At 38.4% G+C, this 244,398-nt stretch overlaps 4 protein-coding genes across 4 annotated transcripts; 2 read left to right on the top strand and 2 right to left on the bottom strand.

The window, feature by feature from the left end:
• Nucleotides 1–48,223: 48,223 nt before the first annotated feature.
• LOC134660907 (dipeptidase 1-like) lies at nt 48,224–225,913 on the top strand. The gene is made up of 12 exons (XM_063516781.1): nt 48,224–48,352; nt 129,012–129,056; nt 138,968–139,109; nt 139,553–139,709; nt 186,479–186,611; nt 188,999–189,155; nt 191,259–191,313; nt 196,002–196,178; nt 197,407–197,491; nt 217,449–217,524; nt 225,004–225,142; nt 225,708–225,913. The coding sequence occupies exons 1-12, from the start codon at nt 48,331–48,333 to the stop codon at nt 225,813–225,815; spliced, it is 1,296 nt and encodes a 431-aa protein (XP_063372851.1). The 5' UTR covers nt 48,224–48,330; the 3' UTR covers nt 225,816–225,913.
• LOC134661836 (uncharacterized) lies at nt 143,655–151,761 on the top strand. Its single transcript, XM_063518042.1, has one exon. It carries the CDS (start codon nt 144,078–144,080, stop codon nt 151,605–151,607), a length of 7,530 nt encoding a protein of 2,509 aa, XP_063374112.1. The 5' UTR covers nt 143,655–144,077; the 3' UTR covers nt 151,608–151,761.
• LOC134660956 (uncharacterized) lies at nt 159,173–169,758 on the bottom strand. The gene is made up of 9 exons (XM_063516844.1): nt 169,738–169,758; nt 168,216–168,357; nt 167,602–167,785; nt 164,795–164,914; nt 164,149–164,264; nt 163,741–163,899; nt 162,499–162,667; nt 162,029–162,129; nt 159,173–159,283 (listed from the first exon to the last, which is right to left on the bottom strand). Exons 1-9 carry the CDS (start codon nt 169,756–169,758, stop codon nt 159,201–159,203), a joined length of 1,095 nt encoding a protein of 364 aa, XP_063372914.1. The 3' UTR covers nt 159,173–159,200.
• LOC134661571 (actin-like) lies at nt 172,490–184,873 on the bottom strand. Its single transcript, XM_063517699.1, has 8 exons — nt 184,867–184,873; nt 182,959–183,038; nt 182,261–182,376; nt 181,806–181,961; nt 177,495–177,630; nt 176,657–176,918; nt 174,187–174,268; nt 172,490–172,657 (listed from the first exon to the last, which is right to left on the bottom strand). Exons 1-8 carry the CDS (start codon nt 184,871–184,873, stop codon nt 172,507–172,509), a joined length of 990 nt encoding a protein of 329 aa, XP_063373769.1. The 3' UTR covers nt 172,490–172,506.
• Nucleotides 225,914–244,398: the final 18,485 nt, after the last annotated feature.

Here is a 244,398-nt window from a genome sequence, read left to right as displayed (position 1 = left end):
TATTGTCATCGGACTCTTATTATTACTGGGTACAAACGACTTTAAAGTAAGGATACAGATTTACATTACTGTTCATTTCATTACTAGGTAATATTACCTCGTATAAAAAAAACATAATGGTGGAAATGATCTATATAAGAACTATACAAGATACTCGCTCAAATAAGTTACAAACACTTCCAAAGTCTTACATTTCTCATTGCACAACGTAAAGCTTTAAACCACTTAATCACTACACCCTAAAATGTGTCTATATTTCTTAGAGACTGAAGTAACAGGTGTCAAAAAATTATAAAACGCGGGTCACGATATACAAAGTCAATGTGTCTTAAAAGGCCAGCAAAAAAAAAACAAAAAAAAAGCTGGTAACAATTGAAATATCAAGTCAGTCTCTAGAAATGATAAGCATATTTCACCAATAATTTAAGTACAACGACTGCAAATACTGCCATCTTATTAGTGTCCTCATAAACCACAAGTTCTTTACACTCCTACCCGCATTAAAATAAGGTTCAGAATTTGGTTGTAAAAATACCTCCCGCGGGCCAATTTTGTAGTCTTCCCGAATTAATGTTAACCACTAAGATTCGCGGCGAGAGCTGTGTGTGAGAATATAATTATAAACTAAACTTATTGACCTACTTTTTTGTTTCACTATAGCAATGTTTTAAGTGGCCTTTAGGTGGCCACTGACTAGTGACAATTTTGGTTACTGACCTGTCCACTACATATTGCTGCCTCTACCAATTATCACCTTTTTATTATTTTTTTATCCTGATACTTCCAACATTTTTATGAATTTGTGCTTTAAATAGAATAATTATTTTAATCTTACACATGTTGAGTTCTCGCCTGTGTGTGCGAATCGTGGAGTGCTTTAAGTGTGTGGGTAGCTTATTGTTCAGTCATAGGCTACGGTGACGGCTTAACACGGCTGTATGCTTGTTTGCCACTGAAAAATGACTGCACTGAACTGCCCACTTTATATTAAAAGGCTGGGTATACCTAAGAATTTTCATAATTCCGGTTTTAACCAGCTCAAATAGGTACAGTTTTATTCAAAACTGGTTTAGGCTAGTTTAGTGAAGGCTAAAGGTCCTTCAATATGTGTCGTGTTGCAGAACAAATAATGTTAAAATAGGAAATGAGGTTTTTTAAATTGGTTATCCAGATTTTGTATACTTTTATTACGCCATTTTATTCTTATGAAAAGAACAAGATACATTTCGTTACTTATTAATATCGTTAAAAACATTATTTCTTATAACACTTATTATTTTTTACAGAATCCGTTTTTATACTATTATAGTATGGTTGTATCGGTATTTAAATAGTTTATTGAAACCCTAAGCACAACTTTTGATAGCATTTACAGTTTTTTGTAAACGGTTTAGTGAATTGAAGTCCTTTCGCCTCGCACGCATTGGGTGTGTCTTTACGAGTAGCATTGACACATGTGACTAAATATCCCTCTGCGTGCCAGTTGAATGGACGAGTAACGACGATGACTGTATTAAGTCGAGTATAGCTACATTTCTGGTGTAACATATATTATAATATTATGAAATAATTAGCCTACTTGTAACCATTTTACCTACTGTGAGTGAAACACATTTTTTAAAATTAAAGTCATGTGAACTATGAGATCTTAGAATAATTAAGGTTAATAGTGTATTTTATGCATATATTATTATTAACTGAGACAGGTTCGGTCTGCCAAGACCAAAAATAACACCAAACGTTTAACACTTTTATAGTCTATTAAACAAATATGTGTTAAAATATATGTTTTTGTTTACGTTCACAGCTTTTAACATTATTTTAGTGGAAGTGTAAAAAAATCTATAAACTTAAGCTACAGAAAAAAAATGTGATTCATAAGTCAAATATATAGTAATATACGTATAGTTGTATAACATATGTTAAATAGGAAATGTATGGATGTGTGCGTATTATTGTGCTTAACGGCGGGTGTTTAGATATATTATGTATTACTTATATACATACACATTATTATATATATGCACTACGGCTGGTAACTGCATATTCGGTAGCGTAGTTAAATATATATGATATATATAATGTAAGTAACCGTTTAACTGGTATAAATATATATAAATAGGTATGATTAAAATATACAAATAAATAAAGAAATTCATCTTTCGTGTTTAGAATCAACCTGAATTTATATTTTTGGCTCCAACCGTTTTAAGAATGCACGAACATTTATTACTTATATTTATGCCTTTTCTAGTTCTTAAGCCTTTTACAACTTTTTTTATAACTATATTCACATCACAATTATTTTTAATGAGGCATGCTCGCGCAATATTTTCATTAACATATCAATATTTTGTATTTAATGTTAGTTGTAACTTATACATTTCTTGTAACTACTACCTTTTTATATGTGTGTCACAAATATATTTACATTGCTATTTTTAAGTTTCCTGTATCTGGCCGGGTCCCAGCAATATCTGTATTCGTTTTTTTAATGGCTTACATCACTAACCATCAGTCAAATATATTCACAATAATCTTCACGAACTAAAATAATAGACTACATAGTATGGATCTATTTTCCTGCCATTTTTATTGCCGTAGTAAGTCAACAGACAAAATGTATTTTACATAAAACCGATGTTATATTCCACAGTATAGCACAGTTCAGCATAAAATAGATAAAGAAAGGACGCTTAGCACGGGGTTTACGTAGTACATTGACTCGCCTGTTCCCATCTCTATCGCACGCAAATAATTATATGGCTTACCCGCTCACACAGTGGCATAGCTGGCCCCGAACGGATTATCCTTTGTCAATTGTTAAGTAAATCGGCACGTGCCACTCCCTGCATAAAAAAATGGTTCAAACACTTTAACTGGTTATTGAATTACAAATCCTATGGAAATTGCAATAAGATTCAAAATGAACAAATGGAAAAATAATATGCCATTTCTTGTGTGGCAGGGACCACCCAAGGGGAGTTACTGAGTTCCGGCTTACCCTTTTTTCGCAGGTGGCGGCACGTGCTGTTTTACTTAACACAATAGACAAAGGATTAGCCGTTCAGGGGCAGCTTTCAATCTACGGACTATATGCGCGTGCTATAGTGATAAACACATGGGATCAATGTACGAACCTCTTTGTGCTTTAGCAAGTGTTTACTTTAGCATGTTTTTTTTCATATTTCACACTTCTTTCGTTCTTCCCCTCTCGATGACCAGCTAAAAAGATGGTTGTCTGTTAAGCCATTTATATACGTCTAGGGTCCTTCTAAGCTAACTATGCACGGCCTTGAACAGAACGAAGTGAGGTTGTGATTATAAACCATTTAACTAAGTATTATTACTACGTAATAACCGGCACAGAGAACCAGCATTTTGCACTACAAGCTATAGAAGCGGAGCGTGCATCTCGCGACCTGAACGCGTAAGCGCCATGAATCTCGCGACCTGAACGCGTAAGCGCCATGAATTTCACGGCGCTTACGACATTTTGGTAGCGTGGTACAGATTGAGATTGCGACTATTTCATTGTTTGGTATGGGTTCTCTATAGTTACCTAATAATAACTCAATGGCTCGGGCGTAAGTTCTAGTGTTGAAATATGACTCCACAATTGTCACTTACTGAACACTTGTCAGGGAAAAAGGCAATTGTCAGTCACAAATATCTGTCACATTTAGATAACAGAACTTAGTGTAGCGATTGCGATAATTTCATTGTTCGGTATGGCTTCCCTATGTACTCGTAATAGTAACTCAATGTTATAATGTTGACATTGCCACACTTTTTCATTGCAAATGCAGAGTTAGCTTGGTCAGACTATGGCCTATGACCGTATCATACGTCTTCTTCTTTGTATAACATTTTTTAAATGTACTCGCATTTATACAGAGTGTTCTGACAGTTAATCTAAATATTTTATTTTTTCTAGAGTTTATTTTAGGTTATGTAAAACCGTGTTCGCACCTGGCTGTTCTAAATCCGCACTTAAACACTGCACTTTAAGGTTCACTTTCCTATCACTAAGCACTGTTACTTTTACTACTACTATACTTCACTTCACTGTATCACTGTCACTTTATTTTTGGTTACTGACTTGACCATGGAAACTGTTTGACTCCATTGTTTTTAGAAAACATACCGTTAGCTAGTTTGCATTTTAAAAAGAGACATCTAGCGATCAATTCAGTAATTAATTTACAGTATGTACACTTATGCGGCAATTTTAAATCTCAACATCCTCCGCCGCCAAGGAAGTATTCCTTGATCACTAGTTAGGAAGTCGACACAGCTTGGTAATCGGCCGTTGTGAGATCCCGAAAGCTGTGCGAATGTCATACATACGAGTCAATCCATCAGTGCCAGGGTATTTCTTAAGTACTCTGCCTACTCTCCAGTTCGCTGGTGGAAATCTTCCATCTTTGATCAATACCAGTTCTCCAACTTCTAAATCCTTTTTAGGTGTATTCCATTTTGGACGCAATTGCAAACGAGAAAGGTATTCGCTTTGCCATTTAATCCAAAAATCTCGTAACATGCGTTGGGTCAACTGCCATCTCGACAAGCTGGATATGTTACTCTGCTCATTACTGCGATCTGGTAAGCAAATCAAGGGTTCGCCGACCAGAAAATGTCCGGGTGTCAAATAATCTAAATCATCGCCTAATGGAGCCAATGGACGCGAGTTAAGGCACGCTTCAACTTGCGAAAGGACCGTATAAAATTCTTCGAAAGTCAGGGTTGCGTCTTGCATTATTCTTTTCAGATGATACTTCGTCGATTTTACACCGGCCTCCCATAGTCCTCCAAAGTTTGGTGCTCCAGGGGGAATATATCTCCAACGAGTGCCTCTGTCGTCTAAACTTTTGAGCAAGTCTTCTGGAATTTCGTTGCGACTCTGTTGCCACATCTTTAATAGTTCTTTTTCAGCTGCAACGAATGTAGTACCATGATCACTCCATAGTTCCTTGCAATGACCACGTCTAGACACAAATCTTTTGAAGGCAGCGATAAACGCTTCTGTGGTCATATCGCTGACTAGTTCCAAATGTATTGCTTTGGTGGACATACAAACGAATAAAGCAATATATGCCTTGTATGTCTTAGCTCCTCGACCTTTACTCATTCTGCATGTGATGGGACCGGCAAAGTCAACACCGCTTATAAGAAAAGGGCGTGAAGGTTTCACTCGAACTTCCGGTAAGTTTCCCATCAACTGAGTATTAGTTTTCGCATTGTATCTTGCACACGTTATACACTTCTTGTAAAACTGCCTTATTGAAGAACCTCCTTTAATAATCCAGTATTTGCTTCTCAAATATGGTGTCATGAGATGAGGCCCTCCATGAAGAGTGTTTTTGTGAGCATCATCCAACAAAACAGGTAACAATACGTTGTTTTTTGTTATTATAATAGGATGCTTTTGATCCATACTCAACTCTGAGTGTTTCAGTCTTCCTCCTAATCTCAAAAGACCTTTATCATCCAGATAAGGTGTGAATTGCAGTAGACGACTGCTTTTCTTAATTGCTTTTTCACTTTTCAGGTGATCAATTTCTTCAGGAAATTCTATCTCTTGGGACATCTTTAAACACAAGGTAAGTGCTTCATCTTTTTCTTCACAGGTTATATGTTTACTAACATTCTTTTCTTTTTTCAGGATCTTCAGCCATCTTCTACAATATGAAATCACGTCCAGAAGTTTTTGCAGTGACGAGTATTTCTTCAGTAAGGTAAGCTTTTCAGAGTCTGTGTCTATGGTTGTGATCTTACACTTTATTAACAAGCGTTTCTCTAACTCTGTTTCAGGTATGGAGTCGACGGGTATGGTGAAATCAGGTTCACGTAAGAACTCCGGACCATTGAACCATAACTGATTTTGTTTCAGCTTGCTGGGTGACAGACCTCTGGAAGCTGGATCTGCTGGGTTATCCTTTGTATTGACATATAACCAGTGTGTGTCTAAGTTGCTCCTTATGTCAATCACTCGATTTTTGACATAGGGTGTCCATCGGTTTGGATCTCCTTTTATCCAGGCTAAAACCACTTTGGAGTCTACCCACGCGTAGGTTTGTTGCAACTCGATATTTAGAACTTTCATCACGTGTTTCATGAGTTTTCTAAGTAGCGATGATCCACATAGTTCAAGGCGTGGCAAAGACAGCGGTTTAACAACTGGTGCTACTTTTGTTTTTGCTGTAATTAAAGACACTTGACATTGTGATCCATCTTTGGGTACAACTCGGAGGTACACGACTGCTGCATATCCTGTCTGGCATGCGTCGGAAAATCCATGTAACTCGATCGCTGAATTTTTACTAGAACCAGTCCAACGATCAATCTGTATCGCTGATAACGCAGGTAAGTCTTCTTGGTACTGGATCCATTCGTCTTTTAGATCTGTGGGTAGTTCTTCATCCCAATCTAGCTTTTCCAGCCATAGCTTTTGCATGAACATTTTTGCCTTCATGATTGCTGGTGCTAACCAACCCAACGGATCGAAAAGTGAAGCGATCTGTCCGAGTACATTTCTCTTTGTGACAGGTTTCTCAGTATTGATTTCTTTTTGTGTAACTTTGAGTTTGTCTTCATCAATATTCCAAATTATTCCGAGTGTCTTTATTTGGCTCTTTCTACTCATGTCTACTGTGTTTGAACTCTCTCTCTTTTCAGGTTGTATGGCCGACATAAATTCTCTGCTGTTAGAAGCCCACTTTTGTAACTCAAATCCACATTTGCTCATTACTTTGTTCAGCTCTTCGTGTGCTTCTAATGCTGACTTCACATCATCAAATCCTGTAAGTACATCATCCATGTAAAAGTCTCTGTCTATAATTTCAGATGCTATAGGAAATGCGTCTTTCTCTTCTTTGGCCAGCTGTTTTAGTGTTCTTATTGCCAAAAATGGTGCTGATGCTGTGCCAAATGTGACAGTTAGCATTCTGAAATCTTGAATCTCGTCTTTTGGATCGAATCTATACAAAATTCTCTGATAGTCAGTGTCTGCTTCTCGAACTTTGATCTGTCGATACATCTTTACGATGTCTGCCACAAAACAAATCTTGTTTTGTCTCCATCTCATGATGACGTCTCTTAGCTCTTCTAGCAGAGTCGGTCCAACCAGTAGTTCATCATTGAGAGATACTCCATTAGATCCTTTACAGGATGCGTCAAAAACTACTCTCACTTTCGTGGTCTCTCGATCCTCGCGAACCACAGCATGGTGTGGAAGGTAGACTGTTTTCTCATCTTTCTCAGGCTTGCCTACCGGTTCCATGTGTTTTAAGGTAAGGTACTCTTTAATCACGTTATCGTACTCAGTTTTCAATTTGCTGTTGTGTGTTAACTTCCTCTCCAGACATTCTAGTCTTTTGACAGCAATTGAACGGGAATTTTCAGGAACAATCGGTGTATCTCGTACGAATGGTAGTCCAACAATGAATCTCCCATCCTCATCTCTCGCTAGTGTTTTCTCATAAATCTCTTCAGCTCTTTTCTCTAGAGGCGTCAGAGTGTTTTTACTCTCAGTATCTAGCGTCTCCGATTCCCAAAATCTTTGCAGCATGTTGTCTAGGCTCACACTCAAATGCATGCTAACAATTTTTCCATTTTTCCCGTGCTCTTCGGCGGGTGCTCCACCTGATATTATCCATCCGAATAACGTCTGTTGCGCTATCGGTGATCCTGGTTTGCCCTTGATGACTCCACTCATTAAAATGTCTGTATAGACATGCACACCAAGTAACAAATCTATCTCTCCAGGATTGTAGTATGTGGGATCAGCTAACTCCAAGCCATGTAGTTGAGTCCATTGTTCTTTATTGATCTTCGTAACAGGCATTATGTCAGTAACTTCCTTCGTCACGTAGGCGGTGCAGTTTAGCTTGTAGCTCTTGTTTATTCTCGACACAATTTGTATCTCCGCCGCGTGCTTGATCGGAGTCGACATCTTCGCTACCCCTGTCACTTGACCCTCCACCCTTGTTCGTTTGAGTTGTAGTTTGTTGACTGTCTCCTCTGATATAAATGACTCTTCCGAACATGGATCTATGAGTGCTCGAACTACTTGTGCTCCTCTGTTTGTCATAATATTCACTAGTGCTGTAGCTAAAAGAGTAACCCGTCTCTGAGAGGCACAGTGAGATACTATGTTGATTGTTGGTGTAGCTTGCTCTTTGTTTTCTTGCTCTGGTTTCTCTTCGAGTGATACAGTGTTAGTTTTAGTAACGTGCAATAGTGTGTGATGCTTTCTCTTACAACGCAGGCATGAAGTATTACGCTTGCAAAATCTCACGCTATGTCCAGGCCGTAGACAGTTGAAGCAAAGACTCCTTGTTTGAACCTCCTTGGATCGTTGCTCGGGATCCAATTTAGCAAACTCCTTGCAGTTGTAGATGAAATGATCCTCGTTACAGAAACCGCATTGTTGATTGGAGTCTGTGGTACTGCTAGGCGTAGCAGTTGCATGGAATGTCTTGGCTCTAACTTGAGGCTTCTCTTTTGGGTGCGCAGTTTGAACCATCTCCAAAACTCTAAATCTTCCCTCCAAAAATTTGCTGAATTGTTCCAATGTCGGCAAGTCTTCCACAGATAATGTCTTCAGATCCTCTTCCCAATGCTTGTGTGACTCAGTATCTAACTTGCTCACCAATAGATGTATTATGATTGGATCCCAGTTTTCGATATTAATGTCATTGTTCTTCAAGCTGTTTAGACATTCTGTAGAAATATCCAGCAATTCTTTGACACCTTTGGCAGATTCAACGCTCAGTTTCTTTTGACCCAAAAATCTGTTCAAGATTGAGTTAACCATAATCCTCTTGTTATTGTATCTGTTGTGTAAGGTATTCCATGCTACTTCGTAATTTTTCTCAGTAATTTGAATGTGCTTTAGCAGTTGTTCAGCTTCGCCACTAAGACTACTCTTCAAATAGTGCAATTTCTGCACTGGGCTCAATGAACTCTGATTATGAATGAGAGATGTGTAAAGATCCTTGAAAGTCCCCCAATCATTGTAATTTCCATTGAACTGTGGTATATTAATCTTAGGTAGCTTCACTTCCTGGCTCTGTGGTCTGATGGATTGCTTCTCCGTTCCTGATGTATGACTCGTTTGCTCGTCTTCTAATTTCGCAAGTATCTCTGCTTTGGTGTCTATATACAACTCTTCTCCATTGTCGTATATCTCTTGTGTAAAATATTCGTGCCTATTTCGTTGTTCTGCTGTCGCTATCTTCACTATCTCTCGGTGTGTGTTTTGAAAAACTTCCCAAAGTTTGTCTAAATTCTGTAGTCTGACTTGCAAGTATGACTTGTTAAGTCTCGCCTTGGGACACTTCTTGAAATTTGCAGCTGCTTTCTGAAGGAGATGTAAGTTATCCGCTTGAACTACGAATAAGGCTTCCATTTTCACCGAGTTCAAATTCCAAGAATTTTCAAAGTTCCAAACTTTTAAGACACAAGTTAGTGAAAAATATTCTAAGTCTTTGTTAATCACAGAATTTTTCTATGTCTCGGATACTCGAAAACTAGACTATGTTTCAGAACACTACGAAATATTCTAAGTCCCAAATATCACCGAAAATTTTACAAGTCCAAAGCACACTCCGCGAAATTCTACAAGTTTAAATAAACGGAACGATCTTACTCAATTATAGTCCTTAGTGCAATCCGATAGAGTCCACTTTGCACTGCACTATCACTCGCGTCACAGCCTGATCCGACTCGAATAGGACCAAATGTTCGCACCTGGCTGTTCTAAATCCGCACTTAAACACTGCACTTTAAGGTTCACTTTCCTATCACTAAGCACTGTTACTTTTACTACTACTATACTTCACTTCACTGTATCACTGTCACTTTATTTTTGGTTACTGACTTGACCATGGAAACTGTTTGACTCCATTGTTTTTAGAAAACATACCGTTAGCTAGTTTGCATTTTAAAAAGAGACATCTAGCGATCAATTCAGTAATTAATTTACAGTATGTACACTTATGCGGCAATTTTAAATCTCAACAAACCGACTGGCAAAATTTTGCAATTTTTTCCAACAGGGATAAAAATGTAATTAGATTTTTTTGTTTTTTTTATCGCGCAATAATTGTCAGAACTGCCTTTGTGATCTTGTAACAAAACGGATCTAATATAAGTTTGTCAGTATTGTCTGTCAGTACATTCCAGTGCTTTCTTAAATCGGTTGTATTTTAATAGCCATTAGTCTTAACGCATCTTAGCTTATTTGTTAAGCGATAGTTCGCCCGAGCGGTGCAATAATATGTATGCATTATGAGAACTATCTGTGTTTTCATGAACAAAAGTAGCTAGTTGATTTTCTAATCGATTCCTGTACACTCACCATGAGTTTTACGCGGCCTTAAACGCTAGCGAAACAAATAGTAGTACGAGCGAGTGTACGAGGGATATGCATTGTGAGTTAGTTTTCGCAGTCGCTAGCGAATATGTAGATCAGTGTCAAACTCGTGGTACGAGTTGGACTGGAGTCGTGAGTGAAAACTTAAAAAAATGTGTATGTATTAATGCATCGCAAAGGAGAGAAAACTACCGTTTTGGTTGAAAACGTTTTATGGCTGTTGAGAATTTGTTGACATTATTTTAGAGACAACGTGTCGGTTTCGAGCGATCAAGTTTTATACTTATACTAACAATATTAAGAACAAAACACCTATAGTCTATTCTATGTGAATCTTAAAAAAAAAAAAACAAAAGTCGAATCGGTCATTCCGTCAATGAGGTACGGTCAAGGAATTTAATGTCAGTACCATTTCGTATTTGCGACAGTGACAATAGTTTGAAGTCCCTAGCGACTTTCGTATTGATTGTCACTGTGACAATTATATGAAATTGTACGGATATTAAATTCTTACCCGGTACAATTTTGTACGATCGAGTTCACAAACATCTTCACAAGACAACGTTCCAAAAATATGTTTACATGACCTTATTGTCATTGTCTTAGAGGCGTGTTAACATGTTTTTGGAGCGTTGGCTTTTAAATGTTTGTGTATTCGACTATTACCTATTACTACTACGTATAGAACCGGCACAGAGAACCAGTATTTTGCGCCATGAGTTGTTTTGGCATCAAAGCATAGAAGCGGAGCGTGCATCTCGCGACCTAAACGCGTAAGCGCCATGAATTTTACGGCGCTTACGACGTTTTGGTCGCGTGGTTGCGATTGCAACTAATTCATTGTTCGGTATGGCTTCTCTATTACTATAGATTATAATATGAATACAGTCAGCAGCAGAAGTTGCTAAGCGGGCGAGGTGTTTAAAATTACCTTGACGCGCTCTTATTCTCTTAAAAATAAAAGTCGCGTCAAGACCATTTTGAACACCTCGCCCGCTTGGCAACTATTGCTGCTGACTGTACTTATTAACGTTATATAACGAACAACAGATTCACGTGGTTTTTATTACATGCGTTTAAGATTCATAAGGAATAAACTATAAAATAATAAATTAGACAAAAGGCAATTGAAGAGTTTGTCTAAATTTTCCAAATTTAATCATTCGACAATTTCTTTTGCAACTAATTACAGATTCTTCCAACAATAGCTTAACTGTAAACAAGTTATTATTGTAAAATACATTTTCGAAGGTTTCATTTGACACTTTGTCTCATTTCTTTCGCGTCAGCGTACGATATCTTGGTTAAGTTATTTCTAGAGATAGACCATCTTTAAAGTGCGCAGTTTCCCACTTACGCCTTCAAGGAATGTTAGATCACCCTAAGTTCTAGAATCATTTTTGCAGTTTTGAATTTTGAACCTTCTTATATTCTATTATAGTTCAAAATTCGATGTTATATTGTCCTTTTAAAAGGACACTGGGACTTAGGAGGATACGCAACGCACAAAACACGGCACACGTATCGCCTATTGTTATTGGATGAGCGTAATGAGGTATTTTGGAGGTGCACGCATTTTAAAACTGGTCAATCTCTACCTCGAACCGGTGCCAATGGCACAGAGTATAGTTTACCGGCTGTGTCAAATATATGTATACTATTTTATTCTTTAACCCGCTGTTAAGAGAAAAACGTATAAATATATTTGATACATGTTTAATAAGGGTAACATTCGATTTCTGACCGCAGCTGCACTATTGGTAGGTACTGAACGCGTCGCTGTTGCTGTCAATTTCCATAGTAAAATGAACAGTCGTGCAGCTGCGGTTGGAAATGGACCGTCACCTTAACTTAGAAGTCGTATTCTTTCGCATTCGCCATTTTTCTTCAGTATTCTGTGTTGCCACGCTTTTAAATTAAATGTGGACGGATTTTTATTAAGTTATGCGCGTATTTAGGCGTATTTAATACCACACTTTTCGGAATCGGTGGTTGGTTATTGTCAAAAAAAGCGTGCAAATAACCTTTTTATTGCTCGACGTTTAAACATTGCATGTGGGTGTCAGAGACGTCTGTATATCTAGGGCAATGTTCGAAATTATTCATAATCGGCTTAAATGTTTTGGCGACATTGTCTTTTGAATAATAGAGAAATAAGTATACCCCGTATAGTAAAAGCTGACAGTTGAACTCAGTGTCAAACCTAACTGTGACAATTTTATTAGGATTTGGTAAACCTTTTGACTTTCATTCTAAGCAAGTTATGTCGAACTATTTGTTCAAATAATTTTGCACCTTTCGACTGTTAGAGTCGTTGTATTAATATTTAGAAAAAATTAGCAAATACTGTCAAGTGTATCGCTAACTGGCTTTAGCTTTATTTGTTGCACAATATGACTGTACTGTCTTAACCTCTAGCCGCCCAAAGGCCCAAAAAAGGATCTCCCATTCCATTCTCCTTCGAATTTTTATTTTGTCAACTTAAAATTTAATTTGTTTTGGCAAGGTTAAGGATATCTTTAGGGCAACCTTTGCCCACATTGGCCGTGGAAAATTTAACACTAATATTTCGACAGATGCTTACACAATGGCCGATTTTCAGCCAAATTCTGGCCAGTGTGGCCGCCGATTCCCAGAGGTGCGTCCACCATACGGGTGTCCGTTAGCTGGCGCGGGTGAGCGGGTTAACGAAAAATAGTAGCGTTGCTAACTGGCGCAGTCGTATGGGACAGATTTTACCTACAATGGCACCCGCTTGCGTGCGCTCCGTGCACCCGCGCCATCTAGCGGACGCCCTACGGCATTCGACAGCCGGGACTGTGTATATAATTATAGTTATTGTATCAGATATGTACCTACAGAGTAATAAAGTGATGTATTTTTGTTCTGGCCCTCAGCGTTGGGCTGTAGCATATTATTGCATTTTATATTAATAAAGTTTTCTTATATGTGGACACTTGTTGTTTAATTGTGTAAGGACCTACAGTTTATTACCGTAACTTTGAAACAAGAATTAGATATTACATTGGCTACCTTAAAAGAGTCATCTAGTACAATAATACTGCACTAAAACTTGTTAAGGTAACTCCATTTATGAACGAGTTCATAGTTTGAAGTCCTAATAATATGAACGAAATATAGATGGCGATGCAAGCTCAACTCAAATTATGGTCCATATGATTCTCTTTGCTATGACAGGTCCAAAGAGTATAATAATATAATTATGGACGGTTCTGTTAATTTTTATATGGAGTAGCAGTGTCACGTAAAATGTTGCTCACAAATATCTGAACACGTCTCTTTTGTCAAGGCGTCAGATATTATTGAGCACCTCGGCAGCTCCGATATATCTGATGGCGACTGACCGACTGTACCATTGTGGACGCAAATTTGCCCATTCGTAAGCCTTATAGCAAATAATTAAGGTCTAATTTTGGTCAGTTGTGTTATGGCCACAAAAATGCCGGGTAAAAAACCTGGCATTGGAATTCATTTCACAAATAGTAAGTTCAATAGAATAAATTTAGAATAGGGAAAGGGATTTCTATTGATAGTGGAAGTTAAAAAGAATAATAAGTACCTACCTATTTTTCGGAAGCTGTAGGTAAATGTGTTTATTGGAGATAAAATGATACATGCCTGCGTGATGGCGGCATAATGGACGAGAAAAAATTTGAGACATTATTTTTCGGAAAACTATTTTGTTTAAGAAACAGCCACTATAGTTTTAAACTAATAAAACTGTTCAGGTAACTAATGGCTATATTAACTAGTAAACATTCTAAATGGTGTGCTATAATATAAAGCATTACACCTTTGCTGTCCATTACTGGGTACTACTGTGCTTAACATGTTCATGATTGTAGTAGTAGTGTGTTTCAATCTTTAACCGTAAGTACTAAAGATTGAAATACAATATACAGGTTATGGCGCCAATCATGGACATGTTAAGCACAGTAGCAAAGACATATTCTAATTCCGTATAAGATGATAAAGTCTAAGGAAAAAACGTGCCTTGGAAATCAAGAAAAAGTCATTCATGGCGTTGACGACACCGTTTCATATTTAACAATTTTAACACATAGGTCACATCAGTGAAAGAACATGGGACGAAATTATATAAAAATAATTTATCCAAATATATACATGTCTTTGATAGAGTCTGTGCGGAAAGAGAAGAGTCGTGGAATGTACGGGGCCCCATACATTCCACGACTCTTCTCTTTCCGCACAGACTCTAGTTTATACATTTTCATTATAAGTTTTAATCGTGTGTCGATAGATGGCAGTAAATTTACTGTGACTACAAAATTTACTATGACAGGACCCCTATATACCGTCCTATCTATTATCTTTGGCCGTACCTACTCATGCAGCCATGGCATGGCGCATTATGGAATCAACAAGAGCAGCAGCCAATTCAACGGAGCCACGCCGCGCCGTTCTGTCGCTAGAATTGTGTTTAACACATTAATTGCCACCCAGCCAAACAAGACATCCGCGCCAGCCCACAAAAATTTCGTCATATAAAACTGTAGTACCACGATCCTGACCACCGGGTCTTCCCGCCTGGGAACGAAATCATAAAATACCCGATAGTCGGGTTTTCGGCACTGAATGTGTTAAGTAGTTTTAAGTTTATTTATTTGTAACTTTCCCCGCAAGTGATATTTCGCCATCACAGCCGTGGACTGGCTTCCATTACTCCGAGTCCCGGTGGAGGGCAGCGCACAATAAATTGTGACCAAGGGTTTTGTCGAACGAGTGAATTTTTCGGTGTCCCGCGGGACAGGGCGGATCTCACACCGTACTATGCTTAAGCTAATTTTATATATGTCAAGCTAGGATTGTGGTCGACTATTCTTTGTACAAACGTAGTTTCTAATTTCCTCCCTGGTTATTATAGAAACTATTTTTACCCAATTTTATGAATATTAACAATTTTCATAGCCACGCCCCTGCGTTTGATATTTTTTCTATAATTGAAATCGGAAAATAGTGGCTGTTTTAAAGAAATCATCGACAATTCATGGCTGTAATGTATGAATTCGAGCTAAACAAGGGGGATGCGCCACTATAAATGAAAATCAGCGTCACGCAGTGACGTAGTGTGTCCTAGGATTCAATTCGAGACATCAAGCGGAGTGAGGAACTTTTAGCACAGTTTTATGTTCTGTTCGTCTAAACTAAATTAATCAATGTATTATGCTATTTTTATTCTAATAAATATTTCTTATTCTTACATATTTTCATAGGAATAAATTTACGAATAAATAGGAACTACGACCTATCTGGGCCTAGTCGGTAGTTACCCGTCCTATGAAGATGGTCCTGGGTTCGAATCCTGGTAAGGGCATTTATTTGTATGAAGAGTCGCGGATAAGAGTAGCGGTACGGTGTAATATGAGTCCATAATTCCTTGAGCCGTAAGCATCGTTTTACGAGACTATAGGGACCTGGGGACAAGGAGTTATGTGTGGACTGAGTTCTGTGTTATGTTGGCTAACCGTTTAAGTGAGACAAAGATGGTTGCCATACGAGTGATACCTACCATTTGTTCAAATAGAGGCCGGTGTTTTAACATTAATCCGTAGGTACTCTGCGATGTTTAGGATGACTCACGTTAGATTTAAAATTAAAACTACCTACAAAACTAAAACTAATACCCTAAAAATAAATAAAACATAGGTAATAAGGGTGAACTGGCCCAATATGACCTATAATTAGGCTAGATCACTCAGGTCCGACCCCTGCGGTTCCCACAAGGTTGGCTCCCTTCTCCCTATGGTCCGCTATGCCGATCCGTGAGGAACACGCCAGCCCATGGTATAATAATATACTCCGCCAGCCCTAAGGTCCCCGCCGGTGACCTTGATGAATTTTTTCGTTTAAAGTTGTCCCCGACACTTTTTTTTCAAATTTTGGATTTTTTATGTTATTTCTACTCTGAATCACGAGCTATTTTGATTCTAATAGGAGAAAAAAAGTGTCCCAAATATTCCATACATTTTTCGATCTTTCCATTCCGTGACCACCATGAAAAATGAAAAATGGTAACGGAATGGAAATAAAAACCTAGCGACACTTTTTTTCTCCTATTAGGATTTAGAAAGAGCTCGTGATTCTGAGTAGAAGTAACACAGAAATTCGCAATTTAAATAAAATCGCCCTTGTGAGTGCTTGGGCACAGTCAAACAAACGGTCATCAACATCAAAAGATACAATGGATGGACTACTACATACATGTAGGTATAAAGATAGTTTTTAGGGTTCCGTACCCAAAGGGTAAAAACGGGACCCTATTACTAAGACTCCGCTGTCCGTCCGTCCGTCCGTCCGTCTGTCTGTCACCAGGCTGTATCTCACGAACCGTGATAGCTAGACAGTTGAAATTTTCACAGATGATGTATTTCTGTTGTCGCTATACAACAAATACTAAAAACAGAATAAAATAAAGATTTAAGTGGGGCTCCCATACAACAAACGTGATTTTTGACCGAAGTTAAGCAACGTCGGGCGGGGTCAGTACCTACTTGGATGGGTGACCGTTTTTTTGCTTGTTTTGCTCTATTTTTTGTTGATGGTGCGGAACGCTCCGTGCGCGAGTCCGACTCGCACTTGGCCGGTTTTTTTATACGGGGTCAAGCTAAATAAACCCTTGCATAAAGTCAGTGACCTGAGTGGGCGTAGTCACGTGGGCAGTGGAAAGTCGGAAAATTATTTTTCCCCTTCATCGTTGACCTAGAGATCTCGGTTCTAACCGATGAATCACAAAAGGCGGATGCGGTAGTTTCATACTAATATTGGGAACGTCGAAGTCGGTGGAGTTGGAAGTGGCGCTGATCGTCACAAACACAGGTAATCTTATGGAATGTCCGACATTAGTACTAGCGGCAGCCGCTTGAACTAATTTTACTCCATAAGATTTAACGTAGAAAGTCCGAGAAAATGAAAGCAGCACCAGTCGTGCACATAGCGAATAGTACATTAAGTACGATACAAGTGCAAAAATAGGAAATTCGCAACGAGTGACCACAAATTAAAACACGATCGAACGGAGTGTTAAGGCCTAAGGGGCCCACAGATTATGAGTCCGCCGGACGACATCAGCCTGGCAGTTAGAACAAAAAGTTGACAGTTCCGTACAACTGACAGGCTGATATCGTCTGGCGGAATGTTAATCAGTGCCCGGCCCCTTTATAAATCGACACAAGTTGCGAATTACCTGTTCACACATGTTTATTACAACGTTTTACAGTACGTACGGCCCTTTAAATTTCCGACATAGGTACCTACGTAATCTGCTAATTATCACACTAGTGCGGTAAAGTAGCATTATATTTACTGAAATAGTTACTGTTTTACAAAGCAAAGTTAATATTGATAACGGAGTAATCAAAAGATTCTAACATTGAACCTGTCGCAAGTTTCTCGCGGCGCGTCATATCTTTTGTTCCCTTCTAATTTCCTAGCTTTGATAAAAGACACACTACAAATACACTTTCTTCGTATCTCTCACTACTTTTAAGTTATTTCGCATTTGCTGAACTGTGACGCGGTGGGCAAAGTTATGTTAAAGGGCAAAGTTTTATACTTCTGCGGTAGCGTTAGTTTAGCGATACCTTATCCGTTTTTTACCGACTCATGTATATCGGGGCTGTATTGATCACGATATCTGCCGGCTTTAATGAGTTTGGTATGTCTGCTGCAGAACCGAGTACGTGACATGGTTAAGGATGACTCACGCTAGACCGGGCCGGGCCCGGGCTGAGGCGTCCGTCTATGTCATTTTCTATGACGACTGATCGGTGATACGGTGGTGCTTTCCATAGAAAACGAAGCGCCGGCAGCTCCAGCCCGGCCCCGATCCGGTCTAACGTAAGTCATCGTTTAACAAGGCCATAGAGAAAAAAATACATAGAGTGCTCACTCCATACATCAGTTTTAGTACCAAAAAGACTATTAGCATCTAGCATCGAGTAGCGGAACTATCAGTACTGCTACTTGACAATAGATGTAGCCACCGACCGGAAAGTCTTATGCTGTTGAGATAAGACTTTCCGGTCGGTGCTACATCTATTGTCAAGTAGCAGTACTGATAGTTCCGCTACTCGATGCTAGATGTAGACACTGAAATTAATAGTCTGACTGATGTATGGAGTGAGCACTCTATGTATTTTTTCTCTATGACAAGGCATAACTTTTATACTTACATCATATTGGAAAAGAGCTGATACTCTTCAAACTGCTCGATCGATTTCTATCGAACATAGTTTAAAACCACCGCAAGGAAACTCGTCGCTTTTCTTGTTGGAGAGCTACGATGCCACAGACAGACAGATAGACATTGGCGTCAAGTATCGACCGTCTCTTTACGGCTTGACCACCAGTTTGGCACTGACATAAACGCTATCGAGAACGTAACTTACTTTCTATGCATCTCGCTTGTACTAGCTCGTATATTAGTGCAAGCGAGATGTATAGAATAGTTATTTGTACAACAAGAGATCAAAGTTTGATATTTCTTCGAGTGCTTATTTTGAGCCCCGTGCAAGCGAAAGATTAGAATCTTGAGCGTAGTAAGGGACTCAAAAGCGCACGAGATGTAAATAACTTTGATCTCGTGTAGTTCACAAAACTTTTCACCTCAGCAGTGAGAACATATTAGAGAACCCGAAAAATGTACCTATTCCTTCTTCATCACTTACCTCTCACATTCACTCATGTTTTCTTAAGATATACCAACATTACCAACAATTAAGTTTTCACCTCAGCAGCTCGAACAAGGGTACTTTGCTACTTAAAAACAGTGAGCAAAATCGCATTTTGCTCACTGAGTGAGCAAGATCGCATTTTGCCCATTTTATCTCACTCAGTGAGTAAAATGCGATTTTGCTCACTGTTTTTAAGTAGCAAAGTACCCTTGTTCGAGCTGCTGAGGTGAAAAGTAAATTACGTAGACGTTAGCGTATACGTCAGTTTTGACACTATCAGTGACTCATGGTACGGGTACTTATCCCTACTGTAAATCACTTTAAAATGTCATTTACTTATTCCATTTTAAAATAAATAAATAAATAAATATTAGAGGACATTTTACACAAATTGACTAAGCCCCACGGTAAGCTCTAGGCTTGTGTTGTGGGTACTCAGCCAACGATATATATAATATACAAATACTTAAATACATAGAAAACAACCATGACTCAGGAACAAATATCTGTGCTCATCGCACAAATAAATGCCCTTACTGGGATTCGAACCCAGGACCGCGGCTTCACAGGTAGGGTCACTACCCACTAGGCCAGACCGGTCGTCAAATAAAAATCCGTCCGTCCGTTTTAATCCGTCTTCTGTTACTTATCTTATTTACAAGTTTTATATTATAACTTTTCACCGCTATCGGAAAACTTAAGCCCTAATAGTCTCTCGAGTAACAAAACAAGCACAAGTAATTACATTGCTGGTGCACTTTAATTAATCCCCCTACCGCAAGATGGCGGTATTAAAATTAGATTTTCATTTGGAGTTGGGTTATAGCTTAACGCCAAAAACAAATGTTAAGCCAGACGAGCGTTGTGAGTTGTGAGCTGCGAAATTTAAGCAGTAAAAATTCTAATGTCGGCAGACAGCTCATTTTTTTTTCATTTCTCATGCTCTGAAAGTGGGACATTGTTGTTCTAAAAGGTGCACAGAAAGTGATACAATACAATACAAATATTCTTTTCACACCTCCTATTCAGAAAAGAGCTTTTTCACCTCAGCAGCTGGAACAAGGGTACTTTGCTACTTAAAAACAGTGAGCCAAATCGCATTTTGCTCACTGGGTGAGGCATAATGAGCAAAATGCGATTTTGCTCACTGTTTTTAAGTAGCAAAGTACCTTTGTTCGAGCTGCTGAGGTGAAAACTTAATTGTTGGTATATCTTAAGAAAACATGAGTGAATAGAGGTAAGTGATGAAGAAGGAATACATTTTTCGGGTTCTCTAATATGTTCTCACTGCTGAGGTGAAAAGTTTTGTGAACTAGACGAGATCAAAGTTATTTACATCTCGTGCGCTTTTGAGTCCCTTACTACGCTCAAGATTCTAAATTATTAGTATAGAATCTTTCGCTTGCACGGGACTCAAAATAAGCACTCGAATAAATATCAAACTTTGATCTCTTGTTGTACAAATAACTATTTCTTCCCTGCTAGGAGGGATCAAAGTGGCACTTTTCCTCCCTGCTAGGAGGGATCAACGTGGCACTTTTCCTCCCTGCTAGGAGGGATCAAAGTGGCACTTTTCTGTTCAAGCACACTATTTTTAATTTTTTTTGCACATTATTTTTTTAGCTTAAATGATCTGTTTAAGCATCAGATTGTGTCAACAACATTTTTTTATTTTCCTCATAGTTGATGTGAAAAGCAGTATGTGTCACACGGTATCAAAATTATTTCGTCTTGGGCGTTAACACTTGAACCCCCATTACGCTCAGGATTCAATGTACGCCCTTGACGGAAATATATCATTTTGATCCCTTGTAACACAAACTACTATTATTGTTCAACAATATGACAAAGAACATGATATATTAGTACTTAGTGATAGTTGCACTGCAGCATTTTACTTTCGTAGTACCCTATTACTAAGACTCCTCTGTCCGTCTGTCTGTCTGCCACCAGGCTGTATCTCATGAACCGCTACAGTTGAAATTTACAAAGATGATGTATTTCTGTTGCCGCTATAACTACAAAAATCCGGAACCCTCGGTGGGTGAGTCCGACTCGCGCTTGTCCGGTTTTTTATGAGACATTGGACTTTTATATACTGCCAAAGAAAAACGAAAGGAGAAAGCGGAAAAACCTTTGAAAAACTTCATTTCCGCAAAGTTTTCATTGTACAAGGCAAAGTTAGATGCACAAACTTGTCGCGTCTGCCGTCTTAGGAGCCAATTCGAACGTGCACTTTGACATGAAAATGAAATGTCACGTTATCTATGAAAAGGGACCTTATTGTCGATGGCGCTTACGCCATTATTAACGATGCTCCGATATGAATAAAATGCCGCGCAATGCTGTGCGGCGTAAGCGCCATCGACAATAAGGTCCCTTTTCATAGATGACGCCCCAAATGGTGTCATTTAAAGTAATGACGCTAAGTATGAAGAATTTTGTACACTGTTCCTATCTCCGCTATAGTTCGTTTTTTTTTAGCATTAGAAATAAGGTAAACAATCTTGATGTGTCTTTTAATTGAAAAACACATTTTAAAAACAAATTACGGCAAATATGTAACAATTATGAATCTAATACGATCATTTATATTCTTCTGCTTTCATAAGTAATAGTTTTTTCACCTCAGCAGCTCGAACAAGGGTACTTTGCTACTTAAAAACAGTGAGCAAAATCGTATTTTGCTCACTGAGTGAGACAAAATGAACAAAATGCAATTTTGCTCACTCAGTGAGTTTTTAAGTAGCAAAGTACCCTTGTTCGAGCTGCTGAGGTGAAAATTTAATTGTTGGTATATCTTAAGAAAACATGAGTGAATAGAGGTAAGTGATGAAGAAGGAATACATTTTTCGGGTTCTCTAATATGTTCTCACTGCTGAGGTGAAAAATGTTGTGTACTACACGAGATCAAAGTTATTTACATCTCGTGCGCTTTTGAGTCCCTTACTACGCTCAAGATTCTAAATTAGATTTACTCGCTACGCTTGTGAATCTATTATAGAATCTTTCGCTTGCACGGGACTCAAAATAAGCACTCGAAGAAATATCAAACTTTGATCTCTTGTTGTACAAATAACTATTGATTTTTAAAAAGCGTTTTTCAATTAAAAGTCATGTCAAGATCGCTTACCTTCTTGCAAGTTCTTTCTAATGCTAACAAAATGAACTACTTGATGCCGGCGGTCAATGCACTGCGAGCGGGACAGTAATATAATTGTGCGTTAGAGATAGAAAGACACGGGTCAATGAACGAAATCCTTCGTGCTTGTCGTCCTCACTTTAGTTATTATTCGCGTGTAGGGTTTGCAATCCGGATCCGGATGTATGAAATTTTTCCGGATCCGCGGATCTTCCCATACATTTCGGATCCGTCGTGCAAACTCTATTCGCGTGTAAGTACTTTTCGCTCGCGAGGGAGTTGCACGGGCGAATGAGAACCAAATGACATCATTTAGATATCATTTTGATGTCAAAATGTAGGTTTGAATTGGCCTCCTGGTCTCTAGTCGAATTTGTTTACAGGAGACGCATTTGCTTCATTTCATGAACGGGAAAGTAGGTAAGTACAGTCAGAAGCAGAAGTTGGTAAACGGGCGAGGTATTCAAAATGATCTGGACGCGACTTTATTGTTAAGAGAATAAGAGCGCGTCAAAGTAATTTTGAACACTTCGCCCGCTTAGCAACTTCTGTGCTGACTGTACTTAACCAAACCTCATTGTATTAAAAAGGCAAAATTAAACCGAAAACTTTTCGTTCCGGTAAGGGTTGAAATATAGACTTTATTATTTAGGTATTGTATATTCATGAGCCCGAAACTCTACGTATAAATCTGGCAGAAAGTAATTGTTAAGAGCCATAATACCACAGATGACATGCCCACTAGATGAAGCAAACATAGCAATGTGCAAGTTTTTTTTTTAGATTTGATAAAAACACTATATTTTACGTAATTTATTGTACGATTAAAATAATGATGCACATTCTCACATTCTCAAAATTTCGGAAATTTCTGGAAACTTTCGTGAGAAAATTCTCATGCAAGCTTAGAAAGTTCGCGTTCAGATTAGGGATAATTACGCGACACTTCACGCCAAAGCAAGTGATGCTCTCTACAGCTCACGTACGTTTTCTTGTAGTATAGGTTCTGCTATCTTGTGGCCTACATTGGAAGCTTAAATTAGACATTTATACTTCGCGCCAATAAACAGGGGGCTCCTGTGCTGCCCCTACATTGCCCTACAGTTCAAGCACGCTCCATATAGAGAGCCTGTGCAATAAGTACGTGTCTGCGAACGGGGTCGTATCTCGTCGCATAACAATTGACTGTCCTAATGTAATATACGCATAAAACTCTTTTCGCATAATTATTCTCCAGCTGAAACAGAAAGTATTTTCGAAAATATTTTGCATAGGTTGTGTAGGATCAAATATTTTATGTTGGTAATTCATAACAATCAATCAGATTTATATTATGTTTTCCCATTTATTTTTAATAACTTTATTTTCTTTTCCTTTTGTAAGAATTTGATGTTTTCTGAAAGACCTACGTATTTGTATGATTCCATGTACCTATATTTTTTTTAAATCAAATTTCTATTATATTACACCTTATAATTGCATGAATTCTATAGTAATTTAAATTGTATTTTTTTTCCTTATTTTCTCGTAATGCATATTAATTATAAGATGTATATTTTTTTTTTAAATATGTGTCCCGCCGAGTTTGTTGCCGGTCCCATATTGGGATACTCTCCTCCAATTGAGGGGGGATTTAAATCTTCTCGGGGCAGAGGTGTAGGGTTGGAGCCGGTCTACCTAGCTTTATTTGACGTTCATAAGCGCATTGTAATTATGCCTACTTGAATAAACTATCTTTTATCTTTATCTCATCTTATTTAGAACAGGGTAGGTTGGGTTGGGTTTCTTTTATAATTTTTCAGAAATATTAATAGTATCAGCACAATAACAATTACACGAAATGAGTTTTGTGCGTAACATTACATTAGGACAATCAATTTTATTATTATGCGACCCAATATGGACCCTCTACGAACGCATGCGGAATCTAAGGAACGAAATCTAGGTATTATAAGGAACTCTTGGAAGATATGAAGGCGTTTGGGATATTATTTGAGTTTATAATTTCTTTACTTTGAGCGACTTGCGCTTATTAAATTCGCCGGTTTAAGAAATGTTGCTATTTAACGTAATTCTACGATGTTTTGATAACTCACTTTTAAATCCAGTTATTAATTTTTATTAATTTGATGATAATTAAAACGTATGAAATAATATTTACAAAACCTAGATACTTTATTTTTAAGTCGAGTAACGGAATGGAAATGAACATCTTGGAACACCTTTTTCCGCTAATTAGGATCGAAGGAACTCGTCATTCTGAGTTAGAAAAACGTAAAAATATCTAATTAAAACAATTTTTAATTGTAAACAAATCGGTCCAGGTGGTTAAGTGACCTATGCCCCGAATACAAGCAACATAGTTTAAATATAGAGTAAAAATGTTGTTCATTATTTATTTAGTGGGCACTCAACGTCAGAAAAACCATATTTTATAAAAGTTTCAGCCAGCTGAGTCCAACTAGCCGTATTAAGAAACATTAATCCAATCTCAATCTCAATACTAATACGCTTATTGCGATGTGAATATATATATCGGCATAGAGAAATATAGTAAGACAAGAGTGCTCACTCCATACATCAGTTCAGACTATTAATTTCAGTGTCTACATCTAGCATCGAGTAGCGGAACTATCAGTACTGCTACTTGACAACAGATGTAGCACTGACCGGAAAGTCTTATCTCAACAGCATAAGACTTTCCGGTCGGTGCTACATCTATTGTCAAGTAGCAGTACTGATAGTTCTGCTACTCGATGCTAGATGCTAATAGTTTTTTGGTACTAAAACTGATGTATGGATTGATTGGAGTGAGCACTCTATGTATTTTTTTCTCTATGATATCGAAGAAAATCTGAATTGTGCCATCTATCGCCTTCAAGAGGCGTTTTATCACGCAACCTTTGACAAATAGAGCAAACTAGGGTGTTACGTGCACCTGAGTGGCGTTCGACGCAGTTCCGCCAAGGCGTCATAGAGTGCGCTGTCAAAACCAATGAAATCCAAATTGAAGTGGCGGTTCCTGGGTCTAACCCACTGGTTTGCTTTGGATAAGAAGTGTAACGTGTGCTATGATTTGTAATCAGTCTTGTCCAGTGAAGACTGTGAATTGAATATCGTATTTCATTGAAAGCCCACGCCATCCACGATTGAAGGCTTCACTTGGTTCAATTTTGGAATCTTTAGCTTGCTTGGTTATCATATCAATATTAACACGAGAGGTTAAGAAACAGCCTTGCCCCATTATAAAATAAATAACAATTGCCTATGGATATTCCGACTGTCAAGGTAAATTTTGTAGTCACAGTATATTTACTGCTGTCCTTCGGCCAAAGGTATGGCGCCATCTTTTCGAGCGATAGCGCCATACTTTATGCCCATACTCAAGTAGATGGCGCCGCTTTTAGATATTTAACAAATTTAACACATACAATACGATACGAAACGATCATTTATTGATTGTTTAAGCAACAGATTGCGTCAGCGCATCGCGCTGATCCACGCAGATCAATCTAGGGCATAAACCAGCAGAAACATATTGTCTTAGTTGCACTTTACACGGATGTAATACAAATAAGATTTACATATGTGTGCTATAGGTAAAGTTGTGTATATAAAGAAATGCAAATTGTAAATAAACCAGATACCAATTGTCCGTTGGTGTTTCACTACCTCTATACCCAAAAACCTCTGCTTGCTCAGGGCGACACTCTGAGAGTAGAGGCTCCCATCCACCACCTTTTTACAGGAACCCTTGCTGTGGCATAAGACTCCTTCAGCCTTAATCGGTCGCTTGAGCCTGGGCGATCGGCAGCAAGTATCCATCCAAACCACCTTGATCCCCCCCCGTAGGGAATCCGTCTGTTACCGATAGGTCTCACGGTACAGACATCCTTGTCATAGAATAAGTTAGGGCAAGTAGGGACTTAGGCCAATAGGATCCCTTGCTATCGCCTCCCACCTTATTTTATGCAGTCTGTGCAGGCACATGCAACGCCTGAGTACCAGTTAATTCCATAACGGTTCAGTCCATTGAGTAATCCAGGTACTCGGCCTTAGCGTGTGGCTGTACATTTGGTCCTTCGAACCGGATGTCCCTTAAGGATAACATTGCTATGAGTACATGGTAACTTAAGGGGTATCTGTTGAGTCGGTGATATTGACAACCAACCAGTCAGTAGTATCGACTATTAAATTCACCCTCCACCACTAGGTACGTTATACACCGCGACCTTGTTAACATTGTCCTCCCACGGTTAGGTATAAATTAATTTGGTAGGGTTTGACTGACAAACTTACAACATGGACGCTGTTAAACTCAACAACTTATTTTTGCGCAAAGTTTGAATTGCTAAGTATTCCCGAGCGCCTTAAGGTGGTTCGAGACCGGAAAAAATGTTACAATTGCATAAATCATGACTTGGCAGAGAAATGTAACAGTACAGTGTTGTGTCATTTTTGCAACACACCCCATCACCCAATGATCATCTCAACCAACCAACCAACCCAACCTCCCAACCAAGCTAAGCTACCAACCAATCCACCAACCAATCCACCAACCAATCCACCAACCAACCAACCCAACCACCACTAACCAACCAAACAACCAACCAACCAACCTACCAACCAACCAACCTACCAACCAACCAACCCAACCACCGCCAACCAACCAAGCAACCAACCAAGCAACCAACGAAGCTAAGAATAGTGCAAAATCAACTAATAGATACGAAGGTCACAGAAAACTCAACATACATAAAAGGATATGGTTATTTCGCATTACAAGATATATACACTTTGATTCACGTGACACCAGTACCAAAGCAAAATAAAAAAGGAAAAGTATACAGTTTAGAAGTATATCACAACATAATTTGCGATGGAGAAAGGGAAAAAATTATGATCCAGAATACAGCTGTCATCCACATTGCAGAAAACTATATTATCAAAACAAGAAGAAACATTCTAGCAGCAAGAAGAGCTAACACAATATCGGTGTTAGCAACGTTCTCAAGACAAGCCAACTTTTCATTAAATACAAACGAAACAACCAATCAAATAGAAGATATAACCAGAGATGAGGAAGTATTTGACAGCTCCAGAGACATATTTAAACATCTCACTAGTAACGAGAATTTACTCCAAAAACAATTAGACAATACAATTTGGAAACAGATACAAAGTAACTTAGTAGCAATTAGTCTCGGTTCGTCATTAGCAGTATTTATTCTAATGATACTAACAGTTTGTTCTGGTCCAAAGGTCCTGTTACACATTCGTTCCTGCACAACCAGCCAGCGGTCTGCTCCGCTGTCCGCCGCCCCCGTCAGGTCGGCTCCACCGAAACCCAAGCGCCACAGAACAAACCCAACGGCCAACAGCAGCCAGTTCGAAGAAATAGAGTTACGTCCGATACAGCCGCTATAGAACAGCTTCCCATCATCCCCGCTACCTTCGGGAGTCGCCAGGATGTTTAAGCAACAGATTGCGTCAGCGCATCGCGCTGATCCACGCAGATCAATCTAGGGCATAAACCAGCAGAAACATATTGTCTTAGTTGCACTTTACACGGATGTAATACAAATAAGATTTACATATGTGTGCTATAGGTAAAGTTGTGTATATAAAGAAATGCAAATTGTAAATAAACCAGATACCAATTGTCCGTTGGTGTTTCACTACCTCTATACCCAAAACCTCTGCTTGCTCAGGGCGACACTCTGAGAGTAGAGGCTCCCATCCACCACCTTTTTACAGGAACCCTTGCTGTGGCATAAGACTCCTTCAGCCTTAATCGGTCGCTTGAGCCTGGGCGATCGGCAGCAAGTATCCATCCAAACCACCTTGATCCCCCCCCGTAGGGAATCCGTCTGTTACCGATAGGTCTCCCGGTACAGACATCCTTGTCATAGAATAAGTTAGGGCTAGGGAAGTAGGGACTTAGGCCAATAGGATCCCTTGCTATCGCCTCCCACCTTATTTTATGCAGTCTGTGCAGGCACATGCAACGCCTGAGTACCAGTTAATTCCATAACGGTTCAGTCCATTGAGTAATCCAGGTACTCGGCCTTAGCGTGTGGCTGTACATTGATAAAAAATATTTGTTCATGTCATTATATCTTAATGCATACTATCATATCAAGAAAGAATAAGGATCAACGGCGTTCTAAAAGTTTTAATCATGTGTCAAAAGATGGCAGTGTATCGCATACTGTGGCTTCAAAATTTACTTTGACAATCCGCCTCTATACTAAATTCTCTTTGCCATGCCAAAAAAAGATGCGCTTCGTTCAGCCAACAAATCCAATACATTTTCAGTGTTATTTTGACACTTAAAATGCAAAGTTGAGATTAAAGCTTTAGTGTTTAACTTGTGAAGCTTTTAATGGTCTAGTTTAACTATTCCTCTTTTAATATTGCTTTACTTACCCGGTTTAGGGAGTACGAGGAAATATTACGTTGTGAGGCTTTTATGTGTAAATACGCTTAACACATTCAGTGCCGAAAACGCGACTATCGGGTATTTTATGATTTCGTTCCCAGGCAGGACGACCCGATAGTCGGGATCGTGCTACTACAGCTTTATATGAAAAAACCGGCTAAGTACGAGTCGGACTCGCGCACGGAGAGTTCCGCACCATCAACAAGAAATAGAGCAAAACAAGCCAAAAAACGGTCACCCATCCAAGTACTGAGCCCGCCCGACGTTGCTTAACTTCGGTCAAAAATCACGTTAGTTGTATGGGAGCCCCACTTAAATCTTTATTTTATTCTGTTTTTAGTTGTTATAGCGGCAACAGAAATACATCATCTGTGAAAATTTCAACTGTCTAGCTATCACGGTTCGTGAGATACAGCCTGGTGACAGACGGACGAACGGACGGACGGACAGCGGAGTCTTAGTAATAGGATCCCGTTTTTACCCTTTGGGTACGGAACCCTAAAAACTTCCCTAAATTTCGTTAGATTTCCATTCCCTTCCCGTCATTCCGTCTATGAAAAATGATAGGTAACGGAATGGGAATAAAAACCTTTGGACACTTTTTTCCCTTTAGAATCGAAAGAGACACATTAGAACTAACATAAATATTCATAAATCTGAAATAAAAGTGTACCTAGTGTAGCTACTTTAGGTATACCTACAACTTTAATAAAATGACCAATTCGATAGTTTCCGGGTGTAAGAATACCACCGTTTAATCTGTCCCCACTAGTTACATTTGCCATCCGTATCCTAAGTTCAGTGGCGGCACCAAAAAAGCCTATTCCCAGATTGACCTCCACTCGGATACCAATCTGCCGCTCTGACTGGATGCCCGCTGGTACTAGTGATGGGACACTTCTCGGACGATTCTTTTAACACACTTTTAGTTAGCTTTGTTAACACACTTTTAGTTAGCTTTTAACACACTTTTAGTTAGCTAGCCGCGTATTTTTGTACATAGATAACCCCGACTGGAGGTTTGCCATATCAAATCTGTGTAATATTTAAATAACTATAGTACTTACCTCTCGCATCGAATGACAGTTCAGTTTTATACGAGTACCAGCTGTCACGTGAAATGTTCGTATTCACACTCTAAAAAAAATTTGGTTGGCCCTATCAATATCTTGATAGTCGTAAACAAGCATCTTGATTCCATACGAGCCTAACAAGAACTTAGACATATCAAATAAGGTAATTCTGATTGCTATTACTATATCTATGTAACTGAACCAATTAAGATCTTGTTCAATATTTACACGAAAAATAATTATGCTAACTAATTGATCCTAGCAAGATCAACTAAGGGCTTGATAATTATTATCATGATAAGTTACTGTACCAACTAATACAAACAAGTCAGTTTAACTAAGATGTAGGTCAATATTAACATGAAGAATTACTGTATTAACTATTTGACCCAAATAAGTTCAACTAAGAACATGATTACCTCGACTAATGCACCTTATTAGCCTGAACTAAGATATTGTTAAATTTGAATCTCAATAGTTTAATCATTTCAACTAAGATGTAAATCAATGTTAACATGAAGAATTACTGTATCAACTATTTGACCCTAATAAGTTCAACTAAGAACATGATTGCATCGACTTATGCATCTTATTAGCCAGAACTAAGAAATTGTTAAATTTGAATCTGAATTGTTTAATCAGTTCAACTATGAAGCTTGTCTAGTACAATATACCATTCTTCATCAATTGTACTAGTACAATAAAACACAACAACAAACAACAAGCTTCATAGTTGAACTGATTAAACAATTGAGATTCAAATTTAACAAAGTAAAGTTTTATGAAAAGGGGGTAAATGAATAAAACAAAAAATATATATAATAAGATGTTATTTATTCATCTAAACATTTAGAAAACTAAACGTTTTAAATTTAAAAATCGAACTTTCTTTTACATACCTTACATATATATTATAATTAACATTTAAAACGGGCTACAAATATAATAACCGTTTGGCGTACAACCGTCGATTTCCCCCTTATGGGTACCCGTTGGCGGCAGGCTCGGGGACGTCTGTCGCCTACACGAGGGTCCCTGGGATGGCAAATGCGCAAAAAATGGCGCACTCTTAGAGAAGTAAAGGGAAACAGTTCCTCCGAAGTCGAGGCCGCAGTTCGGACAGCCGCTGGCGGGGTTTCGGAAGCATGGTCCCGATCGTTTCCCGTGCCTCGCCTTAAAGCCTTGAGGCGGCCAACAGGGGTTTTACTGGGTAGACCTGGGGTCTCATTAGTCCACAACAGGGATTCCCACATAACCATCCCGGCCCGTCCCCGCGCCTTTTATTCCCGTCGCCGCGATTAGCACTTGCTCCATGTTGCACATACACTATTATACATTAGGTACACAAAGCAAAGGTAACACGTTCACTGTTCCAGGCTTGCCGTGAAATAAAGGCACAAGTAAAATTTATTTCGTTGACGCGTACTTGAATGACTAAGTAGTTGAATGTTGAACGTCGAGGCTGAGACTGACTCCCCACTCGCACGGTCACAGGCGCCGCAGGGGCGCGGGCGGGGAGGACCGCGGGTGCACCGGCGCCCCCCTACTTATCTCTTGATTGAACGGATTAACTGATTATTTAATTTAATTATGAAGAAAATCGATTTAACAAATAATTCTTAATAGAATGGAATATTAGTTTCGTAATTAATACAATAACTTGATCATAATAGGATTGAATGTTTTATCTTCGTTGTTCTAAATATTATATGTTTAGTTGATTAAAATACCAAGTCTTATGTAAATCAACAAAGAGAAAATAATCACATAAACTATTAAAATGTTCATAACTATTAACATATTTATCTGTTTTAATTAATTTGTTAAGGATTGAATCAACCTACGTTACATAATTATGCCAACAAGTTAATGATAGATGCAAAGTATACAATTGTTAGGATTAATAACATACCTACTTTATTAGTTCAATCACAGATACACTTATTGTTTTAAGTAATCAGGTTTCTTTGATTTATATAAGATCGTTATTGTTATAATTAACTTAACGTCAACTAAGAGAAAACTGCTCTTAGTTGGTCTTCATTTTTTAGAGTGCATTTTTTAGAAGTTTAGCACATTAATTTATTTAGAAATGTAACACTTAACTAATAGAAATATGGTAAAAATATCTCGATTATTTTTCAAATTTAACCGATCCAAAAGATACTTGAAAGAACTGTCATAGGGACCATCACCCGTAGCGGGATGTATGTAAATCCTGACCAGAAATATAAGACATAATGTAATGTTTGCCCGCATTTTCGTTAGTCATAAATGTCATAATTCATTTGGTTCAGAAATGCGTCACTTTTCAGGATTGCCATAAAACAAACCTAACCTAACCTATCTATAGGATAACCTTACGAAAATCCTGAAAAGTTAACGGTTTCAATTTAATGACTAATGATAAAATGACAAACAATACATTATGACTTAAAAATTTATGGGAAACAAAGGGACCCCATTACGGGTCAGGCTTTATAAAAATTACTTGTCAACGTGTTTTGTGCCTGTGTTTTGCCCACACCCTAGCGTTAGACATCGGCCGGCCAATATCGGCCGATACGGGGTCCGACCGGACACTCATTCAGCTGAAAGCTAGACCGGACTGGACTTGCTATATCAAATATTTTCTATTATGTATTTAGAAACTGCCGAGGAAAATATAAGAGCGCCATCTACTAAAACATATCTAAGAGCCAAGTCTAAGTCCAAGACGATTTGTAATGCGCAAAAACGCAAATAATTTTAATTCGTCGTTCCTAAATCTGTAATCTGTAGAATTTTAACAATAGTAAATACTTTGTAGATGCTAAAAGATGTACAAAATACCTATATTATCACAATGATCCCACAGGAAAAATAAAACATTGCATAAAGGTACCGGATAGCATATAACGACATTTTGTTGGATTATACCTCGTAGGTGAGTATAATTACTTTTACTAGAATCATAATACATCCGTTACACAAATTAAAAACCTCGTCTATTGTAAGTAATTTTCAATTCACCATACTTTCGGTCGGTAAAATGGCTGAAGGTTTTTTTAAATGTTTGTCTTTTAGCTCTTCGCGCTAAATCAACATTCCACTTTTTATATTAAATTTATAAAGGTGCTATAAAAACACTATGAAACTAGACTATAATCATTTGCAAGGGCATATTCTAAGCAAAACCGAAAAAAGTAAAAGTTAGCTCGATATATCGTTACCCTGCATACTATAGCACTATAATTTTAGTATCAGATAGCCGAGAGATACGATAAGCAAAATTTTAAACAGAAGTATACTTTCAAAGTGATTGAGGTAAAAAGTTAAAAGCCGCGTAATCGCCAAATCTTCCGTCTCAAATTTCACGCGAGGCGTCATAAGTATTGCTCTCTTCTTGTGTGTAGGTATGAAATCAATAATCATAAAACAGGTACCTTGCATAATTTACTTAGATAGATCTCGTTATTTTTTTTATTTCAAATTAATTATCAAATTTCACGTCTTTCGCAACGGAATCAATTTTGTGATTCCTCGGTATAAAAATCAATGCTTTAGATTGATGGAAAATACCAAGTAGTGAAGATGGGTGAAATAAAATTACTAGTTTCGATTTTGGTAAGTAACCCAAACGTAATTTTACATACTTCAATCAAAATGTATAGGGTACTTCCCGTTGACCTAGAACTATGAAGTTTGGCAAGTTATATCGTCTTACACTACAAGTACCTATTTAGAGGGAAATATCTGAAACCATAAATTTGTAAAAAAAATATTATATGTTGATTTTGTACGGAACTCTAACCTAACAATAACCTAAAAATACCCATGAATCGGCTTTCTATTGAATTCCAGATGATATTATTAATCAACGAGTATCAGGTTTTGGAGTGTAACGGTGTTGAAGAAGAAACATTTTTGAAACTCAACTTTGCTAAAGGCGATCCAGAAAAGCAACTAGGTCTTAGCAATGGCCTAAGCTTGAATCGAGCAATCTTAAATCAATTTTTATTACCCAAGTTAGTTCCAGGTTACACAAATAAACTGAAAACAAGCTTCGAACGTAAAAATCATGAATTTAAACTAGAAAGAGAAATGTTCGAATCTAGTTCTAAGGAGGGGAAAGATGATTTGAAGGGTAAACCTAAAGTGATAAAAGACATACCAGACTTCGGCCATTTAGTACACAATGAGAAAGACCAACCAAAACACCAAATAATAGGCCTAAGATTGTTACAGGCATTCTTGAATGTAATACCAAAGTTAATGTCAGGTCAGAAAGATACACTTATACTTTAAAAGCAAAAGTCATGAATGCAAGCTAAGCAGAGAAACGTTTCAATCCAATTCTAAGGAGAAGAAAAATGATATAGGTAAACTTAAAATTATAAAAGACTCTGGTTCTTTAATACACAATGAGAAAGACCAAACAAAAGACATAATAGGTTTAAGCAAAAAAAATATATTGAAACAGACATTCTTGGCTCTAATATCAAAGTTAGGGTCAAATCAGAAAGATACATTAATAAGTGCCTATAAAAGCAAAAATCGTGAATACAAAATAAATAGAGAAATGTTCAAATCCAGTTCTAAGGAGGAAAAAGATGATTTGAAGGGTCATCTTAAAGTTTTAAAAGACAAAACAGACTTTGCTCATTTAGTACACAATGGAAAAGACCAAATAGGTATTAAAAACCAATTTACACAGGCAATATTAGGTCTAATACAAATGCTAGGGTCAGGTCAGAAAGATACAATAAAAAGGTACCAAGGAAATAAAAATCAGGGGTTAAAGCGAGAACGAGACATTTTCAAATCCAGTTCTAAAGAGGAAAAAGATGATTCGAAGGGTAAACTTAATATGATAAAAGACATAACAGACTTTGCTCAAGACCAAATAGGTATCAAAAACAAACAGGCAATGTTAGGTCTAATACGAATGCTAGGGTCAGGTCAGAAATTTTCAACAAAAAGGGACCAAGAAAACAAAGATCATGGATTAAAGCTAGAAAGAGAAATATTCAAATCCAGTTCTAAAGAGGAAAAAGATGATTCGAAGGGTAAACTTAAAGTGATAAAAGACATAACAGACTTTGCCCATTTACTATACAACGGAAAAGACCAAATAGATATTAAAAACAAATGGACACAGGCAATACTAGACCTAATACAAATGCCAGGGTCAGGTCAGAAAGTTACTATAAAAACGGACCAAGTAAATAAAATTCAGGGGTTACAGCGAGAACGAGAAATTTTCAAATCCAGTTCTAAAGAGGAAAAAGATGATTCGAAGGGTAAACTTAAAGTGATAAAAGACATATTAGACTTTGCTCAATTAGTACACAATGAAAAAGACCAAATAGGTATCAAAAACAAACAGGCAATATTAGGTCTAATACGAATGCTAGGGTCAGATCAGAAATTTCCAACAAAAAGGGACCAAGAAAAGAAAAATCATGGATTAAATCTAGAAAGAGAAATGTTAAAATCCAGTTCTAAAGAGGAAAAAGATGATTCGAAGGGTAAACTTAATGTTATAAAAGACATAACAGACTTTGCCCATTTACTATACAATGGAAAAGATCAAATAGATATAAAAAACAAATTGAAACAGGCAATATTAGGTCTAATACGAATGCCAGGGTCAGGTCAGAAAGTTACAATAAAAAGGGACCAAGAAACCAAAAATGATGGATTAAAGCTAGAAAGAGAAATGTCCAAATCCAGTTCTACAGAGGAAAAAGATGATTCAAAGGGTAAACTTAAAGTGATAAAAGGCATAACAGACTTTGGTCATTTAGTACACGATGAAAAAGACCAAATAGGTGTCAACAACAATTTGATACAGGCAATATTAGGTCTAAGCCCAGGGTCAGGTCAGAAAGTTCCCACGAAAAGGGACGAAGAAAACAAAAATCATGGATTAAAGCTAGAAAGAGAAATGTTCCAATCCAGTTCTGCGGAGGAAAAAGACAACAGAATTAATAAACTGAAAAAAACATCATATATTTCTTCTAAAAACAAAGACTATAAAGATTTAGTAACTAATCATCAATATGTTCGAAATAAAGAAGACACAACTGGACAATCTGCTGAATGGATACCTGTGATAGTTATATCACCCAAGTCAAATTATGATTTTGCTCTAGTAGGCTGGAAAGAAGTATTCGGGCGAAAAAGCCAAAGCGAACATCAGAAAACGTGCTATAATAAAAAAACAATAAGTGTCGAGAAAGTGAAAAAACTTCATGCAGCATCCAGCACGAATAGCATTCAAAGCGTTGGCCATAATGCAAGTAAGGATCTCAATAACATACAGTCAGCAGCAGAAGTTGCTAAGCGGGCGAGGTGTTCAAAATCACCTTGACAAGCTCTTATTCTCTTAACAATAAAGTCACGACAAGATCATTTTGAACACATTGGCCGCTTAGCAACTTCTGCTGCTTGTACAAGATTATTGATATAGAGCATGTATTTTTAATACAACCTCAATTTCAAGGGCCATATTTAACAGTTAAACGTTGTACAATACACGTGCGAATCGTAGGAAACGTTCGGTCGTGTTTTGATTTATCGCCATTAGTTGCGAATTTCCTACTTTTCGCACTTGTATCGTAATTTACTATTTCAGAGATTCGTAAATGCGAAGGAGGTGGCTATAAGAGAATTGCATGCAACATATGTCAATGTGACGCCGGCAGATGGCGGTGTACCTCACTTGCTTGTGATATTGATATGAAGAAATTGAGTGACTGTGGCAACTTAAAAAACAGTTTAAAGGGACTGACGAAAAAATTTTATAATAAATTACGCGGTAAGAGTTTAATTAAGCTAGCGAACGCCCAGAGACACGCTCTTAGCTGTCAAATCATAAATTATTATCCTTAAACAATTATGTGGTACTATATATTATGTTCTTTATTATATATTTCTTAATTCTGTATATCTACGTTACAGAGAAAGCTACTGACTGCATACCCGGCGAAAAAATCAACGCGGACGGCATCAACGATTGTCCGTGCATATGCGTGTTGCCCAGTTTGATAGAATGCGAAGTATGCCCGGCTGTCATAAGTATACATTTGCCCAAAAAGACGGCCACCACAAAACGGCCTGAGAAAAAACCATTCGATATTCTTGATTTTTATTAACTTGATGAAGTAATAAGTTTTTTGTCATATGTCATGTTAACATTAACCTCCGCCGAAAAACGACAAGTAAAACGATATTTCGCACGTTTTACGATTCAGTATGATATTGATATTCCTAAATACCCATTTATAAATAGTTGGTACATTTAAAATTTTACAATCGGAAATAAAAATAAACTTTTTATGAACTGCATCTAAAAAATTACGATTTATTCATGAGGACTTTCAATAATTTTAATGATGGAAATCTAATCATTTGGAGGGCCTATTTTTAAAGCATACTTCTTTACTTTTAGATCATTAGGTAGATACTCTTGAACGCATCTCTAAACCATACATATATGCCCAAAACTTGTTTTAGGTCTGAACTCCTTGAGATTAGAGGCTCATTCTCCTATTGTTTTTGATATTCCGATTTGTGTGACCCGGGCCTTGTAAACCGGGTCAAAGGGCCTATTTTTAATCCATTCTGCCGGGGATCATCCATCATACTAATTTGTAGCTCGGCGTATCCGGGCTCTGTTTGCCAGGGGAGAGGTGACTAAGTAGGCGTATAGGTATAGATAGATCTGATAAAGATCGGGTACAATGGAAACTGATTAATGGGGCGATTTTTATTGTTGTCCATTTTTTTCGTAACATTTTGATGAAATTTAGTTGTTAAAGGTTCTATTATGTACAGTACCTATAAGCCCAATTTCAACGGTAGTTATGTCCTAAAAAAATTTTCCTTTAGATGGATAACGACACGGGAAAAGTTTAAAAAATAATCACTGCCCTTAATGTATGCGAACAAAGTCGTGTCTATACATTTTTGCCACGTTGTCCGAGTCGAAAGGGCCTAGCAGGCTAAGGTAAGTGTACCTAGGTCCAGCCACTACTCCACCTTAAAAGTATAACCAAATCCAGGGCCAGTCTTATTAGCTTATCCTGCTAGAGTCTGTGCGGAAAGAGAATAGTCTTAGAATTGGACCCCATTCATTTCACGACCCTTTAATTCCTTGACTGTACAAAATGGCCCATATCTCTGTTCAAAAATACTTGCCGTAGTTTGTTCAATACTACGCTGTTATACTTGGTCAACCAGATCTTGTCAGTAGAAAAAGGCGGCAAATTTGAAAAATGTAGGCGCGAAGGGATATCTTCCTATAGAAAATTTGTTTTCGCGCCTTTTTCTACTGACAAGATTTACTTGACCATCTATAGTTTACCTTAATATAAAAATGTTTTATTGCCACAACTACAAAAAAATATTGTAAATCAAATTTGAATGTTTTTTTAGGTCTGTATGTTATTAATTTTTTTTTTATAAATATTTTACTGTGTACCTATCACTGTTTTTAAATTAATTATATGTACTTTTATATTTGTTGTTTTCAAACTCTATAAGTAAATCGCCTTATTAGCTTCATAAAATTGGCCCCAAATTACCAATAATTTGCTTGTATTAAACTTGGCGTTTTTTTATAGCGAAACTATGACAACATACCTTCATACCTTACACCCCTGAAAAGATTACACTTTCCCCTAATAAACAAACTTAATCCATTCCTTACACTAGGCCTGACTGAAACGCGTCCTTACATTATTAACTTCGATATTTGTCGAGAAAACCTCAACTACAAAACGTCTTATTATGTACAAACACTACAACATTATACGTCTTTATAACATGGGCGGAATTTAAATTGTTACCTGCCTACAGTTTAAGAAGGGCATAAGTGAATGTAAGTTTAAGTGATATAAGCCTTTTTAATAATGTGAAAGGGAAGCCGTCGTTAGTTAACGTGGTCGGCAGGGCATCGTTAAGACGTAATTATTGAGACGCAAACAACTTCGTCTTGTTTACTTTGGCTCTCGTACTATCTCCTGCTTGGACTACCTTTTATGAGACTTCCAAAATCTTTAAAGATACACATACTTACTTTTAACTGACAGTGTCAACACTGACATATACGCTAACGTCTACGTAGATAATTTACTTTCTATACCTACATCTCACTCGCACTAATAATAATTTGTCAGTACGAGCGAAATGCATAGAAAGTAAGTTACGTTCACGCTAGCGTTTATGTCAGTGACTAACTGGTGGTAGTCACACTAGTCGCCTTTTAAATTTATAAAGTTATCACGGAAATGGTACAAAAACACACTTTTTAGGACGGCCTAAAATAAAACGTTCAAAATGCCATGCTAAATAATAATATATAGTTTGTAGCTTTCTAGTAGACCCCGAAGGCTTATCCTATTGTATATTGTTCAGTAAAACCGCACGTGCTACTTACCTGCAAAAAAGGGTCCTAATTATTCTATTTGGCACCTGAGCGCGGGCTAGTCCAACGCTCAAAAAACCAGTGTAGGTGCGCTCTCCGATAACGCGCCTTTGTTACGCATCTCGATGACACATTTTAGACTGGTTCTGTAGCGTTCGACTCGCCGGCACTCAGTAACCGAAGTACCGATTTTTTATGCAGGTGGTTGTGGCACGTGGCACGAGCGGTTTTTCTTAACAATAGACAATAGGATTAGCCTTCGTGGTCTATTAGAAAGCTACAAACTATACCACCGTATTTTAACATTGAAATCGAGGAAATCTCAAAAATAATATAAATGGAAGATCGTTCGCGTTCCACGGAAAAGTTACCCGGTAATTCCCTTTTGATATTTGTACAAATTGTACAAGGTCTATAAAATTAATTAGAAAACTTCGGTTCGAATATTAAATGGACGGTTCCAGGCGCTTTAATAGAATAATTATCTTTTATCTTTTATTATATTCTTTGTGATAGGTACTTGAGGAGATATCTAATAGGTACACTCGAAGTCATTGTACATTTTGTAATTTCAATGATATCCAAAGATGGAGGTAGGTACAGTTACGCTCCGTGATTGTTACGCCATTTAGGGTTCTAGCTAAATTGGACATTCCATAGCGTAAGTATGTAACATCCAATTTTGCTAGGACCCTAAATCCCGTGTGGTGACTGTACTTACCTTTAGGGTTCCGAAGCCAAATGGCAAAAAATGGAACCCTTATGGATTCGTCATAAATTTTGGGGGTTCCCCATACTTAGAACTGAAACTCAAAATTGTTTTTTCATCAAACCCATACGTGTGGGGTATCTATGGATAGGTCTTCAAAAATGATATTGAGGTTTCTAATATCATTCTTTTCTAAACTGAATAGTTTACGCGATAGACACTTCCAAAGTGGTAAAATGTTTGTCCCCCTCCCTGTAACTTCTAAAATAAGAGAATGATAAAACTAAAAAAAATATATGATGTAGGTATATTACCATGCAAACTTCCACCGAAAATTGGTTTGAACGAGATCTAGTAAGTAGTTTTTTTTTAATACGTCATAAATCCCCTAAATACGGAACCCTTCAATCCCTTCATGGGCGAGTCCGACTTGCACTTGGCCGCTTTTAAATATTGCCTAAAATGCCAATCATTTCCTGGGTAAAAAATACTGATTCTCTATCAGACAACTGTCTATATATCTATTTATAATTCCTAAAGTGTCTCATTCCACACATTATTACTATTATTAGGAATTAGAAAAAGTGACGAAGCATTGTGAACTTGGCTACGTGCGAAGTACATGGTGGGGGTAAGTAAAGCGATCGCAGCGCATGCGGTGGTGAAAATTGGAACTAGCGAAAGGATTGAGTCTTTGCGGGTTTTCCACCGCGAACGAGTAATGAGCGAGAGATGGCTAAGCGGAGCGGACTTCGTTATTAAAAAATAGGTTTGCGTTTCCACCAACAAAGAGTTTAGTTGTTTGATTCCCACCGCAAAAGAGAAATGAAAAAGAGGAATGAGCGGAGAGGGCTGAACGGAAAATGAGAAATAGAAAATGAATAGTCGATTTCCACAGAGAGCGAGTTCAGTTGAAGTTTTGAACTGGTTACGTGTGGTCGTGTTTAAACATGATGTCGAGCGATACGGAATCAAGTGATAGCGATTACGAGTTCTTATACAAGAAGAAAAAATACATATTGTTGTATATAAAACAGAGAAACAAGCGCGCCAAACGAAGATTTTGGTTATGCCAGCACATTCGAGAAAGAACACTGAAGGGGGAATATAGGCTATTCAACGATTTAGATTAAGAAATCACAGCAATATGAAAGCGCACTCGGTGCCGGCGGCGGCGGGCAGGGAGGGGCGGAGACAGCAACGAGTCCTTTTCAAACTAGTCGGCCGGACCTTGACGCAGCGGGCTCATTTTAACTAGTTGACTCGCTCCGCTCACCTCTTTCCCTGTGGAAACGCGCCTATGTAATTTACCATTGCGAGTTGACCGGACTCCGTAATGACACCGCTCCGCTCTCACGAGCTGAGCGAGCTCATTTCAACTCTTTTTGCTCATTTTGTCATTTCCGCTCGACTATTTGTTGGTGGAAACACAAGTACGTAGTTTAGTCTTGCGAGTTAAACTAAGTCCTTAATGAGACCGCTCCGTTCGCGGTGGAAAACCCGCTTAACATTTCATACAAGTTATATGGCTAGAACTGGAAGTCTTAATTTACTATTACTCCTGTAATATTCATTTAAATTGTATGGTGTAATGGACCATTGTAATCTGTATGAAATGCTTAATATAACTGACGTAATTAATTTGATAATTATTGATGCTGTATCCGTGTAGATAGCTTTGTTTTAAGTGTCATTTTGTATGCGATTTTGAGTTTCTATAACGTCCCTCTTGGCGCGCTGTTCAAAATCCCATACAAAATGAGACAACGCAAACGCGTACGTCACGTCGCGCTATCGAATGAAATTTACACCAGAGCCCGTACCATGGGTCATTGACAGTGTCAACACTGACATAAACGCTTTCGAGAACGTAATTTACTTTCTATACATCTCGCTTGCACTAATATGCGAATACGAGCGAGATGCATAGAAAGTAAATTACGTTCTCGATGACGTTTATGTCAGTGCCAAACTGGTGGTAGTGGTACAGGGGTTCTGATATTAAAATTTCTTCACGCTTCAAACGTAATATCTAACAAGCACCCAAATTATTTGCCTGATGTGTTAAAATTTTTCTTTGTAATTTTTTTTCTGTTGTACAATAAAGCTCATGTATTCCTATATAGCTTTGGGTGCAGGCGAATCTTGGGGGTCCGACAAACCAGTTAATTTGGACCTGATGAGGAAAACGTACGGTCGCCATAAAAGTATGGAGAACCATACTTTTATGATTATAAAAGAAGAGGGAGATTGAGAGAGCGCAAAATAAAAATTGTGAACATAATTTTGTATGTAGGGAAGAAAACTGTCACTGTGATCTATCCTAGCAGGGAAGAAAAAGCCCTTTTCCGAATAGGAGATGAAAAATTTATTTACTATAGGTACCTGCATATTAAAACCCCTAGTGTAAATTTCATTCGATAGCGTAACGAGCGTTCGCGTTTCCGTTACCTATCTATTTTTGTATGGGGTTTTGAATAGCGCGCCAAGCTCACGTTTTGGATACTCCAAATCCCATACAAAATGACACTTAACGCAAACGCTTACGTCACGTCACGCTATCGAATGAAATTTACAGTACGGCTACCATCAGTTTGGCACTGACATAAACGCCATCGAGAACGTAATTTACTTTTCACACCACCTATTCAGAAAAGAGCTTTTTCTTCCCTGCTAGGAGGGATCAAAATGGCACTTTTCCTCCCTTCTAGGAGGGATCAAAGTAACACTTTTCTGTTTTAGCACACATTTTTAAATTTTTTTGCACATTATTTTTTTAGCTTAAATAAGCTATACCGTCTTTTATGTAACATACGAGCACAAAATGCTGTGTCTCACAGCTAAGTGTTATCACTATTTTAATATTAATATAGGCCGGTAGCTTGAACATGTCATGCTCGCTTAAAAGTCTTTGCTTACGGTGGCGTCGTTGATCGGGTCGCCACTTTCCCGAATGAAGGTTGATGGAGGCGATGGCTGAGATACGCGTCGTACTCGTGAACGGGTGCTGTTTGTGGAGACGGGTCTGTTTAAGCTAACACGAATATATTTAGTAACTCTATTTTTTAATTTAATTGCAGTGAGACGCCTCATTCGGTTCTCGTAGTGTTTTTTTTTCTCGTAATGTGTTAATCATACAGGATTGTGACTCTTGGAGACCCTATACATCTCTAAGGATAATTTGATATACTATGTTATTTTTTAGTTCTGACACTTAGAGACATTTACACCTCTTAATACGTTTAGATTTTTTTCCATGTATCTGTTTTGTTTTTATTTTAATATTATTATTATAGTTATTTTATGTAATTCGACATTAAGAGACCTTATACATCTGTAAGTAATTGTATTACGTTAGTTTGATTTGGTAGTTGTAGTTGTATTTAATAATTGTTGATGTATTATTATTATTATTTTGCTTGTATGTAAATTCAATGTTGACGTGTAAAAGTGCCCTTGTGGCCTATTTGCTGAATAAATGTTGAAGTTGAAGTTGTTTAAGCATGAGATTGTGCCAACACTAAGATTTTTTATTTTCCTCATAGTTGATGTGAAAAGCAATATGTGTCACACGGCATCAAAATTATTTCGTCTTGGGCGTTAACACTTGAATCCCTCATTACGCTCAGGATTCTACTTTAGAATCCATCGCTATATATCATTTTGATCCCTTGTAACACAAACTACTATTGTATGCATCTCGCTCGTCCTCGCATAAATCAGTGAGAGCGAGATGTAAAGAAAATAAACTACGTTCTCGATAGCGTGTATGTCAGTTTTGACACTGTCAGCGACTCCTGGTACGGGATGGTACTCAGGTCAGTTCAGTTCAGGCGTGTTCGATGATTTCACATAAACTGTTTCTATTATTTAACTTGGCGAGCGTCTGGAATGAATCGAGGTTAAAATGAGGGTAGGACGAGAATTTGCATCAGGATTCAGCGTGAAGCATTTTCAGCTTTGTTGTAAACGTTTTACGGGCCCGGACCCCAAAAACGGGGTTTAACTAAATGAGTTGCTACACAGATTTGGATCCCAATTTGTCTCTCCTTTTTAGGGTTCCGTAGCCAAATGGCAAAAAACGAAACCCTTATGGATTCGTCATGTCTGTCTGTCTGTCCGTCACAGCCACTTTTTTCCGAAACTATAAGAACTATACCGTTGAAACTTGGTAAGTAGATGTATTCTGTGAACCGCATTAAGATTTTCACACAAAAATAGAAAAAAAAACAATAAATTTTGGGGGTTACCCATACTTAGAACTGAAACTCAAAAATTTTTTTTTTCATCAAACCCATACGTGTGGGGTACTTATCTATGGATAGGTCTTCAAAAATGATATTGAGGTTTCTAATATAATTTTTTTTCTAAACTGAATAGTTTGCGCGAGAGACACTTCCAAAGTGGTAAAATGTGTCCCCCCCCCCGCCCTGTAACTTCTAAAATAAGAGAATGATAAAACTAAAAAAAATATATGATGTACATTACCATACAAACTTCCACCGAAAATTGGTTTGAATGAGATCTAGTAAGTAGTTTTTTTTAATACGTCATAAATCCCATAAATACGGAACCCTTCATGGGCGAGTCCGACTCGCACTTGGCCGCTTTTGTTTTTTAGACATATACCACTTTGAACGTACACATATCTAAATGATGACATTATAGTTGTCGTGCGTCGCGCTCACGTTAATGTAATGTACGGACAAGTACGAACGAAATGCATGATAGCATGATGTCAGTGTACATTAGAATTGGTCTGTCTCACGCTAGACCGGGCCGGGACTGGGTCGGAGCTTCCGACGCTTCGTTTTCTATGGAAAGTACCACGTGATCACCGAGCAGCCGTCATAGAAATGACGTGTCGGACGCCGCGGCCCGGGTACAGCCCGGTCTAGCGTGAGTCATTCTTAAGTGGGTAGGTAATTTATTATTGTATTAGGTTAAGTAGTATAAGAATCCCTTTGCGCCAAAACTTTTAAAATTCGCCGCCTTTTTCTAGACTAGATGTATTTGGGTGAATCAACTATTCCTTGTTGTTATTCTGTCCGGTCAGCCAAGAGACAACAGTAGCATAGTTTGTTAGAAGACATTATCCACCACCTTCTTCTGACACGCTTGGTAGACGACCCTCTATGGAAAGGGTTTATAAATTTCACAAAAAAGCGTGTTTGGAGAATTTAAATGCCTAAAAATCAGGTTTTGAAGAGTGACCCAGGGGAACGTAACCATGGCAACGAGAGACAAGAAAAAGTTGATTCACCCATTTATTTCTAACGCTAAATACGTAATGCCCTCGTAAACTTAATAGCAGTCGTAAAATGAAAATTTAATTCTAACTATACATGTACCCATTGAGGTATATAACAAGAGACGACATCTCGAACAAAATGTTTCCGCACCTCAGAGAAGTGCATGCACTTCTTTGCTTTTAGTACGTCACCGACCACTGACGAGATGCCACACATGTACAGAAAATTTAAAGAAAAAATTAAGAATTAAAAAATGCCTTCGTGCGTGTTAAAAAGTTGCAACAATAGCAGAAGAAAATATAATAAAAGGGATGGAATAACATTTCACCGGTAAGTAATGGAATAAGTGTTGATTTACTATTATTTAGTTTATCACGAAACGTCACTTTCGAACATTCGCGGCTGGCAGCCATTTTCTTCGGCGCAAAGATTAATTTTCACAGACGTGACACATTGGTACCTACCTACGAAATGGTTGTATACATTGTTGGTTAATTGCACAAAAGTTACGAAATATATATTTTTCTCGTTATTTATTGAATGTTTTAGTTATAATAACGTATTTTATAATATATTTATGTTAGGTACAAAATGCAAGGACTAAAATGGAAATGGGTGGTAAGTGCAAAATTGTTACCGAGAATCAAATAGCAAATGTGATGAATCGTTAAAAAAATTAATATAGTCCGTGATACTGTACTGTAGTATGTACCTACTTAGAATATTGTAGGTATAGAAATAATGAAAGAATCCTCGTTTTCACTCGTGCGACATATAAGTAGGTAGGTACATAATTTAAAAAAAGGTAAATATTCAAGTTTGCGTTTTAGTGGTTGATCCCATTAGAAAAGTTGCTCGGTATCACCTATATATTCACGTCGTATAATATTGCAGGTCATTAAAAGTATGTAACCCTGTACTGTACGTAGGCAGAATATGACCAGCTGTCATAACAGTTTCGCCTCTAGATACGCTTATTCTTCATCTTAGTGACAGACGTCAAACGCCGAAAATTCGAGATAGCGTGTCTAGTTTACATATTATGTCTATGCATGTACCAGCAGTTAAGCGGGCGAGGTGTTCAAAATTACCTTGACTCTTATTCTCTTAACAAAAAAGTCGCGTCTAGATCATTTCGAACACCTCGCCCGCTCAGCAACTTGCTGCTGACTGTACTTTAAAATCCTAATCCAAAAGTTCCAATCAAGTTCATTTGTTTTTGAGATACCGCCTTTTGGCTTAAGTCAGCGTAGGTATAGGTACCTATAGGTACCTACATATAGTACCTATGTCAAACCAATTTGTCAGTTAATAAGAAGAAATAAAACTGTACTCATCCTTTTATTTTGGGTGCCAGTACTAGTGTAAGACATAGATAGTACGATTCTCTCTGTCTATGTTGTAATGAGACAGTCCTTGGAGAAACTATTGGTATATAGACACCGGTGTATAGATAGACACCGGAAGATGATTGTGTGTTCCGGCTTATTGGATTAGTCGGCAAAGGATTATACAACATAACGGATGTGGGCCAAACGCCACAGACATGTAGGTAACAGGACCACGCACCTGATGTGTGCCATTTGTTACCATGTGTGTGATAAACAAGCAGTCGGCCAATGCCTGTGAGGAAGCCAGGGATATGCAGCCTATGTACGCCTGCAATTTATCACAGGAGATCACAGGTCTGCAATGCAGCCCTAAGACGAGAAGGGAGCCATGTACACACTCGTTCTCGGCATGTCTCGGGGTCTCTCAACGAGTGTGTACACCCCGCATAAAATGAATGCTAAATTGCGAAAACACCAAAAACGAGCAACACATTCAATCAAAAAACTTTAAACACCAAAACTTATCTGCAATCGCACGTACGACTATCGCGCGACTTTTCAGTCGAGACAACTGTAGTTTCAAACTCGGTATTGTTGAAACAAATCGAGCCCAGATAAAGGTGGCCAGTTCGAGTTGACCCCCCGTTTTGCGAGCTTCGCCCTTAAGTCAGGGGGTTTAAGGGGTCGGTAAGGGGTGGGAGGGGTCAAGGTGAGCTGGTGGTGAGCACGTGAAGGTTGAGTAAGTTGTGAATCAATCAACAGAGCGAAGAGACGGGCTGCTGTGGTATTGCGCTTGCGTGGGAGTAGGGATGGGGGGAGTCGATGGAATTTTGAAGGTCATTTATGGGGGAGGGATGGTCGATAATGTTGGCAACATAATGCATGGCTTGCATGGGTGATAGAGTCCGTCTAAGCTAACTTGACATTTACTTAAACGGAACAAGATGAGGGAATGTCATTAAAAAAGTGATGTTTTTATAGAAATTTGACATTAATGATGATCCACACTTTGTCATTGCGAATGCCATGCAGAGTTAGCTTGGTCTGACTTTAGAATACCGTAAAAGTATAAACGCGTTTGGCAATGTTATGTTAAAAGGCAAAGTTTTTTTTACGGTACCTACTTTTAGTTATAAATAAACACTGACAATTTAAAACATATTTTTTGTTTTGTTTATATTACTATCAAGAGTCAAGACGTAAAATATAACCATTTTATCTACTTTAATTACGTTCCTTACTATCTACATTCTATCTTTAGTCTTTAGACGCCCACCATTGAAGGAAAATAATTAGCAGTCAAATTTGAATCTATGGTATTAGAAAATAGAATTCATTTTGATTTGTTAAAAAATCGAACGAAAAAATACAAAGCAACTATGTTTTATTTAATAATGATTCAAATTTCATTGGAGGTAATTTGTAATTAAAACCCTGAGGTTAAACATGTTCTATTTGTTATTACAAACTGTTGGATGAATTCAAAAGTATCTTTCACCCCTAATTACTTTTCATACATACATAAATACATACATACATAAATATAATCACGCCTATTTCCCGGAGGGGTAGGCAGAGGACACGGATTTCCACTTGTTACGATCTTGACATACCTCTTTCGCTTCCGTTACTTTCACAACATTCCTCATACACGCTCGCCGGTTTAGGGTGCTCTTGTACTATTTATAATAGAAGTAAATCTGTTTGTGAGCACCTTGGCCGCTCCGAGATATCTGTTGGCGACTGTACAAGTTCCAATAGAAAATTATCGATAAAATCTCATCGACGTCTCACCGCGGTGCAGCACTGGGTGGCTGAGTCCCGCCGAAACTGAGCACTTGACAGTCAGTTTACCCGCGACACCCGTGCACGCTCCAATGCCGCCCGCCGCTAACCGAGGTACGTCAAACTTGTATTAAAAATAAGAAAAATTGGCAAAAATATTTGTGCCAATTTTTTTGCTAATTTTTTTAAGTTTTTTTTTGTAGTAGATAATGGAGTACAAACGGGTTTTGGTGATGTTTTTGCGGCGTTCGTTGGTGATGTTTTGAAGGAAGGTTGAACCCCGGTTGCGTTGGTTTCTTACGCGAATGTAAATAGAATCGTGGGCGTATTTTTTTGGGGTTTTGCACATTTCCCGTGGCTTCTTAAGCTTGTTGTGAGATTGTAAGTTGTGTGTCTACTATTTATTGCCTCGGTATATAATATTTTTAACAAATTAGTGAATTTTGTATAGTGTTTTTTGCCGTTCGCTCTTAATTCTCCGGTATATATTATTTACAAGTACCTACCTACACATATCCTTTTAATTCATGTGTTAGTGAGAAAAATACCAAAAGTACATAATATGTTTTTATAAAGAACTAACTTAATATTCAAATGTTTTATTTATATCTAAATCAAAAGTAGTTGACCTATGATATGCCTTTTTATTTTGTAGAAGTATTGTTTAAATTATTTTAATTAACGGTTATAGGTAAGTATACTTAATATATTTTGAAATTTCCTAATCGTAACCTATTGGGGTTTATAAAAAAAATCTTGATTATTTCGAAATACATAGGTATCAAATATTCATAAATTTCAATTCGAACTTTATTTAAAAAACAAGCTACTATTTTTTTTTGCAACTGGATAGTTAAAACATTATACCTATATAATGTTTTTGAATTAAAAAAGAGTATAAGGAAAAATACTAATCTATGAACATTGAAGTAAGTATGCGAGTTTTATTTCAACTAATTATTGCATTGCATCTAAGCGCCACGTGCACCATCGCACTAACCCAGGGTTAATCGGTTAAGCCTGGAGTTATCATGGTTACCAGTACAATTTAACACTAGGTTAACTGTTTGACGATGGGCTCCGATATTAATTACGGTAAAAAGTGCTTTGCGCCAACATTTTGTCCAAAATTCGAAACTAAATTTATATTTTAAAACTGGTATTTATATTTTGTGGTAGGTATGTTGATATATATATATATATATATATATATATATATATATATATATATATATATATATATATATATAGTATATGCCCATTTAAAGTACACATCACTTCTATCGTGGTGTGACACTTAAATTAGTTTGTGATATAGTTTTCATATATATTCATATATTTCACATATATATTATTGTCCAAATATTTATAAATAAACATGTTCCGGTTTTATAAATAAATTACAGTGTCAACTGCACATTCTGTTGTATTCTGCTTCGGTTTTGTTTTTATGTTCTGTGTTGTTTTGTGTTTGTTTTAAGTGTCAATGGGTACACTGAAAATCAGCGTCGTAACACAACTCATGTGCTACGACACATGCTGAGTGTTATCCTTTTCTGGAACCCCTCGCAACATTGTTACTTACCTACTAATGTACCTAGATTTAAGCCTATTTTAGTGTTGTTGTGTATGTGTGTTTCGAATAAATTATCATTCATTCATTCATTCATATAAAACTTTTTAAATTTTATCCTTAAGTAAACGAATATTTTAAATTTACTGTTCTTACATAAATCTCAGAAGTTAAATAAATACTTAACCATCGACCTCATTTGTTTGAATACAATTATGATACATTTATCTCACAATATCAACTTATTAACAAATTCAATGCATTAAACAAGTCTCCGAGTCTTACAAACTCTGATTACATTACATCTTATTTCTTTATTATTCGTAACTTAATTACATCGCACACCCACCCTTCCTGTGTAAATTTCATTCGTGTACCCACCCTACCTGTGTAAATTTCATTCGTGTACCCACCCTACCTGTGTAAATTTCATTCGTGTACGAACCCTACCTGTGTAAATTTCATTCGATAGCGTGACGTAACGTACTCGTTTGCGTTAAGTCTTATTTTGTATGGGGCTTTGTGTTTCCAAAACGTCCCGCTTGGCGCGCTGTTCAAAATCCCACACTAAAAGAGATTTAACGCAAACGCGTACGTCCGTCACGCTATCGAATGAAATATACAGTAGGGGTTCTGGTCAAGCGGGTTTTCTCGGAAAACTGCGTATTGGTAGTGACATTCATTTTAATAATGCTATATTTACTAATGACTTTCCTTATACGCCATAATAACACGTTTTAAGGTATTCCCCGATTTAATGTGGTACTTTGTTGGCAGTATTATATGTATACTATCGGCATTATTCACAAATAAATAATTACGGCACTCATTGGCGTCTGTTTCAACTTTCAAGTGTCATAGAAATAAAAAATAACTGTAAGAAGGTTTGGCAATAAACGTGCAGAAAAAAATACCACGAACATTTAAATAATATTAAGTAAGTATATAGTTATTTGAGAATTGTTAGCCAGTCTGTGTAAGAATGTCCTATAATATTTATTTATTTATTATTTATTTATTTATTTAATTGTATAGTTGTAATTTGTTAGTACCTATCTACACAATCCTCAAATGTATACTTTATTTATATAGTACCTAGTCTTTGGTTTTTTTACCTAGTCTGCAATAAATGATTTTTTTTTCAACAGCTATTTTTGAAATCCCTCGTAGCATCCGGAATAAAAAGCCCTTCTCCGAACAGGTGATGTTTAAAAACCATTATGTCTTAAAACCGTAATTATGACATGCTCACGACCTGATATGACCCGACAAACGTCGTAACTTTGGCAGAAGTCTGCGGCCGCTTGCCAAAACGTCTATCTCCTGATTTAGTATTTCGGAGCAACTCAGCAGTACGCGGGCTGCCAAATAAACCAGTTGTATCTTTATGGTACGAGTATTGTAAGGTTTATTTAATATGTTTGGGCATTTTTGGTAAACCCTTACAGTATCAGAAAACATCATGACAGCATCTAAACGCCCAAAAGTTTACAAATCCATCATATTACAGGACAAACCAATCGACCAAGACTAGGTACATACAAATATCTAGGAAGCGTAATGACCAATGGCTCTAGATGCACCGAGGACATCAGACAAAGAATCGCTATGGCTACGAGTAAAAGAGCCTTCAACTTTCGTTGGTTATGTTTTTTTTGTATGGGATTTTGAACGGCGCGGCAAGCGGGACGTTTTGGAAACTCAAAACCCCATACAAAATGATACTTAAGAGCCGATCAACGTGCACACTAGCGCCACTGCTAAATAATCATGATTATTCCAATTTAACGAAAGATATTTAAAAAACCGGCCAAGTGCGAGTCGGACTCGCGCACGGAGGGTTCCGCACCATCAACAAAAAATAGAGCAAAAAAATCGTGTTTGTTGTATGGGAGCCCTCTTAAATATTTATTTTATTTTATTTTTAGTATTTGTTGTTATAGCGGCAACAGAGATACATCATTTGTGAAAATTTCAACTGTCTAGCTATCGCGGTTCATGAGATACAGCCTGGTGACAGACGGACGGACGGACGGATTGCGAAGTCTTAGTAATAGGGTCCCGTTTTTTACCCTTTGGGTACGGAACCCTAAAAAGGGGGCAGCGGCAGTATCTTGTATTAAAGTACCTTTTGAATACATCAAACTAGTTTGTATGTTGCTGGATTCGTCAATCTATAAACTCAAAATAAAAACGGCCGTTTTAACTTTGGACGCATAGATTGACGAATACAGCAACATAGAAACTAGTTTGATGTATTCAAAAGGTACTTTAATGCAAGATACAGTACGTGGCGGCCTCCTATTTAAAATATATTTCGTTAAACTTAAATAATCTCGATTATTTAGCAGTGTGCACGTTGATGGGCTCTTAACGCAAACGTGTACCTACGACACGTCACGCTATCGAATGAAATTTACACTAGGGGTACCTACTGAAAAATGTATGTGAGGCACATACCCATACCTAATATTAAAAGAACTTCTATTTAGGCCCTTTATACCTCTCGATACCCTTTATTATTTGCGTACTTAAGTAATAAAAACACGGTAAAAATATTTTTCCTTATTTTTTTATATCAATACCAATCAAAAGATACTTGAATGAACTCCCATAGTTTCCATCATTTGACGCGAGAGGTATAGTGTATTTTTTTGTGAAGCCTTTTTCAGTCGTTAATTCTCTACCATGTGCGCAAAAATAGCAATTTCGTGGGTAATTACGAGGTGGGAAAGAAAAATGGCCGGCAGGTGTTGCAACCAGCTTTACGGACTAGTTTAATACTTAGGGTTTGCTTATGTAATGTAAGAAATAGGCCAATTCAAACTTACATTGTGATTTCGCGCATCTCGCCTGCATCTCGCTCGTACTGTAGGTACCCTAACCATAAGTTTCACGTGGCGTAAACGCTAGCGACTGCGTCAATTCAAACGCAGTATCTCGCTTGCACATCAATGTCAGTGCAAGGGAGATGCTTGTATAAATTGATTGTGACTCGTATAATTTAGATATAATTTTGGTATAAAACCAATATGTTGTGATAGTCTCTTGATGGTCTAGGATAGTCCTATGCAAAGGTATGTATAATTAACAAACTATTTCGCACTAAGTACTCTCAACTAATAAAGCGTTACGTGTGACCGCGCACCCTGCTTTGATTTGTGGAGTGTGAAACAATGGGCCAGCGTGAAATATGTGAAAAAAACACGGTGTATTGTCACAGTAAATTAATATAATATTGAATATTTCAACCTATAGCTGTCCAGGTGCTTATGCTCTAGCGTCGAATGATGTTAACCCTATGACAGTAAAGTTCCTTCAAGTCTCTTTTGGTTGGTCTTACTATAGTTAATATAAATAATAATTTAAGAACGGTACTTTAAAAATTCTATAGTTCCTATCTATTCTATAAATACCCTTTTGGATAAAGGATGACTCACGTTAGACCGGGCCGTATCCGGGCCGGAGCTTCCGGCGCTTACTTTTCTGACAGATGACAGGCGATCACGTGATGCATTCCATAGAAAACGAAGCTCCATAAGCTCCGTCTAACGTGAGTCATCCTTAAGGCTCTTATTACCCCGTATGGACTTTCAAAATTAGATAAGGCTCCCGTATCCCATTTTAGTACGCAGTCGCGCACACTACGAGTATAAAAAGCAGTTGTTTTCTCGGAAAAGTCTTTCACAAGTCTCCTCGTATAAACACTTCCACTTTAAATATGCTCCCGAAGATTCTCGTAAAAATACAACCAAGTTTTATAGGGTATAGATAACAAATGCTGTGATTCTGTTATTTTATAGGAGGGTGGGGAAAATAACATTTGCGCTGGATTTTCGGAGCTTAAGGTTTAAGAACGCCTAGTGTAAATTTCATTCGATAGCGTGACAAGCATTCTCGTTTGCGTTATGTCTATTTTTGTATGGGATTTTGAACAGCGCGGCAAGCAGGACGTTTTGGAAACTCAAAATCCCATATAAAATGACACTTAACGCAAACGCGTATCTCATGTCACGCTATCGAATGAAATTTACACTAGGGGTGCCTACTGATCGCACAAATTTTAAACGATTTTACCACAATAATGCCAAAAATCGGAATCACCGTGTGAACATAACCATGTAAGTTTTATTACCATGTTTTCCTCGCCAACATGCCAGTTTAACTGTAACATTATTAAAGGAAAAAGAAGCAAAAAGTGATTTTGCTCACGATGTCGTAAATCGGGTATGACCTTGTTTTTGTCCTTTTATTACTTTATTATATTTCAAGTCAACAATCTTGGAATTATTCGTTTTCCTGCGGTTATTTCTTTTATAATAAATGTTTCTAGATCTTTCTCTTGTTTGCTGGAATTATATGCTAAGAATTTCCCTCAAAAATGTTTTTCCATTTTTTGTAAGCTAGGGACAGTAGGAACTGATTTACAGGCCGATTCGAACGTGTACTGACCTCAGAATGATATTTGAATCATGTTATTTATGGGGCATACAGATTACTAGTTCGCCGGACGATATCAGCCTGTGAAATAAACGCAAAAGGTGACAGTTCCGAACAACTGACAGGCTGATATCGTTCGGCGAACTGGTAATCTGTAGTATAATATAAAATAATAATTATATCCTAGTTAAAACTGATGTCGGTTTCGGTTGTTATGTGGCAGTATATCATATTTACGTCGGAAATCAGAACCCCTAGTGTACATTTCATTCGATAGTGTAAATTTCATTCGAACGCCACGCCGTGCGTTCGTGTTTCTGTTAAGTCTCATTTTGTATGGAATTTTGACGGTTTGGAAACTCAAAATCCAAAATGGGTCAAACGCATTTCAGAGCAAGGTTACTTCTTGAAATAAAAAATCAAAAGTTAACTTATTTGAGTCTCAAGTAGGTCCCTACAGAAACCCTAAGTGTAACATTTCATTCGATAGCGTGACGAGCGTTCACGTTTGCGTTATGTCTATATGGGATTTTGAACAGCACGGCAAGCGGGATGTTATAGAAACTCAAAATCCCATACAAAATTACACTTAACGCAAACGCGTACGTCACGTCACGCTATCGAATGAAATTTTACACTAGGGGTACTGATACCAACGGCCATACGTTTTAAAAGCAAACATCTACGTGTCAAATATCCCGATAACATGTATCAAATGTCATGTTGAATCTTACACGCTTGATAATAGAGTCGAATTTCCCATAGCAACATCAATAACATTGTTCATTTGAACCGTCTGGTTTCATAACAATGCTTTGTTCTGCTCACATTCAGTATTTTAAGTTCAATCGATATAGGAAGACATTTCAAAGTGTTAAAATTTTTGCCTCAACGGAGATACAGTCAGGAAAGTTCATAAGAAGGTAAATTTATACTATGTTGTAAAGTTTTATAAAAAATACAAAAATGATTACCAAAAATTTGAAATTTTTTCTCCATAATTAGCTCCAAAAGTCCCTTTTCTGTAAAAATTAGCTTTTGATTCTCTTAACTTTGCAATGTCTACAGGAAAGACGCTAACGAGTTAAGACTACAATTAAATATGTATGACACATAATCAATAGCGTTCGTAATGTTAGAGATTTCTGTAAATAATAAAAACTATAAAAAAAAACACCGAAGAACATTTTCAAGTAAAATATGAGAAAAAAAAAGAAAAATTTAATGGATTAAAAGTTAACTTATTGCCATGAGGCATTATTTACCAGTCAACCTGATGGCAAAGCAGAAAAGATTGTAATTGTTGCATTGAAAAAAAAAAGTGAAATTACGTAAAAAAGGGCACATCCCTGATTCCTGTCTAACCCTCCGGAAAACAGTACGGATTATGTGTGTAAAAAGGGGGGTTAAAAGAAACAAGACACGCTTGGATTAATTAAATCAGAACGGGGATTGGGGGACGCAAATTTATGGGACACGTCCCAAAAATACGGGACATTGTCCTGGTTTTTCTTGTACCTACTGGTAATTTGAGGATATTTAGATAGAAAGTAAATATATATAGTATTCAAAATTTATATTTTTGGCGTTATGCAGTAATGCAGTGGTCTGGCAGCAGTATTGCAGTGCGACATTACTGCCGACTGTCAAATCAGATGTTAAAATCGATGTAATGTAATGTCGCATTTCTATACTGCAGCTGTAATGCCGGTGCAATCTGAATCCGAAAGTCACCTTGACAGTGTGGACATGGACAGTGGAAAACACAATTAAGCTTATCTGAAAATCCGACCGTTAGCCAATCGGAACGCACGAGCAGTTCGGCTATTCAATTGTTCTTCATTCAGGACGCACAACCACGACGTAATCCGTTCAGACCAGCTATCATGGTCGCATTTTTATCACCTGTCATGCTATGCGTCACTTTCGCACTTACATATTTGTTAGAACGTGACAGCCATGGTGACAAATGATAAAGAGCCGGCCATCTTAGCCCTACAGGAGTATACAATGTATATGGGATAGTAATTTGAAATAGGTATCCCTTTTAAATTATAATTTGATATTACGAAACGCTTCGAAAATCGAACTAAATAGTTTGAAACGTGTTTAAAATTTGTATTGGATATTATTTTCTTTATTTTTGTTAGGTATTAAAACTATCTCCATACCAAATTTCTATTACTTTTTTTTTAAATAAACAGTTATTTTTTTTGTCTAAATCAGATCAATTAAAGAAGGAACAGGGCTATAACCGAGAAAATCGAAGATCGAAAATTGCGGGCATTGTTCTCCGTCACTCTAATTACGCCCTTCTTTGAAGTAAAAGAGAAAGATCCCCGCAATTTGCAAATTTCGGTTTTTGCGGTAGCCCCTCTGATACAGATATCTAGACAGACAAAGTTACAGACGTTATATCGATAAGTACCGATGTTTTTTTTCCTTTTTTACCGTACCTACTACTTACCTACTAATATATTGCGTAGCTGTTGATCGGTTGACCATTTTTACAGTATTTTTGACACGGACGTCGAATTCTAAATCTAAAATCCCTAAATAATGTACCCGTAACGGGGTCCCGTTGTTTCTCATAAAGTTTTTAGTCATAATGTATTGTTTGTCATATTATCATTAGTCATAAAACTGCAATCGTTAACATTTCAGGAATTTCGTAAGGTTATCCTATAGATAGGTTAGGTTAAGTTAGGTTTGTTTTATGACAATCCTGAAAAGTGACGCGTTTCTGAACCAAATGAATTACGACTAACGAAAATGCGGGCAAACAATACATTATGGCTTAAAACTATTTGGGAAACAATAGAGACCCACCTGTAAATATTATCTCAAGAAACAGCCTTTAAACGCCATACGAACGGACGGACTGTATAGCAGTGATCCCGGTACCATTAAGTACGTAAAATGGGGTGACTTAAAATCATTTTGGGGTTACTTTAATAGTTTAAAAACGGCTATTGAATTAGCATTATTCGTTATTTTCTCGTTCGTTGAACAAGCTAGATTATTATGAATTCTTGTTTACCTACCATCAAAATCTTTTATTAAATAAATTTAGCCCCTGCATTTCAAAGTCACCCCTGTTTACCAGTACTTTAAAGACCTCGCCTCAATCTGAGAGCTATGGCGCCATAGACAGACAAGCCGAATATTGCTCTATTTTCGGACTGAAGCTTAAAAATGGCTTGGATAAAAGGGGCGTCCACTTTCATTTTATTTTCAGTTGCCATTTTCTGAAAGTACCTATATTCTTGCTAGCTTTTGTTTAACCCTTTACCAGGCTTAAGGATTTATATTTCCCACATGCCGTACCTATGTGGGAAATAGAAATTATTTTTTCGTCCGATTTTAATAATAATTATTCATTCTTAGCACAATAAATACCAAATCCACATTTGGGACAAAAAAATGTATGTAATTTTTTGTTGAGTCACAAAAATACCATACGTTTTCGTAACTCAGAGGAGGATTTTGTATTGTAGGGCATGTATGAAAATACAAATTCTATGAAAAACCAACAATAAAAGAAAATTAAAACAAGAAAACAAAAAATCAACAAATCAGCAAGTGTGACATTAATAAAATGGTAATTTCTTAGTTCCATTACAATTTTAAAATTATTAAATTCCATTCCTTTGAAACTTGGCTAGTCGAAATCGAAATATTAATTACCACAATACAGAAAAAGCACATTAGCAGCTAACCGTAACTATACGAAATTGTGTTTTAATAACCATACAATAAAGTTCAATTTTGTTCGACTCGATGAACAGGGATGGCAAAAAATCGATTGGTAAATGGGCAAGGAGCCAGGGTTTGGAGTAATTAGTGCAAACCCTGAACAAGGAGGACGATTGTATGCTCTATTTTAAAGTTTCTATAAATCATGTAGTGTACCTAATAATAATTATAAGCCAATCAAATTAGTTTCTTAAAAAAATTTTTGAAGAATGAATTCCCATTAAGTTGGAAATCGTTATAGACCCTTATCCAAGTTTGCGCAATCCCAGGAGGTGTGCATATGTTAAATTTTCAACTGTCTATCTGTTACGGTTACCAAGATATTTTTAGGGTTCCGTACCTCAAAAGAAAAAAACGGAACCCTAATAGGATCACTCGTGCGTCTGTCTGTTCGTCCGTCTGTCACAGCCTATTGTCTCCGAAACTACTGGACCAATTAAGCTGAAATTTGGCACACATGTGTAAGTTTGTGACCCAAAGATGGACGTGTATCGTAAATAAATGAATTTTAAATATGGAGGCCATTTTTGGGGGGTAAATGTGAAAATATAAAAGAGCTCATTATAAGAATCTCAAATGTTTTGTTTTTATAATTTTAGGATTAATAGTTTAGCAGTTATTCAAGAAAATAGGCAAAAAAATGACCATTACCCCCCCCCCCCTTATCTCCGAAACTATTAGGTCTAAAATTTTGAAAAAATACACAAAATAGTTCTTTACCTATAGATAACATATAGAAAACCTATTAGAAATGTGCAGTCAAGCGTAGAGGGTCGGGTAGGAATAGGACACTAGTGGCATCATTTGGTTGCCTAAAAATAGTGCCATATATCTTTCTCAGAGAACGGCTGACACAATACAGTAACAAAAAACAATTTTAACTCCCGCCATCATACCTCAGAACTGTCGCCATACGACACCTTAAAACGACCCTTTCATATCGTCCGGGACATATATTTATTGTATAACACAATCGCTCGCCATTTTCCATTGCCTTTTATTCCGAACAAAACCTTTTCAGAAGACGTATGTCGCCGCAGGCGACCGCCATTTTAAAAATGGCATTTTCTCTCGCTATACCACTCCAAATTTAATTCTTACTGCCTTCCTTTTACGGTTTGGATTTGCTGGAAAGCGTCAGAAGACAACAGAATTTATAAAATTTTGGGAGCGGTTTGAAATTTCAGCGTTAAGTGCCCGTGGGTAATGCTATTTATTTTAAGACAAATTACTAGGATGTATCACTATAAGTGTAAGGCCCTGGTCTCCTATTTTATGCTATACGCGGCGTCTGACGTTAGCGTCAACGTTCCTGACCAAAAAAGACGCCAACGTCGACGTGTGAAAGAGACCACACCAATACATCTCTATAGTAAGTATTATGACGCAGACGCTATAAGTGGCCGATGGCGTTTATAGGAGACCTTAGCCTTAGGCCTGAGTGGACGCTCGAGATGGGCGTGCAGCGGGGCGGGGCGTGCGGCGTGCATGTTAAACAAATGCAAACGTATAGGAACGGCCTTAGTGCACGCTGCTTAAATCACTTGCGATCCCGACAACACGCTGCACGCCCCGCCGAACGCTCGGCTTCGAGCGTCCACTCAGGCCTTACACTAAGATAGAGCAGTCTCGGCTTTCTTTTATTTTCTAGATTTTATAGGATATTAATTTAGTTTCTCTTATAAATATACAGTCAGCTCCTAACAGTAGTGTCCACTTTTCCATACACCTTGTATGGTGACGAAGGCACTTACTGTACATTATTTTTGTAGTATAATATTTACATACTCAAATTATTCCACGCAGTTGTATATGCGTTATAAAAGTTAATCCTCATTTAAAAATAATTATTAAATAAAATAGAAACGCATAAATTCACTCTTCCACGGTTTTACAATTGGTGCCCTGACCAGGATATATGAAAATAACCTTCTCAAATACTCAACCTGCTCAGGCAATTCTAAGACATGAGTCGTTATTAATTAGCACTATAATTGTTCGCTAAAACTAATCTACTTACATCCTTCTGTCATCCACTTGTAAATTCGCTCTATCGTTGTGGATAAGCTACGATCCCGCCTGCTCGTATTGCAATCTGCGTCCCTGTTATTTAAGATGAGCTAGAGAGGGACAAATACAACTCTTGTAACGTAAGAATCTAACACGTGTTTTAGATTTACTGGGTATCGTGAAATTGATGACGCTGTGTCGATTGTCTGTTGGGTTGCTCAACGGGTTTTTGGACAAATTGGTGCGAATTAGGGGTAGTGCGTAAATAAAGGTGTTTGTGTTGTTATGCGATTCTCTTACTAGTCTGGTAGCGCTATTTGTAGTCGGGGAGCCAGCCCCGAAAAATAATATAAGGCGTATTAAAAATAGTGGATATCCGTTTAAGGTATGACGAGTATCGTGTTCTGTTTAGAAGAAGAGTAAAATAAAATTTTCAGTAAATAAATGGGTAGGTCGTCAAAGTCAGCCTACCCTCCATACAAAGGCTATAAATGTTTCGGTTCAAAAAAATATTTGTTCTACTTTTTCCTAACCAGAATACCACTATTTTTGTTACCTTGTATACTTTAAAATTTGCCTACTTTGCTTGCCACTGGATAATTGCTCCAATAGGTTTTATACAACCACATTTAAGTATCACAACACGATAGTAGTGTATTGAAGCATTCAGAACCCGTAAATGTAAATTTCATTCGATAGCGTGACGTGCGTTCGCGTTTGCGTTATGTCTATTTTTGTGTGGGATTTAGAACAGCGCGGCAAGCGGGACGTTAAGGAAACTCAAAATCCCATACAAAATGACGCGTTCGTTGCGCTATCGAATGAAATTTACACGGGGTACAGAGTACAAGTTAACAAACACAACATATAGGTACAAAAAATATTGGAAATCGATGGCAGAAGTTTAAAGCATATTATCTCAGTATCAGTACCAACGCCCCCACTGTTAAGTGACAGTTTGTAAACCTTATTACAAGAGGCATAAGGTTCACCGATGGACAGTTAAGAGTGTTGCTGTTTGCAAACTCCCGTTTTTACCCGCTCAATGGGCTTACCTCGAGTGGAGTTTACGCTATTTCCGTGCAAGTTTATATTTTATTTCCCGGGTGCATTCTGAATTTAAAATATGATGTTAAGTTGATATTAATTTCATTGCACCTTTATTGCGACCGATATGAGTAAAGTTGTAAAATAACAAATCAATTACGTGTTTTTAATTGTTTTTTTTTTTTGAACCCGAGACTTCTGAATTAAAAGACGGACGTCAAATCCACTGGACCACACTAAACAAATTAAACTTTACAGTGCGAAACTTACTCTGTCTACCTGTTAACTCTTCAAATTTAAACCATTGAACCGATTTTGATGAAATTTGCTATAGAAATATTTTGAGTTCCGAAGAAGGACAAGGGATAGTTTTTATTAGGGAGTTCATCATAATATGCCGACAAAGTCGCGGGCAGAAGCTCGTAAATGTATAGAAATAAAACTCGTTTCTCGTTTATCGTCGCCTATAGAACAACTTCCTTAGAAACAACAGCACCTAAGGATAAAGTTTAATAGCTCTGATAACGTCAAACTCTGAAGAACAGTCGCCTTCAGATATATCGGAGCGGTCAAGGCCCTCGAAAATATCTGAACACGCCTCTATTGTCAAGGCGTTAGAGTGCGTTTTCATTGTGGACACCTTGGCTGCTCTAGTGTACCTGATGGCAACTGTACTAAAAGAAGTTTTAAGGTGCAAAGGGTTCAGCCAACACTTTTCGAAAAATTTACGAAAGCATTTTCGCCCAAACTGAAATGAAGACCTTCGCTTGGTCAATAATATGTAGTACCTATAGTTTATAAAGTTAAGTACAGTCAAGTTCGTGAAAATATTACAAGCCAACTTCCCAAAAAAAATATTTACACACCTTTAAGGCACTGACAATAAGGTTGTGTGCACATATTTTTGGAACCTTGGCCTGTAAAGATGTTTGTGAACTCAACTCAAGTGCACCACTTCAACACAATTTATATTATAGTACCAGTAACTACATAAAAGTTTCATCTTCATAAAAGACCGAAGCTCTTTGTGTCTAAAACGTTGCGAAACGATGAATAAATTTAAATTTTAACGAGTTTTTTCTTGTTTACAGGTAAGTGACTGCAATACAGCATAGTACAGGATATGGTGGGTAAAGGTAGCACTCCAGTTGGGACAGCTCGGCAGCGCAGCACTGCCGCAACAAATGACAATAAAGGGTAACATTCCATTTCTGACCGCAGCTGCACTACTGGTACTGAACGCGTCGCTGTTACTGTCAATTTCCATAGTAAAATGAACAGTAGTGTAGCTGCGGTTGGAAGTGGACTGTCACCTTAAGGTGACGTTCGGATTTTAACTGCATTACTACTGTTCAGGCGTCGTTCGTTGAAATTGACAGATACATCAAGGACATTGACAGATACAGCCGCGGCAACAATGACACAGACAGCAATACCGCGGCTGCATTGTTGCGGATAATATGAAATTCAATATTAATTTCCTTTATAGAAATGACATTTCCTGAAGCAATACAGTCTTCATCATTGCCGCTGTTTGCTGCTGAGCTTGTCAATTTAAATGCTTTTATGAATAATTTATCTTAAATGGGGGGAAAAGATCTTATAAACGATCCCTCTTTTACTTATAATAGCAGATATTCTTCCTCGCGTTGTCCCGGCATTTTTGCCACGGCTCATGGGAGCGCGGCACACGAATTGACGTAGGCACTAGTTTTTACGAAAGCGACTGCCATCTGACCTTCCAAACCAGAGGGGAAACCAGGCCTTAAATAGATTAGTCCGGTTACTTATTTCGTACATAAGTTTCGAAAAATTCATTAGTACGAGCCGGGGTATATAACCCACCACCTCCGGATTGAAAGTCGCACGCTCTTACCGCTAAGCCACCAGCGCTTATAAATACCTCATATCTGGGAGACCGAGCTTTGCTCAGAAAACATAATAAAGTCAAAAATGCGCGTTTTCCAAGAAATAAGACCCAGCTAGATCGATTTTCCGCCCCCGAAAACCTCCATATAGCAAATTTCATTGAAATCGTTAGAGTCGTTTCCGAAATCCCCGAAATATATAGGTATACATATATAAATCCATACTAATATTATAAATGCGAATGTGTGTCTGTCTGTCTCTCTGTCTGTTACCTCTTCACGCTTATATTACCGCTGAACCGATTTAGTTGAAATAAGGACATAGGGTAGTTTTAATCCCAAAAATCACCCTTTAAGGGGGTGAAAAGGGGGGTGGAAGTTTGTATGGGGAATCGTTACAAAGCAGATTGGGTAAAAATGAGCTACCCAAATTACTAACTCCACGCAGACGAAGTCGCGGGCAAAGGTTAGTAAATAAATATACAAGAATTGCTCGTTTAAAGGTATAAGATAAGATAAGATATTAGGTAAAATTTTGAGGTCAAGGTGAAAATCTTCGTCCCTTCCTATACCTCTCATGAACAATAAACCCAAAATAATCGAACAGGCGAATATTAAAATGAAACGTCAAGGTAAAATCGTCCACATTAATGAATACGAAGAGGCCCTTTTTGCCCTTGTGCGGAAAATCGGGAAATCCGAAAGCTTTGAATTGAGTGCGAAGAACTTCATAACTGTTACCGAACATTTGTCAGGGGTTCCGAAGGAATATTAATGGTTGAGTAAAGGGCTTTTAGGAAAGTACTATAAGTCCGGCACAGACTACGCAGGCACTGCATTTGCAAAGAGCCCACACGCACGTCACCACACATAATTATAGTCAGTCAAGCCGGATATGTCACTAACAATGTAAAGCAAACTAAAGCCTAGGAAACGAAAAAAAAAGCAGCAATGTACATTGAACAACGATGAAATGTAAACAAAACAGTTCCACAGATAAGATATAAATGACACGCGATTTTCGAACAATTCGAACGTAGTGTTGCTAGCCCGCAATTTTTCAATTTGCCGCCTTTTTCTACTGGCAAGATTTGCTTGACCAAGTATTGGTGCAATTGTACTTGTAAAATGCTACGTTTCATAAGCATAAATTTATCTAGTTGTGTTCTAGGTACACCTGTCCCATAAAAAACAAAAAAAAAATCCCCTCAAAAGATTATTCTACTTTTTTCGAATCAGAACACGATTTTAATAGTATTTTATGCAACCGTTGTTTAAGAGGGGTCAAAAAAGGCGAGTGGCGTGGGTAATAATTTGAGGCGAAGCCGAAAATTGTTAATAAAGACGCCACGAGTATTTTTTGACTCAGTTAAACAACGTTGCATACAATACTTTTTCTACGACCAAGCACTTACTTTGAAATAAAATTGTAAATTTAACAAATATTTTTAATTCAAGAAGTAGCAAAAATGGAGGGTACTGGCGGGAAAAGAATGAATGAATGAATGAAATTAAAAAAAAAAAACATATCTATGGTTCACTTATTTGTCAGAGATAACATTTAAAATAAGGTTGGCAACACTGTATTTCATTCAATATTTTTTAAGTGGTCATTACACGAAGTATCGTAAAATCGCCAAAAAGATACTGCGTGTATGCACAAATTCTTTTTTGGGGAATATACTAGAGACTTGTCTTGACAACTATAAAGTAGGGTTTTAAAGGTGTGTGCACGACCCTTTAAATGACAAATAAAAGTACGGGAGTAGAAAAATTACTTAAACGGATCCCCGCTGTTTTTGTTACATCCTGTATTTTGGCTGCTTATTGAAAAAAAAAAAACGTCCCAAAAACGCTGCGTTTTCGAATGAAGTGCTGCACACTCTAATAAATTATAAACTCTGAAACCATAATAACTTGGGCTCGCCTCAGAATGAAGAGAAAACTTAAAGTTACTGCGTCGAAGGAAGTAAAATGGATGGAACGGATTTACTAGAATAGTTAAGTACGCCAGTGAACGTTGAAACCAGGGATGCGGATTTTTAAAGGCTCACATCCGCGGATGCGGATGCAGATGTCAAGATAGGTACATAAAAAACGTAAAATATTACATTTTAGTAATTTTTATTTCAAAAAACCGGCCAAGTGCGAGTCGGACTCGCGTTCCAAGGGTTCCGTACATTAAATCCCACTCACGCTTGACTGCTCATATCTAATAGGTTTTTTGGTTAATGACTAAATTACCTAGCAGTCTAGCACTTACGCCGATGCTAAGATGTTCCTGTTCCACATCCGCATCCGTATTAAACTCCGCATCGATTTTATGCGAATGCGGATGCAGATGCGGATGTTGAAAATAATGCGGAAGTTCCTTGGTTGCGGATGCGGATGCGGATATTCGCAACATCCCTGGTTGAAACTGTACATTTTTACAAAGACTAAAAGCACATAGAAGATTCGTTTATAAATTATGTTATCACTACACCTTATAAGTAAAACAAAGCCCCCCTCTGCGTCTGTCTGTTTGTATTTTGTGTTCTGTCGATTACTTGAGCCCAGTAATGTCCAATTTTGAAAGAATTAGGTTTTCTATATTTATTTTAGAAACGCCTAACAGCGTTTTCACACTGTCCGTCGGATACTACAAAGAAGCAAAAAGTAAAAAGTGCATTTTTATATATTTTTAAACTTTTAATTATTGTTTGTTGTTCAAAAGAAAGCCGGGAATGCAAAAATAAAAAGAGTGGATGCTATAGCCTCGTAAGGCCCAGCCATACAAACGAAACATCAAAAATTTGCCACTGAAATTTGAACCTAAAGTGTAGGAAATAAGAGTTGATTTCGCGTTGTTTGAAAATTGAACGAAACAAAGCAAAGGCGACTCTGTTCCAATTGAACATGGTTTAAATTACATCGAACTGAACAGGTACTATAGGTAGGACCTTGGACCTTAGGAGGATAGGGCATTTCTTAGCAGCTGTTTTTCTTCAAAGGTCATCCGTTTTAAAATGTATTTTTCACACTACCTATTCGGAAAAGAGCTTTTTCTTCCCTGCTAGGAGCGATCAAAGTGGCACTTTTCCTCCCTGCTAGGAGGGATCAAAGTAACACTTTTCTGTTCTAGCACACTATTTTAACTATTTTTTGCAAATTATTTTTTTAGCTTAAATTAACTGTTTAAGCATCAGATTGTGTCAACACTAAGATTTTTTATTTTCCTCATAGTTGATGTGAAAAGCAGTATGTGTCACACGGTATCAAAATTATTTCGTATTGGACGTTAACACTTGAATCCCTCATTACGCTCAGGATTCTACTTTAGAATCCGTCACTACGTTCGGGATTCTATTGTAGAATCCATCGCTTTATTCAGGATTCAATGTACGCCCTTGACGGAAATATATCATTTTGATCCCTTGTAACACAAACTACTATTTACCCTCTGCGACTTTTCGCTCTTTTTAATTAAACGAAGTAGTTACAGAGACTCGACCGTTCTTAAGATACAAACAGAAATACTAAGATAATGACTATTACTAGTTAGGAATGAGAAAACTAATTAGTTTAACAGTTGTAGTTGGTACCTGAAGGTTTACGTTGACTGCTTGTTATTTATGACCCCACCTTAAAGGGTAGGGGGGGGGGGGATTAAGAGCTCTGTGGCTTGCCGCTGTTAGCTCGGTTTAAAGTCCATTATCAAACACAATTACTACAGTTAGATACAATCGTAATGGTTATTTGTAGCAATATGCAGAATATACTCAAAATTCAAGCATGTAATTAATCCATTTTAATGTTCTAAATTGATATGTTCCGGTTTTTCTGTCTGCACCACCTTTACTGTTGTAGTGCATAAGGTAGTTATAGTTGGTCTAGCAAATCTTGTCAGTAGAAAAGAGCGGCAAATTTGATAAATCGCGGGTTAGCAACACTTCGTTTGTATTATTGTTCGAAAATCGCGTGTCCTTTATATCTTATCTGTGGAACTCCTTTTTTTTCCTAGGGATACCATACTTTAGTTTCCTTTACATTGCTACTGGCACATCCAGCTTGACAGACTATATTTTCCATCGTATTTTCACGGTAACGTACGAACATGTCTTGCTATTTCGTCGGTCTCGGTACAAAAAGTACTGAGGTTGACTGAAGTAGCATGACAAATACGAACTTTTCCGAAAAAATACGATGGAAAAAACAATAACTTAATTATGCACAACATCTGTACACTTTTATGTATAGAGATAGATACTTTCGTGATTTGTGTCACAACTTAATTATTTAATAAATAAAACACAACCCTACCTTCTTCTGTGTCAGCAACAATAAAGTTGCTAAGCGGGCGAGGTGTTCAAAATGATCTTAACGCGACTTTATTGTTAAGAGAATAAGAGCGCGTCAAAGTAATTTTGAACACCTCGCCCGCTTAACAACTTCTGCTGCTGACTGTACAAGTTGTGTAAAATAATTGGCTGCCATATTCGCGCCTAGCCTAAAAGTCACCTCTCCTTTGAAGTAAATATTCTATTGTATTATTCTGCTAAAAGGCGACGCGAAAATAAATTTCCTTTAACGAAATTAATAAGGGGGAGGAACCCTCCCCCCCCCACTCTAATCAGCCATCCTTGGAATGTTTCTAAACTTCGATTTAAAATAAACTTGTAGCCCAGTCAACAACGTCAAATTCTGAGTGGTTGGCTGTTAGAATTTACTTTTTAGTGATGATTTTGAATGATAAATATTAAATTTTAACGATCATTTGAATTTGATTCGAAATGTTTTAGTTAGTAATTTTTTCGCATGGTAAAAAAAAATGTGTTTCACTAGGATGCAAAGTTTGTTTAACTCAAGTGCCTTGAAACCCTCGCAACGCTCAAGATCCCACTTTTCGAACCACTAGTTACGTTCGTGGTTCAATTATGAATTTAGCACGAGGGTTTAAACAACAACTTTTCCCCCTTGTAAAGCAAATACATAACTCTTTCAACTTTTCTTGTAGCCCGATCTGAGGGGCTACCGCGAAAACTGAATTTCGCAAATTGCGGGGATCTTTCTCTTTTACTCCAATGAAGGCGTAATTAGAGTGAAAGAGAAAAATGCCCGCAATTTGCGAAATTCAGTTTTCGCGGTAGCCCCTCTGAACCCCTAGTGTAAATTTCATTCGATAGCGTGACGTGACGTAGGTACTCGTTTGCGTTTGGCACAGACAAGACATCCTCTAGACTGAGCATAGTAACGCTACCCCCTCTGCCACAGTTTGTAGTTTTACTCCATCTTCGAGTCAAAGTGTCAGAATCCCGTGCCGTGATTGCACGGGCCAATCACGGCACGGGATTCGCTCACCTCGTCCCCCGCACCCCAGTATTTTTGGCAGCATCGGTTTCATGAAATAATTGCTCTAAACTCCGTTTAGAGGCTTCCTAGTCTATGGGGTTTGGTCTCATTTTGTATGGGATTTTGAACAGTGCGTCAAGCGGGACGTTTTCGAAACTCAAAATCCCATACAAAATGACACTTAACGCAAACGCGTACCTACGTCACGTCACGCTATTGAATGAAGTTAACACTAGGGTTACTGTAACCACTTCTGCTCCTTCCTTTCTGTAACTATTTTATCTTGTACTAGCGACCCGCCCCGGCTTCGCACGGGTTAACAAATAATACATAAACCTTCCTCGTGAATCACTATCTTTTTAAAAAAACCGCATCAAAATCTGTTGCGTAGTTTTAAAGATCTAAGCATACATAGGGCTGTCCCTCTGTATATTTCTAGGGCTGTCTGTCTGTACAGACAGCGGGGAGCGACTTCAAAATAGTGATTCAAAAGACACTCCATTGATCGGGGTACAAGTAATTTATTATAAGCTGCTAAAATTTGAAATTACTTACTGTTCAAATTCGCATACTCATCGGCACCAATCTGTTAATCAAAAGTGTCACAAACTGTAAAAGGCGGTGTGTGAGTCTTTTGGTTAGGCCACAGTATAATAAAGAGTACTAGCGTACAGTATGGACACTCCCTGCCTCCCGTTGAAAGTGCCGCCCACCCGCTCTCGGTTACCTCACAGTTACCCTGCATGTCTTATCTCACTCACACAAGCATGGTACGCGTTCACCTACACGAGCTTAGGCTGTGTGCGTAGGAACGCGTTTGTTTCATACATTTGATCGCCAGTGTCCGAGGTGTGTTTAGGCTGAAACAATGTTCAGTAGGGTTGGCAACTGTCAAAGGTAATAAATGGCGCCACTATAAGTTTTGTTAGCCCAAGAAAAGTCTGCAGCGATTTTGATAGCCCAGGCTGTGTATGTGTTATTTTAAACGTCAAACTTATATAAATATGACGTAGGTATCACTACATATTTAGTAGAAAACAAAGTCGCTTCCCTGTCTGTCTGTCTGTCTTTAAAACTACGCAACGGATTTAGATGCGGTTTTTTTAACCCTTAAACAGGCCTGAAGAATTTTTTACTTTTGATTACTGATTCGGGTATAATAGCGTTAAAAGAAAAGTAATTTCTTGTTTTTTTTTATTACCATTAATTCAATAAAAAAACCCGGTGGTTTTTATATGCCCTCTGCCCGTTAAAAATGGCGCTTCGTGGCACATATATGGCCACTGCCTTGTTAGCCATACAGAGTAGTTTTATTAAGGGTAAGTCACATCTTCACATGTAATCGATAAAATAATAAAACCATAATCTAATTAAGAAAATAGATGTCGCGCGGATATCGTGGTTCATAAGATTAATCGTTGAATAAATATTTAATTTAAAAACCAAAGGAAAATTGAAACGTATGGAAATAATCCTCAAATAAACATGAATAAAACTCTAGATTCTAGTCAGGACAAAAGAATATATTTTCTAACACAAGACATTGTCAACGTGATCGAACATCATAGACAACCAAGGCGGGAGGATACATACCAGCTCCTCCACCCTTAGCTGAAGAACCGGAAGACATAAATAAACATTATTAACTAAAATCAATATACTGCTCCTAAGTTATACATAAATAACAACAAACAGAAACAAACATTAAACCTTATAATTTACAACCTTCCGGGGTCTCAGGACACGATCCCCTAAGCCTTCGACCTCAACTGCCGGTGGTGACAATTCTGTTGCTTCCACCGTCACTGTAGGTGTGGGCTCTCCGACCTCTGCCAGCGGCACTTCCCTCTCCACGAGCTGTTGCGGCAGCTCTCCTACATCTACCTGCGCTTCCCCATCCGTCGCGTCTTGCCACTCGTCCGCGGGGTCATCGTCTATCAATTGGAATGGCGTAGAAGAGACGGGTGACGAATTTGCTACCTCGCGCTCGAGGTTTACATCTGGGCTACTAACGTAACGCCTCAACTGGTCAACATGTCGTTTACAAACTAAATTATTTATATCTAATTTAACTAAATACATCCGGTTACCTATCTTCTCTAATATTTTACCCTTATGCCACACGGGTTTCCTATTAACATATGAGCGACACCATACAAAATCATCCACAGCAAATATCCTAGAACCATCACTAGTTTGTATAATTTTCTCTAAGTCATCAGATTGTTTTTTACACGGTGGATGTAGCAAGTCTAACCTACAACGTAAGTTACGGCCCATCATCAACCGCGCAGGGGACGCGCCGGTCGAGCAATGTACGGTATTCCGATACTCAAACAGATATTCTTGAAGCTTTTCATTAATTTTATGTTTACACGTTTGAGTATCTAAGATAGCTTTGATCATTTTTTTACATGTTTTAACGCTATTCTCCGCTTGTCCGTTGCTGCACGGATGATAAATTGGTAAATAAAATTGCCCTTCTCCTTGCACCTTTGGCAGCGGTAGTTTTTGTACCGACATGTCTCGGCCGCGTGGCTCTTCATGCCACAGACTGCGCAATGGTCTTCTTTCTTGTGTACCTTCTCCGACGCACCAGTTCGAGTAGCGCGCGTCCACAACAAGGGTTCCTCCTTGATTACTGTAGTAGCGGTCGACGTAGCGCAAGCTGTAGTTGCGCGCGCCTGACTCGCGACCACTGTCTGTTGCGCTACTTCTAAGGCCTTGGCGAATGTAAGTTTCGCCGCATCTTGTTCACACACGCGATCTCTTACCTTTCCTGGTCTCAGTCCGAGAACGAAGCGGTCGCGGTACACCTTATCGAGAGAAGATGCAAAGTCACAGTGTACAGCCAAGCCTCGCAGCCGCGCTGCCCAATCCTCCACGCTTTCTGCCTCCGCTTGCATTGCGTTATAGAACTTACTAAGGTCCGCAAATGTTGCACATTTCGGAGTCAGATGTTTATTTAATGCTTCTATCAACTCATCAAATGTAGAACTTTCTACCACCTTAGGATGAAGTAAATTACGGAGCAAAAGATAAGCTTCGTCGGATAGATGAGTCAATAATACGGCCCGTTTCTTCTCCTCTGAATCTATTCCATTTAACAAAATGAACTGTTTTACCTTGTTACAGAATATTTCCCATTGTAGTACTAGATCTAAGATCCCGTTTTCTAAGGGGACCTTGCATTTTGGAGACAAAGCAAACCGCTTGGAACAGGTGTTCCTGGGGGTGATCTGAGCTAATTTCGCCCGGTTGCCGAGAGGTCCCCCCCAGCAGGTGGGCAGGGGTGGGGGGGGAAAAGTGCCTCCGGCGCGCCTCACTCTAAATTTTATATCTGCATACATCTAGCAACTATATCAAGTTTGGTGTCTTTTTCGTATAATTTGAGGATGGAGAATTCATTTCTGTGACTAAACTTTCACTCACCGATACAAAAAAATCGAGAAATTCAAAATTCAAAAAAAATCTTTACACTTTTTTTTTTTAAATCCTCTACATAATTAAAACTATGAGGATCTGCTCTAAAAAAAATACATGTGAATAGCCCAGTTATTCTACTATATAGAATAATAAACTTATCAACCATTTTTAACTAATAATTGTATTTAAAAAAATGTTTTGTGTCGCACGGCGGACCGTGCTGAAGTAGGTATACCTACACGCATTTAGTTTAGACACGCATTTACTTCAAAACATTATTCAGCATAACGCAAGTAGGTACAGAAAGTAAATATTTAAAACAATAAAGGAATTTACAATAAGTACGATATAACTGAATATTGGATTATCCTATGCAGAATGAGTTGTCTACCTACTGGATAGTTTCACGACAGATCAATTTTTTATTTAGTTATTGTGACCTTTTATCTTCTACGTCTTTTGAGATACTTATCTATGTATACATAAAAATTATACTAAATTTGCGTGTAGTGTAGGTATCTAAACGGAGGTGAATGCGGTGCAGTGCAGCGGCGCTCGCGCTCAGGGACCGTTGGTATTAGTTCCCAACATCTTTATTTAACTTCCGTTAACTTGAATCTTTTCCGCCGTCTCACTATCTGAAGGTTGTCTGGAAGAGATCGCTATTTAGCGATAAGTCCGCCTGTTACCTACATTTTTGTACCTGTTCATACTTTTGTAACATTTCTTTTGTAGTGTGCAATAAAGCATTTTATTATTATTCACTTTATTTATCTTTCATCTTAACTTAGGTTTTTTATAATATGAATATAAAAGTAAAATATAAAAACACTTACAAAACAATAAAAAATACATATAAACACATTATAAAAAACCTAACCTAGGGTGCCGCCAGCAGCGGGGCAAGGCCCAAGCTGCCGGTGGTCAGGGCCGCAGAGAGAGGAACTGGCGGACTATCCGCGCCGTTTCCAAGATCACCGCCTTCTGCATCTGGCGCCTTCTGGCCCTTGATCCAACCACCTAGCGAGAGTCTCTCAAGATGTTGGTCGAGACTCTTCGCTATTAGACCGTTCACTGAAACGACTATCGGGACAATGATCGTCGAATCAACATCCCACATGACGGTTATCTCGTGAGCCAAGTACTTACTGGACTTGTCCTTCTCGGCCTTCACGAGATTCTCATCATGGGGGATGGTGATGTCAACGAGCACGGCCCGACATTGCGATCGATCTATTATCACAATGTCAGGCTTATTGGCTACAATAGTCCTGTCAGTGATGATAGATCGATCTCAATAGAGCGTGGCACGACCATTCTCGACAACAGGCGCAGGTAAATACTTGTAGTACGGTACTTCGCGGTCCACAAGACCATATAGAAGAGCAAGTTGCTGGTGAATAATCCTGGCTACGAGCTTGCACAGATTATGTCTGTGCAAGTACTCCCCGTTAGCAAGATGAGAACAACCGGAAATTATATGCCTGAGTGACTCTCCGGGACGGCGGCATGCCCCACAAATGTCGACCGTACCGTCCTTCAGGATATATTTCCGATAGTTGTTCGTCATCATTACTTCGTCCGCAATTGCACAGGCAAAACCCTCGGTTTCTCCGAAGAGATCCCCGAATCGTAACCAGTTCACCGACCCGAGCAGGTCCACATCGGGTCCCGTGAGGGCCTTGTAGAACCGCCCGTGTAGCACCTTACTCTCCCATGCCGCCTTGCGATCCGCAGTACTTAGTACCACAGGTTTGCGCCAGTTCTCGTTTGCCAAGGAGAGCGGCGTGAGGTTCCTGTCTACTGCCACCACAACACGATGCATCCCACACTCGTTGTTAAGGAAATAATTCCTGAGATTGTACACCTGGCGGTTGTGGAGATCCTTAGCGTTTAGGAAGCCTCGGCCTCCACACTTCCGTGGGATGTACAATCTCATAACTGACGAGCGTGGGTGTAGCATGCGATGCATGGTGAACAGTGATCGGACCCTCCGATCTAGGGCGTCCAGTTCGGTCTGAGTCCACCTTAGTATGCTAAAGGAGTATGTGAGTAGGGGCATTACCCAGGCGTTGAAGGCACGCACTTTGTTGCCTCCTGACAAAAGACTGTTAAGGACTTTTGTGAGCCGACTGAAAAAGCGCTCCTTCACCGACCGTCTAATACCCTCGTCCTCAATACCCAGAAACTGTGACATACCAAGGTATTTATAGGTTTCTGATTCAGAGATAGATCTGAAAGCCATTGTCTCAGAGAGTTGTAAATTTGTTGAATTTACAACCCTCCCCCGCTCTACATGTATAACCGCACATTTATCGACACCAAACTCCATGTTGATGGCACTACTGAAGACTTCGGTAGTTTTCAGTAGGTCCAACAAGTCTTGGCTATTTTGTGCAAATAATTTGAGGTCATCCATGTACAAAAGGTGAGAAATGACTTCACCCTTCATTCATTCCCTCACCGAAGCCGGCAACCTAGTCCCAAATCTTTCAGCAGGGTGAGGTTCATGAGGAGATTCAGAGCTAGGCAGAACCACAGGGGACTCAGACTATCACCCTGAAAGATTCCTCGCTCAATCCTTATAAAATCCTGCGGGCCAGAGCGGTCATCCCCGCCTCCTGGTTGACGAAGGACTGTGGTCCACTGCCTCATACACGCGCTTAGGAAGGCTCTCAAAGCTGCATCAACTTTATACAGCTCTAAGTCCCTCCCCAGCCATGAATGAGGCACCGAATCATAGGCCTTCTTATAGTCAATCCAAGCGGCTGAGAGGGCCCCCTTGTTCCGCCGGATTTGTTGGCATATGGTCATGTCTATGAGGAGGAGCTCTTTAGTACCACGGGACCCAACCCTACATCAATTTTGTACGGAAGCCAAAATATTGTTTGCGACAATGTGCGCATTGATTTTTGCTCTCAAAATGGATGTAAGGAGCTTGTAGAGTGTAGGCAAGCATGTGATGGGTCTGTAGTTTTTTGCTTCCGTGGTACTACCGGACTTGAAGAGCAGGAAGGTGACACCAGTTGTTAAGGAAGGTGGGAGAGAACCAAGCTCGAGGGCTTGTTGGAATTGTGCTGCCACTTATTATTATTATTATTTATATATTTCATTTATATTTGCATATATATCACGTCCAGAAGTAATATATTAATGTAATCTACAAAAAGAAGCATAATAACTTATAAGAAACCATCAAAACATACTTAAAAATCCTAAAAGCTGCATACTGCTCTTACAATGCAGGTACGCCGCGCGACATAAATATTTTTTTTTACAGAGTTATTAAAAATGATTGAGAAGTTTACTATTCTATATATAAGGATAACTAGGCTATTGACAGGTATTTTTTTTGTAGAGCAAATCCTCGTAGTTTTAATTTTGTAGAGGATTTAAAAAAAAAAAAGCGTAAAGATTTTTTTTTTAATTTTGAATTTCTCGATTTTTTTGTATGGGTGAGTGAAAGTTTAGTCACAGAAATGAATTCTCCATCCTCGAATTATACGAAAAAGACACCAAACTTGATATAGTTGCTAGATGTATGCAGATATAAAATTTAGAGTGATGCGCGCCGGAGGCACTTTTGTCCCCCCCTCCCCTGCCCACCTGCTGGGGGGGACCTCTCGGCAACCGGGGTAAATCAGCTCAGATCACCCCCAGGAACACCTGTTCCAAGCGGTTTGCTTTGTCTCCAAAATGCAAGGTGGTGGACCTTAGATCTCTTGCTATTGTTGCGTTTTGGGTTCAAATGCACTTAACGTGCCGATAGTCATCGTCGCCATGTGAAACGTATGGAAATAATCCTCAAATAAACATGAATAAAACTCTAGATTCTAGTCAGGACAAAAGAATATATTTTCTAACACAAGACATTGTCAACGTGATCGAACATCATAGACAACCAAGGCGGGAGGATACATACCAAAAATATAATATTTTTGCGATATATTTTTCTTAGTTTGAATGACTTTGTACTATGAGGGTTCATTCATACTAATGAATCTTACCCTTAGATGTCATGTAAACTCCCTGCAGGGCAGAGGCCACTTATAAACCACTCGAACGTGCCCCAGACGGGCAGAGGGTTCATACGAACCACAAACTTATAGATCGAATATTTTATCAGAAAACAATAAGTTATGACTTACTACACATACATTATCTAATAATCTACCATAAAAATATAAAACAAAATACTTACAGTACGTTTTTTCGGCGTAGCGAACTTATACAGCGGGAGAAACGTACAAAAAGCGCAATTTGTTGTCGATTTGAACTTCACAACTAAATTGTCAAAGAAATTTGTTTTGACGCCTGTCATTTTTTTACGTTCCAATATCACCCACTTAATAGACTTTACGGCAATGATATTTTGCGGTCGTTGTATTTACTCAGCTCGTCAAAAAAAAATCATTTGCTATGTGGTACTTATAGATACACAACCTGTTTAAGGGTTAGATATAGTGATTCAAGAGGAAGGTTTATGTATAATTTGTTAACCCGCGCGAAGCCGGGGCGGGTCGCTAGTAACCTGTAGAACTACGAGGATTTTTACTCTCAGAATTTTAGTTTAATAGAGAAAACTGTGACTTTCCATGCCTAAAGGGTCTTTATGCACATTGAGCATAAGGGCCCTTTAGGGATTCTCTTATGGAAAGCCACATATGTACCTACTGCATATGTACTGCGAGGCGTACACTCTCGTACATATTCATGAAGGACATAAGTTCACATCTCTGGGGGCAGTATAATAACTATGTAAAGTCGAATTGCGTAATAAAACCACGGATACAATGTAGGTACATACACGGACAGAACTATTCAGGGAAAGTTTAGCCCTAAGGGGTACCATTGCTCATCTGTAAAATTATATTTTACTATAGGGATCCGCCCCGGCTTCGCACGGATTTAAACAAAACCTTAACACACGAAGTGATCCCATAAGAGCTCCGTGAACAAAGTTTTGCACGGAGCTCTAAAAATGCTATCTATATATATAAATGCAAGTGTCCTGACTGACTGACTGACTGACTGACTGATTCATCAACGCAGAGCCGAAACTACAAAAGCTAGAAAGTTGAAATTTGCACACTAGGTTGAATTTATAAAGTGTACAAGAGATAAGAAGCGATTTTGAAAAATTCAACCCCTAAGGGGGTTAAAAAGGGGATGAAAGGTTGTATGGGGTGCAAGTTTTATTTTAAGCTAGGAATTTGAAACGTTGTAAAAATGTACTATATTAAAAAACAAGAAAACTGATTTCAGCGTTTTCGAAAATTCATCCCCTAAGGTGGTGAAAAAGGGGTTGAAAGTTTGTATGGAGAACAAACATTTTTTTGAGTGCGAGACTTGTAAACTTTGTGTATGGAAATATTATTAGAATACAGGAAAAGTAATTTCAGCGTTTTTCAATTTTCATCCCCTAACAGGGTTAAAAAGGGGTTGAAAGTTTGAATCCATTACAAATGCTTTGAAATTTCTAAGAAAGGCATAATAGCCGATTTAAAAAAAAACTTATTGCGACGTTTTTGGAAATTCAACCCCTAAGGGGGTTAAAAAGGGGATGAAAATTCGTCTTGGGGTGCATATTTTATTTCAAGCTAGGAACTTGAAACTTTGGAAAAAGGTATTATATTAAAATGGAAGAAAACTAATTTCAGCGTTTTTGAAAATTCGTCCCCCAAGGTGGTGAAAAAGGGGTTGAAAGTTTGTATGAACATCAAATATTTTTTTGAGTGCGGGACTTGAATCTTTGTATAAAGGCATATTATAAGAATACAAGAAAAGTAATTTCAGCGTTTTTAAAAATTCATCCCTTAAAGGGTCAAATAGGGGTTGAAAGTTTGTATGGAGATCAAACCTTTTTTTGAGTGCGGGACTTGAATCTTTGCATAAAGGCATATTATTCGAATATAAGAAAAGTAAATTCAGCGTTTTTGAAAATTCATCCCCTAAGGTGGTGAAAAAGGGGTTGAATGTTTGTATTAAGACCAAATATTTTTATGAGTGTGGGACTTGAATCTTTGTATAAGGGCATATTATTAGAATACAAGAAAAATAATTTCAGCGTTTTCAAAAATTCATCCCCTAACAGGGTTAAAAAGGGGTTGAAAGTTTGAATCCATTACAAATGCTTTGAAACTTCTTAGAAAGGCATAATAGCCGATTACAAAAAAAAAGTAATTGAGACGTTTTTGAAAATTCAACTCCTAAGGGGGTTAAAAAGGGGATGAAAATTTGTCTTGGCGTGCAAATTTTATTTTAAACTTTGCAAAAAGGTATTAAATTAAAAGACCAGAAAACTGATTTCAGCGTTTTTAAAAATTCATCCCCCAAGATGGTGAAAAAGGGGTTGAAAGTTTGTATGGAGATAAAATATTTTTGCGAGTGCGGGATTTGTATCTTTGTATAAGGGCATATTATTAGAATACAAAAAAAGTTATTTCAGCGTTTTAACAATTCATCCCTTTAAAGGGTTGAAAAGGGGTTGAAAGTTTGTATAGGGTTCAAATTTTCTTTTAAGTTAGGAATTTCTAATTTCGTAAAAAGTTATTTCATTAAAAGAGAAGAAAACTTATTTCTGCGTTTTTAAAAATCCATCCCCCAAGATGGTGAAAAAGTGGTTGAAATTTTTGTATGGAGATAAAATATATTTGTGAGTGCGGGTCTTGAATCTTTGTATAAGGACATATTATTAGAATACAAGAAAAGTAATTTCAGCGTTTTTAAAAAATTCATCCCTTTAAAGGGTTAAAAGGGGGTTAAAAGTTTGTATAGGGTTCAAATTGTCTTTTAAGTTAGGAATTTCTTACTTCGTAAAAAGTTATTTCATTAAAAGAAAAGAAAACTAATTTCAGCGTTTTTAAAAATTCATCCCCCAAGGTGGTGAAAAAAGGGTTGAAAGTTTGTATGGAGATTACATATTTTTATGAGTGCGGGACTTGAATCTTTGTATAAAGGCAAATTATTTGAAAAAAAGAAAAGTGATTTCAGCGTTTTTAATAATTCATCCCCTAAAAGGGTTAAAAAGGGGTTCAAATTTTATTTAATTCTAGGAACTTAAAACTTTGTTAAAAGGTATTATATTAAAAGAGAAGAAAACGAATTTCAGAGTTTTTGAGAATTCATCCCCCAAGGTGGTGAAAAAGGGGTTGAAAGTTTATGTGAAAGTCAAACATTTTTTTTGAGTGCGGGACTTGAATCTTTGTATAAAGGCATATTATTAGAATACAAGAATGTTCTAAGCTAATGTAGAATATAATAACCACCAACATACAAATCCACGCGTACGAAGTCGCGGGCAACAGCTAGTGAATAAATAATTAAAGATCAGCAAAGATAAATCCTTTGCTAATTCTGTGTAATTTAATTAACTTACTATTAAAGTCGGCAGAAATACGTTACTAATTTCCATTAATCCTCGTCCATTTCTCATTTTACATTAAATTATAACTGACAATAACCGTTGAAACGGATCTATTGAATCTTCCACTGCAGTACGTTTATTTTAAATTTAAACCTTACATCAAACTATTAAGGTTTGCTTTCAAGTAACAGCCTAAGTAAAAGATTTCATTTAAGGTTCATGACTAACGCATTTTTATTTTAAATCTTACGTCTAAGGGATAGAGTTTTAAATTGGGTGGAGAAGGTTATTTTAAAACTTCTTTGTATTCAGTGTTCGTACGAGTGAGTCCATATAAAAGACAGATGGAATCGGTATAAGCTTTGTTGTGATATTTTATATTTAAGTAAACAGCTTTTCAGCGTTTGTGCGTATTTTTCAAATATTTAGAATGGGCGTCCGCTAGCTGGCGCGGTTGCACGGAGCGGGTGAGCGGGTACGAAAAATAGTATGAGCGTTGCTAATTGGCGCCATAGAGAAAAAATACATAGATTGCTCACTCCATACATCAGTTTTGGTACTTTCCGGTCGGTGCTACATCTATTGTCAAGTAGCAGCACTGATAATTCCGCTACTTGATGCTAGATGTCGACTATGAAAATAATGTATGGAGTGAGCACTCTTCTCTTCACTACATAGTATAAAACAAAGTCGCTTCCCGCTGTCTGTCTGTCTGTATGTATGCTTAGATCTTTAAAACTACGCAACGGATTATGATGCGGTTTTTTAAATAGATAGACTGATTCAAGAGGAAGGTTTATTTATGTATAATTTGTTAATTGGGTCGCTAGGACGATATATGTATTTATCTATGATGGCGCGGATGCGGCGGATTTTACCTACAATGGCACCCGCGTACGTGCGCCCGCTCCGTGCCCACGTTAGCGGACGTCCTTGAACGAACTCTCACTTGACCGTTTTTAGGGTTCCGTACGTTTTTTAAAACTTCGAACGCCTGGACAGGCCCATGTAAATAAGTCTCGTAATGGACCGTCCTGCTGCATAATGAGCGCTCATTAGGAACCAATGGGAGTCTCTATCCGAATCATTTGCATCCCCAAACGAGATTTTGAATGGTAACATTAAGTCAACGATTCGCGATCTTTTCTTTTATCTAAAGTATGTTAAATTGCAAACTCAATTCGGAAATGTTTTTTGTGAGGTCATTATAATTAGGTTTGGTTATATGTGACGTTATCTATGAAAAGGGACCTTATTGTCGATGGCGGTTACGCCATTATAAACTATGCTCCGATATAAATAAAATGCCGCGCGACACTGTGCGGCGTAAGCGCCATCGACAATAAGGTCCCTTTTCATAGATAATGCCCCATATTTTCCACGTAATATTTATGATACCTAATTCATATTTTTTCAATGTAAACTTCGTAGAAAGCTTGGTATTTCACTGTAAAATAAAATAATTTTGTTAAGTACATAGGTACCTAATCAGTTGCATTGGCAGCAGTGACGGTATTCTTAAAATCGGCATATTTACCTATATCAACATACCTACCAGAATATAATAAAGTTAATAAGTTTAAAATCACTACACCTTATAAAACAAAGTCCCCCGCCGCGTATGTCTGTATGTATGTTCGCGATAAACTCAAAAACCATCGAACGGATTTTCATGCGGTTTTCACGTATCAATAGAGTGATTTTTGAGAAAAGTATAGGTGTACTTATAACAAAGCTGTCGGTCGCCAGTTTAAATTAAATTTAAAATTGTGGAACAAATTTCGGAGCAAAGTAGGCACTTTTTAAGGTTGTATTACAGAAACCTCTTTCCCTTCGTAAGTGGAAATTTTAATTGGCATTCAGAGGCCGACGGTAAACAAGACTCAAACGTAGGCCGAGCGCCGGCTATCGAACTGGAAGTTCGTCGTGTAAAACTTTTTTAATGGGTTTTAGGGCGTCCGCTAGCTGGCGCGGGTGCACGGAGCGGCTGAGCGGGTTAACGAAAAATAGTAGGTACCACCTATGAGCAACGTTAGATAAGCGCGATTTTACCTACAATGGCATAAAATAAAAATGGCATAAATTACTTATTGGCGCGAGCGAGACGCGCGATAACTAATAAATAACACATCATTCTGATGTCATTCCACGTTCGAATTGGCGAGCAAGTCAGTTAGCAATTCGAAACTTTTAGCCAACAATAATGAACGTTGATTGTCAGTATTATCTGAACAAACGCTCCACACACGGTAGATGGCACACGATGATGACAGCTGCGATAATTGCGCGCGTTAGCTGTGCGAATTCCGCTCTAACCGCCATCTTGGGGCCAAGCCATAAGAAACACGTCATACTTAATATTTTATAGAAATAATTAAAACCATTTCAAAATATCCTTTTTTAGTGGAGGTCTGAAGGAATACCTTCTTATGTTTTATATTCTGCCAAACCTACTGTCAGAAAAAGGCGTGAAATTAAATTTTTCTATGGGAGCACAACTCTTGGCGCCTATTTTTTTTTAATTTGCCGTCTTATTCTGTTGACGAAAATGGCTTGCCAATTTTAGTCTTATTTTCAATGGTTTAGAGTTAGACTGTGCATTAGGTTTACTGTAGGTTTCAATTACTTTCAATGATGAACCTTGATTGTCAGTATTATCTGAACAAACGTTCCAAACACTAGTCATGGCTTTGTGCACGCTACCGCCAGTCGCCACAAAATGAGTCCAGGGGGCCGATTTTTGAAATTCTACTCCACTACTAGGCACATAAATTCTACTAATATAATTGAAAACGAGTGGTCATACCACTCGATTCCAAATTTCTATCACTCGTATTGAAAAAAATAGCATTTCGCTGTTTTCCACCGATTTTCGAGTGACGAAATCGAGCAATTCAACGCAAAATTCTTAAATCGGCCCCCAGGTCGTCTCGCCATCTCGTTTATGGCCTGCCTCTCCCTCGGGTGATCTGTGGTGCCCATTCGGTCGCTATTTTGGCCCATCTGTCCGGGTGCATCCTACGAATGTGTCCGACCCAATCCCACTTGAGCTTGGCGGCCTTCACACCCACTATTAATCAAAAAGAATGGAAAACTTTCCCGCTTCAGCTTCTGCATTGCGGCTATGAGAACATCAGCGACACAGCAGGCTTCAAACGCGACACGGATGTTAGGCGACGCACAGATCGCACAAATGAGGGGTCGAACGACACACAGCCGCTTGCCGGCGATCAAAACATTTGCACGGACAAAGTGATCAAAAATATGTAAACAGCGGTAGCAAGTTGCAATAAAACACACTATTTTATAGAGCCTATTTAGCGGTGGGTAATCAGAATATATGCACAGACAAAGTGATAGAAGCTTCACGTGTTGTTTTTATTTATTCTATACATTCTATACCTTTTTAACCTGCCTAGTTTAGATAATGTATATCTAACGTCCTTCCGGCATCAGTTAAACAGAAGATCTATAACTGTCTTACAGACCGCTCTCTAAACGGCTAGATCATTCAGTGAAACCTAGATCTAGCTTAGTAATTAACTATTGCGGTGAGACGTTTGATCGCAGAGTGATTAAGCACCAATCTGTGCTGTGATCACAAAATGGCTGAAATGGTTATAGAGGGTGTAACAAAAATAGTGGGGATCCGTTTAAGATATTCGGTATCGTGTTCTGATTAGCAAAAAGTAGAAGAAAACATTTTTTACGCATTTTTTTTTTCTATGGGGCGGAACGTCGGAGACTCGGGCCAACCCTCCATAGACAACAAATTTTTCGCGTCAAAAATTATTATAAATAATAGTTCACCGAGCAGATTCCATACGATACATTGTGGGTTGAAACAGGGAAAATTATTCTGTGAAATTGTGTTTTCTGAAAAACAAATTATTACACTTCATTTATACCTCCTCCTACCTATATTACGACACCTAATACATGATTAAAGCGTTCAGAAACCAATATTTTTTTTAAATCTACTATCAATATTTCACCCTTTTTCAAAGTAACTCCAGTTTACTATTACACTTCGGTTAAATTATAGGCCTCAGAATCCAAAACCCTTAAGGGTATAAGCCTTATACAGAGTGCTTCCTGTAACAGGAGCAATAAATTAAACTGTAGGCTGTATTCCTCAAACTGACCAACATTTGTTCAGCAACTTTTGAAAATAACTCATGTTTTGATTTTTATTACACTTTAAAGTTTATTCTAAGACGCAATGTATTGCAAATTTTGTTATGTTTAAAGCGTGACAAGCAACGTCAAACACACTGATGTCAGCGTACATTGAAGGCAATATTTATTTTGTATGAAAAAGAGGAAGTCTAAAGGATTCATAATTTTTAAAAGTTGCTGAACAAATGTTGGTCAGTTTGAGGAGTACAGCCTTTAGTTTAATTTATTGCTCCTGTTACAGGAAGCACCCTGTATATGTCTACCACACCTGCTAGCCATTCACGGGTACCTAAATACCCCTACCGACTACCGACCAAAGATGTTTACAAACTTCGTAACATGCATACAATAATATATAACCTCACTGTTACTTCACTATATCGAAACTTAAAAAACGGTTAAAAATCTATGAAGCTCTATGCGACATACGACCTTTTCAAAGAAAACAGATCGCGAACTTACCAAAGAGTAATATATCGTCCGGCTACGTGCAACTAATAAAGCTGCTTCAAAAGATACCAAGTAAGATTAAGATAACAATGGAACAAGAACTCTATTACTACAGCAATAAATCTTAAACTGCAGCTGCTGAAGCGTTACTTAAGCTGTTTTAGAAACTGACTGGAAACAAAAGGAGGTAATATCAGAGTCGCTTAAGCTGTAATGAACTTTAACGGTATACGAATAGGGTGGTTTTTGATGTAAGCGCCGCAAGGGCTTGTTTAGATGGCCTTATGTTTTCGTAATAAACGAGTAGGATCGTGCGAGGAGCCGGAATAGGCTGATAACTAAGTTATATTACGGTAATATCGGGTGCAGTACTAAAAGTGCCAACAGGCCACAATAGCACAGAATAAAATAATAGTAAGTACTATTAGGTACAGAAGATTCACTCTAACAAAACGCGTCAATAGGCTAATAGATGACAAATTTTCATGTGAGTATGGTATCAATCGATCAGGTTTGTTTTCAGGATCAAATGTCTATATGGGGCCCATTGCATTAAAGCAATACAAAATTCAGAAATGATAGTCAAAGTCCGACAGTCGTACTTCACTCGCGAAACGCTCCTAACAAATTGATATGTGAACGTGACGACACTGTCACTGAGAGCCCGTCTTGTGGTATGGATAGGGTTTGCACGACGGATCCCAAATGTATGGGAATATCCGCGGATCCGGATCCAGATCCGGATAATTTTATACATTTCGGATCCGGATTGCAAACCCTAGGTATGGACAAAACAAGAATCTCAATATCGCCAGGTGACAACCAAAACTCACTAATCACTGTACCACAAGTATTTGTATACTTATACGTGCCTACTTTTCTCAGAACCCCTTGTGTAAATTTCATTCGATAGCGTGACGAGCGTTCGCGTTTGTGTTTGTCTACCTATTTCTGTATGGGACTTTGAACAACGCGCCAACGGGACGTTTTAGAAACTCAAAATCCCATACAAATTGACACTTAACCCTTAAATGCATAAGGATGTAGATCTACATCGTATATATTATAGGCTCGTGGCTCAATTTGCATATATAATTTTTTAATTACTATGATTTGTTTCTTTATTTTTCCCACAATGTATACAACATTACCTATCTATTTAAATTTATTAATAAATACGAGGGTAACTCATAAAAAAAATTGCCTTTAACTGCAAAACCCTAAAAACAAATATTTATTCAAATTGTTTAATGTATTGAGAAAAGTTAGGAGCAGGTTTTCGCAATGGTTTTATACGAGAAACTTTAAGGATTCCCGATATTGAATTTCATATTAATCTAAAAAGTTTAGTTCGCAAGTTGGAATATGGTAATCGCTTACCAGCGTTAAGTTGGAACTTTTCATAGACTGAACTAATTTGCCATGCAGAGAGGCCGATTTTCATTGCACAAATGGGCAGGGAATTGAACCCGGGACCTTCTACTTAGTAAGCAGGATCACTACCGACTAGGCTAGGGGAAACCTATTGTGTCTAGTTATAATTTATACTAGCTTTTGCCCGCGACTTCGTCTGCGTGGAATGACAGCATCTAAAGTAAGTATAGCGTAGCGCCTGGATAATGCTAATAGCAATCATTCAAATTGCGCATTGCTTTCTTCAATTATTAGGCAATTCATTAACTCTTTCAATCCCCCCCCCCCCCCTTTGAACTCTCTTCAGGGCTGATTTCCGACATAAAAACTATCCTATCTCCTTCCCCGGGACTCAAACTATCTCTATGCCTTTCAACTAAATCGGTTCAGCGGACAGGCAGACTGTTTCGCATTTATAATATTAGCATGGATTAATATGGATTTCGTATAAATATTGCTATGCCGCCCATGATGACGGCGGGCTGTGCGAGCGGGACAGCAATATAATTATGTGCAAATACAGCCACTGTGGGACTTATGGGGGCATCGCATTACAAAATGGCCAACACAAACCGAGCGAACAGAACGACATAAACAAAACTATTCCGATTGAAAATTGTTAGCGTTTCAAATTCAATAAAGGAACAGCGACCAGCGATTCTGCATCAAACATTTAATATAATTTTTATCTTGTTTTGATACGACCTTGACTAGGGCGTATACCGGAATTCCAGAATACCGAAATACCGGATCGACTTTTACGGCATTGAAGAGGATCAATATCGAAATATCGGAAGTCCTGTATTGGTTTTTTTTTTGTTTCATTTTATAAAAGAATAATGAAATTATGAGGTTAAATAAAAATATATGTAAATGGAGTCGGCTGTTGGTAAAAGAAACCCATCAAGTCTCGCAACGCTTTTACTACAAAAAAGTTTTGAGATGTAAATGTGAAACCAAGTCGGTTATTTTAATCAGTGCGAGGGGGTGTTAAAACCGTATCAATAAGATATCTTTAATTTATAATACGTATAATGACTTGGACATAGTTTTGACATATGTCACTGAAAATTCAGGGTTCTAGCTTCAGCCAGCACAAAATTACAGGACGTCGAAAATGGCCTGAATCGCTTCGAGAAAAGGATGGTACGGCCGTGCCTCTTTGTTTTGCTCGACTTGGCGGGGGCACTGCCGAGCCCCCAGATGTATAGATTATGTCAACTTCAATACATTTTATGTATTACTATACTGGGTCAAGCAAATCTTGTCAGTAGTAAAAGGCGGCAAATTTGAAAAATCGCGGGTTAGCAACACTGTTTTAGAATAATTCCAAAATCGCGTGTCATTTGTGTTTTATCTGTGGAATGTGGCTGAATGACAGTCAAAAATACATACAAAATAGACATAACGCAAACGCGAACGCTCATCACGCTATCGAATAAAATTTACACTAGGGGTTCATGCTGCTTTTCTTCAAGGAAGAAACTCTTTTTTTCATATCAAATTATGAAAACAGAACCGTTTTTCCATACCGGAACGGAGCATACGTAACATGTTTAGTGATATTGGATTTGGCAGCTATTTCGGGAGCGGTGTAGCGTTTTTTGATATGAAGCAAATGTCGCTTGGTAATATGAAAACTTCAAGTATCAATATCTGAATACAATTTTTTTCACTACTTAAGTAATATGTATTATTTATTTTACACCATGCATGAAATAAAGCACCAGAAGATTAATAGAGAAACGTAGACAGCATTTCTATTTAGACACAATTGCTATTTTAAAACTCGTATAAAACTATAAAGATATGAGTTTTTCAATATTTTCTCACCGTTTAAACCTTCCCTGGACTTCTACAAATAATTCAATGCTAAAATTAACCAAATCGTTTCTGCCGTTTTCGAGTTTTAGCCAGACAAACAACAGCATTTCATTTTTATATGTGCGTAATTTTATAATATAAATAGTTTCATATAAATTCCATAGAGTCTGTGCGGAAAGAGAAGAGTCGTGGAATGTATGGGGCCCAATACATTGCACGACTCTTCTCTTTCCGAACAGACTCTAGTAGCAATATCGTTTTGACAGTTCGAAAAAAGAAACTGATTTGTAGTACTAGTAGTCAAATACGCTATTAGTCTACATTTCGTATTTGGGCGTTTTCTAAAATAAATATTGAAAACCCGATTCTCCCAGATCCTGGTGTTTTTGGGTTCTTTCAACTCAGAATCACTAGCTTATTCAATCCCGATGATAAAAAAAATTGTCCCAAAATTTTGTATGAAAATTGTACATTCCACTACGTCACGTTACATACAAGTGAAACATTTTGTCATACTAAAAACGTGACGTAATGGAATGGACGTTTTGGCACATCTTTTTTTAATGGTAGGATGGAGAGTGCTGTCGATTCTGAGTAGAATGAGCCCAAGAATGTCCAGATTTGAAAGAATCGGGTTTTCGATATTTATTTTAGAAAAAGCCCATTTTCGTTTCATTTTCCCTCAACAGGTGATTATGAATTCACGCGCATACCGCTGGGTATACGCACAGCTCCGGTGTAGTCGAGCCTAGCGGGTCTACAGACAGTATCGATCGATTAGCCCGCGTTAAGCGTGCCCGTTAGCCCGGTCACACCTCCATATCAAACAATTACGTGCTCACACCGTGTTGAAGCGATTAAATTTAATAGGCATTGGCAGCATGAAATTATCTATAGTCTGTGAAACCAAATTTGTCAGTAATTCTCTTGCCCTTGTCCTATTCAGTTGGGGTCGGCGCAGCAAGTCTTTCTCTTCCATACCTCTCTGTCACCCGTCATCTCATCATTCACTCGCGTTCGTTTCATATCATCTCTCACACAGTCCATCCACCTTTTCCTAGGTTTTCCTTTCCTCGTACTTCCCTCCCTTGGCTTCCTTCCCGTAGTAAATAAAAACAAAAAACTATACATACTTATCCTTTCTTTTGAGTGCTTTCTCTACTGGTTTGCCTAAATTTTATCTATATAGTGTAGCTACCGCCAGTTTGGCACTGACATAAACGCTATAGAGAATGAGAGAACGTAACGTTACTTTCTATGCATCTCACTCGTACTCGCATATTAGTGCGAGCCAGATGTATAGGAAGTAAATTAGGTACGTAGACGTTAGCGTATATGTTAGTTTTGACACTGTCAGTGACTCGTGGTACGTACTTTTCACTACCCCTTATAGGCTTATACAACTAAGTCCCCCGCCGCGTCTGTCTGTGTGTTTGTATGTTCACGATAAACTCAAAAACTACTGAACGGATTTTCATGCGGTTTTCACCTATCGATAGACTGATTCTTGAAGAAGGTTGGTGTATAACTTGGTACCCCGTGCGACCCCGGGGCGGGTCGCTAGTCCAAATTATAATTCAAGCCAGTAAAATTAAATGTGTCAAGCACAAAGTGAAAGGTACATTCTTGATTGCACCGTAATCGCTCATCCCGTCCGACGCGCCTGAAGAGGCATTTAACCCCCCCACTGCTGGCACAATAGCGGAAACAAAAGCTGCACGGCTAAGTCTCAGTTTAGCGTGTCGAGAACGCTCTGAATTTGTGAAGTATTACTTGGAAACGCTCCTAAGGCTTTTGTGAAAGATTCACGTACAAGCCGTCTCATAATCTTACTGTAAAACCAAAGAGAATTGATTGTAATAGAGAGATAAAGTTTAAGAAAAAACGTGCCCCTTACATCCATAACAGATGGCGGTGTACTGCGCCATCTGGTTTGCGGCCATTGAATTGTGAAACGTCAACTTTTGACAAGAGTTACCGCAAAATGTATGGAGCTGTACAGCGCCATCTCGTTTACCTGTTCAATTCGATGCACGAAATTGTCTTATATTTTACGCATCTTACTCTATCAATGTATCTTTGGTAGAACCACAGAATAAATAATAGTACTAGGTATAGAAGGTTCACTCTCTAACAAAACGCGTCTATTACGACAGATTTGACCGCTATAGGTGGCGCAAGCGCGAGCAGGCGTCCGTTCCGTAGCGATGCGCGGCAAATACTAGGTACTTCTAGACACCAAAATTGGTGTAGGCCGCATGTACTTGTAGTGACGCGACGAATTCGCGGAGTGAGCCACAGCTGGTAGAACTAAAAGATGGCTTTTGATACGGCCCGCTTTTTAATGCGGTTGTAACGTTAGCGTCTTGACGCTCCTTGAATGATCAATTTTGTCATAAAAATACACTAAGAATAATCTTAAAACTAAATAAATTATATTAGGTAACACTAAAATATAAGTGCCTAACTAAATAAATAATTCTATAGTAATATTTGCTCGTGTGGTGATGTAGGCGCTTATCCAGCGCGAAACACGTATGTGACGTGTGTATCGTCATCTCGGGGGCGAGGGGTGTCCGTGCATGGAGCTCGGTCATTTGGACTTCCGCGGCGGCGCGATGTGTTCGCTCCAACTAAATTTTTAATAATGGGCTCGTGCAACCTTTCCAAAATGTGCCGTCGGAAAATTAATTAATTGCATTAGAAACTATCATGTTCTAAATATATTTTGTGCGTTAGTGTTTTCCCCCGCTCGGGTGAGTGTTGCAAAATTATATTTTATAGCTACTTTGTGCTAATTATATCATTAGATAGTTATTTCTTCCTAATAAGGTGTGTGCTTAGATTAATTTGTAGTTAAGATCCTTTTATTACGCTTCGCCGCAGTAATTCTGTACAATTGGTTTCCTTTGTTCCTTGTAACGTAATGAATTTCTACCCTCTTGCCTAAAAAGTGAAATCATGATTTGCAATTTCCAAATGAATGTGTAGATTAAATACAACTAGAGTAAAACTTAATTGCTATAGGTTAACATTATTGTTTTTCAATATAAATTCCACTTTACATGTTTTGAATTTAATAGTTTTCACTGCATAAGTACTTACTCCATAGTACTGAGTTGATTTTGTATGTTTCTACCACATCACTGATCACTATTTAATGCTTTGAGCTTGCCTTCCTGCTTTCTGCACTTTCATCTTGCGCTATTCCTTCACGCGGCGAAATGTTGCAGGCAGTAACGCAAAATCGGACATTTTACTAAATGTCCAATAATGATAAATTCCAGGGGTCCTACCACCTACACTACCAACACTGGCTCCGGAGTCCACCTGCTGCCCTGCTGACCCGTGAAGACCTCAAGGCCGTGACGTCACCACCACTTACATGCGCAACCACCACAGCACCAAGCGCACAGCAGGGAAGTGGCACTCGTTCATAAGTGCGTGCAAGTGAATACGGGCTCGCTTTAAATTGTATAAAGAACCACCTCTGAGATCTGCTAATCTACCTACCCTCAACTTTAGTTATTTTTACAAAATCGTTTTCTTTGTTTTTAATATAGTTTTTTTATTATGTACTAGTTGTTTTACTTTCTAGAATTCTAAACAACAGCTAAACTGTTACACGGTGTCTGTTTAGTCTGTGAGCCCAGCATATCATTTAGCTTAAACAGCGTGACAGACAGACAGAACAATAGACTGGGAGCGATTATGTTTTGATACATTAATCATAATCACGCCCGTCGGAAGATGAGCGCACCGAATATAATACTAAATATCATTATTATCATGCTCGTCCCTGCAAATATTATAATTATACAAAACTGTCTGTCTGTCTGTTACCTCTTCATTATGTGTGTGTTAAGCTAATAGTTTTACACTCACAAAATTAACACCATGCCATGCCCAGGGGGTAAGTATATCATAGTATCACATCCAAAGAGAATTGAGTTGGTATAGAGGCTTATTGTCAGAGTAAATTATGTAGTCACATTAAATTTACTGCCATCTTTCGACACAAAATTCAAACTTATAGAACGTCATATGACTTTGACCCATGTTCTTCCACTGTTAAGTGTTACAATAGGAAATATTACGCGAAACTCTGCTGGCGCTCTTCCCAAAATGTCACAATCTAAGGGTCTACCGCAAACGAGAGAGTCGACATTTTATTATCTAATCTTTTATTAACTCTTCATATTCGAGCGATAAAGAGGCAGATAGCTGAGTTTCGATTTCGCGTTTCCCGCTAGGCCCTTTGTAAACAAACCGCCTTGATGTACTCATACTCATACTCATACTCATTTATTGATAATATTCTTAAAATATTACATGTCAACATCAGAAAATACATTTATATTGTTAAATCATTAAATTAAAATTACAATGGTAATAAATTGATTAGTTATTATTTTTGTCATGGTCAAAGAACTCCGTAACAGTATAAAAGGTCTTATCATTAAGCCATTTTTTTAGTTTCTTATTGAACATATTGGCACTATCTGATATTTTAATGTCATTCGGCAGTTTATTGTAGATCCTAGGGCCTAGGACATGCATAGTCTTTGAAGACTTGCTTAGTTTGTGGGGTGCTGACATTAGTCGTTCCTTGCTTCCTAAACGGGTGCGAGTAAGTTTGTTGGTAGCAAATGTGTGTTTGTGTGTGTGTACGTGTTTAGCTATGCTGTATATGTATTGTGAGGGTAATGTGAGTATTTTCATGTCTGCGAATAGGTGTTTGGCTGACGTACCTGGTGGGGCTCTGGCTATTATTCTTAGGGCACGTTTCTGTAGTACAAAAACGCGATGCCACTCTGCCGCTGTGCCCCATAGTTCCAGGCCATAGCACATTATGGAATGGAAGAGTGAGAAGTAGGTTGAGCGTAGTTCTTTATACGGTAGCACATGAGTGAGCCTTCCCAAAGCAAAGCATGCACCGGAGAGCTTTTTACAAAGAATGTCTATGTGAATAGGCCAAAGATATGGCGCCATCTTTTCGAGCACGCGCGAGCTACGCACGTTTTTTTCTTAGATTATATTTAAATATATTATACACTTCATTGATCTTTAATCACATCTATGTACTAGCGCTACATATATTTACATATAATTTAATAGATAGTTTATTCAAGAAAAAACTCTAGTTATATATGTAAGAAATCCGCAACGCAGGCTTCGTCCGGTGGCTACATACCACGGCGGTGGGTATTTACATATTATGTGTTCGTTTTAATGTTCTATACGTATGTTCTTTATTTTCTATAGACATCCTGTATAAAAATACTACCCTGTTATCGAATTACCTCATACTTAAATATGTCCATGCGACGTTCAGCGCAAAATTACGTCATGAAATATAATATAAACAACTATTGTGTTGGAAAAAGCCGCAGATTAAAATATTTACGCAGATAAAGCACACAATACCGCTCAATTATCGGATAAACTGATCGGTACTCATCTGCATGTGGCGGCCAGCGTACAATGGCGACATATAACTAACTATTGTGTTGCGAGCAACACAGACTACTCAAATACCGCACTATAGGGAGTACTGTAATGTTCTGCCGCCAGAGTGCAGCACTAGTACAAACCTTAAGTTATAGAGTAACATGCCGTAAACAGTTTTTAAACATCAAATCAAAACTACGCACATAAATAATATAAAGCCACCGCGCTGTAACACTTTCCGTTACCTCTTTTAAGAGTTTTTAAAGACGTTTCCCTCACGTTCACGTCAAAAGAAGTTTTGTCCTGGCTAATCCTGAGAGCAAGCAGAATTACTTTTTAAGTCTTATAAAGCATGTATTAAATATGAAATAAAACTATTAAAACGGATAATATCGCGTATATTGAATTTATACTACATCCCGACGTTTCGAACCCTTTACAGCGTTCGTGGTCAACGGGTGACGGGCGGGGTGTATTAATTACATAAGTATAGCAATAATAATCTTGTACCTAATGCTTCTGTATTTTCTCGAACGTATGGAGTGACATAATCGCTCAGTATAAGCTCCTAAAATTATGAATAAAAAAAGAAGTTTCAAAGTGGCGTGTCTTAAATTAATTAATCTGTGACGACCATTAACGCCGGTGATTTTGCAAAACTGACGCCCATAATGAGAATAATAACATTATCGGGTGTTACAGAGCCGGGAACATTGATATTTTAATGACAATAATGTTTTTCATGAAGATTTTACGCGGTATCACTGTGCGTGAGCGGGACAGCGCTACGCGTGTAAGCGGTGTCCCGCTCGCACACCGGAGCGGCGTGCAGATCCGCATCCAATGCGAAGATCGCCAAAGATTGATTTTAGCATTCTTATGGGTACATTTATTTAACAATTTAAGGAATATTTGAAATATTCACCGCTTCGGGTAGGTGCGTAAATGGGTCAAAATTCAGTTCTTTATCTTGTTTCTGACCATTCTGTCACGCTTGTATATGGGGCTTCTATCAAACAAATAAAAAACGTATTTAACTGATTTGCAAGACCGAAGTGATCCCATAAGTGTTCCGTGAACAAAGGTTTGTACGGAACACTAAAAAGTCGAGTGCTATTGCATGTCTTTCTAGTTATAGATTATACAAAAAGCGGCCAAGTGCGAGTCGGACTCGCCCATGAAGGGTTCCGTATTTAGGCGATTTATGACGTATTAAAAAAAACTACTTACTAGATCTCGTTCATACCAATTTTCGGTGGAAGTTTACATGGTAATGTACATCGTATATTTTTTTTAGTTTTATCATTCTCTTATTTTAGAAGTTACAGGGGGGGGGGGGACACATTTTACCACTTTGGAAGTGTCTCTCGCGCAAACTATTCAGTTTAGAAAAAAATGATATTAGAAACCTCAATATCATTTTTGAAGACCTATCCATAGATACCCCACACGTATGGGTTTGATGAAAAAAAATTTTTCGAGTTTCAGTTTAAAGTATGGGGAACCCCAAAAAATTATTGTTTTTTTTTTCTATTTTTGTGTGATAATCTTAATGCGGTTCACAGAATACATCTACTTACCAAGTTTCAACAGTATAGTTCTTATAGTTTCGGAGAAAAGTGGCTGTGACATACGGACGGACAGACAGACGGACAGACGGACAGACAGACAGACATGACGAATCTATAAGGGTTCCGTTTTTTGCCATTTGGCTACGGAACCCTAAAAAGCTCCACTCCGTCACATTAACTGGGGACAAAAAACAAGACAACGAAAAGGATTTTGACCCAAATACGTAGAAACAAAATAAAATCAAATTGAATTCCAAAAACTGCTATACCTGTAGCCAATTACCAACTTGAAGCAAAGTAATTAAAAGTACGGTTACCGGGAACAAACTAATATTTCGCCCCGGGCACTTGATACCGGAACTTGATTACGCTCTGAAAATATTAACTTTTATTTCCACTGAAAATCAGGAGCCGATTCAGATTAAGCAACACGTTACGGTTTTGAATAGAGTTTTGAATATTACGCGAAACTCTGCGTAGGTGGTGCCACTCCCACAATAAGTCACAATCAAAGGGTCTGCCGCGAGAGTCGACATTTTATTATCTAACCTCTCTATCACTCTTAAGTTGCATATTCGAGCGATAAAGAGGCAGATAGCTGAGTTTCGATTTCGCGTTTCACGGTAGGCCCTTTGTAAACAAACCGCCTTGATGTATTTAGGGGACAACTTTAAATAAAATGGCCCACCTACCTTACTCTTAAGGTGACAGTCCATTTCCAACCGCAGCTGCACTACTGTTCATTTTACTATGGAAATTGACAGTAACAGCGACGCGTTCAGTACCAGTAGTGCAGCTGCGGTTGGAAATGGAATGTTACCCTTACTACCTAATTGTATTTTCAGTGTGGTCCTAAATGTTAACACAGTGAACGCATGTCTTTTTTTAGGGTTCCGTACCCAAAGGGTAAAAACGGGACCCTATTACTAAGACTCCGCTGTCCGTCCGTCCGTCCGTCCGTCCGTCTGTCACCAGGCTGTATCTCACGAACCGTGATAGCTAGACAGTTGAAATTTTCAAAGATGATGTATTTCTGTTGCCGCTATAACAACAAATACTAAAAACAGAATAAAATAAAGATTTAAGTGGGGCTCCCATACAACAAACGTGATTTTTGACCGAAGTTAAGCAACGTCGGGCGGGGTCAGTACTTGGATGGGTGACCGTTTTTTTGCTTGTTTTGCTCTATTTTTTGTTGATGGTGCGGAACCCTCCGTGCGCGAGTCCGACTCGCACTTGGCCGGTTTTCATTTCGAAATTCGTCATTACCGAATCCGAACAGCAAATAAAGTTATGACATGAAACATTCAGTGCCAATTAACTCACACGCTATTCCCAACATTTTCAACATAAGCAACAGGTTTGGGAACCTAACAGGCCGTACGTATAAGCGACGTTCAAATATCAACTGTATTTATAAGAGTTTACAACTCAATTTTGTAGGATGTGAAACTAGGATGTGAGTTTTTATTAACGTGAAACTATCAGCCGGCGCTGCAACTTTCAATCCGGAGGTCGCGGGTTCAAACCCCGGCTCGTACCAATGAGTTTTTCGGAAATTATGAACGAAATATCATTTGATATTTACCAGTTTTTCGGTGAAGGAAAACATAGTGAGGACACCGGGCGAATCCCAACATGGCCTAGTTTCCCCTCTGGGTTAGAAAGTCAGATCGTTTCGATCGGCAGTCGTTTTCGTAAAAACTAGTGCCTATGCCAATTCTTAGGATTAGTTGCCAAGCGGACCCCAATACATATATTAAATAAGATTGTGCATGAACTTAAGCAAAGTCAAGGTGCCTACAATGTACAATTATGCTCGTTGATCGTAAATATTTGTAAAATTTGAGGTTATGATAATTTCATGTTTTAGTTCGATGTACATTGCTGCTTTTCTTAGCGCAATACTGCTCTTTGAGTGTTGCCCTACTTCACTTTGCTGTACATTGCTACTGACATACTTTGCTTGACAGACTATAGTTTGTGAGGTTTTACGGTCCATCGTGCGATTATTTTCACCAAAAATAAATTTCAATCGACCTCGACAGTTCCGTGTACCTCGATAAGCTTCTAGACCTCGTGGGAAATAGGTATAAGAGCTCGCAAGTGCTACGCGTAGGTACAGTCACCTGCAATAATATGTTATTCTTCGAAGGCCGCCATTATATGGGACACGCTCTTATTGCTCTACAAATTAGATCGTGTCAGATATTTTTGCGGCAAATATATCTGACACGATCTTGAAAAAAAGATCTCGAAAATATGGTATATGCGTAGCGTGCTGTATATAGGATTTTGAGTTTCCAAAAGGTCTCGCTTGGCGCGCTGTTCAGACTAAGCTATTCTGTGTATCGATTGTGACAAAAAATGACCGAAATCATTTATATTTGAACTCTATGATAAACGAGGCATCCGACAGCCGGTTCGGGATCCGTCCGATACGAGAGAAGTCACGAACGCTTTATTGGAAGCTTTTGCGGAATCATGATCGTGATACGTAACTTTAACCACTGTGTACATTATTGCAATGGTTTAAGGTTGAGAATCGTGTACGTTTCATGACTGTGACTGGACGCACTCTTTTTTGCAACTTTAAGACACGGAATAAGGTATGAAAGGAGGAAATTCGCTTGGTAATTGTCTGGAATTTGGGTAGATTTGAACAGAGCTCTTATACCTACATCGTACTGTACCCCTAGAGTAAATTTCATTCGATAGCGTGACGTGACGTACGCGTTTGCGTTAAGTATCATTTTGTATGGGATTTAGAGCTTCCAAAACGTGCCTTTTGGCGCGCTGCTCAAAATCCTATATAAAAATAGACATACGCAAACGCGAACGCTCGTCACGCTATCGAATGAACACTAGGGGTTGTTCTTCATAAATAATAAGTTCAAACGAACCGTCACAATTAAGCAAAAGGCAAGTAAAATGAGATTTCAAAATAACTTCCAAAGAATCTCAGCGTAATTGCGACGACCTATCATAAACAAACAATATACTTTGCTTTGATCACAGAAAAATGTTGGAATACCTATATATTTTCTCGTACAAATTGCCTTTGAGCGTGGAGTAATGGAATGAACGGTTTATTTGTCAAATACATGCGTCCCGTTACATTCGAATGAATTAAATTGCTGGAAATGTTTATCCTTTGGTATTGAGCATGGACAATTTAGAGTTTAGTTTTATTTTACTTTATAAGGGCGAAGCAATTTTTTTTTTATTTCTGCTTAAGTTGCCAAGCATTAAGCACATATATTTATTCCTGAGTCTTGGGTGTTTTCTAAATGTATTTATGTATTTGTATATTATAATATAACTATATTATATCGATGTCTGAATACCCACAACACAAGCCTTCTTGAACTTACTGTGGGACTTAGTCAATCTGTGTAAGAATGTCCTATAGTATTTATTCATTTATTTCGATAACAAAATCCTTAAGCCTGCATTAAAAAATCATTTTCCTATTTCTCAAAAATTGTGGAGTCAGAATCTTTCTCCGGAGCTCCTAAATTTAACGCCCCCGTTTCTCTATACATTTTTCAACAACGAACACCAATGAAAATGCTATCTCTTGTTCAGCGCCAAAAATAGAGAACTATTTTAGAATTTTCAGAATTCCCACGGACAGTGAGAAAAAACGGCATTTTCGATTGAAAACCGAATGTATGCAATTCGAAAGCAAAAGTTGTGTGCACACCTTTTCACAAAATTTTCGAGCCCGGATTTTATTGCTTAAAATACTGACGGTTTTAAAACGGAATATTTGAATCTGTGATTTGAAGAGTGGACGAAAACATGAAAGCGAGGATTTCGGGACCTCTATTGAGGTAAAGATGAGTTAAAAATTAAGGACAAAATAAATTAAATTTTTATTTCGTTAATATATTATATGACATTGCTAAAGCTTGGTTTTTTGTCTTATTTAAATCAGGTTTTCGACTACCTACATGCTTGAGCATTTATTCGACTAAATAATACATTAAATAACCCGTTTAATATAATTTTCTATTTTATTTTTAAATTATTTATATATTGAACCCCTAAGAGTACAAAAGGGAATATTACGCGAAACTCTGCGTAGGGGGCACCAATCCCACAATAAGTCACAATCTAAGGGTCTACCGCAAACGAGAGAATCTAAATTTGGTTATCTAAGCTCTCTAACACTCTTGCATATTTGAGCGATAAAGAGGCAGATAGCTGAGTTTCGATTTCGCGTTTCCCGGTAGGCCCTTTGTAAACAAACCGCCTTGATGTATCAATGACATATTTGATTGTCTGTTAAAACTTGTCAAAAAACAGTACGGCTACCATCAGTTTGGCACTGACATAAACGCCATCGAGAACGTAATTTACTTTCTATACATCTCGCTCGTACTCGCATATTAGTGTGAACGAGATGTTAAGAAAGTAAATTACGTTCTCGATAGCGTAAATGTCAGTTTTGTTTTGACACTGTCAGTGGCTCATGGTACGGGCCCAGTATGTATAAGTTACTCTATGGTATACTTACGTCGCTAGTGCTGCAATCTGGCGGCAAAACATTTCAGTGATACTCCCTATTGGGTTGAAAGTTAACGAGCACAGTCGCGGCCCAAGCTAGATGTAATATATGCTGTCAGATAAGCTACCTTTGCCATAAATCAAATGTCCGAATGATTTACACCCGCTAGGGCCTTACTTTGTGGATTGTCAGGAAATATATCACGTAATAACCGACTGTTTTAAGGTACTCACGTTGGACCGGGCCGTGTCCGGGCCGGAGCTTCCGGAGCTTCGTTTTCTATGGAAAGCATCAGGTGACCACCTGTAATCTGTCCTACAGCTATATTCGAACTTTAAGATACGTAAAATATAAGATATTGAACGATATGGATCAGATATGACAGTGTCAAACAAGTGTCAAAAGTGACGTATTTCTGTGAAGAAACGCTGATAGAAAAGTAAGCGCCGGAAGCTCCGGCCCGGACACGGCCCGGTCGGCCCGGTCTAACCTTTAAATCGTACAAATACCCTTTTATAATATAATATTTAAAACCTTCGCGTTTTGAACACATATTAACTCATATTTATAGACGGGTCTAACGCGTAATTTATTCAATTACCTTTATTTACTTACCGACGTTGCGACACAGGTTTCACTGGGCATGGTCGCGGCTAACTGATGTCCCAGCAAAATGTCAAAACAGAGATTTGTGCAACTACCCGACGAAAATTGTATGAAAAAGTTTGGGGTAGACATCACATTTTCAAACCACCCACTACACATAATATTAATTATTGAAACACTGTGAACGTTATTATCGTCTTAAATTGATGTTTTTGCATTTCTTTTCATTAAGTCCACTAATTGGACTCATCCAAGTATAAAGTAGGAAAAAAGTTAGTATTTTTCATCGTTACTGGGTTTTACGGCACAAAAACATTGTATTCCAGGAAATTAAATAAGGAGGCTTATTCGAACGTATATTTTGATACATTAATGACTTCATTTAGTTACCATTCGTTCGTACTTGTCCGCTAAATTGGCGCGAGCGAGGCGCACGAGCGAATGATATCTAGATGGAATCGTTTTAATGTCAAAATATAAGTTTGAATAGCCTCATGATTCGAGGATGGATTTACTGTAAATTTAAAAATATTTCGTTTTAAATGCGATTTAACTGCTACAAAATGAAATATTTACTTATTTCATTTTGTAGCAGTTTTTTCTCCAAAGTTCGTCCGGAATCCGATAATTTATCGGACAATGCGAAAGCGCCGAGCACTTTACTTCAATCTCCACTTATGACCTCAATCAGGCGTGGCTCACTCCGCGATTTCATCGCGTCGCTACAAGTACCTACAAGTACATGTCGACCACACCAATTTTGGTGTCTAGCCATACTGCCGAATTCGAACTTCAAGATATTGACAAGAGACGACACGTATTAGATCCATTCTAGATACGTTATAGTTTAGATTTCAACTAGTTCTCTTTTGCAGCTCAATTCGGGCAACCAATGTCACGTTAGATAGAGTAGATATCTATTAGATGTGAATTGGATCTCTAAGTCATATCTTGTGGAAATCGTTCAAGAGTATCTCCAGAATCGCGGAAATGTCAAATTTGACAGGTTAGATCCTAAAAATATCGTTATCGTATCTTGGTGATGTCTAAAAGATATCTTATAGATATCTATTTCAAAATCCGAATCGTGCCCATAGTGCGTGGCACCGCTACGGAACCAACGCGTGCTCGCGCTTGCGCCACCTAGCGGTCATATTTGTCGTAATAGACGCGTTTTTTTACAGGGTGAATCTTCTGTACCTAGTACTAATTTACTCTGTACCTCAATGAAATTAGATTTCACAATATATGTAAGTATGAATTGGCTTCTATATCTCATAGTTTCTGATTACCCTATTGAGACTCATCACCTTGTATATGGGCGCCTTTGGCGGAAATCGAGCTTTGATTATCCGTTTCATATTCTATCATCGTTGAGTATTGGACTATGAATAGGCTAAAAATAAACCAAGACAAGTCTGAAACGATTTTGATAGCACACGCAGTGCAAGTGTTATTGATACGTCTTAATTTCATAGAAGTTTGACGTTCAAAATAACACTTGCACTGCGTGTGCTATCAAAATCGTTGCAGACTTTTCTTGGTCTAACTCTAGCTAAAGCGTCATTCTAAGGAACTTGCTAATAACTATCATAACTATGTAAACAAACCGCAATATTGAAATCGTCTCTAAATATTAATTTACTAGTGACTTTTGTTGACATAGTTAGCAAGTTCCATATAATGACACTTTAGATGACAAGTTTTTTTAAGGTTTTCGAAAGAAGCAGGCTGGGCACTGAGCGGACGGCCGTTGCGTGCCCGGTATCGCGGATACGTGTTGTTGAATGCTTATTTTTAGTTATTTTTACAAAAAAAAAGTGATCGACGAGTTCCATCAATAATAGCATTAAGTACGCATTTTTAGAAGCAATTTCATGTACATTAACTTTTTATGCATATTTTGCTACTCTTGAATTGCTCTATTTGCTTTGATCATTCTGCGTATAAGCGCCTTTGGCGGAAATTAAGCTTTGATTAGCCGTTTGAGATCCTATTAGGCAGGATGTATGTTGGCTAGACATGAAGGGTCTGAGTAAGCCCATTCGAAGTTACATTTAGTGTCTGTTCGGATAGAGAAGAGTCGTGGAATGTATTGGGCCCCATACAATCTACGACTCTTCTCTTTCCGCACAGACTCTATGCATTTTGATGTCAAAATTACTATTAAGTACGTTACTACACTGTATAAAACAACTAGTGACCTGGCTTTGCACGGGTTAACAAATTATACACAAACCTTCCTCAAGAATCATTCTATCAATAGGTAAAAACAGCATGAAAATTCGTTCAGTAGTTTTTGAGTTTATCGCGAACATACAAACACAAAAAGACAGACGCGGCGGGGAACTTCACTGCACCTTATAAATTAAAGTGCCTTATCAAAACTACTGAACGAATTTTCATGCGGTTTTCAACTATCAATATAGTGATTCTTGAGGAAGGTTCGGGTATATAATTTGTTCAGGTTTTGTGTTACCCGTGCGAAGCCGGGACGGGTCGCTAAAAAAGTGTCAATTTTCGGACACGTTTTCTCCTATTTGGATCGAAAGAGCTCGAGATTCCGAGTACAAATAATAAAAATATTGAAATAAAATGGCCCATAACAACAATATCAAAACTTCAACAAAATGTTAACTCAGAATCAGCCTCACAGTATCAAATATTGGAAACTAAATCAATTGTATTTCCATCTGGTTACATTCAAATTAGCAATTGTTAACTTAATTAATGGTTGAAACAGTTACAAAGCTATTTTCGGCTCACGATTGTTCATTGGCTTAATTTGATAGCTAGTATACATTAGTGTTAGAGTGGAACCTCGATAAGTCGTACCTCGAAATGAAATGAAACCTAAATATCTAGATAACATTTTGATATCAAAGTGTAAGTTTGATTTACCCTCCATATTGAGCGCTTCCAACGAATACATTTACAATATAGTTAAGATACGTCAAATAAATAATATATAAGCCCCCGATGCCATGTTTCATATACATTCAAGTGAGAATATTCAATACAGGGTAGGACGGGGATTATTTTATCATTCGAGTACACACTGTACACAGGGGTGCGGACAGAGGGTGCAGTCAGCAATCGTTATTCGGGAGAATTGTTCAAAAAAATCTTCGAATTCTAATTCAAGATTTTTTTTTATTAAGATAGGGTAGTAGTGGTAGTTTTTATTTATCAACAAGTTTTTTTTATTTTTTTAGTTATTGGATCTCATTTCGACGTTATATTGATCTGTCAGTCTCAAAAGTGACATTTCTTCAACCAAAAACGTCACTTTTGACACTGATACATCAGTATCATATCGAATTTTTCTTCTATCGGGATCAAAAGAGCTCGTGATTCTGACTAGAAACATACAATTCCAAATAAAAAATACATTCATTGTCACCTTGGCTAGGCCGCCAAGTCGGCCTAAAATAAAACGTTCATCACTCGCGCGCCACTACTACAATCCGTCACAATCTGAGGATCAACCTCAAACGAGAGAGTCGCAATTTTGTTATCTAACCTCTCTATCACTCTTGCATATTCGAGCGATAAAGAGGCAGATAGCTGAGTTTCGATTTTCTCGTTTCCCGGTAGGCCCTTTGTAAACAAACCGCCATGTATCAATGTCGTATTTTATTGTCTGTGAAAACTTGTCAAAAAACGTTTAAGGCACAGTATGTATAAGTTACTCTATGGTTTACGATGAATGCTAGTGCTGCACTCTGGCGGCAGAACATTGCAGTAATACCCCCTATTGAAAGTGCCCTATCTTTCACACCGTGCTCTATACCAATCTGCATCCATAAATTTCTATGTAATCCCCAGATACTCTGCAATACTATTCAATGATCGACTTGTCTCCCAATAGGGCTTAAAGCCGAGATATTTATGAAAATTGTAATCTATGAAATATGTTTCATGGTGAAACTTGGTAAAGTATTAAATAATAGAGATTATTTAACAAGTACGGCTGCCATCAGTTTGGAACTGACATAAACGCCGACGAGAACGTAATTTACTTTCTATACATCTCGCTCGTACTCGCACATTAGTGCAAACGAGATGTATAGAAAGTAAATTACGTTCTCGATAGCGTAAATGTCAGTTTTGACACTGTCAGTGACTCATGGTAGGTACGGGTTTAGGGCATAAATTAACCAATTTTATTCGAGGCAATTTACCGGCACGAGTGCAAGCGAGGGCCGCTATAGGTCGAGGATAAAATGGACATTTATATTTATATTTTACACGACAATGTTTAAAATGTTTTTCTACAATAAGGCACGTCAAGATTGTTTACGCTTTTTCTAATGCTAAAAAATGTATAGGTATTCTATTTATTCTTCGAAAGAGCTTATAATTCTGAGCAGGATTATGCGATCGATAACACAAACGCATTCTTCCTATTCGTGATTCCCATACCTACAGTATGGATTCCACACAACTGCTGAGTTTACTACATTCGTGATCCCACACAGTTGTTTTCTTTACGCAATCGAGATTCTTCCTATTCGTGATTCTACACATTATTTTTTCGAGGCAACCGCAGTTTACTACATTCGTGATTCCATACAGCCGTTATTTTTGAGCAATCGGGATTCTTCCTATTCATGATTCTACCCAATATGGATTCCACACAACTGCAGTTTACTACATTCGTGATTCCACACAGTTGTTTTCTTTACGCAATTGCGTTTGTGTTATCGATCGCATAATCCAAAAATAACATAAAAGTTCCCAAATAAAATAAAGGCGCGACTTTATTGTTAAGTAATAAGAGCGTGTCCAAGTAATTTTGAACAGTTCGCCCGCTTAACAATTTCTGCTGCTGACTGTACATCGAAAATAGCTTAAAAGCCGTCCAGGAATACATGCTATACTCCGACCCCTGTCGCAACCGGTAGGTGACACACCTAGTGACAAGTGACAACAAGTTACAATATACAACGTTAGTCCATTAAACTGCTGAATGAGACCCGGATTTAGAGGAAAGGGGACGACCTCATGAGACCGCTGCTCCATACAAACATAGCCCCTATTTTACTTTCTGGCACAGACAAGACAACCTCTAGAATGAGCATAGTAACGCTACCCCCTCTGCCACTATATACGGTAGTTTCACTCCATCTTCGAGTCAAAGTGTCAGAATCCCGTGCCGTGATTGGTCCGTGTCTTTGAACGGACCACGGGATTCGCTCACGGGATGCGGATGCGGATTTTTAAAAGCTCACATCCACGGATGCGGATGCGGATGTCAAGATAGATACATAAAAACATGCCTACCTTACCTACGTACCTTACCTTACGTATTACCTTTTAGTAATTCTTATTTCAAAAAACCGGCCAAGTACGAGTCGGACTCGCGTTCCAAAGGTTCCGTACATTAAGTCTCACTCACGCTTGACTGCTCATTTCTAATAGGTTTTTTTGGCTAATGACTAAATTACCTAGCAGTCTAGCACTTACGCCGATGTTAAGACGTTCCTGTACCGACCTGTTCCACATCCGCATCCGCATTAAACTTCGCATCGATTTTATGCGAATGCGGATGCAGATGCGGATGTTGAAAATAATGTGGAAGTTCCGCGGTTGCGGATGCTGATGCGGATATTCACAACATGGGCGAGACAGCATTATATTTTATGCGCGTGCAATAGAGATAGCAAGCAACTGGCAGGTTAATGTACGAACATCTATATGGAAAGCGTCTCCGCCTTAGAAAATATTTTAACGTAATGTGATGCCTTTGGTTTATTTTTTTATGTTTTTTTAGTACTAGGAGGTTTGAAAACTTTGTACCGTAAAACGGGGTGAGTAGGTTTCGCGGGGAGAGGTGGGTTATGAATGGGGAGAGAAGGTTTGAGAGGGGGGTAAGAAGGGATTTTAAGGCTACTGCTACAATAATAATGTATTCCAATTTAAAATGGAGCTGTAGTAATACGCATAATAAAAAAAAATCGATCCAACAATCTTCCAAAATCACCTTTATATGAAAACCCCTCTTACCCCAAATACGAGGCACTACGGGGTGAGGTGGGGTTTCCTTCCTTTCGTTTCCTTTCCTTTATCGTCAAAGTTATGAAATGGAACTACCCAAAATAAAATAAAAACTAAAATACAAACGTCCGGAACACTTATTATATACACCATTCAGTTTTCATATGTAAAAATAAAATGTTATCGAGGTTTGAATTTCAGTTTTGACCCTACTCACCCCATTTTACGGTACAGAATTTATTTTTAGCTTCTAACGGTTATAAATCGAAAAAAGTCAAACGAAGGAGCATGGCTATGATCAATATACAATAACTTGTATAAAAATATTTTCCATAATGTCAATACCCAGGGAGGTAAACGGGGACTACGTTGGAGTAATATGGAGATGCGGTTGTTCATAATCATATGTCAAGTATTTTACACGAGCAGTCTATGGGTCAACTATACTCAAAAGGCATACAACGCCCTCCGAATCCAATATAACGACGCCTTCAGGATGCTGTTGGGACTGCCCCGTTACTGCAGCGCTTCAGGGGTATTCGCCGCGGAACGAACTGATGACTTCTATGCCATCCGGCGTAAACGAATAGCGTCTCTGTTGTATCGGGTGCGGGGCAGTCACAATAGTATACTTAAGGTCATAGCAGAGAGGGTGGATTGCACCTTTTTGAAATTTTGGGTAAATATAATAGTAATTAAATAGTTATTATTATTTAATGTAGTAGTAGTTAAGTAATTAACGTAGTCATAAGCCAAACTAACAATTCTATGGATAAATTATTATCTGAAATAAAGAATTAATAATAATAATAATAATCCGGGCCGTGCTCGTTGACATCACCATCCCCCATGATGAGAATCTCGTGAAAGCCGAGAAGGACAAGTCCAGTAAGTACCTAGACTTGGCTCACGAGATAACCGCCATGTGGGATGTTGATTCGACGATCATTGTCCCGATAGTTGTTTCAGCGAACGGTCTAATAGCGAAGAGTCTCGACCAACATCTTGAGAGACTCTCGCTAGGTGGTTGGGTCAAGGGCCAGATGCAGAAGGCGGTGATCTTGGACACGGCGCGGATAGTCCGCCGGTTCCTCTCTCTGCGGCCCTGACCACCGGCAGCTTGGGCCTTACCCCGCTGCTGGCGGCACCCTAGGTTAGGTTTTTTATAATGTGTTTATGTGAATTTTTTTGTTGTTTTGTAAGTGTTTTTATCTTTTACTTTTATATTCATATTATAAATCACCTAGCCTAGAGAGTTCAAGTAAATAAAGAGAATAATCCTTTTAACGCTGGGCTTGGATCAAAATAACTATGCAGGGCTTGATGTCATTTTGGAACGGGTGAAATATGTTTGTGGATAAACCTAATGCTTTTGACATTTAACGGCCTTCTAGATTATTCAGTGTGTATCACTATCACTACACCTTATAAACCGCCGCGTCTCCAGAGAAAATGAATCCGATCGGGCCCAGGCCCGATTCGGATTTTGTAATAGATATCTATTTCTATTAGACATCGCCAAGATACGATAACGATATGTTTAAGATCTAACCTGCCAAATTTGACATTTCCGCGATTCTGGAGATACTTTTGAACGATTTCCACAAGATATTACTTAGAGATCTAACACGATCTATCGTAAAAGTGACATTGGTTGCCCAAATTGCGCTGCAAAAGTAGAACTAGTTGAAATCTCAACTATAACGTATCTAGAATGGATCTAGTACGTGTCGTCTCTTGTGAATATCTTGAAGTTCGAGTAAGGCAGTCTGTTTGTGTTCACGATAAACTCAAAAACAACTGAACGGATTTTCATGCGATTTTCACTTATCTTGTATAATTTGTTAACCCGTGCGAAGCCGTATATAGGTATATATATATATATATATATACATCCAAAAGTATGGAAATAACGGGGCGGTTAGTCACGGAACCCTAAAAAACGCTATGATTTTCAAAAACTCTGTGGCTGAACTGAACCCAACTACACTCTAATGAAAACTTCACAAATATTCGCAAAAAATATTTTAGCAAAGCCCGGGCGACATTTTATTTTACTAACGACCCGTAACCAAACTTGACAAGAATGAGCTCCGTTTCATAATTATACTAAATAAATATGGCGTTGAAATATGAAACTTAAGGTTCCTTATACTCGTAAAGTAAATAAAATTGTATATTTTTTTATTAACTTAATAAATGTTTTAATAAACTGTGGAATAAACTGTCATTTGCGGTATTTGCGGACCGATACGACTTTCAATCCTTCATAGATGTTTACTATATGTACCTACATATATAATATAAGTATTTATACACAATTATATGACTTAGTTAGTTTTTTTAGCATTAGAAAAAGACTACGCGATCTTGACGTGTCTTCTAATTTAAAAACGCTTTATAAATATCCGTAACTATTATTAGGTAATACTCGTACTTATGAAAGCAAAAGAATGTAAATAATCGTATTTGATTCATAATTGTTACATGTTTGCCGTGACTTATTTCTCAAAAGTGTTAATAAAAAGATACGTCAAGTTTGATTACTTTTTTTCTAATGCTAAAAAAAGAACTATGTATAAGTATATATTATAGGTAGGTATATATCGTCGTGTCTTTCCTACAACACAAGCCGGGACTAGGTAGATCTGTGTAAAATTATCCTATAATATTAATTATTTATTTATTTAATGACACGGAACCCTTTGCGCTCGCTACCGACGTAGACTTGTTTTTTATGTAATTAGCAAGGATCATAAATTTGGAGCATGATAAACGCAGTACGGAGGCGGAGGGAATTTAATTATTATACTTGAAAAACGAGTGCTGGCCGCGGTGCAAGTCACGAGAGGCAGACTCAGTATTGCCAAAGAGTTAAATTATTTAATAAATAGTAATAGAATGAACGCCATAATAGTGGCAGTAAAGGATGACTCACGTTAGACCGAGCCGTGACCGGGCCGTGTCCGGGCCGGAGCTTCCGGCGCTTACTTTTCTATGACAGATGACAGGTGATCACGTGATGTTTTCCATAGAAAACGTAGCTGCGGAAACTCCGGCCCGGCCCCGGATTTTTAAGGAAACGTACGAGCATGTTATGCTATTTCAGTCAGTCTCGGTATAAAAAGTACTGAGGTTGATTGAAGTAGCATGACAATGACAAATACGAACATTTCCGAGAAAATAAGATGGAAAACTATTAAGGGCTCGTTTAGACGATCCGGGAAATCGCATGCGAGTTTCATTACATTGCGGGTTTTGATCGGTCGGTTGAATTGGACGTAACCAACAGTCCGCAATGTAATTAAAATCGCATGCGAGTTCGCGCGTCTAAATCAGCCCTTTTATGCACTACAACTGTACGAGAATCTCGCCTCGTTCACACAATGGCTGACTCCAAATTCAATTTTAGAAATATATTTATCGCTACACGAGTCATTTTAGGTCACAAGTAAAACAAGGCAAGCAGCGTACCTAACGGGATGTTCCCGGCAAAATATTCCCAGGAAAATTACTCTTATTTACCGCCATCCCCATTTAAACTATGATATATACGGGAGCTTCAAGCTCTATTATACCCCGTATGGGAAGATAAAGGAGTAATGGTTTTAGCAGTGTGTTTAATGGGGACAGGCATTAGCATCCAAACTAAAAGCCAATTACCCTTAGAATTGGCATTAACTTTGGTTCTGTGATCAAGGGTTCAAAAGCGGCCAAGTGCGAGTCGGACTCGCCCATGAAGGGTTCCGTATTTAGGGGATATTGACGTATTATAAAAAAACTACTTACTAGATCTCGTTCAAACCAATTTTCGGTGGAAGTTTGCATGGTAATGTATATCATATATATTTTTTTGTTTTATCATTCTCTTATTTTAGAAGTTACAGGGGGGGGGACACACATTTTACCACTTTGGAAGTGTCTCTCGCGCAAACTATTCAGTTTAGATAAAACCTCAATATCATTTTTGAAGACCTATCTATAGATACCCCACACGTATGGTTTGATGAAAAAAAAATGTTTGAGTTTCAGTTCGAAGTATGGGGAACCCCAAAAATTTATTGTTTTTTTTCTATTTTTGTCTGAGAATCTTAATGCGGTTTACAGAATACATCTACTTACCAAGTTTTAACAGTATAGTTCTTATAGTTTCGGAAAAAAGTGGCTGTGACATACGGACGGACAGACAGACGGACAGACGAACAGACAGACAGACATGACGAATCCATAAGGGTTCCGTTTTTTGCCATTTGGCTACGGAACCCTAAAAAGGAATAAAATGTGGATTTTTTACTAAAAAGAACACTGTCATTACGTAGGTACCAATATTTCCTTGCGATTTATTGCAGTTTACGGTACTATAAAAGTATTATTTTTCTCCTGGACAACTAATCGTAAGCCATGAGTGACACTAGAAAGTTGATTTACCCACTGGGCACTCAAACATCAAAATGAAAGCTCGAAGGCCAAAACCACCCTGTAAACCGCAGTGTTAAAGATATTTCCAACTGTAATGGCGTCCGTTTGAATACTGGGTAACTCAGGGCCGATTCAGATATAACATCTTGTTATGGTTTTGATACAAAGTTAAAGTATTAAACAGAAACGTCTGTAAACGATACCGTAATGCCTAGAAATATAGGAAAAGTCTATGGGCATGGCATAACCATGAGTGACGATGACCTCTTCCCATCAGGCGGCTCGTCTGCTCGTTTGCTATCACATAAAAATATGGGAAAACTCGGGCGAGACTCGAACTCGCGACTCTGGGATAGCTTATGAAGGATATGGTAAAAATATTCGCTGTCAACGGGTAATTCTCGATAGCCCAGTTGGCAGAACAATGAGCTGGTGTCCCAGAGGTCGCAAGTTCGAGTCTCGCCCAAGAAAGTGACTTTTTACACTAGTTTATTTCTAAGCATTGTGGTTTTGATAGGACTTCGAAGATCGTCGTGATTGGCGCGTCTCACGAAATTACTTTTACTTCATTTCGCATGCAAATAGGAATTTTATCAATATCATCATGGCAGCCGGCACAGAATAGATGGCGCTGATCGCCACCGCGGCCACCGCAAAGCGCAAAGTGGACGCGTTCAGACGTCGGCCGTGTTGTACGGTCGCGTTCTTGGCCCACAAATGACCAAACGTGACCAAAACCGTAACAAATGTTTAAATCTGAATCGGTCTCTCGGCTTCTGTCAGTCAACGTGAGAAGGGTAAGGAATATAATATAATATTAATCATTTCGGGAAAACTGTTTGTAGGAGCGATTCAAATGGAAAATTTAATATTGTGACACATTTATTGTTATTACGAGTATATCCTTATATAATTGCTTTGCGTTGGAATAAAATAAATGGTTTTTAAGCTTTATTCATACGCGAAGCTTTTAAAATTAAATTATATTTAATGTTATCTGTCTTATAATCGCTTATCGCACGTTTGGAATTCTAAGTTTATACAAAAATAAGTTTGTCTAATTACGTTTTTGATACTTGCAAGCTTTTAGCACAATTATCACTGACTGTGCTTTTCTTTCAACAGGGAACTATTACTCATCGAGACAATTCTAACAAACCCAAACAAAAATTGGGTTACGTTGTTTTTATCCCTCCATCTCCTGTGTTCATCATCAGATCAGCTCGATGGTACCATAATATTGCATCGTCACCCAGCTAACATTATGTATCTGAAATCAGCTCAGTTCAATAATGGCAAGTGGGTCTAATTTAGTTTTCAAGATTTGAGAAGGCCTGAGTGGACGCTCGAAGCGGCGCGTTTGGCGGGGCGTGCAGCGTGGCGTCGGGCTCACAAGTGATTTGACCAGCGTGCACTAAGGCCGCTCCTTTACGTTTGCATATATTTAACATGCACGCCGCACGCCCCGCCTCGCTGCACGCCCAACATGAGCGTCCACTCAGGCCTTACACTAAGGCAACTTGTATGGGAACTGCACGCCGACGTTGCATTTGGCGTGCAGTCGGCGTGCCGTTCCCATACAAATTGCAGTGGGTTGCAGTCAGTCTGTATAAGCCCTAAAATCGATTTTCTTATACTGTCAATGCCTAAAACAGATTTCTATGTTATCACTTATCGAATGTATATTTACTCTCTGTGAATCGTATGAAACAGGACTAAGCCAACAATATAAGATATATTGAGACTTTCAAGTGCATTGGACTGGGGTAGAGAATTACAGACCAGCCACTACGGTTTTTTGAATAAAAAAACTCCTTTTTCAAAGTCGGTAAGTAGTAACCATAGCCTATGGCCACCGTGACAAAAACGAATCGCTTGACGTCTCAAATTGTTATCATTGACATATAACTTTAAGTTCTACACACGTTTAGATTAGTCGATAAAAAAACATTCAAGCTCTACGGAAAAGCAATGTCAGTGCGACAAGATAACGGTGTCTATTTATTATTTCATTTTGACGGTCGGAGAGCCTTTCTTATTAGTATTCTCTCTATCATTTGGGACATAAAATATAAAATAAAATCCATTTATTTAAGACCAATACATTTTTGTTAGGTACTACTTACAAACTAAAAACTGTAAATAATTTTGTTACTTGATTTTATAACAATTCGCGTTCAATAGTGTTTGTTACAGTCTTATTGTTCTACATATATTACTTTTTTTTAAGTTATTGTAAAATGTAATCTAAATGTAATGTGTTCTTTTTAAGTTAGTAGATACTTTTGACGAACGGAGGTACTGGTAGCTGTATTTTTTCATTTTCACATTGTTTTGATGGGATATTATTAAGAAAGAGCAGTTTTTTCATAGTGACCTAACTGTTTTACTCTGTGGTCGTCTCATGTCAGACGTATGTCCAAATTGCATCATGCCTTAGAAACTCCGATACGACTCGATCCAATATTCTCGTTGCCAGACCAACATATACCTTATCACGCTGTTATAAGGTTCAGGATTTATCTTTGACGACGTGTACAAATCGGATGTCACTTGAGAAATGTGTTTGAAATATCGTTACATACATTTTACTTTAAGCCCGTTATTGATTGTAGGGGAAGTGTGAAGTGTATGAAAAATCGTGGCTCCGAGTTTTGACAGTCGTATTACGCTGCGTCTTACGTAAGCGAACAACTCGCGAACGCGATGCGAAGCGGCGCGACGCCCACGCCCACGGCCCACGGCGTTCGCGTTCGCAACGAGATCGCCTACGTAGGACAGTTCTATAGGTACCTATCAAAGGATTAATTCACCCCGCGCCGCATCGCTTCGCTTCGCGTTCGCGTGTTGTTCGCCTACGTAGTACGCTGCGTTAGGTCTACTGTTTAAGAGGAATGTGGACGACCGGTTCTCCATACAAACGTAGTCCTGATTAACCATAGCTATGCTAATATGCCCTTCCACCATCATCTTCCCATTGCCCCTGCATTGTCCCTGCATTTTGTCATGGCCCATAGAAGCTTGGGGTCCGCCTGGCAACTAATCACAAGAATTGGCGTGGGCACTAGTTTTTTACGACCGCCATCTGACCTTCCAACCCAGAGGGTAAACTAGACCTTATTGGGATTCTTCCGGTTTCCTCGCGATGTTTTCCTTCACCGAAAAGCGACTGGTAAATATCAAATGATATTTCGTACATAAGTTCCGAAAAACTCATTGGTACGAGCCGGGGTTTGAACCCGCGACCTCCGGATTGCAATTCGCACGCTGTTACCGCTAGGCTACCAGCGCTTCTGAAATACTAAAAACGTTGTCTCAGCTAGAGCCTAAAGAGGGTCCCCTAATAGCCATTAGTGGTGCAGGCATGTTCCGACAATAGATTCCGAATCGGAACCCCGATTATTCTTTTATTTTCTCCACACCGTGGCCGGGACAAAGGCGATTAATGTATTGCGCCTTCTAGTGGGGTGGGGTATATCGATATTCGAAAAATTTAGTATAGTCATGAAACTCATGAATCTATCAATGGAAAATAAACTTTTTTGATACCGTAAAATGTGTCCTGAATTTTCTCGAAATTTTGTTTTTTTTATGTAAATATTTTGGTACTACATATGTGGATTTGTGGATATATTGCTGATTTTAAGTAGACCATCACTAGAGTTAGACCTAGAAAAGTCTGCAACGATTTTGATGGCACACGCAGTGCAAGAAGTGTTATTTTACACATCTAACTTCTATGAAATTATGACGTATAAATAACGCTTACACTGCGTATACTATGAAAATCGTTGCAGACTTTTCTTGGTCTAACTCTTCTATCATGTTGAAAGTTGTAACACTTAAATGTAAGTTTTAATGTATAAAAAGAGTTGGAATTACCCAGGCACAAAGGAGGCATTTTACACTAACATATTTGACACAAACAGCAACAAACTTACTTAACTAGCACCATTGGTAGACTTGTATTTATCCTTTATTTAGCTAAAATCGTTAGATATTTTGGGCATTAGCCACAAAAACTTGTTTCGTTTGTGTTAAGGTTTTGTCTTTCTTGTAGACATCATAACATAAACGGACTTAATAAAAGCATTATGTTCTTAAATTATTTTATCCATAAAATCATGAAATAACCTTCTAAGGCCCACTTGCACCGTCGCACTAACCCGAGGTTAAGCGGTTAAACCGTTAATCCAGTGTCAAATTGTACTGGTAACCATGGTATCTCCAAATTTAATCGGTTAACCCGGGGTTAGTGGAATGGTGCAAGTGGACCTAATTCAAGCAGCAATGTTCCAACAATTCTCGATTTGGAATCGAGAACTCGATTATTCTTTTGTTTCTGCTCGCCGTGTCCGGAGCAAATGTAAGCGCTCTCTAGTGGGGCAGAAATATCGATAGATTTAGATTTATTTCTTTAATAATATAAATTTTAAGCTAATTTATATGAATGTTAAATCGCCGCGAGTTGTGAATTAAGTATTCGCACGTGTATTGTACAACGTTTTACATTACTGTACATATAGCCCTTAAAATGTTTGACATAGGCACGAAAGGAGCTAATTCCTGCACTAGTGCGTGAAACCTAGGTCTCGTAATGTTCGTCAAATTAAAGTACAGGGTATTACAAAATAACAATAAACATACAATGAATGATGATATTTGAAAGAGTACCTACACATTAAATTCACGGTTTATCACTACAGAGGCAGGGGATGTAGTACTTGCCAGCAATATTTTAATACGAATTACTAATGGCTCAAATAAAAGCTCTTGATGGATATTTATTTACTGTGAATAAACAATATTTAAATGAGACTGTTTCACAGCCATTATGAAGGGGTAACAAAAGAGGTACAGCGTGGGCTCTACAGCCCACGCTGTACCTCTTTTGTTACCCCTTCCCCCCTACAGTCCCTACGGACCCTACGGTCACCACACATAGTTGTAATTTTGGTGGGAATATTGTCATTACTTTGACAGTATCTATACTGCGAAGGCGAAGTCGCCAACATAAGAATTTCGTAAAACGTTACATTTAGCGCATTTCGCCTCTACGTACATTAAGCTTATAGATTTTTAAATTAAATACTTACGCATGTTTAGTAAACTACAACACTCGGTTCGCTGTACCCTTTATATTACTCTCGGCTAGCATTATTATTAGACCCCGGATTCTTGTCGCGATCACGTGACAAAAGGGTGATTTGGGGAGTAAATGGAACAGTACCTATTAATTAATACGGATTTATTAAGATAAGATAATACAAAAAAAAAGATTAAAATGTCGACGTCGCTCTATTGTTAACGGACTCTCCGTAACAGATCAACAGTTGTTCTAAATGACTTGCGGTTAGGCTACGTCTTCTAGCAGAATATATCCACTTCAAAAAAGAAAAGCTTTAAGTATTATCTTGTTCTACCATTCCATTTACTCCCCAAATCACCCTTTTGTCACGTGATCGCGACAAGAATCCGGGGTCTAATTATTATATATTCATTTTTATATTATAAATGGGCTTACTCATGGCCACAGACTAGCCGAGACGAAGACGTGGCCTACGATGGAGCGAGCCTGCCCAGAAGGTGCCTGTTCACCCTTGATTTGAAGGTTGCCGGGTTATATGAACTCGGAAATATAGACGCCGGCAAGGAATCCCATTCCTTGGCAGTGCGCATAAGAAACACGGAAGCAAAGCGCTCATCGTTTCTTTAATAATAATATTATTAAATTTTATCGATAACGAGATTTTCCCATCCCTACTGGAAATGAAGAGAAAGGAATTAAGGTAAGTTCGTTTGTACTATTCAGGTCCATTCAACGTAAGTCGTGACTGTAATTTAGAACGTTTTAAAGCACACGTTCCCTCTCTCACATTAAGCTTTACTCTTCTATGAGTGCGAGAGAGACATATGTGTTGCGATGTTCTTAGTTTTGTTGGATTTAATTACTATGTGCGAATTTACGAGTAAGAGGATAGGTGGAAACTAAAGCTAAACTAGTTAACGGTACTTTAATGAATGTACTTATTTAATGCGTAAAATGTCGTGCCGTAAAATTCCAAACTTCCGGAACTCTATTACCCTAAAGGATGACTCACGTTAAAACGGCCCGGGTCCGGGGCTACCGACACTTCGTTTTCTGTGATAGGGCGCGCTCTTTCTTTCTTCCGTGGTGACCGGTGATCACGTCATGCTTTCTATAGGAAACGAAGTGTCGGATATCTCGGCCCGGACCCGGATGTTTCATGTAGAGTCGATCGAGTTAGAGCGTGGTCTGTTCGGTCTGTTGTCATGTCTGCATGTAGCTCTACAAGTAGGTATAATTTTCAAAAAGTATTTTTTTATTATAAGACGTTAGGCTCTATTTATAAAAAAATACACGTTCTATAATTTACGCTGTTAAATTTACTTAATATTTATTTAATTATTCCCAATAAAAGTAATAATTACCTACAATTTATGATTTATGTCAAATTACAGATAAATAACTGGGTTATTATAAATGTTTTTTAAGGATCACTTTTACGGTTGCATTTATGTTAAGGGCTCATTTAGACGATGCGAGAACTTCGCATGTGAGTTTCATAACTCATTACATTGCGGGTTTTGATCGGTCGGTTGAATTGGACGTAACCAACAGTCCGCAATGTAACTAAAATCGCATGCGAGTTCGCGCGCCGTCTAAATCAGCCCTAATGGGCAGTAGAATCATATACATGTTTCTTCCGATTGTATGGCAGTCGCATTAGCTCAAGCTGTAGCTAGATTTACTGTCTACGGCGTAGCTCGTAGCCGCTACGAACCGCTACGATGACCCATTAAAGGCCTGTGCAAACCGGCTGCGTGTGCGTAGACGTGCACGTGCACGTACGTGTTGTAATATACATGTCGCAGCGTGACTCCAAAAGGACGTATTGCAGCGTTACAGTTCAATGTTTGGCTACGTGATACTTGGTTGTAACGGAATAATAGTTGCGTAGAGAGTAACGCCATCTTTTGGCGTATTGTTGAACTTAGATGACAGGTAGAAGGCTCTGGAACGTCAAGTAGTTTAACTTGGGTGAAGGTAGGTACGAGGTGTGGCATTTTTGTTGTTTTGGTTGGTAGACTGGTCGGGCAGGTTTGCAACTTGACTTGGAGGCGGGAGCGGTTACGCTCCGCGGGCAGAATGGATCGGACCGAGCTAGAGATTGGACGTTAGCCAACCTCGTGCCTAATTCGCCACGTTCCTGAAGGCTTATACCTGAAGGATTATTCTGAAACATACTATTTTAGCTGTAAAGTAATACATCGAGGTACTACGCTCCCCGCCATCGCTCATGCATCCGTCATACAGATCCTTATGAGAGACGGCACACCGCTTGCGTGACGTGTGCGTGCGCAGCTCCAACATTTTAGCGCACGCTCACGTGCACGTCTACGCACACGCAGCCGGTGTGCACTGGCCTTTAGTGTTAAGAGGAATTTCTTATTTTATTGGAGCAGCCAATTCAAACGTACACTTTGACATCAAAATGATAGCTAACTTATGTCATTTTATTTTTAATATCTGGGAGACCGATCTTTGCTCGGAAAACATATAAAAACTCAAAAATGCGCGTTTTTCCATAGATAAAACCTAGCTACATCGATTTTTCGCTCCCGAAAACCCCCATATAACAAATTTCAACGAAATCGTTAGAGCCGTATCCGAGATGCCTGAAATATAAATAAATAAATAAATATACAAGAATTGCTCGTTTAAATGTTTGATCATGTAACAGAATAATATTTGCATTGTTTTTTTTTGTAAAATACAGATCCAATTGTGCTCAATAAGCAGTAAAGAGGAGTAAATACAACATTGCCATGAAAATTATGCAAATATATCTCCTCAAAACGAATGTAATCAGAGGCAGAGATCCGGAGCCGATACAAATGAAGGGGAAGCTGTAAAATATGAAATAAATGGCGAAGAGGCTTCAGAGGAGATTTACAAGCGTAGTGCTCATCGGATGCGGTCGTGTAAGGCCTGAGTGGACGCTCGAAGCGGAGCGTTCGGCGGGGCGTGCAGCGTGGCGTCGAGCTCCCAAGTGATTTGAGCAGCGTGCACTAAGGCCGCTCCTATACGCTTGCATTTGTTTAACATGCACGCCGCACGCCCCGCCCCGCTGCACGCCCAACTCGAGCGTCCACTTCAGGCCTTAGTGTAAGGCCTGAGTGGACGCTCGAAGCGGAACGTTTGACGGGGCGTGCAGCGTGGCGTCGGGCTCACAAGTGATTTGAGCAGCGTGCACTAAGGCCGCTCCTATACGCTTGAATTTGTTTAACATTCACGCCGCACACCCCGCCCCGCTGCACGCCCAAATTGAGCGACCACTCAGGCCTTACACTTAACGGCTCGGCCGCGACACTGAGCGACTTGCGACGGCAGCAGCGATAGTCATAGGTTGGAGCGAGACACAGCGATCGGACCTTTCGTTCCCACTTATGGTTGTCGCTGCTGTCGTCGCCAGTCGCTCAATGTCGTGGCCGAGCTGTAAGGGTTCCACAGAGCGGGTGAGCGGGTAAACGAAAAATTGCATGAGTAACGCTAATTAAAACACGATCGAAGGGAGTGTTTGAAATCGACACGAGTTGCGAATTAACTATTCGCGCGTTCCATTGTACCGTTTAAAATACAGTAAATATGAACCTTTATATTTTTGACATAGGCAAGAAAAGTGCTTATTCCTGCACTAGTGTGTAAACTATTACACACTAGTGCAGGAATAACTATATTTACGATACAAGTGCGGAAAAGAGGGAATTCGAAACGAGTGGCGATAAATTAAAAAACGACCGAAGGGAGTGTTTTAAATCGACACGAGTTGCGAATTACCTTCTCGCACGTGTATTGTACAACGTTTTACAGTACATATGGCACTTTAAATTTTCGACATACGCACGGAAAGTGCTATTTCCCGCACGTAAAGTAATTTCCCGCCCAACTCTTAAGTTTTACCCTCCCCGGATGGAATAAATTATTCTTTCAAATTACATTTGAGATATTCCCCCAGTAACAACATCGTAAGATTCGCAAGTCACGGCTTTTAGAATATTATTGAAAGAAAGAAAGCGTTTTTCCGAAAAACCATTATAGTCTGGCAAATACTATACTATACGAAGAAAAATATACTCATCCTTTTCTTTTAGGTCTTAGTACTCTCGCCATCAGATATATCGGAGCCGCAGAGGTGTTCAAAAATATCTGAACACGCACTGTAACGCCTTGACAATAGAAATAGAGGCATGTTCAGATATTTGTGCACACCTTGGCCGCTCCGATATATCCGATGGCGACTGTACTAGCGTAAGAAAAAACCAGTATGATTCTCTCTATGTTTCAAATGAGACAGTCCTGGCCCAAAATATAAGTAATTAAATTAAATTAATTCCCATTTGTCCCGTGGGGCGGAGACAAATGGGAATATATAGGGACAGATTACGTGGTCAGCATTTCCCCGCGCTATACGGAATGCCCGCCGCGCGACTTGCTCCTCAGTTGTTCCCCGGCTGTGTACTGAGAAATACACGTTCTAATTAAGTATTCCGGATTATCATTTATATACTCCCAGATAGTTAATTCCTATAACTGGTGACTTCCCGACATTTGACATTTAGTGAACCGTGAACTATTAACAGTGACAATTAGTGTTGGTGCATTGTTTAAACGGCTTTTAAAGGAAAATCTGGTTGAGTTATTTCGTAATATTATTTCGGTACGCGTGTGTGTATTACGGCCGGACAACTCCCCGCGCACCTGGGTAAACGGAAGCAAATTTAATTGTGTCGCAAAATGGAAAATGGAACCGCGACAACCATCGAGTTGTCAGCGATATCGCTTGCAGCGAAAATACCAGACTTCTGGCAGGACCAACCGCGGCTGTGGTTTCTGCAGGTAGAAGCGGTATTAGCTCAGCAGAAAGCAGGGGACCAATCAAACTATAATATGGTTATTGCTAAATTGGGAAAGCAGGCGATTCAGCAAGTTGCCGACATTTTGGAGAAACCACCGGAGGAGAATAAATTTGCAACATTAAAAGCCAGATTATTAAGTGTCTACGAGGAGACAGAGGCAAAACGATTGCAACAGTTAATGTCGGACATGGAGCTTGGTGACCAGCGCCCATCGCAGCTTATGAGGAAGATGAAGGACCTCGCAAGAGATAAGATTCCTGATGAGACCTTGACATATTTTTGGCAAGGTCATCTACCACCGTCGGTGAGGGCCGTTGTAGCGTCCGCAGATTCAAAAAAGATTGAGACTCTGGCAAGCATAGCTGATAAGGTAATGGAGACCTTCAAACCGAATGAAGTTGCCGCTATACAGAGTACTTCACGTCAATCACGCCAGAGTTCGCCGACAGATTTTATAACGGCAGAATTGGCGAAGATCAACAATCGGATAAATCAACTTGAACTTGCCAATAACCAAGGACGAGGTGGGACTGGAAGGAATAGCCGCAGACAAGGGCGTGCACGTAGTCGCTCACGCAACAACAGCCGCTCTTCAAGCCAGGATTCTAAAAACCAGGATTGGTTGTGTTTTTATCACTACCGCTTCAAGGCGAAGGCGTATAAGTGCGTTCAACCGTGCGGCTGGAAGGGACCACAACCGCCGCAGGGAAACTAGCGGAAGTGCAGGCGTTTGCGGCGGAACCCTGCACCATGGTAACTAATTATCGCCTTAGTGTGACAGATAAAATTTCCGGTTTTAAATTTTTAATTGATACAGGTGCAAATGTGAGTGTAATTCCAAAGAACTTTAATTTTTTTAAAGACTCGTTACAACCTGTGAATAATTGCAAGTTATATGCCGCGAACAATACTGAAATTAAAACGTATGGATATGTTAGTTTAACATTAAATTTAAATTTAAGACGTAATTTTAAATGGAATTTTATTGTGTGCGATGTCAAACAGCCTATAATAGGGGCAGATTTTCTGCGTAATTATAGATTACTTGTAGATTTGTTTGGTAAAAGGCTGATTGATGATTTGACAAGGATTTATGTAATTGGAACGGTCATAAACCATACTCAGTCATCGATTAATTTATTAAGTACGGATAACAAAGCATTTCACTTACTGCAAAAATATCCCGAGATATTAAGGCCATTATCATTTATTGAGGCACCTAAACATAACACTTACCATCATATTGAGACAACAGGGCCTCCGATTCACCAAAGAACTAGACCGCTGCCTCCTGATAGGTATGAAAAGGCTAAGAAGGAGTTTCAGCAAATGCAAGAGATGGGTATTTGCAGGCCATCTAAGAGTCCGTGGTCTAGTCCTTTGCATATAGTTCCTAAAAAAGATGGAGAGATCCGTCCATGTGGGGATTATAGAGCTCTCAATGCAGTCACGAAGCCAGATCGCTATCCCATAGCGAGGATACACGACTTCACCTATTTATTGGCAGGTAAGTCCATATTCTCTTGTGTAGACATGCGTAGAGCATATCATAATATCATGATACACCCTGATGACGTGGAGAAGACAGCTATTACGACTCCATTTGGTTTGTATGAGTTCCCTAGGATGAGTTTCGGCCTGAGAAACGCTTGCCAGACTTTCCAGCGGTTCATGAACAATACCGTTTTAAGAGACTTCGATTTTGTGTATTGTTATTTAGATGACATACTTGTTGCTTCTCTCTCAGAGGAAGAACACAACGGTCATCTCGAACAATTGTTTAAAAGACTTAGCGAATTCGGTATCACTATTAACCTGGAGAAATGTACATTTAAAGAGAAGAAATTAGAGTTCCTAGGTTATGAGGTATCAACGGAAGGTTTTAAACCGCTGGAAAAGAAGGTTCAAGCTATCAAAGAGTATCCGAAACCCAAGACCGTTAATCAGTTGCGAACATTTTTAGGCATGATTAACTTTTACAGGCCGCACATGCCTCATGCTGTCCAATACCAAGAAGTATTACATAGGTATATTCATCAGGCAAAACGAAACGACAAAACACCTATTCTGTGGACGCAGGAAGCTGACATAGCATTCGAACAATGTAAGCATAGCTTACAAAATGCTGCTACGCTAGCATACCCACTTCCCACAGTACCGATAGCGATTTTTGCAGACGCTAGCAACACGTGTGCGGGTGCTGTGTTACAACAACAAGTTGAAGGTAAGTGGCAACCGTTAGCTTATTTTTCTCGGAAGCTAACAACAGCACAAACGAAGTACAGTACTTATGATAAGGAACTTCTTGCTATTTATTTGTCAGTACAATATTTTAGGTATCTGCATGAAGGCAGAGAACTAATTATATTTACAGATCATAAACCTTTGTCATACGCATTTAGTAAGTTAAATAGCGACAATAACAAGGAGATACCAAGACGGACAAGACAATTACTTTTTATAAGTGAATTTACTACAGACATTAGACATATACAGGGTAAGGACAATGTAGTTGCTGACGCTTTATCTAGAGTTGAGACAGTCGATTTTCAAAATATTGCAATAGACTTTTCTTTGATTGCGAAGGCACAACAAAAAGATGGCGAATTGAAAACATTATTACAAAATAATAATTGGCAATTTAAGAAAATAATGTTGCCTAACTGTACATATGATATTTACTGTGACGTTACTACAGGTAATGTGAGACCGTACATACCGGAACAGTTTCGTCGCGATGTTTTCAATCAGGTTCATAACTTAAGTCATCCCGGTGTACGAACTTCACGCAAGATGGTTTCTAATAGGTATTTTTGGACGAATATGAACAAAGATGTAGGTCTTTGGGCCAAAACCTGCGTTCAATGTCAAAAAGCCAAGGTCACGAGACACACCAAATCGACACCAGGTAAGTTTCCAGAAGTAGACCGATTCCAGCATATACATACTGATCTAGTAGGACCACTACCAACATCAGCGGAAGGTTACAGATATTGCCTTACCATTATAGATAGAGCTACAGGATGGCCGGAGGCGTTTCCATTGCAAAACATATCGGCAGAAATAGTAGCACAAACTATTTACGATGGCTGGATTGTGCGATTCGGATGTCCAGTTACTTTAACCAGTGATCAAGGTAAGCAATTCGAAAGCAATCTTTTCAGACAACTAATGAAATATACAGGCACGGAGAGGATTAGAACTACGCCATATCATCCTATGAGTAACTCGGCTATTGAGAGATTTCACCGTACTTTGAAATCTGCGTTAAAGGCACGTATAAATAGTACTTCATGGGTTACAGAATTAAGCACAGTTTTACTAGGTTTACGTTCTGTACCTAGATTAGATACAGGCGTGAGTGCAGCTCAATTAGTTTATGGCTGTTCCATTCGTTTACCTGCTGAATTTTATTGTAATGTTGATAAAAATATAACAGAACCATATACTATGTTAGATAAAATTAAGGAATCGATACGTAAATTAAAACCAAGACCATTCTCTCATAATAGAGACGATAAATTCTTTGTAAGTCCTGATCTTAAAACCTGTGATTATGTGTTTGTACGTAGAATAGTAAAATCCTCATTACAGACGCCTTACGAAGGGCCATTCAAAGTTCTGAAAAGAAATGATAAGGTTTTTAAAATTCAATTAGATGAGCGTGAGGTAAATATGTCAATTGACAGGCTAAAGCCTGCATACTTACTTAACGAAAAAGTGAACTCATCACAAAACTTAACTGTACCAAGTACGCCACAAGCTGATAGCGGAATCGCTCCGCCTATGCATAGCGTTGCGCCCTATGTTACGCGCAGTGGTCGGACAGTTAAGAAGTCGGTCAGATTTTGCGATGAGTAAACTTAATATATAGCAACTATTATTTTAATTTTGCAAATAAGTATTAATTGTGACAACACTTTATGTAGGTTACATGTGTTTTATAAATATGTAATTTTAAGAAACAATTGGCACTCCACTCGAAACAGTGAAACATTTAATACCTAATCATGGGAAATTACAGTACCAAGAAAGACTCAGAAAATATGGATAAATTTAATACCGTTACGGCAGAAGCATCTATTAACGTTTCCGGACTCGCTACCCAGATAAACACGTTCAGTTTCGTGTTATTGGCAATAATTATTGTTTTGATGATATTTTTACTGTGCTACTTCTACAGTCGTTGTAAACAAAGGATGAATAAATGGTTCACCAAGAGAGTTCAGGTCCTGACGAAGGACCAACAGCTGTCTTCTGGAGTTCAGGCGACTCCAAGCCAGCCACAAGTGCCACAACAGATTTATTTGAAAGTCTAAGTGCAGTGCAAATTGTTTAACGTGGTAAAATAAGCTACTCATTTTTTATTGTAGGTCGGATAATATCTATATTTAGATATCGTGACGTGTTTATGTATTACTTAAGTGACTACCTATTGTGCATTCATAATTTCAACCTTAAGTTCAGCATTGTACTCAAGTTACATTGTGTCCTGTTATCGCTCTGATTTCAAGTACCTAGTAACTGCGCGATATTGTTTTCATAGCACATTTGATTTGATTTAAAGTTTGTTTGATTTAAAATAGTGAAGGTAACAGACACAATAAAATACAAAATATGTAGATCCGTTTAATGTGTAATTACAAATGGTTCTTACTGAAGCATAACAATATTATGTAATTTGTTTATTATTAAGTTTTCTTAAAAAATTTGTAATTTTTTTTGTTTTTTGGGGAGGGACGACTATAGGGACAGATTACGTGGTCAGCATTTCCCCGCGCTATACGGAATGCCCGCCGCGCGACTTGCTCCTCAGTTGTTCCCCGGCTGTGTACTGAGAAATACACGTTCTAATTAAGTATTCCGGATTATCATTTATATACTCCCAGATAGTTAATTCCTATAAATACACCATAATATATAATTCCCATGTCGGTACGTTCGGATTCGCCTCATGACCATGGGCCACGGCCCGACCGGGTTTAAAGTTTTCCAGGCATCATTTGTTATGATGAAGGCAAATTTCTGAAATTTCATGCAAAGCTCAAGTTTATTTCCTAGTGCAATATACTTTATTGCACCATATTTCAAGGAGACTTAAGTTTGCTTGAAACACACACAAGTTTGCTCTGAAACTTTGGGTCTAAATTGAGCACACAAAAATATCTCGGAGCTTTTTAGACTTGAGTAAGCGACAGCGATACACGAGACGGATGTATCACTACATAGTATATAAAAAAAAAAGTCGCTTCCCGCTGTCTGTCTGTCTGTATGTATGCTTAGATCTTTAAAACTACGCAACGGATTTTGATGCGGTTTTTTTAAATAGATAGAGTGATTCAAGAGGAAGGTTTTTGTATAATTTGTTAACCCGTACGAACCCGGGCGGGTCGCTAGTTTAATGATTAAAAGGTTATGTTGCTATCGCAGTTAGAGTTATTTCTAAGTAACAATATTTAAATTTAATTTTGCAAGGCCACTTGCAGTGCCGTTAAATGTGCCTACTTTGCTCCAGAATTTGCCCCAAAATTCTGCTATAAAACGTCTACTCGCTCTTATTTCTTTGTATTGCAATTTAAAGCAATGAAAACTAAACATATGTTAGTTAAATGTTTATGTCATATTTCATGCAATTTCAAAATATCGTTTTAAAATGAGTGCGTAACTTCGATCGTGTGAAAGGAGATCAAATAAACACTAATTACTAACTTGGAATCGGGCAGTTGCTATGCGCATACCTTTCACAACTATTACATTATACGCTTAATTTAGCCAACATTTCATACTCGCGTATTAAAGTATTTAGAGTCTATGCGAAAAGAGAAGAGTCGTGGAATATATTGGGCTCCATACATTCCACGACTCTTCTCTTTCCGCACAGACTACGCTCAAATACCTCCAAGTATTCCATACTCGAGCACGTACAAACCGCAAACTGTCCATCAGTGGACCTTATGCCTTTTGCAATAAGGTTCAGTGACAGAGTCAGTTAACAGTGTGGGCGATAATGGTACACACACACACGCAAAACTTTCATGGAACTCAGGTATATATTGCTTGTAAATGTTTGATGCTTGTTTAATTTCGTCTTTTGTGTTTCACACACCGGTAGCATGCACGAAAAAGTGTCACGTTGTGGACAGATCTCCATGGTAACGTTGTGGACAGATCTCCATGGTAACGTATAAAGCATGCAATTTTTCATCAATGTTTTCTTATGACGTTATCACGCAAAAATATCGTCCGTAAACCGACTTTTTCCACACCATCTTTTTTTTTCATTTTAGTTGTCCACGTGACAGCATCTGTCTCTCATTGCGTGGTGTTTAATAATGACAACTGTTTTACCTACGACTGAAGTTTTTACATGCTCCGTTTAGCGTGTAGTAATCTGTGGAGCAAACTGAGCACCGGTAAACGTATTTTCTTAATAAGTAACGTATTTTCTCACTTCCGGGAAATGGGAGTGAAAATAAATGTCGAGGTTGGAAATTGCGTCATAATTTTGCTTTTTAACCAACTTCTCAATTTCGAATTAGCTTCGCTATTCGGCATTTATTATTTAACCGACTTCAAAATTCTAAAATGCCTCCTCTTTTCTCAGTTCGGTTGGATGTTTTTTTTTTAAGAAAGAAAGAAGAAAAAAAAAGCGGCCAAGTGCGAGTCGGACTCGCCCATGAAGGGTTCCGTATGACGTATAAAAAAAAACTACTTACTAGATCTCGTTCAAACCAATTTTCGGTGGAAGTTTACATGGTAATGTACATCATATATTTTTTTTAGTTTTATCATTCTCTTATTTTAGAAGTTACAGGGGGTGGGACACACATTTTACCACTTTGGAAGTGTCTCTCGCGCAAACTATTCAGTTTAGAAAAAAATGATATTAGAAACCTCAATATCATTTTTGAAGACCTATCCATAGATACCCCACACGTATGGGTTTGATGAAAAAAAATTTTTTGAGTTTCAGTTCGAAGTATGGGGAACCCCAAAAATTTTTTGTTTTTTTTTCTATTTTTGTGTGAAAATCTTAATGCGGTTCACAGAATACATCTACTTACCAAGTTTCAACAGTATAGTTCTTATAGTTTCGGAGAAAAGTGGCTGTGACATACGGACGGACAGACAGACGGACAGACAGACAGACATGACGAATCTATAAGGGTTCCGTTTTTTGCCATTTGGCTACAGAACCCTAAAAACACATTTATTTACGTCAAGCCAAACCACTTAATTTAATTAATAATTTAATTAACTAGTAGTTCGCCCCGAACTGAGAACTCGCGGTTAACCAAAAATTATATAGAGATTGACTTTGTTGCACCTACTTAGGTACTCGTATAGTGCGACATAAAATAATAGAAAATAAATGAGGGCGCCACTTTCTAGTTCTACGTACCTCTCACATTTTTGACGTAAAATGCTTACACATAACAACAATTTAGTATGGACATTTTTGAGTTCCATTTTATTTAATTTCTACTATTTTATGTCTCTCTTTTTGCATCAATTTTGAAGCGCCATTTACAAGTTTAGCGTTAAGTAATATAGATGGCGCTATTTTTTTCGAATAATGGGCTTCGTATACGGCTGTCCCTCCCCTGGATTTAAGTCACCACCATAGAGATTAAAATAAACTGTATCTGTGCTAAGCGGAAATATTTCTTGTCAAATGTCACATACATATATTATGTTTATTCTATTTTATTTTTATCTTGCTAATTATTTCAAAATAGTAAATTTAAAAACGATATTATAAAAGTGTAAGTCGGGCACTTTCATTTGATACTAAACTCGACCATGTTTCTTGCAAAAAATTGACCAGAATAGCAAGACCCCTCACAAACAGCTTTTTGGCCTTCTAAGCTCTTCAAGCTCAATAACCTCTTGATCGGGCCTGCTCATAATTTAATGACTAAAATATAATGCCCTCGCCTACACGTTTACCCAATTTCATTTAAATTAGAACAAATTTACTTAAGTTATTGAGTATCAAACTATCTTCTGACAGTTCAGCTTAAAAACATCGAAATGCCGAGACGTGCCGCTAGCCAGCCGCGTGTTCAAAGTCGAATGTAAGAACTTCGCTTCGCTTCGCTCGCTCGCTTCGCTCGCTCGTTCGATTAATTTTTCCTGTTAGTTACTTCAGAACTCCGTCATTTCTCAACCAATTTTCAGAAATACTTTTTTTATTGAAAGGAACTTGTATTTACACTTGTTCGTACACAATATTCTCATTCTTGTCGAACTCGAAATCCATTTCTGATTATCGATTTTGCATGCTTTTGAGTTTTTTTTTTTTTTTTTTTTTTCTCATTGTGTTTTTCCTGGTTGCCCTGAAAACCAGCGCCATGGCTAGAGACAAACCAAAGAAAGTCTGCAGCGCAATAATTTGACATCGAATTAAAAAACTACATATGGCAATGTTTTTTAAGCAGTCAGTAAACGTCATGCACTATGGTATGTGTTTGTCAAAATCGTTTAAATATTCATTGTGTTTTGTGATGAACGGAATAAACATGGTGAAACCTTACAAAACCGGCGTGCGGGAGTTACTTTTCCGCATGACGAATAATTTTACACTTGTAAAAAGTCAGCACGAGGCGATTCAAGCTGAAAAACGACAATGTTTACAAAATTTGGAGTTGATGACGGGTAAGTGGAATGAAACATCTTAATACTTCACCATATGTACCTACTTAGATAATATAATATTGGTCTAGCCGGGTTTTGAGCTCGAACCCACAACCTCCATGCTTATGCTCACGGCATGGGTACCTACTAGTTAAAGCTAAAATTAATTTTTAATATATGTTTATTGTTTTAATGGTTTATTTCGTTTTTCCGAAAACTTTAGTTCGCAAATTGCGGGCAATTTCTCTGTCAATCTAATTACGCCTTAATGGGAGTAAAAGAGAAAGATGCTCGCATATTGAGAACTTCGGTGTTCGCGGTAGGCCCTCTGTACCTATTTACCGCCGTCGCGGATATTACAAAAGCTTATTAATTTTGATGAAGCCAAATGTCACATTCTCCCAATATTATTTATCAATATTAGTATATGTCTACATATTAATAGTGACATCTATTGTTGGAATGAAATTTATTTTACCATAAAAATTAAGCTGTGCATACAGCTTAATTTTTTCATAGACGGTAAATATGGTAGAAATTTCACAAGTATCAAGACTATTTAATCCATTTTCTGTGGTGTTGTCGCATACTGATTTTTAAAAACTACTTTTAATCTAGCGCTGCAGACTTTCTTTGGTTTGTCTCTAAGTATCTTAGACATCGGCATATGCTGAGTAGCATCCATTTTGGTGTTAAAATATATTAGAATAAGATGGTATTATAGGTTAAGTTTTATGTTTTACACCAAATAAAGTTTTCCTATTTCTATAATCAGTATAATTTAATTTGATTAAACATTAATGAATACGATTAAACATTCGTATTTTCTGATGCCTCTTTGATTAATATCTTTACTTTATAATGTCAAAGGACAGCCAAAAGTAATAAATATGCAACTTTTGACTGAAGGTTATTAATGTTATTATTAATTGTCGTTTATTTTCTTTACAGGTATAACGCCTAGAAAAGTCAAGTCACTCAACTTTGTTAGCAGAGGTAAGTCAATTAATACAAATAAATCCGATTTTAAAACATGTTTACTAAAGGGGCCCACTGATTACCACTTCGCCGGACGATTTTAGGGTGTCTGTTGTTCGGAGCCACTGACAATCCAACCTCTAGACTGAGCTTAGGCTAATTCTTTCATGAAACCGATGCTGTCAAAAATGCGGGGGGACGAGGTGAGCGAATCCCGTGCCGTGATTGGTCCGTTCAAAGACACGGACCAATCACGGCACGGGATTGACTCGAAGATGGAGTAACGCTACCGTATGTGTGGCAGAGGGGGTAGCGCGACTATGCTATGTCTAGAGGTTGTATTGTCTGTGTTCGAAGCTGTCACCTTTTTCCTTGGAGGATATAACCAAATGAAGACGCCTTGTCTGTCATTAAAAAAATAATAATGAAATCTAATCACCCGTTAATGACATTAATTATTGAATAATTTTACGGTTTAGACTCGCATGTCGCGCGAGTGACTTAAAACAAGTGAGTCTAAACCGTAAAATTATTCAATGTTAGCATGTCTCACAACAGTTTAAATTGGACATTAATTATGTGTACAAAACTGGAAAGTTTAGGTGTCATAATGATCATTGTCTTTATTTGTACTAAATTTTATAACCACTTATTCTCGCGCCCTTGGAGGATATAACCAAACGGAGACGCCTTGTCTGTAATTTTCTGTACAAAACAGTCAGTACAGCGGGGGAGGGGCACGTCAAATGTATGCGTAACGTAAAAATAGCCATGCCAGATTCATTATGATTTTTTTATGTATGGACTGACGTTTACGTCAGTCCATACATTGTGTATGACAATTGGCCGCCTATTTTCGACAGAAGAAAACGCCTGTTAATAGGGAGTATTACGCGAAAGTCTGCGTAGGGAGCGCCACTCCCATAATATGTCACAATCTAAGGGTCTACCGCAAACGAGAGAGTCAAAATTGTGTTATCTAACCGGACCTATCACTCTTGCAGGTTCGAGCGATAAGGAGGCAGATAGCTGAGTTTCGATTTTGCGATTCCCGGTAGGCCCTTTGTAAACAAAGCGCCTTGATGTATCAATGTCATATTTGATTGTCTGTGAAAACTTTTCAATAAACAGTTTAAGGTACAGTATGTATAAGTTACTCTATGGTGTACTTAAGTCACTAGTGCTGCATTCTGGCGGCAAAACATTGCAGTAATACTCCCTATGGCTACTCCGTTTTGTTATATCCTCTAAGCTCGCGCCACACCAAACACTTATCCGAACAAAACCGTACGGCATCGGATGCATTATTAAATGGCTAGTTCAAACGACACATTTGACAGTTTTAATCAGCATCTGAATTGCCTATCACTTAAATTGAGAGCATTTCATAGTGTGTTGAATTAATAATGGTTCTGCTTAAACCTGAAATGGTCATTCACAGATAATTAGGTCGGTTTTATATACATGAGTTGACTTATTAGCATAGCTTGTATTCGCGTCAGATGATTTCATACTGTAACTTAATTTAAAAATTATAAAAGCCCTACGCTATATATGCATTTTATACCAAAAATGCCTTAAGGTGATGTGGAGTAAGACAAACATTATACTTGGTCAAACCAATTTGTCAGTAAATAAGAACCAAACAAACTATACTCATCCTTTTCCTTTGGGTGCTAGTACTAGTGTAAGACAAAGATAGTACATATGATTATCTCTGTCTATGTTTGTAATGAGACAGTCCTTTGACAAACTATAGTTTATTATACTCGGGGCAAGAGTATGAGGATTCCCTAGAAGTGTCACTCTTGTCCCGTGTTCGTCTTACCTCATCTAACCTTACATCATTTTACTGATACTCTTCAAACTGCAGGATCTATTTATTTGAAACATAGCTAAGAACCACCGCAAAACAACTCTTGTTCACGAAAAAAAGAGCTATGATGCCACGGACAGACAGACAGACATTGGCGTCAAATATATAACACCCCTCTTTTTGCGTCAGGTGTTGAAGACAGACACAGATGGCAGATACTTTTGGAGCTTGAAGGATATAACCAAACGGAGACGCCTTGTCTGTAATGTTCTGTACAAAACAGTCTGCCGATTTTTGCGGGGGAGAGGCACGTCAAATGTATGCGTAACGTAAAAATAGCCATGTCAGGTAAACGTCAGTCCATACATTGTGAATGACTATTGGCCGCCTATTTTCGACAGGGGGAAACGCCTGTTAAAGGCTACTCCGTTTGGTTATATCCTCTAAGTTTTGGATCGTTGTTTCATGCGTCACATAAACTATAGTTGATCAAGCCAATTTGTCAGTAAATAGGAACAAAAAAATTAAACTCATCCTTTTCTTTTGGGTGCTAGTACTAAAGATAAAAATAGTATGATTAACTGTCTATGTTTGAAATGAGACAGTCCTTTGACAAACTATACTATGGAACACGTTGCCATGGTTATTAACACAAACATAATTTAATGGCATATTGTCACAAATCCTAACTGCTAAAACAAACAAACAAACCACAAAACAATACTATTTGAAGTATAATTATAACACAAATATTGATGACACACAGCACACGCAAATAATATTACCAACAGAATGCAAGTTTCACAATTTCCACCGCAATATTATTGCCCGTATTTTCACAGAGAATTATTCCCTTCCCACAAACAGTAATTACCCGGAATTTTCCGGAAAACCGGATAAAAGTCCGGTTGAAACTCGGAGCTGGTTGCGGTAGCGATCGAGATCTTTTGTATAAAGTCAACCGAGGTAAATGCGTCACTTGAGGTAAATGCGTCTTTTAAAGATTTCTTTGTACGGAACATTTTAGAACTATTGCAACCCTCTCTGTTTGAAGATATAATGCGACGAAAGAACTTATGGGCCTTATAGAAGGTCTGCCCCGTATTGATATTAGTAAACTAAAAACATAAAGTGTCATTCTATGGAACTTGCTAACTATGTAAACAAAAGTCACTAGTAAATTCATCATTCACAGACAATTTCATTATGGCGGTTTGTTTACATAGTTAGCACTTAGCAAGTTCCATAGAATAACACTTTACCAATTTGTGCAAAATATTATAACCGCAAATATGTAGGTAACTCATAAATTCATAATTAGCTCATAAATGATAATTTACACATTTAATACAACTGTTTGCATTATTTAAATTATTCTCTCGGCTTGCAAAGCATTTTCAATATGGTTGGAAGCTTATTTCAATTGAATAAATTCAAAGTAGATCATTAACCTATTTAATAAGTGAATAAATTTTGTATTAAGCAACTGATACCATAAAGCATAAGGATAAAATGTAAAGTGGAAAAATTAACTGTCTCGAACGCGTAACTCTGGGTCACTAGCCCATCGCTCTGCCAGCTGAGCTACCGAGACTTCACTCGATGACAGCGAATATCTCCACCACTAATATGCGCCTTAAGGAGGCGCCTAGGGACATCTACCGTAATAGCATTCCACTTCTTAAACTATTCAATTTCTTTTTTATTTGTGATTGGTTATAGTCTTTTCATCACACATACTCGAAAAAACTCTTATTTCATACCTACTGAAGGACAAACGCCTATATTGTCTCAGCGGGAGTTATGGCTTGTGAAAAAAATCCATAACTCCCTAAGGAGTTATAATTTTTTTCTTCTTCAAATTATGTCACTAATTCATACGAACCAAGTAGACGTATAAAGCCAATCAAATTAGCTCCAGCAAAAGCGTTTTGATGAGAAATTAACTCCCAGCAAGCTGGAAATCGTTTCAATACCTTCATTTGGTCTTAAATGCGTGTAATCCGAGTTTGCTCAATCCCAGGAGGTGTGCATTTGCTCTTTTTCTTTTTTTGCTTGTACTATAACAATGTTTTTTTCACACCACCTATTCGGAAAAGAGCTTTTTCTTCCCTGCTAGGAGGGATCAAATTGGCACTCTTCCTCCCTGCTAGGAGGGATCAAAGTAACACTTTTCTGTTCTAGCACACTATTTTTACATTTTATGCACATTATTTATTTAGCTTAAAAAAATGCTGTTTAAGCATCAGATTGTGTCAACACTAAGTGTAAGGCCTGAGTGGACGCTCGAGTTGGGCGTGCAGCGGAGCGGGGCGTGCGGCGTGCATGTTAAACAAATTCAAACGTATAGGAGCGGCCTTAGTGCACACTGCTCAAATTACTCCTGACGCCGACGCCACGCTGCACGCCACGCTGCACGCCCCGCCGAACGCTCCGCTTCGAGCGTCCGCTCAGGCCTTACACTAAGATTTTTTTTATTTTCCTCATAGTTGATGTGGAAAGCAGAGGGCCTACCGCGAACCACGTTCGACGTGTTGCCTCCCTGTCACACTTACGTACGAATTTACAAGTGCGACAGGGAGGCAACACGTCGAACGTGGTTCGCGGTAGGCCCTCTGTATGTGTCACACGGTATTAGCGACTTTCCCGCACTAATGCGGAAATAGGCACTTTCTGTGGCTAGGACAAAAATTTAAAGGGGCATATGTACTGTAAAACATTGTACGATACACGTGCGAATAGGTCATTCGCCACTCGTTTCGAACTTCCTCTCTTCCGCACTTGTATCGTAAATATGAGTAATAATGACTCTAAACAAATTGGAAAGAAAATTGTTTTTTTTTTTTGCGAAAAAAAGTACCTAGGTTGAACTTTTAAACTATTTGCTTTGTTTGCGGGAGTTATGTGGTATTTATATAGACTTGTTAAATATTCAATTAGTGTAGTGAAACGTTTTCAATACTTACATGCAATACAAATGTGAAAAAGGCCAGAGGCAACGAGATGTGAAATTAAATATAACATGCGTTGAAACAAAAACACGATGTTTATCAAAATTACTTTGAGTTAACATGTAATTAAGCTATACCTATACGGCTACCATCAGTTTGGCACTGACATAAACGCTAGCGTGAACATAACTTACTTTCTATGCATCTCGCTCGTACTGACGTAAGGGCGAGCGAGATGTTTAGAAAGTAAATTACGTAGACGTCAGAGTATATGTCAGTTTTGACACTGTCATTGACTCATGGTACGGCCTACGGGTACTGGTTGTCGTTCGCAAAGTTTAGGTGAAAATTTTATTATTACAGGGTTATATTATTTTTCATTTCTCATGCTCTGAAAGTGGGTCATTGTTGTTGTATGAAGTGAGCAGAAAGTTATACATTACGTTTCTGCTCTAGACCATTTTATTTTACAAGAAGGTGTTATTATGTTATTACTTATTAATCATCACAAAAATATCAAAAAAGATTTTCAAATATGAAAAAACACATTTAACTGATTTGCAAGACCGATGTGATCCCGTAAGTGTACCGCGAACAAAGTTTGTGCGGTACACTAAAAATAATATTTTAAATACAATAAAACATTTAAATCAATAAAAGCACGATAGGTATACAGGATGTTTCCTGTAACAGGAGCAATAAATAAAACAGTAGCACACAGGCGGATTTTCCTAAATTTCTGGCCAAAAGTCCAATGTACCAAATCAACGGTAATAGTCACGTGACTTTATTTTTTGTATCTGTATCGTTCCTAAGATTTAATGACAACCCTCATAACAATTTAAACGAACGTTTTCATAACTACCCACATTAACGAAGTATCGACTTCTGACCAAAGGTTAATTACTTGTTAAAACTAAGTGTATTTATATAACATATTCTATTGTTTTGAAGTTGTTTGGTGTGATTTATATAATGGATTGTGAAGCTGGAGGTATGTAACTATATATTTAACATGAATGTTCATACTTTTCAGTTTGTTTATACACAGGAAAAGTTAATTTACAATCGAATTTTTACCTGTTGGTTACTTATATTAGTGTATAAAGTTCAATATTCAATAGAATCTGACTACTGAATGAATATTATAGTAAAGACAAACATATTAGCTAAACTATTTTGATAGTTTAGGTTGCTAATACGTGCTAATCTGATTTTTATTAGACAATTATTAGTTAGAAGTAAAAATCACGAAAACCGTTTTTTTATTTTTTCATTGTTTTTAGGTTCATCTTCTGAGAATATCATTATAAGTCATCAACAATTGCTTGAATATTATAGAACGTACAATTCGAAAGATAATAATGAAAAACTTAACAATCTTTTTAACCAAGTAGCAAGTTTCTTAGATGTTGAGGATGGTCTAACAAATGACTCAAAACAATTATTATCTAAGTTCGTATTCGACTACAAGCAAAAGTGGGCATCTGTTAGAAGAAACAATGCCTATTTCAATAGAAAAGTATGTAATTGGCTTAGTAATGGTATTTGTTTTGTGATTAAAAAACAAGTTTCAAAGCAAGTAAGCGGAAGACCTTCGAAAGATTTCTGTGAGAGTAGTGATCGGTCCAAATGCAGAAAAACCGAAGACTTACGTAAGGAAAAAACTAGTAGTGAACTTTTATTTGCTGCTAAAATGAACTTCAAAAGAGATGGTGATCTGAAATCTGCTAAAGAATGTGAAACTATAATTACAAAACAAGAAGCCACTTCTGGACAATCTCACATTCCTTTCACACCAGATGAAGCTTTAGCACTTGTTGTTGGAGCAAAACTTACCAAGTTCCAATACAATTAAATTAGGAAAAGTGCAAGTGATCATTACTGCAACATCTATCCTCCTTACGAAAATGTTACTTCCGTCAAAAAGAGATGTTATCCTAAAAATATATTAGTCAGTGAATCATCTGTAAAAATAGCTATCCAAGACTTGTTAGATCATACAACAATGAGACTTGTTCATTCACTGCATGAAGTAATTTCTTCGCTTTCTAAGGACCAACTTGATACCATGTCTTTGATTACGAAATGGGGATGTGATGGTACATCTGGCCAAGCTGAATAACCTTCTTGTATCATCTGATCCTTACATAACAAATATTTCACGAAAACATTACAAGAAGGATTAAAAAATAAATGATTATCCAAAAGAACTAAAGCATTTATTGGACATGTAAGAAAAAATAATAATAAAATAAATATAGAAACAGTGAATCGACCTTAAATAAAGCTGTAGTTTAATTTAAATATGTTTTTATTTGATTCCTAAAGCGTTTCTAACTTTTAATTCAATCCATTAGTTTTGGCCAGAAATTTAGGAAAATCCGCCTGTGTGAGTAGGTTTAAGCGGGAAAGCGTATTAACCGTGAAAAGTGATCGTAAAATAGATTCTACTGTAATATCAAAACAACAACTGATTTTGAAATTTGAATGCCACGCTTCGAAAGATAAGGGAGAAAGCGAGAATCGATGAATTTTCAAGTAATTAGAGTGAGATAAAATTATTTGAACGTCCTCTTTGGAAGTAGATAGGGCAAGATTTATCGAGTTTAGAATGGATGGATTCTACTTTCAGATAGAGATAAAAGACGTTTTAATGACTTTTATAAGTGTTTGTAAGAGTTTCTTTTTTAGTTTTTTGCCACTTTTCAGAAAGGGTGAGAAAAAGTGTCCTTAAATTTCCATATGTACATTTACCAAACTTTCCTTTTTGTTACCGCCATACAAAGTATAGGTATGGGGAAATGGTAACACAATAGGAAAAATATTCTGGATCATTTTTTATCCCATTAGGATCGAAAGAGCTCGTAATTCTGAGTAGAAATAACACAAAAGTGGCGAAAAAGGTCACAATATATAAAAATGGCAAAAAATTAATGAAACGCTCTTGTAAGATTCAATAGGACAGTCACCATTAGATATATCGGAGCAGCCAAGGTGCTCACGAATATTTGAAAAGCGTGCTTGTTCAGATATTGTGAACACCTTGGCCGCTCCGATATATCTAACGGCGACCGTACATACATTGTTGTTGATGCAAGATTAATCCAACAACACAATATCAAGATGGCGCCGATTTTAGTGTCGACGATAAAAGAGATTTACGGTAGCTGCCATGCGAGTGACAGATACAGACTACCTCCAGTAGATGCTGCGTTATGAAGCGTTTGAAATGGAAATAAACAGAAATATAAATAATTGATTTGGCAGCAAAAACACGAAAGAGAAAATTATACAAAATAGAAAAACGTAGAAAGGAGGAAGTACCTACTGAAAAATTGTTTAACGCCTGTAAAAGTGCAACGTGAAAGCTTTAAATATGTACATACTTTTAACTCTGCTATGTCTACTGGAAAGAAGCGAACGAGTTAACAATACAATCTCTCTCTCTCTCTTCTCCTGACCGATTTCGGCCACAGCGACTGCATTATAGGCCTAGGAGCGGGAACTGAGCTGGTCTGACTCTTATTTAATTGTAGTCATACAATAAAATGTGTCTAACCTTTTGCATAGTGCCCACGAGTTATATGCAGCCTCTAGTAGTGAGCGATCTGTATACAGAGCAAAGCATAATTATTTTAAGCATACAATAATATGTTTATAACCCTTTGCATAGTGCCCACGAGTAATATGCAGCCTCTAGTAGTAAGCGATCTGTGTACAGAGCAAAGCATAATGTGGAAGTCGTAAAAACGATCCAAGTCCCGATTGCAATCAATTCCTTGTGATCGCTCTCAATGCTAAGCAAATATCGAGTCCTGTGAGTTATTCATGTTTTATGAGCTCACAGCCTTTTATCCGACTTACGAGAGTGATGTTTTTAGTACGCTATGTTTTGGTACAGTCAGCAATACTAGTCAGCGCTGGTGCGGGTGCACGGAGTGGGCGCACGCTCGCGAGTGCACGGAGCGGGCGCACGCACGCGGGTGCCATTGTAGGTAAAATCCGTCGCACGTGTCCGCGCCAGAGGGCCTACCGCGAACCACGTTCGACGTGTTACCTCCCTGTCACACTTACGTACGAATTTACAAGTGCGACAGAGAGGCAACACGTCGAACGTGTTTCGCGGTAGGCGCTCAGTTACCCAATCACTCGCTCCGTGCAACCGCGCCAGCTAGCGGACGCCCTTAACACTCCTGCATACAAATATTAACTAGCACATTTCACGCTATGCTTATGACAGATTTTCCCTATATACTGCCGGGCATAGTCTGAGGACCCCTGAGTTAAATTACTTCTAATACTAGTACTCATACCATCAGTTAAACACTGACATATATTCGCTAGCGTATGGGTAAGTGTGTTTACCGTACTTAGTTCACTTTTTTTGTCAGACAGCGAGGATAAGTTAGAGACATAATAATTATGTAGTACAAGAATTATCCTTCTACTTTAGTACCTGGGTAAAATACCATTATATTCCCAAAAAAATGGCGTGAATTATTTCAAATAAATGGCTCACATTGTGTTAAATTCACTGATAAAACAATCTAAAATTTAACTCCATTTCTGTCCATAACCGAGCCAAAGCGAATTTCGGTCAGTTACCTTCCGTAGAGTGACCAATCACTCCAAAACTGCAGTAAATTTCAAGCAGAATATATAATTATATGCCAGTTGATTCTCAAAGGGAATTGCGGTTATACTTAGAGGAAATTTAACTGGCTTCATTTCTATCCACACGCAAATATTAAACGCCTGTGCACACCAGATGCCTATAACTATTTCCATACGCAAATAAACACGAATGATTGTTCTAGTGAGGATGGTGAACCCGTGCGAACGTCGCTCGATAGCGTGTGTACTGCTCGCTATTACCGCGGTAGTCGCCGCCGCGAGCTACGACCGGGAGCGGCTAGAGATAGCCAAGCAGATACTTGAGGAAGTACCGCTTACTGATGGGTAAGTAGCTGTACCCACGGTTGTTTCAGTGAGGATGGTGAACCCGTGCGAACGTCGCTCGATAGCGTGCGTACTGCTCGCTATTACCGCGGTAGTCGCCGCCGCCAGCTACGACCGGGAGCGGCTAGAGATAGCCAAGCAGATACTTGAGTAAGTACCGCTTACTGATGGGTAAGTAGCTGTACCCACGGTTGTTTCAGTGAGGATGGTGAACCCGTGCGAACGTCGCTCGATAGCGTGCGTACTGCTCGCTATCACCGCGGTAGTCGCCGCCGCCAGCTACGACCGGGAGCGGCTTGAGATAGCCAAGCAGATACTTGAGGAAGTACCGCTTACTGATGGGTAAGTAGCTGTACACACGGTTGTTCCAGTGAGGATGGTGAACCCGTGCGAACGTAGTCGCCGCCGCCAGCTACGACCGGGAGCGGCTAGAGATAGCCAAGCAGATACTTGAGCAAGTACCGCTTACTGATGGGTAAGTAGCTGTACATACGGATTATTGTTCCAGTGAGGATGGTGAACAATGAATATGAAGGTGAAGTTGGGTGACAATGCAATATTATGGTCCCATCGAGCTGATTTGCAACCTAATTGTGTTCGGTTTTTTTAGAATTGTCTCAATGAATACCTATTAGTTGCCTGTTGAAAGTAAAGTATTGTCAAAGATAAAAGCGTGTATCACAAATAATTTATTTGTACAGATAACTGATACTATCGGACTTTAGTTTATAAATGTTTATAGCAACTTTTGCGATATAAAAAACACTAATAAACCTTTCCCCCAGGCACAACGACCTACCCTGGAACATCCGCAAGTTCCTGCGGAACCAGATCAACGAGTTCGAGCTGGACACCGACCTCACCCGAGTGGAACCCTGGTCCAAGTCGAAATACTCGCACACAGACTTGCCGAGGCTGCGCGAAGGGATGGTCGGGGCTCAGGTAAGTTATACCACCTATTTATAGGTTTTTAGGTCTTCTAAATACATAACACTGCTAGACTTTTACAAATCGCTATTTAAAAGTAGCAAAAATGCTGCTTAAAGTTCCCCAGATTATGATGCCATAGATTAAGACTGACTGCGCGAGGGAATGATCGGGGCTCAGGTAAATTATACCAACTAAACAAGCACGACAAAAACAGTTTCAGTGTGGGACGGTGCAAGAGTACTTAATATTTATCCACATATTTACGTAGCTTCAAGCTAAATGAAATGAAAATATTTATTTCAGGCAGCTAGGGGCCCATAGATACCTTGAAACTATAGTCCGTCAACCAAGTCTTGTCAGTAGCAATGTAAAGCAAACTAAAGTAGGGCAACACTCAAAGAGCAGTATTGCGCTAAGAAAAGCAGCAATGTACATCGAACCATAAGATTTTTTTTTTCCGCTGAGCGCGCCCTGCGTACGTCAATTCAAATTGTCACTCGCGGTTTATTGAAAAAAATTGAAACATGGACGGACAATTTAAAAGCGATGTTAAAACAATGTTAATCAAAATGATGAACAAATTTGAAGATATCAAAAACAACTCTCTATCGTAGTGCTTATATTCTCTTTGTTCCCTATGTCTTCTAAGTTTACTAAAATAAAATCATATCAAAATGCAGATAATTAGATAGTGCATATATTTGTTATTTACAATATAATATGCCACTTGTTAATGTAAATTAGTGTACTGTTCTGAATGAATATGACATACCTGTGTAATTTTTTTGATTGGTATATATTGTACAATATACATATTAAAAATAAAACAACTGATATTTGGGTGTTTATTTAATTTAAAGGTAAATAAGATAAGGGGCACTTTTCGACTTGGTTGCGTTGTACACGTATATAAACCGCCATAGGTAAGTATTGTCTGAAGAGATACTTTCTACTACGAACGCCTTATATTGGGCAAGATTTAATCCTGCAACAAACATGTATGGATTAGGTAGATATTGCGAAAGAACGGCGATATAATCAAGGCTCTTAATACTGTTTAAAAGGTTTACCTTTGTAAATAGTCACAACTGATTGCTGAAAATATTAGACATGTGGGCCTATGGACGGTTTCCAGGACACAATTTATGGTCTTGTTGGATAGATTTAGGCATACGTTTTCATTTTATTTATGCCTTTTAACCCTAAAACAAAAAAACTGAACATAATCTTAAAAGTTCGAAAGAGTTCTTCCAGTACTTGTCATAACCTCCATTTTTAGTAATGTTTACCATCAACGAGCATGATTGTACATTGTAGGCCCCTTAGCTTTGCTTATTCTTATTTAATGTATTGGTATTTAATGGTGACAGCAGAAATATCTCTTGAAACAGAAACGATTCAGAATGAAAACCAAATGAAAACAAATAAGGTGACGGCTGTCATTCACGATCCACATTCCACAGATAAAACACTGATGACACGCGTTTTGGAATTATTTGAACACAGTGTTGCTAACCCGCGATTTTTCAAATTTGCCGCCTTTTACTACTGACAAGATTTGGTTGACGGACTTTAGCAAACATTACAAAGAATATGTCTTAAAACTAAAAGGAGTCTGGCAAGTTTCGAATTATTTTTTTTAAAGTTCCATTTACACTGGTTCTAAAATGCGTGTCGCCGTCGCTAGGCATTTAGGCAACCCTCGGCAATAGGCGCAAGTCTGACCTCAGGCGAAAAGCGAACGACGACAGACGGACAAAGGACCAAAGGGTCTCATCTACAGGCTGTCCGTTAATTAATTGCCAAATCAAATCAGTTGATTAAGCTTTTGCTGTGAAGTGTTGGTTCGGAAATGAGACACGCTGAACATAGTTGTTTAGAATTCGGTAACGTATTTTGAACTGTATTAGTTACTATGAATAAGCTGAAGGAATTATCTACGGAACTTCAATTGACTAGTACTTTTTACTAAAAAAAATGTTAATTCGATTTTAATTTTGTATCAAGCAGAAACTTCTGCGAACGATGCTACAAATCTGAGAAACACATTAAAAGTGGAAAAATTAGTACACGGCGCGATTCAGGAAATGAATTAGTGATTCACTAGATATGAAATAGTAAAGATATGTGACGTTCCACGGCAAAAGGTGGCCATAAGGCTGGGGCTTACGCTATTATTAACGCCGCTCCAATATTCAGCCGGGGCATTGGTACCTTTTGCCGTTCTTATTCATTTTCCGAATCGCGCCCACAGTCTTCATAATGCGGTGTCTATGCGGTCTGTGGGTCCGAGCCGGCCGTCAATACCTATCCCCCCAATCCCCCTCTATCAATTTATGGGTAACATAAATTCAAATTTACCCTGCTTACCTATTCGGGGTACGTTTTTACCCTTCGTCTGTGATAACAGAGACCTTTGTTATTTTACTTTGCTATTCTTATTGAATTAATTTGTTCTTATTATTTTTGACTACTGTCTAACAAGCTTTTACTCGTACAGTCACGTCTACATATATCGATATGGATAGGGTACCATAAATATTTATACATTTACCTTAATATAATATGCAATAATATCGTGTATTAGGTAGGCTCATATATTTGGCACTTTGTCCGTACTTATCCATATTTTAAGACGTGTCCTTTGTGATAAGGCGAAAAATGTAAACATATAAGTATTTGACGTCGACTGTACTATCAGTCGCAGATATAGTATCTATAGCCGCCGTGCGGGTCAAGATCTCGACGACTCAAATAAAAAGCTTCAATTCTTAGTGAACTGATATAATTTTCCAAAGTATTGGTTTACAAGGGTTCTTGACTAAACGGTTAAATGCAGAAGTGGTGTGGTTATGAGGCTGATGAGATAGTGATTTGCAATATTTGATCAGTACAAAAGGTGGTTTAAACTTGGGTGCCTCTAATTGGCCGCGATACAGAGTATGCGGAGCGCTCCTATTGGTGCTTTAGAAAAGCTTCCAAATACTAGCTGAGCCCTACGGTTGCGTTTAGCTACTGCATTAGGAATGTATTAAGAATTCATACAAATAAAAGGTTGCGTTCGCAACATATCTTTTTTTAATGCATGTTAATTATAAGATGTAATTTTTTTTATGAAAAGATGTGTCCCGCCGAGTTTGTTGCCGGTCCCATGTTAGGATACCGTCCTCCAATTGAGGGGGGATTTAAATCTTCTCGGGGCTGAGGTGTAGGGTTGGAGCCGGTTAACTTTATTTGACGTTCATAAGCGCATTGTAATTATGCCTACTTGAATGAACAATCTTTTTATCTTTTTTAACTTTTATCTTTTTATCTATTTGGAAAAGTAATCGAGATTGATACTGACTGTATCTAAGCCTGGACAAATCGAAGCAAATCCAGCTTAAATTGATGTGGGTTAACGTGGTGATGGACGGCCCCCAACAGGTGGGTCGTATGTGCTTTGTGGACGTGCCATTTGTATCTATTACGGGAATTTAGATTTTAGGGTTCCGAAGTCAACTAGAAACCCTAGTTTCCCAATAAACCTAAAAACATTTTAAGGTTATCTCTACACGTAAAGTAGGGATGTTTTTTTTAACTTTAACCCTATCTATGGTCTGCACTCTAAAAAACGAAGACCAACTAAGAGCAGTTTTCTCTTAGTTGACGTTAAGTTAATTATAACAATAACGATCTTATATAAATCAAAGAAAGCTGATTACTTAAAACAATAAGTGTATCTGTGATTGAACTAATAAAGTAGGTATGTTATTAATCCTAACAATTGTATACTTTGCATCTATCATTAACATGTTGGCATAATTATGTAACGTAGGTTGATTCAATCCTTAACAAATTAATTAAAACAGATAAATATGTTAATAGTTGTGTTCAGTGCACATGCAAGGAACACGTGACAGGCGCCCGCGACCCAGTTTAGTTTGGCGATGCGGCCGTCCGCGCTACTCCGCACAAATCAGTGTACTTTTCGGATTCTTAACGATCGGGTGCATTCAAAACAAATAACTATTTTATTAACATTTATTTAACATTAATATTAACATTTTAGAGTTAACTGATGTAACATTGTAAACCAATAAACATTTTTACTGAGACTCTCCGGTCTTTCAACAACCACCGCAAGCTACCATCCTCAACATTTGGTCCTTCGAGAAAAGTACTTCGCGCGCGTCAGTACTTGGACCATCGGGCTACGTATACGCGAGTGAAGTGCAAAGAACTAGCAGAACATTTGAGTGGTGCAGTTTGCAGTGGAAGCGGCAACAGCAGAGGAAGCCGAAGTGCAGCAGTAGCATTCGGCCAGGTGACACTAACGACAGGAGATATTCAAGTAAGATCTTTCCATATTTAATCTTTGGGAGCTATTACTGAGGAAACATGACGGACGTGAACAATCAGTTCGTTTTAGCAGAGGAAATAAAGTCTGTTTTAACCAATTTTAAGAAGGATGGAGCGGAAAGGAAAAGCAACGCGGAGTATGTTAGGCGGAAATTAAAAAAGTTGGAAGAATTATGGAAAGAATTTCAATTTAACCACGACCGGGTGTACACGGAGACACCAAGGACGGATCCTTATTTTACGGAACAACTTTACGAAACAACGGAAGAGGTATATAAGGAGTGTAAGAACTTGATGAATGAAGAGTTGTGGAAGAACAAGACCCCTACTACGGTAAGGGGAGAGCAAACGAAGGAGGTAACGGGACCAGCGGGTACTAGTAAACAGTTGCTAGACTCGCGGGACAAAGATTTGTCTAAGAGACCCGTCGAACAGGAGTACAAGAGTCATGGGGTATACAGTCGGATAGATGAAACGCTACGAAAGCAGGAGGCGAACTTTCGGGCATTTCAAAGAACAGTGGCTAACATTGACATAGAAACGTTGACAGCGAAATGGGAGTATGAAGATGCTCTTAAAACATTAAACGCCAGGTGGGAAGCAATCGACACACTTCACTTAGAAATCGATAGTGAGCTAAACGGTGAAAACATAACATACGACGAGAGTTTTGCTTCCTACGAAAAACAATATAACAACTTAAAGAAAACAATTAACACTAAGATGTGGTCAGTATCGCACAGGGAGAAGACGACACCTAAGCTGGAAATACCAATCTTCAGCGGAAATTATAATCAGTGGGTATCGTTTAAAGATTTATTTGTAGAGGCTATACATGCGAATCCCGCATTGTCCAATGCGCAAAAAATGCAATTTTTAAAGGCTAAGCTCAGAGGCGAGGCTGAAAGACTCATACAACATTTACCAATAACATCTGACAACTATATGACGTGCTGGGAGATACTCAATCATCGCTACGACAACAAGAGAATGATTTTTACATCGCATATGAACATTTTATTCGGTTTACCAAACATTCAACAAAATTCTATGGCGCAAATTAAGAGGCTGCATGATGTATCTATGGAAACTTTTAATGCCATCAAGAATCTGGGAATCGATACAACAACCTGGGATCCAATTTTGGTTCATATTTTGGGCCAAAAACTAGACTCAGAAACATATACGGATTATTTAGAATCCCTTAAAAATACAAGAGATATGCCAAAGTTACAAGAGCTTTTGGACTTCCTAGAGAGCAAATTTACAACACTAGAAACGTCAGCTCGGAGAAGGCAAGACGGACACCAAAAACCTAACACACAACATTCAACAAACATTCAACAACATTCGTCATCTTATCGAAAACCAGTACATACATCCAACAACAATTACAAAAGCAATGGGAATTACGCAGCGATTGCGAAACCAATCGGATCGGGTTTCAAGTGCCCATTGTGCAAAAGTGACCACGGAATCTATAATTGCAAGTTTTTTCTACAAATGCCAAACGATAAAAAATTAAATGCGGTAAATAGGTTGTCATTATGCCTTAATTGCTTGTTTTCGCATAATGGAAAAACGTGTAACTCTACGAAAAGATGTCGCAACTGTCAAGCTGCGCACAGCACTATTTTACATGACGCATTGAGTAAGTCAACAAGCAACACAGCCACGACGTCAGCAAACAAGGAGCATGTAGGTAGCAACGCGCATGTGGCACAAACACAAAATGAACATTTAGAAACTCTTCTAGCTACAGCTGAATTGAAAGTGATGGGTGCTGACGGATCTTTTTACAACATGAGGGTGATGGTGGACCCAGGGAGTCAGCTTTCTTTAATAACAGAACAGGCCGCTCAGTTACTGAGAATCAAGAGAGAAAAACACAGGGGAACGCTTTTCGGAGTATGTGAGAGAGAAAATAACTTTAAAGGGAAAATAAACATAACATGCAAGTCTAACTATAGCGACGACACATTTATTGCAGAGGTAATAATCGTAAACAACCTTGTCAAGGATCTGCCTAACAAAACATTTAGTAAACCATCATGGCCCATAATTGAAAACATTGACTTAGCGGACCCGGAGTTCAACATAAGTCGAAAAGTGGACATGATATTTGGAGCAGAAGTTTACGCTAACATTATTTTGGAAGGAATTAAGAATTTTGGAGGCAAAGATGCTACACAGCCTCTGGCACAACAATCTCGGATCGGATGGCTTTTGAGTGGGAAGCCGAAACAAACAGGCAACACTTTCTACTGTAACGTGGTGATAGACAACTTAGAGGAATTACAACAGTTTTGGGAGGTAGAAGATGTAACCGAAGAGGAAGATTTATCTGCGGAAGACGTAACATGTATTCAATATTTTCAGGAAACAACAGTTAGGAAACAAGATGGAAGATACCAGGTGCGGCTCCCCATGAAACCAAATTTCGAGAACAACCTCGGATTGTCTAAACAAAAAGCCATAGCTCAATTTAGAAATCTAGAACAAAAGTTTGAGAAACAACCAAAATTAGCATCGGATTATAAAACATTTATGAATGAATACGCTGAGCTGCAACACATGATGCCAGCTGACGGTAACAAGACTCTGGAATGTTACTTAGGACATCATGGAATTGAGCGCGTCGAGTCATCAACTACACGCTATAGAGTCGTATTTAATGCGTCAGCGAAAACTTCTACAGGATATTCCCTCAACGACCTAATGTACAAAGGTCCCAACTTACAACAAGACTTACAATTTTTATTACTCAGATGGAGACAGTATAGATATGCGTTCACCGCCGACATAGAAAAAATGTACCGGCAGATTTTGATTCATGAGGACGACGCATGTTTACAAAGGATAATCTGGAGGGAATCCACTAAACAACCCCTACAAACATTTGAACTTAAAACAATTACATATGGGATGAAAGCGGGCCCGTTTCTTGCAATGATGACGCTAAAGAAGCTGGCGGAGGACGAACGAGACAACTTTCCAGAAGCCTCCAGAATCTTAGAACAATCCTTCTATATGGACGACTTAGTCCACGGAGTACACTCTATAGAACAAGGGAAGAACGTTATTAAAGACCTTGACCAGTTATTGAAAACTGGAGGGTTCAACCTACGCAAGTGGTCAGCCAACAATACAGAGTTATTAACAGATATGACCAGCCAACAAAACAGCGTTATTTTTAATTTTAAATCAGATGTCGTTCCCAAAACTCTAGGGATATGCTGGAATCCGACAAAGGACACTTTTACCTTCCGATATGAGACGACACAACACAACAAAATAACAAAGAGGATCCTTTTGTCAGAAATCTCGAAAGTATTCGACCCATTGGGGTGGGTAGCGCCAGTAGTAACAAAAATGAAATTACTTTTCCAAAGTGTGTGGAAATCAAAAATGGAATGGAACTCCGAAGTGCCAGAAGACATTTATAAAGAATGGAACAAAGTGCAAACAGACCTCAACAAGCTTAATGAATATGAGATTCCTAGATGGCTGAATAGCCGCGAACATGACATAATCGAGTTACATGGATTCTGCGACGCATCTCTAGCCGCGTACGCAGGTGTCATATATGCACGCGTCAAGAACCAAGAGAAGGTAGTGCTCGTGGCGGCCAAAACAAAGCTAGTACCATTGAAATCAAAAATAACATTACCGAAACTTGAATTGAGCAGTGCGCATTTACTAGCGAAACTTATGAGTAAAGTCAAACGAGCCTTCGAAAATCGTGAGATCAATACCTACGGGTGGACAGACTCAAAGGTGGCGTTAGGATGGCTTCAAGGAGAACCAAGTCGCTGGAAACCCTTCGTTGCAAACAGAGTCAAACAGATCACGGAAATCATGCCCTCGAAACAATGGCATTACGTAAACACAAAGGAGAATCCAGCTGACGCAGCAAGTAGAGGATGGTATGTATCTCAACTGCTAAGCGATCAATCCTTATGGAAAACTGGGCCTACGTGGCTAACTACATTCCGGCCAGAAAACATTGAACAAGAAACATTTACAACAGATCACGAGGAAAAAACATTTCATTCTAACGTCATACAACATTCAAATACTGATCAAAACATTATAGAACAGTTATTACAGAAACATAGCTCATTAGAAAAAATAATACACATATTAGCATGGATACAGAGAGCATTGACACCTAAACGTAAACAACGGCCGAGTTATCTGACACTGCAAGAAATACGGAAAGCGAAAGCAACAATAATAAAACATGTACAGCAACGTGAGTTTGGAGAGGAATTAGATCACTTGCGCAAGCACAAATGCGTACAAAAACAAAGTAAGTTAAAACAGTTAAACCCGTTTTTAGATGAAGAACAAATTTTAAGGGTTAAAGGACGTCTAGATCAAGCCTTGATGAGCGAAGAGATGAAACACCCAAAAATTATCCCTAGAGAGTCTCGCCTGGCAACTCTACTTATAGACCAGGCACATAAGCTAACCTTGCACGGCGGAGCTACGCTGACGTTGAGCTCCCTGCGCCAGGAATACTGGATAACAGGAGGATATAACACGGTGAAAAGAGAGCTACTCAAATGCGTAACGTGCCGGAAACAAGAGGGAAAGAAACAAGTCCAACTCATGGGAGATTTACCCGCAGCCAGGTGCAACCCCGCCAAACCCTTTTATCATACGGGGGTGGATTATACGGGAGCAGTAGACATAAAGGCCAGCAAAGGGCGAGGAGCAAGAACATTAAAAGGCTACATAGCCATTTTTATATGTATGGTGACGAAGGCTGTACATCTAGAATTGGTAACCGACTTAACAAGTTCAGCGTTTTTGGCGGCCCTCCGGAGAATGGCAGCTAGAAGAGGAGCTCCGGCTCACATGTACAGCGACAATGGAAAAAACTTTGTTGGTGGAAACAGGAAACTGCAAGAGGGATATCAACATTTACAGCACATAACTGATAGCAACTTTTTAGCCGAAATTACCGGAATGAACATTGAATGGCACTTTAACGCACCTTCATGGCCAAGCGCGGGTGGCATCTGGGAGAGAGCTGTACGAAGCCTCAAGCATCATTTAAAACGTGTAGTAGGAGAACAAAAATTAACATTCGAAGAGTACTCAACAATTTTGACATTAATAGAAGGTTGCCTTAACTCTCGGCCATTGTGCGCCCTTAACGACGACATCGACAACCTCGACTTCTTAACGCCAAACCACTTCCTGTCGCCGGGAAGGCCCGGGGTAACAGTAATAGACACAGCAGAAGACGCACGCACCAGATGGCATCTGAGCCAAAAAATATTTCAAGACATTTTTAAAAGGTGGAAAACAGAATATTTAACACAACTGACAGCGAGAACAAAATGGCAAGAACCCCAACAAAACATTGAGATCGGAAACATGGTTGTAATCCACGAAGACAACCTTCCACCCGGAAAATGGGCTATGGGACGAGTGATCGACGTACATCCCGGCAAGGACGGTCATGTTAGAGTGGTGACCCTAAAAACAAAAAGCGGCGAGTTAAAAAGGCCAATAACAAAATTATCCCTTCTCCCTATCGACAAACAAACGCCAGAGAGCACTGAAACTTCAGAACCAAAAAACAAGAAGAAACAACGCACCTCAACAAACAAACAACGACCTTATGTCCTATCACTACTTATGATGTTTCTTTATATCCTGACCATAGCTACACACGGAACGTGCATGCAAACAACTCAGTTAACAAAAAATCAAGCGCTTTACTTTGACAAAGTTGCCGACATGCAGATAATCAGAGATGAGTGGAAGATAATAGCCTACTACAACCTAGACCCTTACTGGGAAGGCGCAGTAGCGTTCACGAAATATTACCAACATTTAGATAACATTTGCAAACAAATAAAACCTATGTCGCATTGTGAAATCATCATGTTACAGTTACGTCACGGTTTCGAGGAGCTTGAATATAACAACAAAGTTTTGCTGAAACAACCAATACACACTCGAGCCCGAAGGAGACGCGGCTTCGTAAACGGAGTCGGGAATATCGCAAACACTCTGTTCGGCGTATTAGACAGTCGATTCGCGGAACAGTATGAACGAGACATTGCGTTAGTACGAGAGAATCAAAGACATCTGGCCCAGTTATGGAAAAATCAAACCTCTGTCGTGGAAGCAGAGTACAATTTACTTCAAAGAACAGAAAACACCATACAAAAACAACATAAGATTATAAACCAGCACTTAACACGTCTAGAAATGAATTCATTTGCAATAACAAAACAAATCAATGAACTTGATGTTACAGCAGAATTCACCTTAATAGCAATGGCCGCGACTAACATACTGACCCATTTAAAAGGTATTCAAATGTCACTACTGGATACAATTACAGATATCCACAATGGACACATCAACGTTAACTTGATAAGCCCGCAACAACTCCAAAACGAATTAAGTATCATATCGGGACAATTGGATAAAGAACTTACACTACCTATCGATAACATTCAGCTTGACTTAACAAATATTTACCATTTATTACGGATCAAATGTGTCATGACAAAACGATACATTCTTTTGGAAATACGTGTACCATTAATAAGCAGAGATAACTACGATTTATATAACCTTCAAGCCATACCTCGACAAGTAGGCAAAAACATGCTAGTAGTGATACCTATCGAAAGCCATATTGCAATGAACCTTCAAAAGGACTCCTACTTACCTATCACAACAAACGAGTTAGAACGTTGTATATCACGTGACTCAACAACATATTTATGTCAATTGACCAGCCCTGTCTATAAAATGAAGAGCGACCTTGACTTTTGTGTAAGAGAAGTCAACACCGTAGATCGGTGCAAAACCAATATTATTACATGCCAAAACAAATGGATAAGCTTGTCCAGTGTAAACCAATACCTATCCTTTTGCTGCGACAAGTGTAACCTACGAAATTTGTGCAAAGATCAAGTTACAGCGCATCAGCTGACTGGCGCAAACATTATCAACATTCCCGAAGGCTGCATCATAAAAATGGAGAATTTGACTGTTTACACCCACAAAAAGAAGGAGAGCACACTCCACATAACCCCTGACGTCGAAGTTCCGAATATTGCCCCAATTAATCATGTAATTAACATAACAGTTCAGAATATGGAAACAGAAATGACAACAGATGGCAAAGCTGATGGTACTGCGTTATTAAGGGAAAGCATAGAGCAGAACATTAAGATTATGAAAGAAGAACAACCCTTAACGAAGGAGATATCGATTCACGATATACACCACTATACCCTCATCTACGGTATCTTGATAATTGGAGCGATAATAATCCTTTTTCTCGGCTGGAGAAGGATGCAGTCGCAACGAGAGACGGTAGCAGCAACTGCAAGACAAGCGGCCGAGGTGGTCGACAACCGGGAGGCTGGGCCGCAGCCACAGCCCTCCAGGCGCAACAACGATTGTGTGGAAACAAGTGGACCTAGTGAAAGTGCGCGAGTGCAAATAAATGACCGTGATAGTGTTCTCTATACAGAGCGGGGCACGACCCCAGTGTTAAGAAAAATAGCGTTTAGTGACGATTCTATGTGAACGTAACAATTACTTTATAGGACTTTAAGTTTTATACAATTTTATTTGTAAATTTTACACAACATTTGTACAAGTTTCTTTGATTTACTTTCATTTTACGATTTTTATAATTTAAATGTCTATTGTAATTTCTATCTTTTGCCCTCGGCAAGATGTTCAGTGCACATGCAAGGAACACGTGACAGGCGCCCGCGACCCAGTTTAGTTTGGCGATGCGGCCGTCCGCGCTACTCCGCACAAATCAGTGTACTTTTCGGATTCTTAACGATCGGGTGCATTCAAAACAAATAACTATTTTATTAACATTTATTTAACATTAATATTAACATTTTAGAGTTAACTGATGTAACATTGTAAACCAATAAACATTTTTACTGAGACTCTCCGGTCTTTCAACAACCACCGCAAGCTACCATCCTCAACAAGTTGTGAACATTTTAATAGTTTATGTGATTATTTTGTCTTTGTTGATTTACATAAGACTTGGTATTTTAATCAACTAAACATATAATATTTAGAACAACGAAGATAAAACATTCAATCCCATTATGATCAAGTTATTGTATTAATTACGAAACTAATATTCCATTCTATTAAGAATTATTTGTTAAATCGATTTTATTCATAATTAAATTAAATAATCAGGTAATCGGTTCAATCAAGAGATAAGTAGGGGGGCGCCGGTGCACCCGCGTTCCTCCCCGCCCGCGCCCCTGCGGCGTCTGAGACCGTGCGATGCGAGCGGGGACTAGCTAGTCTCAGCCTCAACGTTCAGCATTCAACTACTTAGTCATTCAAGTACGCGTCAACGAAATAAACTTGTGCATTTATTTCACGGCAAGCCTGGAACAGTGAACGTGTTAACTTTGCTTTGTGTACCTAATGTATAATAGTGTATGTGCAACATGGAGGAAGTGCTAATCTAACCTAACCCCTTAACTGATAGCAGTTCAAATGCGTTACGCATACCACCCGGCGCGGGGACGGGCCGGGATGGTTATGTGGGAATCCCTTTTGTGGGCTAATGAGACCCCAGGTCCACCCAGTAAAACCCCTCTGTTGGCCGCCTCAAGGCGAGGCACGGGAAACGATCCGGACCATGCTTCCGAAACCCCGCCAGCGGCTGTCCGAACTGCGGACTCGACTTCGGAGGAACTGTTTCCCTTTACTTCTCTAAGAGTGTTAAATGTTAATTATAATATATATGTAAAGTATGTAAAAGAAAGTTCGATTTTTAAATGTAAAACGTTTAGTTGTCTAAATGTTTAGATGAATAAATAACATCTTATTATATATATTTTTTGTTTTATTCATTTCCCCCTTTTCATAAAACTTTACTTTGTTAAATTTGAATCTCAATTGTTTAATCAGTTCAACTATGAAGCTTGTCTAGTACAATATACCATTCTTCTTCATTTGTACTATGACTCTTTGTCTCATTTACTAAGACATTTCTTTCAGATCTCTAGTTGTTATGCGCACCGTGCTGAATAATGCTGATCCTCGTACTCATTTTATACTCAAGGTCTTAAATACTAAGATATACATTTATTTCAGATCTTTTTGAGGATCGGCCTAGACCGGTTTCACGAGCACGCCTCTTCCCGTGTTTGTAAAGCTAAACCGGTCTAGGTCGATCGCCAAAAAGATCTGAAATAAATGTACATCTTAGCATTTAAGACCTTGAGTATAATATGAGTACGAGGATCAGCATTATTTAGCACGGTGCGCATAAAAAGTAGAGATCTGAAAGAAATGTCTTAGTAAATGAGACAAAGAGTCATAGTACAATTGAAGAAGATTGGTATATTGTACTAGACAAGCTTCATAGTTGAACTGATTAAACAATTGAGATTCAAATTTAACAATTTCTTAGTTCAGGCTAATAAGATGCATAAGTCGATGCAATCATGTTCTTAGTTGAACTTATTAGGGTCAAATAGTTGATACAGTAATTCTTCATGTTAACATTGATTTACATCTTAGTTGAAATGATTAAACAATTGAGATTCAAATTTAACAATATCTTAGTTCAGGCTAATAAGGTGCATTAGTCGATGTAATCATGTTCTTAGTTGAACTTATTTGGGTCAAATAGTTAATACAGTAATTCTTCATGTTAATATTGACTTACATCTTAGTTAAACTGACTTGTTTGTATTAGTTGGTACAGTAACTTATCATGATAATAATTATTAAGCCCTTAGTTGATCTTGCTAGGATCAATTAGTTAGCATAATTATTTTTCGTGTAAATATTGAACAAGATCTTAATTGGTTCAGTTACATAGATATAGTAATAGCAATCAGAATTACCTTATTTGATGTGTCTAAGTTCTTGTTAGGCTCGTATGGAATCAAGATGCTTGATTACGACTATCAAGATATTGATAGGGCCAACCAAATTTTTTTTAGAGTGTGGGGTGTCGATGGATAGGTCTTTGAAAACGGGTAGGGGTCTAGGGGTATTCTGATTGGATGAGCTGGGAAGAGGGTTGGCCAAAGAAGAAGAGGAGGAGGGGTATTCAAAAACTATTTTTTGATAAAGTGAGTATTTTCGGAAACAACCGCTCCGAAAGAAAAAAACATGTGTAAACTCTCATTTTTGACCCACGAGTCCAAAAAATATGGAAAAAATTGTGAAAGTAAAGCTTGATAAACACTCTTAATGACAACTATAGCGAACATAATCGTTTAAGACGGTTTTGAGTTATGGTAAAAAGGGCTTGGGATATAAGTAGTTCTAGGCTATTCAAATAATAATACATATTTTATTTAATAAGACCAGTAAGAGCGTGCGACTTGCAATCCGGAGGTCGGAGGTCGCGCGTTCGAACCCCGGCTCGTACCAATGAGTTTTTCGGAACTTATGTACGAAATATTATTTGATATTTATACAAGTCGCTTTTCGGTGAAGGAAAACATCGTGAGGAAACCGGACTAATCCCAATACGGGCCTAGTTTACCCTTTGGGTTGGAAGGTCAGATGGCAGTCGCTTTCGTAAAAACTAGTGCCCACGCCAATTACTGGGATTTGTTGCCAAGCGGACCCCAGGCTCCCATGAGCCATGGCAAAATGCCGGGACAACACGAGGAAGATGAAGACCGTATATTAACGAGATTTTAGTCTGCAATAAGTAAAAAGTGAAATCGAACGAAATATGTTTAGTCAGGGCCACAAAATGATTGAGTACGTATACAAAAATAACGTGAAGACAGATTATGCCGATGAAAATAGATAGAGATAGAATCACAAATAATGTACTAACATGTACGCATTTATATTATACGAGTTTAAGTTAACCCTCACTTAGCCAGCTACCGCAAACATCAAGGTTCAAAACCTATCTGCATCTCTATCGAATGCTGCAAGAGCGACAGAGGCAGAGATATCGATCTTCGTTTTTCAAATTTGCCTTACGTTGTTGCCCCTCTGCATAATTCATCAGGGCATCATCATGTGTCGGTTTCAGCTAAAGTTAAATGCATTTAAATTTGCACCTTATTGCTGATACAAAGAGTTGCAATTTCGAGGGTAAGTTCTAAACTACATGTATGTATGTATTGCATGTTTACATGAGCGACATTCATTAAACTCACCGTCTAAGGGCGTCCGCTAGCTGGCGCGGTTGCACGGAGCGGGTGAGCGGGTACGAAAAATAGTATGAGCGTTGCTAACTGGCGCGGACGAGTGCGACGGATTTTACCTATAACGGCACCCGCGTGCGTGCGCCCGCGCTAGCTAGCGGACGCCCTAACCGCCGGTTGAGAATACGTTTGTGCCATATCCATTTTTGAGCAAAATCGTTTTTTAATGATTTCAAAAATAACAAAATATATGCTATAATTGACACTAATCGGTTTATAAAAATAATATTTTTCGAAAATGTTGTGCCGTATCCGCATTTTACTATGGGATAATTACACTTTGTTAACAGAAAATTATCACAAAAGTGTGACATATCCAAAACTTTTGTGTCGTATCATACATTGTACGTTTAATGTTTCCTCATCATAAACGGATATACGGCAATTTAAAAAAATGCTTTTTTTTCACGATTACCACTATATTTACAATATGTGTATGGTACTAGAAATAGTAAACATATTTGCCTAAATGATAAATAAGTTCAATATTTCCTAAATGTTAAACTATTCGAAAAACATTTTGTTTGCTTCTTTTCGCTCTCCTGTAAACCAATGTAAGTGGCGTATGGCACAAACGTATTCTCACCCGACGTAATATGAATCTATATAGCACAATATACATAGATTAAGTACATAGTCTTTTGTCCTTTAATAACTGTTGCGTTTCTAGTTTTCTACACATATTGCACTTACAGAGGGTCGGTAGACCAGAAGTGAAGATCTTTCTTTCTGACTATATCTAACCGATGCCAGGCGTGGCTCGGCTCACTCCGCGATTTCATTGCGTCGCATCAAGTACCTAAAAGTACATCCGTCCCACACCAATTTTGGTGGCTAGCCATAAGCCGCGCGTGGCGCTTGCGTCACCTAGCGGTCATATAATATCTAATCGTAACAGACGCGTTTTGTTAGAGAGTGAATCTTCTGTACCTAGTACTATTATTTATTCTGTGCCGATGCACGTATACAAATATATTACGAGAGTTATTTCCTTATCCCTTCCATCCTTCCGATTCCTTCTCTATTCAGGCAGCTCGCCTTTGGAATAGTCTCCCTGTCAAAATTAAACAGTGTCCGAGCAGGTTTGCTTTCAAAAAATCCTTAAGTGACCACTTTGCTGGCAGTACTGGAAAATCTTAGTGTTTCTGCTTTGTAAGTTCATCTGAATTCATATGTGTGTGTATGTATATATATGTAATTATTTGTATATATTTATATAAGTTTATGTCTGTGTATTTCTTATGATTGTATTGTGTTCGTACAGGTACGTAATTGTATCATCTATACCACATATTTTTTGCACCGCCTACAACTTATCTGCTTTGACTGGTAGAGAATGCCTTATGGCATTAAGTTCGCCTTTTGTACAGTGTGTTTTCTTATGTGCAATAAGATTAAATAAAAATAAAATAAATAAAATCCCTATGACGGTCTTCCCTGCAATAAATATATTACTAGACTATTAAAACACGAATCTATTGGTAACATCTGCCCTTTATTCAATCCCTAAAGGTTCGCTGAAAACCAAATCCCACTTCTACAAATTTCAGTTGACATTTTGTCTTTCAACCTTAAAAGTTTCTCGCTCCATATAGAAATAGGTCTATAATTCATACAAACTACAAACAACTTACGCCATTCTAGAATTAAGGACTGTAAGAATGGACGTGGAATTCTATTTTCTTATCAGATTTTAAGCCTAAACTCTTCCCAGTCCGTGAAGACCAAATAGCAACCTTAATGCTTAGAAATAGAGTTCTTATTTAAGTGTCCGAATGAAGTCGAAGATGTTTTGTCTGATAGTTGGAAGCAAATCGTGGCGCCCACCTTTTTCTGTCGACGGACGATTTGAAAGCTACCTTATGTGATGGTGTTAAGGTGAGGTTTTCTTTGTATGTTTTATGTATTTTTTCCCAGTAATTTAATTCAATCTGTAAATCGGGGCACCGAATTTGTAAATGGATTGATGCTCTGAATTCCTTTTCACATGTTGTAACGCGAGAGACATAAGTAGGTACAAATATACAGGGTGCTTCCTGTAACAGGAGCAATAAATTAAACTAAAGGCTGTACTCCTCAAACTGACCAACATTTGTTCAGCAACTTTTAAAAATTATGAATTCTTTAGACTTCCTGTTTTTCATACAAAATAAATATTGCCTTCAATGTACGCTGACATCAGTGTGTTTGACGTTGCTTGTCACGCTTTAAACATAACAAAATTTGCAATGCATTGCGTCTTAGAATAAACTTTAAAGTGTAATAAAAATCAAAACATGAGCTATTTTCAAAAGTTGATGAACAAATGTTGGTCAGTTTGAGGAGTACAGCCTACAGTTTAATTTATTGCTCCTGTTACAGGAAGCACCCTGTATATGTATTATTATGTAGGTCGAATATAATACGAGTATGGGTGGACCAACTATGTATTTCTCGTTGTTATTTGTCCCGTCAGCCAGGAGACAATAGTGACACAGTTTGTTAGGAGAACTAACAGTTCTCCTAACAAACACCACGGTTTATTAATACTAATAGGTGCCCCATTACGGAAAGAGCCTAAAACGATCACAAAAATGCATTTTTGATTCATATAAATGCCACAAACACACAATTTAAAGAATTACCCTAGAGAACGTAACCATGGCAACGAGTGCTAAAAAAACTGATTCAATCTTAAGACGATGAAATTTAGGTGAAATATAGAGTCGCATCAAGCGAGCCATGCATGGCATTTGCAATAACAAATTTTAAGACCAATTTCTATAAAAATCTGAGCTTTATAATGACACTTCCTCAATTTGTTCTATTCAAGTCGGTGCGTTAGCTTAGAGAGATTTTATATATGAAGGGTCCACGGAAAGAACATGTCTAGTCACACTATAGTGACATTTTGAGTAATCGCGGTTTTAACATTTGGAACAATATCAAAACGTATAGTAATTCCGTGACCAGGTATTATTTAACTAAAAATAAAGATGTGTTACATTTATTATAGAGTGGTAGCAAAAGATATAACTAATAGTTCATTAAGAGCTCTTCATTTTGAGATAAAAATCTCATTTTCCGAAAAATGTGACAAGACATGTTCTTTCCGTGGACCCTTCATATTATTCTTAATCATTTAAATCCACGTAAAACGCACAAGTGCCAAAAAGCGCGAATTTCACATACAGCATTATTAAAAAGGAATCATAAAAACCGAGATCTAAACATAAACAACGTTTCCCGCACATGTGCCCATCCCTTTACACAAATACATTTGCCGCCAAAAACATAATCCAGTCAAAGGAATCGTATTTAAATATTGTTATGTGAACCGCACAATTAAGTTGGTCAGTTGATTTATTATGGCTTAGGTTTGTTAATAGCCTTGCTGATGTATTGACAGGGAGGAAAAAGGAATAAAATATGAAAAGGGGTCGGGTGTACAGTTAAGTGTAAAAATATGGGTGCACTCATCATACCGAAATAGTACATTACATACCTAGGGAGGTGAATTCGTAAATGCTCCAGATCGCAGGTGTTTGTGGCCCGAACCGAAGGTGAGGGCCATAAATATGCGATCTGGGGCTTTACGAATTACCGCCCGCGGTTTGTCTAAAGTTTACGTCTTGCCTAGGCCAGGAAGTGAGATTTTCTTCTCGCGTAGTGGGAAGAAAATCCTACAGGCCTAGGGTGACGTACTACACTGCCAAAAGAATAGAAAACTACCAATATATCAAAAGAGAAGAAGATATCGAACGTTTTGTGTATTTCGCGGTAGCTATCTTCTTATAAAATATAAATAAATATATATCGTTAAGATTACATCGATAACAGACATGTCGATATTTCACTTTGTCACTCACTTTTATTTTGCCACAAAAACTTCTATGTCTGCTAATGAAACTAAGGTAAGACAAAATAATCAGTTACGCCTTTATTACAACTAGACAAAAATAACTACTTAAGTAAACTTGTTTTTGACAATTTTCTCTCCGAAATCTTCGTACTGCCTCTTAGTAACCCATATTTTCGGCTCCGCCACACCTACAAATTGAGATTGTTCATCAGTTAATGCATACATACGAGGGGTATTCAAAATATTCTCGGTATGAGAATGAAAACAAACAAGTACGAAAAGTTTGATATTTTTATTTTTCAATATACTCCCCCCCTATGTTCATACACTTAAAAGATCGATCAATTATTTTTTTTAATCCCTCGTAAAAATATTTTTTATATTTCGTGTAAAAATGCTCCTCCACTGCCGCCTTCAATGCTTCATCGTCAGAAAATTTATTTCCACGCAGATCCTTTTTAAGATTGGGGAGCAAAAAGAAGTCGCTGGGGGCTAAGTCCGGACTATACGGTGGGTGAGTAACAGTTTTAAACCCACGTTCAACAATAGCTGCCTTGGCAATATGAGCAGTATGGACGGGGGCGTTGTCATGCAGAAGCAGAATACCTTTGGTTAACTTTCCTCGCCTCTTTTCTTTAATTACATCCTTTAATTGACGTAGAATGTTAGCGTAGTACTGTCCTGTGATATTTACACCTTTTTCTTTATAATCGATTAGTAATACTCCTTCACAATCCCAAAATATCGTGGCCATGACCTTGCCAGCTGAAGGGATGACCTTCAACTTCTTGGGATGAGCTGAACCCTTAATGTGCCACTGCATGGACTCTTGTTTACTCTCTGGGTCATAATGATGAACCCAGGTTTCATCTCCAGTAACTATTCTTTGCAGCACCTCATCAGGATTTTCACCGCACAGGTCAATAAAATCGGAACAACAAGCTACACGCATGTCTTTTTGAAGCCGAGTCAGCATTCGCGGAACCCATCTTGCACTTACTTTTGACATATTAAGATGGTCATGTATAATATCATGTACGGTACCAATAGAGAGATTGGTTACTTGTGCTATAGATTTTACCTTCACTCGACCATCTTCCAATATAAGTTTTTCCACTTTATCAATATTTTCTTGTGAAGTAGCTACTACAGGCCGGCCAGGTCTAGGGTCATCTTCAATACTCTCCCTTCCGCGTTTAAACTCGCTTGACCACTTTTGAATGGTAGATAAAGAAGGAGCAGACTCACGGTAAACACAATCCATTTCCTCTTTTATGGTTTTTTGATTTTTACCCTGTTTTGTCAAGAATTTTATCACGCATCGATGTTCTAATTTAGTTAACATTGTCAATTCGCACAGGATGTTCATGTTTGTTCAGCAATTGCAGAAAAACAAAAGACTATCTCGGTTCGAATTATACTTTTTTTTAATGTCAATGAATAAACCTTAGCGGCCAGTAACGAAAGAAATTTTAGAAGAGGTCGTAAGATATCAATACCGAGAATATTTTGAACGCCCCTCGTACAGTCCTGTTTATAAATATATATACATTTATTCACCTAAATCCATTGCAATAAAGCGAAAAAAAATATACATATTAATGAACTCGACTGTACAAGTATACCAATTCTAACTTACATTATGGTGGCAAAATGATATTTAAAGGGGCCCACTGATTACCAGTCCACCGGACGGTATCGGCCTGTCAGTTAGAACAAAAAGTGGACAGTTCCGAACAACTGACAGGCCGATACTGTCCGGCGGACTGGTAATCAGTGGGCCCCTTAAATTATGTCACCGCTAGTATACTTATCGTTGGCGTGAGCGAGACGCACAGAAGCACATTCGAACGTACCTACACTTTTCTGTCTTTTGTCTAAAAAAATATTTTTGCAAACAGTAGAACCTCAGGAAATGCTCTGACTATAGTTCGCTTTTTTTAGCATTAGAAAGAACTTGAAAGAAGGTAAGCGATCTTGACATGTCTTTTAATTGAAAAACGCTTTTTTAAAATCAGTAACTATTACTTATGAAAGCAGAAGAATATAAATGATCGTATTAGATTCATAATTGTTAAGTACATATTTGCCGTAACTTATTTTTAAAATGTGTAATTCAATTAAAAGACACATCAAGATTGTTTACCTTATTTCTAATGCTAAAAAAACGAAATAAGTATAGACGAGACCATATGCTAGTATCTAATAAAGTAAGTAACTTATCATCATCATTGGCATGTAACATTAATAAAATGATGTTTCAAATAGCGTCCATAAGGGTGCGGCACTTCCGCAAATGACTAGTGTAAGTCGGGACCGATTTTTGAATTTCGATCGCTCGATTTCGCCACTCGAAAATCGGTGGAAAACGGCGAAGTGCTAATTTTTGAAATACGGGCCATAGAAATTAGGAATCTAGTGGTTTTGACTCGTTTTCAATTCTATTAGTAGCATTTAGATGCCTAACAGTGGAGATATTATTGAACGAAATACATTAAATCGTGCGGTCAAAATTCAAAAATCGGCCCCCTGGCACAGAATAAATAATACATAGTACTAAGTACAGAAGACTCACTCTCTAACAAAACGCGTCTGTTACGATCAGCACAGATATGGCCCCTAGGTGGCGACAGCGCCACGCGCGGCTTATGGCTTTCCTCAAAATTGGGGCCGAACGGATGTACTTTTAGCTACCTGTAGCAAAGCGACGAAATCGCGGAGTAAGACACGCCTGCCCCTGGCAGAATATAGGGTTTGCACGACGGATGCGAAATGTATGGGAATATCCGCGGATCCGGATCCAGATCCGGATAATTTCTTACATTTCGGATCCGGATTGCAAACCCTACCGGTGACGAAGGTGGGAGAACGGCATACTGGTGTCTCAGTTCTCACCTAGCAAGTATAACTAGCTATAAGTACTATATAGTTACCTCCATATGTGGCGCCACCGAGCCACGACAGAGCATAAGCCTCGTCCGAAGTATACACGTTCACTACCTCGTTGGTCAACACTTCCAGATCTTGTTTTAACCTAGAACATACAATAATTGATAGCACGTATCAGTCTGTTCCCTCGGATCGTCTCTTTACATGGCGACCGTGACACTAGACAAAATACGGGCCTTAACCCAATGCAGTAAGGTTTAAGGTTAACGTAACTAACCTCGGACACAGTCCTGGTATCATGGCCATGCCTCCACAGGGCACGACACCGTCCAACAGTTCTGCTCGTAAATCGGGATCGCACATTTCTACTGCCTTGTCCACTGCCTTGAGTATAGCCAGCACGTGTCAGTCTGTCCACTAATTCTCGCATTGTCTCTTTGCATCGCGACTGTGACACTAGACAAAATACGGACCTTAATCCAATGCTGCAAAGTTCAAAGTCAACGACACTAACCTCGGACACAGTCCTGGTATCATGGCCATACCTCCACAGGGCACGACACCGTCCAACAGTTCTGCCCGTAGATCGGGGTCGCACATTTCTACTGCCTTGTCTACTGCCTTGGGTATGGACAGCACGTCCCAGTCTGGAACCGCCAGTTCCGGTTGGAAGAGTACTTCTCCTGAAATATTGCAACTGAGCGTTTTCCAAAATAATACTGAAAACCTGATTCTTTCAAATCTGGAGTTACTTCAACTCATTCTATTCAGAATAGTCAGCATTCTCTTTCCTCATTAAAAAAGGATGTACTAAAATGTACGTTCCATTACGTCACGTTTTAGTGTGAAATTTGCTCGACGTAGTGGAAACTAAAATTTCCGTACAAATTTTTGGGTTTTTTTTATATCATCAGCATTTTCGATATTTTTTTTGGAAAACGCTCAACTATCATCATAACGGTATCCTAGCTGAGTTGGTAGTGACCTTGCGTACGAAGAATCGGGTTCAAATCCAATTTTTTGCCATTTTTGTGTTATTTCTACTTAGAATCACGAGCTCTTTAGATCCTAATGGGATATAAAAATGTGCCAGAGTTTTTTTCCTATTGTGTTACCATATCCCCATATACTTTGTATGGCGGTAACAAAAAGGAAATTCCGAAAAATGTATGTAAATTTTAGGACACATTTTTTCTCCTATAAGGATGAAAAGGGCTCGCGGTCCTGACTAGAAATAGCACAAAAGTGGCAAAAAAGGTCACAAATATATAAAAATGCCAAAATATAAAAGAAACGCTCAGTTATGGATGTTTTTTATGTATATGCAAGAGTTAAAAGCGACGAATGATCTTGTAGACGATTGTCCCTACTACGTTGACCTTAATACGTATTTTCCACCTTGTTTTGGGATGGCTAAAATTGGTAGCAGTAGGTACGGTCAAGGAATTTAATTTCGGTACCATTTCATACCTTGTCACAGTGACAATAGTATGAGGTCCCTAGCGACTTTCATATTCATTTAATTGTCACTGTGACGATACGAAATGGTGTGTGGATATTAAATTCTTTGACTGTACGAAATTGGTTAACCCTTCACCACCTTAGAAAAAAAACCATCTGCTTTTGATTGCTGAAATTAAAAGCAATCGCTGCTTTGTCGATGAAATTATCAATTTTGTTCGTTGTTAGAGAAAAACGCTAGTAGACAGAATAGTCCCTATGACGCGATTAGCCACATTTACCTTATATAACTAACCTGCCATGAAGGCTTCGTTGCTGATGTCAATAACTTCGCCATCAGGCAGAGTGAAGGTTTTTTTAGCAGTATTTCTGTTATAAGCGGCGTTTCTTGTAATATAAGCGTTCTTTTTTATATCACGCAGCACTCGTTGAGAAGTTACGTTGATATTTCTTTCTGCAAATATATTTTTATCATTTAAAAAGGGACGAAATTTCTATATCTAATATTTGAAGTTTCAGTTTGAATATGGCTTTTTTGCGGGAATCCTTGATTTTACAAATCTAAAGTAGACTATCTCGGGCCTTTCTCTACTAATTTCATCGATTCGAAACTGGATTAAACATCTTTCGCACGATAGAAAAAATTTAATAACATAGAGTTCCACAAAAGCTATTATTATGCCTTATAAAGGTTTAACTTTACCTTCAAGAAGCCTTCGTATATAGTCATGTAATTGCAAGCTCGGGATACCAGTAGTCGTCTGCGCATACGCAATAAGACCTCCCTCGTACACCGGAGCTATGTCTACCTTGTCATACCTGAAACAGAGGAATTTATGTCGTCCGCTAGCTGGCGCGGATGCACGAAGCGGGTTAACGAAAAATAGTATGAGCGTTGCTAAGTGCTAACTGGCGCGGACGCGTGCGGCGGATTTTACCTACAATGGCACCCGCGTGCGTGCGCCCGCATGGAAATTGGGTCTAATTTAAATAAGCTTGCAAGATTTGACCCAAAACACACATACATTACAAGTCCAATAAAATCTTGTAAATAAACACGATCAATAAATATTTCTAACAAATAATTACGATCAAGGAATTTAGTTTCAGTACCATTTAGTACCTTGTCACAGTGACTATATGAGGGTCCTAGCGACTTTCATAAATAGTACTAGGTATAGAAGGTTCACTCTTTAACAAAACGCGTCTATTACGAGATATAAGCACAAGCAGGCGTCCGTTCCGCAGCGGTGCGCGGCAATCACTACTGGTGGTGGCAACCAAAATTGGTGTCTATCTAATTGTGTGAGCCACGCCTGACTGAAATTAAATTATATGAGTGTGCCTACCCCATGTCGACGCAGATGCCTGTAGTATATCCACTCCCGTACATGGTAAGAACGACCTGCGACTGAATGCATAGCCCTATGCAGTTCAGCGTTTCGAAGATTACTTCGCAGCATTTATACCTGGAAATATTACATTGTTTTGCTATTTTCTTTGTCCAAAGACTTCAAGAATTAAATAGACGAAGGGTTAAAATTAATATTATGAAAATTAGACTGGTGATGTAAATAGCGTTGCGATGCACAAGAAATTAAACAACAACTTTGCCTCTGTTAAAACCATTCCATTTTTCGAACTACTCGCTACGCTCGTGGTTCAATTTAGGAATATTTCGCTTGCGCGGGTATGCACGAGGGGTTAAACATCAATTTGTTTGGATAAAATGCAACGAATTCATCGGTTTTTGAAAGAATACATTTAGGGCCATTTTATTTTAAGTTGCCCCTACATTTTTTTAAATTTGTGAATTTAGGTATATGTTATTTCTACTCAGAATCAGGAGCTCTTTCTATCCTAATAGGAGAAAAAAAGTGTCCCAAGGTTTTTTTCCCATTCCGTTACCATTTTTTCATAGACTTTGTACGGCGGTTTCGGAATGGAAAGATCGAAAAATGTACTTATGGAAATCTTGGGACACTTTTTTTCTCCTATTATGATCAAAAGAGCTCATGATTCCGAGTAGAAATAACATAAAAAATCCCAATTTTGAGAAAAAAAGTGTGGGGAACATATATTTAATTACACAAACGCGCGGGTCTACCGCGATATAATTTCATTGTTTTTACGGACACGGAACCACAGCTCCGAACCACCACACCTGACCACAGCTGGTGCAACTCAGCTGAAACGTCGGAATTAAAGGTAAAAACAATGAAATTATATCGCGGTAGACCCGTTTGTGTAATTAAATATGTGTACAAAACGCGAGAGTTTAAAGTGTTATATTGTAGGGAACATCTCTAAATAAAATGGCCCATTAAAGAGCTGGTGTGGTTAAACCACCTTTAATCACACCTGAACCTCCCATCCACATCAGTCGGTATACAGTAGGTAATCAAAGTAAATATCCCAAAAGCGGGTCACAAAATGCAATCTTCCAAATTGGAGGCCATTTCATACAATTGAGTTTTTAAATCACCCTTAACGAGAACGTTATTTACATATTTTTACGGATTTTATTCGGTTCTATGATTTTATCTTGTTTATTTTTCATTTGGGAGCACGTACAGTCAGCAGCAAAAGTATCGGATCAGAGGGCCGGGCTACCGCGAAAACCGAATTTAGCCTGTCAGTTAAACGCAAAACGTGACTGTTCCGAACAATTGACAGGCTGCATGATATCGTTCGGCGAACTGTCTGTAGGCCCCTTTTAATATTTTCGACGCCAGTGACGGCTATATCAGCACCGCAGGTCCAACGCCAAAGACGGATTAATCGCTCACATACCACAGAGCAACATAGATCTACGTGCACATGCATAAAGTTCAATTTTAGTTTTAACACTTTGGTGACTATCGCCAAGTCACCAACTTCCATTTAAACTCGCCGAATAAAACCTTGCCCTAATCTAGTTAAACAATCTCACCAACCGTTTATGAGGCTCAGAGACCACTCACTTAATTACCTCCCCCTCTCACCCCTCACCCACCCCCCAATATCTTACCTACACCCCCGTCCAAACTTCTGATTCCAGTCAAAAAACAGCGTTCGAATTTCAACTTTAATAACAAACACTTAAAGTGTAGACTGTAATGAACACGAAGGTAAAATGTAGTCTTTCGTTTGTAATATAATGTTTGTTTACTGTTCAAGTTTGCTAGTAATTTCATTCATTTTGGTGTGTAGAATGGAGGAATACAAATTTGAACTTAAATAACCCCTATTGTAATAAAGTCCAATATTTAAAATGTCTAGCTTGAAATCTAAGCTTCGTTATGAAAGACAAATTTTTACCGTATTTTTTGGAGATAAGGTAGCATTGGAAATTTGAGTAGTATATAACTTTCCACCATTTTCGTTACAAAAATACTGACCCACATTCCGCGAAAATATGTAATGAGAGTCATGATTTCATTACGTGCTTTTTATTCATCTAGCAGAGCGAACCAATACACCATTACCCGTTTAAAAAAAAAGTTGTGATTGGTCAATAAACGTTTTGATTTGCTACAATGAAATCAAATTATGCAGCAACTATGCAGCAACTACCTATGCAACTATACTGCTATGCAGTTTGGCAGATAAGTAACAATAATTAATGTATCTTCTCTTTTAATAATAAAATATCTGGGAGACCGAGCTTCGCTCGGAAAACATATAAAAACTAAAAAATGAGCGCTTTCCCAGAGATAAGACCTAGCTAGATCGATTTTTCGCCCCCGAAAACCCCCATATACCAAATTTCATCGTAATCGTTAGAGCCGTTTCCGAGATCATTGAAATATATAAATAAATATGCAAGAATTGCTCGTTTAAAGGTATTAGATTAGATAGATAAATAAAACAAAAAAATATATCAAACCTGCGCGCAGTAGGCCATCGCACACACTGTTAACTGTATATCGGACCTTATGCCTTTTGTAATAACTAATAAAGTCCACCGATGTACAGTCGCCATCAGATATAGCGGAGCGGCCAAGGTGCTCACAAATATCTGAGCATGCCTCTATTGTCAAGGCCTTAGAGTGCTTGTTCAGATATGTGAACACCTTGGCCACTCCGATATAAGTGTTGCCGTTTGTACAGTTTTCATGTGGGGTAATTTTCCAGTCAGACTTCTATAATTATTCTAGTTCGCCAGTGTACTCACTTCTCGCTCATCGGCGTACTAGCAGCAAGAGACAGCATGACGGCTCTATCCTCAGGAGCTACCTTCAGCTCCCTATACAGGATGTGATGGAGGATCCTCTCGATATTGTCCCAATGGACTATCCTGCCTTTTACTACAGGGTAGCTGATCTCCAGGTCTTCGCCCTGTTCTATGGCATCATTCCCTGTTATAAACCAATTTTACATTTAGTATGGACTTGGTATTTGATATGGACATCGAGATAATAAAATACAACACTGTATAAAAAAGAATATTATATTGCTGACTATTTTGCATCAACTTAATAAAGTACTTCTCGAGACCTTTGAGTATGAGTATCAATGGCGCGCTCTATCTTTTGTTTTCTTTTAATTTCCTGGCTTTTACGATACCTCTTAAATATTACGTGACGCTGCTCGCGTACGGCGTCAATATTTAATTTAAGGGCGTCCGCTAGCTGTTGCGGGTGCACGGATCGGGCGCACGCACGCGGGTGCCATTGTAGGTAAAATCCGTCGCACGCGTCCGCGCCAGTCAGCAACGCTCATTCTATTTTTCCTTAACCCGCTCACCCGCACCATGCAACCGTGGACGCCCTAAAAGACACAACTCACCAACGTAAACATCATAAGGCTCCTTCCCATAACTGCCGTTCAGGTAGCTCGGGCGACCGACGGCCGTCCTGAAGATGGCCACGGGATGGTTGTCGCATGCGAAACCAGCCTTTATGGTGTAGCTTCCCGTGTCTATGATCACCTGACGAAAATACTTAGGTCATTTACTTTCTCTTTTTTTTTAATGAGACAGTGTAGAAGCGGAGCTGCGTACTAAAAACAAAATAAAATAAATATTTAAGTGGGGCTCCCATACAACAAACGTGATTTTTTGCCGTTTTTCGCGTAGTGGTACGGAACGCTTCGTGCGCGAGTCCGACTGCGTCAGCTTCAAGCCGATAATTAACAGGAAACGGAGCAGGATCGGGAAATGTGGCGTGTTCTCGTTTCGGAGTCCCACCCTCTTTGGGTAGCTGACGCTGCAGGGTAGGTACTACGTAGGCGATACCCTAGTAGGGTCCATGTTTGTACTTATTAGACCTTAAACACCTTTGTAAAATACCATGGATCCATTGAATAAATGATTATTATTATGAACAACATGCGAACGCGAAGCGAAGCGATGCGGCGCGGGGTGAATGAATCCTTTGATACATATACCTACACCGTGTTTTTTTTTTATTTCCGTTAATTTCAAGGGTGCATTCCTGAGCTTAAATCAAGTAACTTTCTCAAAGACACCGATATTCTTATTAACTCCATTTCGGAGATAATCAATCATTTATTTTTTTCCTATAAGGCCTCTACAAGCGTGTACACTTGCCTTAGGGCCGGTTTACATATTGATTAGTGTTTATAATGAGTTCATACATTTGCTACTAAACTTAAGTACAATTTCGGTCAATCGACGTTCGAAATGACATTGATATGTCACAGATTTCAATTGTTTGGTTGAGTTAAATGTAATGCTCGTGTTACAACAACGCTATATGCTACATTTAATTGCTTTTTAAACTTTTTTTTTTAAAGCAATTTTTTTTTTTAAATTAACTATGCCATTTAGTTATCTTAAACGTACTTAACCATACCCCGAAGTTAACGGAATTCAATAAAAACACGGTGTAGAAGTGTCCTACGTGGGCGATCTCGTTGCGAACGCGAACGCCGTGGGCCCGCCGCACCGCTTCGCTTCGCGTTCGCGAGTTGTTCGCTTACGTAAGACGCAGCGTGAGCCGCAATAGTTAGTTATAGGAGGCAAATAAGCTCGACGAATCTCCTGATGGTAAACAATCACCGCCGCCCATGGATACCCGCAACAGAGGGGTTTTAAGTGCGTTGCCAGCTTTTAAGATGGGAGTACGCTCTCTTCTTTGCTTTGAAGGTCAGAAATACCACAGGCGACCATAATTTCACAGTTTAGAAAATGGTTTACCTAAACTAACACACAAAAGACTATTCGCAAAACTAGCTCCTCGCCCAGGACGCAAAGGAGCCCATCACGCTCGCCGCGTTGCCATGTTGGACCACGATAGACCTCTGAATCAGGAACGACCCGGAATGAGGGTGAACTTTTTTCACTTACCGGAGGTTTGTCAAAAGCCATTTCTTCCACTGGACTGGTTCTGAAAATGAAATGATCGGAGTATGATGATGATGATCGGAGTATAATGATGATGATCGGAAGATCAGCGCTGGAAGTCGCCAGCAACATGCTGCGATGGGTGGGACCATTTCGTGACACTTTATTTTCACTAAGTGCTTTTCTATGTGTCTACGAATAAACTATTCTATTCTAAATGGCAATGTGTTATTGTTATACATGAGGCGGTACTTTATGGTTTTAAGAGGATAGTAGACGGCCACTTCTTCAAACAGACGTAGTCTCCATTTTCCTCACTAGTATGGACACCACGGAAAATCTTTTTTACACAATTTATTGTACACTATATATTATATATTACGACCCGCCCCGGCTTCGCACGGGTTAACAAATTATACATAAACCTTCCTCTTGAATCACACTATATTTAAAAAAAACCGCATCAAAATCTGTTGCGTAGTTTTAAAGATCTAACCATACATAGGGACAGACAGACGGCAGAAAGCGATATTGTTTTATACTATGTAGTGATGTATTGTATACAATTTATCCTTAGATATTTTAAAATTATATGTTCGCAGTACTTAAAATGTATTATTTACATTTTATGAAGAGTTCTCGATTTAAGTATTACTCAACGTAAGGGCACTTTACAACATGAAATTACAAGCTGAAAATACGCACTATTTTCGGTATTATATACGAATTCGCTTGCAAAATGTCGAATACAATTTCGCATCAGTTTTATTGATGGATTTATTATAAATGTTGACGTTCCGCTTTGTGAAAAAAGTCACGGAATTGTCTTTGTACAATACAAAAAATTAAAAAGGTTCATTTGACTTTGAAACTTTAATGACATCAAAAATGAGTTTTTAAATGAAATTTCATTAAAATAGATAGATGATTTATCGCAATCACTCCCAGACGTGATTTTTTGCCTTTTTTTTAGGGTTCCGTAACGAAATGGCAAAAAACGGAACCCTTATGGATTCGTCATGTCTGTCTGTCCGTCTGTCTGTCCGTCTGTATGTCACAGCCACTTTTTTCCGAAACTATATTAACTATACTGTTGAAACTTGGTAAGTAGATGTATTCTGTGAACCGCAATAAGATTTTCACACAAAAATAGAAAAAAAAAAACAATAAATTTTGGGGGTTCCCCATACTTTGAACTGAAAGTCAAAAAATTTTTTTCATCATACCCATACGTGTGGGGTTTGCGCGAGAGACACTTCCAAAGTGGTAAAATGTGTGTCCCCCCCCCCCCTGTAACTTCTAAAATAAGAGAATGATAAAACTAAAAAATATATATGACGTACATTACCATGTAAACTTCCACCGAAAATTGGTTTGAACGAGATCTAGTAAGTAGTTTTTTTTAATACGTCATAAATCGCCTAAATACGGAACCCTTCATGGGCGAGTCCGACTCGCACTTGGCCGCTTTTTACGTAATAGTACGGAACGCTTCGTGCGCGAGTCCGACTCGCACTTGGCCGGTTTTTTTTAAATTGTACATCTAATATCTGTCTCTTTCCTCTACCTTAAATCCTGTCGCGACCATTTAGATGTAAACTAAGCCTCCAACTCTGGAGGCGGAAAAGGTCCCTAAACTGACATTTCCATTTCTTTGTCCGATCTTAATTAAAGGGCACAAAAGAAAAGCTTTTAGTCGGTTTATGCATTCCTTTGTACCTATCTAAAGTGTACCTACCTTGGGTTCGGGCAGATAAATTATAAAAAACCTTTGAACGCTAGACGTGCTTGAAAGCATAATTTGTAATACCTTCTCGTAGCGTAAAGACCCGCCTGTTGCTATTTGCTATCTCTACCTTATGATTATATTGGTGTCCCGCTCGCACAGTGGCATTGACCGCTGGCATCATCTGATAGCGATATAATTATGCGGGTGCAATAGATATAGAAAAACCGGCCAAGTGCGAGTCGGACCCGCGTTCCAAGGGTACAGGTAAGTACATTACACAATTTTTAACACTATGTTTTTTAATGAAAAGTGAGTAAAATGTCTTTAAAAAACCCGTAGGGGTCGGAACAAAAACTAAGCACTTAAGTCCGACTCACGCTTGACTGCACATTTTTAATAGGTTTTCCTGTCATCTATTTATAGGTAAAGAACTATTTAGTGTATTTTTTTCAAAATTTTAGACCTAGTAGTTTCAGAGATAAGGAGGAATGGTAATTTTTTGCCTATTTTCTTGAATAACTGCTAAACTATTTATCTTAAAATTATAAAAAAAAAAAAAAACATTTTATATTCTCAAAATGAGCTCTTTCATTTGATATGTAACACGATATAGGTAGTTTGAAAAGCTTTATTTTTTAATTTGCTCTTTTACCCCCCAAAAGTGGCCTTCATATTTAAAATTCATCTGTTTACTTTACAATTTACATGTCCGCCTTTAGATCACAAATTTACATATGTAGGTATGCCAAATTTCAACTTAATTGGTCCAGTAGTTTCGGAGAAAATAGGCTATGACAGACGGACAGACAGACGCACGAGTGATCCTATAAGGGTTCCGTTTTTTCCTTTTGAGGTACGGAACCCTAAAAACGTGGGTCAATATACGAAGTTTTTCATACTTAGCGTCTTTACTTTATTATAGTCCATCTACGTCAATTTTGTACTAATTTGGCAGTGTCAGGGGAGAAAAGGACGTTTGTATGAAGAAGCGCTCGTCGACTAACCTTCCAAAGAAAAGACCATTACAATGTTTACTAGTTTATTCAGTAAAACTTCTGCCTAACCCTTCCCGCGCCCGCGTCCTCGTATTCTTCCTTAGTTAAATAACAACCCTTCACGGCGTCCATACACGCCAACATCGAACCTCCACGCCAGGTGGCGTGCTGACGGGACTCCATGGCGTCTACTGTCACCCTGTCAACAAATAATGGCGTTATAAACTCAGCGATGACCGCTATGAGACTGCATTAATAAATAAAAATAAATATTATAAGGCATTCTTACACAGATTGACTAAGTCCCACAGTAAGCTCAAGAAGGCTTGTGTTGTGGTTGTGGGTACTCAGACAACGATATATATAATATACAAATACATAGAAAACACCCAAGACTCAGGAACAAATATCTGTGCTCATCACACAAATAAATGCAATTACCGGGATTCGAACCCAGGACCGCGGCTTCACAGGCGGGGTCAGTACCCAGTAGGCCAGACCAGTCGTCAGCAGCATTAAGGGGCCCACTGATTAACAGTCCGCCGGACGATATCGGCCTGTCTGTTTGAACAAGAAGACAGTTCCGAACAACTGACAGGCCGATATCGCCCGGCGGACTGGTAATCAGTGGGCCCCTTTAGAGCGTCCGCAAGCGTGAGCGGGTGCACTGGGCGATTAACCCTTAAACAGGTTGTGTATCTATAAGTACCACATAGCAAATGATTTTTTTTTGACGAGCTGAGTAAATACAAGGTCCGCAAAATGTCATTGCCATAAAGTCTATTAAGTGGGTGATATCGGAACGTAAAAAAATGACAGGTGTCAAAACAAATTTCTTTGACAATAAAATTTAGTTGTCAAGTTCAAATCGACAACAAATGGCAGTTTTTGTACGTTTCTCCCGCTGTATAAGTTCGCTACGCCGAAAAAAAGTACTGTAAGTATTTTGTTTTGTATTTTATGGTAGATTATTAGATAATGTAGGTATGTGTAGTAAGTCATAACTTACCTTAGTTATTGTTTTCTGATAAAATATTCGATCTAAAAGTTTGTGGTTCGTATGAACCCTCTGCCCGTCTGGGGCACGTTCGAGTGGTTTATAAGTGGCCTCTGCCCTGCAGGGAGTTTACATGACATTTAAGGGTAAGATCCATTACTATGAATGAACCCTCATAGTACAAAAGTCATTCAAACTAAGAAAAATATATCGCAAAAATATTGTATTTTCCTTTGGTTTTTAAATTAAATATTTATTCAACGATTAATCTTATGAGCCACGATATCCGCGCGAACTCTATGTTCTTAATTAGATTGTGGTTTTATTATTTTATCGATTACATGTGAAGATGTGACTATTAAAACTATTCTGTATGGCTAACAAGGCAGTGGCCATATATGTGCCACGCAGCACCATTTTTAACGGGCAGAGGGCATATAAAAACCACCGGTTTTTTTTTTATTAAATTAATGGTAATTATTAAAAACAAGAAATTACTTTTCTTTTAACGCTCTTATCTACCCGAATCAGTAATCAAAAGTAAAAAAATCGTCAGGCCTGTTTAAGGGTTAAGTAATATTGCATTGCTTTGCCACCCAACATACATAATTATGTATGTGAAGTATCAGCTTAATAGAATAATGGGAAGTGGGTCTAATTTAGCTTGCAAGATCTGAACCTTACATACAGTACACACATTGCAAGTTAAATAAAAGTTTGTAAAGATAAACCTGTAGTTTGGGTGTTCCAACACTCTCAATAGAAGCTCCCGATGTAAACGTTTATCTAAGCCGGCGAGTTGGCTACCGCCACCTGAGAAATAAGAAAACATATATAGTATAGTATAGTATAGTATAGTATAGTATATTAGTATAGTATACATATACGGTTAGCTGGAAGAGATCCCTTAACGGGATAAGTTCGCCTTTGTACACATTTACTGGATGATCTCTGTGTTATGTACTTGTTTTGTGCAATAAAGTGTTTACTACTACTACTACCACTAACATACAAAATAAAATAAAGGTTATTATAAACTTAAATAGATGTTAACCACTTGACCGTCCGACGATAGGGGCGTGCGACGCTAAAAAACCCCGGACGGTTGAGAGGAAAACAGTCTCGCGGGCCGAACGGTCAAGTGGTTAAGAGAAGTGACCATGACTCAAAACCCATTTCGCGCACCACCGGGGCCGAGGGGTCTACTAGTGGCCAGGACGGTTTCGGCTTGGTCACTTGTTCTTCAGTATATGACATCCATTTCAGTGGTAACTTAGTTTTGAGTGCATTCTTCAATCGCAAAATATAGTCTAGTTTCCGTGACCACTAAATACTCAAATCCTTTGCGTGCGATGCACCTATGTGTGCGATGCGCCTCGCGTTGTCTCGGAATTTTGCCACGGTTCATGGGAGCCAGGGGTCAGCTTGACAAGTAATCCCAGGAATTGGCGTGGGCACTAGTTTTTACGAAAGCGACTGCCATCTGACCTTCTAACCACGAGGGTAAACTAGGCCTGCGACTGGTAAATATCAAGTGATATTTCGTACATAAGTTCCGAAAACCTTATTGGTACGAGCCGGGGTTTGAACCCGTGACCTCCGGATTGCAAGTCGCAGGCTCTTACCGCTAGGCCACCAGCGCTTCTTGAGCATGGCTGCCCTAGGGGAACGAAAATGGGTCGACTTTTACGCAAAGTCACGCCATTTAAGTTTCCCATTTCGCTACACATTTGTAATTACAAAAGCATCTCAACCAGAAAGAGAAGTCTATTCGTCAAATGGCGTGTAGAGGCAAACCGTACAAAGCTGAAGTGCACTCAGGCTCAGCGAAGCGAGACCAACAGTCTTACAGACTAAGTAAAGTATGAGGCACACATTATGCAAGTTACACTACACTCTACACTATAGGGTCCTTGCACGTTGAAAAGTTTGCCACCTTGTTTTGGCATTGACATTGACACCAAATTTACCTAAATCGGAAACTTATAGACATTTACTTCAGGGCTCCTCTACACGATGGGCCAGCGCCGGCCACTCCAAGGGACGCATTTATGCGTTAGAGGGAGCAAATGATATTGCTATCTCATTCTACCGCATGGCTGCGTCCCTTGGAGTGGCCGGCGCTGGCCCATCGTGTAGAGGAGCCATCACACCAAAGCAGGTGTTGCTTCCCTACATTGCACGCACGCTCCCTTGCGCGTTGTAGGTTTTGCCATCTGGTGGCCTAAATCGGAGACTTAAACTTGACATTTACACTTTGCACATCAGGCTCAGGCATCAACAGGCTCTTGTGTATACTTAGTTTTGTACTATGTTGCAGTTCCATCTTACAGTGATATTGTAAATACTAGAGTATTGTGACAGGTCACCTATTTTGCGGCTAAATCAAGCGCGATTTAATATCTCACTGGAAGGCACACGGAGTGAACATGTGAGCGTCAACCTTAACGGCAAGAAACTGCTCTTTAGGTTAAATCGGATCGTTAGTAACATATTAAAACTTCCACGGCAAGTATACTTTAAGTTAATTGCTTTAAAACGACTCAAATCGAAAGAAAAGCTTTTATTGTATGTGACCAAGTGGCTGCTTTAACGTTTCAAAGAGTAATTTAAAATTAAAATTTTATTTGTTACTGTACTGTGCGGTTTAAGATGAATTTCCTCCCGCTCCGGCTGTGGAATGAGCTCCCTTCCGAGGTTTTCCCGAGGGTCTACAATATATGGTCTTCAAAAAAGGAGTGTACAAGTTTTTAAAAGGTTGACAACGCGCATGTAACACCTCTGGAGTTGCAGGCGTCCATAGGCTACGGTGACTGCTTACCATTATGCCCGTGTGCTTGTTTGCTACCGATGTGGTATAAAAAAAATATTGACCGAGCAAAGCGAAGGGTCTACGTTTCAACTTGTGTAATGTTTTCATATGTTCAGCTGTTCTACTTCTATAGGCCATATTTCTCAATCGATTCTTGTAAACGGGGCTAGAGAACAAAAGCGAGAAGAAAGAGTGCTATTACCTATAAGGTATAGTGTATAGTCAGCAGCAGAAGTTGCTAAGCGGGCGAGATGTTCAAAATTACCTTGACGCGCTCTTATTCTCCTAACAATAAAGTCGCGTCACGATCATTTTGAACACCTCGCCCGCTTAGCAACTTTTGTTGCTGACTATATTAACTATTGAAAAAAACTAGTCTAGATACTTACCAGAAAGCACGATATTATCATAAAACATAGGCTGATAGTCAATATCGCATTGGCTGATAGTTTTGCATATATCATCAACGACACTGGGGCACTCCAGCCCTTGCAACGAAGGTCGGAAGAGGACCTCAGGGCATATGAACCTCTCCTCGTCCAGAATGATGTGCTGGCCGTCTGGCAGCTGGTAGCGGACCTTGGTGTCCCCATCAGCCATTCTGGAGGCCTGGACTGACTCTAGGTCTGTGGCTACGTAGCAGGTGCTTGCCTGGAAAGGAAGATCTTTACTCCTAACAGTTTTGCATGATTCAAGGTTAGTTTCACTAGACTTATATCGACCGATATACAAAAGGAAATCACGGTTCATAACCCAACCGTGATTTCCTTTTGTATTGTTTTCGAGCTCCCGATAATCCACACAGTTACATGCACCCGTGTTACCCGTGAACAAGATGCATGTAACTGCGTCGAAATATCGGGAATCCTAACTCCTTCTACGAGTAAACTTCCTTTAGCTTCTGCTCTACCACAGATAAATATAATTCCACTACTGGATGCTAGATGTCGACTATGAAAATAATAGTCATTTTGGGACCAAAACTGATGTATGGATGGAGTGAGCACTAAGTATGATTTTTTTTTTCTTTATGGCTCTACCGACCTTTTGTAAGTGGAGTATGAGTACAAACGCAAGAGTTAAAAGCGATGAAGCTTGTAGACGGTTTTCTCTACATCTACCTTAACTGTACATGGAATTTTAGGCTTTATCCAGACTAGATCATCAGTTAGACTAGGAAGTGTAACTTATGCACAGCAAGGTAAGAAAAAGGCAAGAAAGTCTTACCTTAATCTTCTCCGCGAGCTCCATCTCCGTGGGTGTAGTGAAAGAGTAGCCAATCTTCTTCATCAAGTCCAGCAAGATTCCGGTAATTGCCTGGCCGGTTAGCTGAGAAGTCACTATCGAATGCTTTAGAGGGAACCTGTACGGCTACCATCAGTTTGTCACTGACATAAACGCCGTCGAGAACGTAATTTACTTTCTATACATCTCGCTCGCACTCGCATATTAGTGCAAACGAGATGTATAGAAAGTAAATTACGTTCTCGATAGCGTAAATGTCAGTTTTGACACTGTCAGTGACTCATGGTACGGGCTCTGGATATAAAGGGGCTGCTTAAAAATTATGATTCTCAGAATAAAACGAACTAGTATCTATCTAATACCTTTAAACGAGCAATTCTTGTTTATATATATATATCTATATATATAAATGCACGTGTCCTGACTGATTGACTGACTGACTGACTGACTGACTGACTCATCAACGCAGAGCCGAAACTACAAACGCTAGAAAGTTGCAATTTGGACACTAGGTTGCATTTATAAAATGTATAAGAGCTAAGAAGCGATTTTGAGAAATTCAACCCCTAAGGGGGTTAAAAAGGGGATGAAAGTTTGTATGGGGTACAAGTTTTATTTTAAGCTAAGAATTTGAAACTTTGTAAAAATGTATTCTATTAAAAAACAAGAAAACTAATTTCAGCGTTTTTGAAAATTCATCCCCCAAGGTGGTGAAAAAGGGGTTCAAAGTTTGTATGGTGATCAAATTTTTTTGTGAGTGTGGGACTTGAAACTTTGCATATGGGGATATTATTATAAGACAGGAAAAGTAATTTCAGCGTTTTTGAAAATTCATCCCCTAACAGGGTTAAAAAGGGGTTGAAAGTTTGAATCCATTACAAATGCTTTGAAACTTCTTAGAAAGGCATAAAAGCCGATTACAAAAAAAAAGTAATTGTAACGTTTTTGGAAATTCAACCCCTAAGGGGGTTAAAAAGGGGATGAAAGTTCGTCTTGGGGTGCAAATTTTATTTTGATCTAGGAACTTGAAACTTTGCAAAAAGGTATTAAATTAAAATACAAGAAAACTAATTTCATCGTTTTTGAAAATTCATCCCCCAAGGTGGTGAAAAAGGGGTTGAAAGTTTGTATGGAGATCAAATATTTTTGTGAGTGTGGGACTTGAAACTTTGTATATGGAGATATTATTATAAGACAGGAAAAGTAATTTCAGCGTTTTTGAAAATTCATCCCCTAACAGGGTTAAAAAGGGGTTGAAAGTTTGAATCCATTACAAAATGCTTTGAAACTTCTTAGAATGGCATAATAGCCGAATCCAAAAAAAAGTAATTGCAACGTTTTTGGTAATTCAACCCCTAAGAGGGTTAAAAAGGGGATGAAAGTTCGTCTTGGGGTGCAAATTTTATTTTAATCTAGGAACTTGAAACTTTGCAAAAAGGTATTAAATTAAAATAAAAGAAAACTAATTTCAGCGTTTTTGAAAATTCATCCCCTAAGGTGGTGAAAAAGGGGTTGAAAGTTTGTATGGATATCAAACATTTTTTTCGAGCGCAGGACTTTAATCTTTGTATTAGGGGATATTATTAGAAGACAGGAAAAGCAATTTCAGCGTTTTGTAAAATTCATCCTTTAACAGGGTTAAAAAAGGGTTGAAAATTCGTATAGGGTTCAAATTTTATTTTAAGCTAAGAACTTGAAACTTCGTATAAAGATATATTTTTAAAATACAAGAAAACTAATTTCAGCGTCTTTGAAACTTCATCCCCTAAGGTGGTGAAAAAGGGGTTGAAAGTTTGTATGGATATCAAATATTTTTTCGAGCGCGGGACTTGAGTCTTTGTATTTGGGGATATTATTAGAAGACAGGAAAAGTAATTTCAGCGTTTTGTAAAATTCATCCCCTAACAGGGTTAAAAAAGGGTTGAAAATTCGTATAGGGTTCAAATTTTATTTTAAGCTAAGAACTTGAAACTTCGTAAAAAGATATATTTTAAAATACAAGAAAACTAATTTCAGCGTTTTTGAAAATTCATCTCCTAAGGTGGTGAAAAAGGGGTTGAAAGTTTGTATGGATATCAAATATTTTTTCGAGCGCGGGACTTGAATCTTTGCATTTGGGGATATTATTAGAAGACAAGAAAAGTAATTTCAGCGTTTTGTAAAATTCATCCCCTAATAGGGTTAAAAAGGGGTTGAAAGTTCGTATAGGGTTCAAATTTTATTTTAAGCTAGGAACTTGAAACTTTGTAAAAAGTTATTAAATTAAAATACAAGAAAACTCATTTCAGCGTTTTTGAAAATTCATCCTGTAAGGTGGTGAAAAAGGGGTTGAAAGTTTGTATTGATATCAAACATTTTTTCGGGCGCGGGACTTGAATCTTTGGATTTGGGGATATTATTAGAAGACAGGAAAAGTAATTTTAGCGTTTTGTAAAATTCATCCCCTAACAGGGTTAAAAAGGGGTTGAGAGTTTGTACGGGTTTCAAATTTTATTTTAAACTAGGAACTTGAAACTTCGTAAAAAGGTATTAATTAAAAACTGCAAAAAACTAATTTCAGCGTTTTTGAAAATTCATATCTCAAGGTGGTGAAAAAGGGGTTGAAAGTTTGTATGGAGATCAGATATTTTTGTGAGAGCGGGGCTTGAATTTTTGTACAGAGGCATTTATTAGAATACAAGAAAAGTAATTTCAGCGTTTTTCAAAGTACATCCCTTAAAAGGGTTAAAAAGGGGTTGAAAGTTTTTATGGGGTTCAAATTTTATTTTAAGTTAGGAACTCGAGACTTCGTAAAAAGGTATTTTATTAAAAGAGAAGAAAACTTATTTCAGCGTTTTTGAAAATTCATCTCTCAAAGTGGTGAAAAAGGGTAAAAAGTTTGTATGGAGATCAAACATTTTTGTGAGTGCGGGGCTTGAATCTTTGTAAAATGGCATTTTATTAAAATACGAGAAAAGTAAATTCAGCGTTTTTAAAATTCATCTCTTAAAGGGTCGAAAGGGGGTTGAAACGTAAAGGGTTCAAATTTTATTTAAAGCTACAAACTTGAAACTTCTTAAAAAGGTATTTCATCAAAAGAGAAGAAAACTAATTTCAGAGTTTTTGATAATTCATCCCCATGGTGGTGAAAAAGGGGTTGAAGATTTGTATGGAGGTCAAACATTCATTTGAGTGCGGGACTTGAATCGTTGTAAACTTTGTATATGGGCATATTATTAAAATACAAGAAAAGTAATTTCAGCGTTTTTAAAAATGCATCCCCTAAAATGGTTAAAAAGGGGTTGAAAGTTTGTATAGGGTTCAAATTTTATTTAAAGCTAGGAACTTCAAACTTCGTAAATAGGTAGTTAAGTAGTAGATTTTATTAAATAGAGGACATGAAAATCCTCTGGTTGAGAGGAATTATATCGAGAACAATTTTATTCAGTTAGGGGCTTGAAGCTTCGTAGGTTGTGAAAGACAAGTATCATGCGTTGTAATATTAATAATTAACAAATGATTAACCGTCCTACTGCGATCTTTTGCTGCATAATGTTCTAAGCTAATGTAGAATATAATATATATAACCACCAATATACAAATCCACGCGTACGAAGTCGCGGGCAACAGCTAGTATATATATATATATATATTTTTTTTTTTTTTTTCGGGGATCTCGGAAACGGCTCTAACGATTTCGATGAAATTTGCTATATGGGGGTTTTTGGGGGCGAAAAATCGATCTAGCTAGGTCTTATCTCTGGGAAAACGCGCATTTTCGAGTTTTTTTATGTTTTCCGAGCGAAGCTCGGTCACCCAGATATTGACTATGAATTGACTAGAGCTCAATAATGACCCCACGTGTATTGTGCCGCGAGCGACACAACTGTACAGCGCACATGTTGAAAAGGTCAAATATTTTCATGCCGCGCATATCTTGTCTTTATCACCACAATACCAGAATTATCACAAGTTCATAGCCCTATTGAATACCAATTATACCAAAGCCAACCAAAGCAAAACAACGTTGAATCATTAGTTTCTCATTTGTTTCTCCTCGAAGCGCGTATAGAGTTTTGAGTTCTTTAATCATTCTATAATCATCCACAGTCTTTCATCAGTCTCTCATTAGTTCCTTGTGAAAACCTCCTTGAAGCGAGTATGGAGTGAGTTTTCCAAGCTTTGATTTGAATCCATAATCATCCACAGTCTTTCATCAGTCTCTCTTTAGTTCTATACGTGAAAACCTCCTTGAAACGAGTATAGAGTGAGTTTCCATCCGTATCATTCGCCTCTTCAAAAACCAATACGCACCCTTCAAAAACAGGAGCGGTGTAGCAGCACGAGTAGCCGTTCTCCCAGACCAGACCAGTGGTTCTCCCGCTCGCCAGCGTGACCAGCGCCGGGCTCAGTGCCATGTATATGGCGTCCACTATAAATGTCTCGAAGAGTAACTCTGCCATCTGTTCCCTGGAAAGCAACATCATTTGTCAAGTTTTTGTTCAAGAACTGTGGTTCTGGACAACCTACCAAGCGATCACGATTCACGACATAGTGCAAATTTCTTATTTAAAGGGGTGACTATTAAAAGACTACCAGCTCGCCGGACGATATCAGCCTGTCAGTTATTCAGAACTGTCACCTTTTGCGTCTAACTGACAGGCTGATATCGTCCGGCGAACTGGTAATCTGTGTTTTACCCATTTGTATTTAGTGAATAAAATATGAGTAAGTAAAAGAAAATCTAAAACAAAACTATATCCACTCACTTGTCCTTGCCTGATGTGAGCGGGTGCAGCGCATACATGACCTTGGTCTCTTCAGGGGCCACCAGCAGCTCCTTGTAGAACGTGTGGTGCAGTAACTTCTCCAGTTCATCCCAATCCTGGACATAATGGTCGGAAAATTATTGTGTGTTTGACTATTTACAACGTGTTCCACCAGCCACTAGAAAGTGGGATGGGTACACGTTGTATAGGTCATACCGAGCAACTTTTACTATGGGACCAACCCCCTTAATCGCGATAAAAAATTGACTCTCCCATACATTTTGGCTGGCTGATGTTGATATCTTGAATCGGAGTATAAATTTTTTTTTTTCACGATTTCGGGGGTGGGTGCCATAGTAAAAGTTGCTCAGTTATGACCTGTATAGTAAAAGTTGCTTAGTATGACCTGTACACGTGTACCCATCCCACTTTCAGTGGCTGATATAACATCTTGTATAAGTAGGTAGTTTTGGTAGCATCATTGAATAAATAAAGCGTCAAGGGTCGCAAGTAGTCACCCTTGGTAGTAGGTACAGGTACAGTCAGCTGCAAAGAGAGGTGGCAGGGGGGCCTGCATTCAATCAGTCTATTCAGAGGGGGTCAACACTCTCTGCAGCCGACTGTACATAATATTTGTATGACCTGTTTTCTCAACCAAACATTTTACAGTCGTCTCCAAATTGACCTTAAACCAATACCTGTATGAGTCCTTTTTGCATTGGCCAGGACAAATGCAAAAAGGACGTAGTAGTAGGAAGTAGGAGTACTGATAGTTTCGCTACTCGATGCTAGATGTAGACACTGAAATTAATAGTCTTTTTGGTATCAAAACTGATGTATGGCGTGAGCAATCTATGTATTTTTTTCTCTATGGTCATAGTGAATTATGTAGCCACAGTAAATTTACTTTGACAATCGGCCTCTATTTCAAATTCTCTTTGATTCGACCTTGGCCCTGAACATCAATTAGCGTTAGCGGCGCACGCTGATCGGTTTATTTACTGCCATCTTTCGACCGAAGATTAAAACTGTCAGAACGCCATTTGACTTTGATCCTTATCATTTTACTGATATGTGTCGATTTGTTAAATATCAAAAATATCGTATTGTTATAACTGAATCGGTCCTAAAAATACAATTCACCGTCGAGATGGTACTGAATTGATACAAGTAACGGACAATAGCATCCAATCGGCCCGGTTAAGGGATGTATTCTTATACTCCAGGCCGTTAATGGGTTCCGTAAAATACAACTTTAAAAAGCAATACCCAAACCATCAAACCACCAAAGAAATACCCAAAGTCTTGAAGGCATATTTGTACAAATTACGATTTCAACTTGATATACCGCGGTGTTGCATCAATAACGCCGATCACTGCACATAATTAAAAAATTAAACCCTTATAGGATTACTCGTGCGTCGTCATGTACCTATTATGTCTGTCCGTCTGTCACAGCCTATTTGCTCTGAAAATACTGGACCAATTAAGTTGAAATTTGATACACACCATATTTATGTAAGTCTGTGAACGAAATACGGACGTATGTAACGTACGGACGTAAATAAATGAAATTTGAATAAGATTTTTTTTAAGTTTTGAAAACTACTTATATCGTCTTAAAAATAAAATGACAGCGGTCATTATGAGACCCAAAAATTTTCTTAGATAAATAGTTTAGAAGTTATTTATTTAAGAAAACAGTCAATAATGTTCATTACCGCCTTTATCTCCGAAACTACTGGCCGAAAATTTTGTAAAAAGGCACCGAAAATAGTTCTTTACACATAAATTATAAGAAACAGAGGGCCTACCGCGAACCACGTTCGACGTGTTACCTCCCTGTCACACTTACGTACGAATTTACAAGTGCGACAGAGAGGCAACACGTCGAACGTAGTTCGCGGTAGGCGCTCAGACTTAGAAAAGAAAATCGTCGTTAAGAAATGTGTGAAGTGGGCCATTTTATTTAAAGTTGTCCCCTATACTTTTTTTCAAAAGTGGGATTTTTTATGTTATTTCTACTCATAATCATGAGCTGTTTTGATTCTAATAGGAGAAAAAAAGTGTCCCAAAATTTCCATAAATTTTTCGATCTTTCCATTCCATATGAAAAACCTTGGGACACTTTTTTTCTCCTATTAGGATCAAAAGAGCTCGTGATTCTGAGTAGAAACAACATAAAAAATCCCAAATTTAATAAAAAGTGTAGGGGACAATTTTAAATAAAATGGCCGCGGTACGGCACCTTTAGGGGCGCGAGTTCGACTCGCACTTGGCCGTTTTTTTCCCGTTCCTTTTCCACTTGAGCTTCCACTACATTCAAAAGTAAAAGACGACTCGAGAAATTTGCTATTTCAGGATTTCCTATTCTTAAAAGTTAGCTTTTTACATAATGCCTAAGCGGTTAGAAAGTAGCATTTTGCGACATTCTGGGAAAAGGGTTATTTTATATTTTGCTTTTTGTAGGTTGGACGTTTTTAAAAGTTTATATGACACGCAAGCATGCAATACGACTAATGATAAAAGGTCACCGTAGTTTGTGAACGGCTTAACATAACTCTCTCTTTTTATTCGTAGGTAAAAAAACATATTTAACGGTTTACTGGTCATTTCTCTAAAATTTTTTACCGATTTGCGTTCCCTAGGTAGTGAGCTATTACTACACTAAACTTAAGAACAATTTTGATGGTTGACTTTATAGAAAAAAAATAGTCCAAATATCCCATTTCCAGTGTAATTTTCTTACCGTCCAACTACTGAAGGGTACTCCGCCCTCGGGAAAGACTCTCCTGCGAAACCAGCGCGGGTCCATTGACTCCCTACATCTATAACCACTTTCATAAGATCGGACATAGTTTAGCCTACTGGTTTAAAACTAGATCTAGTAGGCTAGTTTCGATAGACCAACTAACTACCTTGTGATATTTTGCGACTTAAAGCCCCATTTACACGACGCGAGAGCTTGCATGCAATACATTGCTAACGACAGATACAGAGTACAATGAATTAACACTTTCAGTGCCAGACGCCCTATTTCCAACTAAAATGAACACACCTAGCGTGTTCTTGGCAGTAAATGTGTTAAGTATCTCGAGTATCCCTAGTGTAAATTTCATTCGATAGCGTGACGTGACGTACGCGTTTGCGTTAGTCTCATTTTGTATGGGATTTTTAGTACATACGTACGTACGTACGCAACGTTGGTACGCAAATTGCAGCCATACGTACAGTGATTTGAAATGCAAAGCTTGTCACTACCGTAAAATGGGGTGAGTAGGGTCAAAACTGAAATTCAAACCTCGATAACTTTTTATTTGTACATATGAAAACTGAATGGTGTATATAATAAGTGTTTCGGACGTTTGTATTTTAGTTTTTGTTTTATTTTGGGTAGTTCCATTTCATAACTTTGACGATAAAGAGGAAAACCCACCTCACCCCGTACGTAGTGCCTCGTATTTGGGGTGAGAGGTCTTTTCATACAAAGGTGATTTTGGAAGATTGTTGGATCGATTTTTTTTTATTATGCGTCTTACTATAGCTCCATTTTAAATTGGAATACATTAATTTTGTAGCAGTAGCCTTAAAATCCCTTCTCAAACCTTCTCTCCCCATTCATAACCCACCTCTCCCCGCGAAACCCACTCACCCCGTTTTACGGTAGGTACCAACTTTTCTTTTCAACACTAAGTTTTCTATAATAAGCAAAAAAGCAGAAAACCGACAAGCGCCGACATCTCTTTAATAACTTAAAAACACTGTTAACTTCTCCATAGCTAGAAATGAAACAAAAACAAAAACACTGGCCGCTGCCCCTTTGTGTACATAACACCATTGTGCTCAGCTCTTTGAGATTTAAAAAATAATTACTCGTGCAAAAACGGGGGACTTTAAAATTTACATTTGAGGACGGAGCGGAGTTTCGTTGAAGTCTTAAGGACGACTCACGCTAGTCCAGGCCGGGAAGTCGGACGTACGTCATTTTCTATGACAGCTGATCGGTGTGATCACGTGGTGCTTTATACATATAGATAACGAAGCGCCGGAAGCTCTGGCTCAGCCCTTATTATCCGATACAAATTCCGAGTTGTACCTATCCCCTTGTTGGCAGGTAGATTTGACTTTTAAGCGATAATTTTGAATGATGAATATTTAACAGCATTCATTTGGATTGATTTGTAATGTAAATTTACTAACCACACGTTTCTTCAACAGTTCTGGTCGGCCTTCGTGCCCTGCGCCACGCAGAACCGCGACGCCGTGCAACTGACGCTTGAGCAGATCGACGTCATCCGTCGCCTTGTAGACAAGTACCCGCAGTACTTCCAGCTCGCCACTTCAGTCACTGGTAATAACAGTTCTGAACCTTCGTGCCCTGACCCAGAACCGCGACGCCGTGCAGACGCTCGAGCAGATCGACATCATCCGTCCCCTCGTCGACAAGTACCCGCTGTATTCCAGCTCGCCACTTCAGTCACTGGTAATAACAGTTCTGATCCTTCGTGCCCTGACCCAGAACCACGACGCCGTGCAGCTGACCCACGACCAGATCAACGTTATCCGTCGCCTCGTCGACAAGTACCCGCAGTACTTCCAGCTCGCCACTTCAATCACTGGTAATAACAGTTCTGATCCTTCGTGCCCTGACCCAGAACTGCAACGCCGTGCAGACGCTCGAGCAGATCGACGTCATCCGTCGCCTCATCGACAAGTAGCCTCAGTTCTTCCAACTCGTACTGTCACTATATGTTATGGTTCTGATCTTTCGTAAAGTACGTAAGTATTCAAATATGTATAACAATCTTCCCAAGCAAAAATGTTTATGCCGGTCTTAAGTAATCCATAAATTGGTTAGTCAATCGTGATCGTGATTTTTATGCGTCGTAAATATATATGTACACCTCTATTTATTTCTAGATTTTTTTCTTCAATAATGAGTGTATTTACATTTTATATATCCACAAAAATTTAAACGGGACCCTAAAAGTCCATCCCACTAAATATAAATGTTAAAGTATGTTATAGGTTTGGATCAGGTGGTATCTGATAGCAATTTTTGCACGCCCGCCCTATAAACCCGACGGGTCCCAATAACTGCCTTCCATTTATTGAAATTAAATGCCAGTCGGAAAGCTTACGTTGGGTGTCACGAAATATAACATTATTATATTAAACAATCTAATTTCACGTTTTTGAACGTTAACTTGTAGTTTTTAACGGAAATACAATCATTTCATTTTTTATGACGAATTGACGATGGTGTAAATTGCAAAATTATAGTGTAACAAACCCAATTTGTCACTAAATAAATCAAAACAACTATACTCATCCTTTTCTTGGTACCTACTCCAGTGCATAATTAAGACAGAGTTTATTTCTGTCTGTGTTTGAAATGAGATAGAGTTAGACCAAGAAAAGTCTGCAGCGATTTTGATAGCCCACGCAGTGCAAGTGTTATTTACACGTCATAAATTCATAGAAGTTTGACGTTTAAAATGACACTTGCACTGCGTGGGCTATCAAAATCGCTGCAGACTTTTCTCGGTCTGACTCTAGTCCCTGGCCAAACATGTCATCAGATTAACTATTTCTTTTATTTACTTATCCAGTCCAGTGGACTAGTCCAGTCAGCCAGGGGACAATTAATACAGTTTGTAAGAAAAGCTTGTGCCACGTCGAAAAAAGCTTACCTATAAGTACCATAAAATTGTCTCCTGGACCCTCAACCGTCAAAGAACATTTTATTTACTTAAATAAAGATTCCTTCTATAAATAACCTGTCAAACTCTGAACCCTGTTTCGTATGCCTCAATAAACATTTCGAAGTAAAATGGGTTTAATCAAGCAGTAAGTTTCCTAAAATAACTTATACATTTTCTAAAAACACTTTGTGAAAGGTGCCCAGTGGACCGTCACAAGTCTTTGCTTCAACAATAAATTCGAATTTAAGGATGACTCACGTTAGACCGGGCCGTGTCCGGGCCGGAGCTTCCGGAGCTTCGTTTTCTATGAAAAGCGTCACGTGATCATCTGTCATAGAAAGACACGGCCCGGTCATGGCCCGGTCTAACGTCAGTCATCCTTTATACACATGTCGTGAGTCATACCATGCCATACGAAAATTAAACTTATAACTCACACGTAACTCACATATTTTTGAGTCGTTCTCGTGACATTTTATGGAATTTTGAGTTTCCAGAACGTCCCGCTTGGCGCGCTGTTCAAAATCCCATACAAAAAACGCGTATGTCACGTCACGCTATCGAATGAAATTTACACTAGGGGTTATGAATATTAGGAAACTTGAAACTTATTCTGAATATTCACAAAATTGTATCGAACTCTGAAAAAAAAATCGGGCCATTATCTAAATTGAAACAAAATGCTACGATACGATAGGTAGATAAAATATTAGGTACCATCGCCCTGGGCACTATCTAGCCAATAGTAAAAAACCATTAGTTCCATTGGTCACGTTTTAAAAATACTAGCAACGCTTCGATGCGAACCGTTCGTTTTTACAAACCTCTATTGTGTCTATGTCAATATTTTTAAGCGTTTTACACCTATAGTACATGTATTGTTAGATTTTTGCTTAATCAAACTGGGCACTACTTTTCAGTTTTTTCGCTTTTACTGAACTGTGACGCGGTGGGCAAAGATATGTTAAAGGGCAAAGTATTATACTTTTACGGTATACCCATCAGTGACCCGGCCATTACGCTTTTTCCACAGACATCCTTCAAGCGCACAGCGCTAGACCACGCAAGATCGCTTCTCTGATCGGTATTGAAGGCGGCCATTCCATCGGCAACTCCCTCGGAGTTCTCCGTAGCTACTACCAGCTCGGTGTGCGCTACATGACCCTGACTCACACCTGCAACACGCCTTGGTAAGTAGTGTATGTATACCGGAATTCCGGAATACCGAAATACCGGAATTGAATTTAATCAATATTGAATCGGAATTCCAGTATTGGATTTTTATTAGTTTCAGTTTCAAAAATTATCAAACAGAAGACTGCTGTTGGTACAGTCGCAATCAGAAGATATCGGAGCGACCGAGGTGCTCAAAAAAATCGGTACACGCACTTTAACGCCTTGACAATAGCGGCGTGTTTAGATATTTGTGAGCACCTTGTACCTGATTGCGACTGTACATAAGTACAATGTTTAGATTATGTCAATAAATTGTAAATGTGTAGCAAAATATTGCGGACGCCCTAAAGGCCTAAACTGAGTGAGCGGGGGCGTGCGGCGTCGATATTAAACATACTAACATAATCTGTGATTGCGAATAACGTATTGTACCGTACCCGAGTATTTACTGGTGAAATAAAAGTACTCTTGAAAATTATGGTAACGGTAAAACGCCCGCGTTCCATTTTTGAAATTGAAACTTTTTAATATTTGTTAAAAAGTTTGCGTGTGTGTTTCTATTTCCGTAGGGGTTTCGAAGTGGAAATAATGGGAGTTTTCAATTTCGGTGTATTTGACTGCCATTTATTTATTATAAAGTTATTAGTGAATTTAATAATATTTTAATGTTTGTATAATAATTATGTACACTTTGGCCATGCTAACGTTGCACAAACCTGGTAGTAATAATGCATACGTGGGTGAAGCAACTTTTTCTAGTCACTCGTTGCCATGGTTACTGTCTCCTTTGGATTGTTATGTTCCCCTGGGTCACTTTAAAAACCCTTATTGTATGGTGTTTGAAAAACCAAACATACATTTTTATGGCAGTTACAAACCCTTTCTACGATGGGCCATCTACTTAGGATATTAGTAAAAGGTAGTACTTATGAAATTTCTTCTAACAAACTATACTACTATTGTCTCCTGGCTGACGGGAAAGATAAAGGTCCAGTAAAAGTTTTAGATAGTCAATATTATAATTATAATAATACTCGTATGCCCCTAAATGCACTATAGTTATTTACTATGTAAAAATGATTTACATTAAAATGGTGCTACTTTCCCGAACTAGTGCGGGAAAGATCACTTTCCGTGTGTATGTCGAAAGTTTAAAGTGCCATATGTACCGTAAAACGTTGTACGATACACGTGCGAATAGGTAATTCACAACTCGTGTCGATTTAATTTGAACACACTCCTTCCGGTCATGTTTTAATTTATCGCCACTCGTTTCGAATTTCCTCTTTTCCGCACTTGTATCGTAAATAACTATTACAGCACTATAGCGGCTGCATAAGTTATTTCAGAATAGTCCCCCAGCAAAGTTTCGAAAGCTAAACATGTGACAAGTGCATTGTGGTGCAGTGGCTGCAACTGCTAACTTGGTACAATGCAATCGGGTTACGAACTATCCTCGCTTGTACTTGCATTTAGTGTTATATGCAAATTCAGAATATTGTTTCATTAAGTAGGTATAAAGTGCGACATAAAATAGTAGAAATTAAATAAAAGGGAACAAAAAAATTTTCATACTAAATTGTTGCCATGTTTAAGCATTATACGTCAAAAATGTGACCGTTACGTAGGAAGTGGCGCCCTAAATAATTTTCTACAATTTCTTGTCGGACTATAAATATAGTTGGTCAAACCAATTTGTCAGTTAATAAGAACAAAAAAACTATAGGTACTCATCCTTTTCTTTTGGGTGCTAGTACTAGTGTAAGACAAAGATAGTATGATTATCTCTGTCTATGTTTGAAATGAGACAATCCTTTGACAAACTATAAACCAGTACCTATCACACAGTATACGGAAACTTTGTCTTGAAATATTTTTAAGACTGAAAATGAGCGCGTATTTTTTCCAACTATAGCTTTTGTTTCTTTCTAAGAAATATGAAGACACTTGTCTGGCATACCAACTTATCTCTGCCACTTGATCCGTCGTAACACATTGCAATAAGGTTCATTTTCGTCAGCCAATATGCAAAGACAAGTTGGTACTAAAAGCTCGGCCACCGTCCATACAGCGAACAATAGCGAATTGCTTGTCATTTATATGTTTGTTTTTCCTAGGGCCGACTCCTCGAACGAGGCCCCAGCCGTAAACGGACTCACCGAATTCGGAGAGGTAAGAATGAACCTAATGATCATACCGCTAAGCTTCATTTTACATTAGCAAAGCGAGCGAGCCCGAGCGAATTATTCTCGTGTTTCTAGCAAAGTTGGGTTTCGGATTTCTGTAATCTGTCTTGGCAACATCAAGTTAATTTGGTCGTTAAAGTATACAGGTTAAGGTTTATTATTGTTTGTTTACGGGCTTAAATCTTTGTTTTTGCCGATAATATGCGGACAACACGCCACGAAAAGTGTAATTAAGTAGGTTTTCTTGAGAATATTACAAATATTTACGCCATAGCGTGGGTTTTTACGAGGGACGAGATATTAAGGGTCTGTCCTATATTTCTCTAATATGTTTTACCTACTGGGTGTGCGCCAATGTTGCTCCGTCTAGTGGCAAGTGATCTATAATGGAAGCGCTCGGTCGTATAGTTGTGTTATTGTTGTGTTTACGTTCGTGGTTGGAGCACGAGCAAACACGGGGTCTAGAGTCCGTCTAAAGCAAATATTGCACCGACTTGACAAAACAAAGTGAAGCGTGGTCATTATAAACGTCATATTTACATAACTAACCAAACTTTAAAATTTAAAAAACCCTTCGAAATTATAAGATTATAAGAGTTGATGATCTTCAAACGGCTGGACAGATTTTCATGAAACATGGCTAAGAATACTCGGGATAAAATTATCTATGACACAAAAAAACTAAACGAAAATCGGTTCATTCGTTTGGAAGCTAGGATACCACAAACAGATACACAGATACACAGACAGACACGTTAAACTTATAACACCCCTCTCTTTTTGCGTCGGGGGTTAATAAATATTTGACATCAATCATGACATCGCCATACTCTGTCATTGCAAATGACATTCTGAGTTAGCTTGGCCCGACTAGGTACCTTACTAGTTTATATTCTGTAACAAAAAACATAAAACCGGCCAAGTACATGACAGCGAAATGTATGATAACTAAATAACTAATTTAGATATCATTTGTGACGTTATCTATGAAAAGGGACCTTATTGTCGATGGCGCTTACGCCATTATTAACGATGCTCCGATATAAATACAATGCCGCGCGAAGCTGTGCGGCGTAAGCGCCATCGACAATAAGGTCCCTTTTCATAGATAATGCCCCATTTTGATGTCAAAATGTAAGTTTAAATAGGGCTCCAGATAATAACGCTACTATAAAGTTTAGACCAAGTTCTGGCACAAAAAGAAAACGGTCCCCGAGGGAAATCTAACTTTACCTGATAAAACTTTCGGAAGAAGCTACAGTCAGGTGTAAAAATATGGGTGCATACAACTTACTCAAAAATATGTCCCATATTTCTTAATTCGTTGACATAAGAGCTATGTGACATATTTTTGAGTATGATGAGTGCACCCATATTTTTACACTCGAAGTGTTACAGTCGAAGAAAATGTTATTAATAGGTTTTCAATCCACCTCACACACATAATAAGAAACATGATTGCCGACTTCGTGAAATGAAATACTCCATAGTTTAATATAATATTAAGAGTAAATACACCTCACCTCATAATAAGAAACAGGATTGCCGACTTCGTGAAATTAAATGCTCCATAGTTTAATATAATATTAAGAGTAAATAAGAGCGATTACAGCGGCAGTTAAGTTTGCTGTCATAATTTTTTGAATGTAGGTAAGTATATAAATATTTTGTATTAATAAATACCTAAATGAAAAAAAAAATCATTTGGTTAGGTCAAAATACTTAATACGTTATAAGGGCAACTCTTAATGCGTCTTTCCTGTGGACATTACATAAGTAAGTAAGAACGGTTTGTAAAAAAATACCGTAAAAAATTATAAAATCAAAAAAAGTACCACGTTTTTTCGGAAGTTGACACATTCTATAAAATCCGTGCTCACCTCGCCACATGCATGATCCCCCCCATTCCCCCCCCCCCCTTTCGGCGCACGAGGGCACTAATTTTAATTGATGCTCGTAAAGAAACTCATCACCATGTTAAGGGAGGCGTGAGGCTGTATGTATGCATTGCTTTTTGGTTCAAGTCACGACAGACTTGGCAAATTTTGACTATTAACTTCGTGAGGCCATCATTATGTTTTAAGTTTTAAATACCTGCCATTTAAGGGCCCGGGCACACTTAGCGTCTTGCGAGCGACGGCGTCTAGCCAACTCTACGGCTGCTGCTCGACGCAACGTCGGCGCAATGCCATTTTCGATAACGCTGACTAGACGCCGACGCTCGAAAGACGCTAACGCAGCGTACTACGTAGGCGAATAACATGCGAACGCGAAGCGAAGCGATGCGGCGCGGTGTGTCAATCCTTCGATGCCTATAGAAGTGTCCTGCGTGGCTGATCTCGTTGCGAACGCGAACGCCGCCGTGGGTCCGCCGCGCCGCGACGCGCCGCTTCGCTTCGCGTACGCGAGTTGTTCGCTTACGTAAAGGGGCCCACTGATTACCAGTCCGCCGGACGATATCGGCCTGTCAGTTGTTCGGAACTGTCAACTTTTTGTTCTAACTGACAGGCCGATATTGTCCGGCGGACTGTTAATCAGTGGGCCCCTTAAGACGCTGCATATTATACGCTGTATAATATGCAGTTAAGTTAAAAACAATTAAAAATTCCCTACGCTAATCAAGTGGTGAAAGTCATTTTTGGTGAACCATTTTATCCAAACTGCTGGATCGGTTTATGTCGTACATTTTGGCCGTACATCAGTCGCCATCAGATATAGCGGACCCACAGAACATTATTAAAGAGGCTTGAGGCTGGAGAGGAACATTATTAAGAATGGCTATCGCGCGCAGTTAGTATCGGAACCGGTGTCGCCGCTCGTTCCTCTCCACATTTACTAACACTCGCGCAACGGTAGTAAAAACTTGTGTGCCTGGTGAATGGATACGCCTTCTTTAGACAGATTTGATGTCTGGCTTCTTAATCTGAAGGTTATTGTGGCGCAAAAAGGCATATTTACTTCGTTTTCGGTCAGTGCGGGCGAGTAGCATGCGAGCGTTTGCTCAAAACCGGCGGCGACACGTACGCTGCTCGCATCGCCATTCTAACTTGTTCTGTGATCGGACCGGTCAAGGCGCTCACAAATATCTGAACACTCTATTGTCAAGGCGTTAGAGTGCGTGTTCAGATATTGTGAACACCTTGGCCGCTCCGATATATCTGATGGCGACTGTACATTGTGGATGTAAGATACATCCGATATCGTATCGGACAAAGTGAAGTTCACGCTTGCACCACACACGTACATAAACCAGAAATGTAGCCCATCGTTCACAAGAGATGAGAGTCGCGACGGCGCGGTTCTTTAACAGACTGCCGTATTCGAACTTCAAGATATTCACAAGAGACGACACGTACTAGATCCATTTTAGATACGTTATAGTTTATATTTCATCTAGTTCTCTTTTGCAACGCAATTCGGGCAACCAATGTCACTTTTACGATAGATCGTGTTAGATATCTATTAGATGCGAATTAGATCTCTAAGTAATATCTTGTGGAAATCGTTCAAGACTATCTCCAGAATCGCGGAAATGTCAAATTTGACAGGTTAGATCTTAAACATATCGTTATCGTATCTTGGCGATGTCTAAAAGATATCTAATAGATGTCTATTACAAAATCCGAATCGAGCCCTGTATCCATGATTCACGACCGTGCGACCACTGATGTGGCGACGGAAAATTACCAAAATTGCGAAATTTCCTATATAAGAAAGTTTCAGCAACTACTCACATTTTATTATTAAGAAGAATCCGAAACTCAGCTTAAATATTGACATTTAACTATTATTAGGTATATGACTCATGAACGCGAGTAAGGGTTTTAGTTATTTAGGTATCTCTCCGGCTAAATAGTTGTTAAAGATAAAGGGCCATGGCGGGATGACCTGGACAGCTTCCCTCCATCGTCAATATCTCAATAAATAATGAACCTAGCGAAAAAAGTATATATCCTTTTTTGTAGAAAATTTTACGTATATTACATGTGTACTAGAACATTTTTTGTTATGGGTCACCGTTTAAGAGTTATTTACGAAAAACTAAAAGAAGGGACCTGTACACCCCCACCAACCTGATCTTAGATTCGTTGTATCCTTACCATGAATTTGACACTGACTATTCGCTGGCGAATGCGTAAACTAACTCTCGCATCTCCCTCAAACCATAGAGAAATATAGTAAGACAAGAGTGCTCACTCCATACATCAGTTCAGACTATTAATTTCAGTGTCTACATCTAGCATCGAGTAGCGGAACTATCAGTACTGCTACTTGACAATAGATGTAGCACCGACCGGAAAGTCTTATCTCAACAGCATAAGACTTTCCGGTCGGTGCTACATCTATTGTCAAGTAGCAGTACTGATAGTTTCGCTACTCGATGCTAGATGCTAATAGTCTTTTTGGTACTAAAACTGATGTATGGAGTGAGCACTCTATGTATTTTTTTCTCTATGCTCATACTGACGGTCTAGCATGAGTTGCGTTCTCGCGCGCGACTCCATACATCAAGCGCGACTTCAAGTATGGAGTCGCGCGCGAGAACGCAACTCATGCTAGACCGCCTGACATTGGTAGAGTAAGCCGAATATCTGCGTTTGAGTCGTAGTCGCTAGCGTTTAAGGCCGCGTAAAATTCATGAGGGTACTGACGTTTCGTTTCCATTGTCCACAGAAAGTGGTGAAAGAGATGAACCGCCTGGGTATGCTGGTGGACCTGTCACACGTGGGTGAAAACACGACCCGGGCTGCGATCAAACTGTCAAAGGCGCCTGTCATCTTCAGTCATTCTTCTGTGTACAATCTTTGCGCGCATAAGAGGAATGTGCCGACTGACATCATTCACTCTTTGGTAAGATTCGTAATTATTTTGGTTTATGTGACTGTTAAATAATCAAACTCGTGTGATGTTTTTATGAAACTCGCTTTCGCTCTTTTTTTCTTAATTTAAGTACCTATAGGTATGTGTTATTTATAGGTACCTACATATACCTACATTATCATAAAACCGTATGATGCGTTTTCAAAAACCACAAATTACGGCCAGCATTAAAGATAGAGTCTGACTCATATCGGAAACAGGTGGAATAAGTAAAAACTCGAGTTGGCCTGTCAGTGGATATAACGTTTTATTTGAAATATAATGTCAATTGCAAACAGTCGTAACTTGCGGTTCCTGAGTTCCACTATAGAGCGCTTATAATATCGCTTTTTCATGCTGTAACATTTTATTTCAATACATATCAATTATAATATGTAGATAAAGTAGTGTATGTAACTGTGCATAATTAGGCATTAAAATACGAGTGTTTATAAAACGAACTGAAAGCGAGTTTCATAACAACATCACACGAGTTTGATTATTTAACAGTCACATAAATTACTATTAGGGTTTATAAATTAAGCCCTCTTTATGCAACAGGCGCACAAAAGTCTCGGGTTGATTATAGACCTCGTCTCATTTTGTTACTCCTGCTCTTGAATTTTAAGAATCAATTAAATTTCAATTCCCTTGGGTCGTTAACGGAATGTTGCCGATGATTCAAAGTATAACACTGCCAGTCAACCGACAAGGCTAATCCAGACGGGACAATTTTTCGCACAATCTGATTAAATTGTCTGATCAAATCAGGTGGTACGCAAAAGTGTGATTGGCTCGCCGATCCCACTTGATTCTACTGTAAGATTATGACCGATCAAATGGAGGTGCGGACGCTAGAATGCCAATTTTCGACGCTAGTATGAGCCATAATATATTTTTATATGGGATTTATTAAATTATTACAGTATGTGAACATCAATATGTATTAATCTAACTATTAGTAGTTACATAGTTAAAAAGATTTAGGTATTAAAAAAATAATCATGGTAGTTTTTTTGCCCGTTTTTAAAGTAACCTCATGTTTTAGAGCAACCCTATTTTACCGGTATGCTTGGATTATATCCTTGGATTTCACGGCCCTATAAATCCCGGTCTTTTGATAGGCTTGCGTGGGGATATAGATTCAACACGTAGAGGCCCCTTGGAGACCTTTAATTGGCGCAACCCATGAATTACCGGTATTTATTATTAATTGCAGAAAGAAAACGGCGGTATCATAATGGTGAACTTCTTCCCGGACTTCGTGAAATGCGCACCCAACGCCACACTGTCCGACGTCGCTGGTAGGTTTAGTTAAAATACCGTTATTTTCGTGTAACGTTAACTTTTATAACTTTATCTACAAAACCAAAATTATAACATATTGATAAGTTGCTGAAAAACGTTACTTAACGGTATTATAAACCGTTATTTAGTAACGTTACTTTCATAACGTTCCACCTTATACAGTTTTTACAACCCACCGAGCGCAACCACCAAGCCGAGACGGTACCTACTTAGTATTTGTTTCGCCAGTGTAATTCTGTCGTTATGAAGAAATAGCAATACATTTTGAACGAAATCGCAAACACGAAGGAAAATAACGTTATAATATGGATATTTTTATAACTTTATAAAGATTAGCCCCTAAGTGCGAGCCATAATCAAGGAGCGAGTGCATAATTATTTTCCATCGTATTTTCACGAAAACGTACTGAACGTGTCTTTCTATTTCAGTCAGTCTCGGAACAAAAAGTACTGACGTTGGTTGAAGTGGCATGACAAATACGAACGTTTCCGATACAATACGATGGAAAATAATTATGCACTACATCTGTACATGTCCGTAGCAAGGTGCTACGAAATAGTGCTACGCCGTATCGAGCTTGATCGGAATCACTTCTTTCTACGAGAAGGCCAATTCGAACGTCCACTGTAACAACAAAATGATATCTTAATAACTCCATTTATCGTTCGCGCGTGCATTTCGCTCGTACCTATCCGTACATGTATTAGCGTGAGCCAGACGCAACAAATGAGTTTGTTTTGGCCTCGAGGCAAAGTTTGAATTGGACTCGAGGCCATAACTGTTGTAAACAGCATAAATTAAGAGCCCATCAATGTGCACACTAGCGCCACTGCTAATTTAATTCATCATCATCATCATTAACTTAAGAGTTATTCTCTTGTCGGTGAAGTATCTTCCAGCATTCCCTAATTTAATTACCGCACCGTTAAATTTAAATAATCGTAATTATTTAAATTTAACGAAATATATTTAATAAAAGGGGCCGCTACATACTGTATCTTTTTTTTTAATTTATTTAGAAAACAAACACCCTTTTACAAATAAGTCTTACAAAAATGACTAAAAACAGGCCTAAAGTTTCATACGTTACTAAGTCGACTATTACAATGAAAAGTAAATAGGTTTACTTAATTATAAATTACCTATATCTTTATCTTGTATTAAAGTACCTTTTGAATACATCAAACCAGTGTCTATGTTGCTGGATTCGTCAATCTATGCGACTATGCGTCCAAAGTTAAAACGGCCGTTTTAGATTTGAGTTTATTTAGCAGTGGCGCTAATGTGCACGTTGATGGGCTCTTAAACTCGGAGGCAATATATTTGCTTACACGTTACTCATACTATTATCAATGAATATAGTACAAAACGAGGGGTTAATAGTGTGTGCGTTGTATTCGTGAGGTTCAAACGTGAATAAAGGTTAGGGGGGGGGGGGTCGAGCCGGCGGTGGCAATCCACTTACTTGCCGGGGTTATTTGCTCTCGGGATGCCAAACGTGCCGTAAAGTTGGCCACAGCGTAGGTCAGCGGAGTCACTTTATGAATTTCTTCATCCCTTCTTTATTCTTAAAGATTTTTATATTGTTTCCACTTATTTATTGCATGTTAGCTGTATTTTTTCGACATCTGTTATTGGCTTTTGTTTTTTGTTCATTGTGCTATGCGTAATGTAGTTTTTGTATTGCTGTTGCTGCCCCAAATAAATAAACTAAATAAATAAAATAAACGAACGCTGTAATTATTTAGATTTGTCGGAGGTAGTTTAGCGGAAATTATGCAATCTGAAAAGAAAACATTAAAATAAGTAAATAAACGGCATTTATTTTTAAAAGAAGGCTTAAATTTTAATGACAGATTTATGTGTTCGGATAAGTCATTTAAATTTTGACTAGGTACATGAGACAATTATATTATAAGACATGTAAAGCAGTAAGTTTTTGCTATAACCCTTGCAAAAATATAGTTTTCGTGTAGTGCCTTTATAAAAATGTCAACAATTCAATATGAAAATAAAAAATTGCGTTAGCTCCGGGATCTTATGCCCTTGTCAAAAATTTGGCTATTTTATTCTAAGATGTGTCTAAAGGTTATGTTTTTCGACAACGTTGTGAAAGTTACTATCATAATGTCGCAGTTAAGCGTATTGACATTAGAGTTTACTTCCGAGTGGGTGGAACAGGGGAAGGTTAATTATGCGCAGTTTATTCTTTAATGACACTGGAGAAAACTTGATATTCGCGGTAAACCAAATTTTGTGAAGTTTTAACCTTGAATAACTTCCGACGCGCACACTAAATTTTACTTGACTTTTAAGGGAACCTTTAGAACACCAAAATAAAGGTGAATAAAAGTTTCCAGCTTATTATCTCTCATTTCGAGGTTGGCCCCCTTTTTCGGCGACAGATTAGGTCAAATGGAGAGCGTTTTTACTTCAAGTGGCTATGCTGTTGTAAGCTGTGTAAAGGTGAAGTATCTTGACAAAGTCGTGAAAGTTACTATCACAACGTCACAGTTAAGCGTATTGAAGGAAGAGTTCACTTTCCGAGTCGGTGGAACCGGGGAAAGTTAATTATGCACAATTTATTCTTGAATGACAAGGAAGCGTTTGAATGGAATATGTGAATTCTTGTTTGTGTTGTGTTATGTTATGTACTTTATGTTGGTAGGTGGGGGTTTTCAGAAAAATTGGTACTATTTACTTTTTAGGGTTCCGTACCCAAAGGGTAAAAACGGGACCCTATTACTAAGACTCCGCTGTCCGTCCGTCCGTCCTTCCAGGCTGTATCTCACGAACCGTGATAGCTAGACAGTTGAAATTTTCACAGATGATGTATTTCTGTTGCCGCTATAACAACAAATACTAAAAACAGAATAAAATAAAGATTTAAGTGGGGCTCCCATACAACAAACGTGATTTTTGACCGAAGTTAAGCAACGTCGGGCGGGGTCAGTACTTGGATGGGTGACCGTTTTTTTGCTTGTTTTGCTCTATCTTTTGTTTATGGTGCGGAACCCTCCGTGCGCGAGTCCGACTCGCACTTGGCCGGTTTTTTTATAATAACTATCAACTTTTAGGTTATTTGTACTCAGAATCACGAGGTATTTCTTAAACAGAAGTACCTATATATTCTTCCCTTCCGTCGCAAGTTTCGCGCGGCGCGCCATATCTTTTGTTCCTTTCTATATTCCTGATTTTATGCCCACTCTACTCGTAAAGTTGCATGCTTACCATTTTGATAAATGCTTGATAGAACAACCGTATTACAGTCGCCATCAGATATATCGGAGCGGCCAAGGTGCTCACAAATATCTGAACACGCCTTTACCGTCAAGGCGTTAGAGTGCGTGTTCAGATATCTTTGGACACCTCGTCCGCTCCGATATATCTGACGGCGACTGTACAAGGCCTGTATTTTTGCCAAAGTCGTGTTTTTTCCAGTGACACATTGACAGTAAGTTACTTTCGGGCGGAAATGGAACGTCTGCTTTGAGTTCCATTTCCGGCTTCTGTGTGTGTCTATTTTCGTGGGTCTTACCTATGATTTACTATTTTTAAAGGTAACAAAAATTTCATTCCAATTTAAGCAAAAACATGTTATAGTGTGTTCGGAAAGAGAAGAGTCGTGGAATGTATCGGGCCCCATACATTCCATGACTCTTCTCTTTCCGAACAGAATCTAGAAGTTTGAGTACAAACCGCAACAGTGTTAACTGTCCATCGGTGGACCTTATGCTATTTGTAATAAGGTTTACGAAATGTCAGTTAACAGTGTGGGCGGCGATGGTATACAAATTACTACGGATTTGGAAGGGCTGCATATGTTTAGTGTTTTCTTTTTTTTTCATAATAATTTTACTTTTTACATCAATGTAGAATCAACGACGTAGTAAAATATGAACAGGTTTCACAATGGGTCAGTACCTGTACCATGAGTCACTGACAGTGTCAAAACTGACATAATATACTCTAACGTCTACGTAATTTACTTACATATATCTCGCTCGCACTAATATGCGAGTACGAGTGAGATGCATAGAAAGTAAATTACGTTCTCCATAGCGTTTATGACAGTGCCATACTGGTGGTAGCCACACAGGAATCAAGTTTTTGTTAGTAGGTACATACATCCTACATCAGCCTAGTTTGGGGCTTATCGGACACCTTTTGTGCATGCTACTGTATTTCTTAGTTATTATAAATAATGTTCTTATTCTTATACTTGCGGCACTCAGTTGATTGTATAAGTTTATAACGCATATAATATCATAGAAATACGCGCAGCCGAGCAAAAATGGTAATTGTCTCAGATAAAGGCCTAGTACCTAATAGGGATGCGCGAATTATTTTCACCGAAATCATTTTCTTTCATCAGTATCGATAAAATTTGGTGAACAGGCGGCCTAGCATAATTTGCGTTCTCTTTGGTGTATGGAATCGCGAGAGACGCATCTCATGCTAGACCGCCTGATAGAGTTCCCTATTCTGTACAATGTAAGCGCAATCTCACCGTAAATATGTCCTAAAAAATCTTCCTCTGAGTGATGAAAACCTATTTAGTTTTATTCCACCTAGAATGAGTTCTTCAAACCATCCAAATGTTATCCAAAACTAAGAATACGGTTATTAGGTAACAATAGTTTTTAGATAAATTTCGCCTTGCCATGATAAGGGTTTACATTTAATTATTGTGTTTGTAGACGTCTTAATTTAATATAATCATATTTTATTATGTAATTAGCTTTAATCCTATATTAGTTTCATTCATTCCTTCATTCATTTACGTCACTCATTGGCGTATCGAAACTAACTGTAAGAAGAATAGAATAAACGTGCAGAAAAAAATACCAAGAAAATTTCATGGGAACTTTGCAAGTTTAATAAAATATCTTTGGCAGCTAGATGCGAGTGGTATCGTAGGAATAAGACAATATGATTATCTCTGCCTATATTCGACAAACAAGCGTTTCTACAGATGTAGTTCATAATTGTTTTCCATCGTATTGTCTCGGAAGCGTTCGTATTTGTCATGCTAGTTCAGTCAAAGTCAGTACTTTTCGTACTGAGACTGACTGAAATAGCAAGACACGTTGGTAAGTTTCCGTGAAAATACGATGGAAAATAATTATGCACTACATCTGTACCCATTTCTAATCGATAACAGGAAGCACGCGATCGCCCCGTCACTAGTTATTACCGATCCCACCGGTCTAATCTCCCGTTTTATTACTTTCCTACATCTCTATTACACACGTATAGGGTGTTCAGTGTTTATCCATAGGTCTATCCTCCTAAGTCCCTGCGTACAAATTTTTGTAAGTACATATTCCTAAAAATATTTTGAACTTTCATTGAGTAACTAAGGGTTCCTAATTCAAAAACAAAACAAATGCTTCTGGGTCTTAGGAGGCTATATAACTCTGTAGAAGATAGTTGCAGTAGTTAGTTATACAAAATACAAAAATACAAATACAAATTATTTATTATCATAAAGGTTGTACTTATACATATGCAGAGATATATCCATCAGACTCCAAACTAGGCTAAGCCTGTATCTTGGAAGTCTGCGAGAACGATTGACAACTATTTTCACATTAGTAGATACAGTGTTTACTTAATACTAAAGTACCCAATTACTATAATACAAGCTAAATAATACAGAATAATTAAACTAAAAGAACTAAATATGTTACCCAAGTTTGGGTGAAAGCGTGTGTTTGTGTGGGTAGTGTAGTGTGTGAGGGTGTGTATATTTTTATTCACATAAAGGTGATATTATAATACGTCACAATTCATCGACATCGACGTATTAAGTAAAATTTATTTGCCCTCGCACTATTTGTCAAAGCGAAATTGAACCCAGATCAGATCAGATCGGGGTATGGTCATACTAAGGGCGTCCGCTAGATGGCGCGGGTGCACGGAGCGGCCGCACGCACGCGGGTGCCATTACATCAGTCGCACTTACGCGTCCGCGCCAGTTAGCAACGCTCCTACTATTTTTCGTTAACCCGCTCACCCGCTCCGTGCAACCGCGCCAGCTGACGCACTAAGGGCACTTAACTCATAAAGTACATTGAACAGTAGGTAACTACAGTATGGGGTTAAAAAAACAGTGTAATTTTTTCTAAAGAATCGGCAATTCGCATGAGACACCTGAGACACTATTCCATCTGACGACGACATCTTCGACGCTTACCTACTCTGAATGGGCTTCATGCTTGTTTGCCACCGATTTAATATCAAACACTCCCTATACAGAATCACCCACTGTATTATTCTACAAAATTGCCTACAGAGTAAATAGCTTGGTTAATTAGTCTGTAATAAATTAATTCGCCGTAATTACATTTATTTCGACTGTCAGGATATTCATTTATGTTACCTACGTGAAATTAGCAATATGCCAAAGAGAATATTCAACAATATGGTATTTGACTACTAGTCAAATCAGTTCCTTTTTCGAACTGTCAGAAGAACGATTTTGCTACTATCTATCTATCTATCTATCTATCTAATACCTTTAAACGAGCAATTCTTGTTTATTTATTTATATATATAGTTATATATTTCGGGGATCTCGGGAACGGCTCTAACGATTTCGATGAAATTTGGTATATAAGGGTTTTCGGGGGCGATTAATCGATCTAGCTAGGTCTTATCTCTGGGAAAACGCGCATTTCCGAGTTATTATATGTTTTCCGAGCGAAGCTCGGTCACCCAGATATTGGAATTTATATGAAACACTAGCATGTGACGTCACAATAAAATTACCTACTCTTTATAGTTTTAAAAAGGGTTTAAAATAGAAATTGTGTCTAAAATAACTTCTGTATACGTTTCTCTATTAATATTCTAGTGCTTTATTTCATGCATGGTGTAAAATAATTTATTTTAAATACAGTCAAATACCCTATTGCAAAGTTCCCATGAAATGTTTTCGGTATTTTTTTCTGCATGTTTATTGCCAAACCTACGAAGGTTTTAATAATAATTTTCTGAGCGGGCGAGGTGTTCAAAATTACCTTGACACGCTCTTATTCTCTTAACAATAATGTCGCGTCAAGCGTCAAGATCATTTTGAACACCTCGCCCGCTGAGCAATATTATCTACTAAATTAATCATGATATTAATCAGTTAACGCTGTTAACGAAATTGTCCAAATATTAACAACACCCAATACGAGTATATCGCACAAACTACACGAACAGTGGACATCGAAGAATTGTTTACATTTTTCGCCTTATTACAAAGGAGTAAGGTGCAAAAGTGTAAACATATCTTTGACTGTACCATAGAAAAAAAATACATAGATTGTTCACTCCATACATAACTTTTGATACCAAAAAGACTATTAATTTCAGTGTCTACATCTAGCATCGAGTAGCGGAACTATCAGTACTGCTACTTGACAATATATGTAGCACCGACCGGAAAGTCTTATGCTCAACAATCTAAGTCTTACCGGTCGGTGCTACATCTATTGTCAAGTAGCAGTACTGATAGTTCCGCTACTCGATGCTAGATGTAGACACTGAAATTAGTAGTCTTTTTGGTATCCAAACTGATGTATGGAGTGAGCACTCTTGTCTTACTATATTTCTCTATGCCTGTACCAATCTGTTGTGTAATTAATAATGGTATAAACGAGGGTCATTAGTACCTAATGAAGCTAATTGTCGTCACAGCCTCATTTGTCTGTTATCGATGGCCCTTAATTTCCTGCCATTTGATCTCCAATCAATGTCTGATCATACCTAGTCCAGTATTTTTTATTTAAGAAAAAAAAAACTGTTTTTTGAGTGCAAAATGTTAGGTTTTAGAAATACTAACTGTTTTTTTTTGCATTAAAGGGCCCACTGATTAACAGTCCGCCGGACGGTATCGGCCTGTCAGTTGTTCGGAACTGTCAACTTTTTGTTCTAACAGACAGGCCGATACCGTCCGGCGGACTGTTAATCAGTGTGTCCCTTTAACCCTTAAATTGGCAAGAGTAAAAATTTGTAAAAACCAGTAATATAGTAGCATACCTTTATTTAATACCGTCTAGGGGTCTACAGAAAAATGTTAAAAAAAATCCAGTATTATTAGTTTTTCAGAAAATCTATGTACATCACTATGCACGTTGCCAATTTTATAACAAGGAAAGTAACATTCTTGTATGTACACGCTGGTTACCGCTGCCAGGAAGCCAGTAAAATATTATATAAAAATTAACGTAAATTATTATGAAAAAACGTCATTTAGTGTGGAACTGTCAAAAGCAATTTAGTTTTTTTGTTTCTCCGACGATGAAACAATGGAGCATATTGCATTTGATGCAATAAAATTTCGTCTTTCCCTCCTTGCAGTATCTGCAGCATACATTTTTCGGTCCACTCTCAGGAAAATGCCCCAAGTTGTTAAACCAAAGACTGTTGTAGGACTCTATTTCACAACCTTTTGTATTTTTTTTTGTTATGGCACAGTTTCTCAACTTTCATTTCATCGGTTACCAATCTTCGTCGCTTTACAATGTCCTTCGAATAGCTCAAAACGGAAGTTACGGAAGTAGGTAACCTAAAGCTGTATCTAATTCTGTTTTTCGTGTTTATATGAAGCTGTTACCCTAGTAGTTAATGGCGATGAGTGTTCAAGTGTTGGTAGATGGCGTGGCTACGGATTGTACAGAGTTTAATGTGGGCAAGGCATCATAAATAACTGTAGATGGAGAATGTAGAACTTCCTCTAATATGGTCGAAAGACAATCAACAATCAACGTGCTTTCAGAATTAAATCGTGCTTGATTATATTATTTATCGTGGATCCCATTGTTTCACATAAAGTTTTAAGTCATAATGTATTGTTTGTCATATTTTCATTACTTAGTCATGAAACTTAAAGCATTAATTTTTCAGGACTTTCGTAAGGTTATCCTATAGATAGGATATGTCAGGTTTGTTTTATAGCAATCCTGAAAAGTAACGCGTGTCTGAACCAAACAAATTATGACTAACGAAAATGCGGACAAACAATACTTTTTTTGGGAAACAATAGAGACCCGCTATCATCAGAATAGAATTGTGTGAGTGCGTGTGGGCTCCTCATCGGAATCAGTCAGATTCATCATCAGAACATACATTTTTTACGGGAATTAAAGCCAAAATCTTATGCGATCTAAACAGTGTTAAGTACTACAGACAAAGAAAGGAAAGCATACTGCTTAAAAATATTTTAAATTAACAAGGACACGCAAAATCGTTAGTTTCAAAACAAAACTTAAGTACAGATAAGTTGGTAATGTACACCGTGGTTACCTATGTTTATTTACCGTGTAGTTGGCAACGTACACGGTGATTACCGTGGTTGAATGTAAGTACATCTTTACAAACTTGTCAACGGTAACTATGGTGTACATTCCTATTTACCAGTGATTATCTTTATTATTATGCCTTATGCACACAAAATTACCAATTATTAATATACTTTACTATTTTCTTATAAAACACAAAATATAATAATTATAACTTCTATACAGAAAAGTTGTTAAAATTTAATAAAACTTATAAGAGGTACTGGCGAGCGTCGCCGCTTTGATCAGATTTTTTGATAGTGACGTTAATTTCAAATTTTTGCCATATCACATATTTTAGTACTATTCATAACATCATTATTAAGTAGTTTCTGATAATAAAAGCTTAGAAAATTCTATATATTTATGACAGGATTTTTTATTAACTAACGTACACGGTGATGCACAATGCCAATTTAAGGGTTAACTAACAATTTTTTTTCTATCGTCAATCGATTGACACTTACTTACAACATTGTAGAGTCTGTGCGGAAAAAGAAGAGTCGTGGAATGTATCGGGCCCCATACGTTCCACGACTCTTCTCTTTCCGAACAGACTCTATTTCTTTTGTCAGCTGTGAGCGATAATATCATATCACTATCAATACTATAACAGATTTCAAATTCAGAATATCTCTCCCAAGGTTCTTAAACGTCAGCCATGTCAGGTGAAAGCAAATGGCAATCCGGGGGTCTGAAATGAGGGACAAGGGCTTATATTGTCCCTCAAAGTGAAGCCTTAGAACTTTGCTGGCCTTAATGACTTGTGCCTTTCATATTACATAATATTATATGCTATGGGTTAACAATAGACTGGGGTACTTGACATTGAATGCCTGTCGATGTGTCTGAAAATTATGATTTTAGTCGCGCGTACATTTCGGTCGTACTTGTTCGTACATGTACATACCTATAGTATTGGCGTGAGCGAGACAGGTGCGACTGACTTCATTTTGATGTCACACCACACATTCCCTTCCTTTTCCTCTTAATACAAATACAAATACAAATACAAATAATTTTATTGAGAAAAGTATAGTACAGTGGTTGCTCTTAAAGACTAATAATTTATAAAGACAAGTGATTTACAAATGCCTGAACTAGGATTCCCTGTGTTTCAGGCAGCAAAGGACAATATTAATTATTTATTACTTATTCACTTAATTATAAACTATAGGTATGGTACACAATATAAGTCTTATTACCTAAACAAAAAGTGGATTCTTAAGTTCCATTAAATATCAGAGTACAGTAGGTAATCATTTTACGACTATTAGTAAGTTCTCTGTATCATCGTGCGTCATCTATTGAAGGGCGTTGCTATTAAGACGTGTCTTATTGGTGTTAAGTAAAATTGCTTGCTGGACATTTTTGGTCAGGTACAGCATACTATTTTCTGCATCAGCAGAATTATAAACGGGGCCAAAGTCAATATTGCGTAAATCATCTCCAAGTTTGTTTATATTTAAACAGCGGCGAACATGATGTTTGCAGGTTTCCACATCGCATGCTTTAGACTCTGATACAGAGAAACTATCTAGGTCAGAAAATATGCTATTGTTCATAGGTAGTTAAACTAATGAAAGTGAATGAAGTGCTATAAAAGTATGTGAAAAGTTAGCGCTCCTAGGCGCCTTCATAATCTATAGAGTTTAAATACCTTTTTTCGGCCATTTTTCTAGCTGGGCAGTCGGCTTCGCCTGTTTGGTGGTTGCATGGTTTCTTGTAGTACGAGCATGTTGCACATTTTGGTGCTTCGTCCTTTTTTGTGCATTCCTTAAATGAGTGACCCGCTTCGCCGCAGTGGCCGCAGATGTGAGTCTCCATTTTGCAGGACTTCGCTGCATGATTGTAAAGCTGACATTTGAAACAGCGCGTAACCAAGGTGAAATCCCTAACAGGGCACGATGACCAGTTCACAAAAACTCTGTCGTTCGTAATTAAGGCCTTGCGTATCGCTCCAGAAACTTCAATTATATAATTACAGGTCTCGGCGTCCTTTTTTCCGGATTTGTGACTGAGCTTAGTGGAAGCCATAAATTTTTCGAGTGACCAATCTTGTAATTTATCGGCTAAGTTTTGATGGAATATGCACTTGAGGACTTCAGGTTCCTGCATGTCCGCGGGAACTCCAATGACTACAATTCTGGGCTTGCGTTTTTGTGGCTCGTCAACGGTGAGTCCAGAGGTCATAAGCTGCGCCGATTGCTTGAGTTTTATTACGTCTTCTTTTGAGTCAGTGCTTATCACTACACCGCCGTTTTTGATCTTGCGCAACCCTCTCACGTGCAGCTTCATTTCTTCGGGCCGGATAATCTTTTGAACGAGAGATTTTGTCTCCTCACTCGATTTCAACTTGTCAACCGGATAGATTGCGACTGAGCTAATGTTAGACGGTTGAACGTACCTCGTTCCATTTTTCTTCAGGGCGTCGGCAAACGATACAGGTCCCGAAACTTGTCGGCTGGATTCCTCAATTGACTCCTTTAGTTCTTGGATGCGTTGTACGAGGTCCATTTTTTCCTGATGCGCTTGGCGAGACTGATATGCTTGGACTGCGTGGCTTTTTAGGGATTGGTATTCAATAGCCATTTGTGAGGCTAAGTGGCTCACGTTGCGGCACAAGTTGTTAATTCTGATGATTCTGATAACATAATAACGGGTGAAACGAATTGTTAAAACCTGTCGCATACAATGCTTTACTACAAACAGCAACAGTCTTAACTGTCCATCGGTAGACCTTATGCCTTCTGTAATAAGGTTTACGAGCTGTCAGTTAACGGTGTGGGCCAGTGTGTAAGACAAGAGTGCTCACTCCATACATCAGTTCAGACTATTAATTTCAGTGACTACATCTAGCATCGAGTAGCGGAACCATCAGTACTGCTACATCTATTGTCAAGTAGCAGTACTGATAGTTCCGCTACTCGATGCTAGATGCTAATAGTCTTTTTGGTACTAAAACTGATGTATGGAGTGAGCACTCTATGTATTTTTTTCTCTATGCTAAAACATGGCTAACTGGATTTACCAGAGTGGAGAGTAGCTAGCGCCAGTAGCTGGCATGCCAGTAACTCTGGTCGGAAATCACGGCGCGTCTCTCCGTCGCCTTAATTTTGTTAATTCTGAAGTTTTAACGAAGTGCCGCTATAGGCGTGTAGGCTGTGCCCGTTTATAAGCGAGCGGATACCTTGTGTATAGTTCGACAAGAAATTGTAGAAAATTATTGAGGGCACTTCCTACGTTTTGGCGTAAAATGCTTAAACAGAGCAACAATTTAGTATGATTTTTAGTTCCATTTTATTTAATTTCTACTATTTTATGTCGCACTATCAGTACCCGGTGATAAATAATGCACATCGAAATATCGGCTTAGTAGAGCGCGAGCGCGTAACGTTTCGATTCGATTATGAGCGAAATACACGATAACTAACATGATTCTAATAGCATTATGCTAGTGTATGTTCGTATAGGCCTGTTTGTTATTTTACTGGGATAAACATGCAAAAAGTAAAGTTCCTTATATGTAGACATGCGAAAAACTGTTACAAATATATGTAGTTTGTCATGGGACTGTCTCATTTCAAACATAGACAGAGAGAAACATGCTACCTTTGTCTTACACTGGTACTAGCACCCAAAAGAAAGAGATGAGTATAGTTTTCCTGGTTCTTACTGACTGACAAATAGGGTATTATACTGTATTTAAAATAAACTATTTTACACCATGCATGAAATAAAGCACCAGATAATTATTAGGAAAACACAGATAGGAGTTATTTTTAAACACAAGTTCTAGAAATATAAAAAAGTGGTGAGTTGACCGTGACGTCAGGGTGTAATGTTTCATACAAATTCCATATTAGCAAATCGTTTTGACAGTTCTAAAAAGTAACTGATTTGACTAGTAGGAAAATACCCTATTGATTTGATTCGACTAACTATAAATTATACTATAAATAATAAGTTATTAAAAAAATAATAATAATATTCTAGAACACTATCAATTTAAAACTATTTTTAAATGCATGCTAGTTAGCAAGAAATAATTATAATGTAATGAAAGTAAAAATAACCTCAGTAATGCATGGAATAATAAAGGCTTTTTTATTTTTATTTTATAACTATAAATTCAAGAACAGCGGTCCGCCGCTGACCGTAAGGCGTGTCCTTACCTTAAATAAAGCACGTACGTCATATTAGCGCGGGAAAGGGCCTCAAGCGAACGAGCTTAAAAAATTAAACAGAGGAAATGCATTCCCGCTCCCATACACGTAGCGTACTCGTACTGTTATAGATCACTTAACTACTACAATATCTGGTACACCGAGCTTTGCTCGGTAAACATATAAAAACTCAAAAATGAGCGTTTTCCCAGAGATAAGACCTAGCGAGATCGATTTTTTGCCCCCGAAAACCCCCATATACCAAATTTCATCGAAATCGTTAGAGCCGTTTCCGAGATAAGTAAATATATAAATAAATAAATAAACCAATAATAATTGCTCGTTTAAAGGTATAAGATTAGATTAGATTAGATATAAAATTGCAATTTGGTTACGTGCGACGTTTGTGGGGCGATTAAAAATATTAGTTTTTCTCCTTTGTACCATGAGTCACTGACAGTGTCAAAACTGACATAGGTAAACGCTATCGAGAACGTAATTTACTTTCTACACATCTCGCTCGCACTAATATGCGAGTACGAGCGAGATGCATAGAAAGTAATCTACTTCTCGATGGCGTTTATGTCAGTGCCAAACTGGTTCCAGTTATAGTTTGTAGCTTTCTAATAGACCCCGAAGGCTAATCCTATTGTCTATTGTTAAGAAAAACCGCTCGTGCCACGTGCCACAACCACCTGCATAAAAAATAGGTACTTCGGTTACTGAGTGCCGGCGAGTCGAACGCTACAGAACCAGTCTAAAATGTGTCATCGAGATGCGTAACAAAGGCGCGTTATCGGAGAGCGCACCTACACTGGTTTTTAGGGTTCCGTAGCCAAATGGCAAAAAACGGAACCCTTATAGATTCGTCATGTCTGTCTGTCTGTCTGTCTGTCTGTCTGTCTGTCCGTCTGTCCGTCTGTCCGTCTGTCTGTCCGTCCGTATGTCACAGCCACTTTTCTCCGAAACTATAAGAACTATACTGTTGAAACTTGGTAAGTAGATGTATTCTGTGAACCGCATTAAGATTTTCACACAAAAATAGAAAAAAAAAACAATAAATTTTTGGGGTTCCCCATACTTCGAACTGAAACTCAAAAATTTTTTTTTTCATCAAACCCATACGTGTGGGGTATCTATGGATAGGTCTTCAAAAATGATATTGAGGTTTCTAATATCATTTTTTTCTAAACTGAATAGTTTGCGCGAGAGACACTTCCAAAGTGGTAAAATGTGTGTCCCCCCCCCCCTGTAACTTCTAAAATAAGAGAATGATAAAACTAAAAAAAAATATATGATGTAAAGTCTATTTTTTTATTCGGTAGACTGAAATGACAGTTAATAGTATGAACATGAAATGTCATTTCAGTCTACCGAATCAAAAATAGACTTTACATTACCATGTAAACTTCCACCGAAAATTGGTTTGAACGAGATCTAGTAAGTAGATTTTTTTTATACGTCATAAATCGCCTAAATACGGAACCCTTCATGGGCGAGTCCGACTCGCACTTGGCCGCTTTTTTTGAGCGTTGGACTAGCCCGCGCTCAGGTGCCAAATAGAATAATTAGGACCCTTTTTTGCAGGTAAGTAGCACGTGCGGTTTTACTGAACAATAGACAATAGGATAAGCCTTCGGGGTCTACTAGAAAGCTACAAACTATAACCTATGTGGCTACCATCGGTTAACTGGAAATGTTTGTACACCCTACATAACTCTTACACCTTGTCACCCACTCTCACGTAATTTTTAAGTTAAGTTTAGTTTATCCAATGTCCCATTCTGTTACTCTTTTGTAAGCCCCAAGATACAGGCTCGGCCTAGTTTGGGGCTTACCGGACACCTTTCGTGTATGCTACTGTATTTCTTAATTAAATTTATTCTTATTCTTACATAGAGTTTTAACAATGCAACCGTCGAAATTGGGGACTCATAAAAATAACAATTCTTCGTACGGAGTCTGTGAGTGGTAGTCCTTTATAGTACTTTAGTGTGGTTTGCTCGGGCGGGCGGAATGTCGGGGTTTTTAAACTGTAACCTTTTTAAATAATGGCCACTTTTTCACCACTTTGGTTTAACGGGCCAATTCGAACGTACTGTCGCCACCAGAGCCCGTACCATGAGTCACTAACAGTGTCAAAACTGACATATACGCTATCGAGAACGTAATTTACTTTCTATAGATCTCGTTTTCACTTATATGCGAGTACGAGCGAGATGCATAGAAAGTAAATTACCTTCGCGATGGCGTTTCTGTCAGTGCCAAACAAGCCGTACAGTACCCGTAACGCAAAAAGTAACAGTGGACCGATGCCTTTGATTTATGGGCAGGCGTGGCTCACTCCGTGATTTCGTCGCGTCGCTACAAGTACATGCGGCCCACACCAATTTTGGTGTCTAGCCATAGTAGTTGCCGCGCACCGCTACGGAACGGACGCCTGCTCGCGCTTGCGCCACCTAGCGGTCATATCTGTCGTAATAGACGCGTTTTGTTAGAGAGTGAATCTTCTGTACCCAGTAAATTATTCTGTGGTTTGGGTAAATGCCGCACAAGAACACGGTAGGCTGTCTTGACGAACGCTTGTCACGCTATCGAATTAAATTTACTTGGGGCTCTGAGGGGCTACCGCGAAAACCGAATTTCGCAAATAGCGGGCATTTTTCTCTGTCACTCTAATTACGCCTTCATTGGAGTAAAAGAGAAAGATCCCCGCAATTTGTGAAATTCGGTTTTCGCGGTAGCCCCTCTGAAACCCGACTGGCTTAGGCTCGTGTAACAACATCCGGTGAAATGTCAGCCATATTATACGCCTTCCGGTTGAACTTGCACACACGAACTTGCTAATTAAATTCCATCAAATTTAACAAAGTTACAGACGGGATATATATAGACAAAGCTCTTACTAGGTACATTGGACTTCGAAAAACGGTCTATATATGTCACCGTATAATTGTAAACTAGTTACATTATAAACTGACGGTAGGGAGATTATAATCTAACCTAACCTACGTTAGATTATAAACTAACGGGTTCACAATCTTATGGTGTCATATAACTGACACGTATAACTATTACTTATTAAGGATAACTCACGTTAGAATGGGCCGGGTCTGGGCCGAGGCATCCGACACTTCGTTTTCTATAGAAAGCATCACGTGTACCCGTTAACCTAAGTACCTAACCTAAAATATGCGTCCACAGAAGTGACCAGTTTTGTTTTAAAACCTATAACCCTTAAAATAGGAACAGAACGATTAGGTACCAGTACAGTTAGTTTATTCCTTTCAAATAACAATTCAGATTATACAGACAGATGGTGTGTACTAACTGCCCATTGAATATCTTAATTTCGCTAAAATAATGTCCACCCAATTACCTCAAAACTTTAAGCCCCTAGTTGAGGAGTCCTCGTGAACCTTGTCGGAATGCACGAAGGTTGATATTGGGCTGTAGCCGCGCACGTCAGTTCACGTCTTTGGCAGATAAAGGGTTAAAGGAGAATCCCTCGAAATTCTCGGCTAAATGCCTCGATTTGCCTGAATATCTTTCAAATCCAAGGGATTATAAACCTTAAATAGGTTTACACAAGGACGCTTTCGCAAGAAAGGGTGGGTTGAGCAATCCCAATCTTTGATTTCGTGGAATAGTTGAAGTTGGAGGCCTTGGTATTGAATGTTACTTAGGGCCCGATTCGGATTTTGTAATAGACATCTATTAGATATCTTTTAGACATCGCCAAGATACGATAACGATAATATGTTTAAGATCTAACCTGTCAAATTTGACATTTCCGCGATTCTGGAGATACTCTTGAACGATTTCCACAAGATATTATTTAGAGATCTAATTCACATCTAATAGATATCTAACACGATCTATAGTAAAAGTGACATTGGTTGCCCGAATTGCTCTGCAAAAGAGAACTAGTTGAAATCTAAACTATAACGTATCTAGAATGGATCTCGTACGTCTCGTCTCTTGTGAATATCTTGAAGTTCGAATACGGCAGCCCGTTCTGATTTGCGGTGGAGTCAACGTGAAACTTGGTTCAGAATTAACACAGGATTAAATGGCTAAATTGGCTATTACAGTCTACCTAAACCTGCCTTTGTATATATGTATATATGTATGTATGTATATACTTTATTGCACATAAAAATAAAAACACGAGAAACATAGTTACAGAGTAAATTAAATACAACAAAGGCGAACTTATCCCTGTTCTGTCTGTCCCTGTCCTTTGTTCTAAGGATTAGGATATATTTGTAGTTAATACATGTTTTTCCGTGAGTGTTAAAGATATTATTTATATTATAACTTCTAGAATTCAAGATCATTGGTTCTCTCATAGAAATATTCTTAATTAAAGCAAGGAATTAAGCTAATCTTATACATTTAAACGAGCAATTCTTGTATATACATTTATATAAGTGAGTGAGTTAGATTAGAACTGTAAAACTATAAGTAGGTAATAGTTACTTAAGTACACTGTGACAAACATCAGAATTAATTTGATTCATGATGTTATTTTGTTAGTTAATGTGTGGTTAAACGTGTTTATTGAACAAACTTTATAAAACGTTTTTTCTGCATGTAGCCCATACAGCCCGGTCGTAGGCTACACTGATATCAGAACGACATCCAACTGACAACTGATGTTATGGAGGGGTATTCGACAAGGGACGTTTGACGTATCGTGTTGAACTCCCGTTGAATCGGAACAAACCTGTGTCCAAATTTGACATTAACAATCCACAGTTAGGTGACAACCAAACCAAACCATTATAAACCTTAAAATAGTAATAAAACAAAGTTGATTTTTGTTGAATTCTTAGTAGTACCAAATGATATTATCCGCAGTTGATGAACATGCGACTCAATCAACTGTTGAATTGAAGTGGACGCGAAATCTGACAGTTGTACATCTCGAATAGGGGCCCAATTGTCATGCCTTTCGGTCATACTTGTCCATAGAAAAACTACATACAGTTTTGATTCAAATATCATTGTGATATAACTGTACGCTCGAATGGGCCTGTATGTTTTGTTGCCTGCTACGTAAGTTAGTGAAGATCAACTTCGTCCAATGCAGCTGAAATGCATTATGCATATGCATGAAAGTTTGCAAAACTCCGTTGCAATGAAATGGAATGGATTCCAGTTTGGATTGTTTTAGCAGCAGTTTACGACTGTACCTACGAGTAGAGATGCCACGAATATTCGGCAACTATTCGGTATTCGGCCTATTCGGCCACTTTGCCGAATATTCGGTATTCGGCCGAATTTTGCCAACTATTCGGCCGAATACCGAATATCTGTTGCCCCTAACTAAAAAGAAAAAATTACACAAAAAAAATACCAAAAATTAGGTATATTTAATATTTAAAAAGTATTATTGGAAAGTTGTTAAATACGAAGACCCTTTTTAAGCATTTGTTGATTATGAAGTATTTTATTTTTATCATGGGTCTGATTTGATTGACTCTAACTACATTCATTAGTTCTGTTTTAAAAAAATACATCTTAGCAAACGTTGTGGTTTGTTGGCGAACAGTTTTCATAATAATTGTGACTCACAATGTTCACATCTCATGCCGAATATTCGGTATTCTGCCGAGAGAGTGGCCGAATATTCGGTATTCGGCCATAACCACTATTCGGGGCATCTCTACCTACGAGTATTGCAATCTGTAGAAATTAATATTTCGAGAGAATAGTTAATTTTTAAGATGAAGTTGGAGGACCGCCTTTTCCTCTATGGATATTATTTACATTTACGTATGAAAATGTTTTCACACAAATGTTATTGATGTAGGTACATAGGTATAAACCGTATATGTCCCTTCATTTGATAATTTTGATTTTTACATATTGTAAGAGTTACGGTTGGTTTTTTATGGAATTAGTTTCTTGCACCTAACTCTACAATTAATGAAAAAAATTTAAAACAAAAAACATAGCTTATTTTAATCCAAAATGTCACCATCCAGAGGGGAAAATGGGGACTACGTTGTATGGAGAAGGTCGTCTCTATTCCATTCCTCTTTAGTGGTAAAAATATGTACCTATAGGTAGGTACTGTCGCCATCAGATATACAGGAACGGCCAAGGTGCTCAAAAACATTTGAGCAAGCTCTTTAACGCCTTGACAATAGAAGCGTGTCCAGATATTTGTGAGCGCCTTGGCCGCTCCGATATATCTGATGGCCATATGTTTAAATGTTCTCGAGGCAGGGGTGTAGGGTTGGAGCCGGTGTAGCTTTATTTGACGTTCATAAGCGCATTGTAATATGCCTACTTGATTAAACTATCTTTTATCTTATTCTAAGGTAGTGTATACATATTTTTGGCACTTTGTCTGTATCGATATTTTTGGACGTGACTGTAATGTTCACAGAAAAGTCGCCGGTTTTCCCGAACGTTTTTAACGCTTGCTTTGTTTTGCCCACAGAGCACTTCCACTACATAAAGCGCGTCATCGGAGCGGACTATGTCGGCATCGGAGGAGATTTCGACGGCGTCAACAGGTTAGCTAGAGCTATAATAATTAGAAAAACAATTCAAAATACTGGGCACAAAAATACGTCGACAAAACATTTTTAAGTAGGTATATTTTTCTTACTTACACGTCTTTTACAAAACTTAGAATAATTTGAACAAAACCTTATAATATACATATATCTTCTTTAGCTTACACAAACGCAAGCGTTTGTTAAAATTATCAACAGTATACCGCAGTAAAAAAAATGTCAACGTATTTTTGGGCACGTCAAATATTTTTTTTTTTCCTTATCAGAACACGATGCCGAATATACCCTTAAACAGATCCCCTTTGTTACACCTAGAATAGCAAAACCTGTATGTGGCGTGCAGTGCACGAGCGATTAGCGAATGCCGAGCCCGCATAGGTACAGTCGCCATCGGAGCGGCTAAGGTGCTCAAAAATATCTGAACACGCCTCTATTTTCATGGCGATAGGTGCGTGATCCGATATATTTGAGCACTTCGGCCGCTCCGATATTTCTGATGGCGACTGTACGCGAGATATGAACTTGCTTTTAGCCACTTTTCTCGCATCTACGGAATGTCACGTACAGTCAGCAGCAATAGTTGCTAAGCGGGCGAGGTGTTCAAAATGATCTTGGCGCGACTTTATTGTTAAGGGCATAAGTGCGCGTCAACAAGGTAATTTTGAACACCTCGCCTTCTGCTGCTGACTGTACAAGATCATAGGCACCATTATTCGACGCGAGAGGTATAGAGGCCTCTCTCTTTTAAGGGGCCCACTGATTAATAGTCCGTCGGACTACACCGGCCTGTCAGTTAGAACAAAAAGTTGACAGTTCCGAACAACTGACAGGCCGATATCGTCCGGCAGACTGGTAATCATTGGGCCCCTTTACTCAGTCTAGTAGCAAAATGATCTGTGGTCCCAAGGAAAGTTATAGTAGAGTGAGCTAGTAGTTCCGGGAGAACATCTTATTTAATTATATCCGGATGGATAGTCGACGATTTACGTGGATATTAATGTTTATTGTTAGTGCGTAGGAATTGTTTATCACTACATAGTATAAAACAAAGTCGCTTCCCTGTCTGTCTGTCTGTCTGCCTGTATGCTTAGATCTTTAAAACTACGCGACGGATTTTGATGCGGTTTTTTTTAATAGATAGAGTGATTCAAGAGGAAGGTTTATGTATAATTTGTTAACCCGTGCGAAGCCGGGGCGGATCGCTAGTTAAGCATACGGTAGAGCGGGGCATGTTGAGCACGTGTGGCTTTCCGTTAGAGAAGGGTCCTTATGGTCCATGTGCAAGGGCGGCCGTGCACCCGGGCGGGTTATTCCCACTAGTTACCACCAAGTTCTTACCACTGGTAACTACTAGGAAAAATAACTCCCAGTAGTTACTACTGGTAAAAGGTGGGATTTTTTTTCCCAGCAAGTTACCAGTGGTAAAAGGTGGGAAAATAAATCCTAGTAGTTACCATTGGTAAGAACTTGGTGGTAACTAGTGGGAATAAACCAACCGCGCCAGCTAGCGGACGCCCTTACACTCGTCACACTTGCGAATGAAATTTACACTAGGCTGGACGTAGTTGCGTAACACGGTCCGTTTTCAGGCGAAATCTGTGGCCTGTTTCATTAGCTTGTAACTTGTAATACAAGTGGAAGTCCCTTTCTAACAAAAGCCCTCATAAAGTGACATCCACTTGTATTATTATAAAAGTTACAAGCTTTCTTCCACTTATATTACAAGTTACAAGCTTTTGAGAAACGGGCCCCTGGTCTACAACCGGCCTAAGGGCTAGTTACTCCAACCATAGGCAGACTGATCAAGTTAATAAGTAAGAAATTTGGAGGAAAATAAGAAATTTCTCATACAATAAAATTTAGCGAGCATTTGAACTGTGACTGAGGGTTTTTTCGATCCTTAAGGGGCACACTGATTAACAGTCCGCCGGACGGTATCGGCCTGTCAGTTGTTCGGAACTGTCAACCTTTTGTTCTAACTGACAGGCCGATACCGTCCGACGGACTGTTAATCAGTGGGCCCCTTTACACAAATAATTAGAGATGCCCCGAATAGTAGTTTTGGCCGAATACCGAATATTCGGCCCCTCTCTCGGCCGAATACCGAATATTCGGCATGACATGCGAACATTTTGAGTCACAATTATTATGAAAACTGATCGCTAACAAAGCTCAACGTTAAATGACGTTAGCTAAGATATACAGTGTGTAAGTCTAATACGGGCAATAAATTAAACCAGATATAGAATTTACCCGTCTTATCATTAATTAAAATGTTTTTTTAAGTTACACTTAATTATGACCCCGTGATTAATTTTTTCCACATGTACCGAGCAGCAATGTACTGCAAACATTAAGAAACAGAAGATGACATGACATTACTAGATACGAGCTTTTTATAGTAACTGCCAACAAGCGTTGACAGTTACTTTAAAAAGCTCGTATCCCGTAACTTGTGTGGTGTATTATATTGCGGGCCGAATTATTTTGTATGGTTAAAAATTTCAATGCATTTCTAAGTAAAATCTATCTCAATATACTTTTTAGGTCCTATGCTAACCACCGTTTAAATATTCGCCCGTATTGGATTTACACACTGTATTTTTGTTGAACAGCATTAATGAATAGAGTCAAACAAAACAGACTCATGATAAAAATAAAATGTTTTTTAATCAACAAATGCTCAAAAAAGGGTCTTCGTATTTAACAACTTCCCAAGAACACATTCTAAATATAGGTATATTTAGAATGTGTTCTTGTATAGCCTGACCAGTAATATATGATAATTGTCAAGAGGGCGCTGTTATTCTCATGTATAGGGTGACAATTCAGTGTAGTATGAAAAAATTAGTTCCAGTGAAATTCCGCAACATGGCGCACCCTCAATAGATCCTGGTTCACCTATATCATAGTTTTTGGTTATTTTTATTGTGCAATTTTTAGGGTTCCGTACCCAAAGGGTAAAAACGGGACCCTATTACTAAGACTTCGCTGTCCGTCCGTCCGTCCGTCCGTCCGTCCGTCTGTCACCAGGCTGTATCTCACGAACCGTGATAGCTAGACAGTTGAAATTTTCACAGATGATGTATTTCTGTTGCCGCTATAACAACAAATACTAAAAACAGAATAAAATAAAGATTTAAGTGGGGCTCCCATACAACAAACGTGATTTTTGACCGAAGTTAAGCAACGTCGGGCGGGGTCAGTACTTGGATGGGTGACCGTTTTTTTGCTTGTTTTGCTCTATTTTTTGTTGATGGTGCGGAACCCTCCGTGCGCGTGTCCGACTCGCACTTGGCCGGTTTTTTTCTTTTTAAGTAAGTGCAACAGATATTCGGTATTCGGCCGAATAGTAGGCAACATTCGGCCGAATACCGAATATTCGGCAAAGTGACCGAATAGGCCGAATACTGAATAGTTGCCGAATATTCGTGGCATCTCTACAAATAATGAATCGCTTAGCCAAATAAATTGATCGACGGCTCTGTTATATCATAGTGGACGTCTTTATTCTCAAATCTGACATTGGCCGACCTCACGTGATCGATGGGGTGTTAAATAAATGGGCGTGAATTGGGAACGTAAATGACGGATGGCCCGCCATTTTGTAACAATCTTGCCCATAGCCAGCGCCAGCAACAGAATATACTGGGGCCATAGAAGGTACGATCCTAATATAGAAGTGGTATACGCGTGCCTCCGTGAGGGACAATACATACGCAATGCGACACTATTATTTGTCGAATTTATTTGTTGCCCACCATAATCCATACCAATTTACGGTGGGGAATAAAAAAAAATGTGTGACTGTGTCAAGGACAAACAATAATAGCGCTTACGCTGCTACTCCTACGGAAAGATACATAAGACTATCCCGTTCGGTCATTTCCCACCACCCCTCAGTCCAAAGCCAGTTATATACTATTTAGATTCATGACTGGGGCCTATAACTGTACCCCTAGTGTAAATTTCATTCGATAGCGTGACGTGACGTACGCGTTTTGTATGGAATTTTGAGTTTCCAAAGCGTCCCGCGTGGCGCGATGTGAATAATCCCATATATGTAACGTAAACGCGAACGCTCGTCACGCTATCGAATGAAATTTACACTAGGGGTTCAGGAGCAAAAAATTAAACTGCAGGCTGTAATTACGTCACACAACATTTATTCAGCTACTTTTAAAAATAACTTGTGAGTTGATTATTAGTGCACTTTACGAGTAAAGTTTATTCTAAGACGCAATAAAACCGCAATGGCACCCGCGTACGTGCAACCGGTCCGTGTACCCGCCCACGTTAGCGGACACCCTTAGCACTTTTCTCCAAGACCGTATGCTCGTTTGCCACCATCATGATTTCACCCATTCAGCGCTAATCGCTCTATGAAGCATTTTCGCTACATACCGCGAAACTCATGTTATCGGCTACGCCGTAGCGGTACGACCGTAGCTTAGCGGTAATAGTGAGGCCAATTCAAACTTACATTTTGACATCAAAATCATGGTGATTCATCATGATGTTATTTTGTTTTCGGTCGCCCGTGCGCTCCGTGCCAATATGTCTACGAACAAATAGGTACGAGCGCAATGCACGCGCAAATGGCATCATTTTGATGTCAAAGTGGACGGTTGAATTGGCCTCTGTGTTAAAAATTCCCCTTTCTGTAAAAAATAAAGATTTTCCCTTTGACCGTCCTCCATTACTGTGTAAAACGTTTCGCTCAACGAGACGTCCCTTGATTGACGTCAATCCAATCAGCACACCGTCACGTGCTTCGGATTACCTCGCGCTGGATAGAGCGCTATAATAGGCTGGGGTCACCAAATGGCGGCCAATCTACATTATTTTTTTACTTAGTATAGTATAAAACAAAGTCGCTTCCCGCTGTCTGTCTGTCTGTATGTATGCTTAGATTCAAGAGGAAGGTTCATGTATAATTCGTTCACCGTGCGAAGCCGGCGCGTGTCGCTAGTGTTTAATAAACTGAAGTAGAAACGGACCGCGATGGCCATATTGTTTGAAAAAAGGGGTCCGGTCCGGCCCCTGAAGAAACTAATTGGTGACCTCTGGGCTAGAGTCTGTGAGGAAAGAGAAGATTATGGATGGAGTAGAAGAAAGAGTGAAAGAAAAGCTATGAGCCAGGACTTGAACCCGTGACCTCTGGATTGAAAGTCGGATGTCATTCCATTCAGCCACCACTTTTTAATTTCGATCGCTCGATTTGGTCACTCGAAAATCGGTGAAAAACAGCGAAATGCTAATTTTTTAAATACGAGCATATAATAATAATAATACTTAGGAATCCAGTGATATTGAATTGACCACTCGTTTTCAGTTCTATTATAGTCTGTTCGGAAAGAGAGGAGTCTCTTTCCGCACAGACTCTAGTAGAATTTATAGTTGGTCAAACCAAATTGTCAGTAAATAACAACAAAAAAAGTATACTCATCCTTTTCTTTTGGGTGCTAGTACTAGTGTAAGACAATGACAGTATGGGTATTACTCTCTATCTATGTTTGAAATGAGACAGTCCTTTGACAAACTATAAATGCCTAGTAGTGGAGATATTATTGAACGAAATACACGAAACCGAGCGGTTGTAATAGAAGAATCGGCCCCCTATTCACGACTTCTAGGGGAGCGTAATCTATGGCGCCGAGTCTTTGAGCGACTGTCGGGCTCTCGGGACCTGTGAGAGACACTTAGGCACAGAGTTAGAGAGTACAGAAGGGCCATTTATCCCACTAACCCTGGGTTAACCAATTTGACACTGTGTTAACGGATTAACGGGTTAACCCCGGGTTAGTGGACTAATGCAAGTGAGCCTGTTACTAACCTTTCGTGCCTAAACTAGCGGCTCTGTGAGGTCAATAGTATTACTGCAATGTTCTGCCACCAGAAGTGATTCTTGAAGGTTTGTGTTTAATTTGTTAACCCGTGCGAAGCCGGGGCGGGTCGCTAGTTGTGGATACTTGTGTTAGGGAACCGACTGTTCGTACATGTGAATAACAAAATGACATAATTTAGATATCGTTTTGAAATCAATACGTAGTTCGAATTCGGCTGCAGGGGTGCGCACTGCACAACTTTCGGCGAGCGAACTAAGCGAAGGATATACAGTTACAATTGTTAGCTAAATCTGTATAGCAAAACTTTTTGCAAACATGAATAAGTTTTTAGAAAAAAAATCATTTTTGGTACAAGCATTTATCGCTGACTGTACTTTTCTTTCCACTGACAACGAATAAGTACTCATCGAGACAATTCTAAAACCCCAAACATAATAAATAGGTTTCGTTGTTTTATCACAGAGTTCCTATGGCCACCTGCTGTCTCCACCATCAGATCAGCTCGATGGTACCATAATATTGCATTGTCACCCGACATAAACTCGAAGTCAAATTTAACTTGCAAGATTTGACCCGTACAAACATATGTAGTTACATATTTACATACATAGGTACATTGCAAGTTAATAAAAAGCTTGTAATAATTAAATTACTGCAGTTAGGGCATCCGCTAGCTGGCGCGGTTGCACGGAGCGGTTGAGCGGGTTAGCGAAAAATAGTATGAGCGTTGCTAACTGGCGCGGACGCGTGCGGCGGATTTTACCTACAATGGCACCCGCGTGCGTGCGCCCGCTCCGTGCACCCGCACCAGCTAGCGAACGCCCTTAGATTAATAACAAAGCGAGCTTTTCCTCCGACTTATCGAGTGCAGATTAAAAAGTTGGAAAAAGCTTTCAAAAGTTCCCGGTATGGGTATTTTTAGGTTTCCGATGTGGGTTTTGAGCGATGAACTTCGACGGGTTTAATGTAAGCTCCGCTTCCCGAGTTTATTGAGTGTGTGTGGGCTTTTACATTTTATTTGTACTGTGAAGCTTTTGGGGTTGTAGGGTTCCGTAGCCGAAATGGCAAACTCACGAGTCACTGTAGGGATGACGGGCATATAAAACATGTGCCTTCAATGTAAAAAGATCTTGCACGGCATTGCAATTTTAGACGTTGTCAAGCTCCGCACTGTACAGGGCGAGTAGCCAACGTGCCAATCGTTAACGCTCTGTAGCGTATCGTAGTCATCTCTCTCTATCACTCTTCGACACTAGTTCGACAGTGACAGTTGCGTTTCGTTCGCTACGGAGCGTTAACGATTGCACGTTGGCTACGCACCCAGTTGAGTCGCTCGCGGCTCAATGCACATGAGGTAATTGAGTTCTAATCAGTCTTCTATAGTTATTCAGGTTCATTGGTACAGTCAGCAGCAGAAGTTGCTAATCGGGCGAGGTCTTCAAAATGATCTTGACGCGACTTTATTGTTAAGAGAATAAGAGCGTGTCAAGGTGATTTTTGAACACCTGGCTCGCTTCAACTTCTGCTGCTGACTGTATAACAAGCCCAAGTTCTTGTTCTTGCTTAGTAGCTCTTTGTCCCCAGGGTCCCCCGTTCTTGTTCTTGCTTAATCGCTCTTTGCCCCCAGGGTCCCTCGCGGCCTCGAGGACGTGTCCAAGTACCCGGAGCTGTTCGCGGAACTCCTGCGCAGCGGGCAGTGGAGCGTCCAGGAGCTGAAGAACCTGGCCGGCCTGAACATGCTCAGGGTCATGCGACAAGTTGAGAAGGTAAGGGTATTTCGTCCTAATCGCTAAGCAGGAAGTCCCGGGTTGGAATCCTGGTAAGGGCATATACAGGGTGCCATTTGAGTCGTGATCAGTAATATGTTTAACTAACTCCATAAACAACGAGCAATTTAATGCCCCTACTCTTACTAAAATCAGACAAGATTTTTTTTATTTTTTTGTCATTTATTTTACTTTTACGTTTATTAAGTGGCAATGTGGTATTTAAACAGCTTTGTAAGATATTTCAAATGAAAAATTAAATAAATTTTATTTCTAACTGGGACAAATGACAAAATTGATGTCAATGACAGTTCCGATTCAAAGAGGCGATTCAATTTACTAATTTAAATATCTTAATAAGCCGTTGTAATATCCTAAATCCACTTATAAAAGTAAAATAAATGACAAAATATAAAAAAAATCTTGTCTGATTTTAGTAAGAGTAGGGGCATTAAATTTCTCGTTGTTTATGGAGTTAGAAAAACATATTACTGATCACGATTCAAATGACACCCTGTATTTGTGTTTATTTATATTTATTTAAATCTTGAAACTGTTTAATCAGGTCCGCGACGAGCTTCGCACGAACGGCGCGGAGCCCGAGGAACACCCCGACTCGCCCAACGACAACGGCAACTGCACCAGCAACGCCTTCTACACCGAGTACGTGTAGGCCTCTAGGCCTCCCAAGAAAACACCAACTTCAGATGCAACAATAGCTCTAAAAACCATTTCTGTCAGTTTGTTTAATAATTGTATACTGAATTTGTGTAGGTCTCTAGGCCTCCCAACGAGCCAACAACTCTAGATGAAACAATAGGTTTATCACAATTTTACTTAATTTTAGTTAGTATGTTCTCTTTTCCACCGAGTACGTGTGGGTCTCTTGGTTTAAAGGTATCCCGAGCAAACAACAACTCAAGAACACATCAATATGTCTAAGAACACATCAATATGCTGCTGTATGACCACTGGCGCATTTTACTCTTAGCGCACATTACGTTGAACCGAATAGGTAGGTACCTGTTTAGAAACTGGCTTCTATTCAATATACAAACCGATAATTAATCAATCGTACCTACCACCGTTAATACCAGTATTTATAATTACACCTCAATTTCAATACTGAATTATTCACACAATCTGCCGCATTTCAAATTCGGAATTTCAATCGAGTATTCAAACGGCCTCAATGAATTGCGAAATAAGAGTATTATGATTTTATGGATATAGTATAATATAGATAGCACTTCGATCAACACGGGCTTCCGACACGTCGGAAGGGATAAGCCCAAGCGATATCTTGACATTCAAATCATTCTGCCATTTTTCGCGGGGGGGAACGTGCACACAGTCGCACTTCTCACACACTTACATACAAAATCCAATCTGTAATGACGACACAAATACATAGAAAATGACACACGTCAAAGACAAATCTTGCAAACCTCGATCTCTTTTTGTGTACAGACGAGTCACAAGTGTGACAACACGCACACTAACACATTTACGTCGAAGAATTTTATTGTATTCTGAGAGATGAGAAGTCGGATTTGTCGCTCGACCGATCCGCAATTTGTACTGGGCGAGCAAAATCGATAAATCCAGCAATTACATGAGACTAAAATATAGGTAATAATTGTGTTTAAATGTAATTAAACGTATGACATGTAAAAAAAATATTACACGTGAAATGTAACACCTTCTTTTTGTAAATTTGATGTCCTCGACCTCTTTTTACAACAAATAACCGAGCAATTAGGCATTTTTTCTGCTGCTGTGTTCACTCGCGCGACTGGACTCGGTCTAGTTAAAAATCCGAGCGCAACTAGTTTTATTACCCGCGCTAGATCAGTTGATCTTGTACCTAGGCAGAGGGGAAATAGTGCGAATGCCGCATCCCTTCCGTGTTGATCGAAGAGACAGCAGGAAAGTTGAGGCGAATGATTACACACACAGCTACATGTACATAATTGTTTTCCGTCGTATTTTCTCGGAAACGTCTATTTGTCATGCCACTTCAGTCTACCTCAGTACTTTTTGTACCGAGACTGACTGAAATAGAAAGACACGTTCGCACGTTTCCGTGAAAATACGATGGAAAATAATTATGCACTACATCTGTACGTCCTTTTATAAAACTGCGTAAACAATAGCTGACAGCAATCACGCGAAATTGATTCCTTTGTTAATTAACAATTATCCAGTTTGAATTGTTTACCTCACTTTCAGCATTTTGGGCAATTTGCGTTCAAACGCTTAGACAGATTAAAATTATCGGCCGATATTGAAAATGTGAAAAGAAGTGTGCGACCGGTACTGTGGTAGGGCGTCCGCTAGATGGCGCGGGTGCACGGAGCGGGCGCCCGCACGCCATTGTAGGTAAAATCAGTCCGGTACTCGATGCAGACATTTTCGTGCGCTCAAATGAAATTTTGGGAAAAGGATCCTATCCACAAAAATTTGTCTATATACACCTTTTCGTAAAAAAAAAACATTCGTTTGGAATACTATCCAAATAGAATCATTTCCCTTCCCTGATTCGATTTTTTGATCGATCGATGAAAATGTATAAAGATACTACAATAACGAAATCCGCAAAAACTGAAATCCTAGATGATGAACTCGTACCTACGAATAATAGGTACGAGTACACTAATAAAATACAAATATACAAACGAACATAATTTATTCGAAATTTTTTTCTACGGACTTAACGCAGCTAATCCTTCCAAAAGGTTAAAAAAACTGGTTCTTTTTCGCAAAATTAATAAAACCCCTTTTAAATAAGGATATGTGGTAGAAAATTTAAAATATCACGATAACTGCCGACAAAAGGTTAACTAGAAAGGTTTGTCTTTATATATTTAACCGGGCTAGCATATTCAGTGTATAACATAACCGTTAGATATATGTAATCAGTGTTGTAGATGCATGATAGTTGTTCTCTTCCGTGCGCACTGTTTCCAAATGACACGGCCTTTTGACAAACTTGACAGTTGTCAAAATTGTCAAGACGACAATAATAGTTGTCGGGACAATTTTTCACTATCGCTTTTGTAACTAACTTCTATTGTTGTCAATGTCACCTTTGTCAAAGGGCCAAGGGCGTTTAGATTCGAGGCTTTATACAAACACGTAGGTATACAAGACAAACACATAAAATATACAAATTATAAATAAAACAAAATATATTAAAACAGAGAAGAGCCAAATACCGAACATAAACTACAACAAAACTTTAAGATAACGAATGAAAGTTTTTGTTTTTGGAATGCGATTCCAGAACGTGTATCGTAATTTTTTCTGTACATTATTAAAAAAATATTATAGTCTGTAATTTTTTAACACTACGGCATACATTTTTAAGAAACAAATGAGCGTTCCATACTTTCCATACGTTTCCATAGATCAGTTTTGGTACCAAAAAAACTATTATTTTCATAGTCTACATCTAGCACCGAGTAGCGGAATTATCAGTACTGCTACTTGACAATAGATGTAGCACCGACCGGAAAGTCTAATGCTAAACAACATAAGATGGATGATGTATGGAGTGAGCAATTTATGTATTTTTTTCTCTATGCCATAGCATAGGCTAGCTACACAGTAAAAAAAATACAGTTATTTTTTAAATCATTCGCTAAAAATTTCATACAAGTTGCCTCGGTATCTATGCGTCTGTGTCTATCACGGCCCCTCGTATCTACATATCACCAAATATATGTAATATTAATATATTATCTTTGCTCAGTTTCTTGCGTTCAACAAAATATAGGTCTTCCATTTTTTTTAACGACGGAAGAACCTATGGTCTTTATTGGTAGATAGTTTAAAATAAATATATTAGGGACTGGCAACTTGGATATTGAAATTTAAATTAATTCATTCAGAATTTTTTTTTGTAAAGTCAAGGAATTCGATTTCAGAACCATTTCATACCTTGTCACACTGACAATAGTTGGCCTCTAGCGACTTTCATATTGATTGTCACTGGGACAAGGTACGAAATTTTACGCACACTTAGCTAGATAGTATTTTTACAAAAACCTTAACAAATGCAGATTTATTACTTACTTACAATTAATTTCTATTCTTCAGATTGACTATTTTACAAATAATATTTTGATTGTCAAATGACAAAGTTAATTGTCACATAAAACGTCAATACATCGCAGTCGTCAAGATTGCCAGTCCCAAAGTACCTAAATGAAAATAAAACCTAAATTAAAATTCGAGTTAACCAATGTTTGATTCAGATAAAAAATATGGGTGGGAAATAGGGATTGTAAACCGGTTCTTAATTGTATGGAAGAACCGGTTAATTATCGGTTATTAACCGAAATTTCATACAAATAAAAACCAGTTTACATTCTCTAGTAAGAAACGAAAGGTTTGATATAAGGGTAGGTAGCAAATAAATTTTTAACGATATTTAAAATGAAGATAAATTAGCTACTCACCCGAGAGAGCGAGCGTTAGAGTAAGAGAGAAAATAAAAAAATTTTTTTTTTAATTAATTGCAATAGATCTATTCCTGTTCATTACTTTGGGATAAGTGCGTCTAAAGCTGTCAAGGTAGAATTACATGTAATTCTAACCGTAACCGTAAAGATCTGAGCCCTCGAAAGCGCATTTACCCTATAACAATTTTGTCTGTAGTATCAAATGGAAAGGATTCCAGTGCCTTTACCATGAGTTTTGCGCAGCCTTAAACGCTAGCGATTGCGGCAACTCAAACACAGTGCTTCGTTTAAGAGGGAGATATGCGAATATGCAAACTCGTAGTAAGGATACAGTATTTCTATTGTTCCGTGACGGTATACGAGTAAGTAACTGTCAGGATCAAATCCTTACTCTAACGCCACATCTTAAAGGGACTGGAACTACTTAAAATGCTTATGATTTTCCATAGTTTTCGTAGCCAAATTCCAGAGTTTCTAAAATGGTGACTCTTCGCTTCAAATATAGGTATTCAGTAGGTGTGTTTATGTGTCACTATTTGTACAATGGTCATAAATGTGACGTATTAGTTATTGTTATATTCAATGAAATTAGTGGATTATCTTAACTCCAATTACGAAAGTTTGTTTTGACGGCTATTATAGCTACAGTTGTAGTGCATAATTATTTTTAAAAAGTATCTACTGAAGTTAACTGAAGTAGCATGACAAATACGAAAGTTTCCGAGAATATACGATGGAAAACAATTATGCACTACATCTGTATATCAAAATAGACTTAGATCACAATTATTTGCAAATTTAGTATTTCAACAATGTAATGACAAATTTGCTCCACCAATATGTTATTATATTTTCGAGTTACTTTAAAAATAAGTTATCACTAAGCTAAGTATAATAAAGTTTTGTATTTTCTTGTAAAACATGTTTCGACGCATATATTATTTTAAGTCAATCAATACTGAAAACGCGATATGCCGTAAACGAGAAATCGCGTCATCAGCACTGAATGGGTTAAGATCGTGGTAATTAAGTTTTTATACAGAGTTATATTTTATATTTCTTCACTAATATTATTCTTAAGGTTAATGTGGAGAAGATCGGCATATAAAATTTATTGCTGGTATGGGTAAGACCGTCATACGGCAAGAACTCTCGTATGTAGGTATACGTTCGTCAGACACGGTCCGAAAATAAGATCCTTCTGCTCTAAGTGGAGTCGTAGGTGGAGTATGTGTACAGCCTGCACCTGCAATAATATGTTACACAACGAACGCCGCAAAAATATCTTACTTGTCGAATTTGCCATAAGAGCGTGTCACAATTTTTGCGGCCTTCGAAGAGTAACATATTATTGCAGGTGACTGTACACAAGAGTTAAAAGCGACGAAATAGCTTGTAGACGATCTTCCCTAATAGACGGTCTTCGCCACATTTACCTTATATGGATTAAAATCGATTAATACGTCACTCCAATTTGAACTTGGAAAACTTTAACAGAACTGTCAAACTAAGTATATCCTCACTTTAGCGTTTATATATTTTGTAATCGAATAATTTTAATAGTTTTAATCTTTATCTCGTACTCGTGTTGATCTGTGCCAAAATTAAATTAATTTTTTTTTTTGTTAAACGTACCTACTATTGCAAAGAAGTTATGGTTCATGTAAAAAAATCGAGAGAAGTTTTTAGAGACCGTCAAAGGGGTGACTTTGTAAATGGGGCTACTGGGCTTTAAATAGTTTTAATGCACCAATATAAGCTGTTTTCTGTTTTATTTATTTTGAGTAAACTGACCGAATTGAGAGTTTGAAAACATAATATGTAAATCACAAGAAAACACACAAAGTTGGTACATATATAGGTACCTAAGTGTTTTGCTATGGTACTTAAGGGAAAAGTACAAAAAATGTAAGTACTTACGGTTGATTTAACATGAAAGTTACTTCTTTGCACTAAGAACTTCATTAAATTATTACGTTTGAAAAAAAAAGTGAAGTTACAATTATAAAACTGTATTATCATCGCAATACAATATTGCAAACAATTCAAGTACCGACAAAGAGGTTTAAATGAAAATTCACTTCAATCAACCAATGTGTTGCCTTGGCTGACAATCCCGTACTGTTTGGCAAAACATAATTTTAAATTTAGACACTATTTTCATGATCTAATAAAGTTACCCCTCAAGCCCCAAGTCACCCCGGTTGAAAGTAGTTGGATTACTCTTTTACTAGTTACTCTTAGTACTTGAATGATAGTTTATGTAATAAAAACAAATATTGAAATAATATGTTTAAAAAGAAAATAAATTGTAAAGATAATCAAAATGACAACATATAGAAACTCAATTGTTTAAGCACTACAGATTATATCCTTGCTGAGAAAAGCCCACTGTTGCACTAAATATAATTATATAAACAAGCGTTTTTATTACTTCACTTTTCGGTTTATTTTTCGTAGTATTCCATAAAACAAAAATGGTTAGTATAAAAATAGATTTCGGTTTCTACAAAGATAAGTACCCCACCATGTGTTTTCCGCTGTTTTAAACGCTAGCGACTGCATCTACACAAACGCAGTGAATCTCGCTTGCACCAATGTCAGTACGAGGGAGATGCATTGTGAATTAGTTAATGCAGTCGTTAGCAAGTATTATGTCAATGTCAAGCTCGTGGTAAGGATAAAGGTGTAAGTATACATTTTAGTAAAGACTTTTCTCAGTAAATATATATATCTGGTAAGTCTTGTAGCACAATTTTTTTTTAATTTTGTCTGAAGACAATAACCAGCCACGATGTACGAGAGCCACTCGAAATTGAGCTGTGAAACTTATATTATATTAATGAGAATAAATATATTATTATTATATAATATACTGTGGAAAAACTATTTCTTAGAAATTATGACTGAACAATTTTTGAGACTTTATCGTGTAGCGTTACTAAGTGTTTGTTTTTAAATATTTTTTGACACAAACGCATTGTGAAGAATATATATCGTTGTCGATGATTTTTAATTATTAATAAAATGTAAATTAAAAGAGTAGAGTGTGCGACGACATGGTCCGATTGTCATCGAACGGCAGAGTCAGCGCGCGTTTCACATTTGTACGGCCGCAAGCCGGTTGGCTGCTCGCGGATGCGCCCGGCTCCGGACGGAAGCCGTCGCTTCTGCCATACATCATTTATAGGCACATTGAAAGCGGCCCGTCTCCAGCCGGTCGATGGGAGTATTAATGTGTATTCTTGTATAAACTATTCGAAATACATCTTACACCAAAGCAGTTTCGTCAAACACGCTACTTTTTGGATCCACTCTTACGGGCTCAACTACTGTTATTCATTCGCTCTGTACGGTCTAATTTTACTACATTCAATTTTCAACCTTCAGCTGTCAATGTAAAGTCCAACTTGGCTTAAATTAGACTCGGTAATTCTTCGAAACGGACTCAATGTTTACGTTAATTAACGGGGATCGGAATATTTAATTAATTACCAGCAAGAATTGTTAAGAAATATAAAGGATAAAAGCATTTGTTCTTTAATTTTTTGTCCTTAATATCTTATGTAGGTATACCTATCACAAAAATAATTAATTTAAGAATAAGTAATAAATTTTCGGAAAAACGAGCAATAACTAACTTTTGTTTTTACAACCGGGCATTATGCCGTTTAACAAAATCCGGTCCCCACTAATCATCGCCTACTGTAAAATGTGCCTACTTTGCTCCCGACTTGCTAATTTTGCTCCAACACTTTGTATAACATTTAAACATTAAAACTATACCTAATCACAAGTATCACAAACCCATTTAAGTGTTACAACATCACACTAGGTATATAAATCGGCATATACATCATCATCTTCCTCGCCTACGAGCCCGGGGTCCGCTTGGCAACTAATCCCAGGAATTGGCATGGCCACTAGTTTTTACAAAAGCGACTGCCATTTGACCTTCCAACCCAGAGGAGAAACTAGGCCTTATCGGGATTAGTCCGATTTCCTCACGATGTTTTCCTTCACCGCAAAACGACTGGATTTATATTTCGTACATACCTAAGTTTCGAAAAACTCATTGGTTCGAGCCGGGGTTTGAACCCGGAATTCTAAAGCAAAGTAGGTAGGCATATTTTACGGTATTTCTGTACAATAATTTTTGTAATTTATTTATAATTACATGTGCACATGCGTTTGTGTGTCCGCTCGGCCCATGGCTCCCCGCACATATATTATAGTTTATTCTGTACTTACGTATTTGGCGATGGGCCCGGCGGACCGTTTGACATTTTATACTGTAACACTGTTTGAATAAACACTTTCCTGTATATTGAACACATTGCTGTCGTTTTATTTATAAAATAGCTTTTGCCCGCGACTTCGTATGGGTGGAGTTAGTAATTTGGGTAACTTATTTTTTCCCCATTCTGCTTTTTAACGATTCCCCATACAAACTTCCACCCCCCTTTTCATCCCATTAAAGGGTGATTTCTGGGATAAAAACTACCCTATGTCCTTCGCCGGGACTCAAACTATCTCCAAACCAAATTTCAACTAAATCGGTTCAGCGGTTTAAGCGCGAAGAGGTAACATACAGACACACTTTCGCATTTATAATATTAGTATGGATAAGCAGTAAGCACCCGAAAAAATGAATTAGTTGCAATCGCAACCACGCGACCAAAAGGTCGTAAGCGCCGTAAAGTTCATGGCGCTTACGCATTTAGGTCGCGAGATGCACGTTCCGTTTCTATGGTTTGATGCCAAAACAACTCAATGGCGCAAAATACTGGATCTGTGCCGATTCTATACTTAGTAATAATAGTACAGTCAGCAGCAATAGTTGCTAAGCGGGCGAGGTGTTCAAAATGATCTTGACGCGACTTATTGTTAAGAGAATAAGAGCGCGTCAATGTAATTTTGAACACTTCGCCCGCTTAGCAACTTCTGCTGCTGACTGAACAATCTGCTTTCATTGCTTACCCCGAATAGCAATGTGCAAGTTGCAAAACATTCTCAAAATTTCCAAATTTTCTGTGGATTTTGGAATGATAAAATTCCCAGTCCCAAATATGCTATTTTCAAAAAATCTAGACTACACTATAGCCCCCCTCCCACTCCACCGAAGCGACGCCAATACAGAAGCCATTAGCCTCAACTTAAAAGACAATTTCCCGAGGAAATTGAAAAACTTAGCCTAATTTACCCTACAACCTCCTACCTACTTAAACGTGTTACTGTAAAAGCAACCTTGTTTCCACAGAATATAGTTTAGTTTTGAATACGGAGCGGAAGTAAGAATGGAGGTTGCTTAAGTAATTAATGAACATGCCGTGTCAGGCTTTGTTTTAAGTATAATACGTTTAATCCTCTTGTTTTCAGTGTTATTTCGTTATTGAAATTTGGACCGCTGGCGAAGGTTGAGGCTTACATTTTTAATTAGTTTGTAAATTTAATTTTCGTTATTAGGAGCCGTAAAATGTCCCAACTTTGCTTCAAAATTGTCTCCAATATTCTAAAACCACTTTAAAATTAATATAGGTATATACTTAATTGTCAACTATCATGTCACTTTTAAATAAGGTGATATAGTTTTCATATATAAAATATGTTAGTAAAGTAGGGACATTTTACGGTATGCCGTATGTTAACCACATGGTAACCTTTGCCTAGCCACAGTAACAGGACTAGTCTCATATTGTGTTAAATAAATATATTATTATAATAAATTAAAGACATCGTCGTATCGTTTGCCAAAATATGGTAAATGTGGAGAAAATTGCTAGTAAGCTACATGGATGAGGTACCTACCATTTAACTATTATTACTAAGTATAGAACCGGCACATAGAACCAGTATTTTGCGCCATGAGTTGCTGCCGTTTTGGCATCAAACCATAATAGAGCGGAGCGTGAATCTTGAGACCTAAACGCGTAAGCGCCATATTTGAACCAATTTCTCTTTTTAATCACAAACTAGATGTATACACTACAAGGCACGTGAAATATACACCGTGTAATCAGTAGCGGCGCAGAAATCAGCTATGTTTGTATTGTTTGCGTGCCCGTTTGGGAGCAGTAATTAACGCCATGAGTTGCTGCCGTTTTGGCATCAAACCATAATAGAGCGGAGCGTGAATCTTGAGACCTAAACGCGTAAACGCCATATTTGAAACCAATTTCTCTTTTTAATCACAAACTAGATGTATACACTACAAGGCACGTGAAATATACACCGTGTAATCAGTAGCGGCGCAGAAATCGGCTATGTTTGTATTGTTTGCGTGCCCGTTTGGGCAGTGCGAGTACGTTAATTGTATTTGCACCCGATGGCTAATCAGCTAGCGACATTGACGAATCGAGGCCGCCGCAGCCGCCATTTTAGAACAGTACGACTGAAAAATAAATGGAATAACTCAGTAAAAACATTAAACAGTCCTAAAGATGGAAAGGGGGAAAGTATAGTAAGACATTGCTGAGAAAACCATCTGAATTTAATTAAAACACAAGAGTGTCAACTAAAATGATTATGATATAACAAAATGAAGTCTCATTTCTAACGTCAGTTTCGGATGCTTCTCCTCGCGAAAACCCAGCTTGGCAAAAGCAATATAATATCATGAATATTCCATTTGGTGTACGAATGGAGCGCGGTAAGCTAACGCTTGGATCTTTGATTTTAAGTAATTTAAACTAACACGGTTTTCACTCATATTTTGAAAACTGTACTTTTGCAATGAAGTGTAGGCCACTCTAGCCCAATTTACGGGTAATTGTGGTTGCACTTCACATTGGGGCCTATTTATACGTTGATTATGATTAGGGTTTAATGCGGGTTCTTAAATAGCTATCATTATCACGTGTATGGGGTGACCAACAATGTAGAGCGGCGTGTCAAAAATACATATTTCTAAATATGTATACAGTATAGTACCTATAGCAGTTTAGTTGACCACATAATGAAAAATTATCGGTTTCATACATGATGAATTCAAACTTAACCTAACCATCTATACCTGTCATGAAGTAATCAATTCTCAAATGGCATTTCATGAAACTTACTCCCCACACGAGCGCAACTACTCTAGGGTTAAGCTCAAAATGAGTACAAAATCAGGATAATTGTATGATAAATTAACCAATTGGACTGTAATTTTAGTATTGTATGATCATAACACTAAGATTACGATGTGCATGAAGAAGATCAAATGTTTAAAAACCACTTGCCAATACTGCTACATTATCGAGTACTGTATCGCATTTTGCGATACGATCAATCGGCTGCCAGACTCAGTCGATTTTACGCGTCGCGGGCTCATCGCTCCACATTACAGTGTTTCTCCCAAATAAATACGAACCGAGATTTCCTATTTCCTACTTTACTTTAAAAGTTAGGTCAAACCTTTACCTTTAACACTTAAATGCATAGTGATGGATGCAGCCTACACAACAAACACATAATTTTATGCATACAATTTGTTCCTGTATAATTATTTCTATAATAAATTAAAAGTTTGCAATTGCGCAGTACCTATATAATTTTTCAAACAATCGATCTATAGATAAGATAAGATAAAATATAGTTTATTCAAGTAGGCATAATTACAATGCGCTATGAACGTCAAATAAAGCTAGGTAGACCGGCTCCAACCCTACACCTCTGCCCCGAGAAGATATAAATCCCCCCTCAATTGGAGGAGGGTATCCCAATATGGGACCGGCAACAAACTCGGCGGGACACATCTTAAAAAAAATTACATCTTATAATTAACATGCATTACGAGAAAATAAGTAAAAAAATAGAATTTAAATTACTATAGAATTCATGCAATTATACTTACACATAAGGTGTAATAGAAATTTGATTTAAAAAATTATATGTCCCCGCTATTCAATTCAAGTAAAGCTTGAAATCAATTGTAAATTTAGTAGGTATTCTAGGATATAAAAAATACTGAGAAGCGCTTTGGTCTACAGAACGAAAAGTAATCTTGAAATTCGATTTGAACGTCAGTAGAAAGTAATTAATTGAACTTGTAATAGTAAAGGTTATATACAGGGTGATTCAGGATACGTGAGCAAGACTAACACTGCGCATTTCGTAAATTATAAGCAACTGTTTCGTATCAGTATTAGTGAGGTTAACGTTAATTTTCTAGTCGTGTTGAAAAAAAAAGTTATTTTAATTTATTTACGCATGCATGGTCATCTTAAAACAAGAATACTAAAAGTTTGACAGTTTATTTTCTTCGTAGTCAAAATGCTGTCATTACGGTTAAAGAGGTTTTATGTTTATTAATTAGGTCTTGTAGGGTGACCATGATTGTAGAGTTAAATTTGCCCTCACCAAAAAGTTAAAAAATAGAAAAAAGTGTGGTTGTTTCGCCTAAATACGACGGTGATCGATCAATTATCAGTGTGCAGGATTAGTCCTGCTCACGTCTCATGAATCATCCTGTATAGATCTACTTCCATTTAAATCCCAAAACGATAGGCAGTTGACAGTGATCCTTTAAGAGATTACTTAGCAGATAATTACACAAAGTGCTGCCTGTAAAATAAAATTTAGTTTGCTCCAAAATTCGAAATTTTATTTAAATTTTAAAATCATTATCATTTTATTTATTGATTCAATTTTTTTACACAAACGAAGAAAAATATACAAACGCCGGACTTAATGCCAAAATGCATTTTCTCCCACTTAACCATTGGGTCAAACCGAGATATATGTTGGTGCAGGAGAGATATAAATTCGGGAGCTCGTTAGCACGTGCACATTTCTCGTGGTGCGACTAAAGGCAACTTGTACAATTTGTCACAAGGTAAGCTTCCATTTTGGAACGCCTATCTTTAAATTTATTTATTTTTAATTTAAAATAGAGCATCACTTTGTTGTGACACTTAAATGAGGTTTTAAAGTTTTGTTATTTTTATGTTTACCTATATAAAAATTGTTGAAGCCTATTTACTAGATTAGATTTATAAGCCTCACGATGTATACTTGTCAACTCACCATTTCGTGGTGGCATTTCTAGAATCACCTGTCACCTGTTACCTGTCAAATTTGTGGAGCACGCCTGATTGACAGATCGATTGACGTTACTGAATTTCACAGGCCTATTCGAAAGTACAGTGACACAGAATGATATTTGAATCATGTTTAATTTAAGTTATCGTGCGTCTCGCCCGCGCCAATGTGTTGAAGGCGTAAGTACGAGCGAAATGCAAAATGACTAAATAACATGATTCTAATACGTATTATTCAGATCTCAGTGTACGTTCGAATAGCGTCTCAGTAAATAATCCTGACAAGATTATATTTGGCCCCTGAGATAGTTTCGATAGAAGCGAATGGCAATACTGTGCGTACCTACGTCTTGTATAGTCCATTGACCTATTATTACTAATACTTACTAACGTATAGAACCGGCACAGAGAACCAGTATTTTGCGCCATTAGTTGCTGACGTTTTGACAACAAACCATAGAAGCGGAGCGTGAATCTCGCGACCTAAACGCGTAACCGCCATGAATTTTACGGCGCTTACGACGTTTTGGTCGCGTGGTACAGGTTGCGATTGCGACAATTTCATTGTTTAGTATGGCTTATCGATATAGTAATAATAATTCAACTGTATAGTCAAGTATAATGCCAATCACGATCATGTCAACGACTAATTTCAAAATATTGTTTATTGGTACAGTCAGCAGCAGAAGTTGCTAAGCGGGCGATGTGTTCAAAATTATCTTGACACGCTCTTATTCTCTTAACAAAATAGTCACGTCAAGATCATTTTGAACACCTGTCCCGCTAAGCAACTTCTGCTGCTGACTGTACATAAAAATAGGCACTTCGTCAGTATATATTTGGGACCTTTACAATCTTTACATCATCTCTACTTTAATTGCACTTTATACTTTTCTTTTATGAAAATTATGAATAACCTTGGACAAAGTAGGTACTCAACTTTGAGTCCTATCTCTTTGACATAAGGCCGACAATGCTTTATCGCTGAATTCAGGAGCTAAAACAAATCTTTTCTTACAATAATTGGCGAAAGGCCAAAAAGGCATGCAAACAGATTTATAGGACGAGCAAATAGGACCGGTGAAACTGACGAGCGGATAGCGGGTAAGGAAAACTATCATATGCAGGGATCGGCGTTTTGGCAGCGGGGGGACACTCCTGACTTCGGGCAAATTCGGCTCCGTTCGGCTCGGCATTGCTCGGAGTAATCATTAGGGCTGACACAACTTGACGTCCCTTTGCGTGCACGACCACAGATAAGATAATGGCTTGAATTTTGACATCCCTAAATAGCTGAAAGGGATGATAGTGCCATAGTTAGAAAGGGATAGCATGATTCGACCCTGAATCGCTGTCAAGCTTCGGTTTTGTAGGAAGTGTCCTTTATGTACGGTAGTACCTACTATTAACTTATTCTGTCGTTTTGGTTGCATCTCGGGGTGAATGTTCTCGATAACTGCTTATTTAATGACGAATATTTTATAAATATATTACCTAATTACCTACACTTAAATGAGTCGCGAACTTCAAACCCGGGTAAATCCAAATGGCAGATTTTGCGACTTTTGTAATAAATAAGGTACAAATGGTACAATAGCGTATTCTAACAGGGTCGACTGAATTTATGCGACTTTGAAGCACAATCAGTGCCAGCGACTCGCTACGTTCACTGTTCGTAGGCGATTTTCGCTACATACGGTTTTTCCCGTGTTATCGGCTACGCTCGTACCGCGTAGCTCGCGCTGGCACTGAATGTGTTAAGCGACACAAATAGCATTTTTGTTTTAACTGTCTAAGAAATGATACACTATACTTTTGATGCCGACTGTACAATATTCCGTGCAATGGCCATAATCGCCACCAGCTTCTAACTCGCGCCGCGTCCCCAAATCCCCGGCCCTATTACAATTCACGATCGCGCACAATTAGCCGCGCAAGTGATGCAGCCCGGAGCACCGCGCCCGCCAAATATGCGCGCGGACTTATGTGGGGCGCCGTAATATCACAAACTACAAACAAAATTCTCATTACGTAGAACTATACCCTCAGGCCATGAGTTGTACGCGGCCTTAAGAGCCACCCCACACTAACATCTCCCGAGCGTCGGCGTCTAGTCAACTCTAGGGCTGATTTAGACGGCGCGCGAACTCGCATGCGATTTTAGTTACATTGCGGACTGTTGGTTACGTCCAATTCAACCGATCGATCAAAACCCGCAATGTACCTAATGAAACTCGCATGCGAGTTCTCGCATCGTCTAAATGAGCCCTTAGGCTGGCTGAACTGTCATTCTATGAAAATTGCTAACTAATCAAAGCGTCATATTGAAAATGTCAAAAAATATGAATTTACTAGTAACTTTTGTTCACATAGCAAGTTCCATTGAATGACACTCTAGACGCTACGATGGCGCAACAGCGCAGCGACGCCATTTTCCATTGCGCCGACGCTAGGTGTGGGGTGGCCCTTAGAGGTGAACATGTTTTGTCAGCAAATATCACATTTTTAGATTTATTTAGCGACACGTCACCTCTCTAGCTACGCTGAGATCACGAATTAAGTTTGAATTGGGCGTCTTAAGCGCTGATAAACGCAAATTCTAATCGCACTGAAAACCGCATATAAAAGACCGTTCAAATCTAATTGGCCAGCCATGAATAATCCGGAATACCGTAGCCGGCTACGATAATATCGCTATCGGTAATAGCGGTGTCGATACCGCACGGGAAACTTTGTCGATTGGGATCGGCTCGGGCGCGGTACATCGGTGATAAAGATGCGTTATTGCAAAGTACCAAGCGAGCGAGTCCAACTATAACTCGTAAAGTGGTTAACCTTTTCCACGCCGTGTCAAACACAAAAGCTGTCACTCAGACGCCACATCATAAGTGTCAAAACTGTAGTTGAACTTTATGTATATGCACGTAGATCGATGTTGCTCTGTGGTCTGTGACCGATTAATCGGTCTTTGGCGTTGAACCTACGGTGCGGATATTTCGGTCATTGGCGTCCAAAAGGTTAAGGGCAATGTGTAATGAGCGCTCGTGGACGTCAGCTGCCGCTCTGTTGGTGGGTGGAGGAACGGAAGCCACCCTAACACGTAATAAAATAAGACTTCACCTCCTGATCGAAATTGTGAGTAAAAACACGCCAGCCGATTGTATCGCGGAGGAAAGACCGTCAGTTGGTCGCATACCCTTACCACTTTTTGATACATATTCCTAATTAGACATGGAACTTTGCTATTTCATGAAGTAGGCGTTACGCCTAATACGTTAGCCCTCTGGGCTATAACCGCAAAAATCGAATTGCGCAAATTGCGGGCGTAAAAGATAAAGATCCCCGCAATCCTCGGAGGAATAACAATCAATAGGGTATTTGACTATCAGAACCAGTTTCTTTTTTCGAACTGTCAATTAGAGTGCGATTTTGCTACTATGGAATTTATATTGAAACACTAGCATGTGACGTCACAATCAAATTACCTACCTACTCTTTATAGTTTTATACAGGTTTTAAAATAGGAATTGTGGCTAAAAATTGCTGCTGTCTACGTTCCTCTATTAACCTTTTCGACGCCGTGTCAAACGCAAAAGCTGTCTCTCAGACGCCACATCACCGAAGTGTCAAAACTGAAATTGAACTTTATGCATATGCACCTAGGTCTATGTTGCTCTGTGGTCTATGACCGATTAATACGTCTTTGGCGTTGGACCTGCGGTGCGTATATATCGGTCATTGGCGTCCAAAAGGTTAATCTTCTGGTGTTTTATTTGATGCATTGTTTGTTTACCTATATCTTGTTTTAATTTAACTGGTTTTGTAACTATGATGACGCAAATAAATGTATTTGCTTTCTTTCTTTCTTTCTAAAATAATTTATTTTGAATAAGTACAGTCAAATACTTACCCTATTTGCGAAAGTCGGTTTTTGCGGTAGCCCCTCTGGTTCGTAAAAACTTTCGACTCACTTTCTCGATGTATTGGGTAAAAGGTCTTGTTATCTTTGTGTAATTTAAACCGTTTTACAAGCACTGTGGAGCTGAAGCATTTAAAGTGGTTCAAGTTATTTAGCCGCTCGTAAAAATACATATCCGAGCTCTTTTTATATAGGTCGAAATGTTTTTGAGGCGGTTCTCCCACACGAGCTGTTATATAATATAATATAACGTTATATAACGTCGTTATGCCAAGAGGGGGGATTCAAGGAGCTGATCCAAGTCAGATTTCTTGAAACCTGGGAGTCTACTGCAGGACCAGAGATTAAACTGCGATGTAATAACTATCCTGCAGTATTAAGGTGCTTCTACATTAAGTAATAAATTATATTAACATAGACAGGTTATACTCATACCTACATAAGAAGCACAAAAAATAATTCCGTATTTATTTAACTAGGTACAGTTGTTACGGGGTTATTCCCACTAGTTACCACCAAGATGTTTCCAGTGGTAACTACTGGGAAAAATAATTCCCAGTAGTTACCACCAACTCGGCTTGGTGGTAACTACTGGGAATTTTTATTAAAAATAATTCCGTATTTATTTAACTAGGTACAGTTGTTACGGGATTATTCCCACTAGTTACCACCTAGATGTTTCCAGTGGTAACTACTGGGAAAAATAATTCCCAGTAGTTACCACCAACTCGGCTTGGTGGTAACTACTGGGAATTGAAAGGTGGGAAAAAAATTCCCAGTAGTTACCACTGGTAACAACTTGGTGGTAACTAGTGGGAATAACCCTTGTTACGCCATTTAGGGTTCTAACTAAATTGGACATTCCATAGCGTAAGTATGGAAAACCGATTTAGCTGGGACTCTAAATGGCGTAACAATCCCGTGTGGTGACTGTACCTGCGAATAAATTTGTTTTTGTCGACTAATTTTCGCATACCATTTATCTGACACTCAACAGCTTTGCCCCATGTAAAAGAAAGTTCTAATACCTATTGTACGGGAATGCGCCACTCACTGCGCCAGTTGTAGGATGTAGGCTAAATAAAATCCATCGTTCATTAAGAAAACATTTTATTTCCATTACATTTTGACATCTGTACGTACTGGTTTCTTTGGGATTCTACTTACAGTAAATAGTTGAAATGAAGCGATTCGGGCACTCGGCAAAGCGACCGGGCCGTCCGTCGTCTTTGCGGTGTGTTTACGTAAAATTAAACCGAGGACAGTTCTTTAAAGCGAAACTGAGGGCCTACCGCGAACCACTTTCGACGTGTTGCCTCTCTGTCGCACTTGTAAATTCGTACGTATGTGTGACAGGGAAACAACACGTCGAACGTGGTACTGCGAGTCGAAATTTCGTTATCTGCCTCTCAATCGCTCTTGCTTCGAGGGATAGAGAAGCGAATAGACGAGCGAAGTGAGTCGCGGTAGGTTCTTTGCTCCGTAAGTATGTCAGTTACGTAAGTACACCCTCAAATAGCTTTTATAAAAATGTAAGAACACTTTTCAGGGCACGTTACCGTTTGTAAATATTTGCATTCGAATTAAATTTACATCTTACACAGTTGAAACAATTTCGAAATGCAAATATGGGTTATATCCAACTAGTTCTATATAAATTACGCTTTCCCCAAATTCAATCCTACTTATTTATCCCATAAATACATGTATACATAATCTATAGAACAAATTGGAATTGGTCTGTGTATGGTAAGGATTCTGCCCAAATTAGTAACGAAAATTTTTTTTAAAGCGTTTTTCTAGAGTTTTTTGAACCCACGATCTTTGATCACCACACCTGGGGCTTAG

This window comes from Cydia amplana, chromosome Z (genome assembly GCF_948474715.1).
Source record: "Cydia amplana chromosome Z, ilCydAmpl1.1, whole genome shotgun sequence".
Classification (NCBI taxonomy): domain Eukaryota; kingdom Metazoa; phylum Arthropoda; class Insecta; order Lepidoptera; family Tortricidae; genus Cydia; species Cydia amplana.
Note: the sequence above shows the minus strand (reverse complement) of the source record. Positions and strands in the feature narration are given on the sequence as shown.

Coding starts and splice junctions, on each gene's coding strand:
- LOC134660907 (XM_063516781.1), top strand. CDS start 48,331: ATGCCGCCCGCCGCTAACCGAG. Junction 139,110..139,552: donor GAAGTACCGCTTACTGATGG/GTAAGTAGCTGT, acceptor CCTTTCCCCCAG/GCACAACGACCTACCCTGGA. Junction 197,492..217,448: donor CACACTGTCCGACGTCGCTG/GTAGGTTTAGTT, acceptor TTTTGCCCACAG/AGCACTTCCACTACATAAAG.
- LOC134661836 (XM_063518042.1), top strand. CDS start 144,078: ATGACGGACGTGAACAATCAGTTCGTTTTAGCAGAGGAAATAAAGTCT.
- LOC134660956 (XM_063516844.1), bottom strand. CDS start 169,758: ATGGCTTTTGACAAACCTCCG. Junction 163,900..164,148: donor TATACGAAGGCTTCTTGAAG/GTAAAGTTAAAC, acceptor ATATATTTGCAG/AAAGAAATATCAACGTAACT. Junction 162,130..162,498: donor ATACCAGGACTGTGTCCGAG/GTTAGTGTCGTT, acceptor TGTATGTTCTAG/GTTAAAACAAGATCTGGAAG.
- LOC134661571 (XM_063517699.1), bottom strand. Junction 181,962..182,260: donor CTCACATCAGGCAAGGACAA/GTGAGTGGATAT, acceptor GTTGCTTTCCAG/GGAACAGATGGCAGAGTTAC. Junction 174,269..176,656: donor TGATAATATCGTGCTTTCTG/GTAAGTATCTAG, acceptor CTTATTTCTCAG/GTGGCGGTAGCCAACTCGCC.